General features: G+C 40.4%; 1 protein-coding gene and 1 long non-coding RNA gene across 3 annotated transcripts in view; both read right to left on the reverse strand.

The window, feature by feature from the left end:
• Positions 1-53,454: 53,454 nt before the first annotated feature.
• On the reverse strand, positions 53,455-175,856 carry LOC117023677 (uncharacterized). The gene is made up of 3 exons (XR_004423240.1): positions 172,731-175,856; positions 53,960-54,147; positions 53,455-53,529 (listed from the first exon to the last, which is right to left on the reverse strand). It is a non-coding gene; the product is annotated as an uncharacterized LOC117023677 (long non-coding RNA).
• Positions 175,857-182,979: 7,123 nt separating this feature from the next.
• Positions 182,980-288,358, reverse strand: part of FUT8 (fucosyltransferase 8) — a 212,372-nt gene continuing 106,993 nt past the window's right edge. For both annotated transcript variants that reach the window (XM_033108282.1, XM_033108281.1), the window contains exons 5-12: positions 261,118-261,233; positions 260,839-261,001; positions 250,877-250,991; positions 225,999-226,236; positions 198,690-198,936; positions 194,851-195,027; positions 189,881-190,031; positions 182,980-184,260 (exon numbers count right to left, since the gene is read on the reverse strand). In XM_033108282.1, coding sequence (XP_032964173.1) covers positions 183,943-184,260; positions 189,881-190,031; positions 194,851-195,027; positions 198,690-198,936; positions 225,999-226,236; positions 250,877-250,991; positions 260,839-261,001; positions 261,118-261,233 — 1,525 coding nt within the window. In that variant the 3' untranslated portion in view covers positions 182,980-183,942. The remainder of the gene's footprint in view (positions 184,261-189,880; positions 190,032-194,850; positions 195,028-198,689; positions 198,937-225,998; positions 226,237-250,876; positions 250,992-260,838; positions 261,002-261,117; positions 261,234-288,358) is intronic.

Here is a 288,358-nt window from a genome sequence, read left to right on the forward strand (position 1 = left end):
CCTCTCCTGGTGAGCGCTTGGCATCCTCTGAGCTTATACACCTGCAGCTGGGAGCCTGCAGGGACCTGGGCTGTACTAGGTGTCCAGGTCCTGATGCTGGTTGGACTCTCCTTCATCTCAGCACTCACAGGTCTGATGAATATCCTGCATATCAGTTACAAGCAACAGTGGTCACTCTGGTTAATGAATGTCATCCAGGGATTGAAATGATCACTGATCCTAAGGCAGCCAAGGAAAAAAATTTTAACCAGAGTAGATCAAATTTGTCCTAAGCAGGAAATACATTATAACCCCTCAATCCCAATGGCTTTTCCACCTTTTATGTCAGCTCTCCAAACTTAAATATCGACTATGAGAGCACTTATGACATTGCATTTTAATCACCTGTCTCCTTGATATCTCTCTGGTCCACCAGACTGTAGAATCTTCTTCAGAAGCCATCATTTATTCATCTTTTAAACAAAACACCTGCCATAAAGCTTTATACACAACAGGCACTCAGTAAATGGTAAGTAAAGTCTGTCCTGTTGCTTTACAAAGCCATTTCTGAGAACCTTAGGTCACAATAATTTGTCCTTTCTCTGAAGTTTCACAACCGTGATACGTCCTATTCATGTATTTTTTTCAGTTTTATAACTTTTAAGTGAGTTCTAAAAGTTCATTGGCATATTCTCTATTCACAGAAAAAAACAAAACAAAACATTATAAGTGCTGTTGTTTCCTAAGCTAGCTATTTTTAAACCATCATGTTCAACTCAGCAAACACTTATTGAACACTTACTTGGTCTGAGCTGGGCTCTGGAATAGACACTGGAAATTAAATGGTGACTAGGCCCTGTCTTCAAGAAGCTTACAGTGCAAGAGAGCAGGTTAATTACAGCATCTGATGGCAAGTAAATGGCACAGGGGAGGGAATCCTTGCACTAGTGGTGGGTACTAAGGCTTCACAGGGAAGGTGAGTTAAGGGCCACCCAGGTGATGAGACTGGAAGATGGCCGGACAGGAGACTGACAGACAGCGAGGCCTGAGGTGCTGCCTGAAGAGTCTGGGTGGCAGGGTAACTGTCTAGGGGACTGGGGGAGCTGAGATGAGCTGCTGGTGAGTACATGAGAGGACAATTACAGACAGGCTTTAGGGCACACTAAGGGGCTTGGACTTTATTCTGTAGACAATGGGATGTTTGGGGCAGAGAAATACTGAGATGATTCCAGTCTGGTTGCAGACCGAGGCGTGGGTTGGGGATGCAGCAGCCAAAGAGGGCCAGGCAGAAGGCTGCTGCATAGCCCAGGTGAGAAATTGTGAAGATTGGAACCAAGGCAGTCCCAGCTTCCCTGAGCCTTTCCTGTTTGCCCCAGTTGCCTTTTCCTCCACTTCCATTCTCCCATATTCTCCAAAAGAGTGGGCAGTAGGGTCTAGTGACGTTGAGGGTGTCTGCGTGTCACGTGGACGTGGACATTTGCAAGTCTGGTGTTTATTAGTGGAGACCACTCCAGAGTGTCTTATCTCCCGCTAATACTCTAAGGCCTTTGAGGGAAACAGCTGCATCTTATACGCCTATCTTTCTCCCACTCTCCACTCTAGCACACTGCCCTGCATATATGTCTACACTAATGAAGATTCACAAATACAGATGTGTCGATTCATCCATATATTTTACCATTAATATGTGCTTTTGGGGGGAGGATCAGTGTCAAGTGAACATTTTGTTCACTGTTGACATATGTAAACAGAAACATTAATTGAAACTACACAGTATTAGTGATTTTAGTCTGACAGATATGTGGCATGAAAGCAGGGCACGGAGTATAGCCTGGACGGGGTCCAGAGCTCACCTTGGCCCTGAATCAATCCTGCTGCCCATCATGGGTTTAGTTAATTTCTTCAAGTTTCAGACGAAGCCTCTGACTCTATATCCAAATAGTAGCTCCCATGAACAGAGTAAGAAACCGGCAATAATCAAATTCAATTATCAAACATGGCCCATGATCACAGGGTGTCTTTTTCCTTTTTTAATTCAGTAAGAAGAGCATTCCCCAATATACTACACAGGATTCATAACCTCTAGAGATTTCAAAATGGCAAATCAAACTGAAAAGCATCCACTCTGAGGATGTAGGAAGTGCTTTGGGATCTTGCTGCACCCCAGGGCCCCCATTAAAAGCCTCATTTTCACTGTTCTGTGGGAGGGTGAGGCAAACCTGCCTCTCCTACAGAATCTTATGATTGAAAGCTCTGCATTCCCTGGATGTTAGACAGAATTGGTAAATCTTGCAGTTACTCATTAAACCAACATTTATTGACCAACGATATGTTTTAGGCACAAAGGTGAAAACCAGAAAAATAATGGAAAGTGTCAAACAGCCCTGGATTGACTCTAGGTGCCCCTCTGTAACCAGGGGTAAGTTGCTTAACCTTTTTGAGCCTCAGTTACTTATCTGTAAAATGGGGACAGTAAAACCCCCTCTGTGGGGTGTGATTAGGATTAATGAAGAGCTGCACCCAACTTGCAGGTATTCATAAAGTGAGTTCTCTGCCCCTGCCTTGTAGGGATCTTAAAATCCACAAGTGAATACAAACATCAAATAACTAGAGAATCACCTACAAGCAGAGAATGATGTTGCATTAATTTATAGCAAACTGCTCAACATCAAACAAGGGAGCCTGCAGCTGCCCGGAGAGGAACTGCTCAGAAACTCAAGGTAATTTTTCCAAAATCCATTCTAACCCAGTGTTGACATAAATTCATCTTTATCTTAGCTTCAGCTTTGTGGCACTTTAAAAAATCTGTAATATTAAAAGTAAATTAAACACTGCATATGACTAGGCATTGGAGGTGTTTAGGGAGCAATTTCACAGTTGACGACTCAAGCCTTCCTGTCGGACGAAAATTCACATTTCCCCAGGGGTGGAGAAGCAGAGTCCCAGTACTGGGGAGGAGACGAGGACACGGGCAACGTGACCTGATTCAGGAAGGTGAGAACTCAGAAAGGGGGCGCAGACATGCAAGAGAGATATCATTTCCTGAGCCTTTAATGGGCCACATAAACAGATACTCTTGGTTACAGAAACTAGGTCAGGAAATGGGGATTATCCTCCCACATTTGCCATCCTGCAGCTAACTCAGATATGGAGGTGCACCAGGATTCGAGGGCCTCCATCTTATGCCCTCGCCATGTTGCAGTCTCCTTCACCACCACCACCTGTTCCCATCGCCTGCCCTCTGGTGTCTTTTGGGATCTTTGTGGAATGTGTGGTATGCTTTGTAGAGTACAGGTATGTTAGAGATGGAGCTTCTGATTCTCAGCAGGAGAAGGACGTGGAGCGACTTCTCCGGTAGCAGGAGGAATCCCAGATGAGTATTCCACGTGCTCCAGTCTGCCCATCCATGGGGTAGGACTTGGCAGAAACAGGGCCTACGGCCCTTCTGGGTTTTCAGTGGGAGACTGGGCGTTGGAAAACAAGGGATGACCTAAGTTGAGTAGGGCTCTGCTTCAGCCATTCCAAGGAGACAGCCAGAAACCCAAAGTCTGGGTAGAGTGGACTAGAAACCAGAAAGGCCCAACTTGGAACCAGGGAAGGACAGAAACAAACCTTGTGGGTGAAGCCAAGTTAGTAATGAGAAGGGACCAAATCATACAGGAGACGTCAGACTGGAAAAGCTTTGACAAACCTGACACATTGCTGTTGACCCAGCTGCAAGGGCTTTCCCTATAGAGGCATCTTACGGGCACTGAGCAGCTGCCAGCATGCCTGCAGGAGGCAGGCCAGGCTTAGAGGGGCAGTCTGCATCTGCGGCCCAGGGCAATCCCTCTTGTCCCATGACATGAAGCTTAACATTCTTCCAGAGCTCAGGGCTTTGAACTCACAAAGCATTTCACGTACGTTATTAAATCTGAGCCTTATGAAAACCCAGTATTAGTCCCCATTTTAAAGCTAGAAGATAATGAAAATAAGAGACTTACCCAAGGTCACTCAGCTTTTCAGTTGTGCTGTCGGGTATTGGATAATATACTCCTTCCTCCATATCCCTTCTTGAGTCTATGGCCATGGCTGTATTTATGCCCCATTCTGTTCAATCTATATGGAAAGTTGGAACTATTCATTGCTCTTGGTTCACAGGCTGAATGACATTTTTCTAGGTGGTGGCCTAATAATAAGCCATTACCCTATTTCTGATCTCACCTGGCCCACCCAGACCTGAATGCCCACAGTGTCCCCAAAGACAGGGTATAAACCATTTTGACCACTCACCATCCATCCACCAATGCTGTGACATAGCTGCAAGAAATGACCCTCCCCCATGCCTCCATATTTTCTTTACTCCATTTGACTGTTTTTTAGCATAGCTGCTCATTACCTGTGTAATATCACCTGGCTCTTAGAGGAACCATGGCACAGGTTGTAACCACTCACCCACTATTGGATAATCACCTATTTGAAATCTCTACAAATACAGGTACCAATCAATCTGAAGTTAATTAATATAAAGCAACCAGTCCCATTCAATTTATCTGTTGGAGTGGACATGGTTGGTTGGCTAAATATCAGTGCCATTTATAAGTACATCCTTCTTGAGATTGTCCTGGACTTGAAAGTATTTTTCATTATCTAGCTGGTATTTAACAGGATTTAATTGTTTGCCATGCATCAGCAATTTTATCCCCTAAAAATAAGACCTAGAGCTGCTTTGGAACAGCTGTGCGCTTGGAGGAGCTTTCTGAGTGGTTCTCTGAGACATCGCGTTCTCTTCCCTTACTCCCCGATTCTCATTTCACTTCTACATCCTCCTACCTAGCATTTTAATGAGGCTTCTTCTAATTGGGCTGTATTTTTGCAAGCTGTTCTTTAATTTCTGTCTTTGGAGTTGCCTCATATTCCAAAATATTTTATTATTTGTTAATGCCCAATTGGACATGGGTACTAGCAGAGTAAGGGAACTGGAATCATGGGAGAAGTGGAGGAGTAAAGGGCTGGTATAACTCTGAATAATGCAGTTTATCTTGCAGTGTCAGGGCCTTCATTTGTGGAATGATAAAAACATTTGCCACCAACCTGCCCCATCTGTATTAGTCAAGAGTCCTTCAATTGAACGGACAGAAATCCATTCAAAAAATTGTCAAAGCATATAAATGACATTTACTGCCTCAAGTCCAAGGGAATTCAGGTATGGCTGGATCCAGGGGTTCAAACAATATCATCAGGACTCCTTCTCTCAATATATCTCTGTATTAGTTTCTTAGGGCTGCTGTCGTAAAGTACCACAAACATGGTGGCTTCAAACAACAGAAATTTGTGAATGAACAATGTGAATGTACTTAATGCCATTTTAAAATGGTTAGAATGGTAACTTTTGTGTTATGTATATTTTACTACAATTAAAAACAAACAAACAAAACACCTGGAAATTTATTCTCACAGTTCTGGAGTCTAGAAGTCCAAAATCATGGTGCCCAAAGAACCATGCTCTCTCTGGAGGTCCTAAGGGAGAATCTTTCCTTGCGTCTTCTAGCTTCTGGTGGTTAACAGCCGTCCTCAGCTTTCCTTGGTTTGTAGACACATCACTTCAATCTCTGCTTCTGTCATCACATGGCATATTCCTTTTGTGTGTGTATGTCTCTACGTCTCTTTTTCTTCTTCTTGTAAGGACACCAGTCACTGGGGTCCACTGTAATCCAGTGTGACTGCATCTTAACTACTTATATCTACAGTGACTCTATTTCCAGGTAGACATGCATTTGGGAGTATCACTATTCATTGAGTACAATTCTTAGCTCCATTAGCTTGTTTTCTTCATTTTCATTCAGGTTCCTAAGTGGCCAAAATAAAACCGGAAGAAACCCCCAGTAATTCCAGCGAAAGAGAGAACTTTCTGCCTGCCCCCAACACTATAACTGGACTTGATTGGTTCAGCTGGGATTAGGTACACAGCCCTGGACTGATCACTGTCTAAGGTGATGGGTGATTCAGACCACCCCTGAGGCAGGGCAGGCAGAGCCATGTGACTGATACACAATCTTTCCAAAATCTTATGGAAACATAAGACAGACACAAACAACAGATGTCCCCTACATTATTCCTCTTTTTCATAAATGTAGCTATGTTTTTGTTATTAAATGATCAATATTGTTTTTTTGTGTGTGTGTGCATTTTTTTTTAATTTATTATTTTTTTTAATTTATTGGGGTGACAATTGTTAGTAAAATTACATAGATTTCAGGTGTGCAATTCTGTATCACATCATCCATAAATCACACTGTGTGTTCACCACCCAGAGTCAGCTCCCCTTCCATCACCATACATTTGATCCCCCTCACCCTCATCCCCCACCCCCCAATATTGTTTTAAAGTATTAGTTCCACCTATAGAAACTTGATCAACTGAACATGATGGCTTTGGTTTAGAAGGTATTAAATTGGGAGTTTCTTGAGGACTAGAAATGGATATATGTATATATCAGAGGAATGCATTCAACTAGGATTTATAGCAAGACTGTAATTTATGAAAATCCCCAACTCCTCATTCACATAATTAAGTCAGAAATTTAAGGGGAGGGATGCTTAGATGATACAAAAAAAGTGACAGGTAACATTCAGGTGCTTTTAGAACTATGGGGTATTCTGAGCATAATTAATTTGTTAAATGAAGACCTAAAGTGAATCTCAAAATGCTCTCCCCTCCATCTCTACACGGATACCATTTTGCAGCTTTTCTGTTCTCGTTAAGGAATCATAGCAGATTCATCCACAGAAGCGCCACCTTCAACCCAGACTTGCCAGAACAAACTCAGAGTCACAATTGGATCTGCCCAACATCTTCTCAATACCCCTCCTTTCTTCATATTTCTGAAATGTAAGTAAGGGAACAAGCTTAATCCCCTTTTCCTGAAGGGCAAGGTCAAAGGCTTTACCAGAAGAGATTCTGTCATCCAGAGTCAGGAAAGTAAATAGATTTTATCTCCTCCAGGGTGACATTTGGGGCAGAGGCTAGCAATGTTCTCTGGCAACTTGCACCTTGAATGACTTTTCTAAATGCTTGCTTATCTCAATGAGAAGATTTATTTAGACAGGGATGCCTGCTGTCATTTCATTAATTTGCTTAGTCAGCAAATGGATGGAACTGGCCCATCGGTTACATCTGGCAGAACTTGAGCATCCTCTGTGGGGCCTCCATGTGCCTGGCCCTGCTTGTGCATCAGTTAACAACCTGCTTTTCCAAAACCCTGATGCGTGAATGATGGTTTGGACTTAAGCACCACACAAACACTAAGAGACTCTATTCCCTGCCCCTACCTCACCTCACGTAATAGGAACAGGGTTATGAAATGGCTTTTTTTGGGCCTCATCTGAGTTGGCAGTGGTTTTGACAACTCCCAAACTAACTTAGGGGCAAGGTCCTCAGAAGTAACAAAGCATCTAGCAGATGCATTTCTTTCACCAGTCCCCACCCCAGATGGCATCAAACAGTGGTGCCTGGGACACCTGAGAGATCAGGCAGTCCCATGAACCAGAGGCAAAGGTCTGCAAGTAAGAAAATGGGAAAAGGAGACTGAAGGATCAGAGGAGACATATAGATCATTAATGTTGCCCAAGGGGATGAGGGAAAGTTAAACGGCCACTGGCAATGCAGGTGTAGGGTAACCAACTTGTCCCAGTTTGCCTAGGACTTGCCCAGTTCTAAAACTGAAAGTCCCACATCCTGGGAACACTCTCATTCCTGGACAAACCTGGATGGTGGTCGCCCTGGCTAGACATAACATGAGCAGGTGGGGAAGAGCCTGAAATGCACTCTGGCATCACTTGTGGCTGAATACACTTAAAATTTGAAAATTGCCACTTTTGTCCTTGTGTCCCTGGTCACAGGAAGCAGACCTGGGCATGCCTGCAAGGGAGAGCGTGGCCTTCAAAGGTTTCTCAGGTACAGATACCCACATCCCCAGGAAGTTGCCCTGCGCTGCCTGCAGTTCAGGTCTGGCTTCAGCACCCTCTCGTTCATCACTCCGCTCTGGTGTGGACCTCAGACTGCCCTGCTGCTGGGCTCGGCATAGCCTCCTTGGACTGGCCCTCACATGACCGCTGTGCCTTCCAGCCCCTCTATACCATAGGACTGGGCTCAGGACCTTGCCCGCCCCTCCCCGCCCACTGGTCTTGACCTTGGCCTCCTGACCAGGTGTTGACAACTCACCTTGGGCCCAGCAACACTCAGCCCAGAGTACAAAAGTGTGTCTATTTTGCGAGTGAAGAAGCTCTCCTGTGGTTCCCCCTCCTCCTGGCTGCCTGACTTGCAAGCATGGAATAGACCCATGTGAAGATACCTACTCTTTCAGCAGCAAAAAGCAGCACATGGGTCTTAATTTTCCTACAACGACCATTTTTCAATGCCACACAAATTCACATACTCATTAACGTGTTTTGTTTGTTTTTTTTAAAATATTTATTGAGGAAATCAGCACATGCCAGATGTTAATGTAGTCACTTGGGATATAGCAGAGAATAAGACAGGGAAAGCCTTTGGTCATGCCTGGAGAGGGAAATATAATAACTGAGAATGTAAACAAATGAGCAATAGCATTTCAGAAAGTAATAAGCACTCTGAAGATGATAACAAGGGGGTGTAACCTTCCTGGGGAGGAGGCTTAGCTCACTTTACTTTTAGGGACCTTCCCACCGCAAGGGTGTAGTCTAAGGACTCCTCAAAGAACCCTGCACTGCCCCCTGCTGGCCAGGATCAGCAGGACAAGCCCGAATCTCTGGGGGTTGCTTTCTTCAAACTGTTTCTGTTTTGCCTCCCCGCCTTCCTCCCCTCGCCATTTGTGTAAGCCACAGTCTTAGTACTGTTGCTGGGGCTTTTGGAATGGAGAATATCTTAGGAATGGAGCATCTCTTAGGAATGGAGAATCTCTTGTAAATTCCCTTCTTGAGATATTCTCTGTCAAAACAGGTCTCTGGAGACCTGAAGCATGCAGTTTGGAACCTAGGCCTTGGAGTCATCCAGCCTGAGTTCCCTTCCTTTGCCCTCATCTGTCTTACTAACTGGCACTGGTCCTTCAAAATCTGACTCAAGGGAAGGCTTTCCAGGGCAGATGCTTGAGTCAGAGTTTGAAAGACCAGTGCCAGTTAGCAAGACGGATGAAAGCCTTCCCTGGCCCCCTGCAACATGAATACCCAACAGTATGAGCCTATGAATGCCACATGGGCATGGTCAAGTCTTATTAATGTTTTACCAAGCAGAGTGTCTGAGGCATAGATGGGACTCCATAAACATATATTGAATGCATGCATGCATAAATAAGTGAATCTGGAGCTCCATAAGCAAGCCTGGATCTGATAAACCTGGTCCCTCAGCTCAGTGCATAACCCAGAAGTTCACGATGAAAGGCAAAGTAAACTTACTTTCCCACAAATCGCATCAAGCACGATCAAAAAGATCAGAAACCATCTCTTGGGTGGTTCAAACTGGCTCTCCCAGAGGCGAGAAGCAAAACTATTTCTGTGAAAGCCATACAACACCCCCCGCCCCCCAGTACACTGCTTTGGAGCATCTATTGATCTTTAAGAAAAGTATAATTTAACAAAAGTGCTGCTTCCAGCTCCTTGTCTTGTTCCCTGAATTCCCTCAATGTATTTCCAGCTGTAATGTGAAATTCAACTGTGTGTGTCATCTCCGGTGATGGTGAAATCCCTAGCTCACCACTGGCTTGTTGGGAGAAAGCTGTCTTCACAGCTATCTCTGGACAAGATGTTAATTTCTGACAGACTGGAATTAAAAGTCTTCCAAGCAGCTCAGATCTCCCGGGCTCTGCTGGAGTGGAAGCAGCAGTGAAGGTTAAGCCTGATGAGCCTTGACTCAAGGCCAAGGTCTGTGGCAACTCCTGTGGGCTGCTGCCTGCAGAGCAGAGAAGGGGCTTTTCAAAGTTGTTTGAGGAATAATGAAATGTCAGAAAGTCAACTCTTGCTAAATGCTCTTGTTGTGAATAATAAGAAATCATCGCAAATCTCCGATATTGAAGGATTACAATATCCTTTCAGCAACCTCCTCTCCCTTATCTTGGCCTGGAAGGTCGTTAACAAGGTTCTGGTTTGCTGAAATGTTACCCCTCTGTTCTCCTTGTGGTTAGGGAAATTGATTTTCTGCCTAATCCCCATTCTGGTTAGTAGCAAGATGGCTCTATTATGACGATAAGAACACTTGACTTGCTAGACAGGCTGGGGCAAGTCATGGACGTTAAGAGTCTCCATTTCCAGTGGAACCCACAGCGTGGTTGTGAGGTTCCGCTATGAAGTTGTGTGTGAACATGCTTTAGTAAACTGTAAAGCACTGTACAAATATATTATTATGGGCCACTGTAAATTACTAACTTTGAAGAAAACTATACTAAATATCATCTGATATCTCTTTAATGAATCATAACGCATTTTAGAAACTCCCAATGGTTCGGTGACGTAATTTTGAATTTTGCTTGTTACGGTCATGACCAGATTGCCTAAGCTCCTGAACCTGTAGAAGACTAAGGTATTTAGGGGACTCCCACAGCTGGGATGTGGTCATGGGAGACCTCACCACAAGATGGCACTATTGGTGACATTTCTTTGCCTTGATGGCTTAAAACAGACCTAACATTTGAGTGGCCCAGGTCAAGAGTACAAAGGGAGGTCCTCATGTCACAGGTTTAATCATTTAAAAGTTAATCAAGCTAATACACGAAGTAAACAAAATATGTGTTCTATCTTGAAAAGCGTATCTTCCTAATGAAATGGAAGGCCAAGGGCAAATTTAGAATTCTGAGATCCTCAGAGTTCTGGGCAGAAGCAGGCTTGTTCAGGGACGGTTGGCATTCAGCGTCCCTCCGTCAGCTCCGCCTTTCACTGTGAGGGCCCTGCATGTGTGCTTCCAAACTCCATCCACACCCCGTCCCCTCGGCCTTGAGCTACCCTCAGAAACCAGACCATAGCAGACACTCTGGCATGCTCTGGAGGTAGGCTCAGGATTTGGGGCAGGCATTGGAGGCCCTGAGGACCCACAGAATGCTCTAGAACAGATGTCAGCTGACTTTGCTATAAAGGGTCAGATAATATATATTTTAGGCTTTCTGGGCTGTATGGTCTCTGTCACAATTCAACTTTGCCATTACACCCTGCAAGCAGCCATAGGTGATACATAAATGAATGGGTGTGGCTGTGTTCCAATAAAGCTTTATTTACAAAAATGGCAGCCAGTCAGATTTGGTCCACAGGCCATCGTTTGCATACATCTGGTCTAGACACTGGGGTGAGAGTTGCCAAATAAAATATAGGACATCCGGTCAAACTTCAACTCCAGATAAGCAGTGAATAATTTTTTAGTGTAAGCATGTCCCAAATACTAAAAATATGAGTGGTTGTTTATCTGAAATTCAAATTTAACGGTGTGTCATGTATGTTTATTTGCTAAATCTGGCCACTCTAGCTGGGTGGGGGCTCTGGGTAGGACTATCCCATTGGTCCTGGGACTCCTCACTGCACAGGGAGGGACACAGCCAGAGGGAGGTGAGATGTAGCCTCTAAAGCACAAGCCCTGAGTCACTCTTTCCCGGGCCTAAGGGTATAGTGGTTTTTTAAATGATAATTTTTATGCTCTCAAAGATAGTGTATGTTTTATAATTTAAATAGCTGATCTTATAGTTTGGACATTTATTTGTTAAATAACTATTTATTGATCGATTTCCCGGTATGTGCCAGGCACAGAGGGATACACAATGGTACCAAAAAAAAAAAAAAGGCATGATCCCGGTCTTACTGGATTTATAGAGGAGGCAGATGTTATACCAAATTCACCAAATAGATAATTACAAATTGGAGGGCTATGAAGATAAGAATAAAAAAGGAGATAAATAAACTGGAAGGCAAGGCACATCTGGCAAGTGACGTTTGGTCTGAGATACAAAGGGGAGAAGATTGCAGGCAGAGGAAGTGCCTGAGTGAAGACCCTAGCTGGCACCTGAAAGAGGGGCTGAGGTGTCGTGAGTGTCAGTGAGGGAGGCAGCCATGAGAAAGGAGGAGCAGGGGCCCTGTGGGGCAGGCTTTGCTGCATGGGTCCTGGGTTGCCATTCATTCGGAGTGCAGCAGGAAGCCCTGCAGGTTTTCTCACAGAGAGGGAATACGATTCAACTCTCATTTTCAGGAACGCACGCACACTTGCTATTTCTTCCTGCAGAAAGGATAGGGGCAAGAAGAGGGGTAGACTTCATTTGGAGGCCACTGCAGTAGTTCTGGATAGAGGGCATGTGAGAATTGCACAGCTTGGAGAAGCATGTGCAGGTGGTGGATGGGAGTGGGGTTAAGAGGGAGGGACGTGTCACGACTGTCTCCTGGGTCTCTGGTTTAACCGAGATGAGGGAAAGTGGAAGTGATGCAGGTGTGAGAGGAAGATGGACATGTCCATTGTTTGCATGTAAAGTTGGATGTGCTTCTGATTGTTCCAAGTGGACATATCAAGTGAGCAGGTAAACATACTTGTCTGTGGCTCAGAAGGGAGGTCAAGGCTGGAAATGGAAGATGGGGAAGGCAGGTTGGGGCCGATGGAAGGCATTTAGAGCCACGAGAATAGCTTGGACCTTCTTGGTGAAAAGAGAAAGGGGCCTGGGACAGATCTCTGAGGCACCTCAATGATTAGAAGAAGAGGAGACAGCAAAGGAGGAAAACAGGGGAGGGTAGTGTGGTAGAAGCCAAAAGAGGGAACTGTTTCAAAAACATCTATCCTGACAATTTCTGAAAGCATCCTTTTTCCTTTAGAACTGATGGGGCCCCTCCTTATCATGATAATAGAAAGATGAGGAAGGTGAGGAAAAGATAAAATACATACATAAGTAGGTACCGTCACTCCCGTAAGTATTTGCATGGTAGGCGCTCACCATGGAAGGAGTGAGTAAAAAAGATGAATGGGTGACTTTTGAATGAGTGGATGAATATTTTCACTTCCCTCCCTTATTGGTTAGGAAATAGTTCTTGAACCTTCCAGAATTTTCTTCAATAGAATGGCAGCCAGTGAAGCGGGAGGCTCCTGGAACAAATCTAACGTGAACTTCCCAGCCTGAGATGGTTGCCCTGCCTTCAGGCCTTAGTCAAACACACTGGGCTCAGGAGCCTGGGGAGCTCTGTGCTCAGCTCACCAGGATGACGGGTGGCGCGTGTTGTTCTGAATACCTGGAGGGAAATCATGGGGTTCCCATAATTCATATTAGTGACATTTCTCATGCCTAGTAAATAACCTTGTGTTCTGACCTGTAACAGTGTGAAATGCTAACAAAGCCATGAGGAAATTAAAATCCCTTGATGTGGCTCAGAGCCTGCCCACACGGATCCTGTCCAGGTGACAAAAGGTCTGCTAGATCCTGGGAAGAAACAAAGGAAGAAAAAGGTTACAGAGGAAGTAGCTGTGTGGGGAAATGCCAAAGTACAAGAGTTTATCTGGACCAAAGAGGTACCCTTTACATAAAAGAATTCCAAGCCAAGGGTCACTAGCAGGTCTGAGAACCAACTATCACAAGTAAAATGGAAACTGATGATTAAAGAAGACCCGGAACAAAATCAGGCACGTAGCAGAACTTTCCCTACGCAGAAATTTAAAGAGCACTTTAAATTTGTCAAAATGCTTTTCATATATATCGCCTTATTTTAATTTTCCAGAAATCTCACAAAGTAGCTATGGGAGGGATTAAGGTTTCCATTTAACAGTGTGACAGGCTCAGAAAAATTAAGCAACTGGCCTAAGGTCACACAGCAATCTGGGCTGGTGGTGGTCAGGACACAGGTCTCCTGAGCACTTTGGTTGATCATTGTAGCACAGTATCTTTCAGAAGAATATCAGGAAACAAAATGAGGTCAATACAAGGCCTCACTGATCCTGCAGAGAATTTTCTTCCCAGCAGTTAGCAGATGTCTATGGCTGTTACGCGTCTGTGCCCAGCAACATTCAGAGTCTACAGAAACAGAAGCCATTGGTTAAGACATATCAGCAGGGTTCCCAAATAGGTGTCATATGGAAAGCCTGTGTTTTCCAAAGCAAAGTAATGGCTATTACTGGAAGGCATGGAGTAAGGCGGCATCAATATCAATTAGTTGCTACACACTGTTGCTGTCCATTCCTGGGAAAGGAGAGCCGTAGCCAGACTGCTCGGCGGTGCAGCTCTTAGCATCTGTGAACTTGAACGGAGTCAATAAGGCCTCATCTGCCTCACATCCTTCCAACCTCTTTCCCTGTTCCTTTTACAGAAACCTTCATTAGTGTTAACCACTGATCTTGCAGAAATTCAACCTAACTCCTGCCCCAACAGGGTAAGCCTTGGCGTGGATGGGATGGGAGCAAGAGTATGAGACCACGGCCCTACTAAGAATTCTTGTTGGCACAGGGGCCTAGAGACTAGATTAAAATAAGACCTAACTGGAAAATAAGCCCTAGCATGATTTTTCAGGATGACAGCCCCTGAACATAAGCCCTAAAGCGTCGTTTGGAGCAAAAATTAATATAAGACCCGGTCTTATTTTGGGGGAAACACAGTAACACAGCCAAGTCAGTAGCACTCAGTTAAGATTTACTAATTTGCATTACCATACAGGAACAGAAAAGGGACAAAGTAGAGAATGGGATCACTCAAAAAGATACAGCTTCTCCTTCAAATCCATAAGAAAAAGAGACAACTCATAGGAAAACAGGCAGAATACCTAAACGGGTACTTCACAAAACAGAGTATCTAAATGATCCATGAGCATATGAGTAGGGGCTCAGTATGGGTCATATCAGGGAAATGCTACTGAAGACCACCCGAGATGCCACTGTACATCTATTAGAATGGCTAGAATGAAGTAGACTTGACCACACCAGAAAATGTGGAGCCCCCGGAAGTCTCACACTCTATTAACCGGTTCAACTCATACATGTTGGAAAACCATGCAATAGCACTTACTAAAGCTGAACTATTCAGTTCCCATGACCCAGCAATGCTACTCCAAGGTATATAGATATATACACACACACATATATATATATATATATATATATATACACCCACCATACATGTGTTCACCAACAGACTCATACTAGAATGCTCATAAGAGCGTTTTTGTAACAGCCTCAAACTGGAAATTATCCCAATGCCCATCAACAGTAGACTAGATAAAGAATGATATATTCTATATTCACACAATGGAATATTACATAGCAATGAAAATGAACAAACTGCAATGACACCGTCGACTCTTATCAATATAATGTGAAACAAAAGAGGCTAGACACAAGAGAGTACCTGCTGGGGGCTTACGTTTATATGAAGTTTGAAATGGGCAAAATGACTCCAGAGTGTTAGAAGTCACCACGGTGAGCATTGCTGCAACCTGGTGACTGAGGGGACCCTGGAGCCTGCTCTGCTTCTTCCTCTGGGTGCTGCTTACATGAGTGCGTTCGTCGGTTTATGAACGTTCTTTGTGCACTCATGACTTATTCATGTTTCTGAATGCATTTTATACTTCCATAAAAACATTTTTAAGGAGGGAGAGGGAGAGAGAGGGAGAGAGAGAGGGAGAGAGGGGGAGAGAGAAGGAGAAGGAGGAGAAGGAGGAGAAGGAGAAGGAGGAGAAGAAGGAGAAGGAGAAGAAGGAGAAGAAAAAAGATGTCACCAGTATTCCTGATTCTGCTCTGTTGCTGTCATGCAATGTGGCGCACCTTGGGAAGTAGAGAAGGGAAAGAAACCTTTTCTTTCTCTGCATTACCCCCCATAACACATCCTTTCTTGGTAGATTTTTCTCTTTTCCCTTCTCCTTTATTTACTTCTCAGCTTAGATCTTCGCTCTTCTGGAAGGCCTGATCAGACGGGAGCTTTTGAGACTGATGTGGTGTTAGGAAACTGCATCCATGGCAGAAGCCCAGGTCACACTTTTTCTGGTGGCAGGTTAGGTCACAGAAGCAAGAGGCAGGTTTAAATCCTGGAGACTTTGTGTGGAACAATGAGGATACTTAGAGCTGCCAGAACCCACAGGGTCAAGTGTACCTTTTAGACAGATAACTGGAACAGCAGCTGTATAGGGCTGACGAGGGATGAAATTAGAGCCAGGGAAGTGGCTTAGGATCCTTTTTTAATGGTTTGAGCAAGAAATTGTATTTGTCTTAAAAATGAAGCTTTATTGTTTCCTCCTATTCTCTCTACCTTATCCATATATAAATGATAATACAGTGGCAGATGTAACATCCAGGAGCGGATGGAGAAGAGGACGGAGGTAAGTGGCTGGGGTCAGACAGGAAGAGAATGCAGCTCAGGGGAAGAGAAGCATGCAGGCATCATCAGGAATTAATTGTGGCGTGGGACTTAACCTGGCAAATGAGACCATCAGGCGCCCAGTTAAGAGCTTCAAGGAGTTTAGTTCCCTCTGTGCTAAAACCCAGCTTTGATCATTAAATATCACATTTTGTTTTTCCAGAATAGTTTGGTCTTTATTCTTTAAGCACACATTGATTTATTTCTTTTTTTCTGGGCAAAGATACCTATACTTGAACTGCTGTGGCTAAAACAGCTCTTTGTGCTCTGAGTCTCAGTAGCCTGCTTGTAGGAAGAGAATATGTTCATCTCCTGCAGCTGCAAAGACAGGAAAATAGAAGGTACAGAGAAGACTGCCACGCCTACCCCCAGGTTGGGAGCATTCAGAAACCGGAGCCGGAACTGTATTAATAGTCAGAGGCAGGAGCAGAGGTGTCACTCTCAGAAAAACCATGCTACAATCTTTAGAAACCCATGTTTAGATAACCTGAGTCAGCAAATCCCATCAAGGTCAAAATCTGGGCCTTGAAGATGTGGCAGAATCAAATGGCCTTTATTCACAACTGCTGGCAAGAGGGCTCCTCAGTGGGGGAGGCTGGGAGTGCGCTTTCCCGAGGCCTTGAGATCCCAGATTTGGGAAACTCCTGTGAGACAAGGGAAAAGGAGGCCAGAGCTGAGTGGGTGTCTCTAGGTTGATTCTGGGCGCCACTGACATTTCTGCTTCTTCCAGGCAGAAGAGGCTGTGAGAAGATCCCCATATGGAGGCTGGTGAAATTTCCAGAGAGCCCCCATCTGCCCCTGGGATGGGGACAGCATCTCAATCATATATTGTCCTCAATGTATTTTTTTTTTAAGATTTTATTGGGAAACAGTGTGTATTTCCGGGACTTTTCCAAGTCAGGTTGTTGTCCTTTTCTGTCCTTTTCAATCTTAGTTGTGGAGGGCACAGCTCAGCTCCAGGTCCAGTTGCCATTGTTAGTTGCAGGTGGCGCAGCCCACCATCCCTTGGGGGAGTCGAACCGGCAACCTTGTGGTTGAGAGCCCGCGCTCTGACCAACTGAGCCATCTGGCCACCTGGGAGCTGAGCGGCAGCTCATTGACGTCATTCTAGTTGCAGAGGGTGCAGCTCGCTGGCCTATGTGGGAATTGAACTGGCAGCCCCATTGCCCAGAGCTCGCGCTCTAACCAACTGAGCCACCCGTCCACCCTGTTCTTAATGTATTTTAAAGACTCCTTCCTCCCGGCTTCTGTATTTGTGTGTGTTGGCAGCAAAGGCGTGTTTAATTAGGAGGAAAGGAAAGGTCCTGCTGTTTCAGGTGAACACACTCCACCTGCAGAGTGAAAGCAGTGGGACCACACTCAAGCCATCCTGGTGCTTCTGCAGTAGCGAGCCACAGCGGTCCCAGAGCACTGTCAGAGTTCAACTTCACACACCACTCAAAAACCTTCAGCACTTTTCTCCCTCCCTGTTGACGAGAGCCCCTACTATGTGCCAGGCACTGTAATAGGCTCCAAGGTACGAACATGATTAAGGTCCTCTTTCTTGGGCCAGTCCAGTGGCTCAGGTGGTTAGAGCTCCATGCTCCTAACTCCGAAGGCTGCCAGTTCAATTCCCACATGGGCCAGTGGGCTCTCAACCACAAGGTTGCCAGTTCAACTCCTCAAGTCCTGCAAAGGATGGTGGGCTGAGCCCCCTGCAACTAGAAAACAGCAACTGGACCTGGAGCTGAGCTGCACCCTCCACAACTAAGACTGAAAGGACAACAACTTGAAGCTGAACGGCACCCTCCACAACTAAGATTGAAAGGACAACAACTTGACTTGGAAAAAAGGCCTGGAAGTACACACTGTTCCCCAATAAAGTCCTTTTCCCCTTCCCCAATAAAAAAAAAAAAAAAGATCCTCTTTCTCTTTTGCCTTCATAAAGCTAGTAGGGTAGACAAACAGACATGTCAAAACTATGCTCTAACATGACGGAATAAGCACTATGATGGAGGTATTACAAAGTATATGGAAATACAGTGAAGGCTGTGTTCCTTCTACTGGGAGGAGTGGGGCTGGGCAACGTGGCAGGGAAAACCTGTCATGAACTCTTTATTTATTGAATTAATAACTTGATTAACTTAAAATTAAGAGGTAAGATTTGAGTTGGGTCTTGAAGTATCAGTAGGAGTTCTCCAGCTGAAGAAGAGAATGGCACTCCAAGCAGGAGAAAACTTGAGCAAAGGACACAGCTAAAGTATAAAGCAGTGCTTCCCAAACTGGATGCCCACGTGCTCAGGAACCCACTCTCGTGGGTCAAGGCACACTCAAAGCCACAGAATAAGTATGGTGCGTCTTCCAACGATGTGAATTGTGCTTAAACATTTGGGTAGAATAAACTACCTAAGAAGACATTAAAGGCATTTTTAAATTAAAATAGACATGAATATTTCGAAATAGAAGGCAAAATAGACGTGAATTTTTTAAATGAAGCATTGGCCCTCAAAGAAATATTACATGTGTGGGGTCCTGTCTTCTGCTACAGACAGGGATCATCTGTCATTCAGAGGACTCTGGAAGAAAAGATGAGAAGCCTGGGGCGCACACAGTGGGGGCACAGGTGTGGTGTGCGGCAGACGGGGACAGCCGGGGAAGGGCATCAAGGGCACATCCTGAGGAGCTTCACAGAACTCTCCCGTGAGTTTAGCTGCACGTGTCGGTGGTGCAGCGCCCCTGCTGGCCTGCCTAGACAAGGTGGACAGGCTGCTGACAGTGCACCGGGACCCTCACTCCACAGCCTTGCCCTCTGGGCAGCGCAACGAACGCACAGTACTGACCTGCTCAACACCTTTAGTGGCTCCTCATGGCGGCTGAGTCAAGTCCAAACTGTATGCAATCCCCCACTGCAATGCGGAGAGTGAATCTCAGAGCAAAAGGCTGGCAGTGGGGAAATGCAGGAGGGCCCTGGTGGGAGGTGCACTGAGGAAGCAACAGCCGGGTGGGGGCAGCAGAGGGCATGTGACTTCCTCCTTAGTATCTCACTTGCCACCCCAACCTCCATCTCTCTCATCCATTTGCCTCATCTTTCCTACAAAGACATGTTTTGCTCATTCCATTCCTTCCGCCTGGAATGTCCTCTCCTGACCCCATCTCCTGCTGATGGAAGGGAACCTGTCCTGCAGGGCCCAGCTCAGGTAGTAATGAAGAGCATCTGCTATGTATCAGGCACTGCACTAGGCGCTTTGCGTTCTCTCTTCTCTCTCTCCCTGCAAGGTGAGTAGTAGTAGCTCCATTTTGCAGATGAGAGAACTGAACATTGCAGTTGAGCCCAGACTCAGAGCTGAGAGCACACTGAGATTGCATGGGGGTTCCCCGGCCTCGGGGCCCCTGTCTGCCCCTTGCCCCGTGCTCACAGAGGAAGTCACCCCTGATGCTCTTTCTTCCTCTTCCCCTCAACCAACCGCCAAGTCCTGTGGATTCTACCATCCACTTATCTCCACTCCCACTGCCATCTGTGGTTAGGTCCTCTGTCATTTCCCTGCCTCCCACCCTCTGCGTCATTGCCCTGAAATCCATTCTCTGCATCACAGCCCAGGTGGTGATTCTGAAATGCAGAACTGGCCAGATCTTGTACAGGCTTAAATGTTTTCAGTGCTCACCACTATTCAATCCCAGGTACCTACTGGCCATCGCCCATCACCAGTGCAGTGTGTCACCCATCTAGCTGCGGGGAATACAGCAGTGAACAAAACACAGCCTGCTCTCATCCAAACTCTTCAAGCGCTAGCTGCTCACAAGGCGCCCAGCATCTGGGCCCACCTTGCTTTCTGGCCTGTATGTGCCCACCACCACCCTTGGCATTTTCCATTCCAGTCATGCTGAACCGCCTGTGGTCTCCCAGACACGCTGGCTCTTTCTTGCCTCTGGGCCTCTGCATATGTCCTTTCCTCTGCATGGAACATCCTTTCCCTACTCATCGTGCTGCCACTTGACTGCCATCTCGCAGTCTTGCTCTGTCTCAGCCTCAAGGTCATGTCCTCCAGAGTCTTCCTTGACCTCCAAAAGTAGTAGGTGCCCCTACTGTGTGCATCTGTAGCACCTTGTGTTTTCTTAACTCTCCACAAAGGCAGAGAACACGTTTTATTTATTTTATATATTTCTGTGTGCCCAAAACATAGCGTAGTATCTGAGGCTTCTATATTGCTTGTTGGGTACCGGAATAGTAAAAGCAGCCAGTCCAGTCTGTGACGTCACAGGTGGTGAGAACTCCCCCAGTATAAACACCCCGAGGCAGACTCTCCTGGGCTCTGAAGCTTCTTAGGGCCAGTGGGGGAAAGGAATGGAGCAGAGAGGCCTTGAAAATGGATGCTGGGCTTCCATCCTGCCTCTCTTCTGATTCTCATCTCTCCCCCACCTCCAAAATACAGTGTGAATCCAAATTCATTGTGAATGCAACCCCTGAGGGCCTTTGGATGATGGATATGGAGGTTGTCTGTTTGTTTTTTCCAAGCCATTAAGACTCTTTCTTTATATCAGCTTTTTACGGAGTTTTCTTAGGAATTTGTATTACTGAGGAAAGATTTTGAGGTCTCTGTGCCTGGAGGTGTGCTCTGGGAGAGGGAAGGGAGTGAGAGAGAGGGTGCAGCACTAAGTCAGGTCAGGCAGCCAATGTCCTTCAGGTTTTTCATCCCGGTAAGCATTTTTCAAGTCTGCTGGGTTAGGGAGGAAGTCAGGTTGGCAAGGACTGTTCCTGGTGATTAACATTGTCGCTGTAGGGCTCTGCAGCTGGAGAAAGACAAGGTTGCAGAGGAAAAGCTTTGTGTCAGGGAAGTCACGGCTTGTACCTCCAGGCCTCCTCCCTCCTCACTGTTTGATACTAAAGTTACACCCCAGGAACCTTCTTGCTTGAACCTGTAGGACAGGGTAGCAGGGAGAACAGCAGTACGGAGCAGCTTTTTTCATTATAAGAGAAAGGTGCTAACACCCAGCTTACACCCAACCCCTCTCTATCCCAGGGACCTACCAGCACCTGCAAACCAGGTGGTCAACACTTAATAGCAGGGAGCTCCTGGCCTTCTGCCTTATTCTCAGCCTACACCCTGCACCGTTCTGCCCACCTGCCTTGTACTCTTGTGCCTGGTCACCTGACCGCTGAACTCACCCTCTGAATCTGGCTCTGCTCTTGTCCAGTGTATCTGACCCTTGATACTGCTCATCTGGGCCTGGCCTTTTCTCCCCACACTAACGACATTTTGCATTTATGTCCCAGACCATGTGCTTTAGAATACAAGGAATACACCCCAGGCACCTGGAAGAGCAGTCATCTGGGCATGAACCCTGGCTCTGGCGCTGTGAGCTAGATCACCATGGTGAGTTACAGAGCCTCCTCAGCCTGGGCTTCTTCATTCTCAAAATGGGAATCATAATAGCACCAGCCTCATGAGACTGCTGAGAGAATTCACTGAGCTGGTTTACATGCAAGTGCTTAGCAAAGCACCTGACCCATAGTAACCATTCAACAAATGTTATATAAAATAAAAAATTCAGCTCCCAAGGCCCTGCTGATCTTCATGAGTGAGAAATATATGCTTACTACCCATACCCTCAAAATACAAAACAAAATTGTTTAGAATAATGGTGCTTTCTCTGTCTTAGACACCTGGGTTTAGAAAAGGGAATCAGAGCTCCAGGGAGAGTCGTAGATTGAATCAAACGTGGCATGGCTGAGGGATGTGTAGGTGTTCACACTCACTGGGCAGCGGTTGCAAAGGAAGGTTCTATAGGCAGGAGTCCATGGGGCAGGGGTCCATGGCCTCCCACAGGGACCCAAAGCAGGAAGGAGTGCAGAATGAGCCGCAGTCCATGCCACCAAATGCATCAGGGCTGCAAAGGCTGCATGAGGGCTAAGAGCAGCAGACCATTGCATACCTGAGAAAGCTGGCAAGAATTATAGAGGCTAAGCAGGCAGTACTTTTCAGGTATCCTGTGAGGCACATCCTGACAAAGCCAGGACAGGTAGATGGGGCGTTTTTAGTGGCACCTGCCAGGGTGAAGCAGGCCCAAGTACTGTTCTCTGCCCTTTCACTGAAGTTCAGAGTTAGATCTAGGACAGCAAATGCATGTCCCGTAGGTCCATGACATCCCTTGATCTTTCTGAGACTCCTGTCTTTCCCTTGACCTCCAAGCTCAGCAATGGCGGGAATGCCAAGATCTTCCACAGGTCTCCAGGGAGGACAGGTTCACTCAACCTGAGGAGGCACAATCGTTAGTGTCATCTCATTAAACTGAAAACAGCTGCTGACTCAGGCTGGCGCTGCTAAGGAGTGCTGCCTCCTGGCCTCTGCGTGACCTCCCCTGGGAATTCACATGGTGGGATGAAACCATGGAGATGGATGACAGTGCAGCAAGGGTGCCCACTTGGGTGGTGGCCTGCTCCTACCAGTCACTGGGCTGCAGGCAGTGAGGGTACCGAGATGAGGGTATTAGCTGGATAAAGGTTCAGCCCCTCCTCCCAAGATGCCAAGGACAGTGGCTTAAACAAGATAGAAGCCCTTTTTGGGGCTAGGAGCCAGTGGACCATTGCATGCCTGAGAAAGCTAGCAAGAATCTCAGAGGCTCAGCAAGTAGCACTTTTCAGGTATCCTGTGAGGCACATCCTGGCAAAGCCAGGGCAGGCAGAGGGGGCATTTTCAGTGGCACCTGCCAGGATGAAGCAGTCTGGGGCCAGTGTGGAGGCGCCACAGTGCTGGGGACCCAGCCTCGTCCTCTCCTGTTGCTCCACCATCCCAAGGGTGTTCCACTCACCCCCATGGCCTAACAGGGCTTCCCATCCTGTCCCCATTCTAGACAGTGGGAGGAAGGAATGGGAAGTACAGAGCTCACCTCCGTGAGCTGTGCCCATCGCTGCGCTGGTAATCCCTTCTATCTCTTTGGCCACAACTTGGTTACGTGACCCTTTAAGAAAGCCTGAAACACATCATCTTTGTTAGGGGCAGTCATGTACTCAGCTATAACTCGGAGGCTCTAGGAAGGGGAAACAGATGTGGGAAAAATTTGACAGTCTCTGTGACAGTGACCAATTCAAAGCTCTGCCCACAGGGACTGCACAAGTACACAGACAGACAAACCAACACAATGCAATGTATAATAAAAGAAGCCCCATTCAATCATTTACTCAAGGAACGTTTGGCAGGGCCTACAGCACTGAGGAAATAGAGGTAAAAGCACTGTCCTTTCCCTCAACAGGCTCAAAGTCATGGGGGAGAAAAAAGTCATGTAATGTGCTTCGTGATAAAACGGAAACATTTGTTTCTTCATTAACGCATATTCATCGTGCCTCTGCTACATACCAGTCAGTGCACCAGTTCCAGGGATACTGTGACAAAGGACACAGGTCCTGCCCTCAAGCTGCTGACCCTTTAGAAGGAGAGACAGATACCTGATGGGCCACCTATAACGAGGTGGTCGGTGCTATGACTAGTAAGTTCGGGGACCCCAGCATAGCCTGGAGGTCTCAGCAGGACCAAGGAGCCTTCCAATGCTTTGGCATCTGGTGAGACCCCAGGATGTTGGCCCAACCTTGGGGACCAGCCCCTAAATGACTGAAATTGAGTTTCTCACAAACCCAGCTGAGAAGATCAGCGCTGGATTTAAACTGATTTTTAAAAGACTGTAGAAACAAGATATTTCTTGCACACGGGATTATACACTAAGATTTACTTCCACCACACTTTTTGTTCAGGTCCAGGAAACTGAGCTCCAGAGGCAGAACTTTGGAGATTCCCAAAGGCAGGAGATGGGTAGAGTGTCCCAAGGATAACCAGCAGCTTCTTCCCCTCCCGTGCATCCCAGAACTCCACAGTCTTATTCGCGTCAGCCAAGATTTTGACGACTATTGGGTGGAGGGGAGGTCCAGGCTATGTCCCTGAGCTGCCTGAAAGTTCTCTTTTGAAGTTCCCCTAAGGACAGAGCCCCCAGCACCCCGATTACTTGTTCTGAGTTTTATTATCTCAATGGCCAAAAATGCGCTGTGTCCCACCAAAATCATTATGACTTGAATTAAAATTCATTTTCTCTTATTTGGGCTTTGAAGGGCTAGAACAACAATGGTTTATCACCCTAAATTGTGAGAAAATGCTTTCTAAGTGTAAAGACTCACAAAAATATAAAGCAGTTTTATTTTTGTCATATGTAAAACCATGTAGGAGGGGAGGTAGAAACTACACTTTATTAAATATCCAGTGTGTGCCAGGAACTGTGCTAAGCACATTACATACATTATGTACCTGTAAACCTACCATGGCTCTACCCAGCCTGCATTATTTCACCCATTTTACAGATGGAAAATGGAAGCACAGTGAGGTCAAGCAACTTGCTCAAGGTCACACAGTTAGTTTGTGGCAGAGCCAGGAATAGAATCCAAACCTGTGTGATTCTGTATTCTTCTGTAATCCTAGAAGATTGTAATTAAGTGATCCATAGTCTTTTCTTCTCTAGGTTAAACAACTCCAGCTTATTTATTTATTTTTATTTTTTTATGATGGGCACCTCATCTTATAGACTACCTGACAGTTTAGCTCAGACTATCTGAGCTATTCTTGGTGGGTACAAATAGGTGGAGTTCTCTTGGGGGCTTGGAAGAGTTTATGCAAATCTTAACACCTTACTTTTTCTGGGGGCCTCACAACAACTGTGGCCAATTTAAGCCAGTAGAGTTACCTGAGAGGCTCTGAAAACAAGAATGAAGGTGCATTTGGTCAACATGAATTTCATTGTGTCATGATACAAAGATTTAAAATGATATTAACATAGAGTTACACAAGGATAGTAGAGATGGTGGCAGTTGAGAAAATATTTACCCAGCCATCACTCTGTTCATCCATCCAAATATTAGATTATCGCTATGTTGGAAACCAGTGCTAGGCACTTGGGAAGCTACAGAGTGTATATGTGCATGTGTGTTAATGTTTAGAGAAGGGAGAATGATTGCATACATTTGTTATACATGATTAATTTGGCCTCCTCACCTTGATTAGGCCAACTTTATCCTGTGCCTTTTATTTGTCTAATCATGAGAAAAACATCAGACCTTCTGATAAAGGGGCATTCTACAACGTACCTGACCACTACGCCTCAAAACTATCAAGGTCATCCAAAGGGAAGAAAGTCTGAGAAACTGTCATGGCCAAGATGAGCCTGGGAGATACGACAGCTAAAGGTAATGTGGTATCCTGGATAGATCCAGGAACAGGAAAAAGACATTAGGTTAAAAGCTAAGGAAACCTGAATAGATTATGGACTTCAGTTAATAATAATGGTTTTTTTTTTAATCACTCACCAGTTTCAATGAGGTAATATTGTCATTCCTCATCATTGTTGGGGGCCAGAGTGTTGAGACAAAGAGATATACCGAGGTCACAGCAGGGTACCAAAAGTGCCTGAGACCAAGGAGAGACCTGTGGGGACAGAGCCAAGAGTGCAGTTTCCAGGCTCTCGGCCTCATGTGGAAAGGTGCTGGCTTGGATAGTAAATGGCCATCAGCTGTGGCTATTTGGTCGTCAGCTATAACCAGTGAGCCATTGGCCACTAATTGCCGTGGCTATCCTAGCAGCAGATGGTGGCTGACCTAACAAGCGGGAATTGCAGTTAGCAAGTGAGGTTGGTTGACAGAGAAGCGGACGGCAGGTTGCAGATCGTGTGGCTCCTGCTTCCTGTGTCTCCAACCCAGCTGCTAGCAAGACTATCGTGGTATGAATCCCCTATCTATGGCTCCGTGGGTGTTCCTTTTTGGCCTCACCATATCCTGCGTTCTTATGTGGGGAACGGGACCAGAGACCCCGCATGACACCCTGCATGACAGACCTCAGCCCTCCTTGGCCTTCAGTTGTTATTTCAGCCTTAGGTCCATCATCTCTCAGAATGGATAAATGGACTCAGAATGGACTCCATCATCTCTCTGATGGAGTCAGAGAGGTGGAGCATTTTGCTCTGTTACAAAAATATACACAGTGTTCAGTACTATCCTCGGTTTGGAGCATGGCACGAACCCTCTGACCAGTGAGATTCTAGGGTCCTTGGCCAGACTGGGGTCTCCCACATGATGCAAAGTATCCCAGACCAATTGTTTTAAGCTGTTTCTTAAGCCAAGCCACTGCCACCTTTCAAATGGCCATAGATTTTACTTGGCAAGATTTAAAAACAATCCCCTCCACCTTGTTAAGCTCTCCCCTTAATTACCCGAGGGAGAAATGCCGTTATTGGAAGCAACCTCTCTGCAGCACACTTCCCTCTGTTTGGCAAATTAAAAGCATTTGGATGAAACTCTTCCGTGGTCCCAATCAATAGCTCAAGCCATAATTATCCAGCAGGCTTGGAGTTTTCTCGGCTGACAGCTGTCTGGGTGTGCTGATCTGTAATTGTTTCATATGCTTATGTGGCTTGTCTCTTCCCATGATTGGGGTCTGCTGCAGATTCATCTATACCATCTTTGAGGAAAGTGGGGAATGAATGGACTTGCTCACATCTAAATCCTTTCGGGCCACCCCATTTCTCGAGGGGAGATGTTAACCATAGTGAGGTGTTAGGTGGGGCATTTTATTTTCTTACATTTATCCACCTGATGTAGAACCAAGCAACACTTTTGGGAGACCAAGAAAACCACCTCCTCTACAGGATAATCATGTAATATCAGGCTTTCGATTGTGGGTACCGGTTATGTGCCAAGAAGCAGTAAACAATCAAATCTTATTAGCTCACATTTCACTCATTTCAAAATTAACCGAAAATTGAGATGGGCTGTGGATTATTTCTCAAGCAGGTCTTTTCCTAAAGGATAGTGCAACTTACTGTTATAAACAAAACTGCGGGGGTTAGTGTTTAAGATATTTCAGAGGATTAACTTTTCTTAACATCACCTGTCAGTCTTTTAAAAGTGCCCAGTCACACACAAACAGCTGATTTATTCTTTCCAAATCCTTCTAGAGCCTAATAGTTGAGACACTGAACTCCAACCCTGGCTCTATATTTTGCTAGACAGTTTACTTAGCTTTCTTTCTTAGTTTTGTTTTGTTTTTCTGTAAAATAGAAATATATATGCCTTATCAACTTCATAGGGGTACTATAAAAATAAATGAAATAAAAGATATGACAGTGACTATTAAGTATAAAAAAATACTACATCAGTTAATTATTTCACACACTAAAGAGAATATTTTAAACACCTGTGGTTACTGTTTTTAATGTTTTGCCTATTTAGGCTTATTCCATGTTCTTGAAAATGATCAAACTAATTCTTTCAAGACAACACAGACTAAGTTTGGCTCTACTCCAACTCATAAACAATTAGCTCTAAAAAGACTGTCTTTTTACATGAAAGGGAACATAAAACCACTGGATCCCATGTGAACCAAGCCCAGGTAGCTCATACCAGTTACCCTGATTCTTAAGTATTTTCAGGGAGTACATTAGATCAAAGGCATTCAGACTCTTCTAGAACATCCTATGGGTGATGTCATGAATGACTGTCCATTGGGTTCAATGCTGAGAAGCACCCAAAATCATGGGTGTGCCTCTTAAGAGACTGGGGTTTCTAAGGATCTGGTCATTTTTCTGTAAGAGAATATGGCGTGAAGACTCAGCAGGGCCTGGGCCCATTCAACCGTGGAATCTCTTTCCAATCCTTTTGGAAGTGTCTAGGGTTCACCTCAGTCGTTAACACCCTCACCTCGTTTTCAGTAAAGGCCCACATGCTCATGGTCCTGTAAAAAGCAAGCTGCCTGGAAGGCTAAACTGATCAGCCTGATGGGCGACCTCACCGGCTGCTGATCTGAGCCCCTTGCCATGGGTTGAACATACACTTCACCATGCCTTTGGGGGAGCCACATCAGTGCACCCTGACGCCATCCTTTGGTTTCCTGAAGAACTGAAGCACCTTGAACAGGGCTCAAGAAGACCCACCTGATACCAAATCCCAGAAGCATTCCAGTGGGAAGACTTCCCAATGTGGGAAGATCTATTCCAAGTTGTCTCCAGAGACATTCCTAACTGTTACTCTGTTTCCATATTCTCACGTTCGACCCCCATCCACCACGACCCATTCACCACATTTTTATAAATTCAAAGTGAACAGCATTGCATATATTCTCTGAGTCACTCTCTCCTTATGTCACAGGAGAAATTAAAGCAGACCAGTCAGAAGTCTCTGGAAACATAGAGTGAATTGGGAATAACTGTCTCTCTAAATGAAAGAAAACAAGAAAACTGATGTTTCCAATCGGGACATGAGCCATACTTTATCCTGGAAGAATTATTAGAAAGAAAGGGACATGTATTTCTGTTGACACTGTATATTAAGTGAACTTTCTAAACCTTATTTGTCAGTATTAAATAAATATGCTCAGAGTTTCCTACCATGTCCTGTATTTCTTCTGGTTTTAAATCAAAGGGATTAAGACTCCTAATTAAGACACTGGAGGAAGGCCTGATCAGTTTTGCCAGTGCAAATTAGTTCAGAGGCCCAGTGCTGCTCCTTTCTGTTTGCTGCTATGGGAGGTTTGTTTGATTTAACATGAAATATCCCTAAGACAAAGAACCAACATTGCATTTCTGGAGAGTGGCTGAAAGGAAATTGGAAACTAATGCACATTAGCAGTGGGTCCAAAAAACAACCAGAAGGAGGAATGTTATTTAAAAGCAAAGTGATGTGACTAGACTAATCCGTTGAAATAGATTGTACCTTCTTCTTCCTTTATTATTTTTAAAGGAACATAAATGAAATAGAATTTCAATTTTCAACAAGAGCCCATGAACTGGGGACATTATCTTTCATTGTTTTAGTACGTGCCAAGTTTTTATATGCATTATTTTGTTAATATTCACAACATTTCTATGAAATAGATATTATCACCCTTATTTTACAGATAAGAAATCTCATTCTCCAAAGGTGGATACTGACCTAAAGCCAAGTATTCTCTGATATGCTTGGTTATTGTTTTTGATTCCATCAACTCTTAGGCATGTGGTAAATCTGAGAAGAAGAAAGATCTTGGTCGAGAATAGTACAGGCTTGTCCAGTTTGGTGTTGCAGTTGGTTGGGTTGGGTTGGGTTGGGTTCCTCTTCAGTGGGTCTGGTCAGGCCAGGATGATTCTCCAAGGGCAATAAAAAAATGAGCAAGATGGAAAGCTACTCAAGTGTCGTCAGCTGAAGTCAGAAAACAGACACAGTTCAAAATGCCTTTTTCTCATCCCAGTTTCATCTTGTTTTCTCTGTCAGAGCTTATTTTCTCCTCTTCCTTATTTCCTGGGGGAGCACGATCCTGCATCTACTTAGTCAAGAATATAGAGGCACTTTTACTTCTTGTGTGCTCAAGAAATTCAGTTGTTTTTTATTTACATAACAATATTCAATAAAAATAAAAAGTCTTGTGTTGTTCACGGGAAGGGGAGATGCATTCTCTATGTAATTGTATGCTGCATGTTTGGGGTATAACTCGCACCTGTGTCATGGGATTGTCACTGATCCTTTAAGGTTTGATCCTGTTTTATGTCTGAAATGGCCAGTTAGATTTTGAGAAGGAAGAGGATAAAAGATGGTTTACTTTCATTTTTGTCAAGTTAGGCATTGTAATGCAGAACAAACCCAAATCACTCAGTTTCTATTACCAGGGACCCTGGGACCTTTCTGACTGATGAGCCGAAAATGCAACACACACACACACACACACACACACACACACACAAGCACTGAGTCAAGCAGTGTGCAAAATATCAATGCCAAATTTGTGTGTCATCTCTTGCTAAAGTCTGTGCTTTGTTCAGTCCCAGTTTTAAATTTCACTTCAGACTTGAGGCTGAGGATGTGACTGGCCAACTCAGTTGGTTAGAGAACAGAAATAATAAAGGCAGGGCTGGCTGTAGGTTTGCTCACCTGCTAAGCTTTGAGTACACCTTTCCAGCTATCATTGAACATGAGTCAACAGAAGGAGGGAATGTGGCCATATTAGCACAATTCCTGCAGGTCTCACTCACATCACTTCCTGGGTGAGGCCTGGCCACCTGCTAAGATAAGCCAGTGGGTCTTTGTCAACATTGGCCATGAGTCAGGAGCTCTGCAACGGCAGGCACAGTGTCTAACTGGCTCAACCTTGTGTCCCCAGCACCTACATAACACCCGAAAAATACCTTTCTGCTGAAGAAAAGAACGAATTAATAGAATTGAGAGGAAAAAGCCAAAGGAAGCCTTAGTAATGGTGGGCTATACACAACGGGAGGTGCATTTCTTATTGATGACTGCAAATAGAGACTGTATAAATGGCCAAGCGTTCCAGCTCTCCGCCTGCTGAGAACAAAAGGGAGGGAGCTAACACAATGGAGTGTGCACTGTCTGCTTGGCATACATCGTTGCCTTCAACTTTTACTACAGTAATAGCTATAGAGCAGGTCTTATCCCCATTTTAGGGATGAGAACCCTGAGAGCAAGAAAATTGTATTGCTCTCCCAAGGTCTCACACCCATAAAAAGGAAAAGTTAGTATCCCACACCAGATTTGTCTGTCTATGGAGTACCTCTTTACTTCACTGCGTGATTACATTTGATGTATTCCAGAAAGCTGAGGACCAAATCTAACCCTGTGAGGTCTGAGCAAAGCTACAAGGCTTTTTACATGGCTCTAAGTGTGACCAACGTTGTCCCGAAATAATATTATGCCTCATTATATCACCATGGAGATTCCAAACTAGAGATGGCCTGATCAGTCTCAAAAGGCCTTGCCCTTGGGGGCCAATTCTGCTTATACTCCTGTCAGAGGGGCACTTATTTAGGACACGGGTCATGGTGACTCTCAAGTCAGGCCACTGGGCCTCCTCGCCAGCAGTCAGGAAAGGTATATATCTGCCAGCTAATTCTGAGAGCTGGCTCCCCTTCATGTAGATTTGTGATTCTCTTGGGCCCTGCGGGCACATTTAAACAATGAAAGGAGATTAACCACTCAGCCTGAGAGACATTTCTAATGACACAACCAAAGCATTGACTTTTTCTACTTCAAACATTCTGCCGTCATAAGTTGATTCAGCGCCACCGTGTATATCAGAAATATTCTTTCTCACACTTCAGTGGTGTCTGCCAGGGGAAGTCACTTCCAAGACCTATCCAACTGCAAGACCACTGAGTGAGTGTGAGCCTAGCAGAGCCAGGCCAAACTGGCCCACTGTGGAATCTGGTGGGGCCTCTTCTCCTTTGAAATGGAGAGCAATGGTTTCTGCTTAACCACAAACCAAAGAGTGAACTTGGCCAAGATGCTCTCAGGCCTGAGATGGGCTGTTACCTCCCCCCTGCACAAGAGGATCGAGAGGCCTGGCTGGCTTTCCCTTTGAGTTCCAGGGTTTTAGATCCACAATTACACTTTTAAATTTGGAGGTATGTACACTAAGCTATTTATTGACAAGTTTTCAAGGGGTCATGAGCAGAATCCCCGGGGTTGGAGATAGGGGTTGATGAGACCCACCTTCCTCAGTCTGGCCAGGCTCTTCAAAGTCCCACCAGACCAGCATTGGGTCTGAATGCAGCTACCATGTTTCCCCGAAAATAACAACTGGAAAATAAGCCCTAGCAGGATTTTTCAGGATGACATCCCCTGAATATAAGCCCTAATGCGTCTTTTGGAGCAAAAATTAATATAAGACCCGGTCTTATTTTCGGGGAAACACAGTAGGTGAGACTGGAAGGGAAAATTACAGAGACCTGCCAAACACCTTTCCCTAATATGATAAGTGCTTAGCAGTTTTGGCAACTTCAGGATCCTAAGATGCTGGATTTCTCCTAAAGAACGGGAAGGGAAAGGTGGGCAGGGAAATTAATTGACAAGCTTAAGAAAAGCATGGTTTTTAATGGATTGATTTTCTGTTGCCTCTAGTCTGTTCAATAAAATACACTTCTATGAGTCATTACGCACAAGCACTCATAGATAACAATTACAGGGACGACAGCATAAATCTCCCTGCTATAGGCAAGGGAGTAGGAAGCTGGAGAAGGAGTGGGAACGGATGATGAACTCTTGCAGGGCACTTATAATTATGAGAAAAGAAATTATTCCTGTCTTTAGGACTTAGAGATACATAGATAGGCACCATCTTGGCTCAGTGGTTTCCAAACTTTTTGATCCCACCAGTAAAATGTTTTAAGCCCAGTATGTCATATATTATATACATGTCCTATGATACTCATCTATGATGTATATTTTAAAACATACATAAAAAAGTTGAAATTGATATAGAATCAGAAGAAAATCAATAAACTTGGTACAGTATTTTCTTCCTTCATCTCAAAGGGTCATCTAAGTACATATTATTTTGGAGACTTCTGCTCTAAATCTCATGGAGTCTACATTAGTTTGTTAGGGCTGCCATAATAAAATACCACAGACTAGTTGGCTTAAACAACAGAAATTTATTTTCTCGTAGTTCTGGCAGCTGAAAGGCCAAGGCGAAGGGGTCAGCAGGGCTGGTTTCCTCTGAGGTTTCTCTCCTCAGCTGGCAGATGTCCACCTCTTTGCTGCCTCTTTACGTGGGGGTCCCTCTGTGCACATGCACCCCTGCATCTTCTCTGTGTTCAAATTTCCTCTTTGCATCAGGACATCAGTCAGACTGGATTAGGGCCCACCTAACAGCCTCATTTTCACTTAATTATCTCTTTATAAGCTCTAGCTCCAAATATAGTTACATTCTGAGGTACTGGGAGCTAGGGCTTCACATATGAATTTGGGGGGGACACAATTCAGCCCTTATCAGAGCTTCTTCCAGATAATAGTTTAATGCCCTCCACAAGAAATAGGAAAGCTATATGTCAGACACTAGGACCAAGAGGAGGGATCTTGGGGGCTATTTTCAAGCCGTTAGCTTGACCACATGCATTCCAGCCCCCTGAGGGATAATGTTCCCCTAGGACAACTGTAGAACCACCTTTCCCAGAAACCAAAGTTGATCCGTCTAACATCAAGTAATGTCAGGCCACTAGTAACAGACAGGTCCTAAAAGTGACAGGCCACTTGCTCCCCAACCTCACAAAGGAGAAAATGCAAGGGCAAGGGCACCCTCAAGAGCTTTGGACAGTGCTGGACTGTCCTCCCAAGAAACTCCCAGTTGTGGAAGCACCAGCTAGGACACTAGAGAGTCTGATATTAGAGGTCCAGTGATGAATCTAGCCCACAAAACTCCTTCCAATATGGTGACAAGGTAGGGGCCACATGTAGGGCTGGCCCTTGGCAACACTTTCAGTGAGGGTCCTTTTATGTACTTTCTTCCCTATTTGAACATCTTCTTTCCTCAGATCTTTCAGAGCTATCACTAGAGCATTGGACTCCCTATTTCATATCCCCAGGGTTATTTCTATTTTTTAAAGAGGTTCAAATGGAGTCGGGGGCGGGGGGGAACCAATCTAAAGGAATGAATCTCTAATGTTGGAATTTTGGACATTGGAATTCCAGGTTAGGGAAATATTTGAGGGGTAGCAGAAACTTTCTTGGCCTTTCAAATCATCCTGTGGTGAGAGATGCTGATTCTGACTGTTCCTATTATTTAAAAGCTACTGCTTCCTCTAGAGTACAGTTCTTATCCACGCTTCCAAACGGAACTTCCATGAGGAGGGTTAGGATGTGACACCAAGTGATGCTGATACCAAGCTAAGAGACAAGTTGGAGTAGTGACCTTCTTAGGTGGGACAAGGGAATAAAAAAAGGAAAGATGGGGTTTAGTGGAAGTTAAGACAAGGCCTCTGGAATTCTACTGCCTGAGTATGACCCTAGGGTCAGCCACTTCCTACCTGGATACGCTATGCTTCAGTTTCCTCATTTAAAATTGAGATAATTCTAGTCTGTCTCATGGCACTACTAAAAGAGTTTTAAAGGAGATAATACCAGTAAAATACTTAGCACAGAGCCTGATAATAAGTACCCAAGAAATGTTAGCTGCTGTCATTAATAAGAGTTTGTCGAGTCAGGAGGTCTAAAATCTAGCAAGTACACAGCAAGCTTACTTCCCTTTCAAAAGTAATGGGGACCTGTGGGAAGAAGGGACTGAGATAATGATTTTTTTCCTACCATAAAATATACATATGCACGGCAAGTATTTTGAAATATTTAATGCAGGGTAGTGGAGGCTTTTTGGGGCAAGATGAAAACAAGCTTTAACAGGCAAATGCTTATTCTGAATTCCTGGCAATACTGTGAAGAGACAAGGTGAACTTTGTCTAAGGACTTTAGCATTGGGAGGTGATGGAGATAATGAGAGAGAAAATTGGCCAGGAAAATTTTAACCTTGAAATCAAAGCCCAAACCAATGGATATTAAGCTTTTGGGGATCATAAACCCCTCAGAGAATCTGATAGTTATGTGTGCTTTTCCCAGAAAAACCTTACATGCACATATAACACTACACAGAATTCCAGAATGACCCTGGACCCCCTGAAGCCCGTCCACAGATCCTGAAGGAATCAATGATCCCAGATTAAAAATTTCTCATAGGAGAGAGAAAGAGAAACAAGCCTGCAGATTACAAGGCTTGATGTCAGAAAAGGTCTGGAAGCAAATGCATCATGCTGAAGTGCTGAGCGAGGCCAGCCATGTTTCTGAGGAAGCCCGCAGGGTGACTGTCCATCCTTGCCAAGTAGTTTGTATCCAAAAGCTGCCCCCACTGTGGATAGAGAGTTGTGTGGGCACGTAAATCAACGGTGTGTGCCAGACTGAGGACCAACGTGGGCAGTGGGGTGTAGAAGGGAGAAGGGGACAACAAGGAGATTGCCAACCAAGCAAGATGCAGCAGCCGTACCCCTTTGGTGGAGAAACCTGCCCCCGGGACATGGTGGAGCAGAGCAAACCTGAGCTGAGGCAGAGTGGACCTCACAAAGCTCCATTCCCAGCCCTGCCGGTGTCACTGCTCTGCACATATGTGGGGGTCACCGGAAACACCCTGGATCCCACCCTCTCTCCCACTCTACTTCCTACTTCCTAATTATGTCTCAAATCCATCTTCTTCTTGCCTCCAGCCCCTGCCTCAGCCCTTGTTACTCACAACCATGGCTCACCCAGACTCCTCTGTCTCCCTGCCACGCCCTGTGGCCTCTGTTATTTATATTCCACTCTGCAGCCAATGTGCTCAGAGTGGGAATACTGATTGTGCCCTCGGAATGACATGCCACTTCCGGAATACGGCCTCCTGAATACAGCTGTGATGGGTCCCCACCTACCCTTCCAGCCCCTTCTCATGCCCCACCACCGCATGGGCACCCATGGTCCAGACTTTCCTCAGACCCTTTAGTACCTTAGCCATGCCACCTGCTGCGTGGCCAGCTCCTATGTATTCTTCAGGTCTTTGGGGGCTAACTCTTGTCGCCTCCTTTAGGAAGCCTTCCCTACCCTTTCCTCCACCGCCAACATCTCTCACCATGTCCCCAAACTCCAGCCAGCAGAACTGTTGACCTTGCAGGCCCCTGGAGGCATGCTCTCCCAGCTCCAGGCCACTTCCTCCTCAGCCAATGCTCCTTCCAGAGGCCTTTCCTCAACCCCCAGGCTGGCCATACTCTCAGCCCCTGGATCTCTCCCAGCACAGGTCTCGCTTCACCTACTACACATTTTTTCTGGGTAGGATCTTTGCCTTGTTGGTCCGTCTTGTGAAGTACTGGGTTACTGCGAGGATGGACGGGTGAACGTGCATGAGGCACTTAGAACAGTGCCTGGAAAATAGTAAGCACAAGAGTTAGCTATTATTATTACTGATGTCATCATCCTCATCGTTATTATCAATTACAGCTATAGTCTCACTGCCTGACACATGGTAGCATTCAATCAATTTTTGTCAAAAGAATGAATGGATGATAAAACTCTGTGTATCACCGCAGTCATTTTTGGTGCTTTTTATTTTAGTTTCTTAAAGTATGTTTTTTTTCCTTAAAGCATCTTAAAAATCCTTTTTTGAAGAATCACTTTGTGCTCCTCAAAATATCTTAGGGATAAGGATTCGGGATCTGGTAAACCTTGAAACTGAAGTATAGAAAGGCTGGTCCAAGGTTACACAAAAAGCTGCCAGCTGAGTCTGGGGACAGAACATAGTAGATCCGGGTCCCCACACCTGGGCTAACTTCCCAGGACAGTTTGGAGAGCCCCCCTTCCAGAACTCCTCCTTTCCTGACCATGCTTTCTCCAGCCTGGGCCGTGGGGGACGGTGGTGAAGCACATACCATCTTATTGGGATTTCATTAACTTGTGTTCATTTGTGTCACTTAATTATTGTGGTCTCTGGCCCTCTCTAATAAATGTGTTTTCCTAACCCATAGCCTCTGGGCTATCATTCTAACCATAGCTACTATGAGTGAATGGCTTCTTGGGAACAGAGGGACTGTCTTTGAATTGCGACCTCAGTAGGGCATGCTAAAGAGCTTCCTGCTCTCCGAAGCGGGTGGGGAGTGGGGGGCAGGCCAGTCCCTTGCGCTCTCCTGACCAAGCCCTGCCATTTCACTGTTAGTCACCTGCCAAAACAATGGGCCTGGTGTGTTTATACAGCCGTGTGCCCAGCTGCAGCAGAGGAGTTAAACTTCAGCCTCCAGGAAAGGGCAGGAAACTGCATATGGATTTAAATATTTAGGCAACTGGAAAAGCTCATCCATCTTGATCTGTTGGCTTCTTTAGGGGAATGTGAAGGCGCTGAGACAACATGAAGCAAAAAGCAGCCCTATGCCGGGGGAAATTTAGATCCTAGGTCTTTTGTGCCAACAATCCTGTTCAAAGAGAATTCAGTGCCTGTACGAGGTTTTACTTCCCTCCGTTCAATGCTGAGTTAAAATTCTTTTCTCTCTTGCCCTGCAAAATAGATCGCACTGGACAGCAGAAGCTGGGTATTTAATTGCAAACTCCACAAACAAATGAGCAGCTGTCTCTGTATTGACAGATGTACGTCTCTTGTCTATATAGACACTTTAAAAAAGAGTGGTGAACAGAGAACTGTATGCTTTTTGGGAAACAGATTTATCTTCGTAATTATGTTTTCACTTGCCCTTAGATTAAAATTAGTTTGCCTTGCCTGAGCTCACACCAACTTGAGTTTGGAGGGAGGCGGTTGGAGAGAGTATTAGAGGAGGGGAAACTGATTTGATATGAAATGTCTGCTGCAGAGATTCTGGGAGGACAAAGGTCTTTGAGAATTTGCCTCAAAGAGCTGAGAGCTACCCGAGGTCCCCACCCCATCACTCTTACTAAAGATACTTCAAGGGTGGCAAAGATATCGCTCGTCAGTTTGCAGGGGGAGCTATTGTAGCCCACTGAGGAGAGGTATCTCTCCAAACTCACATGTCGTGCATCCTAATGATGAGTCTGTCAGCAGAAAAATGGAAATCTGGGATGTGATCTCCATGCTAGGCTCATGGAGACCCTCTTTGGCCAGGATTCCCTTACATTAATAATCCTGGATTTTATCAACTTCACTCAGCTAGGAAATTCTGTCCTAAATAAGAGACAGATACTGAGATTGGCAGTGGCTTCACAAATCCATCCATCCTTGTTGGTGACAAAAGAGGAAAACTGTGGATCAAAAGCAGACTTGGGAGCCGGCCCGGTGGCGCAGGTGGTTGGAACTCCGTGCTCCTAACCCCAAAGGCTGCTGGTTCAATTCCCACGTCGGCCAGTGGGCTCTCAACTACAATGTTGCTGGTTCGACTCCCGAAAGGGATGGTGGGCTGCACCCCCTGCAACTAACAAGGGCAACCTGATCCAGAGCTGAATGGCGCCCTCCACAACTGAGATTGCAAGGACAACAACTTGACTTGGAAAAAAGTCCTGGAAGTACACAGTTCCCCAATAAAGTCCTATGCCCCTTCCCCAATAAAATCTTTAAAAAAAAAAAAAAAAAAAAGCAGACTCACTCAGCGAGTCCGAGTCCTATGTGGTAGACCAGACTGCACACAGCACATTCAGTGGAGACGTTCTATGTGCTTCTTCCAGTCTGGCCATGTGAACCTTCTGTACCAGCCATGGTTCTCACTTCCCATTCTGCTGGCTGATTTTAGAAAAATATAGCAGGTAGAGACAGTAAAGAAAGTGCTTTTGTGTCTACAAAATCCATCATGCAAAGCCTCTTATGGAACATGAGGTGGGACTTTACGAGAAAGCGAGGAATAAATTTCCATTGTGTTAAACCACTGCTGTTTGGGGGTTTGTTACAGTAGCTAGCATTAGCTTAACTAATGCATCTTCATATTTATGAGGTGACAGTGACAGATTTCTCTAACGTGTGGTTTCCTCTTCCCTTCCAATGACCCATATCTTCCATCCAGAAGAACACCTTCTTAGTAAATAGAAATTAGTTCATTACTTTTGGAAAGGAGACAATATAGTGAGAGAGAAGGTTGTTCCTTCCAAGAATATGTTGGAAGCTACCCATGACTACCAAACACTTGAAATGTGACTAGTGCATCTAAGGAACGGAATTTTTAATGTTTAATTTTAATTAATTTAAACAGCCACATGTAGCTAGCTACCATACTGGACAGCAACATGGGTTAGGGTGTTTTGAGGTTGCTGATGGCCCCAGGGGAGCTCAATGCCCCTACAGCTCACGTCCATCAGTGAGCACCGCAAATATCCTTGGTAAAGCTCATCTAAAGCACATTGTTGAAAAATAAAGCTTCTAAACTTGCAATTCATGAGGAAATTCTGCAGACAATTCTTGTGTCCCTCTGTTTCTCTCTCGTGTGCACCATCTTGCATTGTTAAGAAACAGTGGGTCTGGAAAAGTATGCAAACATGGATCTTGAGCCCTACATGCTGGCACAGGAATCAGCGTTACTTGATCTTTACCAACAACACTATGAGGTAGCTATTATCCCCATTTTTTGTAATTAAAGCCACAAATGTACTTTTCTCCTCTAGTCTCTTGCACACAAAACATCTGGCTCCCTGATTGTTTTCTATTACTTCCCCTTCGTCTCTGGTTTGATGCTAGAAATGCTAAGTAAAAGAAGTGTCTGGCACCGCTGACTATTAATAACTTGCATTTGCAATAGCACTTCACAGTTTACAAAGCATCCTGACATTTATTATTTATTTGATCTCCCCATAAAATATGTGGGAAATTATTATCACTTCGTTGCACAGGGGATAAGTGGAAGCTCTGAGAAGCTAAGGGACCCCCCCAGCCAGATAGAGGTGAACCTAGGGCTCAAACCCCAGGCCTACTGACTGGGAGGCCTGGGCTTTGCCGCCTGCTGTTGCCTCAGGCCCTAAGAGGCATCAGACAGATTCTGGGGCAGGCAGTCTTAACCTTCACAGAGTAATAATGACTTCTTCAGAGAATACTGTCTTTAAATACACAAAATCAAATATATAGGGGTTCAAAGGAAAGCAATTATATTAAATAGAAAAATATTTTTAATCAAATGTGCAAATAATACATATGCTTCTTTATTAATTCAACCAATTCTAGCAGCTGGTCTAATAACTTCTGCAATATCAAAGCAGTGATCAACTTACATTGTATTTTAAGGTATGAGGAACAATAGTAATATCATATGAAAATATCTTCAATTTCTGATGGTAACAAAGACAAAGGTACTACCAATACTATTGTGGTTTGTTGTCTACATTTATAACTGAAGAAAATTCTTAATTTCTGTTAAAAATTAGTAAAAATAAATATTTAATTTTTTCCCATCTAAATTCACAGAATTCTACCCATGGAACACCTAGGACCACCCACTTCGGATTTCTCAATCTGAGGGCTTCAAAATCCTCAGAATGGATCTTCCTTTCCAATTCAGCAAATGGCCGACTTGTAAGATGCATCAGATTTTACCTCTAACCTCTTTTCTATACGACCAATAAGGAAATTTGAGATTGCTGGCTTGGATTAAGCAAGGAGAGCTAGAAACATTTTGATGGCCATGATGGTCAACTTGCAAGCTCAACTTCTGATGAGTTCTTATTACAGTGCCTGACAGTCATTGAGTTTTCTATGTTCCCCCTAATAATGACCATGAGTATCCCAACCATCCATCTGGCATTCGTGTGGCACCTTTCTGCCCAGGGCTCTGGGAAGTATGTCCAAGTATATCCTCAGATAATGGTTTCTCCTTTTATTTTCATTTTAAACCTTCACTTCAGTAACTGATTCTCACAATATCTCATTTTGATAGTTCAGAGAATTGTATGATTATCCCTGCTGTATAGATGGAAAACATGATGTATAAAGTGATTGAGCAAGAGTCCCAGGGTCACGTAGTTTCACTGCAATAAAGAGAACTCAGGACTCCCAACTTTCAAAATTCTATTCACTATGTAGAAATTTAAGGAGGCGAGGGAGTGGAGAAGGAAGACACACAGGAAATGAGGCCAGGTAAATCAGGCCAGTTGGTATACATGTAACAAGAATGTGCTCAAAGTTCCCAGAGTAAACACTTGAAAAAGAGAAAAGAGAGTAAGGTGACCCTGAAGATTTGTCATCTCAAATTTCAAGGATCACACCGCAGATGGCAGCGTGCCCAGACCTAGCAGCAGCTCCTGGCTAGAGGGAGATGTTGGATGCCTCTAAGCTCCTCCAGACAGATTTATAGTAATTTCTTGATGTACCCAAGCAGAGTGACTGACTGTCCAAAATTATTCCAGAAATCACATAGGAGAACAAATAGGGGAAATGGTATTTATACCAACTCACCCTTGAGTAAATCACTTTATTATTTTTCTCAAGTATCATATTATGGGTGAGAAAAATCACTGAAAGCCTGTTTTTCCTTTCATCATTAGTCTTAGCCCATTAACTGAATGATAAACAAGGATTTAATTAAAAGCCACTGTCAGATTTAAAACTCATGACACATACCAGCAATGAGCTCAGTAGTTGAAAGGATCACAGAATAGAATAGCAGGGGGAATTCTAAGAAAGTTATTAAACTGGAAATTCATTCACTCCACTGGAGAAACCTCAAACACTTGATTTTAACCTGTCAAGGATCCTTAATTTGCTTTTCATCTAGTAAGACATTTGGACATTCTTGAGTATTTGAAGCAATCTATCACTTCCTGTCCTTTCCTTCTTTCTCTGGGCATTTAGCAAAGAAAGTCTGGAGCTAAAATATGAACATATAATTTGTTTGTGATATAAATAAAAATCAAAATGACTTTTCCAAGCTTGGTATACAACTGTCACCAGTGCACTACTGAAATTTCTTCAGGATTATACTGATATAAGGGATATTTTGGAATTCAGGAGGAGATACACTTATTTTGAAGCTTTAATCACAGCAAAACACCATACACCCACAAGAAGTGGAGGGAGGTGGAATGGGAGGAGTAGCAAGGACTTGCCCAGTGGGCTGGGAGGTCCTTTCATACTCGCCATAGTACAGAAGGGACAAAGTGCATAGAAATCCTTCCTATTGGGCCAGTGGGAACAGAAATGGACACTTGTGCCTCTCGTCTGCTGTCCTTTTCTTGGGGAAGAAGTTTAAGAAAAGGGCCTAGGAAAAGTGAAAAGAAGTTTGTTATGAAAGTCTGTCCTATAGTTTGCAGACATCAAATGTCAAATACAGCAAGGTGACTACTCCTCCCACCTATTACAGACATCACCAATAGAGCCCAGATACAACTCCGAATCCCTCTGCACACACAGCTTCTACCAACCAAAACTGGTGTAAGAGAGAGAATCCCACACATTATTTCAACCTTTCTGGTCTGGTTGCATTTTTAGTTGTTTTTGTTGTTGTTTCTCATTTTAAGTTTCCTAGATGGTGGACTGGTGAAATGCCTGCCTTGGATCAGCAGCCCTCACTACCCAATGGATGACCCTCACATGTATTATTATATACTTATTATGGTAGTTATGACTCAACCATTGTCACTCCTATGCAGGAAAGCATATCTGAATGCAAGTAAATACTAAGGATATTATTCTAGGGATAATATGGAAAACGTTTTATTTTCTTAAGTAGATAATCAGCAAATTTCATTGTATGTGTCCTAAGTAAGACATTTCTTGCGATGCACTTTTGCAGCTATGGGTCTTGCTACCTCCATGAATTACTCACTGCCTTAGACATTGGGAAGCAGCTTCAAGTCCAGAATAAGAGCCTCCAGTGTGGGGACAGAGTCCCAGAGAGCAGTTTCCAGGCTCTCGGCCTCACGTGGAAAGGTGCTGGCTCGGGTAGTAAATGGCCATCAGCTGTGACTAGTTGGCCATCAGCTGTTACCAGTTAGCCATTAGCCACTGATATAACTGCCGTGGCTAAGCTAGCAGGCGGCGGATTGCAGTTAGCAAGTGAGGTTGGCAGGCAGAGAAGCAGATGGCGCATTGCGGATCGTGTGGATCCTACTTCCTGTGTCTCCAACCCAGCCGCCAGCAAGACTATAGTGGTATGAAGCCCCTATCCATGGCTCCGTGGGTGTTCCTTTCTGGCCTCACCATATCCTGTGTTCTTGTGCGGGGAGCGGGGCCAGAGACCCGGCATGACATCCAGGCCTCAGCCTGCAAAGGCAATGCTGCTGCTGGGAGTCAGCCTGACATCCTGACCACAGCTTAGCAGTGTCGGCCTGCCTTTGTTGACCTGTTACCTCTCCACAAACTTTGAGACCTTCCTGTAGATAAATGCTGAAGGATTTGGCTACCAGTGGTAGCACATGACGTGCTTCAGATGGTCCTGGGGTTGTAATTAAGAGAAGCCAGGTCCTACCAACTTCTCCCATCCTGTGTGCCTTCCCTAGATTCACACACACACCGCCCACCCCAAATCTCCACTCTCCTACGTCCCAATATTCTACTGGCTGGCAGTAGGCATGCAGAAGTCTCGCGTGAACAGCAAAGAGACAGCAAAGAGAGCTTTGGAATCGGTGAACGGCTTTATTGCTTAGTGTTTAACCTCGGCATATTCCAAGCAGGCAATTCTCATTCCCTATTTGCTGTTTACCCTGAGGAATCTGAAGTTTAATGAGGTTCACATGAGAAAGACTCATAAAACCACAGCTGTCCAGTGACTCTTTCCTGCTGGGGAGTTGGGCAGGGAGAGGAGTTTAATTGCAGGCATCACCAGAGCGTCTGCAAACAGGGAGGCTGGGTAAAGTAAACCTAGCTTCCTCGGTTGTCTTTGTTTCCTTTCGATGGTTCCCAGTGGCCTTCTCAGTAGCTTCTGCGAGTAGGGAAGCTTCCTAAATAATTCAGCACTTTACATTATTTAGCTCCTCAGCAATCTCGAGCAAAGTCAGTTCTGGGATCACAGCATCTCAGGGCAATGTTCACACAGAGTGGCCAGCTGCGCTCTAACCGGAACTTGATGGGGCACCCCCGAGGAGGACCCCCTAGAAGGTGAGAAGGAACATTAATTAGAAATCCAAGACTAAGTTGTTTACCTTCCCCGTGGGCCACACTGGGCTGAAGCCCTTAAAGGGTACTTAAAGAAACGCTGTGTCAACAGCTCCCTGGGGAGAGGGACATGGCCTCAGTCAGACACTGGGCCTCCATTTTCTCCTTCAGCCTGGCAGTGAGAGGCGTCAATGCCCTACACTGAGGCTATGATGGACACATACACGGGCCAGTCACCCAGCGGCTCATTTGATCATGAAGACGGACACTAAGTAAAAGCAGAGATGGTAGATATAGTGGAGGCTTTCGCTGGTTGAACACAGGTTCAGACCGACTGGACAGTCCCCAGCGCAAGTAGCTATTTGAGTTCATTTAGTGCTTGTCTGGTTGAGGGCTGTGCTGTTGGTGTTGTTCTGGGAAAAAGGGAGGAGTTGGGGGTGCGGGGGCGGAGCTGGGAGGAGATTAAAGGAAGAGAATGATGAGGAGAAAGCGTATTACCTGTTCCTGCTCAGAGTCTTTGTGCTTAAAACTAGATATGAAACTGGCAGGCCGAGGGATATTTGAGATTATCAGAGTTATGTTTTTTGCAGGAAAAAAGAAAAGACAGGAAAGTGTGGGGAGTCAGGCGAGGTTAGAAGGTCCAAGTCTTGTCACACAGGCTGGGAGCAACGCTTCCACCACTCTCTGGAGACAACACATTCACAGCCTTCTCAAACTCGTTTCAAAAAAAAATACAAAACATTCATTTTCATAATCCTGACAAGGTACATCGGGGACCCAACTAAAAAATTTGAATTTCTATAACTAATCTTTGATGATGATTATGATAGGAATATTTGTTGAAAATACAATTAAAATGAAATACTGACAAGCTATTAAACGCAAGTTCCTCAAACGACACCTGTTAGGAAAGCCTGAGAGGTATCCGTGACCAGCAACTTTACCCCTCCCTCACTGAAGCGGCATCAGGCTGACGATGAGAAGCTCAGCCAGCCTTTCAGTCCTGGGATCTACTGAACGGTCACATTGGCTGACACTGCTGCCCACATCCCACCCCAACATAGTCCCCAACGAACATCAACCTAATTTTTCTTATTATTATTCCAAGAATTTTTACGACTGCCTTTAGGAATGAGTGAAGTACCAAAGGTGAGAGTAAATTTTTCCTCACTACAGATAATCTTGTTCTTGGCATAAACCAGTTTGCATTTGATCCTTGGAAGACCCCCTCACCACCACCTTTTTGTTTTTAGATCACCATGACTTTCTGTCTCTTTCCCTTCTCTGCCACTTCTTACTCTCCTCTAACTCCACAAAATATTCTTATTTTGGTCACTACCTGGATGAGATTATACCTCAGCAGAGAGAACATCATGCCAGATGTGTTTCTTTCACAATCCCTGAACCAAGGCGTGGTTCCTGTGTGGTTCCAGGTGTGGTTTCCTGTGTCTTAAATGATGAAGCACCAGTGTCATCGTGGGTGGGATCTAAAAAGTGCTTTGGGCAGAAGGACCCATTGTTCATTTGACAAATTTGGTACCTGTGGGGACAGTGTCCCAGAGAGCAGTTTCCAGACTCGCAGCCACGGCCTGGAATGGTGCTGGCTTGGGTAGTAGATGGCCATGAGCTGTGACTAGTTGACCATCAGCTGTTACTGGTTAGCCATTAGCCACTAATATAACTGCCGTGGCTAAGCTAGCAAGGGCAGATTGCAGTTAGCGCGGCGGATTGTAGTTAGCAAGTGAGGTTGGTTGGCAGGCAGAAAAGCAGATGGCGGATTGCAGATTGTGTGGATCCTACTTTGTGTGTGCGTCTCACCCGGCTGCCAGAGAGACTGGGGTGCAGGAAGACCCTTTGTTGGGGTAATGGCGGATGTTTGTTCCCTGTGTCTCCAACCCAGCCGCCAGCAAAAATATAGTGGTATGACTCCCCTATCTGTGGCTCCGTGGGTGTTCCTTTTTGGCTTTATCATATACTGCGTTCTTATGGGGAGCAGGAGCTCGGACCCCGCATGACAGCCTGCATGACAGTACCCAAGCAAAAGCCACTTGTCCCTGGGAGATTCCAGGACCTACAAGATGATGGTCACATCTAAATGGATGCCCCAGTCACAAGACCCCCTTGCTTTATCCTCTTGACTAGGGTAAAACATTAAGGAGAAAATATAGAAGGTATCATTTTTAAATACTAATAAGAGCTTGTCCTTGGCCATGTGTAGAAAGCAGAACTTCGCATAACACTGACCTCTGGATTTTTGTTACCAAAAAAGTTTAAGAAGGCTAACAGTTCAAAGAGATGGGACAGAATGCATTTGCAAAACTGGTAATAACAGTGAGGAAGACTTAACAGAAGGTAACAAGAGATTTGCAGAAGAATAGCAAATAGACAATATTGTTATTGAAACCATCACAGTGGAGAAAGAGATGGGATATACGAAGACGAAAAGGAGGAAGTGTGGCTGGCTGGCGATGGACACCACTGAGGACCAAAAAAGAAGTTTATATTGGAATTAGGGGGAAAGGAGAGACAGTAGCTTGAGAGAAAAGAGAAGCGTTATTGTTGAGTTAAAACAAAAACAAAAAACAGGGAGTCCCGCTCTCCTCCGGTTGCCTTCCTCCTCACCCCTCCCTTCTACCTTTAGAACCACTTATGTTCCCAGATGCATGGTGCTGATTCAGACCTCCAAGTTTTGCTTGCGTACTTCTCTCTGTCTGCAATGCCCCTTTTGTTGTCATCACTGTGTTCCCATAGTCTAGTTCCATGTTGAGCACATAGTGAAAGCAAGAAAACATTTCCTACTTTTCCCGTTTATCCTGCCCTGGAAGGCAGCCTTGATATTTTGCCTCACATCTTCATTTTCGTGCCAGTACACCCTATAGTGTCCCTTTCAATTACTTTGTAGGCTTGGTCGTAAAGGCTGCTGCATGTGCTAACACATGGTTCTCAAACTTGATCATGGATCAGAATCCCCTGGAAAGCTTGTTGAAACACAGGTTGCTGAGCACCCCCCACCCCACCCCGAGTCTCTGAATTAGTAGGTCTGGGGTGGGTCCCAGGAATATGCATTTCTAACAAGTCCCCTGGTACAGGGTGATGCTAAGACCACCATCTAAGACCACTGGGCTAAGGCATATATTCTTCCTCTTTATCCATCCCATGGTTAAAATAGGAGTCAGATTCCCCCTCTTCCTCTTGGCTTTTTGCTGTCTAGCCACATCCTCCCTCACCTACCGACTGTTCTTTGTATATAGGACCCTGGAACTCTTCTGGCCATTCAGGCCAATTAATCTGCAGAAAACCTGAGCTACAGCACTTCTGGAGACCTATCTCCAACATAACTCTGAGGGTGTCATTTATCCTCCAGTTACTGTTTGGGAAGTGAGGGTAATTCAACAACATAGGCTGCTATAAGATTTGATCATCAAGAGTTTGCCAAGTGTTCTAGAGGGCACCCGATGAAAGATGGCACTAAGAATGGCATACTACTGAATTTAAAAGTACCTTGATTGAAGGGTGTGCATGGAATAAGGAAATGGACTCATAAAATCCCTTCTGACAAACATGTAAGGTAGAAAAATTGCGATTTACAGGTACTTGGGAACAAGAATTGCATAGTTTTGCTCTAAGGCAGGGGTGTCCAAACTGCGGCCTGCGGGCCAACTGCAGCCTGCAATCCATTGTTAATTGGCCCGCAGCAAATTCCAAAAATAGATTTAGTTTACTTAAATAAACCAGGTGAGGCAATACGTACTTCACCTCGAGTGAGTGGCCCGGCTGTTTGTGTATTTTACCGCACATGGCCCTTGGTAAAAAACATTGAAAAAAGTTTGGACACCCCTGCTCTAAGGCTTTAGCGATGTATACCAGGGTTGCCAAAAAAATGTATACAAGTGGGCATTTTGGTCAACGTTGCTCAAGCAGTTGTTCACCATAATCAGAAGTGTCTGGACACTGATGGTAACCACTTTGAGCACCTCTTGTCATTGCAGAAGTCCAACGTGACTTGTATTCATCTTTTCTTATTGGTATATATTGAGTAGTACCATTTTAATACAGTTTTCCTTTCTTAAAATGTGTATACATATTTTTGGCACTCTGTGTTGCAAGATATCCTTTGAAAACTTTTTTACATTTTCCAATGATAGACTAAAAAGAAGTCTGCTCCTCCTCATTAGAGACTGGCTACTTTTCTCAGCTGCTGGCGGGGGTCACACCCCAAGTCTTCTAACCGCAGCTTCTTTAGAGTGTATCATGGCCAACAGGCACATCCTAGCTCTGAACACCTCACCCTGCTCAGCTCTGGCCTCCCACCACCAGCATCTCTGGTTGTGGAGTTTCTGTCTTATTCCAGTCCAGCAGATGCCTTAAGAAAGGACAGCCAAAGATGGTTGTTGACTTACTGGGTAGTGAATGCCAGACTAAGCACTTGACATGCATTTTCTCATCCAATCCTTATAACCCTAAGTGTTATATGTAGATATTGATATTATCTCCATTTTATAGAAGAGGAAAGCAAGGCTTATTGTGAGCTATGTGAGGGAGGAACAATTAATGAGGCAGGAACACTGGCAAGCTGACACTCCAGAGCCTGGGCTCTTAACCACCCACTCTACCACCCCCTTTAAAACTGGGAAAGACAGATAAGTGATAGATGATAGCTAGCTAGCTAGCTAGCTAGATAGATAGATAGATAGATAGACAGATAGATAAACAGACTTTAAACTATAGTCAAAGGGTGAGAAATTTGACATTTGGCAAAAAACTCATGCAGAGCCTCCTGCCCTTGGTGCATCCCTGTCATGGGTACCACACCTTTCATCAGCTATTAAATGGTTACTCCACGAGGGTAGCGATCATGTCTAATCATCACTGTGTCCTCATAGTCTAGTTCCATGTGGGGCACACAGCAAAAGCAAGAAAATATTTAGTGACTGACAGACAAGCCAAAACACCTATCACAAGGAGAGACACCAGTACCTTTCCCAGCCACTTGTTTGTGCATAAAGACCTAAGTAGGCTCATGGGTCAGTCAGAAGTCAGAACCCCCACCAATTATTTGTACAGAATGAATTAATATAAGGAATTGTTAGCTAGACAGAAAGTTATCTAGGCATCTGAAAGAACAATAAAAGAATTTTATGGTTTCTACAGAAGTAGCCACTGCAGACAGCAGCCCCCCACCTCCCACCCCAGGTGCCTCACTGACTGGGAGTAAGAAACCTATGGAAATAAGAAGCAAGTCCCTTCTGCCTCTTCAAGCATCGCAGCCTCCCTGAAGTGCCCCCTATATGAAAGCCTAACAGGAAGGCACCTGGCAAAGCAGAAATGTGTTTTGCAGAGTCCCAGCTCCAGTACCACAAAATATCACATAGAAGGGTGGGTTAGAAACGAGAGACAATAGTTCAATAGCTGGAACATGTCGGTATAATGATGGTTAGAAAGTGTACACTTTATTTTTACTTTTTTTTATTAGTTTCAGGTGTACAAAACAATGTAATAGTTAGACAGGTATCATTTATATCCCTCACACAGTGACAACCCTCCTCCCCCATCCACTACCCCTCTGACATCGCATATAGCCATTACATTTCCACTGTCTCTATTCTCCCTATTCCTAATGCTGTACTCAGCTTCTTGTAACTATATATATATATATATATATATATATATATATATATATATATATATATAAAATTGTAGTTGACATTCATTATTGTTCAGCTTCAGCTTCAGGTGTACAGTGCAGTGAACAGGTATCTACATCATAGATAGATACCTAGGAGTGGAATTGCTGGATCATAAGGTAGTTCCATTTTCAGATTTTTGAGATACCTCCATATTGTTTTCCATAGTGGCTGCACCAATCTGCAATCCCACCAACAGAGTGCACAGTTTTAATTTTTGCTAAAACACTAACTGGGGTATTTCTCTTAGCCTATAATTGTTTATGCCTTTTCCTTTCCTCTTCAGCATCTATTCCCATTTGTGACTCAGAAACAACTATTCTGTTATGTTTGCCAGGCAAACCCTACAGAGACTGGCTGTTTCTATCCAGATTTAATGCAAACAATTAGAGGAATTTCCAAAGATGAGCTACAGAGCCTTGAGTTATGAATAAGTGAATGACTAACAGAGATTTAAGCACTCTTCTCCAAACTGAAGTGTGTTGTACTTTTCCCCCCATACCATCATAACTCTTTAGTAAAACAACTGCATTGGGTATTGAACTTCTGTACTTACTATCCAAAAAAAAAAAAAAAGAAAGAAAAAAACTAAACTATTTGACTCTACTGTTGATGATTCTTAGAACAGGAGCAAGGCGTGACCAGGTAAATTACAGGGAGCTCTTGGACGGAGCCCAGCCGCATCCAGTATGAGATACAAATCTTAAGTAGAGGTTTCTTGAACCTGAATCTCTGAGTCCAGGCTTTTGTGCATGTAGATTCTTCATCCTGCTCTTCAAAAGCTTTCTGTTATTTTCCCTAACTCATTCCTCTTTCCTCAATCAAAGCTGGACAGTGAAAAATCAATGTGTCTTTTATATCAGGACCTGTTTTTGTTTAGAAGTAAACTACATCTCCAGCTCTGAAAAACACAGTATTCCTGCTGCTTGTTCATCGCTTCATTCTATGCATTCTTGTTTTATTTCTGTCTCCAGCACTTTTTGGTGGGATCACGCAACGTTTTCCACCACATCGTTTCCTATCTCACACTGGGCACGAGCCTAGGCTTTCTACATGCCTTCCTCCAACCATCAGTTGCATAGGATACATTGGGGCTGATAGTGTGTAGTGCAAAAAATTCCAAAAAAACAGACCTGGAAGAGCTTTTCATCACTGAAAGGTAAGTCTTGACCCAGTGAAGCCCGGATTCCTCTAGAATAGTAATATGTATGCAAGATGCTATTTGCATAAGACATTTCTGAAGTCAAGATGGATTGTGGAAGCTTTCCTTTTTTACAATGCAAAGCCAATTTAAGCAATAAAATATGTGGTGTCATCACATACAATATACATGTCATTATTGATTACTGTTTATGCTTCTAGGGTCTGAGCTGAATGATTATGGAATAGGGGAAGGAATGTTCCCCGTAAGGATGCTGAGAACAGAACAGTTTGTTCACTGCACTTTTCAAATAGGCAAGGAATTTTATTTTATTTTTCAGATAAAACTCAATACCAGTGAAGGTATGGTAAGACATATACTCACTTGAACTGCTAATTAGAGTACAATCTTACAGTGGTTCTGAAAAACAATTTGGAACTACATATTGAGACTTAAAAGTGTATGAAAAACAATTTAGAAATGTATATAAAGAAACTTTAAAGTGTTGATATACTTTGTCCTAGTGACCTATCCTAGGAAACAATCAACAATGTTATTAAAGATTTATGTAAAAGAGTGTTCATGAAAATGTTACTTATAATAGTAAAAAATATGAGTGACCTAAATATAGAAAAGGTCAACTAAACCATGGCATATTCATATGATGGAATATTATTTTGTACTTAAAAATAGTATTAATTTAGTAACATAAAATTAGAAACATTTAGTAACATAAAAAGGTGCCAGTGATGTAATAGTATTAAAAGACAGCAGAACACAGAGCTGTATATGTAGTTTGAATCTGATGTTGCAAAAAATATGAATACAGTATATGTAATATATAGGTATGTGTGGGGGGTGGGGACCCAAATGATTGGTGGACTACAGATGAAGTTTATTCTCTTCTTAGGCTCTACTACAATTTCCAAATTATTTTTTAAATGAGAAAATTTTAGTTTTAAGATGTATCTAAATTATTTGATATTAGAAAATGATACTAGCATATTTATCACAGTCTTTTAAAATATGATCTTAGTTGAGTTTGCAAGAACAATTCTCGCAGATGCTTTCCATTTCTTTTCTTATACATAAAGTCCACTGGTTTATGAACTTTAAAAATGTCTCCATTTTTCTTGCTTTCCAAGGCTGAGAGATTATGACCGGATGAAGTGCCAGTGTCAGCAGTAGGACAACCAGCTGGGAGTCAGTGGTAAATTGGGCAGTCCTTACATACACCTCAGAAATGTTTGAAAACTATGGGAAAGGACTGATTTAATTTTTGAGAATTTAAGGGTGAAGTCAAGTGTCCTAATACATGTTCCTTGTGAAGGAAATTACTAAAATAACATAAAAGTTATTATGTTTTCTCTCAAGTGTTTCAAAGTAAATTGGCTGTTTGGAGTTTTTACCAGTTCCCTTTCTTCTTTCTATACGACAAACTAGGTCGATGGAGTGAATGGGAAGAAGGAAATAACTTCTAAGAAGTTGCTTAAATATATTAATAACTAAGGTTTTGGGTACTTTATTTTTCCAGAGTGCTTCCATATATGTCATCTCATTATTTCACCAAAATAATCCAATGAGGTATTTAGAACAGGTATTATTTTTTGTTTTGGTTTGGTTTTTTTTTCCAATTAAAGTTGACTTCAGTATTATTTTATATTAGTTTCAGGTGTACAGAATAGTGATTAGACATTTATGTAACTTATAAAGTGATCTCACCAATAAGTCTAGCACCCACCTGACACCATACATAGTTATTACAATATTATTTTCTATATTCCCCGTGCCGTACTTTACATCCCCATGACTATTTGTAGCTGCGATTTGTACTTCTTAATCTCTTCACCGTTTTACACCTAGCTCCTCCCACATGGCAACCATCTGTTTGTTCTCTGTATCGGTGAGTCTGTCAGAACAGGTATTATAATCCCAAATTTGTGAAAATTAAGTAAAGACAGATGATGGCATTTCCCCAGAGGATCCAAAGATCGCCCCTGATGACCTTTAACATATTGTTGCCCAAGGCTTCTGCTCAGTCCCTGAGCCAATAGGGAACCTAGTGTTATATTCAGAGCCCACTCCCTAGAATGGACTAAGTTTAAGACCTAATACGCCTGAGATGAGTATGTGAAGAGCTGGAGCCTTCTCCCCTGACCTACACATGCCACACCATCCCCAGAGCGACAGGTTCCTCAGTTGGGCTGTGGATCCCAACTGTGGCCTGACACCAACTTTTCTGGGACCCTCACAGCCTACCTGCCCTAGACTAGACCCTTTCTCTGAGGACTGAACTTCACCCCATTTGGCTTGGAGTCCCCCAGCTCTGACTCCTCCCTACCTATCTTACATACATACACACACACACACACACACACACACACACTCATCATCATCACCATCGTCACCACCACTGCCTCCACCATTTAGACTCCGGCTTATTCGGAAGCTGAGTCTCGACAGCTTGCCACAAGGTTGCAAATTCATTCAGTTGTCAGAGCTATGACATATCAGGATGTCTCCAGTTTCTTTCAGTCTTGTTCCTCCCTCCCTTTTTCCTTCCTCCTTCCTTTTCTCCTTCCCTCTTTCTCTCTCTCTCCCTCCCATCCTTCTGTTTCATTGTTATTTTTTGGTTAAACACCTCTACTCATGGCACGTTGTCATCCTTTGCCCATGTGAGGCCTCTCCAATTGTCTTATATATTCATTAATCCAGTTTTTATTCCCAGAGCCACCCATCCCCTTGGTGCTCCCCCACAAGGCAGTTATAATATGTTCAGTGTATATCTTTTTGCTTATAATGGTATAACAAGATGCAAATTGTTGATATGTATGCATACATTTTAATTAGCATAAACAGTTTCGTATGATAGATCTCATTCTGTTCACTGCTGTTTTCACAAAATACGTTTTTTCATTATTCATTGTAGCTAGGTGCTTCATCATTATTCATGTAGCTAGGTATTCACCAAACCCAGTGCTTCCAGCTGCCGCACACATGGGTGTAGACCCATGGCATTTATTCATCCTCTTTTATACTCACCACTAACCAACTGCCAAGAAAAGCAGTTGCAGGCAGAACCTGCTCTCCCCTTACTCGTTGCTGAACTCCATCACTCTGCAATAAAACATGAGCTCTCTTAGAAAAAGTGCTCACTAAAGTATGCCAGGGTTCAATCGTAAAATGACCACCAGACGACTTGGCCCTAAATTTTTCTTGTCTCCCAATCCCTACTAAGTCAAGGTTAGCCCTGGGTGTGTCCAAGTTTAGTCCAAATGACACGTTGTACTCTCCCTGGCTCTGTGTGTAGTTTATAACAGTGTAACTGTAAAGAGCCAGAGAACAAATATTTCAAGCTTGAGAGTCATACAGTCACTGTTGCTACTATTCAACTTTGCCATTTTAAACATGAAAGCAACCATAGACAATATGTAAATGAATGTGGCTGCAGCTGCTGAATGAAAAGAGTTAATACATATAAAGTTTAGTTTTGAGGTCACTGGAGACCAGCCCCCTCCCTTGCAAACCATGGGAATGTCAAGCTTACCCTGAGGAAGAAGCAGTTCACTGCTCACTCACAGACGCAGCCCACTCGTGGGGAGGTGGCCTTCTGCATGGATTCACCAGGGATCAGCTACTGAAAACACTTCTCTCAGACAAAGGGTGGCGTGCAACAGGTGCTTTCTAAATTGCAAAATTTGAATTAAGCCACTTTAATCCCCTTTCAGGTACAACCTGTTAAAAGAAGGAAGGGAAAAAGAGAGAAGATTAGGTAGTAGGGAAGGGAAGAGAAAACCTATATTTAATCCAAAAAGACAAGTCTGTTTAATAAATTTTCATAAGCAGTGTATTCATTCAACAAACATTTAATTAACATTTTTAAAATTGAAAATGTAATACATTCACATGGTCAGAAATGTCTAACCATGAAAGAAAAGCCTTTCTTTCATCTGAGACCTCAGTGAAACACTGTATGTTCTTCCAGAAACATTCACAGTTGACAAGCCTATAAAAAATTCCTTAAAAGATGCACATAGTTCTGCAGCCTTGCTTTTATCACTTCATTCCCTGACTTGGATTTAAATCTACCATTTTACTGTCTGTTTTCTAGTTGTCCTATCCATTCTATGTTCCTTTTTATTTTCTTTTTTGTCCTCTAAGATTAATCAAGATCTTTCTTTGCTTGTTTTTTACATTCCACTGCCCCCTCCCACTTTGTTAGTTATGTAACCTATTACTCTTTATTTTTTTAGGAAGTTCCCTAGAGATGCAACATTAATTCCAAGGACCTTGGGCTCACCCAGATAATCACCCCAACTCAAAGTCTTTAATTTGATTGTATCTGGGAAGTCCCTTTGCCATATAACATACTTACAAATTTCGGAGATTAGGACATGGAGATCCTTGGGGATCCATTTTTCTGCCAGCACACCTAGTAATCCAAGGATGCCTGCATCCTTAAATGATGTGAATTATTCTATAAGAAAAAAACTGTATTTGTTTGTTTGTTTATTTGTTTATTTATTTACATGAGTATGGCCTCATGGATATTTGTTTGTCTATAGGTTAGAGCCCAATTTTATCATTTATTTTATTGCTCTAATTGTTCCAACTTCGACCACTGTTTGTTCCTTAAGTTGGGTTCCTGTCTTTTTGATATACCCTATCTTTTTTCAAGCACTTCCTTTTTTTCTGGTACCACAAGATGCTCCAAGCTCATTTTGCATTTTCTATGCCCAAATCTTGTAATCTGCCATTTTCCCAAGGAACACTGGTTCCTTTTATTAGAGAAACCAAGACCTGGAAATTAGGTGGTAAAACCCTGAAGAAAAGACTGGATGGGGTTACACAAAATCACAGTGATTTCCTCTGGCAGTAAGGGAGGGACACAATCAGAAAAGGACGAATGGAAGAATTTGGGGCTGCTAACAATATTTTATTTTATTACCTTAATGATGGTTATATAAATGTTCATTTTACAAAAAGCTATTCTTTATTTTTTGTTTTGTGTGTTTTTCATTGTGTGTGGTTATTTTTTCATAATTTAAAATAGGTTAATTTTTTTAAAAAGAAAGAAAATGATTTGTAGAATAACAACACTGGAGATAGGTAATAACCCAAAAGAGAGGTAATAGTGCCAGAAGGAGAATCATTTCAGTGGTAATGGAGAGAAAGGCAGAGAGAATAAATTATCATGACTGTCTTTGACCATCCCCTGGAATTGAGGGAAGAGCCGACCTTCCCTACACACCCTAAGACTCGATACCTGAAAAAAACTGGGGGAACTGATCTCAAGAAAGTCAACAACCAACAATGTCTGCCCTACAACCTTAGTTTTATTCCCTCTACACCATACTTTTTTACTAAATTCAGTTCATTTGTTAATTGCATGTCAATATGTAAAATTAAGTTAATTAATTAACTTAATTTTTGTACACCATGATGGAATGTAAGTTGTTTAAAAGCTTGGCCTAAATCTCCCTTTTTCTCAATGAGCCCCCCACCCCCCAAACACACATACACACACACTTAACACAGTGCTAGCACCTATTCAACACCAAGGAGACCTTCATAAATCCTGGGCACCTTCACAGACCCCATTTCACTCCACATCAAACCAAACGTGTTAAGGCTACTTATAGTCCACATTTAATGTAACTATTTTGCTGTAAAAATGTTTAAAGGATTTGTGTGATCTTTATAATTTTTATACTTTTGAGCTCTGTGAAAGAATTTGAAATAGACCCCCTGAAAAAATTATGGTATGTCTGCAGTGGAAAAGTATGTTGTCTAAAGCACACCTTTCCAAATTATCTGATTGCTAGAGTGTGCCCCTTTCATTGTCTTTGTGTTGTTTTACAATTCTGTAAATTGTAGACGACTGATAGCAATGCAAATTTTCTGGTCTATAAACATGAAAATATATTTTGTCTCATAGAAGGAAAATGGGTTTCCCTTCTCCCCTCACCGTGGGAAAAACCAGTTCTGTATTTATTTGTAAATTCATGTTTCATGCTTATATGTGTCTATGCTCTTTGACATCTCTTTTGATTCACTTGTAACATCTTACTGGTTCTCTTATTAATGAGTTTAAATAAAAGTATTGACATGTGTTCATTTTGTATTTACATGGGAGCCGTGCTTTTATCTTTTTTTTTTTTTAATAAAAAGTTATTCTTTATCAGCTTTAGTGATCTTCCACCAAGTTCACAAAGCAGGAGAAATTGTATTGCCAGCCAAGTGCATCCCATGGGCAGCTGAAGCCAGGTATGTCAGTTCACTCCCAAAGGTGAACCTGAAGTAGCAACAGAAATTTGTGGACCCTGTTTCTCTAGTTTGTTTTCTTTTTCCTCTCTACCAATTTTGGTTTTATAGTCTGACGACTTTATAATTTCTGTACATGAATTCATAAATTATGGAAATCTATTTTCTGTTGAGTAAAGAGATGACAGAAAATCTGGTTGGTTAGTCTTATTTGTTTTTTAATTTGCCAATTATGAGCTCAAAGAATTTTGTGTCCACCAGGAAGGAGAAACTCTTTGATATCTAGACCAATGAGTTTTTGTGTTCTGTGCTTCTAATGTCTTTTAACCTGTGGCTAAAACTGTAGAATTGAAGTTCGAAGCTCTTTTTGTGTCTGTATATCTGTGTCTATAACTCAGGCCTTTACCTCTTGTAGTGTGAGAGTGAAATGTTCCTACTTTGAGAGGGTATTAGTAAATTAGATTATAAAGTATCTTAAGCTATATTGTGATTGATTCAAAGAGATAAATAAGTGCTTATATAAATCAAATATTCCTACAATTTTAGTAAAATGAGTTTAATTTCTAATGCTTTTAATGAGCTAAAGTAAAAATAAAACTAACTCAGAAACATTTTAAGAATCCAAGTTTACACAATTAAAGTAAATCTTTGGCAAATAATACTAGTTGTATATGTTTGGTTTAATAGAACAGTTGTACCCTCTCTGATTTATCAGGGTTGAATATAATTGAAGCATACGTTTTATTTTACTTGGGTGCATTTTCCCCATAGTTATACAGGTTACTGATTAAATAAACATTATTCCTATATAAATTTGTGTTCAACAAAATTTGAATCATGATTTTTCATAACTTTATTTCAAGAATGATTATGTTTTATAGTGTGCCAGCTTGAAGATAATTTCCAAGATTCCTAAGTAGCTTAAGACCTTAAATTAAGGTAATTAATGGATAGTCATTGAATCTCTAGATAATTTCTAAGCAAGATAGAATACTGAAACATATAAATTATGTGCTCTAGAGGGGCTATATCTATGGGTCATGTTAGCAAGCATGTTAATTTTTGTTATTTTATGAATATGTAAAAGAGAAGTGTATGGCTATAGAAAAGTATATTCATGAGCTTTCCTAATGTGCTGTAATACTGGTCTATGACAGAAAGTTCTCAATTACCCACTCCACACCCACTTTTCTCTATGAATGTGAAGTTCGTTGCTTTTGTTAAAAGTTATAATTAATATGAGTGGTTGCAACTACACTTCGGAGCAATAGTGAGAGAAATCCAACTCCATATGTTTCTTGATTTTTTAAAGAAAAAGAATAGTTATATCCTAAAGCAGCACTCCTTAATTTTGTTGGTCTCCAGACCATTGCACTCTTGGCATTTGTTGGGGACCCCAAAGGGCTTCTGTGTATATATATATGGATTATAACTATCAATATCATATCAAAAATTAAAACCAAGAATTTAAAAAATACACTGATCTATTATTTAATTTCAAGATAGTAGTAATGAATACATTGCATGTTTATATAAATAACATTTCAGAATTATAAGTAAATTTGTTTTGATCTGTCCTAATGCAAAGTTTCAATTTGTTCCACAATATGAAAGACAATAATGAAAGAAAAAACTCAAAATGTGAATTCTACTTGCCTTTGTTGATAATACCTGAGTCTGAAAAGAAGTTATGAAAGATGTTAGAATCTTAGCAAAGTTCACTCTATTTTGATGGGTTTGCTTCCCTGGTTTACTGATAAATGTCTTTGTTTATAATATGAATGGTGCTTCTTTACTTTCTATGTAAACTGCCTGGAGAGAAAAGATTCTGTGTCTTACTAGAATAATTTTTTGTGTGTGTTTTATGTTGACTTTGTTATGTCCTTGATTATTTGAAGGAAAAAAACAGCACAAAGCCTCCTCATTTATAAAAGAGGTAAGGTTCTTTTCAATTGCATTGCCGTCGATGTGTATTTTTAAATGTTATTGTCACTTTGATTAAGTAGGTAATCAAATATTGTTTCTCAGGCATCCATGAGCCTCGCTGAATCAATTGTCCAAACTCATCTGACAACTTTTTTTTATTTTGCCTTCCCAAAATGGGATCCTAAATATAGAAGAAAACAAACCAGTCAGGATATTTTTCATACCTAAAACCATCTTTGAGATTTCCCAGACAGCCCCTGGAAAAAACTCAGTCATTTTTTCTTTTACTTTATAAAACAAGAAGTACTAGAAATAATTAGGTTTGTCTGATATGTGACTATTGTAAGAGTTTCATGGGAAGAACTATCAGCAGAGACACTCAGTGAGCCCTAGGTGAAATTTGTATAAATAAAATGGTATAAAAATAAATACTTCTGAAACTGTATGCTTTGTGGGAAGTCTCTGGAAATTTGTCAGTGTTCTTGCTTTCTATAATGTTTTCACCTCAGGGGGCACACTGATTAAAACTCTTAAGAAATAGATGCTTTCAAGTTTTCCTATATTTTCTTAATGTCCTGGAGATGCTTTACCTGATGGTATTAATCCATAGCAGGACGATGTTATCAGTTATAAATACAGTTATTATTTGAAAGACTTACTTAGTCTGAACTTTACTTCTTTAGTTTGAATCTAGAGGCTTCTAGTGATGTAGATGATGTTGGATCTGCCAGCAGTTTCTGGGTGTGGCGCGGGATCGTGTCTCGTGAAGCCGAAGAAAGGACACATGGACCAGGGAGAGGCAGAGTTTTAAAAAGAGGATAGTTTATTAGAGGCAGGAGAAGAGGTTGCAGCTCCCGAGCGGGAGGGGGTCCTGAATGGGGGTGCCCACTGACTAAGGCAAAAGGCTTTTACTTTTATACTTTCCCCTACCTGCTTGGGGAAGGGGGCTAGAGCCTTCTAATAGAATTCATCTGTTAGGTTTGTCCTGTTTGCTCATCCTGAAGGGATTAATGAACCAGCCCATTCCTATCTATCAGATCTGCTCCTTTGCCAGCCAGAAGAGATTTGAGATTTTCATGTCTCTGTCCTGGAATGAAGGAGACATTCCAGGGCCTGGAGTTTCAGGATATGGCTGCTTTTTTATTCCACCAGGGACCCCACTGTCTAGCTAGCAACATGCTAACTATCCTGTCTCTCTAGGCATTGATTCTCAGCTAGAAATATACATCAGATTTACTCATGGAATATGGGCATATAAATGGAAATATAAAAACCCATTTATATATTCTATAAAAATATAAAATGAAATCCAGATTTATTGACTCTCTTTACTTGATATTCTTGGTATGTTCTTGGTATATTGTGTATATTATGTCTTGGGATTATTATATGCTATGTCTCAAGTTTGTTTCCCTTTATAAAAATTGTATTTATACATTTTTATAAACCAATATGGCATCCACTGACTTCTTTGGAAATAAGGGTAATCAATATCCTTAGGGATGTTTTGTCTAAATTTTTTGAATGACTTTATTGTCTTTGTTTTGCACGTCATCAGACCTTTTACATTTTGAAATTATCAGTAATAAATTAACCACAGTTTTTGTTATCTACAGATGGTTTTTGTTTTACTCTAATGCTTCCCTGAGGTGATGCCATCAGGTGCAGGCCAGAATTTATGTCTTCGATAAAGGACATTCTCGGTCTCATTGAAAAAGACTTTACCAAGTATGTCAAACTACTGACATTGCAAAGCATGGGTAGTCTTTTGAGATGACATTCCTTAAACCAGTGGGCTGAGTCAAAATTTCCAGAACTCCTTTTAGTTAAGGAGGAGACAGCTTCATAAGACTGCTAATCAAAGATCCAGGAGAACAAGAATTAATTATAGGACTAAATAAATTGATGAAAGAAATTTTATTGTGGTTATCTGGAATTTTGTTAATTTTTTTTAACATTTTATTTTCTGGACTATAAAAACACCATTTCTGTTTTGTCTTATACTTCTACAATCCACAATAATTTAGTAAACTCTGCTTTTCAAACTGAAATGAAACAGGTTTTAAATGATATCTGATTCTCACTAGGTCCCCAGAACTCAGACACTCTTAAAGAGTCTCATTTTTCATAGCAATATAGTTATTTCAATAAGAATCAGTTCTTCTTTTTACCAGGATATAATTGGGCAGATTGACTGTGCAATATAGACCGTATCTATAGTGTGATGTTTGAGAGTGGTGGTCATTGAATCAGATATAACCATCACTTTGCTTTAAGAGACAAAGATTGGCTGTACTTATGGAATTGATGCCTACAAAACCCTCCCAGAAAAACTGGCCTGGTTCCTGGCTGACAGGGTACCAGCCTTTCAGGTGGTTAGAAAGGTCACTTCCTGACAGACCAGGAACCGTAGGCTATCTGGGGGTCCTTAAGAAGAAACGAATTCACCTAAATTCATAGGTATTGCAAGCAAACTTTGGTGGAAAGAGTTTCTTAGGATTGGTTTCCTATTCTCAAAATAGTAACTAGTTGAGGCTTTTAAATCTATCTGAGAGTCCTTATGAAATCTCCCAGACAAAATTTTGTGACATTATAAGTTGTTCAATACTATATGGCTCAAGCATTGCAAAGCAAACTTCAGGAAGTCTACATGTTAAATAAAAACCCTTGCTGTGTTTATATAAATAATCAGGCCAGTCCTATTGAAATCAACCTTTCTTTGTGGTCAAGAATAATCTTTCTGGTGACATCATCAAAATGGTGACGTGAGGTGAGCCTCTGGAAATCTCCTCTGCAATTTACAACAAATTGAACAGCTATAACTCCACAAAGAACACCCTGCACAGCAGACAGGCAAGACAAAGAGGCTCACTACTGAATTCACCTAAAGGTGGGCAAATTGCACGAGCAGGGGAGGAGGGAAGTGAGAAGTGAGGAGACGGAGCGGCTCGGGCGCAGGACCCAGACCTACCTTAGTGCTCCAAGCTCACTGCATCCCGGAACTACCGCAGCTGCAGGAGAGGGAAGAACTTGGACTGCTAGGGCTCCGTTTATGGCCCACAGGGCTGAGGGGACAGCATATAACATGGCTGAACCCATCGCTCATGGCAGAGACCTTGAAACAAAGACTGAGGGAAGAAGGCTGAAAACAGAGGTTTAAGCCCTCACTGCCGCAGAGAACAGAAGCCGTAGGCACTGAGACTAGCCGCCGTCTTCCTACCCTCCCAGAGCGAGCCCCACCCCCACCTGCCCAGTGCTAGAAGCGGAACAGTAGCAGTGTCAGATCAAAAGAACAGAATATTTGCTGTTCTGAGAACTGTGGTCTGCAGACACAGATCCACAGCCCAACTAGTTCCAGCAGGGGGTTGGGAGCTGTGGAGGCAGGACCGGCTGTGGTGGTGATTGCTGCCATTGCTCTGGGCCAATTCTCACAACTCACCCCACCCCTGTCCGCACCTATCTGGGCAGATCCCTGAAGGAGTAAACAGAACTCCTGAAACACACGGGCTCTGAATCAGAGGCAGGAAGAGCTTTGGAACATCAAAAGCTCTCTGCATCACCACAGGGACGCAGTGCCCTATGACCCAGGCAAACTGTTCACAGAGGAGAAGCCTGCCTTCCAGGGAATCCCACCATTGTGTGAGAAGCTGGAATAGTGTAGAGAAAACATTAAACTACAGTGTGAGAGAGAAAAAAGGCTGCAGTTGGAGAGAAAATAAAACATTCTACCAACACGTACTGGAAAGCAAAAGAAAGACCTCTACTTATCAACCTGTTGCAGAACCCACTCCTGTAGATGTCTAGGAAGAGAAATAATAAATCATTAATTGCCATGAATAACCAAGGCAACAAGACAGCTCAGAAAGAAAGTGAAAAGTCTCCAGAAAATGAACTTAAAGATATGGAAATCTGTGACTTAAATGACAGAGAATTCAAGATTGCAGTTCTGAAAAAACTCAACGAGATGCAAGAAAACTCAGAAAGGCAGTTTAATGAACTCAGAAACACAATCAAAGAACAACATGAACATTTTACCAAAGACATTGAAATTTTAAAAAAGAACCAAATAGAATTTCTAGAGATTAAGAACTCAACAGAAGAAATTAAGAATGAAATAGCCAGCTTAGGTGGTAGAGTTGACCAGATGGAGGAAAGAATCAGTGACATCGAAGATAGAAACCTGGAAATGACACGGATGGAAGAAGAAAGAGACTTGAGACTTAAAAGAAATGAAAGAACTCTACAAGAACTTTCTGACTCCATCAGAATGAGCAATATAAGAATAATGGGCATACCAGAAGGAGAAGAAAGAGAGAAGGGAACAGAGAGTATATTCAAACAAATAGTCGACGAGAACTTCCCAAACTTGTGGAAAGAACTGGATCCTCGAATCCAAGAAGCAAATAGAACACTTAATTACCTCAACCCCAACAGGCCTTCTCCAAGGCACATTGTATTGAAGCTGTCAAAAATCAACGACAAAGAAAGAATCCTCAAGGCAACCAGGGAAAAGAAGACGGTAACCTACAAAGGAAAGCCCATTAGATTATCATCAGATTTTTAGCAGAAACTCTACAAACCAGGAGGGAGTGGAACCAAATATTCAAACTATTGAAAGAGAGAAACTATGAGCCAAGAATAATATACCCAGCAAAGATATCTTTTAGATATGAAGGAGGAATAAAGACCTTTCCAGACATACAGAAGCTGAGGGAATTTTCTAATACACAACCTGCACTACAAGAAATACTAAAGGAGGCTATTCAAACACCATCAACAGGGACAATTTGTGGCAACCAAAACATAAAAAGGGGGAGAGTAAAGGCCTGAACTGGAATATGGGAGTGGAGAAAGTAAGCATACTGAAGAAAATGGAATACTCTAAATATCAAACTTTCTTTTACATAAACTTAATGGTAACCACTCAAAAAAAATCCAGAACTGAAATATATACTGTAATAAAAGAAGAAACAGAGGGAAACATCATAGAATACAACCACACAAAAATAACAGACAACAACAAAAAGGCAAAGAAACAATGGAGACACAGTCTTACCAGAAAACTAAAGATAGAACGATAGGAAATCCTCACATATCAATAATCACCCTAAATGTAAATGGACTGAACTCACCATAAAAAGGCACAGAGTACCAGATTGGATAAAAAAACTAAACCCAACCACATACTGTCTCCAAAAGACAAATCTAAGCTACAAGGACAAGCATAGACTCAAAGTGAAAGGGTGGAAATTGACACTCTAAGCAAATGGTATCCAGAGAAAATCAGGTGCAGTCATACTGATTTCAGATGAAACAGACTTCAGGGTGAAAAAGGTAACAAGAGACAAAGATGGACATTTCATAATGGTAAAGGGAACTATACAACAAGAAGACATAACAGTCATCAATATTTATTCCCCCAATCGGGGAGCACCAAAATATACGAAGCAACTACTAACAGAACTAAAGGGAAAAATTGACCAAAACTCAATTATACTAGGGGACCTAAATACATCATTGACAGTTATGGATAGGTCATCCAAACAGAAAATAATGAAACAGCAGCCCTAAATGACATATTAGATGAAATGGACATAATTGATATTTATAGAGCACTTCATCCTAAAACATCAGACTATACATTTTTTTCTAGTGCACATGGAACATTCTCAAGGATAGGCCACATATAGTGACATAAAACTAGCCTCAGCAAATTTAAGAAGATTGAAATCATACCAAGTATTCTCTGATCACAAGGCTTTGAAATTGGATATCAACTGCAAAAACAAAGCAGGAAAATCCACAAATACATGGAGATTAAGCAACATACTTTTAAAGAACGACCAGGTCAAAGAAGAAATTAGAGGAGAGATCAAAAGATACATAGAAACAAATGAAAATGAAAATACATCCTACCAAAATTTTTGGGATGCATCAAAAGCAGTTTTAAGAGGGAAATTTATATCATTACAGGTCTATTTCACGAAACAAGAAAAATCCCATATAAATAACCTCACGTTACACCTTAAAGAACTAGAAAAAGAAGAACAAATGAAACCCAAGGGCAGCAGAAGAAAGGAAATAATAAAAATCAGAGCAGAACTAAATGAAATAGAGAACAAAAAGACAATAGAAAAAATTAATGTGACAAAGAGCTGGTTCTTTGAAAAGATTAACAAAATTGACAAACCTTTAGCTAGACTCACTAAGATAAAAAGAGAGAAGACACTAATTAACAAAATCAGAAATGAAAACGGGGAAGTTATCACGGACAACAGAAATACAAAGGATTATCCAAGAATACTAGGAAGGACTATATGCTACCAAATTCAATAACCTAGAAGAAATGGACAAGTTCTTAGAAACATATAGCCTTCCAAGGCTGAACCATGAAGAACTGGAAAATCTAAACAGACCGATCACCAGTAACAAAATTGAATCAGTCATCCAAAACCTTCCCAAAAGCAAAAGTCTGGGACCAGATGACTTCACTAGTGAATTCTACCAAACCTTCAAAGAGGATCTAATACCAATCCTGCTCAAACTCTTCCAAAAAATTGAAGAAAAGACAGTACTCCCTAACTCATTTTATGAGTCCAACATTACCTTGATACCAAAACCTGGTAAGGACAACACAAAAAAAAGAAAACTACAGATCTCTGATGAATACAGATGTGAAAATCCTAAACAGAATTCTAGCAAATCAAATGCAACAATGCATTAAAAAGATTATTCATCACAACCAAGTGGGATTCCTCCCAGGGGCACAATGATGGTTCAACGTATGCAAATCCATCAATGTGATACATCACATAAACAAAATAAAGGACAAAAATCATATGATTATATCAACTGATGCAGAAAAAGCATTTGACAAGATACAGCATCCATTTATGATTAAAACACTTAATAAAATAGGTATAGAAGGAAAATACCTTAACATAATAAAGGCCACATATGACAAACCTCAGCTAACCTCATAATTAACGGTGAGAAACTGAAGCCCTTTGCTCTACGTTCAGGAACACGACAGGGTTGTCCCCTATCACCTCTGCTTTTCAACATAGTGTTGGAAGTCCTCGCCAGAGCAATCAGGCAAGAGAAAGAAAAGGCATCCAAATTGGGAATGCAGAAGTTAAATTGTCACTCTTTGCAGATGACATGATGTTATATATAGAAAACCCTAAAGACTCCACCAAAAAGCTATTAGAAACAATCAACGAATACAGTAAAGTTGCTGGCTACAAAATCAACGTACAAAAGTCCATTGCATTCCTATATACTAACAATGAAATCTCAGAAAAAGAAATAAAAAAACAATTCCTTTTGCAATTGCAGCAAAAAGAATAAAATACCTAGGAATAAACTTAACCAAGGATGTGAAAGACCTATATGCTGAAAACTATAAGACATTTTTAAAAGAAATTGAAGAAGACACAAAGAAATGGAAAGACATTCCGTGCTCATGGATTGGAAGAATCAACATAGTTAAAATATCCATATTACCCAAAACAATATACAGATTTAATGCAATCCCCATCAAAATCCCAATGGCATTTTTTAAAGAAATAGAACTAAAAAATCATCAGATTTGTTTGGAACCACAAAAGACCCTGAATAGCCAAAGCAATGTTAAGAATAAAGAACAATGCTAGAGGTATCACACTCCCTGACTTTAGTGCTTGTACTACAGGGCAAGAATAATCAAAACAGCATAGTATTGGCAGAAAAACAGACACATAGAACAATGGAATAGAATTGAGAACCCAGAAATAAAACGACATAAATATGGACAGATAATTTTTGACAAAGAAGCAAAAAACATACAATGGAGAAAAGACAGCCTCTTCAATAAATGTTGCTGGGAGAATTGGAAAGCCACGTGCAAAAGAATGAAACTGGACTGCTATCTGTCACCATGTACCAAAATTAATTCAAAATGGATCAAAGACTTAAGCATAAAACCTGAAACAATAAACTGCATAGAAGAAAACATAGGTACTAAACTTATGGACCTTGGGTTCAAAGAGCATTTTATGAATTTGACTCTAAAGGCAAGGGAAGTAGAAGCTAAAATAAATCAATGGGACTATATCAAACTTAAAAGCTTCTGCACAGCAAAAGAAATCATCAACAAAATATAGAGGCAACCAACTAAATGTGAGAAGATTTTTGCAAACAGTGCCTCCAATAAGGAGCCAATATCGAAATATACAAGGAACTCATGCAACTCAACAACAAAAAAACAAACAACCCAATTGAAAATTGGGCAGAGGACCTGAAGAGACATTTCTCCAAAGAGGACATACAAATGGCAAATAGACATATGAAAAAATGCTCAACATCACTAATCATCAGAGAAATGCAAATAAAAACCACAATGAGATGTCACCTCACCCCAGTTAGAATGGCTGTCATCAACAAGAGAAATAGTAACAAGTGTTTGAGAGGCTGTGGAGAAAAAGGAACCCTCATACACTGTTGGTGGGAATGCAGATTGGTGCAGCCGCTATGGAAGGCAGTGTGGAGGTTCCTCAAAAAGTTACAAATAGAATTACCATATGACCCAGTAATCCCTCTCCTGGGTATCTACCCAAAAAATCTGAAAACATTTATACATAAAGACACGTGTGCTCCAATGTTCATTGCAGCTTTATTTATGGTGGCCAAGACATGGAAACAATCAAAATGTCCTTTAATAGATGAATGGATAAAGAAGTTGTGGTATATATACACAATGGAATATTATTCAGCGGTGAGAAAAGATGAAATAGGACCATTTGTGACAACATGGATGGATCTTGGGATTATAATGCTAAGTGAAATAAGTCAGACAGAAAAAGCAGAGAACCATATGATTTCACTGATATGTGGTATATAAACCAAAAACAACAAAAGAACAAGACAAATGAGAAACAAAAACTCATAGACACAGACAATAGTTTGTTTAATGGTTACCAGAGGGTACGGGGGGAGGGGGCGGTAGATGAGGGTAAAGGGGATCAAATATATGGAGATGGAAGGAGAACTGACTCTGGGTGAACACACAATGAGATTTATGGATGATGTGATACAGAATTGCACACCTGAAATCTATGTAACTTTACTAACAATTGTCACCCCAATAAACTTTAATTAAAAATAAATAAATGAAGTCTTAAAAAAAGAATAATCTTTCTTTGAGATTCTATAATCACAAGACAAGGGAGAAAGGCTGTCAGAAAAAGTTGTGAAAGACTTTGAAATGTACCCAAAAGTAGCCAAAAACTCATGGATGTGTTCATTGGCAAACTAAGTTATCTAGAGCACACCATTTTGGCTTACCTTATTCTATGGGATTCAAACCTTTTATTGTCTTTGAGCTATTTTACAATTCTGTAAGTTATTTTTAAAAATGATAGCAATGCAAATAATTATTGTCTATAAACATGCAAATTAATTCTGTCTGGTGGAGGAACAATTGATCCCTTCCCCCATCTTCATTATGGAAAAAGCCAGTTTTGCATTTATTTGTGAATTTATTTCATGACCTACATATGTCTCTGGTCTTTGAATTCTCTATTGAGCTGGTGAGAATATCTTGCTGATTTTCTCATTCATTAATAAGTTAAATAAAATACTTGACGTATATTCACTTAGTATATCTATATATGACTTTTTAATCTCGAAAAATTTTACCTTTTAACATGTTAAATTCTTCATTTTGTTGTTGTGGTATAAATGCTGTTATATATATATTATTTACACCTAATTATAAAAGAGTTAAATTGTCAACAGTTGACTGACATATGTTAGTTTAATAGACACTCAATTAAGCATTTATTAATTTTGAATCTATAGCAAGTTGCTTCCTATCTTGGAGCTAATAATTTTATTTTAAGCATCAAACATTCTTATAGGCACTTAAAAAGCTTTTAAGCCCTAGGCACTCTGCTTATGGAATAAAATCAGTAAAATAACTGGAGTCACTCAAATATTTGTTGAATGAATGAGTGAATTGCAAATAATATCTACCATTTTGATGGCACTTCTTATATGCCGTGTATTTATGCACATCCTAGGAATAAAGAATACAACATGACGAGAAAATCTGGCAGAGAGATAAATTGTAAATTATTATTATTACCATTTGATAGGTGAGGAATAGGCTAAGTAAGGTTGAATACCTTGCCTGCGATGGCACCGTTCTAAGTGCCAGAAGCAGTATATGGTGCTGGGTCTTATGCCTGCTTTCCTAAGGGAATCCCATCAAGTTGATTCAAACCTTCCCCTTTGCTCCTTCTACCCTCCAGCCCCATTGTCCTCGTACTTGGCTACGGAAACATTCACTGGAAAGCACAGTGCTCGTGGGCATTGGATTTCAAGCTCGGAAAGCCGGGGTACCACCTTGGCCCTGCCAAAAGCTGTGTAATCCTGAGCAAGTTACTCAATCTCTCTAATTAAAATAAGAATATTAATAATATCTAAGCCTAAGAGTTGTTGTGAAGAAAAATGAGAAAATGCATATAATGGTCTTGGCACCGTTCCTGGCACAGAGTAAGTGCTCAATAAGTGGTAGTCATGGTTACAATTGCCCCAGATTCCTGCTCCTGGGTGACCTCAGACAGCTCTGAACCACAGGAGCAGTCTGAGCAGCAGGCTTTGGGTTAGGAAGGAGGAACTGGTGGTGGAAAGACATGATTTGCATAATCATTTGCATATTAAGAAAACTCTTTATTTCACAATGGAACAAGTCTTTTGAAGCAAGGCTCTACAATCTAGTGACAATTTAAACAAATTCAAATTGGAAAGTTACAAGGGAGATTACAGAAGGAAACAGGAAGAATCCAGCCTTAATGGATCTAAATCCCAGAGGCCTTGAGCCTCACAGGCTCTATCTAAATCGACCCTACCTGCTGCCTGTGCTGAGCTTGAATCCTTCCCAGGTTCAGGTTCAGTAGTAATTGGAAAGGGAAGGTCACAGGGCTTCTGGAGGCCTGACCTACACCAAGTCAAAAACTCAAGTCTGGGTCCCCATCTCTGTTCCTGAGGAAGTTATTTGTCAGCAAATGGAGTCAAACCTTCCAGGGGCTTATGTTGGTGAAAAAATGAGCTTGTCTTGAATGTAGACAAAATTGTGATATAAACTCAGCAAAAGCAGCCAGTGTTTTTGTCAACTCAATTGCTTTTGTCAATCCCTGTGGTCCCAGCTGCTGTGCTCTGCATGAAGGGGGGCTCTGGGAAAGTGCCGAACTCCTAAGGTGGGAAACCAGGCTCCAGTGGGATGGGCAGGGAAGGCGGGGGTCTTCGCTCATTGCTGAGTGAGTGGGATTATAACCAGCGCCGTCACAGAGCTTGGTGTACTCAATAATTGCCTCTGGAAAGTTTGAGACTATGATGGGAAGGAAGTGAGGGGGGCAGGGGAGAGAGAGAGCTAGGGAGAGGGAGAGGGAGAGGGAGAGGGAGAGGGAGAGGGAGAGGGAGAGGGAGAGGGAGAGAGAGAGGGAGAGAGAGAGGGAGAGAGAGAGAGAGAGAGAGAGAGAGAGAGAGAGAGCATCCTACAGACACAGCAGGACTATCACAACCTCCAGTGGGGTCCTCCAGACAGAGCAGATCCCACACCTACAGCTGAGACGTGGACTTGACTATGTACCCGGGCAGCTGCAGTGTGGCCTAGAGAAGGGGCCTGGGCTTTGTTTGTCATCAGCGAGACACTGGGTTCAAACCCAGCTCAGTCACGCAACAGCAGAGTGACTTAATTGACTTCACTTCTCGAAACCTGTTTCGTCATTTCTAACTAAGGATGAAATCCCCTCAGGCTTAAATGACATAAATGTTGTGTCACTGGAATTAACCCCTGGTTGTTCACAAAAGGTGAACGAATTCACAGCCTCAACAAGTAAGAGATTAAGGAAAGTTTATTCAAGAAGAAGACGCCGGCATAGAAGTTGCGGGGACAGTGTCATGCAGGGTCCCAGCTCCCGCTCCCCACACAAGGACACAGAATATGGTGAGGCCAAAAAGGAACACCCACGGAGCCATAGGTAGGGGAGTCATAGCACTATATTCTCGCTGGCGGCTAGTCGAAACACAAAAGCAAACATCTGCCAGTACCCCAACGAGGGGTCTTCCTGCACCCCAGTCTCACTGGAGGCCGGGAGAGACACGGGAAGTAGGATCCACAGGATCCACAACCCACAACCCGCTTGCTAACTGCACTTGCTAGCTGCAATCCGCCGTCCACTTCTCTGCCAACCAACCATAACCCCCCCCCATAGCCACGGCAGTTATATTAGTGGCTAATGGCTAACCATTAACAGCTGACGGCCATCTAATCACCGAGCCAGCACCTTTCCACGTGAGACCGAGAGCCTGGAAACGGCTCTCTGGGACTCTGTCTCCACAGGCAGACAACTGCACCTAACTTCAGGTTAGCTTTTTCTTACACAGGAAAGTGTAGGTAAATTTCCTTATAGCAGAAGATATGGCATATAGACTTAGGTCATTTGATTGATACATGTTGGTTATATGAACAGTTTCTTTCTGCGCATGCTCTGGTCCATAATGCATACAGAAAAACCCACAGAATGGGGGGAGGGCAGGCTTCAATGTTCATTTTATTTTAATTGTATTGTAACGACGCTAGGTTCAAGTAATGGACAGTTTGCTCTGGCGTCAAAACCAGATTAATCCGGTTAGGGTCTTATCTCCTCTTTTTAGGAGTGTTTAGAAACCCTTGATTTATTTCTAGGGGATGAGCCTGGATGGTTCTTGGGAAGGGGGTGCAGGCTTCAGCAGTCCCCTTTCAGGCTCACTTTTATTAATCCTTTTTTGCCTCATCAATAAGTAAATGCAGATTAAACACACTTGCCTCACAGGATGTTTTGAGATTACATGAGATGATGTATGAACACACTGGGTTAATAGACTAGCTGGCAGCTCGGCAGTTTGAGGGAGGGCAATAGATCACGCACTCTCCCCCTCTGTGATCTGAGCCCCTCCCTGACTCTCCTGTGGCTGTGTGACTTTGAGCAGTCATGCTACACCCCTGGGTCTTGGTTTCCTCACCTGCCGAAGAGGATAATTACTAAACTTCCCATGGGGCTTGCTGGGAAGATCACATGAGGTCATGTGTGTTATATGATAGTTTATAAACTCCAAAGCTCCACAGCATGGCTGGTCCTTGGGTTTCAGAGGTACAAAAGACAATAAAGGTAAAGCTCATTTTCTAATCTTTTTTGGGAAGGGCACTCATTCTGGAAGCAAAATATTCACCAATGATACTCCAGAGCTTCGTGAGACCTTGTTCACCAGAGCAGGTCTCAGAGTGACACTCCCCCCAGTGGCCATGGGGATAGCATGACTATTGCAAGCACAGTACTCCCTCCTACAAATCAGGAAAATCTCTGGCTGCTTCTCACTACACCCTCTCCCTCGGCCTGAGAGAAGCTTCCAAAGGCCACTCGGAATCATTGTCTATAACTATAGCACAAACACAAAAAGACCCCTTCTCTGATTCCCCATCCATCATTTGCCATTTCTAAATACACAGTTATGAAGTTGTGAGTCATCACTTCCAATTATGCTCTTTTAACTTGCAGCAATTACAAATGAGATGGTCTTCCACTACCCCAATGCTTGCTCCCTTCTAATTAATGATTATCCTTTATACCTGTCTCTTGACATAATATCTATAGGGCAGAAGTGTTCTTCTTTTATTTCTTTTTCCTCCTGTGGCTGATCTTTCCTATGGATTTCTGATACCTCCTCCTGGCTAAAGTCATTGTGGATTTCCTTCTGTCTCCAAGCAGATGGCTCAGTGCCATTAACTTCGTAGTTTCATCTTTGAAAGTTCCAATCTTGTATTCCCTTCTCTGCTCTCCTTAACTTTTTAATAACAGAGACATGTCAGAACAGAAATTGCTTCTGGTCTGGAACAGGCTGTGCTCTTGATGGCACGTATATTACCAAGGCAGGTGGGGCTTCACTTTGACTTGACAAAAAGCTAATCAGGATATGAGAACTCTGGAGATATTAGTCTTTATCTGTGGCTTCACAGTTGTTAGGGGAGTAGGAATGATATTGATGTATGTACACCTTCTCGTAGTTCACAACAGAGAGAGGGAGAAGGAGAGAGATCCCTGACATTTATCTCTTAAACAAGACATGTGAGCAGCCAAATGCCATTTGACAGGACAAATATTTACTGTGCCTGCAAACAGCCCTGAACATCAAGTGCAGGGAATGAGAAGACTCTGAACCAAGGCTGATCAATGTTCAACCGAGACATCAGGTCCCAAGAGCTAGGGATTAAGGGCATCATTTAACACCAAACCACCAACAGGATTTGTCTTGTTGGCTCTCTATCCAAACTGGGCATTTTCTTTTCATTTCCTGGAGTCTCCATGGGCTCGTGTTCTTCAGGGCGAGTGGCTGTGAACCCTTTTCATTCCCCTAAACTCTGATTGCCGGGCCAATCTTTCACACAGCAGTCAGCTGGAGTAGAGGCTTGCAGAGTTCTTGTGAAGATTTGCTAGTTCTCCAAAAAGAAAATTGGACTTCTGAAGACCCACAGGAACATCACTGCTAATAGCAAGCAACAAGATAAGAGACCCATCTAGAGACCAGGCCTGGAAAAAGCACTCAGAGGCATTTTTACAGCAGCGTCAGCAGCAAACCACATGGGGGAGGGCTGGGGGGAATTTGCACTAACAAGCTTCACAGCTCTTCTGTAACGTGTAGAGAAGTCCTGCTTACTTCAGCAGCATTACATTTTCAGACAGAAGTGTCTGATTAAAAATCCCCTAGAGTGATGCTGTTTAATTGACACTGGCCACAAAGACAGCTGAGAAGTTTTATCTTCTGCCTTTCATGTGAGATACTTCAGGTTCCGCTGCAAAAGCAACATGTGGGAACAACTCTTTGTGTCTGCCCTCCTAGTGTCCTGGTAAACCTCCTCCTCCAGAGAAGTGGCATGAGTCTAGAGTCAGGCCGTTTGCTTTAGTTGCTTCCTGGTTTGGTTAGATTCAGCAAGCTATTTAACCTCTCCTGCCTCAGTTTCCTCAACTATCTATTTTTTTTTTAATCTAACTATTTTCTTGTGGCAAGCACTCATTAAATGTTAGCTTTCATTATTATCATTTTGACAATTGCCACAGCCGAGCTGCACTGGGGAGTTATCTTGCCTTGGTCAGGATAAAAGTAGCTGGGTGTGGGCTTTCAGTTTTACAAGATGAAAACAGTTCTGGAAACAGATGATGGTGATGTTTGCACAATATTACCAGACCAGTGCTCTAACCCCTGAGCTACAGAGCCACAGTCAGTTGGCACAATATTATGAATGTATTTGATACTACTGAACTGTATGGTATACTTAAAAATGATTAAGATGGTCAATTTTATATTATGTATATTTTGCCACAATAAAAAATGGAGGGAAAAAGTAAAAAGGATTAAAACAAACCAAAAAAAAAAAAGAAGAAGAAGGGGGGAGCCAGCCAGGTATGGTAGACAGAATAATGGTCTCCCCAAAATGCCCCCAAAACATGTGAATGTTACCTTACGTAATAAAAGGGACTTTGCAGATGTGATTAAATTAAGATCCTGGAGATGGGGAGATTATCCTGGATTACCCAGGTGAATTCAGTCACTAGGGTCCTTATAAGAGAGGGGCATGAGGGTCAGTCAGTGATGAGGATGTGACAACAAAAACAGTCAGAGAGGAGAGAAGATGCTACACTGCTGGCTTCGAAGATGGAGGAAGGGGGCCAGGAGCCAAGAAACATGAGGCCTCTAGATGCTGGAAAAGACAAGGAAGCAGGTTCTCCCCCAGGGCTTCCAGAAGGATCCCAGCCCTGCCGACACCTTGACTGTACACCAGTGAGACTTCTGACCTCCAGAACTGTACAATAAATGTGTGTTATTTTCAGCCACTACATTTGGGGTCATTTTTTCCAGCAGCCCTAGGAAACAAATGTACTGGGTAATGGTGGAGACCTGTGGGCTCAGCCAGGAGCTGAGGCAAGAATGCAGAGGAACCTCTGCAGGGGCAGCTCTGGGCATCAACTCCATACTGCCAGAGGGCTCCTCTGGAGGCCTCAGCCCTGAGGGAAGAGCAACCACTTTTCATTCGTACAAAGCCTTACTACCAATGGAGGCTCAGCTCAAGGCCAGAGCATGTTGAGGGCTTGGGGGCCATCCCCAAGTGGAAGATGTTGAGTGCGAACTGAGAGTCCTTTGGCAGACCAGGGCTGCTCTCTTCTCTCTCCTCAGAAACCCCAGAGGAAGTGCCTTACCAGAAGGTGTGGCTGCAGCAATGGGCTCAGAGTTTCCACATCCTGCTTAGAAACCCCTCAACAAAGCAGAGACTGCTTTCACACCTGGCTTACGAGACTCAGTCTCTTCTTTGGTAGTCTCTGTACTTTTTCATTCTGCCCCACTAGCTAGTTCCCAAAAATACTTATTGAATAAACAAACAAACAAATGAACAAACCACCAAACGAATAAATACACTAGTAAAAAGAACCCAAATGGTATCACAGAATACTGCTGTTTTTCCTTAGCTGGGCAGTGGGGGTCTGAGGGTGAGCAGGAGAGCAGGTAAAGATCCTTTTCTTTTTTCCTTTAATAACCCTGGGAAGGGCCTGACTGAGCAAATAACCTCCTGCAGTCAGACACACTAGCAGGTGTCCTTGGGCCCAGAATAGAAAGGTGGTCGGAACCCTGCTGCTGTGGCAGTAGTTGGTATGCAGAGAATTCCCCCAGAGCATTCAAAATCTGAGGGGGTGGCTGCTAATAACCCATAATCAATGTTGCATTTGCCAACGGCCAAAAAGAAAAATGAACTTTTAATTGAGCAAGATTTGGCATCAATCAATGATGTGACTTTAGTCAGGCAAAACCGACAGATTACTGAGTCAGACATCCAACTGTGAGAATTGTTCTCTACTGGGGCAAAGAAGGCAAAATGTGGATATACATCCTACCTTACCCAGCCCAGGACCATAACTCACTGTGAAAAAATCCTCTATATCTGTTTTTAAATCTTCTTGAGTTTCCTGAAGTTATGTTCTACCAGAGCTTAACTTATTTTGTACCTCCAAGCCATTCACAGAAGTGTTGTGTTTTATTTTATGCCGGTGATAGTTTCTAAGAGACAACTGCATATAATTAAATTAATAGACACCTGGCCAGAGCGCCATAGAAAGAGCCACTTGGAGTAATAGTAGCAGGCCCGAGAATCCTAGCAAGATGGCAATGATATGGCAGCAAAGGTTTTGGGCCTTCTTGAATCTCCACATGAAAATAGAGCTAGTAAGTAGCAAAACCAACAAACCTGGCCATGGACAACAATTACTACTAAACTAGCTGATGAGGTATCCTCACAAACCCCAAACGCAAGCAAGTTGGGATAAACCACCATCAGCAGCAAGCAGTGGGTGCTCTTAGCACCTGTGAGAAAGCAGCGGGCAGCCACAAGGCATCTGTAGACCCAAACAGGAAAACCCAAAATAGCCAACAGGTGGGGAGCACTTGCAGGCTTGTCAGGAACAACCGCCGACTGAAAGAGGCTTTGCCCAATCCAACTGGGGAGTACGAGGGTTCTGTGGTCAGCTCTGAACGATGAGTTTTCCAAACTGACCAGCCACAGCAGGATAGGATGCCACCTCAGGGGACACTGCTGAAGTGGAAACAAAATTGAGCAGGAGTGGTGCTTTCGACTGATTCAGCCCACCCACCAAAGCAGGCAAAAATCCAGGTGCAGACCTTTATGCTGATGACCCTCCCTCCCACCTGCTTAGCTCTGGGCTGGCTCTCTGTTGCTCTGGGGCCATTGCTTTGTTGACCTATCTGGACACAGTTCTGCTGCTCAACACTTGTCGCTCTTTCAGACAGTTTTGCCATCACCCTCTGGCTTCATGCATGATTTTAATCAATTAGTCCTACTTCTGCCCTCTAGAACTATAAAGAATTTGCCTCCCTCCTCCACATGACAGTTTCAAATATTTGACAACAACTATCATGAGCCCTCAAAAAGCATCTCTATTTCAGGCCAAGCATCTCCAGTTTCTTCAAAAGCTCCTTCTGGAATGTGGCATTCAGAATCTGTAATCCTGACCCCCTGCCTCTGGGGTCGTTGTAGTTCAGTTCATGGAATACTAGAAAAAACACCAGTCCTGGAGCCAGAGAGCTTGTATTTAAGTTCTAGAACCTCCACCTCCTAGCTAGCCTATTACCCTCTCTGGGCATCAGTTTTCTCATCTGTTATATGGTGATAATGTCAAATCATAGATTTATTTTGAGGCTCTGTGAAATAATGTAGCCACTTTGAGAACTCTAGAGCATGGAAAAAATATACATAAATATTTAGGCATTATTTCTCAAACTTGTTACATCATTGGCATCCAAGTTGCATTTCTAGAAAGAGATTATTCCAGAAGTGATCTGTTTAGAAGAGGATGCCACGGGACCATCTTCTCCCTCATTCTAGTGTCTAGGCTTCTTCCAATTCAGCTTAAATTACACGAACTCGGCAGGGTTATCACACTGTTGGTCCTCACTGAGCTGGCAGTTAGTCAAGTGAGAGCCACACCACTGACTCTGGTCTCTTAATTGGCTCAGACAAGGTCATCCATAGCATTACACAACATCTTGATAAGACATGTCTGTTAGCCCCATAGGAAAGGCCTTCTGTGCTGAATTAGATCAGTCCATCATTCTCTCCTCAACTTTATCCCAAGGAATATGTTTTCTGGGGGAGGGTGTCATGCAGGATCTCTGTTCCCACTCTCCGCACAAGAACAGAGGATATGATAAGGCCAAAAAGGAACACCAACAGAGCCATAGATAGGGGAGTCATACCACTGTATTCTCGCTGGCGGCTGGGTTGGAGACACAGGAAGCAGGAGCCACACGATCCACAACCTGCTGTCCGCTTCTCTGCCAACAAACCAACCAACCAACGTAGCCACAGAAGTTATATCAGTGGCTAATGGCTAACCGGTAACAGCTGATTGCCAACTAGTCACAGCTGATGGCTATCTACTACCCGAGCCAGCACCTTTCCACACGAGGCTGAGAGCCTGGAAACTGCTCTCTGAGATCTCTCCCCACAGAGGGAATATACGGAAATCTTTTCATCTTTCTTATTTTAAAAAACATAGTTATATATGCCCAATCTTCATTTTCTCCAATAGCCTTCTATCAATCTTTAACCCAATCTAAAACTTTAAGTTATTCTCATTTTCAGTCTATTCTCTCTCCATATACCCACTGTATGGGTATGTGGGTATGTAGGTATAACAAACTCCACATACCCTATCATACACTGTATGATATATACATCCCTCTACTTAACCTAAATTTGTCTTTCAAGTTTCACAAGTTACCACCAACCAATATGCCAAGATTTGTTAAACAGTTTCCACCACGTGGCCCATAGTTTCTTGATTGTTTCCTTAATGACTATTCTAAAATTCAGCCATCTTTGAAAGTCGGCAATAAAGTTTTAGAAAATGCATGTGATTAGCTGTTTTAATGAAAGGGTACTTTTAAAAATAAGAGGCAAAGCATGTTATTCACTTTGATTAAATAAATGGCACCTCCTGGGAGCCTGGCTCCTGGCTCACTAAGCCAATGCCCATGTGTTGCCAGTTACCTTGTCTTGCCAGCCAAGAACATACTGTGTTTCCCCAAAAATAAGACCAGGTCTTACATTAATTTTTGCTCCAAAAGATGCATTAAGGCTTATATTCAGGGGATGTCATCCTGAAAAGTCATGCTAGAGCTTATTTTCTGGTTAGGTCTTATTTTCGGGGAAACACAGTAGGGAAAAATAAACAGCCACATGAGAGCTAGTGTTGAAAGACAAAATATTCACATTTTATTGAGGTCATTTATTCTGTCACATGCTGAGAACCCACATGAGCTTTCAAATATATAACCTTTCCCTTACACATACACTCTCTCCCACACACATGTGTCCAGATACATAGGTGCCCTTAATACCATACAATCACAGTAATGCAAGGAATCTCACCTCATAAGACTTGAAAGAGAAAAGAAGTTGGTGATCAACACTGAGCTCTTGGTTAACAGACTCATTGGTGAAAATCCCCAAGTGATGTTGATGAAACATTGGCCTGGGCCGGCCCGGTGGCTCAGGTGGTTGAAGCCCGGAGCTCCTAATGCCGAGGTCATCGGTTCGATTCCCACATGGGCCAGTGAGTGGCGCCCTCTACAGCTAAGATTGTGAACAACAGCTCTCCTTGGAGTTGGGTTGCTGTGAGCAGCCGGAGGTTGGCATGAGCTATGGTGGGCTGCTGTGTGCTGCCATGAGCGGCCGGCAGCCAGCGTGAGTGGCCGGCAGCCAGCTGCCATGAGCTGCTTGCTGTGAGCGAGCGACGACTGGCGACTGACTGCCTCAGCCGGGGAAGCGCAAGGCTCATAATACCAGCATGAGCCAGGGAGCTGTGTCCTACACAACTAGACTGAGAAACAACAGCTTGAACCGGAGTTGGGAGGTGGGAGGGAGGTGGAAGAAAGGGGAAAAAAAGAACATTGGCCAAACCACCATTGGCATTTGAGCAGCGAAGCATATCAGAGACCCTCATGTGATATTTACATCCATGTGGCTAGATGCAGGACTTAGTTGGATGTATGTTAACACAGAATGTGTTTAGGAAATGTCCCAGACAAGATAGATGGATTTTCAGGGTCTTAGAGTCTCCCCTCTTTGGTATCCCTTATGCTGTGGGTACTTTGTAGTTTATGATTTCGTAGAACTACATTTAAATTGTTTGACCTGCAGGATATCTCCCAATAAGATTGCAAACACTGTGACTATAAACCAGGTCTTCAGATTCCTCTCCCCACTGGGCTCCTAATTCTATGCCTTTCATAAAGCAAACACCCAATAAACATTGCCTGACCAAATGGCCTAATGTGGCCTTAGAGATATCGACATGATGTCAGCCCTGAATTGCATGGTGCTGCATCAAAAGAACTGTTAACAGAAGCTGGGGCTTGGACACTTTCCTGTAAGACTATCTCTCCCTGCACTTACTGCAGACCCTGTGATTTACTCATCCTTTGATGTATTTTTGTCTCAGCTGTATTCATGCCATTAGGATTTTGTTACTCATTCAGGTAGTGAGTTGAAGAGATAATTCTTTCTAAATTGTTAGCATTCCAAAGAGTCATGGGTTTGAGGCCAGAAGTTGTTCCTATGCCAGAAAAGGTCTAGTCTCGTTGCTCACCCAAGAAGCACAGCAGGGCAAGCCACTTGCCCCCAATCAGAGATGAGACCATGAAATGGCAGAGAAGCCTGCTTTTGAGCTGTGGCAGCCTGCAACCTGGCCATTGCCTGAGGTCTGAGCCTTGATATTTTTTTCCCATTTCCAAGTGTGTGCTTATTTACATTTTATAATCATCTGGTTATAAACTCCTAGGGACTTCAAAGAAGAAAACAAGAGGTCAGCTTGAAGTTAAAGAAGATAAATGAACATAGGCCAGGGAAACAAGAGCCAATTCCTGCTGAAGACTCAGGTGGCCTTGTATCATGGGGGCACCAGCGTGATTGCATAAGGTGGCCGGCTGGCTCTATACCAAAATTGGGCATATTTGGAAATGATCATTTTGTGGTTTGCTTGGCCCCTTCCCTATGGCCAGACCTCACTATCTTGCCTTCTATAAACCACATACTCACACATTCTGGCTGAAGGGGATAATTTACTTGGCCAATACATCCCTGACAATAACATCACTTGCAGCAGGTGGTCACCAAGCATATAAATAGATATCAAACACACAGAAGGAACATACTCATCACCCATAATCACTATCACTTAGTGTGTGTTTGGCCAAATACAGAATGACAACAGAGATATTGCTTCACCTCGAGTCCCTCTTAAGGCTGGCTGGCGGCTCCCCGGTGGTCCATATCAGGACTATCTCTACACAGTTAAGAGACAGGGGCCACTAGTTGGGTTGCTAGAGCTTAGCCTCAAAGATCCCATGTGTAGGGCCTGGAAGACGAATGTGAGTGACGCTCTGCTCTGCCTCCTCCTCGTATGCAGGGAATTTGGAAGGTCACTTTCATTACACCCACAGTGCCAACCATCCCTTTAAGAAGACTGAGTCTAACGGGCTCCTGGCACACACCCTGGCTGACAGGTTTGTTAAAAATGTGAAAAAACAAATTAGCAAAAGCAATTAAATCAAATCAACAAAATTAAAAGGACACACCTTTTCTCCAGCTGACTGGGCATTTCCCAGGTACCCTCCTCCACCGAAGCCTGGCCCTGAGTCTGAGCCCAGGTGCATTCTTGCTAGAGGACTGTCCATGTCCCAAAGCAGCTCTGTCATGAAAGGCACCACTTCTCTCTATTCTAAACCACCTTCTTATAACAGCAAGAAAATCAAGGGGTACAATTAGTACCTGATCTAACTAGAACGATGATCCAAACCCCACTGAGTGGGCAAATCCAAGACAGAGCAGTGCGGCCCCTTCTGCACCGGCGTTTTGGCAACTGGGGGAAAGAATACTGATGTCATGGTTTAAAGACACGGGCAATGTAGCTGCATTAGTGGGTAGAGCACAGGTAAAAGGTCTTCGAGTAAGGTCCCACTTCAGTTATAATTGAACTTTCTAGAATTGATTCTAACTCTGAATCAGGAATGTTTTGCCTGGTAAAGTGGTGGGCATCTGACATTTCAGGGTTTGGGGAATAGTCGTAGTCAAACAGTGACGTGGTTTCTGTGTTTTTCCTTTGGCGAAGGAAATGGAGTAAGGGGATGGACCAAAGAGGAGTCATTTGGATGCATAGAAACCATTTGTGCAAATTTAAATAAAAGGAAATTTATTCAAAAGATTCCTATTAAGTGAGAGCCAAGGAAAAAGTGACTAACTAGACTCTGAAGCCAAGACCACTCTGAGGGCCTCTGCGAGAGGGCCCTCACTTTCATCTGTGCATTGACACTATTCTACTTCCTGATCCCTGTCTCCACATTTTTCAAGAGAGGGAATCTAGTTAGCTTCTGATCAACCTTCTTAGTCAACTGCCATTGGGGGTGGGAGGGAGAATACACAGCAGAAGGACTTGGCTAGGTTGGGGTAATGTAACTCTTCTAAGAAGGGAGTGTGGGAGCAGGAGAGGACTGATGAGCGATTCTGCTGCAGAAGACCCCTTAGTGAGGGGGAAGCTTCTTATTTGCATCACATCAATACGAATCAGACCTGGAGCGGAGGAATCCCTCCTAACCTGGTCATCAAAGCAGATTGAAGGGAGACCAGGTGCCTTCTGGTCAGTGCGTAGAACATTTGAGAAAGCTGGCATGGGGATTAGAGAGAAAGGGCAAGAAGACACGCACATTACAGATTAATTAAATGTCCTGAAAGAGCAGACTCCCTTGCCCTCCCTCAGACCCTGTCACAACTGTGTTCTCACCCAGAGAAATGGTTAATTAGTGGGAGGTCGGTGCATTTACATAGACTCACTCCAATTTATCAGAGAGGCAGAAGGGCAAGGCAGGAGTGGCTGGTTGACACTATTATACAATCATCTGGAAATCTAATTTGTGGAACCAGTAGCCATCTGTTCCGTGGGTAATGTGCCAAGTTACCTGCCAACCACAGAACAAGCTTTCTGCTGTTGGGTAACTAATTGCATCTATGGGACCAACACAGCATGAGACTCAACTCGTGGAACGTGAGCTTCCACCAAAATACTACTTCTGCTTGGGTTTTTCTCTGACAGTCAATAAGCATAAAACAGTCTCTGACACTTCAACAGGAGGATGTAGGCTGGGTCCTATGCCCCCAAAATGTGGTAGGGCAGCACATTCCTAGACTGGGGCTGGAGGCTGTGATTCTGCTGTGGTTCAATTTTCCCTCCTGAGAAACAGTGAGGCCTGATTCAGTATGAAGCTGGGAATGGAGATCGGGGCCGAGAAAGGCTTAAAAGTTGGTATCAGTGGTTCCTTCTATACCTTTGGATTTTTTTTCTTCTTTAAGTCACCTTGTTTAGAGACTAGAGGGCGTAGAATGTGCAGGAGGTATGAAATCTACATCATCATCCCTGTCACTGCAGATGACACGGTGGCCAACAGTTTAGATAACAACTTCTATACTGTCATGAACTCTTCACAGGAAAAGACCTGTTGCTGTTTGGTGTTACCCACAACAATCAGCACCCAGGGGGAAGAAAGCTAATAGTCGGTGGATTCCCCACCCTCTTCTGCAGCCCTTACACCCCCATCCCTGACCACCCATAGAGTTCCTACAGAGCCCAAGCAGACTAGATCCTAGGTGTTTGTAATGTTTAGTAAACTATTATGGGATGGATAGATGGATGGATGGATGGATGGACATCTATTCTGCCTAAAGGGACTTAACTCCGAAGTCCAAATAACAGTAAATTTTTCATTGCTGTTTTGTTGTTTTTTTAACAAATATATCAGCATCATCAAAAATGTACCAAGAACACTAAACATGATACAGTATCAGCTGCTTCTAGACTTCCAGTGGGACGGAGGACGGATCTCTCTTCATATACCTGTCTCCTGGGTTCTTTCTAATTTCTCATTAAATCCATATAATGCTGGATTGGCTCTGAACGTCAGTGGGAAAAACTCTTCTTGTCTTCCAGACAGACCAGTACCTAGCACATTGCCCATGTGTGATGACTACTTAGTGATGATCTTAGTGCAACCAAGAGGGAAAAACAAGGGATTTAACCAGCAGAGAGGAGAATACCTAGCACTAAGGCAACTAAGCTGCTAATAAAAGGCATGGATCAAAGGCATGTTCGAGTCTCTGGTCCTCTGGGGGTCAGTGAAGGGGTGTCACATCAAACTGCTGCAGAAGAAAGTTCCCCAACAGGCAGAAGGATCATTAGGCTGAGCCCATTGTGAAACATGAATAAGGAATATTCAAGAGAATTGAATTGGCTTTCCAGAGATGTCTCCATTCCAGAGGTTTCTAGTGCTGTGGATAATCCCACAAAATAAAATATTGTACCTAACACTCAATTATAGAATAGGGTCTATTTGGCTTTTTGTTTATCTGGTTTTAATTTTTAAATTGTTTTGGGAGAAGTGGCTATAGACTACCTTTCTGATTGTATTTTGTGTGGATGAATAGGAAAATCAAGCCTATGCCCTGGGCACACCTGAGCTCAGTGGCAAATGGCAGCAGAAAAAATGTGGGCCTAGGATTCACAATTCACTGTGGTGACAGAGGTGACCTCTGCTCAGGGGTGTAATGTGTAACAACTGGCTCTCCAAAAAAAGCCTTGATTTGTGGTGTTTGCCACTTCTAGTGGTATCAATATTCCCACAAGGGCTGGTTCCAAGGTACCAACATGAATCACTGAACATGGATTTGGGAAGAGAGGCAGCTCCTATACACGACTGCATCTACTGAAACAGGCTAAATTCAGGCAACAGAAACCAGAAGACCTATTGGCTTTAGGCGGGGGGCTGACTCTGATATTTTTGTATATCTGGTATCATGATAAATTATGTCAATTGGTATATTAAATAAACCAATTTAATAACAATTGGTATATTAAAAAATGGTATCAAGGAACCCCTAAAGGATAATTGTTTGGCTTAGTCAACTATCTTGAAACAAAATATTTGTCAATAAAGTTCTCAAATTGGCATATCATTGATTTCTAAAGTCTTTCAATGACATCTGACAGGTAGTAGAAATCACAGTGCTAAAAAATTGCACTAAAGTGCAGTTATTAACAACTCTAATCTCAACTTTAAATTTACCTTAACTTAAAACCTTAAAGAGATTTTAAGAATAATAAGAAGTTTTTTCAGGATCTTTTAACTTATATTTTATTCCAAATATTATTGACTAAGCTTTTAAAAGATTATGCCTATTCTTATAGAAGTCTCTGATACTTTCCAATAACATTTGTTTTTCTGCAGTGGAAGATAAAGAGATTGTCTCCTCTCCAGCAGTCAGGTACACACATAACTCTAAATAAAAAGGCAGAATTCTCCATTTCTTTATATTCTACGAGGTCAGACAATTAAGTTTGCAAACTTGTTGTAATGATGTTGTTAACCTTTCTTTATATCAGAGGGATTATTCATTATGAATTTGTACCAACTAGACAGTTAACCTAGTTTACTATTCAGAAGTGCTGAAAAGTTAGTGCTGAAAAGAAGGCTGAATGAAAAAGTTAGACGCCCTGAACTTTTTGCCAACAATTTATGGCTCTTGCATCACGACAATGTACCAGCTCACACGGCACTGTCTGTGAGGGAGTTTTTAGCCAGTAAACAAATAACTGTATTGGAACACCCTCCCTACTCACCTGATCTGGCCCCCAGATCTTTTATCCGAAGATGAAAGAAATATTGAAAGGAAGACATTTTGATGACATTCAGGACATCAAGGGTAATACGACAACAGCTCTGATGGCCATTCCAGAAAAAGAGTTCCAAAATTGCTGTGAAGGGTGGACTAGGCGCTGGCATCGGTGCACAGCTTCCCAAGGGGAGTACTTCAAAAAAGGTGACCATAGTGATATTCAGCAATGTGGTATGGAGCACTTTTTCTAGGATGAGTTCACAAACTTAATTGTCTGACCTCATAAATTTTTGATGTGTAAAAGTCTCTTCCAGCTCTTGTGAGCCTCCATTTCTATTTGAAGGCCCGGAAAATGTTTGAGTTTGCTTTGGAAACCCTTTCCTTCTGCAATGGCTGTTTTCTCTGTCAAATTCTATTGGGTGCTGTGGCAACAAGTACACCGCAAGCTCAAAATGCATAAATAAGCCCCTTGTGGTCCTTCTTCCTGGGAATACCCATAAAATTTTCCCTCTTCCAATCAGTCACCATCAGAGAGGAATTATCAGGTTAATGCTGTTTCCTCTATTTCCGAAAAACTGTGATGTGTAATCTCTTGGAGCTAACTACCATGCTTCCCCGAAAATAAGCCTTAGCATGTTTTTGGATGACATCCCCTGAACATAAGCCCTAACGCATCTTTTGGAGCAAACCTTAATATAAGACCCAGTCTTATTTTCAGAGAAACACGGTACTACAAGCTGGTGATGTAAAGTAAGTCTCCAGGGTTAATGCCCAAATGACTCATTTCCCCACCACTTAGCTATAAAAACTCTAAAGTTCCTGGGACATATGCACCTAGGAAATTGCCCTATTCCTGATTCTATAATTCAAGTGTCAGGTTCAATTTCCCCTCCCTGTGTCCCTAAGTCTGTCTTTCGTCTCCTCAGTTATCACTGTCCAACCTCAAGTCTTGAGAAAAGTCAGATACTCAAGTCCCTAAATCTGGTGCCAGTTCCATTTCCACACATCCACCTTTGTTAGCTTCTGGGAAAGGAAACCACTTTAGATCTTTGTTCAAAAGTCATATATTTCAAATGTAGTTTTATGTGGTGAAATTCTACCTTAGGCTGGCATTTATTTAACTCATTTTTCTAACGGGGAGCAAAGTCTGCTTCAAAAAAGCAGAGTTAGCTGATTCTCATCTAGTGATGGTTGCTAGGAAACCATTCTCTGGCAAATTAGAATCACATAAGCTCTGACTTCCGTATCTTGAGAACTCCTATAGAATAATTGTAGGTACGATTTATTCAATGATGAGTCATCACTATCCAGTGATATCTTTTCTCTCTTCCTGTTAAATTATTTCAATAATTAACTTTTATCTACAGTTTATGTTTTAGCTTCCCATTTAGTTTTTAAACTCTCAGAAAATAAGTCTTTTGGCATGTACACCTTTGAATCCCTGCTCCCAAATGCCTAGTCACCACAGCTTAACCAAAATGCATTGATTGTACTTGAAGGGAGGTGGTCTCACGGGAGAAACGCCTTCAGATTGGAGAAAGAACAGTCTAAGGTAAGTTCCACCGATAATTAAATGTGTTCTCAAAGCTATTTTCTTTCTTTGGTTCTTATTGTTCTGTTTTCTGCTCTGAAATTTGAGGCCGTAAAAGGAAAAACACTAGAATGTTCAAAAAGTGGTTATGGGAATTGGTATAACATCTTTGTAGAATAATTTGGCAATATCTGTTAAAACTGGAGGTGCACATACATTATAACCCACAAATCCATTGCTTGATACATAAAATTCTGACACAGCAGGAGAAATTCACCAAAAAACTTCAACATTGTCCATAATAGATTAAAAAATGAAAACATCTTAAATGTTCATCAAAAATAGAATAGATAAAATTAGTGCTACATTCCTTCAACAGCATACTATTAATACTATACCGGAAATACTATACTATCATAGTCTACTACACAAAACTGGATCACACTGTGCCATACTATATAATAATTAAATGAGCTGGAGCTACACATGTCAACGTGGTAAATCATTGAGCAAAACAAATCTATTTACAAAGATATGCGTGCCATCTGATACCATTTATATAAAGTTTAAAATATGTCAAACCAAATTGTGCATGAAAACATTATACAGTAAAAGTATATAAATATTTATGGGAATAAAATCACTACATCCAGTACAGTGGTTACCTGCGGGGAGGGGAAAGAAGAACAGGTAAGAGAGGACTACATAATTTTTTCTGTTTCATTTATTTAAAAAACATACAAGTATTTGAAAAAAGCCTAGCAAAATGTTAGGACTGGACAAAGCTGAGTGGTAAGCGCATGGATGGTTATTATATTATTCTCCATGCTTTTTTTATGTTTGATATAGTGCACTTTGTTTTCAGAAATTTATTTTAGAATGATACACACCTAAGATTCTCTTGCTAGAGCACAAAGCTGGCATAAGAGAAAATACTGAGGCATTTTCAGTTCAGGGAATTTGGTTCCCTCGAAGTTAAATAGATTCATTCCAGTTCTAGCTACACATTAGAAAGTTCACATGAATTAGGTCTTTTAAATACTGGCAAGAACAAAGGAAGGTCAGATAATATGGCAGATTTTTTTTTTAATATAGTAAATAAATTTTTCTTTTTTTGCTTTGTTTGGAGAACAGTTAATTATAGAAGCAGTACATCACTTCAACAGCTGACAATGCCTAGAGCAATGGCTTGAAGCTTTAATGAACATAAAACTCACCTGGGATACTTGTTAAAATACAGATTCCCTCGTCCCATTCCTTACCCACCCCCCATGCTAATTCAATACCACAGGGTTGGGGCCCTGTCATTTCCACTTTTAACAATCACCGCCCACCCACCCCCAGTAATTCTGACCAATCTGGTTGGTAAACAAGGTAACCATAGAGTAAATGGGGACTCTCCCAGGCCTGTTGTCCCACCCATGAACCAGAGAACATAGTGATTCTGATTATGAGGACATACTGCAAGCATTGTAGGTGTCATAGTAATATCAGCTAATAAATAGTTCTTTGAAAATCCAAATTTATAAAATTATCACATACAGTATACCATTTAGCATTCATTCATTCACCAGGTATTTATTAAATGTCTGTTATGTGCACAGTACTTCTTTTCTCTTCCTTAATTGTACCCCGTGTTCACTTCTTGACACAAATACATATGTAAAATTTTACATAAATGCATAAATATATTCTGCTGCTTCATCATCTTGGCTTTCTCAACCATCACCCCTGCCCCCAAAGGAATATCTTTTTTTTTAAAAGCATGGTCATTTTTGTCCTTTTTATTTGTTTAACCACCTCTCCCACTCTTCTTCTTCCATCCATATTACTACCCCTTGCCCAGATAATCCATGTTAACAACCTAATATGTACCTTACCATATACTTCTTTATGCTCATAAAATCTTATATAGACATACGTGCACATACACCTAAACATAGCATATCCACATGTATAGATGACCAGCGTAGTAAAATATATAATCGCTCTCTGCCAGAAGCCCCTCATCCCTTGGGGGACACAATGCACATACACAAAAATATCAAGACAAAGAAGGCAAAGGAGGAAAGTTTATACAAGTGGTACAGCACTACAGTCCTATAGAATATAGAGAAAAGACCTATCCTGTCATATGTTATAGGCTTAGGAGCGGCAAAAATAGAAACTGTAAGGGTAACAGTCATTGCTTCCATGCCATGGACTACCCAGATCAAAATTAGCTTAAAACCTGGGTTCTGTGTGTGCAAGAGATGTTTTCTTCCAGTTGGAGAAAAGAACATCTTGCCCTCAGAGGACAGAGCTGATGGGAGAGTCCCTCCCTAAGATGGAGCTCCCAGACACAAGGAACATCGTGGGGCTGGAGCAAGGTGAAGGTCAGGCAAGTAAAGGCTCTGAATTTAATTTAGCAAATGCCATGGTGATATTTGCAAGCACAATCATGCAAATGTTATTTGCTGTGAGAAATGCATTTCCACAGCAGATGCTTCTCATCATCTATTCACTTGGCTGCCTCCAAATGAAGCAATTCCTTTCTCAGCATCCCAGGAGGGTGTTAATGTGTAGGGGCCTGGGATTGACACTTGGCAGCCAACGTAAGGGAAGAGTTAAAATCCTCCCCTTGGCCGGTGAGCTGGGCTTCTGCCTTGGGGATGGCAGCCAGAACGTGCAGGCTATGGGGGACACGAGTCAATCCCCACCCTCCCGGTCAGCCTTGTGTCCTGACCGAGAAGGGAAGTGAGGCTTTGGGTACAAGCTGACCACCTTCGTGAACCCAGAACCAGAGCTTAAGGTAAGCAGGAGGGGAACAAAAAGTCTAGAAAGTAAATGACACAGAGACCAACAAACAACTCTAAAGCAACTGGGATCAGTGAGGCAAAAGGAGACCACTTTCTAGTTGATGGTTCTCAGTTCTCCTGTGTGCTGGCTACTTCATTTACCCAGGGTGCCTTTTTTTTTTTTCCAATCCTCTTGGCAGAGCAGGTATATAGGGTCATAGGGCTCCCCAGTCCTTGGCTAGCCCAGGTATCAACTGGAAAAATAAAGTCAGCTAAGCAAAGAAACCTACAGCATGACCTTTCTGGGTTAGCCAGGGTTAGCCCCATACCCGCTCAACAGGGGTCTCACTCAAATTCTCTGAGAAACACCTGTTGCAGTCCTATCAAGTAAAGTGCTATAATTTAGAAGTCATTGCACTTGGAATTGAATACCTAGAAAAAGACAGCATTTCGTATAATGGAAAGAAAATGAAACATCAGTGGTTCATGTCCCAGACCCACCACTCGCCCACTGGTGACTCTGGGTCGGCTCCTTAACTTCACGGCGCTTCTGTCTCTTCTTCTGTAGAATGAGAATACTAACATCTTCCCACTTACCTCACCTCACTGACGTGGGATTGTGCATGGCGATGACTGCTAGAGCATTTTTGAAATAGTAAAGGTTATGGAATGATAAGGGCCTTATGGCACGATATCAACATTTCTGCCACTAAAGATTTGAGAGGAGCCGACAATAAGGTCTCAGGAGAGAAGTATGACACAGGAGCATTTAGTGAAGACACCAAGGCAACGCCTAATTCCTTGTTACATGGGGTGGAGAAGAAAGGGCCACAGTCATTCAGAGAAGCAAGTGATGACCCTGGGCTAGGGGATACAGTTTTAGAGAGAGGTTGGGAGTTGTAGTCCTTGAGGATTTCAATAACTGAACAGTCAAAGAACCCAAGTGAACACAAAGCATCTAAATGGCTTCAGCAGAGAGTAGACAAATATTGTCTTCATCCCAAAGTTGCAGGGGCACCTGTGAAACTGAACCAGTCTTCTCCTTACTAAGGGGCTTCTAGGTGTCCTCTGCTGACCTTCAGCCTCCACCTACCTTTGAGATGAGAAATAAAAAACCACAAAGAGCTCTCTATCCCTTCATTCCCGCATACTTCTTTCATTAGGTTTTATCTACAAAGGCCCAAGGTTGTCAAAATGTTCTATAATTTAAAAAAAAAAAAATCAAGCAGAAATTCAGGCACCTCCAATCTGCTGTGTAATGAGACAGGTGTAAATGACAAGTGCATGTGATTATCTTTTCCCTACTTAGTATTTATTCAAAATATAGATGGCTGCCAGCCAGCTTTTCAGATTAGCATTAGATAACCAGTGTTATCACGCCGAGCTAATAATATAATTCAAGCCAAGGGCAAAGAAACTTGACATTTTTGTTAGCATATACATTATTGTCTGTGTAAATGTACAATTTTCAAGAGACTTTCTTAAATATTGAAAACAGTTCAAATATCTCTGATGATTTCTAGGTCAGCAATCACTTTTCTAAAAGGTAATCCCCTGACACCCTCCTTCCTCCAATACTTGGCAGCCAGGGGCAGCCAATACCCCATCCCAGCCCCAGGCAGGAGTGTATCCTGAAAGTCTTCCAGGCCAAGATGTAAAATGGATAGATTGGACCACCTCTAGTTTACCTACTCCTTGGACTGACTTGTTCAAGACCACATGGCTCACCTGGATGGAGCTGAGCCTGGCATCCACCTTTCCCGCAGCCTAATCTACTTCTCTCTCTGTTTCTGCTTTGGAAGGCAGAGGTTTTCCTGTCTTGGTGTAAAATAAAATTAACCTCAGAAATTCTACCATGGTTTTCTTCAAGCAGCATTGTAATGACAGAAGATTTTGGGGGCCTAAGGAAGAATATTACAAAATAAAAGTTGGAGAGTAAGAATGTATTGGAACATCGCCAGTAAAGATCAAGAAAGAAGGTTCTTTGAATTCCAAAGACCAGTACCAAAAAGCTGAGAGAAGAGTTATGCCCTGGTGGGAATAGCCGTTGAGCAACGTTCATGTCTGCTGGGTGGTCAGTCTCCTGAGCAGACCGAGTGCCAGGAGGATCTAATATACATATGGCTGGTAGGAGTCACTTGTATGCTAACGTTCGCATGCCAGTGTCCTGAATCTTCTTTGGAATCAGTAGGAATTCTTTCCCCCAGACCCAATCCCCCTGAATAACTGATAACAGAACTTCTCAATCAGCAGCACCATGACCCAGACCTGGGACTACAAGGTCCCCTGAGGTACAAACCCAGCCCAAAGAGGAAACCAAAGCTGACTCTCAACTGCGGTTTTTGGGTCCCCTTATCTAAATGGGGGCTCCTCAGCACCAAGGACTCAGGAGGAAGGCAGTAGAGTGTAGTGGGTAAGCCCACAGACTTTGGTGTCAGAGCTGTGTGACTGCTGACACTGCTGTGTGACTGGGGCAAGTGTTTCAGCCTCCCTTAGCCTGTGTTCTCTTCCACAAAGTGTTGGCGATGATAATAATAATAAGACCTACTTCAGAGGGTCATTGTGAGGATTAAATGGTGCTTAGCACAGCAGCTGGCACATTGTAAGCACTCCATAAATGTTAGCTGTTGCTATTAATACCCAGCAGGCTTCCACGGTGTTGCTTGGCAAGGACACGGGCCTGTGCTTTGCAGGATTCAGATAGTTTTCCTTCTTAACATTCTGTACTTCAGCACCCTGGCCAGAGACTCCAGCATCCCCATGATGTCATTTTACTGGACTTTACAGGACAGGATCAGAGGAGACCCTGCCTGCGTCATGCTCTTATGCCCACACCACCTGCCGGTGGGCTTGCCTGTCTCTCTGGGAGCTCAGAACTTCAATCAGCTGTAAATAGCTCCAGATCAGAAAGCAAAGCAATGAACCCTCTGTGACTGTGGTTCTTCCGAGAGGAGAAAACCCTTTGATGGCAAAGGGGGTGCCCTTGATTCTAACCTTTGTTCTGGCGAATCCCAGGTGGTGGCGCCTCCTCCGCTAATGCAGAGGAGATACATGATCAAAGCAGAGAAGTGTGGTTGAGAACTGCCCTGGCCTCTCATGTCTCTTCCCTCACCTCTCCCAGAGGGAATTCAAGTTGAAAAACATTGATTTAGTATCACACCCTGGTTTAATGAAGGCTTTTGGAGACCACTGCGGTAGCTGCGACTCCACAGCCCTCTGATAGAAAGGGGAGCCAACAAAATGCCCCCTGGGCATTATTTCAAGTTGTTTTCTTGAAGCTTCCACAGCAGTCAAGCAATTATTTCTTTACAAAATCCAGGAAAAGCTGGAGAGATAGACTCCCTGGGAAAACAAGACTCATTCTGCAGAAAAGCAAGAATGAGATGAGCAAAGAGCATGAAGATGACAACTGGAAGGGCGCTATAGATGATTAGCATTTTACAAATGAGGAAACAGACTTAGAGAGATGGTGCGTTTCCCCAGATCACCATGAGTCTGAGGCAAACGTGAACCAATAATAGAAGTAATATGGCAGCTAGTGTTTATGTAGAGCTTATCATGTTTCAGGCATGGAATCCAGGGCTTTACGTGGAACTTGCGCACGTTATTTAACATCTATGCCTCAGTTTCCACATCTGTGAAATGAGGATAATAATAATAGGGCCTCCTTCAACCTTATAGGGCTATTGTAAGGAATAAATGAGTTTTCCTCGCAAGGATCTCAGAACAATGCCTGGCACACAGTAATTGCAGTCTGTGTTAGTTCTTACTGCTACGATTATTATGAAAATGATTATCATTATTACCTTTTTAGGTTGATACCAGTGAGGAGCGAAAAAAGATGTCTCTCAGAAGGGCAAAGCCTGTGGCTAATTTAAAGACGAAAACAATGCCTTCACCATCCACAATAAGTGTGGTTATCATCTCTGGCAAGGAAGTCACTGTGACCCTCCACGGGAGGGCAAGAATGTCACCTGCCAAGAAACAGGAGACTCCAGCCGAGCAGTGGCCACCCACAGCCACTCCAGAAGAGCAGAAGACCCACCTGGCCAAAAGGGAGATGGCAGCCAAGAGATGATGAGCGTAAGGAAGGCCAAGGCAGACCATGTGAAGAGGACAGCGAGGAGGAGGAGGGAGGATGATAGTAACTCAGAGGAGGGCAGGCAGGGAGTGGGGAGCTGCAGGTGTGGGGGGCCAGAGAGACGAGATTTCCTGCTGGGAAAGCTTACTGCAGGATGGAGGACAAGAGCCTCCCTCAGCATCTGCTCTGGAAGCCCTTAGGTTTCGGGTTGGGGCCTGGTTGGGTTGCCCCCATTTCAGTCTTCAAGCCAGAGAGGATGCTACAGGAAGGTATCAGCAAGCCCCTGAGCCTAGACATTCTCTTTCGATCCCACAAAGCCACCTGGTCATAGGGCAAGCACTGGACATCAGTCTCTTTCCTAGCGGGAATCAGAGGCTGTGGTCTTGAAGCCCAGCTGGGCTGACCCTGGGAGACCCTCCTGCCCTGCATCCAGACCACAGGGCTGACTACAGGGCATTTTAAGGCAAAAAGCACAAGGCTCCTAAATCCAAAAGGGATTTCCTTAGCATCTCTTCACATATGTTTATGCGCCTACGCGTCTGCATAGCAACAAAAATCCAAGAGTCGGCAAGGGTCAGCCACTGATGTCTATCAAATTGTGTGTGAGCTTTAGGTCATTTCTAGAACCTGCCTGATTAGGATGGTGTGAGTAGGCTATATTTGCCACAGGCTTTTTAGTAGTACGTGAAAGTGGATATTTTCAAATAGGCTGGAAACAATTCGACTTAGGAGGTGAAAAACAAGCACAATTTTTTCTACAATAACTTCACCACACAAGTTGCTATTGTCTTCTACTTTCTCCCTTTCCCTCCTCTTCTCCTTTTGTTTCCTCTACATTATTTTCCTTCATGATCTCATCTACTCCTTTAACTTCAACCATCAGCTGTACACACAATTCCCACATGCCCATTTCTAGATCCTCTCTTTCCCTGACCTTGGTTCCACACTTCCAAACGTCTCCTGAACATCTCCCCACGAATGTGGTGCCAGTTTCTCCAGAACTGAATTCACCATCCACTCCACTGACTGCCTCTCCATCTGAGCTCCCTTCCTCTGCTGGCACCATCATACTCTCAGCCATGAAACTGGAGTCTTCTGACTTCTCCCCTTCCTAGCCCCCAATATTCAACGAGCCTCCAAGTTCTGCCAATTTTACCCTTAAAACGTCTCTTGCTTCTCTCTTCTCCTTTCTGTTCCCGTCTTCGTCTCCCTAAGTATGTCTATTGTAACTTCTTACTGAACTATGGCAACAGCCTCCTCACTGGTCTCCCAACCTCTACTACTCCTTGCCGTCATCCCAGTCCTTTCCAGGCTCTGTTGTCAGAGTATTCATCCAAAAGCTCATGCTTGATTATACCACCTTTTTGGAGGGTGGGGTGGTGGGGGGTGAACTATTTCCTTCAGTCATTGTTTCCAGAATAAAATGCTAATGTCTACAAAAGGGCAAAGAGAGGTATGGAGTGAGTTTTTCCTATGAGCCAACTTTCATTGATTGGTGGTAACTGTGTGGAACGCGTTGTGGAAAAGGACTCAAAGGCTGTATCCAGAGTTAATGGAAAAGGTTCCCAGGATCAGTTGGTCGTGTCTTCCAGGAGCATTACCGGTAGAAAAGAACAATGGGACACCACGCCTTCTATGAGCTGCCCCACTTCTAGGCCTGCCATCATTTGACCAACCGGCATCATCTTTTTAACATTAGAGCTCTCCAATCTCTTGCTTAAAAAAACAAAACACTACACTGTTCCCCAAACCTATTGTATACCCACCTACTTCTGGGGTTTATTCATGCTGTCATTCCTCCTCCCCAACGCCATTAAGCTACACATCTGTAAATCCAACCTATTTCCCACGGCTGTACTCAAATTCCATCTCCTCCTTAAAAGGTCTTTATTTTCCCCTGAGCTGAAAAATAGCGTTCTTAAACTTCTTAATTTGTGGTTCCTCTCTGATATCACACCTTCTTTTCCATAAGCAACTGGACAACAGAAGCCATATGGCTTGTCCAAGATTTCGTATAGTGGAGAAATATCTGTCGAATGAATGAATGGACATCCAAATGTCCTATGTATCCCTAATAACGAAGCCATCCATCACTTATTTTTCAATTAGGTTAGTAATGCAAGTATCACAACTGAATTATTGGCTAATTAGTAGCAATCAAAGCTATGAAAGAAATGCAAACTGAGTTCTGACTTAACCTGTCCTCATTATTCTAAAACCCTGGGACCTTTATTGCTGAACACTCTATCCCTTCTCTTGCCGGGCTCCCTAAGAGCACATCTGTGGAGGATAATTGAACCTCTCCAGGGCCCATGCTCTACTGAGGCAGACAGTGAAACTTTGGGGAGTTGTCTTGGCAGCATGATGCCATTTGGGGAATTTATTCTGATTTTGTTGCAGATGGCGTGTTTCAGTTTATCTCCTACGAGTTCACATTCATTGTTCTCCCTCTGGTTTTCAAAGACTCAAAAGTTAGTTGATTCAGAGCGCCCCCAAATTAAACAGAAAAAAGTACATACCTGAGTAAATACTGAAAGGACGTATGTGCATTTTGATCTTTGAGCGCTGACTTCAGAACGGGCCACCTGTTTGTGATCCAGAGGAGACAGAGCCCAGTAGTCCCCTAACCGATCGAGCATCAAAGTCCACTGCAGAGATTTTTTTTTTTTTTCCCTAAAACTACGTGGAGATTCCTGGGCCCCATCCTATGAAATCCTATTTTAGATGGTCTATGATGGTGGCTTGAAATAAATATTTTGGAAAAATCATCCTAGGTAATTCTGCTGTGCAGATATATTTGGAAGCCAATGGTATAGCAGAAGGAACGTGTGGAGAAAAGGGTCATTGTAAAGACAGAGAGAGTTCTGCACTTGCCCACCTGGCCTCGGAGCCTGTTGATGAGGCTGCCTGCTGGTCCGGCAGGGCCTGGGCAGCTCTCTTCCCGGCAGTCGTTCTCCAATTTCATATGCCGGAAGCATCTCCAGGAAACACTGCTACACAAGTAGATTCCTAGGCCCAGCCCCCCTCGTTCTGAGGGAGTATATCTTATGGACTCAAGGAATTGCATGTCTAAGAAGCCCTCCATGGGAACCTGAAGTAGGTGGCTGAGAACTGCATGGAGGAATCCCTGCTATATATTGGGGTCAAGACCAGCTCCTAGCTGGTCTTGTGAGACTTCAGGAATGGCCCCAAGCACCCCTCCCACTGTTTCAGCACACAGAGGAACCTTCCTAACTGACCCACCGTGATCAGCAAAAATAGTTACAATGTCTTAGTTTCTTGGCACTCACACTGACATGCGAGTCCTCTGTTCTGAAATGTATAAGAATTTCTTTCTCTAAAGAGAGAGGACTTGGACCAGTAGCAAGTCTCTCTCACACTCTCATCAACAACTACCTGAAGGTGGTGATAGGTTCCAAGCGATGAATAATGGCTTTCCCCGCTCTCAATGCCCAGACCAGCGCACCACCTCTATATGGCCTCCTCTCTGTACTGCCACAAAAAGTGGTCTCCCCTTATTCTGAACTACTTGGGAATGATCTATCCTCTCCTTAGAGACTTTGCATTACCCTTAGTAAGGTGTGTATTCAGCCAGCCAGCCAGTCTGCCACTTTAGGCAAACGCAGACCTCTCTTGCGTGATATGCCAGCCCCTCTGCCAGGCCTTGCCCCGGCCCAGGCCTACTGTGGACTCACAGTCATTGCGTCCCCCCACCATGGGCAATAAATATTCCATTAAGACCTCATCTCAAGAGGCTCACAGGGGTCTCACAGGAGGCAAGAAAGTCACCAATGGGGTTGCAGCAGGACCCCTGTTAGAATGAGGTATGCATGGTGTGGGAGCAGAGGGAGTACACGTGACTGGTGTCAGAACCACTCAGTGCTCCCCCAATATCCTAAACAATGGAGGGTTTCCTGGTCCTATCTCCTTTCTACAAAGTGACACTGATAAACCACAGATACAACTCTGAGCTCCCACTCCCTCTGTCTGGTGACGGCTCACAGTTTTTCAGTGGCCCTTTGACAGCAGCCCCTGCCCCTTTATTATGTGAGCTGGTGTGGCACAGTGGGTGACAGCTGTGCCCTTCAAACCAGGCCAGCTGGATTTGAATCCCAGGTCTGTTATTTGTAAACAGCATGACCTTGTGCTGGTTAGTCAACTTGCTTATACCTCAATTTCATCCTCAGAAGTGGGGATAACATTGCCTACCTCACATGGATGAGAAAAATACAAATGAGATAATACGTGCAGGCTGATCATTTTAAAAGGCCAACTTATGACTAATGGTGGGAGTTGCAGACTTGGGGGAGAGAAGAACAGGGCTGCAGCAGGGTTTTGAGAAAGCAGGAATCTTGTGGCTCACCTCACATCCCAAAGAATTGGGCCCTGATTCCTCCCTCCCTAAGCCTGTGTTAGAGCCACAGTCCATAGCAGGAGTGGGAACAAGGGCACCCCTCTGTGAGGACCATGACCAGCCTCTCCCTGATCATGGCACTTTCCTGTGCCCCTTCACCAATCCTGAGCTGCAATAAGCTCCTGTGCAAAGGTTTGAACCAGACCCCCTGTCCTTTTGGCAGGCCTCAATGGTCCTGAGGTACTGGAGACCCAGATCCTCTCCACCAGGATGTGAGAACCGTTCCTCATAGGTGGCTACCAGGCCCCCTGTGCTGCATGGACAGGTCTGCAGACCCTAGAAGTGGGCAGTAGGGGCAGGAGAGGGGCTACCAATAGGACTGAAGGTATGTTGATGGATGCCTGGCCAGAAGACAGCATAATAAGAGTGGGTTTGGTTGTCATAGCAACTCCCCACCCTTTCTGAAAGTCTGGCCACTGTTGGAACGGGCCCCGATTTGGCTATCCAGAGTGGGTTGGTTTCTTAGGAATCACGCCACAACTTTCTTTACGTCTCATGGCCCCAGCTAGGAATCTTTGAAATTCCTAGTAACAACCAATTCTTCCAGGCGTGGTGGACAGATTCTGCCTTGTCTACTCACTACTACGAATGCATTTGGCATGCTTAATTGGGAATTTGGGACTTGATTCTACTTGCCACCTACTTGAAGTGTTGGTGCATATATAAGCTATTCCCAGTGTGTGTGTGTGTGTGTGTGTGTGTGTGTGTGTGTGTGTTAGCTATTGCTCTGTAAACAAACCATCTCAAAACCTAGTGGCTTAAAACAGTAAGCATTGATTATCGGTTACAAGCCTACAGGTCGGCTGGGAAGTCTTGCCTTAGCGGGGCTCGCTCATGCGCTGGCGGTCAGCTGTAGGTGGAGTAGGCAGCTCTGGTCTTGGCTGGGCTCTCATATGCACTTGGAGGGCAGCAGGTTGTAAGATGACCTAGGATGTCCTCAAGCTGGGACAACTGGGCACTCTCCCACGGGACGTCAATACCCTCCTGGGCTTCTTCTCAGGGTGGCAGCATTCCAAAAGAGAGAGCAGAAGTGTTTGAGGCTTCTTGAGGCCCATGCTCCAAGCTGCCACACCATCATTTCTACCACATTCTGTCGGGCAAAGGAAGTCACAGGACCAGCCTGGATTTCCCTTCAAGGAGAAAGTTGCAAAGCCACATTAAAAGTTATGGATGGATATGGGGGTGTGGGGAGAATTGGAGTCAATTTTGCCAACAATTTATTCCAATGTGGAAAGACTCGGTGCTGTGAAATACTTTTCATTAAAAGCTACATGAACTCACTTTGCAGTAAATTTCCATTATTAGAACGAATTTCTAATTTTGTTAATGCCTGATGAGTGAATAAAGGAGTAAATAAATTTGAGAGACTGTAATTCAGCACCATTCCGTCCCCACACTTGCATAGTTCAGGATTCTAGTCCCGAGGCCCAAGCTGCTCCATTTCTCCGTCACCGAATTCCACCACAATGAAGATCCTGTGAATCAGGGCTTTCCCAAGACCAGCAGGGTGAAGTCAGGTCAGCAGGAACAGGCCCAGGCGTTGTAACCCAACACCGGAGAGATGCTGCAAACTGCCCCGAGCCGACAGCGTTAGGTCTCCTCCCTGGGGCCTGGTAGCCCCAGAAGTTGCTAAGCCTAGAGAATAAGTACACAGCAATGTCCTTCATAAAAACAAGTGGCACCAATGAGGCCAACAAGAGAATGTAGGACATTAATATGAATTGTACCTGGGAACATGATCCTAAGCTGTCTGAGTTGCCAAGGCAATGGCAGCAGCTCAGGGAAGGGGGAGGCCTGTCTGGGGACTCTGGAGGCTTCCACACTCTCTGTCCCACCCCCTCAGCCACAGAACCAGAGACCCTGCAGCTGTATGTTCTAATTCACACCCTTCTGTATCTCACTGTTGACCGGTTGCCTCCACATTCCAGTTCAGCCCTTGATGTGCCACACTCCTGCTGTGGATGTAGGTTTTTAATCCTGGGGCCACAGGATGGCTCCATCTAAAAGGTATGACTCCTCAGGGCACTAAATGGCCGGCCTCAAGGAACCCACAGCCACCAAACCCTCCCATACACTTGAGAACCCCCTCTTCTCCTCACCCGCAGGGCCGGGCATCTAAGGGAACGTGACAATGGTCCTAGCTCTCTTGGTGTGTATTTTCTTGGTGTCCTAAGAGCATCCTTAGGATCTGCGCTGCTCGGAGCCCAGGCAGCTTCCCTTTATTCTTTCTACAAAGCCAGCAGGGGGAGCAGCAAAGCCCCCAGAGCCTCGTTTTTATTTTTAACATCTGTCTCCCGCATACATTATACATAAGCCCCTCATCCCCGACAGTACTGTGATCAAGTTGTTCTTTTTGGAAACAAGACTGTGGCTGAAAGAAAAAGAAAAAAAATCCCAAATACTAAATAATTAACTCAAGGACATCTTCCAAGAAAAATACAAGAATTCAAAAGAGTAATCTTCCACTTGAATGATTTGGGCCTTTATTAATTATAACTTCCTATTCATTGTGATTAATGATTGCCAGGATGACATTTAGAACAGAAAGTTGGGAAAGAATAACAAGGAAAACATGTCTTTGTGATAAAATCTAACCACGGAATAGTCTTTCCCAGGGGAAGTGGCAGGACTTCATTTCGGGATCCTTTTAACACTAGTCCTAGCAAAGCATGGGAGAAAACTCTAGAAGGAGCAATTGTCCTCCAGGGAGTAATCAGAAAGACCCTAAACAGTTACTTACATCTTGGTTTTATGAAGTGATTGACAGCTGTGAATGATGGTGACAGCAGCAATAGCAAATACAGACATTACAAATTAGAAGAAAATTTTATTTCATTTTTTAAATGAATTATGGCAACCAGCTTAACAATTTGTTAGAAGGGAGCCACCGGTGAGCCGTTAATACTCAGCAGTTTCATGGTGGGAAGCCTTTCCTTCATGTTTGTTATTTAGATCTATTTTCTTTTTCTCCATGGGCTCAATTAACACATAATTTGGATCACCTGCTAAACCCACTACCAAATGTACCACATACTTCAGATGACAGCCTATAATTTAGGAGGAAATCCTCTGGAGATACAATCAGCATGATCTGTTAGAACATGCTACAGTTCTTATTCCTGGTGCCTTATCCAGGGTGGTGAGGAAGTGTTGATAACTCAGTGCTCCTGAGAACGTCGTGTACCAGATCTATTTGGTATTTAGTGGCAACAATTGGAAATAAATAGAATGAGTCTCCCATGCCCGGCAGTTCTATCCTCTACCCAATTTCCTGGCAGGGTCCCCAGTCTTTGCCTGGTTTCTGGGGGTTCTCCTAGCCTGCTAGAGAGCCAAGTCGCCAGAGGGGCCCTGAGGCTGACACCTCAGCGCTGCCTCCATCAGCCCATCCTGAGAGATTCGGTTACGCAGTCACTACCTCTGCCCAGCAAGAAACGGAGGGGTCTGTGGCGAGCAGAGCAGTGTTCAGAGCCACTGCTCACTCAGACACGGCTCCCCCTGCAGCCTAGCCCGTCCTCTCGGTTTAGACTGCCATCGCATTCAGGCTACAGGAGATACTACTTAGGGCTCAGGGCCCAGCTCTTTCCACTCACGCATTTGTGGCCATTTTACCTCTAACACGTTCTAGTCACTGAACAGGGCCACTCCGACCCATCAGATGTGGAGGGGGTTTCCTTCACTAAACGCTAGTTAACACGTATTTTGGACTATCTGCTACACCTACTATAGAGCCTGGCACCATTCCCAAGGCCCAGCCAATAGAGCCTCTCCCTTCCCTGGATGGATTTCCTCTCAGAGGCCCTGCTGCATTTCCTGGTTGAAATCAGCCCAGACTGTCAGATCTGGCTTATTTTTGAGAGAGAGAGAGAGATAGAGAGAGAGAGAGTTAGTGGTGATGATGATGATGATAAGGGGATCAGGGCAACAGGGCGACTCTCAGGACCCTGATCTCTTCGCTCCCAAATGTCTCTGCCCTTATACAACTAGGTAGATGCAGATACATGGAGGCAATTCCAGCAAGACCCCCATGCAAACGGGTATATGCAGAATAACCGGGGGTTTAATTTGCCCGGGTTTTGCTTCACTGGGAGTCAAAGAGGGTGGGTATTTGTCCCTCTCCCGTCCCATGAGGCCTTTGTGTTGGACAGCTGGGCTGCCTGGTCTCCAGGGAGTTTTCCTGGCATTTGTAGCTCATATCTATCTATAGCCAAAAGTTGCAAATGCCCAGGAGATAGCCATGTACGTGCCTGCATGGCACATTTTCTCCCCTCTCCCACCTAGGAAACAACCAACCCTTCCCCCACATATAGCAGCACTTGGTTTCAAAGACGAGGCCAATTAAGGAAGGCTGGTTCAGGGGCAAAATGGGGAATAGCCTAGTTCAGGAAGAGAAATGGGTGATTTCTTCAAGGTCAAAGGGTAGGAAAAAATGAGAGTATCCACAAGTGTCATGGACGTGTGCCCCCCACCCCCGACACAACACCCAGCGTTGGCTGGGCCTGTCTGTAAAGAAGCGCCATTGTGTCAATGCCCCGGAGATGGACATTAGCTTCATAAAGTGGGAGCTGCAGCCAAGACCCTACTTGGCCCAGAAAGAGTGGGCCACCCCATTCCTCTAGGCCTTTCCTCAGCAGTGACCCTAACAGTGAGTGGGTGACAAGAGGCCCTGCCCGAGAAGATCATGCTCTGCCTGGATCCTCTGGGATTTCCACAGGTCCCAGGGAGCGGTGGGGCTAACCCATATACAATCTTGATTTCTTACTACTTGTTAAGTGAGGACTCAGTAGCTCACTCAATTTTCTTAAGAACAAATAAAGTAGTGTGACAGTCATTATCCTGGAAAGTGTGGAGAAATTAGGGAAGATATGATATTTAACTTCACCCACCCATGGAGTCTGAATCCCAGATCAGAGAACAGCCAACATGTGCTATCACACAGTGACACAGGACCAGCAACTAGGTTCTTTTACAACCCCATCCTACGCAACAAGTGAAAATCAGACTCTACCTTCTTGAACTCTGCTGCCTTCCTTCCTTTCTCCCTCCTTCTTGCCCAGTTAGACGGGCCTCAACTGGGCCTAGGGGAGGGTAGCTGTAGAGGCACTGGAATTAAAGAGGGAGGGGAAACATTCTGGCTTTAACTTCTTCCTCTGATCCTTCTGCCGAGTCCTGCTCAGAGTGGGTTCTCAGTGGGTCTTATGAGTGACGAATTAGCCAATTTTTCTCTTTCCATCTTTAAAACCTAAGTCGAGCTCCAAGCCCCAGAGGCCAGCCTAGGTGAGCCCCATTTTCTTCCTCACATCTCCTCTCCCCACCCCCAGTCCTTTGATGGACTGTCCAGGCTGCATTAATTTATTGTTTCTCCTATGCCAATTCGTAGGAACACTTCTAGATATTCTTGATGTGGTTTGTTGTTGATTTGTTAGTTGACTATATGCTCCATAGAGTCAAGGACCATGCCTTCTACTCCCCGACATCCCCAGCTGATGCCAGTTTAAATGCTGGTCTCTGCCTCTCAAGCCCTAACCCCCACCCCAGAGGATAGTGTCGGGAGCCCGGAACTCAGCCCTCACTGCCTGCCCCCTCGTTCTCTTTGCCTTTACTGCTTAAAGCCAAGGTTATACCAACTCCTCGTGCAGGTCTGAGAGGAGTTTGGGAAATCAAAACTGCCTTAAATCAGTATTTTGCGGAAAGAACCAAATTCAAGAATGGAAGCAGCCAACCAGCATCAGTCTATTAAGGCCCGATTTGCTTGGTTTGGTGCTATAAGTAAACAGTTTTCTCAGCTAGATAGATTTATTGCCCTGCCAAAGACCTGTGAACTCCATGAAACTCACAATCCTTTTCTGCTTTGGGGTTGCCCTAGGGGCCAAGCCCTTCACGTGAAAGAGATGAGATTATCTACTTTGCCCCCAAATCACAGTTCTAGGTTCTCTTGCCTAGTATCTTTATTGTAGATATAATATCTTTGCTACAAGCATTTCACCGCATAACTAATTGGCCATAAGGCAATTTTGCTGTAAAAAAACAAACAAAAAAACCCATAATATAACTGGTTGACAATTTGGGTTTTTTTGTTGGTTGGTTTGATTTCATTTCTCTATTGATGAATCAACCGCCATAAAAATATGAAATAACAGTTTGGGATTATTTTGTCTGGTTTCATTTCTCCACTGATGAATCAACTGCCATAAAAAAACATAAGGTAACTGGTTGACAATTTGGTTTCAACTGGTTGACAATTAGGTTTCAACTGGTTGACAGTTTGGTTTCATTTCTCTGTTGATGAAGTACTCGCATTTTTGTATTATATAAATCTTAGCTCCACATTTCTCATAGAACTTTGGAACATTTGTCAATGGACGTGTGACAATATGCCTAGGACAGTGTAGAAGGCTTTCACAATGCAATACAAAGCTCAGTTACAACTCTGTATCCTACCATTGGGAAATTGATACCTCTCGTAATGAAGAAATTTTAGCAAAAAAAAAAAAAATGCTGAATGAGGAAATGAATCAACAAGCAAAAATCAAAAAAACATAATACTATGACCGAGAGACTTTGTAGACAAGTGCTTAGGTAGATCCCACAAAATAAAATCAGTTATTTGCGCAGTATTGGTATGAATCAGCACACATTTTAAATGTATTCAAATATTTTGTATTTTGCAATAGTCATTATTTTCTCTTTTTCAGGCAAAATTGCCTATGGCCAATTAGTTGTGCAGCAAAAATGTTTGAGGCAAAAATGCTTGCAGCCAAGATGTCTACAGTGAAGATGCTTGTGGCTAAAACACCGGACAGAATCACAGCACTCTTCTGAAGCCAGGCATCTCCTTTCTTACTGATGCAATTCTCAGCCTGAACTTTCTTGCCAACCCATTGTTCAAAACACCATGTGCTGAGGGGAGCAGTGGGTGAGTCTCAAACCATCCCCAGGCTCCCCAAAGACTTTTTCAGGGCACACCCGCAGCATTCCAGGGAAGACACTGGCTGACCAGTGATTTCAGCAATCTGATATCCTACAATTGATAGCACATCCCATGCTGAGCAGCTCAGGACTTACCCACTGTATTCTCAGCTCATCAGCATTCATTAGCGGCCTTTTTCTGCACCTGACCCATTCATGGCAGTAAATCCCATGTGACACTTTGTAGTAACCACACACCTATGTCTTTTTCAAAGGTTCCCAGGCTCCCAGCAAAGGTGTCTGCTTTCTAAAATGAATTCAGCCTTCCCTCCCTCCTTACGCTGGTCAAGCCAAAGGGAGGGAGAAACTGTCAAACAAAGAAAAGAAAATGGCAAGAGAGAAAATTCCCCACAGGTGGAATTCTTGTTCCGCTAGACGCCCAGCCGAATCTAGTGTGTGCAGGAGTGGCTGGTGTTGCCTCACCCTCCTTGCCATTCCCACCCAACAGCCCCACTCTACCAGGTACCACTTTTCCAGGCTGCCTGCACTCATTCCCTCTCAGGAGACTGTGTATCACCTGAAACATGCACTGTTTGGGCATCTTAGTGAGAGTAGTTGGGGTCCAGCCTTCCCAGGTGGAGCCACAGGACTTCTCCACGGCCAGGTTGGGTGCCTGGACTGTCATCTCCCTGCCACAACTGTTGCCACTTCGTAGTTTCTAATCTGCATTTTCTGTTCCTTGTATTCTGTGCTCAATCCATTATAGCCATATTCCCTCCACCTTCTGTAGTCAGAGCTTTTGGTCTACCAAAGCTTCACCTATTCTATGGTAATACTCCTGCATGTGCAGTTAGCAAGTGCTCAGCCCCCCTGCTCCTGGACCTCCAGGTCAGACACAGGGCAATTCTGACCTGTTACAGTGCCCATTCTAATGGACACAATGATCGATTCCTATTGGCAGTAATCTGGGCATTCAGAGAGTGAGGGCTATTTTTCTTCTGCATTGTGATTACAAAAGACCTTGCAAGCCTAGAGCTCCGAAGGTGGCGTGGGGTTGAGGTGGAGAATATTTACCTCCATGCAGAGAGAGCCACACTGAGAATAAAACCAAGGCTGAGCAAGGTGGAGCAGAGGGCCGGAGGAAAAGTGGGATCCTGCAGATGCCACCTGAGTGTCTAAAAGGAGTCCCTGGATGTTCTGGTGCCATGAGCCAATACATTTCTTCTATACTTAAGCTAACTAAAGATGGAATTTCATCACTTGCAATGACTGCCTCACTAATACATCTTCAGACCCAAACCCTGGAGTCATTTCCATATTATTCCAGGGTCTTTCAGTTGCAAGTAGCAGAAACTCAATTCAAGTTAACTTATGCCAAAAAGGGAAGAAATACTAAATTGCAAGAAAGGATATGGCTACCACTGGCCTTAGGGACAAGAGCCTTGGGGAATCCTGGATGGCCACATCTGCTTCTGTCTGCATAGCCTCACAGGCTGGTTCCATAGCTGCCAGGTTCTGGACTTGGACCCTTACAGCCTCATGAAGAGATGATTGGCCTCTGATTGTTCTGCCTCTGTCTATCCTTGGACCCATCTCTGTATCTGTGATTTGTCTCTACTGGGTCACACGCCCACCCCTACAGTCAAGGAGAGTCTGTCACAAGAAGGAGGTGGCAGGGGGTACAAGTATTGAATCAATAGCCACCTAGACTTCCCCCTCAGGAGTACGGAAACCCTCCCTAAAGCATACCTGATGAAGCCCATTCAGACAGCACTCCACGGGATTTTGGGCTGCTGGCTCACCCTGGACACCTCACTAACCTGATAAGGCACCCCTGCAATTTATGTGATTGAATTGTTGGACCACACTTAGAGTGTTAAAGTCAAGTTACTTCATATTTTAAAGTTACTTTATATTTTAAAACCATAAAAACATATATTTGCCACTTAATTTTCATCTTTCTGTTATTTGACAGTTTCTCTTCAAGAAAGGACAAGGCGCACAGTGTGTGCTCAGTCCCCGTCTGTTGCTGAGCGGTACCGTGACCCAGCAAGCTGGCGCTCCCAGCCTGTGCCCACCTTCTGCTCTAAGACCCGGCTCCATTGTCCACCTTGACGATGACTCGCCTTCCGGCCTGCAGAATGCATGTGTGCACGTGTGTGCACAGGGATGCATGGTATGTGTGCGTGTTCTAGACGAGGAAGGGAGTGGAAGTACAGTGAAGAGCTGGCAGATTGAGGCAGGTGGCAGGAGAAAGGTGTACAGCCCCACTTCTGCTCACTATGCATATTGACCAATTTGTCACAGACGGAGAAGAGCTGGGAACATGGTGGCAGATTCTCATTTGTAAATACCACTCAGACATTTGGGTGGATTTTTAAAAGTCAGGAAACAGGGTCCAGAGTTTACAGACCTTTTTAGCAACCGATCTGTCTTCCTCAGTGTAGAGCCTTTAGGCAAGACTACCAAGGACTCTCCTTTCATGAGCTGATCATTCTCGCCAATAGTTCCCACACTAACATAGGGCCTGGCTAGAATACTGAAATGTTGGACAAGCTTCCTTCAAGGGAAGAAATTATAATGGATGAGGGCTGAAATGTGTGTGTGTGTGTGTGTGTGTGTGTGTGTGTGTGTGTGTGTCAGAGGGCAATATAAAACTAATGAAAAATTATTTACAAATACTGTATGATTTAGTGACTTAATCTATTAATAGTACCAAAATAAATAATCCCTCAAGTCATTTGCAATCATATTTACTAGGTGTCACTATTCCAAGTAAAGTAGTAATTATTTCTTTTAATGAATCATGTGTTACTTAGTTTAATTGGCCTTCTACCTTGAAAATTTTATATCTCCTTATAATTAAAACACTTCAATTAGTTATAAGGACTTTTTATGTGATTCAAGTCTATTAATAACAATTTAATAGCCAAACTTTAAATACGTTCTCATTCTAATTACAAAACTATTTTCAAGACTTTCCTTAATAATATACAACTCTTTATATTAGCCAGTTATTCCTGTTGATATGAAAACATTTTAATTTTCTCTTGATAACAGCTGCTGACATAAAAAAATAGGCCAGATAATTTTACTAAATAATAAATATTTTGCCGCCCGTTGGCATACATGCAATAACTAAAGGTGGACACTAGAGGGAGGTAGACAGAGAGGGTGAGAAGGAAGGAAAAGTGGGATACAATACAGATATTGTACTGGAATGAAAAATGCATTGGTTTGACCCCTTTGCTGCTCATTTACTGGAGACCATACTCAGGAATCTAATTAGAAATGTGATGTGTGATTCATGTTACATGAATTTACTTCATTTGGAAAGAGACCTGAACTCATCAGGCTTGTCTCTGAAGAAAGCTTATTATCAGGCTCCCTCTCCCACCCAGTATTGTATAATGGATTCCAATTTTCAAAATGATTTCATAGACATTATGTTATTTTGGAGGCAATTTGGTGTGGCAGAAAAAAACAAAATTAGACTTGAGTCAGGAAACCTGAATTGTAGTCTGGTCTCTTCCACCAGATGCCGATGACCTTGAATGAGGCACTTAACCTGTCTGGGTAGAAGCTTCCTCATATGTAACATGCAACTGTTAGAATAGATGATCGCTAAGGTCCTTTCAATTCCAAAACTCTATAATTTTATGATGTAGCCTGTGAGAGAGAACCTGTAGTGTGTGTGCATGTGTATGTGCGTGCGTATGTCCTACCTTAAACAGAATTCTTTCAAATAAAAACACTATTCTGCCTTCACTGAAAGCATTTTCTCCTTCTGCCTTGGAGAAATAATGCAAAAACCAGGGAACTCTCAAGTAGGGAAACAGCCCCTCCGGGACTCAGCAAGTACCAAGATTGGGTTACAAAACCTGATGTGTATATGAAATGTTTCCATCAACTTATAAAATAAAAGTCCAATAAAAGCAGTAGCTTTTTATTATTATTTAGATTTAGATCATCCCCTGCAGTGTTGAAAACCCAAAGGCAACCTCTTGAGTTTAGTAGGATCTCAGAATGAAATGAAAACTGAACATAGCAAGAAAAATAGATGCATTAGACATCCTCATCCTACCTAAGAGGCAATTCTTGTTCTTTGTTTTGGGGGTTTCCTTAAGCCCAGCAAACAACACAAATGCTGAAAGCTCATTAGAATATTAAAGAATTCTTAACCTACTGATCAATTGTAACTTTTAGAATTTCTGAATTATGTTCTGTCTAAACTCTGGCCCATCTGTGTCATTTTCATTAAATGAACACAAAGCAATTCTCAGCCCCAGACTGGAAGGAATCGTTTAACTCTCTTGTCTGGGAGAGTGTGGATGCACACCCTGCTTCTCATCCATGTCTCTGCCTCATTGTTCCCAAAATTCTGTCTCACGGGAAAAACTTGCCAAAAACAGGGACTCTGGAGAGCTAGGAATGTGCATGAAGGAGGTCTACCCAAGGATAGGGGTTTCTGTTTCCTGGATTCTCAGGTCAAGGCTTGGGCAGGAGACCAGGGAGCCCAGAGAACCCAGGCTGGGAGAGACCATTGCAGGGTTCCCCAAAGCAGCGATGTAACCTGGTTACGGTGAGCTCCAAAGGGCAGTTCAGTGAGTCAGTGTGACCCAATCCAGAAGGCAGAGAAAGCAGGCAAGGGTGTGCAAAGGGCATTCAGATTCCCGGTGTTGTGGCTGTGCGAGGATTATACTGAAAGAAAGACTAGCAAGTATGCATGTGAGAAGCATCAGAAAGCGTTTCAATCAGATCCCCAGAGCTCCTTTCTCCAGAGGTATTCCAACTTAAGAGAAACATTTCATTCAACAATATTGGTGAAGTTCCTACTAGCCCTGCTCTAGGCAATAGGGATTCATCAGTGAACAAGCCAGACAAAATCTCTGGTTTTGTGGCACTACATCCTTGTGAGGGGAAAGACACTAATATATGAAATAAACATAATCTAATATGTCAGATTCTGGAGGCAGCTGCTTTGAAAAAAAAAAAGTAATATAAGGGGGATAACAATGATTGGGGCTCATGGAAGTACAATTTGAAAGAGTGGTCATGGTGGGCCTCACTGAAAAGGTGACATTTCAACAGTTCTAAAAAGGTGAGGGACAGATCCATGCCAGTCTGTAAGGAAGAGCATTCTCAGCAGAGAAGCAGTCAGTGCAAAGGCCCTGAGGCAGCAACAGTATGTTCGAGGGGTGGAATGTGGCTGGAGCAGAGTGAATGAGGGGGATAGTATAAGAAAGTAAGATCAAAATGAGTAGAGAATTTGATGCCATTGCGAGGATGTTGGTTTTCACTGTGAGTGAAATGGGAAGCCACTGGAGGGTTTTGAGCAGAAGAGTAGTGTGACCTGATTTATCTTTTAATAGGATCACTCTGGCAACTGTGTTGAGATTAGTCTGAAAGGGGCATGTAAGTCAATGTTAAAAGGGACTTTCCATCTGAAATGCCCTCCAAACTGGGGCAAACTCCTAAAATCCCTTTGCCATATCTACAATGTCCCTGTCTCTTAGAGGGGTCCTCTGTGCCACAGCAGGACCATAGATCTCTTAAGAGGTGATCCTGCCATAAGGTGAAGGAGCTCAGTTCCTTCTTGACTGCAAATTGTGTGGAAGCACCTGTGGTCCCTTCCCAAAATACTTTCCACACACTCAGCCTTCTCCGGGTCAAGCCCTGAAGCGTCTACAGTCTCAGATAGCAGCAAGCCGAGGCAAAGCAGAGGTTACTTCAACTTGCAAAGGACAGCCTTCCCAAACTTAATGTGTCACGAAGGTCCCTTTCCCCAGACCTGTCTCTCTTCCCTTCTCCATCCCCCACCCCCTCCATGCAGCCATCTCCGTCAGGTCCCCAGTCTAGCCTCCTCTTCCTCCTCTTTCCAGTGGAAATTCCAGCCATCCCCACGAGAGGAGCTGCCATCCCCTCAGACCCTAGCACCTCAGCCTTCAGCAAGATCCCCTCACTCATTGGTTCTTAAGCAGGGCAGGAGGATGGGGAAATGGGAAGGGGGCGCTTGGCTCAGCCGCCGGGCATGCTGTTGGCATCGAGTGCCTCAGGGCCAGGAACACTAAATATCCAGCAATAGTCAGGACAGTCTTCTTCCATCCCAAAGACTAACAATCCCAATAAGGGTCACTCGAGTGTTTAAGAGTGAGAACAGAGACGAGAACCAGACCCCAGGTTATTCCCACCAGTAAGAATCAGAGCTGATTTTCTCACTGGTTTGCCTAAGAAGCAATCATGTTTCTTCCACAGGAACTTTAATGGAATATGAATTGTCCTTATCAAAAACGTAAACTAGTCTCATATGAGGAAGGCTTGTTCTTCCTGATAGCGTGCCTTTGACCTCGACCTTGCCCTGGTATCAGTAAATGCCAGCCTTTCTGCGCTGGGTGACATCCTGTATAGCCCAGGACGGGCAGCACAGGTGCCAATGTTGAACCAATGCCTGGTATGAATCCTGACTCTACCCCTGATTAGTAGTGTTGCCCTGAGCAGGTTACTTAACTCAGTTATGTTATCTGTGAAACGGGGAGAATACCAGTCCCCTGTGGATGTTGGAAGAGAACACATGTCAGGACAGAGTCCCATAGTGCTCAGGAAATTAGGTTCCTTCTTTGGAAAGAGGGGTGCTCCTGTTCATCCTGCCCCTCAAAATCATAATGTGTAACACAAAAGGCGCCAATTAATTGAGTGTGTGTATTTTTCACATTGCCTAGTTAGTGACTGGGACCCCAAACCGTAATTTAATGTGAATCTAAACAAGTTGCTATTTTGCCAAAACTCATTGACAAGAGCAGATGGCTGTCAGCTGTGACACATCCCAAGAGTTACTCCATAATCACATAGTAACAACATTCAAGGCATTTGCGAGAATATAACACTCAGTGCAATTTTAAGGTGATGTTGCTGTTATTGTTCTTATCTCTTCCAGAGAGTCCACCAGAGTAAAACAAGGAGCCAACTTAACTTACCTGTGAAAAGAGCAGACAAATCATCACCCCAAACCCTTGCTTTTTTTAGGCAATAGTTTTGACCTGGCCAAGACCTTCTGGCCAGAACTACAAGCAAATAGCAAAGTTGATGGGTTTTTTTTATTAGTTTTTTGAAAGTCTTCCTTAAATTACTTTGTTCTTTCTTTCCATTTACTTCCTTGAACCTCTCAGGTAGAGTGGTAAAATTGCATACTTCTTTTTTCCCAGTGAAATCAAAATAGCTTTTAAGATGTTCAAATTACAGCAGCTCTTCTCCTTTTTTACTAAGTCAGAAGAGTAGATGAGAAACTGGCCTAGGTGTATGAATGGAGAGGAGGGGTACGTGTGTGGGGGGGTATGTAGGGGGAGTGCGTGTGTGTGGTATGTACATGTATTGTGTTGTATGTATGTGTATGCTGTGTGTATATATGTGTGGCATGTATGTGGAGGGGGTGTGTGTATGTGGGGAGAAGGGTATATGTCTGTGTATGTGTGTGGGATGTATAGGTATGTGAGTGTGGTATGTGTATGGTGTGTGTATGTATGTGTGGTGCATGTATATTTGGGGGGTGTGTATAAGTGAGTTTCTGTGTGTGTGTCTCTGTGTCAGGCAAAGCAGTGAGCCAGAAATGGAGAATGCAAGTCCAGCTCTGACCTGGCTTTGGTAAGAGCAGTGCCTGACCTTTCAGGGATTTACGTACATTATCCCTAAACTGCACAACAACTCCACGAGAGTTGTTTACAGATGAGGAAACTGAGTCTCAGAGAGGTTAAGGGTAGGTAACATGCCCAAGGTCACACAGCCAGGAGCAGAATGACTGGGATTCCAATCGGCCTGGATAACTCCAAAAGCAAACGCTCTTGTCATGATCTCACGTGGTTTACCACATAACAGTCTCAGGCAAACTAAAACAGCAGTGACTTAGTCAGTATTTTCTTTGCCTTTCAGGGTGTCTTTTCTTTAAATTTCTTTCTAGCCATTAAATGTTCCAGTATCAACATTTAATTGTGTGAGTGGATTTAAAAGGAGGGAACCAGAGCTGGGTCTTACAATCCTGGCTATTCTGAGAACCAGTCAACAATCTTAATTCTCTACTCTGAACCTTGAGAGTGACCGAAAGAGAGATGGGACAACTCATACAACAAATTCAAGGAATGCTTGGAGGAAGAATTGGGCACAAAGAAATTATGTTTGGTCGTATTTATTTGTAAACCAGTAGCCATGGAATATGTGCCCCAAAGAGCATGGAATATAGAATATGTGGGAAAGGATAATGAGGGAAAGAAATCTGAGCTGAAATGAATGGGATTAGAAACAGAATGGCTGTCAACTACCAGATGCTTGATAGACACAGAGGCCATTGACCTCAAGTCTCTCTCAGGTGAAAAGCTGAGGCTATTCTGGCTCCATTAGTTCATTCAAACACCAGATCTGAGGTTTGGTTCATAGTGGATCTTTGGAAGAAATACAATCAGTAAAGGCAAGAGCATCAACTGCTGCAACTCTCCAGCTCTATTCTTGCCAGCTCTGCCACACAGGTGGTCCCTTGGCTTGAGAGACCCTGGAACCATCCTGACTGAGGGGACACAGGCCCAGGGGACAGGCATTGCAGCAAATGTGAATAGACATTGAAAGGACTTAAAACATCCATGAAGAAAGAAAAAGGAGGCATTAGATACAGCTTCAAGTTCTAAGAGGCAGGAAGCATTATAATCTGTTACTATTGAGTGAAAGAACACACGCAAGAGAGTATTGAAAACTATTTTGAGCTTGGTAGAAATGCAAGGTAGGATTCTTTCCCCCAAAGAAATCCGTGGTTTGGTTCAGTTCATTTATTCATTCAACAAATATTCATGACTGCCTACTATGCTAAGTGTGATTTCAAGGCTGGCCACACAATGGTGAACAAGGACTGGGCCCTGCTCTTTATGGAACTGATGTGTCAGCTGGAAGAGAGAGGATATAAGTAAACATACAAATAAGATAATTCCAGCTTGTATAAGTGCTATGAAGGAAAAAGAAAGCAGGGTGACGTGCAGGAGAGCAAACAGAGGAGGGAGAAGACAAGCTCCTTCCGATGGGCTCTGCAGAGAGTCAGTGGGTTCGAACCCCAGCTCCTCCACTTGCCTTTGACAAGTTACTCTTCCATGCCTTGGTTTCCTCATCTCTAAAACAAGCTACTGTGTTTCCCCGAAAATAAGACCTACCCAGAAAATAAGCCCCAGTTAAGATCGTCAGCCAGTTGGGCGCATTTAGTACGTTCTGATGATGTTCCAGAAGAAGATGACATGACTGTATTTGAATAAATCTGCATTTATTGTTGTACATGAAAAAATAAGACATCCCCTGAAAATACTCCCTAATGAGTCTTTTGGAGCAAAAATTAATATGAGACCCAGTCTTATTTTCGGGGAAACACGGTAATAATGCTTGCTTTACAGATCGCTTGAGAGATGGAAAGAGATAAGTAGGGGAAACACGGGCAAATAGTAAGGTCTCAAAAAGGAGTGACGATGGGATTCGTAGTCTCAAACAGAATTCACTCCCACAGTTTAAGCAGCAAAGGAATTTCATAAAGGAGAGCTCAGGGAATATGTAGGAGGGCCAGATAATTAAGTTTGCATTCAGGAATAGTGCGCAATTGCACCTCTAGACTGCTCCAGCAGAAATCCTCTCTCGGCAGCCATCTTGGCTGAGCCTGGCTGTAGGCTGCCACCCTTGGGAGCTCCATCACTGTGACTTCCGAAAGCAGGATGTCTCTCTACCCATTTGCCAGACTAGAGTCCTCACAGCACCTCCTTCCTCACATTCCAAATGTGTCTCATATGGGTATGTCTGATTGACAGATGGTAAGTCCTGTCTAAAAATCTGGTTCCTGGGAGGCTAGTGAAGTGGGTTTATGGTTTCAACCTAAGGAGGCAGGTCTCATAATATGGGAAATTCTTCAACTATAGGAAGGGTGATCAGCAGTGCTGGGTGCTATGTATATCTCAAGTGTCCATGGTATAGAGCAAAAAACCACATGACTGGTTCAACATAATCCATGCCCAAAACTACTCCTTCTCTCTCCTAAGAAAACAAATCACACACAGAGAGATCATCTCTTCTTCAGAAGTTATTAAAGAAAGGTGGAATGGGAAGGGGGAACACAACAATGAGATATCATTTTGCACCATCATATCAGCAAGACATAAAAGTCTAACAATACCATGCATCGATGAGCATGAGGAGAAAAGAAAATTGTCATACGATACTAATAGGAGTGTGGATTGAGGCAGCCATTTGGGCATGCAGTTCAGAAACAACCAAGGAAATTAAAGCTGTCCATGCCCTCTGACCCAGAAATCCGCTCCTAGAGAAATTCTCAAATGTACACATGTAAAGAGGCACATATGAGGATGGTCCCTGCAGCACTGTTGATAATACTAAAAAAACTGGAAATAACCAGGATGTACATCAACCAGCAAATGGATAAATACACTGTGGTTTATCAAATAATGGAATACTATGCAGCAGTTATAATAAGTGAACTATAACTACTTACAGCAATATGGACAGATGTTGCTGTCCATACCTAACACATGAAAAACTGAGTAAAATACAAGACACAGAAGGAAAAAAGAAAAGCAAGGTCTGACAGCAATTAAATAAAACTTTAAAATGGAAACCACTGCAGTCACACATTGGTGAATACATTTAAATGGAGTGAAAGTGTAAGTCACACGTGGGGGTGATGTATACCACAGTCAGATGGTATGTCTCTCTGGGGAGAGAGGGAAGAAAATTGAAGGAGAGCATCAATTACATATGAAATATGATGTCTACGTAAACATGCTTCTGTGTGTGATTAAAATGTTTTCACAACTTTTAAAAAACTGAAAAACAGGAGGATTTGAAATTGCTCAAGTTTGCGTAGAAACTCTGACTCTTCTGCTTACTAGAAAAAAACTGTAAACCAATCTGAGCCTCATCTTCTTCATCTGGAAATCGGGGCTAATAATACCTATTAGGCTGAACCTTGTGCAATTGTCTCTTTTCCAGAACAAAGGCAGTAGCACATCAGGAGTTTCATAGGTTCCATCTCATTTTACCCAGGAGAGCTGTGGTAAAGGAAAGGACATGTGTAAAGGGCCACTCCTTTGGCACTCAGTATACCATCATCCTTATGAAAAGCTGAGATGTGTCACTAGAAGGTTTGGGTAAAGGAGCAAAGGAGGAGCTAGATGACCTGTTAAGATCTGCTCATCTCAGGTAGCCAGGATCCTATCAGGTGGACCCAGAGTTATCCAAATCATTGGAACATGGGCTCTGAGATGAGGGAAAGATACTTGCTGGTATCAATTCTTTCAGCACAGCATTTCCAGCATTATTTCAAAAAAGAGTGTGGGTCAAGGGAGGCCTTTTAAAGACAAATGAGGCTTTCTCTGGCTGGTGCCAGATGGAGAGGCCGGCAGAGACACATCTGTTTGGCTCAAGTGCAGGGCAGCAGCAGCCAGGGACCAGAGTATGATTTCAAAGCCAATCAACTTGGCCAACCTGCAAAAAGTGCTCTGATAAGCCCTCCACCAACCTTAAGGAGAATAGACTGGCAACTTCTCCATAGAATCAGCCTTCAAAACATTGAATGTACATCTTCATTATACTCAAGACTGAACAAATTGCCTAGTAAATGTTTGTTGTGGGTGCCAGAAATGGCAGTGTGTGGGGTTTTTTGTTTTTGAGGGTTTTGTTTTTTGTTTTTTTGGGTTTTTTTAGGTGGGGACGGCAGGAAAAAGCTGAAAACGATTAATGATCAAAGCCTAGAAAAAAACAGTCCAGCCAATTTGTGCTGATTTTCTTCTGCCTGAAAATGAGGAAAACCCATGGATTATTCAAGCTAAATTGATGTTTTTGCAGCAAAGGAAATGAAAGGTGCTTAATTCTTATATACACTCTCAGAGGTCCATTACCAAGCTGTCACCCCCATCAGCCAAGCCAGTTGGTTTTCCTTGGGCTCTGCTGTCTATGCTCACACAAATATGCTCCCAGCCATATGTCAGACCCTGGGCAACTGGCTGGTTGGGCTGTTTAAGAGGAGAAAATAGAGTTGTGAAAGAGCTGAAAAAAATAATCTGGACAGAAAAATCAACACCTGTGGTCTTTGCAATTTAACAATTAAACAATTTAAGTTGTTCTCCTCGAGTTGCAATTTTTCTGGCCCTAGCCTTGAAATAGTATTTAAGGGCTTATCCAGAGTCACAACAACTCTGGTGACCGAACTCAAAATTCTTGGGCAGGTACTTAACTCCGAGTCCCAGTTTCTCATCCATCTACCAGGGACACCTGTAAAACAGGGACAATACTTTACTCAGAGAGTCGTAGTGAGGATTCTGAGTCACAGAAGATACGTGAGTGACACAGATTGGATGTTCCATACATATTATTCTTTTCTTCCTGGCACTTATGCGAACAGGTAATCTTCATGTATATGACCCACAGTACATAATGAGTTCAGGAAATGGATAAAGGTACAAGAAAATATGTAGCATGCAATAGCAACTGGGCTTTGTTACCTGCTTAATTCTTTCTACTTTCACCAAATGCCTGTAAGTGTAATATCCTTTCATACTCAGAAACCAAAGACTGTACCCAATAAAATCAGTGCACAAATGAAATACAAATTTTACACAAATGAGGTAGCTCTTCAAATCACATGTGAACTGTCCAAGTGAAGAGCATGAACAAGTAAGCAGCAAAGCCCCCGCAAGACCCTATTTTCTGGTAAGTCAATGCCTTTTAATTCCAGCTGTTGTTGCTGAAAGCTTGTTTGAAAGGGAAGGACAAAAAACAACTATAGGGGAAGGATGTTTGCACAATGAGAAAGGTTGTCCAGGCAGCACTCAGCTGTGAATACTTGTTTCCCCAGAAGCCCTTTCACCAGCAAAGGCTGCACAGGATGCATTTGCATTCAAGGAGAGCTGCCCCTCCAGCATCTCCCAAATTGCCCAGATGGGCACTCATAGGGAATGCAAACTTAAAATAAGAGCTCTAGAAAATCAATTGCATTCTACAATGGGCATGTATTTCTTTTGTAATCAGAAGACAATAGATCTCACAAAAAAGAAATAAAGAAAGCCAAATTGATTGAGGCTATACCACTGAGGCAGAGAAGTCTGTGTATATTGAAGCCTCATCTTTACAAACAGTTGTGGACAGAGAGACTGAGAATACACAACAATCCTTCTACAAACTTTAATGTGGGGGAGCAACCAATATAGTGCTGAAGAGCAGAGGCTGGCAAGGAACATGGGCCAGCCTAGAACATCAACAAACAACAGGACTAAACAGAAGACAAATGGAGAAGAGATTTGGAACCAGAAGGATACCGCTTAGCACTACTACACCTCTAGAGAACAGAGGAAATTTGTGGTCATCAACAGAACTGCCCTACACAGACAACACTTATAAACTAAAATATCCCTAGGTCCTGTCCTAGGCAAGATCACAGCAATAGCTTGAAATATGTCCTCCAGATCAATTTCCACCAGCTACTCAGTTGCATGATCTTAGCCCTTTACCTCCTTGCTTCTCCTTAAGATTGTCTCCAAAGGGATGGAGGACCTATGGATTATATAGCATTTCCATTTATAATCAGTCTCTTCCCTGCTCCAGGCTCTATCCACTCTCCTCCACTGTCTGCTGTCATTCTGCTGGCCCTAGTTAGTGACACATGCTGAGTGCACCTCATGCTACCAGGTCGCCGACCTGGATATTCTTCATGGCCATGGCCACTGCCAGTTGCCTCCAGAAGGCTACTCTGTTCTGCCCTGTGCTATTGAAGATCACCTGCCATAGTTCTAGACCACTGATGTCCCTCACACTAGGCCCAGCCCACCCACCCCAGAGCCCTATCCCATGACCTCCAAACCCCCTCAGAGTCTGCTCCACCCGACACTGGTCCTGACCTTGACCTCCACAACCCCACTGCTTGCCTGGGTTGCCAGCCGGTAAGGAAACACTGCCCCTTTGCTTGCTCGGCACTTTCTGAAGGGTTCCCAAAGGAGATTTGCTCAGACTCCCAGTCATAGGGTTCTTTCCATGTCGTCATACAATCTTCTTTCTGCAAGAATGTCTCCTACACAGATTGGGGTAAACAAAGATGAAAAAAATAAAAGCACCCTACTCTAAAGAGGTCTACAGTGTAGTGGAAGAAACAGACACTCAAGTAACCGACTATGCTACCAAGTAAGTGTCCATTGCAGCATAAACAAAGTTGACATATCAGTACTTAGGCTAAATACATATATAGGAAGTATGACAATTAACTTCACAAACTTGTTGCAATGATGTTGCTAAATTTTTTTGATATCAGAGGGATTATTCATTATGAATTTGTACCAACTGGACAAACAGTTAACCAAGTTTACTATTTGGAAGTGCTGAAAAGGCTGCATGAAAAAGTTAGATGACCTGAACTTTTCGCCAACAATTCATGGCTCTTGCATCACGACAATGCACCAGCTCACACGACACTGTCTGTGAGGGAGTTTTTAGTCAGTAAACAAATAACGGTATTGGAACACCCTCCCTACTCACCTGATCTGGCCCCCAATGACTTCTTTCTTTACCCAAAGATAAAGGGAATATTGAAAGGAAGACATTTGGATGACATTTGGGACATCAAGAGTAATACAACGACAGCTCTGATGGTCATTCCAGAAAAAGTTCCAAAATTGCTTTGAAGGGTGGACTAGGCGCTGGCGTCAGTGCATAGCTTCCCAAGGGGAGTACTTTGAAGGTGACCATGGTGATATTCAGCAATGAGGTATGCAGCACTTTTTCTAGGATGAGTTTGAGAACTTAACTGTCAGACCTTTTACATGTACACATACACACATACATAAACTAAAGCATACCTCAGTGCCGTCCTTCAGTCTTTGCTTTGGATCCCGTCTGTCAGCAAATCCTGTGTTGTCAGCCTCCATTCTTTTCCAGGCCACCATCACCTCCTGCTTCTGCCCAGGGCCCCTCTAATCCATCTGCAGCCAGCAGCCAAAGGGATCCTGTCTGGTTGAGTTGGATCATGTCACTGCTGTGCTCAGAGCCCTCGGATGCTCCCACCTCACACTCCCTCACTCTGACACCCCACGTGCCCTGGGTCTTTTTTTCTTTAGCTTCATCTTCTGCTGCTCGGCCCTCAGCTACCACCTCCCAGCCTCAGCGCTGGCTGCTCCCTGTACTGGGCGCTCTGACCAGATGACTTCCCTCATTCTCCTTAGGTATTGGGTCAAGAATTGCCTCTATGATCATCTTGTCTAAAACCTCTCAGTCCCCCCAAACATTTATTACTGTCTATATTACGGATTTATCTTGTTTGTTGTCTGCCGCCCCTCACTAGAATGTAAGCTCTAGAAGAGCAGGGGCTTTTGTCAGTTTTATCCACTACGTGTACCAAGTACTTGGCACATAATCATTGAATGAATGGGAAAAGAGGAGGGGAGACATTTCAGTTGGTGCTTGAAGGACGTGGAGATAAAAGTGCCTGATACTCACACAGCTCACACCATTATCAGTTTGTTCTTCAGGGGAAAGGGCCCAGAGGCTGCACTTAGTACTCTGGTCAGCTTTCCACAGTCCAGAATCTGACCCTCAATCTTTTAAACCAGAAACACAATTTGCACCTTCTCTAAGGAATCAGTCTCACAGTGACCAAATTATGAAATCAGAAAAACCATTTACTTCCTTACAATGGGGGAAAAAAAACACCTCTTATTTAGATGGAAAAAGTCTATGAACGTGATCTGTACATTCACTTCCCCTGGGAAGACCCACTTGGAAATCAACGATAATCAGAAGGCAGCTAATGAAATGAAATTAAGGAACGTGAGCAGAAACAAATGTGTAGCTGTCATCGGGTTTAGATGGCCTGATATATAAGTGCCATTAGACTTCTTCTGGTTGCATGTGACAGAAAACCCAACCCCACCGGCTAAGCAAAAAGGGGATCTACTGGTTCATACCACTCAGAAAGCCAGAAGTAGCTGACGTCAGGCATGGCTTAATGCAAGAGTTTAAAGGGATTCGGTTTCTCTCTTTACATCTCTTGTCCCTGCTCCCTCATGGTTGACTCCATTCTCAGACAAATTCTCTCCACATGATGGCAAGTTGGCTGCAGCAGCTCCAGCCTCACACTTACAACCCCCAAACGAGGTAAGGACGCAGCCTCTTCTCTAGTAGATCTGCAAAAGTCCTAAGATTCACACACTGTCATCAGAGGAATGAAGCATGCTGGTTAGCTTAGGCTTATCCCATGTTCTAGCCCCTGAATTGGGAGTCAGACCACACCTAAAATATGTGGCCTTAAATTGAAGGAGGGTGAATCTCAATCATTAATGAGGGCTATTAATGAAAATGGGATGAGCAGATACTACAAGGAAAAATTAAAAATTTCCCCTGCAGCCTACAGCTTGCTATGATACGTCCTTGTCAGTGGTGTGGGGACACTCACAGTTGGGTGGGTGTGCCTCCTGCATGCCCAGTCTCCACATTATGCATTCCTGGTGTCTACTGGCCAAAACTCCCTCTTCCCTCGCCAGTGCATGGAAGTACCCTCGTTTTTCTGGGACTCCACTGCTGACTAACCCCAGCTAACACATTCAGTCAATTACAACCAAGGCCTGCTGGTTGGGAACTCTTCATTCCCTCTCCTATAAATGACTTCACATGCTCTAATTCAAGGTCACTCAAGTACTTTATGGGAAGAATAAATCTGTCCCCTATTGAGAACTGAGGCATAGTCTGAGGCAAACCCTGCAGACACATTATCTTTAAAGTCTTACATTCCACCTTAATTTTTAATATTCTATTCTATAGTATTTTACTTACCTTCCAGTAAAAATGGAATCTCCAGGAATATATGCCATGTCCGCATACTGCTCATCTGAGTCATCGTATAGACTTGGATGACATGCCATCCGTGAAACACATAATCTGTCTCCTAAATGTAGACCAACATGTAGGAGAAGCAACGAGTTTGGTCTGGGATGCTTGGGATACGAAGTTTATATGGGACATGCAAGAGAACCTGTCTAGTAGGCAACTGGAGATACGGGCATGTAGCTCAGGAAGGAGGTGGGAATTGGAGATAGAAGTTCAGGCAACATCAGCATGATGTGATGGCACAAGCCAAGGTGGTTGTGGGATTGCCCGGGGACCATGAGCAGAGAAGAGACAAGTCTGAGGGTGGAGCTCTGAGTGCAGCCCACACAGCTGAGTGATGGAGAAGGAAATGGGGCCAGGTGGATAGAATCAGGACTATCTGTCAAAAGGCAAATAAATCTTCAAAGACTCTAAGAAAGTACCCGATAGACCCAAATCAAGCTTCGATGCTGGATAATTTGAGGGTTCCTGAGCCAGTGCAAAGCACTAGCTCGCGCTGAGGCTAACCTAACAAACCAGGATTTACAGTCTGCTCAGCACAGAACTTGCAGCACTCGTTCACCCCTGTCACCATGCAGTGCTAGACTGGCAGGACCACTTGGCATCACCTCCAGTCCTCGGTGATGCAGGTGCGCTGCCACAGAGGGGCCAGCTTAGCTTGCACAGGTGGGCAGAGCTGCTTATGGGAGGCAAGTCCCTGAGGGTCCTCTCTGCTGGCCTCACACTATTTGTCATCTGCTCCTCGTTTGCCTGGATCAAAGGCCCAGAAAACAGGAGGGAAGATCAGGGTAGGCTGCTGTCTGCACTACTGTTTGCTAAAGAACCATCCTTTTAGAGATATCTGTCTGCTTGTGAATTGCTGGACTGGACAAGTGACTGAGGCTTTTTTACTTCTTAGATCCTCTGCAGAAGTGATAGTCACCAAGGTATTTATAATAGAGTCTATTGCCAGCAAGGCTTCAAACCTTCCTTATGACTGAGCTTTGAACCTCTAGAAGAAGAGGAACAGACATGGATTCCACATGCACCATGAGCCGGCCCATATTAAACACTCCACACACAGCACCTCATTTCCTCTGTAGAATGACCTGCGTAGCAGGTGCTGACATTATCTTCATTTTACAGACAAGGAACCAGGACTCAGAGAATTAGTAAGTGGAGAGCTACATCCGACATTTTCCAGTTTTCAATAACAACTTCAGAATTGACAAATCTCTTCTCCATAGAATATTTCCTTTTGACTCAGAGACTCACCCTAACTGAGAATCAACCCCATTTTACAAATAAGAAAACTGAGACCCTGAACGTTTAAGTGACTTGTCCAAGATCTGAAGGTTGGGGCCCCTGGCCTCCAAATTCAGTGTTTCTTTTCTCTTCCTATCCACGCCTGCTTCCTATCCATTTCAAGAGAAAGCCTGGAAGATACAAAATGGTGATTTTCCCATAACTGATGAACAATTTTCTAAAGCAGAGGCCTCTTTCTTGACTTATTAGGAGATCTCAAAATCTGCCAAGTCCCAGGGTGAATTATGTGAAGTCGGAGTTACAAGAGAGCATTGATATGGGGGAGATGACTTCTCTGGGTTTAAAGAAGCCCACGCCACCTCCTTTCCTCGTCAGCCAGCCTGGACCTCTGCTTCTGAGGGACCTGACAAGGCTGCCATCTTGGCTGCTCCCTTTGTGTCCTTAAATCTCAAGCTTCATGAACTTGGCTCCTAACAACACCTCTTTTCCTACCCTCACAAACCATTCTGTCATTCATTCAACAATTAGCCATGGCACACTCTCTGGATCCTGTGTAATTTGCATTAGATTCTCATCTAACTTACCTTTATTGCTTTTATTACCTGCTTCATGCTCAGATGTCCTTCCCTAGCATGAGAACAAGGGGTTTTATCTTGCTTCTCTCTGTAATCCTGCATGGGTCCACACCTAAAGGATTTTTAAAATCAATATAGCCAAAAGTCAGGTTGATTTTTTTTACTATAATGCCCATTCCTTACCAAAAGTATCTTTTTTGGTGTTAAATGAGTTTCAATAACTTGTCAGGGGGAGATGCTGCCAATTTCCCTTATGACTCTTTCCAATGGAAGTCTCCTCTGCAAGCAGGCTGTCATAATATTGTCCCACAGAGAAGCATCTGGTCTGCCATAAGTTCTGAGCTGCCTTGCTCCCTTTTGTTAAGCACTGGCCAGTAGAGAATAGCAGGTTGTACATTAGTGAGATCTTTAGTTTACTACTTAGAATAATAACTATAATAATAATGTCAAGTATTTATAACTTTTCATTTTTCAAAGTAGCGATTGGATTTTAGAGCTGCAAAGGGCCTGGAGATTGAGCCAAATTCTTTCATTTACAGATGAAGAAACAGATAAAGTTCTGAGCACCTGATCTCCTGGGTGACCCTCACAATACTCCTTGTGGGTGGGCCACTTCCCATTTCACAGATAAAGGAACAGATACAGAAAGCGACTTGTCTCAGGCGACTCAACCAATTCAGTGCAGTGCTGGGCTCAGACTTCCAGTTTCCCGATCACACTGGACTGGTACTCTTTTCCCTCAGCTACAGGTTTTCTCCCTTGGCCAATGAACCATTGAAAGAGGTACTTAAGAAACTGAGTCATCTGTGACATTGGATCTTGACCTGTCCCAGTATAAGCCCTGCTCCAAAGTTCTCCCTGCTCCAGGGGGTTGCATTGTCTCTGCTCTCAATCACAGCTTCCTTTACTTCACAGTCTGCCTTGAGTCCTAAAGTGTGAAAACCCTAATACCTTAATCATCTGTTAGAGACAATTTTGAGCTGAGAACTGAGTAGTTTTCTATCACCTTACTGACAAGTACACATCTGAAGCTCCCTATAGCAGCAATTCCCATAAATTGGAAGATGTTTTAGCTCTAAGTGAGGGGAATCATTATGCAGCCTTGTATGGCCCTGTTTGTCTGGAGCAGCTAATGAGGATCAGGGACTAATCAGGCAGTGCACCCAGCTAGGCCTCCAGGGACAGCCACCCAATCAGCAAGATTGTGAGGGCACCCCCTAGTGGAAAGGTACAAGGGACTTGCTTTCTGTCATGCAAGGACTCTGGTCCCACTCCCCGTACCAGAACTCAGGATATGGTGAGGCCAAAAAAGGACACCAACGGAGCCATAGATAGGGGAGTCATACCACTATAGTCTCGCTGGCAGCTGGGTTGGAAACACAGGAAGCAGGAGCCACACGATGCGCAATCTGCCGTCCGTTTCTCTGCCAACCAACCAACCAACCAACGTAGCCATGGCAGTTATATCAGTGGCTAATGGCCAACCGGTAGCAGCTGATGGCCACCCAGCCACAGCTGATGGCCATCTACTACCCAAGCCAGCACCTTTCCACATGAGGCTGAGAGCCTGAAAACTGCTCTCTGGGACTCTGTCCCCCCACTTTCCTTGAGTACAAAGGGAAAACCCATGAGGACAAAGGATGTTGGACTTCGAGAACAGCTCCCCAGCCTCTTCTCAGGCAAGTCTGTGTTGACAGCTGCTTCCCAAGGGCCACAACTGCAGTGGAAGAGCCAGGCTGATTCCACAGCAAGTGTTTATCGTGGGCTCTCACTTTCCATAGATGAGTCAAAACAAATCTATGATCCAGGTTTCAGCTCAAGGAACTTACATCTTGTTGGAAATTCAAAAGGTAGAACTCTGCTATCATTTTTGTCTTTCTGGCATCCAGTTCCCTTCCTTTTAGTAACAACACCTTGATTTTCCTCAAAGGTCCTCCACACTTCATTCAGTCCAAGTGATTCAGCTCCCACCTCTTAGGCTTTCCAACCTAGACACCTGAGAAGCATTCACTGAGTCCTTTAAGACCCAGATAAACTATCTTCTTCCTCTTCTAGAAAGCCTTTCTTGACTCTGAAAAGCAGTTGTTCACTTTCTCCTGTGACATCCCTCACCTCTATCTCTGCATTCATCACATTGTGCCACGACTCTGTGTATATGTGTCAGTCTTCCTTTCCACACTCTGGTCTTTTAAGAGCTACGGGTGTCTTCATTATTTTTATATCAGCAGCTTCTAGCCCAGTGCCTGACACATGGTAGGTGCTCAGTAAATGTTGGATGGAGTAATGAATGACAAGATTAACTCATAAACTATAAATATTCATGTAGGTGCCATATGGGAAGATCAGATCCTCCAGGCTTGTGGACACTTTATCAGCCTTGAGTGCCACAAACTATGACCTGCTGAGGCTTTATTGCATTTATTTGTGAGGCAAGATAAACCCTATCTGACAGATCCTTCTACTCATATATCAGGCAGACAGTGCAAGATTAAACAATCAACCCTGGCAGGCACCTGCAGTGACCCTGGGGCCTGGCTACATCTGGCACTAAGGGGCTGAGTGAGAGAGCTGCAGCCCTAAAATGGAATGTTCCTCAGGTTTCATCCTGGGTCAGGTCTGGGCTGCAGAAAGGACTGCATGAAGAGGAAGAGGGTTACACATCTGCCCTAAATTTTTTTGGTATCTGGTTTATAAAAATAAAATATTTGCCTGAGGCAACAGAGGACCACCAGGCTATGTGAAGCTGCTGCTGAAAAACAAAATACTTTGCTATAAGAAACAGTTATACCATTAAAGAGATTCTGAGCAATACAGGGCATCTCTCCCCTTGTAAAATGCATGAACTCAATCAATAAAAATTCTTCCTCCACATCTTAGCAGCCCCAGTATAACCTTGCCACAATGGAAAAATTTCACCTTTGATAGGAAGGAGGTGAACTCAGTCATATTCTCAAGATATGCAAATTCCAACTGAGGTGTAGTTTTTCTTCCCCTTTCCCACTCCCCTCCCCCAATTTAGAAGAAAACTAAAACAGACCTTCACACTTACTCACCTCTCATGCACAGACTCACCCAGAGCAACTTCCAGTCCAGCAAACTCCACTCATGACTCTTTGTTCAACCTTGCCTCAATATCCTCATCTATAAAACAAGCCTAATAGACTGGAGGGCTTCTAGTCAAGATGGAGGAGCAAGTAAACACTCCGCTTGCCTCCTTCCATGAACACATCAAAATTACAACTAAACTACAGAAAACCATCAACAAGAATTGCCTGAAGTCTAGCTGAACAGAACTCCTATAAATAAGGATATACAGAAAAAGTCACATCAAGCCTGGTAGAAGGGTTAGAGATGAGGAACAGGCTGGTCCCACACCCAAGTGTAACAGTTAAAATTTGGGAGGGATACCTCAGCTATAGAAGTGCCCTCTGAGAAGCAAAGGGTCTCAGCCCCACACCAGACTCCCCAGCCCAGGGTTCCAATGCCAGAAAGATAATTTCTGTCAATGAAGACCAATGGAGATTATGGCTGAGTGAGACAGAGGATAGCTAGAATTTCAGGTGTTTCTTTTAAAGGGCCCACACATGGACTTACTCACTAATGGACTCACTCACTCTGAGCTCCAGCGCTGGGGCAGCATGAGGGAAAAGCATCCTTTCAAAAGCATCAGGGAAATACGGGGAAGAACTGAATTGTACTGGAGGAGTAGCTTTCTCCCAGATAGAAGTGCTGGCAGAAGCCATTGTTCTTTTGTTGAGCCTTCTCCCAAACCAGCCTGCATGGGCAGGCTGGTGCCAAGTCTGAGTCTCCATCAACCTGGCTAACATTGTTTGCTCCACTCTGGTGATTCCCTGAGACCCTGCCTCACCCAATTTTCAGACCCACCCAAGCCACTTCCAGTGCCTTTTCCATACAAACAGCTGGTCTTGGCTCGTGCTGCAGACTTTCCTAAAATCTCAATGGTTCACAAACCCCAAACAAGCAGCATCTGGCCTCATTGTGCCCCGTACCTCTTACTAAGCAGCCCCAAGCCTGGCTCTCGTGGCAGCCAGCCTCAGTTTTCAGCTTAGCCTTTTCCAGGCACCTCCTTTTCCAGGCCCAGCACAAGGGACAAGCATCTGAAGATCACTTTGTAGCTCATACCAAATGGCCCTGCAAAGGGCACAGGCAGCAGCTGACCTTGGCCTCCACCAGAACTGCTCACAAGAGGCCCCAGAACCAACACACCCAGTGGCCAGCTTCAGACAATACCGGAGTAACACTCAACCACCTCCACAAATAACACACCCAAAAGACAGCCTGGGAAGGCACCAGGGCCCCACTAAAGTAAATCCTGCTCCACAGGGTCAGTCCTTGAGCAACAGCTCCTCCACTGTAGTCACAGCCAGTTCTCACAACAAATCAGCCTGAGGGTCAGTCTCTCCCACTGATATGCAAACAACAATCAAGGCTCAGCTACAATAGGAGGGCACATACAAAGTACACACCTGGAGCACCTAGCTCAGGTGACCAGGGAGACTGTACCACTGGGCCCCACAGGACACCTACTACATAAGGCCACTCTACCAAGACTGGGAAACATCTCTGCCTAATTCATAGGAACAAACACAGGGAGGCAGCCAAAATGAGGAGACAAAGAAACATGTCCCAAATGAAAGAATAGACCAAAGATCCAGAAAAAGAAGTAATAAAATGGAGATGAGCAATTTACCAGATGCAGAGTTCAAAACACTGGTTATAAGGATGCTCAATGATCTCAGTGAGAATTTCAACAAAGAGATAGGAAACATAAAAATGGAAATAGAAAACATAAAAAACATCCAGTCAGAAATGAAGAATACATTAAGTGGGAATCAACAGTAGACTAGATGAAGCAGAGGATAGAATAGAGATTTGGAGGATAAGGTAGCAGAAAACACCCAATCAGAACAGCAAAAAGAAAAAATAATCCAAAAAATGAGGCTAGATTAAGGGGCTTCTGGGACAACATCAAACATACCAACACTCGCATCATAGGAGTACCAGAAGTAGAACACAGAGAGCAAAGAATTGAAAATATATTTAAAGAAATAATGGCAGAAAACTTCCCTAATCTGGCTAAGGAAATAGACATACAAATTCAGGAAGTGCAGAGTCCTAAACCAGATGAACCCAAAGAGACCCACACTAAGACATATCATAATTAAAATGCCAGATTCAAGGCAAAGAGAGAATCTCAAAAGCAGCAAGAGTTACCTAAGCAGTTACTGTGTTTCCCCCAAAATAAGACCTAGCCAGACAATCAGCTCTAATGTGTCTTTTGGAGCAAAAATTAATATAAGATCTGGTATCATATCATATCATATTATACTATATTATATATTATATTATATTATATTATATTATATTATATTATATTATATTATATTATATTATATTATATTAAAGACCAGGTCTTATAGTAAAATAAGACCAGGACTTATAAGAATTTTTGTTCCAAAAGACGCATTAGAGCTGATTGTCCGGTTAGGTCTTATTTTCAGGGAAACACCGTAGTTACCTACAAGGGAGCTCCCATAAGACTGTCAGCTGATTTCTCAATAAAAACTTTCCAGGCCAGGAGGGATTGGCAAAAAACATTCAAAGTAATGAAAAGCAAGGACCTACAAACAAGATTACTCAACCAAACAAGGCTGTTATTTAGATTTGAAAGAGAGGTAAAAAGATTCCCAGATAAGAAAAAGCTAACGGAGTTCATTACCACCAAACACCAGTATTAAAAGAATGTTAAAGGGACTTCCTTAAGAAGAAGAAAAAAAGATAAAAAATATGAATAATAAAATGACAGTAACTACATATCTATCAACAATTACTTTAAATGTAAATGGATTAAATGTTTCAATCAAAAGACATAGGGTGCCTGAATGGATAAGAAAACAAGATCTTACCTATGCTGCCTACAAAAGACTCACTTCAGATCAAAAGACACACACAGACTGAAAGTAAAGAGATGGAAAAAGTTATTTCATGAAAATGGAAATTAAAAAAAAAAAAGCTGGGGTAGCAATAATTATACCAGACAAAATAGGCTTTAAAACAAAGGCTATAATAAGACACAAAAAAGGACCCAGTAATACTATTTCTGGGTATTTATCCAAAGAAAACCAAAATACTAATTTAAAAAGATACATGCATCCATATGTTCATTGCAACATTATTTACAATAGCCAAGATATGGAAGCAACCTAAGTATCCATCGTAGATGAATGGATAAAGAAGAAGGGATATAATGGAATATTACTCAGCCATAAAAAAGAATGAAATCTTTCTATCTGCAACAATATAAATAGACCTAGAAAGTATTATGCTAAGTGAAATAAGTCAGAAAGAGTAAGACAAATACCATATGATCTCATTTATATGTGGAATCTAAAAAATAAAATAAACAAACAAACAAAACAGAAACAAACTCATAGATACAGAGAACATTTTGACAGTTTCCAGATGGGAGGGGTGTTGGGGGAATAGGTGAAAAAAGCAAATAGATTAAGAAGTACAGATTGCTAGTTACAAAATAGTCAGGGGCATGTAAAGTACAGCATAAGAAATATAGTCAATAATAATATAACTAGGGCCGGCCCGGTGGCTCAGGCGGTTGGAGTTCTGTGATCCTAACTCCGATTCCCACATGGGCCAGTGGGCTCTCAACCACAAGGTTGCCGGTTTGACTCCTCAAATCCCACAAGGGATGGTGGGCTCTGCTGCCTGCAACTAAGATTGAACACAGCACCTTGAGCTGAGCTGCCGCTGAGCTCCCGGATGGCTCAGTTGATTGGAGCGTGTCCTCTCAACCACAAGGTTGCCAGTTTGATTTCTCGACTCCCACAAGGGATGGTGGGCTGCGCCCCCTGCAACTAGCAACGGCAACTGGACCTGGAGCTGAGCTGCGCCCTCCACAACTAAGACTGAAAGGACAACAATTTGAAGCTGAATGGCACCCTCCACAACTAAGATTGAAGGGACAACATCTTGACTTGGAAAAAAGTCCTGGAAGTACACACTGTTCCCCAATAAAGTCCTGTTCCCCTTCCCCAATAAAATCTTAAAATAATAATAATAATAATATTATGACTATGTATGGTGCCAGATGGGTACTAGATTTATCAGGGTGATCAATCCATAAGTTATGTAAATGTCTAATCACTATATTGTACCCCTGAAACTAATATAATATTGTATGTCAATTGTAATTGAAAGATTAAAAATCATTTTAAAAAAAACTAGTGCCTTTGGTGCTTCCCCAAATTAGAATTCAGAGAAAGCTGAAGTAAGAGTTATTTCTTCATTGAGCTTCAATATTCCTCTAAATCTACTTTTTGTTGCCCCAAGCCAAAGCCAGTTATCTTTTGATGGAGAGAAATTGTTTCAGTGTTATACGATTTGTATCTGGTAAATCCATACACCCCGCTGATTATCATCATATTCCTGTCCTTTAGCTGTTTTCAAAATGACAGTCTATTGATTCAGCCATCTCCTAGGTTTTGAAGTTCATGGAAAAGGACATCTCCATTGTATTGTTCTTTCCTGCTGTTCCTTGCCCTGCAGGGTAGAAGTGTTGTCTCTCATATTTTATGTACTTCCCCTGCCCCTTCAAATGCGGATGAATCACCAAGAATCTTCTGATGCCTACCAGGCACAATTCCAGGCAGAGGTGGCCCTCGGGGTTTGCTGAGCTGAGTGGAACCCAGGATAACTCTCTTCCAACTTCCACTGGGACTCTGCCCTTTAAATGAAGAAGCGACACCATTGCCAGGTCCACTCTGCATAGACAGCAGGTATAGTAGGACATCCTGCATTAACAAACCCTTCTTTGTTTTGTTTGAGCCTTATGACCACCCAGTGAGGCTGGGAGAGAGAGTGGCTACGAACTGGATTGTTTTGAGGGACTCTCAGAGTGACAGACCTGGGATTGGCCCTGGGTGCGCTGGCTCCAGGCCCAGGGCTCTTTCCTCTCTATTTTATTCTGAGGTGCTTCTCAGGCACCATTCCACTGCAGTCAGTGCAGCCCCACCATTGCTTAAACAGCACCTTCGCTCTGCCAGTCAGGAGCTTGAGCAAGTTTTATCTTTCTAAGCCTCAGTTTTTTCCTGTGATAACTGGAGGAATGCCCCAGTTAGCATTCCTCAGGGCTATTATATGGGTTAAATAAGATAATGCAGATGAAGCTTCTAACACAGTGGTGATCCCAAAATTGGTGTCCAATAGCTATTATCGTTATGATTACTGTTATTATTGTTATTTGGCTGAAACTGTTCTGTTTCTGAGCCAAGATAACTAACTCAACCAGTAGGTCTTTTCTCAGTCTTGGTCTTGACATAATTGTTCCCGCATCCACCTTCCTTTTTTATTCTATAAAGTAAAGAACCCAGTCCTTTCAGCCAGAAGGATTTGTGAAATGTAGCTTGAGCTTCTGAGATACTTGGAAAGCTTCCTCCAGGGAAAATCCTTAGAGAAAGAGAGGAGAGAAAGGTGTGCCATGAGGAGGTCAGGCCTCTGGCCAGCCGCGTTCCCTCATCTTCTCTTGTGGGGCAGACACTTCACTAGAGACCAATGGGCCACTCTCCATCCCCTCCCCACCCATTTGGGGATAGTAACAGTCCTTACCTGATAGGGTTGTTTTAAAGATTCATGAGTTGTCCATGTAGAGCGCTTCAAATTGTGCCGAGAAATGTTAGCTATCATAATCATCACTGCCATCATGTCATATTAATTTATGTTTTTCTTGCACATGATTATGGTTATTTGTGCGTGTGCATTTTCTCCCTGGAGTTCCTATTGAGAACAAGGACTACACTTTGTTCATCTCCATCCCCTCCGTGGCAATTGGCACCATATTGCATGCCCACAGGACACAACACATGTTGGATGGATGGATGGATGGCAGACTCTGACAATGTCTGCTTCCCCTTCAACCTCTGTTCCCTCTGCTTGTCATTACTACACTAATTCACCCTCAAAGAACTTATCACTCTCACAATGTGTGATTATATGTTTATTTTTTGCAATTATTTATCATCTGACATCTCTACCAGGCTCTAAGTTCCTTAAAGGCAGGATTTTTTTTTCTTAGCTCACTATTGTGCCCACGGGGCTTAGGACATAGTAAATAGCCCCCAAACGTTTTAAATTAATTTATTAGCAGACCCTAATTGATCCAAAATTGATTCATTGACCTACCAATGGACACTTTTTTTAGTTCTCTTAATTATGCTAATATAATTGTTTTCTGAAAGTTAGAGCAGTTGTGGTAAATGAGTCCTACTAGTCGCGAGAACTATTTGGTGATCAAGCTATCCAGATGGGTGAGTTTGGGACAGTCTCTTACTACCTGTGTGACTATCGACAAGTGACTGACTTCATTCTTCTCATCTCTAAAATGGAGATAAGAGTAGGTTTACCCCATAGCAATATGATGCATTGAAATGTTTACTCAGGAAGTTAGTTATCTTGACAATAATAATGTTGACTTCCCAATGACATTGCAGACTAGCCTAATTAAACTTCTATGGGTTAGATCACCTGCTTCAATTTTCTTATCTATAAAATGGTGCACTTTGAGTTCTTAGTTATAATAGAAATGATGAGCTATTCATAGGGAACAATAATAATGGAAATGTAGGGCCCATTCAAGTATATCCTAACCCCTTGTTAGAAATACACCCACTTTCTAGAAAATAAAGCCATCACAGGTTTTACTTACTTAAGAAAAGTTCAAGCAGATTTGAAATTTCCCTCATGAAAAAACTAAAATAAGTAATTCCAGATGCACGACAAAAAATAAAGAGAAAGAAAGAAGAGGAGGAGGAGGAGAAGAAGAAGAAGAAAATGAATCAATCCAACCCCATCCATCTGCCCGCCCCTCTAGCTGTAGGCTGCTCACTTTCCAAGAATTTTGATGACAAACACTATACATTATCATGACCTTAACAAAATCCAGGGCCCTACACGATCAGTCTTTGCACAAAGTCATATTCAAAATCACACAATCCATTATTAAAAGGGAAGAGCCTATCTTCACTTATAGCTCACAAAGTACATTAGAGGTGACTCAATTCATAATTCACCATAACGTGTCTCAAAAGTCCCTCCTTTCCGCCCTAAGTGACGCTATTTGGGAGATACTCCAAACCCCAAATTCTTTCTCAAGCTCCAGCACCTGGCAAGGCACGCAGACCTTCTCTCTTCTCCCCACTCACTGAGTCACCACAGCCCCGCGTGCCCCTGCCCCCCGACCCCCAACAACAACAACCCCTTTCACTTATCCCTTTCTTTCTACATCACAAAAGATGCTGGGCTGGGACTGGCGGAAAGTCTCCTTTACTAGAGGATTGCTTGGGGTTGGGGTGGCCAGGTAGGGGATGGGCATTGTCGTCCCAGCATCCAGCTCCCACTCTTTTAGTAACTGCAAATGCTGTTCTCCTTTTCTGACTGCAGCTCACTTTAGCAGGACTGTCTTTCTACATCACAAAAGATAAAGCACACTCCCAATAGCTATATTAAGTGTCAATACTGTCATTCTTTTAAAATGTGAATTCCTAGTTAGGCTGTGTCTATCCCCGTTCTTTCTTCTTTATGAATTTGTAGGCAGCATCTAGCCCAGACCCCAGCACGTGGGCACCAATGCAGCAGGAAGGAGGATGAGGGGCCCACTCAGAGTGGGGTCCTGTGGGTTTATGAGAACTGAAATTGCCTCCGCTGTTTGCTTTTTTCCTAGTGTAGAGATCAAGCTGGAGGCAAAATTTCCCTCACTCCGCTCTCTTGAAAGTAAGGAATCATTGAACATGCACCTTGACTAGCTAGAGATCTTGACCACAATCTGTAACTACAAATGATTCCTACTTAAATTTCTGTGTGTGTGTGTGTGTGTGTGTGTGTGTGTGTATGAAGGAGAAGAGCAGAGGAGTGCTGGAGGAGAAAGGAGCTGAAATGGAAACCTGACAGACATGAACAGCAAAGGAAGAGAGAAGACCTCAGAGTCAGGAAGCAGGCTACGGCTACGGAGATGTGGGGAATGGAGACAGAATTTCCACTGCTCTTTCTCCTTCCCTGGGACAAACTACTCAATGTGCCTTTGCAGCACTAAGTGCTTTCTAAAGCCCTGGAGGTAAGTACTGGGGTAGATCCTATTGTTCAAATAATTATTGCCCTTTCCTGGCAGGAGGATTATTCTCTCCACTCCCATTCAGTTGGACAGTGACCAGTGATTCTCTTTTTCTTTTTCTCTCTCGCCCTCTCTTTCTCTTTCTCTCTCTCTTCCTCTCTTTCTCTCTCTCTCTCCCTCCCTCCCTTTTCTCTCTCGCCCTCTCTTTCTCTTTCTCTCTCTCTCCCTCTCTTTCTCTTTCTCTTTCTCTTTCTCTTTCTCTTTCTCTTTCTCTTGCTCTCCCTTTCTCTCTCTCTCCCCCCCCCCCCCCTCTCTCTCTCTCTCTCTCTGTTTCTGTCTCTCCCTCTCCCTCTTTCTCTCTCCCCGGTCCCTCTCTCTCTCCCTCACTTTGTCTCTCTCTGTCTCTCTCTCCCCTCCCTCCACCCCCACCACTCCATCTTCTGCCACTGAAGTGGCCAGGCCCTAGACAGGGCCTTGTCTGTCAGCCTGAGCCAGAGTGAACATGACATGGACCAGCAGAACTGAAACCAACGCATAGTAAACACGGAACATGAAAAAGAAAGAAACGTTTGTGGTGGTGGTTTAACACAGCATAACTTAGTTTAAGCTGATGTGGTAAGAAGGGAACCGGAGGGTCCAAGAAGGTAATTGCCCAAGATGACCCTGCCAGCAGGTGGTGGCGGCCTTCTCACTGCAGAGCCCAGCGCGCTTCAATCCTACATCCTCCCTTCAGCCTCTTGCCATCGTGTTCATCTCGCCTGCTCTCTGTTGCAGCCCCGAGTCTCTCTGGCCGAGGACAAAGGCAGCCTCTCACTTCCCCAGCTGGCTTCTCTACACTGTGGGTACTGTGAGCCACTTTCTCATCCCTCAGGCGCTCCTCAGGGGACCTCCATGACCTGCACCCTGCCTGTCTCCTCCTGCAGCCTCTCTCTTTATCTCCTGAGGCAGCCTGACTACATAGTTACAGCATAGGCTTCAGAATCCCACAGAATCCAAAAGGTCAAGTCCAGGCTCTTCCTTTTACCAGCTATGTGGCCGTGGGCAAGTTACTCATCCTGTGTGAGCCCCAGTTTCTTCAATAGAAGACTGGAATAAAATCTCCTCCCTCACAGGCTGCTGTGAGCAGCATTAAACGAGCTGGTATAAATGAAGGAAACATGCCAACCAGGGGACCACGCATGCCTTTATTTGAGAATCTTTCCTTACTCACTTTCCTGAAGGGTACTTTGTACCACTTGACCCTACCCTTCTCCCTCTATGGTTAATTCATCCATATGCTGCTCTGGACCCATAAGATTCACTCTCTCAACAAATTGAACTAAAAGATCCAGAAACAAATCAGTTAGGTCTGTTAGCAATTACTCAACCTTCAGACCTATCCAAAATCTGATCTCTCCCCGTCACCTCGTCAGCTCCCACCCTAGTTCACCATCATCTCTAACTGGAATACTGCAACAGCCTCCTAACTGCTCTCCCTGGTCCCACCCTCACTCCGACACACATACGCGTGCGCACGCACGCACGTGCACACACACACATGCACACACGTGCGCACACACACGCACACACACGCACACTTCACTGAAATGACCTTGAGTGAGTTTCTAAGTCTTGCTGCTTACTGATCTCACACAGTGGGATCATTCAGTGTATGAACACCCAGCACAGAAGCAGGCAACAGCACGTGTTCATTAGCTAAATCCCTAGCTATGAGCAGTTCCCAAGGTTCAGAGCTTGCCCCAGTGTTCACTTCCCTGGAGTTACTTCTCCTGTAGTCAGCCCCTCTCACAGCCCCCCACACCCCACTAGGTCCCACCCGCCTGCTTCCCCTTTGCACAGCATTTCCAATCCCTCCATCTATCCTCTGAACTTGCCTTGTTCTCTGCAGCTTCCCCTCCCAACTGGCCTGTCTGAGAAGAGAGCCTCTGACTTCCAGTTGTTCTGGTCAGAAACTTAGAAGTTATATGGAACATCTATTTCCTTCAACCCTATGTCTGTCCATACAGCTTGTTAATTCTTTGCAAACATTTCCTAACGTAACTTTCCTTTTCCATTTCCACAGCTGGATCTTAGAGCACGTCATTCAGGAATCCTTCTCTAAGCCCGGAACAAATCAGGCCCCCGTTTATGCTCTAACAGCCCCTGTACTTTTCTTTCATAGCATTGGCCATGGTTTGTAACTGCATATTAGCGATAGTATTCGATTACTGTCTCTCTCTCCCACTAGACTATAAACTCCACAAGGACGGCTCTCAATAAATGCTGCTGGATAGACAAATTGAGCTATTTTTTTTCTTTGTTTCTTTGCCCTTGTCCCCAGCTATCATGTAAGTTCCCCGAAGGCTGGAGCTGTGTTTATGACTGGTTGTCTCTCCCCCAGCCCCAGTGCTTAGACAGAACCAAGAGCACATTGCGCGCTCCATAAATAAGGGGATACTGATTGCTGTGTCCCTCTCACTTATTCAGATGTTGAGTTCCTTTGCGGAAAGGCCAGATCTCACTCCCAAGTGACCAGTCTGGTAACCAGACCCTGCTGGCCCCAGACCTGATAACCAGGGATGTCAGAGCTTCCACAGCCGCCTACCAGGTGGGCGGGGTTTCTTTCCTTTGCCTCCTGATACGGCAGTGGTTAGAAACAGAAGTCATCACCACATTGCATTCCCCGGAGCATCCTGCTGGATGCGAGGAACACGTGTAGCTGCAAGACCACCTGCTGGGAAGAGAATAGAAGAATCATTTGCTGAACATGGCAGGGGTGATGGCTGAGGGGATGAGCCACTGTATAGCAAAGAGCCGCCCCATCTTTCCCAAAGCCCTAAATAATTTCTGCACTTTAAAAAAAAAAAAAAGGAGAAAAAAATGCACAATTAATTTTTCATGTAGCTCATCCCACTTAGTTCAGGGAAGGGCTAAGCATACTAAGAGCCAGGTTTGAGGGGCCATGAGCTGGCTCAGACAAAGCCGTGGAGAGGGGAGAGAAGGAGGAAGCGCTATGGCTTTACTTATGGCACCTCGTGGATGTGGAGTCATAGATCGGAGCGTGCCTGCTTGTTCTCGCTTATCTCTAACGTCCTGCTTTGGGCCCTGACGTGGTCACTTTTACTGCCATGTTTGCCACAATAACACTGGGGGGCGTACTTGTTCTCCTTTTCTACATGGGGAAACTGAGGCGTGGGGGAAGTCAGGCACTTAGGCCAAGGTCAGCCAGCCAGTGGGAGGCCGAGCAGGATTCCAAGTCCAGCGGGAGTCCCCTCCAACACGCCCGCCCAAGGCACTGATTCCCTGCAGGTATTTAGGGAGATGCTGGGTGACCATCTGTCAAGATAGTGTGGCAGGCTGTCCTTGACTCCAGCTGACTTGCCCAATCCAGATTTTCCTGCACGTGTTAACTGTTTACACTCTCTGTCTTTGTTTCAGAGTGAGGAAGAGCGGACAGAAGCAGAGAAGGTGGCTCTGACTCTCCCTCTGCTCATGGCTGTCCATCTGATTGGGGGTCCCTTCCAGCACGCCACCCCACATGCCATCCAGCACTGCTATGGAGTGTGTGACTGCAGAGAAGAAGGTTAAAACATCAGCTCGGGGCACATGCCCCTGGCTTACGTTCCCTGTACCACCTCACTAGCTGTGTGACGGTGGGTAAATGGCTAACCCTCTCTGTATTCATTCCCAAGGGCTGCTGGAACAAAAGTACTGCAAACTGGGTGCCTTAAAACAACACCAATGCATTGTCTCCTGGTTCTGGAGGCTAGAATTCCAAAATCAAGGTGTCAGCGGAGCTGTGCTCCTTCTGAGGGATCTTAAGAACATGGCACACGCCTCTCTCCAAACTCCTGGTGGTCGCCTGTGTTAGGTCAGCTACGGGCATGGTCAAAGCCCCCAAAAGCCAAAAATACCCCTCTGCCAAGTCAGACCCCTCCCCGCATGACAGAGACCGAGGCCCCTGGCATTTCCCAGAAAAGACAGCAGACCGCTGGTGCGATAAGCAACTCCGGACACAACTGCTCGGGCCCGATCTGCGCTGGGGGGGGCCTGCTCATCTGCCACCTCACTCAGCCAACCCCCACCCCAAAAATCGCATATATGCCTCCCTCCCTCTACCCTGGGCGCGACTTCGTGGCCCCTATCTGGGACCAGTGAACCTCGCCCGGGAGCGCAGAATAAAGCACTAACTTTTCTCAACCCGCCTGACTCTCATAGCTTCATTATCTCGCCCCCTAGCCTTACAGCCTGATGTCCTTGGTGTTCCCTGACTTGTGGATGTATCACTCCGATCTCTGCCTCCATCTTCACGTGGCATTCTCTCTGTGTGTCCCTCTCTTTTTCTTGTAAGGACAGCAGCCATATTGGATTAAGGGGCAACCCTACTTTGGTATGACTAACTAATCTTAACTAACCATATCTGCAACTACCCCTTTCCGAATAAGATCATTCTGAGGTACTAGGACTTCAACATATCTTCTGCAGGGACACACTTCAACCCTCTGTGCCTGCTTCCCCTAAAAGGAAGAACGTAACAGCGTGCTTGTGGGGATTGGCTAAGTAAGTTAGTACTTGGAAAGGAATCAGAGGAGTGCCTGGTACACTGTAAGTGTGGCACAAATGGTATTTGTGATTCATGATGTTGTTATTACAATTGTCTGTGGAGGGGATAAAAGTGTCCCTTTTTGCTCAGAGCTGTGAGCGGAACAGACTGTATTTTCATATAGAAACTAGCTCTTTCATCACAACTAGAAGTTTAAATATTCAGTAGCTGGAACTCTTGGTTGCCTATAAAGGAAGCCTACTCTGGCCAGCACGGGCAGTAAAAAGGAAGAGCGGCATTTCCTGGGACAAAAGCAAGAATTCCAAGAAGGCTGGAAAACCAAGGTCTAGACGGCTGTAAGGAATTCTAGCTTTTCTCTCTGCATACCTTCTTCATTCCTTCACCTATCAGATTCTTATTACCTGCATGATTTAGGGCAACTTACTTCTCTGCGCTTCAGTTTCCTCATCTAAAACAGGGATAAGAACAGGGTTGTTGTGAGAGTAAAGTGAGTGAACACATGTAAAGTGTTCAGCGTGGCACAGAGGAACACGTGTTAGCTGTTCTTTTTTCTGCTTGGCTGTTCCTGCTATTCTGTCTACACAGGGGAAAACACAGCTGCTGACCATTCCGGAGGTTTTCCCAATCCTCCCTACAAGAGAACAACCCAGGTTGTGACTGAATCGCCACTTGGCAACCCCGAGTTGCTGAAGCAGTGCCTCTGGCCAGCCTGGATGGGGAGCCTGCCCTCGTGGCCACAGCCATCCAAAGCCATCTCTTCCCTTTTCCAAACTCCTGCTGCTGCTGCAGAGACCCTCACAAGTACCACCTGTACATTTGCTGCCTACACTTCCATGGTAAGCCAGACCACATCCCGCTCCACCTTCACTGGTTTCTCACGACACCTAGAGTAGGGCCCATATTTGTTACCCTGGTTCATGAGGCCCTCCTAGATCTAGCCCCTTCCTGCCCCGAGACCTTTCCCAGGCTCCCTTGGCCTCGTCTCCTTTTTGTTTCTTAAACACACAAGCTTGTGGCCTCAGCGGGACCTTCGCCTGTGCCATTCCTGCTGCCTAGAATATCTTTCCCCACGATTTCCACATGACCATCTCTTTCTCACTACTCAGATATCTGCTCAAATGCCACTCGACTCCCCAGAGACCTGCCCTGACCTCTCCATCTAACGCTGCCTCTACCACCACCCAGACACTCTATCCCATCACTTGGTTGTCATTTCTTCATAGCAATTATCACTATCTGATTTTATCTTGTCTGTTCATAGGCTTACTTGCTTATTTTCAATCTATTCCCCATAGAACATAAGCCTCATGAAAGTAAAGACCTGGTTTGTCTTACTCACCTTGAGCAAAGACATGCCCAGAGCAAAGCCTGATATATCCTACATACTAACAAATATTGGGGGGATGAACAAATCTATGAATAAATGAATTCTGAACTTAATACCATGTGAGTGGTAGAATCGGGCGTTTCTCTTCGCTTTGCATAGTGCCATTAGGGATCTGTTCTAATCTTGCACCACCCACCCCAGCGTGCCAATAAGACATTGTCATGCTCTTCTGCACCATTAGCTTCTCGGACCCCCATACTATTTAAGGCTTCTATTTTTGGGGAATTTTGTACCAGGTTTTTTTTCCCTACTGCCCTCGTTTAACTTGTTTTACTCAATTGCTGGTAGTATAGTTCTTCATTTACACTTTTAAACATCACTAATTACATTTGTGAACATCAAAACCAAGCTAGGCTTTTCCCTCTTTAGTCCTGTGCAGTCATAGAAATTCTCCAAGTCTACAGTTTATTATGTAATTTTATCATCACCCAACGATGCAAGATGATTTATTTGTTTACATAGGTTCAGATTATTCAAATATTCCTTTATCTGCTCTGTGATAGCCATTCTTCTTCCACTGCCTTAATTGTATCTTATTAGATATCTTGGTTTTGTTTTATGCTATGTGGCCTTAGGATATACTGATATGTTTAAACATCCTCTCACACACTTGAATATGTTGCAAGTCATTGAAACTCATTGTAACTTGTCTATGAGCATCATGATTACTCTCTTGGGAAGTAATGCTAAACCAAGTGCATTTTCCTACATCCTAAAATGTATATACCCAGGCTTTGGAAGGCCCTCTTCCTGCTTATCTCCCCCTGCTGGGCCTAACCTAACACCCTCCAATAGGAAGTAGAAATGTCCTCAACTACTAAAGATTAGGGGCTGAGCAGCACAGTGACCGTAAGAGTCCAGGCACCCTCAGAAAGGGTTTTACAAAGTCTTCTACTTACAAATGTTGATTGGTCTCTTGTCCTCACAGCACGCAGGAAAGAAAAGCGGTGTAAGGAGTGACATGGTCCCAGTCTCACTCTAGCTTGCTTTCCTTAGCTACTTTGTGGAGTTTGGTTTCTGTGTGTTTGATTGTTGAATGTTTCCTCTCTGTGGCCCACAAGGTGCTGAGTAAACCACCTGCAAAATTAAAGAATTGAGCTCAGGTTGGATTATTAGAGTTGCGGAGGTCTTGGTACCCTCTGTCAGGAGAAGCTGTTCTGTCCCCATGAATTCCTTTTTGGCCCTGCAGCTCTTTGTAGCTATGGTGGTCTTAGTCCAGAGAGCCCAGGGTGGCTGAGACCTCATCAGGATGGAGTCACTTCCCTGAAGCATATGCAGAAATGGGTGGGTGCCCCATTTCAGTAGAGAAGACCTGAGGCAGTTTAGTCTGACCTGAAATTAAGTCCCCTCTTTAATGAATTGCCCGGGGGACTTTTCTTTTCCAATTTTCCTTCTGGTTTTATGGTTTTCTTTAGATTCCTTTCCCTTCATTGTTCTCTCCATCCCCCCTGGGTCCGCAGCTGGAGAAATTGTTTCTTCTCCTGCTGAACCCTCCCTGTGTATGGTCACTGGTACTGAAGCTTTCCTGTGGTTCCCGAGTTCCCCCAACCACCCCCTTCCTAATAGGAAGCAGCAGGCTTACAGTGGTCGCATTGTCTTCTTTCCGAGGCATAAAATTTTCTTCCTTTCTTTAGGATGCTGTGCGGGTCTCCCAGTAGATAACTAGTTAAACCCCTGTATATGTCCTGCTATTAGATTCTGTGTTTATGGTGACCTGTGACCTAGCAGCCAAGCCATTTACCAGCTGGCTTGGAGAAATAGTCAGAACACTTAAAATATCCGGCTGTCACTACACATCAATAAGGTGTTGATGAATACGACCAACTTTAATGTAGTTGATAAAAGCCGTCAGAGCTATATAGATCTGTGTGGCTGACCCAGGGCCCCTCTGTGTAGCCAAAGACAGTCACACCATTTTGCAGTACTATAAGCACTATAGGAGGAAACAGGACGTTTTAGTCTCTTTGTTCTTGAGCCATTTGGAGTTTGTCTCTCTGTCTTTGTCCTTTTGTGCTACTTCCTCCCACCCCCCACCTCACATACCCCCTAGCATTCAGAGAATGGGAAGCATAACTTTCGGTTGTATCTAACAGTAAAGAAAAATATATAGATATGGACGCAGTGTTATTTGAAGAGTGCCTTTCCTCCATGAATGCAAAGCCTTTACAAAACTGCCATTTCCTCACATAACTGCCATTTCCTCACATAAAAGAAGAGAATGGTTTTTAAAAAATGGGAAAAAAGAAAACATAAGCACAGATAGAAGATGAGATATCCCAAGGTCATATTTGGGAGTCAGGGATAGAATAAGAAAGGGTCACTGGACTTCCCAGAACGTGCTGTGTGTGGCGCTCGTTCTGGCGCTGGTGCTCTGAGCACAGCCAGCAGGACAGGAGGTGGTTGGGGGAGCAAAGAGAGCTGGCCTGGGACCCTTCTTTGCTTTGCATTTTCTCAGGGCGTTTAGGGCTGATAGGACCTTTGCCCCGCCCCGGTCTACACTGTCAGTTTCCAAGAATTAGTCAGAAACTCCTGTGTGTCGAATGAACTGCCAAGTCACCACCCAACCTTGGCTCACAATGTTGAAATCATAATTACACCAACACAGGTTACCATAGGGAACCCAAACTAGGACGCTTGACATTTACAGATAGGAATAGCATGACTGCTTATGTAAATTATATCATAAAATGCAAAGGAATTTAATTATTTTCTGTTGCTTTGGCAGCAACACAAAATGATTCTGAACAAAATATTTAACAAGGGCTGTTTTGGTTTTTTTTCATGTTGAATCCCAACAGATTTATTTTCTGGAGTAGCTATCCATCCACAAACAGTTAAAAGACAATTTATAGAAATACGACCTAATATTCATAATTAAAGCCGAGTAAAATGTTGATTTTAAAAACTGCCTTTTTGGTGTGTGAGAGCAACGTATAGTGGTATATGCAAAATAGAGGCTGTGCCCCAGCTTGTTGAAACTTTTTATCCCAGTAGTGTAACGAATGGTGCAGGCGGGCAGTGTGGGGGTGCGAAGCCAGGCTTTGGAGTCAGTCTCCCAGGATTAAATCCCAATTCTGTCCCTTATTAGTAATGGGGCCCTGGATAGTAAGTGTCAGCTTTGGCCCCGGAACCTCAGCTTTGTCTTATGTAAAGTGACAATAAGCAACCTCTACCCTACAGCACGGAGGCTTAAATGAGTTAATTTATGTGAATCTCTTAGTTCCACGCCTGCCACATAAGCACTGGAGAAACAGTAATGATTATTATGAAGAGGAATGTGATGAATTTCAAATATGCCCATGCAAATCCTGACAGGGGTGCAGGGCAGGGAGGGAGAATCTGTAGGCAGAGTGAAGAATCACTAGCAGGGCGAAGGCAGCTGGAGGAGGGGACATGTTATCTACGAATTGTGGACTGTGCAAAAGAAAGATGGCTGTTGGCTTAGAAGAAAGAGCATTCAGGAGAATGAGAGAGACAGGCTGCCGAATTCTTCGAAGGCCACAATCATAAGACCCATGGAGAAGCCTCTAATTGCATAAAAGTGAGAGAAAGAAAGTGTGAATAGTTGCACAGACCACTCCAGGCCTTCACTTGTGTCACACACAGTATTTGTGTAACATCTTAGCTAAAGCAGAAATATTTGGGGGCAGACTTCTCCATCTGCCCTCTGGAATGCCTCTTGGGAGCCTGCTGCCTGCACCAGATCACCCCATTTCTATGGCTGGAGCTGGATGCCTGCAAGTCGTCATGTTAGAGGATTTTCTGGGTGTGGAGGTGGGGACAGCATCTATTACCTCCTGGTCTGTACGTGAGGCAGGGTGATGCACTTTGGACAAACTGAGGTGCTTGAACAAGGGTTAGGGCTCACTGGTTTGAGCAGGTCATGCCAAAATTGTTTTCTTCAAGAGAAACTGATAAGAATATTAATTTTTTTTTTGTCTTTGTGTTTAGAATTCTCAAAGTTAAATTTTAATCCTCTGTTACCACTATGTTAACCCTTGTAGTTAGAATATTTGCTTTTTTATTTCCTTGGTCCTGATTTTCTATTTTATTAGTCCTGTCTTTTATGTCCTCAATTGTAAGCTGCCCGGAATTCCTGTTGGAAGAGGTGAGATATAAACCATCAAATAAAAATAAATAGAAGACACTCCATAAAAGTTTGCTGAATTTATTGACTTGTCGAATGTTTCCACATAAACTAGACTGCTTCTGAAAAAATAGTAAGCACAAGAGAGAGCAATAACTGAAAAAGGTTCTCATTTTCTTGTTTATGTATCAAAATTCCACCTAGGAAAGCAATCCCATTTCTCCTATTTCCTGAAGCCATAATGCAAATCCCTTTTCCTTGTGAGAGCATCTGAGAATCTGTGTGAGGGCAGATGCTTCAAGAGGCTGATAGTACAAGTTATACACCAGCTGTTCATCCTCTGCCTTGAGGCATGTGCCATCTCTTATTGGAGTGAGCAACTTCAGCAGTTAATTTCAGCCCTATCTTTTATCATCCGTCCACCACTGCCCTGCCCTGCTTCATGGAGGGGGGGATAAAGAGAAAAACAGAAAAGAAAGAAAAGCACACCTGCATCCTCGAGGATCAAAGAGATCCCATTTGAAGCCATTCTTGAGGTTGCTATGGTGATGGACAATTCTGATCATCGGGGAGCAGGAGTCGCCGGTGCTGAGGAAAGCACTGAGTTGCAGAGCTATGGCCAGATGGGTGCAGAGAAAGCGCCAGAGTGGCTCCCCGTTTGAGAATATGACTGTCTTGTTCAGCCCACTCTCCACACTCCTGCAAAGCCTTTCTGATGGAAAGCCAGTCTCTCCACACTCAGATTAAACATTACCTGGCCCTTCTCAGCATGCTCTGGTACTCTGGTAGAGTCCTTCTTCCATTATGCTCTAATGGGCCCTACAATGACGTACTGAAGAAGTGAACGATTTGCCTCTGAGGGTTTTGAATTCAGTTGATTTGAAGAGGAGCCCAATTTCTCCTTTGATAGACTCTCAGGGACTGTCTTTCCTACTGCACCCACAGAGCTATAAGCTTCTGAGTCTGATTCACACCAGGACTGTCTTTCACCTGTTTGGCGAAGTGACAACAGATATTTTAGGCTGAGGTGGTTCAATGTCTAACCATATTCTGAGGTCATCCCCCTCCAAAGATTTTCTCCATGTGCTTGCCCAACCTTCTTTGCAGACCTCTGTCCCCTACACAACTGTGTGCTTTTCTCACTTTGAAAAACATTTGTTAAATCCATTAGATAAAATTCTCAGGTACTAACCACTTGTGTTTGAGCTGACTTGTGTTTGCTGACTAAAGCGAACTAGCGAGAACAATGAACCATAAAGAGAAGGTAGATAGAGAACATCTCAAACCCAAGGCTGTGGGCCCCCATGGAACACCGAAGGTTGGTGGAACCAACACACATTCCTGGCCCACTGTCTTGACTGGCTCTCCTACAAAGTTGGGAAGGGAAATGTCTCTTTTTCTTAGCCTCCCTTGAAGGTAGGAATGGCCCATTCTGTCCAACAGGGTCTGGTAGGGCCTCCTGGAAAAATCTTGTTTTTCCCAATAAAAAAGTACCACCATTCTGTTCCTTTTGCATCCTTCCTTTATTGAATGAAGAAATGATAACTTGAGCAGCCATATGACAACCATGAAAGAAGTACCAAGCAATCTCTGGGTCCTTAGCTCCGGACGCATCATCAAACCTCTGAACTAACATCAGCTGCAGCCAATCTCCAGACTTTTTGCTTGAGAGAAAAATGATCCCTATTTACTTAAACCTTTGTAGACAGATTTTTCTTTTACTGCTAGCTGAATGCTTTCCTCATTGATATAGACTCTCATTTTCATATTTTGACTCTTTCTTAAAATGCAAATGTATAGGGCGAAACAGGCACCAAAGTCAATGAAGAGCCATTTCTTAGAAATTTTAAACTCAAAGTTATCTAATTTAAGTCATTTGGCAGTGCCCTTTGGCGTTCCATCCGTCATTCCTACTGTTTCAAAAAGTTGGCTAGGTTAGGGTTTTCTTAGCGCCTCAAAAATTCTGCTGTGTGCTACGACAAAGGGAGCAGTATGCCAATTTCTTCTGACCAACCCATTTTGGAAGGGAGGAGGAGAAGAGAGATGGAAAACCAGCACAGTGGAATGACAAAGTAACTTAGCCCTATACTTTTCTGCAGGGATAAATGAAAGGCCTCTTCAAGAAGCAAAATTCCTAAATGGTCCAGTAACGGAGAAAGAAACGGGACCTTAATTTCCTTTTTCCTCTTTATATGACAAGCCTCAATCCCAACAATTCAATCTGCCGTCCCTTTGAGAAATTTTTCACAAAGAAGGAAATTAAAAGGAAACAAGGGTAAGCACAATCCCCAAACTGATAATGGAAAACTTACAAGCCTTGTTTTTCCAAACCCCTTGTATTGCATTGTGTTCACTCCCCAGTGATGGTAGCAAATGGTCTGATTTCTCCATTCCACCTCCTGGACCTAGACCCACAGTTCATTTAAAGTAGGGGTCATTTCCTCCCAAGTGGCAAAGGGAAGAGGGGATCCCAACACCTACTTCCCCCCAACTCCATCCCTCTAGCACATCCCTAAACCGTACTAGAATAGTGTGAATCAACCCCCTTCCCCAGGTTTCTTACGACTTTTCTGTTTCTCCAAAGCGCTTCTTCATTTTTATTTAAGAACTTTTCTTTCTCTCTAGTTGAGTAGGTTCCTCAAGAAACTTTTTTTTCCCTGATTTGTTGCCTCATATTTGATCCAAGGTTCTGAGAGAAATCAGGGAAGATACAAAGCACCTGTGCAAATCTTTTTCTTTGTCCCTATCTCACACCTAGAGGAAAATATTTTCATACATTATATCAGACACCATCCCTGTGCTTTAGACAAAGAAGATTTGCTACCTTGGGACCTAAGAGCTGGGTCATTTGGGTAATTTTTCATAGGGGATCCGCTGGGAACTACTATCAGAAGGACTTGCCTTTTTGTGTAGCCTCTATATAAAGGAAACATCTGACACAAAATACACTTGAGAAACAATCCTATGACTTGTTCATAAAAAGATAACTCTACAAATGATTTAATGAGAGATGTTAATCTATTCCCTTATTTAACAAAATATATTGAATGACTACTATGTGCCAGGTACTAGGAATACTGAACAAGGCATGGACCCTGTTCTCACGTAGCTCACAGTATGATGGGAGATGGAGAAACAGAGACATAATAATATAGTATGATAAATACTACAATAGAGATAAATGTGTGGGAAGAGCATGTAAGCTTTAAGGATGTTGAATAGAAGTTTACAAACCAAAAGAGGAAAGCCAGAGGAGAGGGGAGAGAGGGACAGAGTCCTGACGCCAGGGGCACTGAGCTAGACAGTGGTCCTGGAGTGGGAAAGGCTGCTCAGGGCATGCTGGGTGAGGGGCTGGGAGTCCTCTTTCACTGCCCAGGAGTTGTCCGGGGTCAGAGTCCACATCTGCCAACACATAGGGCTTTATATCACCTGTATCCCAGAAAATTTCTATTCATTTAGACCAAGCTGCTTAGCATAGGAGCAATCCCCATCCATACCAGGTCCCCGTGTCTTCATTCTGCCACTTTCTAGCTACCCTGGAGAGTGCCTCCCTGCTGTGCCAACCTGGGCGACTCTAAGTTAAAAAACCAGGCATCTCAGTAGGGTGGTGAATCATACTACTAGAGCAGATTTCTATACAAACATTTCTTTAATGGCTGAATGGCCAAACACCACCATATTGACGTGCCATGCATTATTGGACCAGCTCCCCTACTGTTGGACATTTGGGGTGTTTATTATTAATGATGCTGTGATGAACATCCATTAATGAGGTTTTAAATAGTAGTTTATGTGATGTATTCAAATTAACTGGCTGAAGGATCTTTATTTTTCATTAACCTTTAAGAATCTACTTTAACTTCATTATAACTTATACCAAACCGCACAGCAACACCCCTCTCTTCCCTGTTGATCAGAAGTCAGATTTTTGTCTCAGTGTTCTACACAAGCGAACAGTCTGAGTGTTCGTCACGAGAACTTCTCAAAAACCCATCAGCTCGTCAATGAAAACATCCATAGAGAATACCCTAAGGTTCTTTGAATGCTTCTCCTCAAAACCATCACGTTGCTGCTTCCACCAGTGCTGGATTATTGTAGAGTGGTTCCTACCCAATCCAGGCAAGTGCCATCTCCCTGCTCACCTCCACTGAAAGACCTGCGTTAAACCAAACTTCCATCCTTAGTCACTTCTGACTTCACCTTCCCCTGAGACATTGTTAAAGATTTTTGAAGCAGTAGTCTCCTTCATGATGGCAAGCAATAAAGCCAGCTTTCTCTTAGCAACAGGTTGTATCAGCGATACGTGGCGAGCCAGCTTTTGACAGAGTCTACACACTCTGCATTGTGATAAACTCAATCTACCTTTTGGAAAGTTTGTACTAGTTGGTATTCCCACCAACACTGCACTCCCTAATGAAGGTTGTTTTTCATATTTGTTAATTTGTTAATTTGAGAGGCAAAAAAAACACACAAATCCTCACTGTTATTTGCATTTCACTACTATTTGGTGAGCTGGCTCATACATTGCTAACTCTGAAATCAGATGGTTTGGTCCTCTTACCACAGCCACGTTAATCTTGGCTTTGTGCCGTAGATTCTACTTCTGTGAAATGGGATGTGTTAGTCTGAGTTCTCCAGAGAAACAGAAACAATAAGACATACATTTTATTTTTTCAGAGAAAGATGTATTTTTCAAAGAGAGATACTAATTGATTGATTGATTGGTTGATTTACTATAAAGAATTTGGCTCACGTGATTATGGAGGCCGAGAAGTCCCAAGATCCACAGTCCTCAGGCTGGAGACTCAGGAGAGCCTGTGGTGTAAGTTTCAGTCTGAGATCAAGTCCAAAAGCAAGAGAAGAACGAAAGAATGATGTCCCAGCTCAAAGACCGTCAGGCAGATAGAACTGTTTCTTACTCAGCCTTCATTCCATGTAGACCATCAATAGATTGGCTGAGGCTCACACATTGGCAGGGCAATCTGCTCTATCGGGTCTACCAATTCAAATGTTAATTTCATCCAGAAACACCCTCGCAGACAAACCAGAAATAATGTGTAACCAATAATCTGGGCACCTCATGGCCCAGCCTGACACATAAAATTAACCATCACGTGGGAGTAATAAATGGTCCTACAAAAGAAACGGTTGCTATGAGAATTAAATAACACAGGCAAAGTGCTTAGAATGGGGCCTGGCACGTAGTAGGCACACAATAAAATATTTAAGAAACGACACTCATCTGGGAAAAGTCATTTTGTATCGGAAGAGGAAGATTCTATTACAAATGTTGAGTTTAGCTTTAACCTCTTGAAAGATTTTTATTTCACCATTTTCAAATTGCTTTAATGGCATTACTCTTTCACGACGGCATGATTAATCAACCGATGCTAGACCTGTGCTTCGAGGGCAAAAGTGCCTTAATCACAGAAAGGCAGCGTCTGAGCCAGAACACGCTGACGTCAGTGGGGAGCTCCCACTGGGAAGCGGGGAATGGGGAAAATGAGTTCCTGTTGATTGACCACCCAACTATGCTAGTTAAAAACCCCAATGAGGATTTTCTTCTAAATGCAAATCATAGGCCCATTCACTAACTGAATTCATTTGAATGACAATGCGTGGAGAAGAAAATGAGGACTCTGGTATTTCTTCACAGACTATGCCTCTATTTCTTACAGAAAAGCCAAGGATGAAGGGGAGGAGAGTGTCAAGCCAGGCAGGATCCCTGATGATGATTCAATGGCTCTCAGCTCCCAGAAATTACAATAAAAGGACATAAAATTACAGCACCGATTTCTCAAAATGGCCCCATACCTCTTCCGGAATGGTCTGAGATATGCGGGTACTCACATATACGTATATAGCCCTTGAACTAGAACAGATATTGGTGATCTCAGTCCTCTGTTAAAACCTGGCCAGTGACCCCCAGTCCCTCTGCACCTGAATTGAAATTCAAAGTTGTGGAAAAGGCTTCCACCACCCGCCGGATCTAGCCCTGTTCCTATCTTTGTCCGCTCCCAGATTGTGGGAAGAAACCTCATACCTGTCACATCGCAATGCTAACTCTTTCTGTGTACCTTCCTGGGTCTACTCAGTGTCCCCTGAAGCGACACCCCCAACCAAGAGTCCGACTCAGAAGGCTGAGGCCACTGCGGGATTCCTCAGAAAAGGGCCAAGAAGTCTGTTTAGCAAGAGCGATCTGTCTGGGGGACACCGATGAGAGTTGTTGGGATGTGAAGGCCACGTCCTGGGGACATTAGACTGGCCCCATCAGTGGTCCTGACTTCTGTGTCTATGCCAAGAGATACTGTTTCTGCTCTGGGACACCCTTCAGGGGATACCCATCTACATTTTCAGAGAAGGACACCATTTCAGATATTTTAAAGAAGAAAAGAATTCTAAATGGACTGCCTACAGGTATTTTATTATCATTTTACTTATTAATGAATGGAGCCAAGATTCTTTCATATTACTAAGCTCTGGTCTCATTCTCCTGGTATAAGAGCTCAGGCTAGGCTGAATCAGAGGAGGACAAACCTCAAGCATTTATTTTGAATAATGAGACCATTCAAAGGGAAAGGAGAAAATTAGAGACCATGAGAGGGAAGGAGGAAGTGCAGGATGGAGAAGTTTGGGCAGTTGTGAAGTTAAGAGGATTTATTTGCAGGTATCTGGGCACGGAAAGCTCTTACCCCACCCCTATCCTGCACTGCTCCTTCCCCACTGGGTCAGGGATCTCCAAGACCACCCCAGGTTCAATGTTTTGCCAGGAGGACTCACATGGTTCAGCATTTAGTCATACTCACGGCTAAGATTTATTACCACAAAAGAATACAAAGCAAAATCAGCAAAGGGAAACCAGGCACAGGCTTTCAAGAGCCCTACCTCAGTAGAGTCAAACAGGACACACTTAATTACCCCAACCACAAATCGTGACAACATGTATGATACAGTGCTACCAGCAAGGCTTGATAGAAACTCAGTGACCAGGGTTTTTATTGGAGGCATGTCGGCACCCTCTGCCTAACATTTCCCCAAATGCCAGACTCCTGAGAGGAAAGCAGTTGTTGAGCATAAACCACACTGTTTGCACACACAGTTTAGGCACAGTGAGCCACTCTGATCAGTTAAGGTGGTGGGAACCCTCCTGAAAACCATGTTCCCAGAGGCCAACCTTGTAGCAGGGCTTTCAAAAGGCAGCTATGTTAACTCTGCATACCTTTGTGGGTCTGCTCAGCGTCCCCGGAAACAACCCCAACCAAGAGTCCTACTCGGGAGGCTGAGGCCACAGCTGGACCCCTCAAAAAAGGGCAAACAAAACTGTTTAGTAAAGTACATTTACATACATTTCATTTCAAGCAACCTTCTCTACCTGGGATGTCAGAGCGTCTGACGAGATTTCTTTGCCTTGTTTCACCCCACCCAGCTTCTCCCTATCTCACTCAACTTTTCCATTCCGGGGTTCAGGTGCACTGGCTGGGTGGCTTTACTGTTCTGCCTGGCCTTGTGGAGTGCGTGTGGAAGACCCTCGCCCTTCCCACTCCAGAGGAGAAGGAGTTCACTCATCAGGTATTCACTGCGCACCTCAGGACGCATCAACGGGACACAGAAGTTACTGGGAGTGGGGTTGGACACTGCAAATAGTCCCAGCAGGAGGGACCCTGATTTGAGGGTAAATTATTCTGGAAATCACAGCTGAGAGCACAAGGCAGGAGTGAGGGAGCGGCTCTGGAGTCTGGGTTCAGGTACTGGGCTCTGCTCCTTGCTATAGTGGGGCTCCAAACTCTATATTTGAAAAATGGGGGTGATAAACTCTACCTCATGTTTGTTGTGAGGATTAAATGAGATATTCAACATAAAGTGCTAGTTCTCTTGCCTTTCATCTTTTTTCTCTCCTAAAGGGCTCCAAATCATTGCTGCTTCTCTCAATAGCTAAATTCCAGCGTTAAAGGAATTAGAAGTCAGCTCTAGAGTGTAAACAATAACCCTGCCTCACCCTCCCAGCAAGGATTATCGACCCAGACATGGTCTGTTTGCTCAGCAGGAAAAAGCTCTGAATATAAAAGCTCCCACAGAAATCCCAGAGCCCCAGAAAGCTAGACTAAAGGAGAAAAGTTTAAATAAGTTGAAGTTGAGAGTTGATCATAATCAACAAATATTTATCATAGCTCTAGTCCTGGGATAGGTACAGTGGGGACTATGAGAAGTGAGGGACAAGGCCTAGGGGTCTTTGCTCCTAGGGAGTTGGAGTTCCATTACGAACAGAAGCCTCAGACACTTAGGGTATTAAGACAACTGTACAGAATAGAATAAAATGAAAAGCTTGCTTATAGGAAAAACAGACTCTATAGTATGCTAAAGCAATAGCTAGGTAAGGGGCAAAGTGTTGGCTGGGCCTTCGTGGGATGCAGCCTCTGTGATGGTCCCCAACAACCCCACCTCCTGTACTCAAACTTGAATAATCCTGGTAATCCCCACTCATGTGGGCTGGACTTAACGACTTGCTTCTAACAAACAGAATACAGCAGACGTAATGGGATGTCACTTCTGACATTAGGTTATAAAGGTGCTGTACCTTCCATCTTAGGTAGTATTCACTCTCGCTTGCTCTCTCACTTGCCCACTTGCTCTGAGAAAAGCCAGTTGCTGTAACATAAGATGCCCTATGGAGAGGCTCACATGGCAAGGAACTGAGGTAGGCCTCGTGCCAACAGCCAGAAAGGAAGTGAACACTGCCAGTGACCATGTGAGTGAGCCAGGAAGTGCTTCCTCCCTTAGCTCAGATGACACTGAAGCCCTGGTGACAGTTTTCAACTTTATGAGAGATCTCGAACCAGAGGCACCTACCGTGTTTCCCTGAAAATAAGACCTAGCCGGACCATCAGCTCTATAGCGTCTTTTGGAGCAAAAATTAATATAAGACCCGGTTTTATATAATTACTGGGTATTATATTATATATTATATTAAAGACCCATTTTATATTATATTAAAATAAGACCGGGTCTTATATTAATTTTTGCTCCAAAAGACGCATTAGAGCTGATGGTCCGGTTAGGTCTTATTTTCAGGGAAACACAGTATGCACCTTGATTTCTGACTCTTAGAAGCTGTGGGATAATAAATGTTTCTTGTTTTAAGCCACTAAGTTTTGGGGTGATTTGTTATGCAACAAGTAACTAATTCAGCTGAGAAGGATGAGTAGGATTGCAGGGGGTAGAAGGTGTGGGAGGGAAGGAGGTAAAGGGGAAGAAGGAGGGAGAGAAAGAATGAACATGAATGAATTTAAAGCGAATACTTTGGTGAGAAAACGTATTGAAGTCCAGCTCCTGGTTAAAACTCGATGTGTGATTGTGTGCCTTTGCCGGGCAGGCCTGGGGGAAAGCCGCCCTCCCCACAGCAGCCTTGGTGCACAGCCCAAGCAGTTTCCGGAGGGAGGTGCAGTCAAGCACTTAGGCCCGGAGCTGAGCGTGCTTTTCACATATTTACATTCCTAGCTCAGAGGCCCCTTCATTCCTAGATCTATCCAAGGACTTGGGCACTTTTTCAGGAGCCCATCTCTGCTGAGGCCTCCTTATGGGCAGTGGGAAGAGGGTGTGGGAAGGGAAACTATGAAGACATTTTTCCCATTCTGACTCAGTATCCAGTTCTTTTCTACTCCTAGCCCTTCCCCCTCACTCTCCCTACACCCTCAGGGTTCCTAAAACTGAAGTCTTTTGTTCTTGAGCTCCCTCAATAGCTAGACAACACCCCCCAAACATACTGCCCACCTAACCCTGGACTGGTGTGCATTTCTGTGGGGGGAAATGAAACAGGGGGAGTCAGCATCTTTTTGAGTTTTAGAGTCTTGCTTACACCAATCATAGTAGGTGATTAATTAATGGCTTAACGCTTTCATTTGTGGCCCATTGGCTTTAATCAACTACTCTAACACTTCAGTGCTGTCTCTCTCAGCTCAGCTGAGCTCCTGACAAGTATCACAAAGATACAGAAGGAGAAAGGTTTGTGGCCTAGGCTGGACTCCAGCTGGAGAAAATGAGAACTACAAGCTCCAGAAAGCTCGCCCGTCACTGAAGGAGATGAATTCCAGAGAACACCAAAGCTGCTGGATGGGAATGATGGATACAAAGAATGTCCTTTGTCACCTAATTGTCATCTTTAATAAGACACTTGTTTTTTAGGGCTTTACCCCCTTGTAGACAGGTGCATCCTCTGCCCTCCAGGACCCTGCCGTCTTGATGACTTTGCAAAATATGCTCCTAGACCAGCAGCAGCAGCATCAGCAGGAGCCTGTTAGAAATGCAGACTCTCAGGCTCCACTCAGACCTACTGCAAAATCAGCATGTTAACAAGATTCCCAGGTGATTTGTATGCACACTGAAGTTTGAGCAGCACTGGTATAAAAGGGGCTGACACACTCCCTTAAAAACAAACAAAAACAAAAGCTAAACTGATTCTGTTACTAAGGGGTCATGCAGGGTGTCACGCGGGGTCTCTGGTCCTGCTCCCCACAGAAGAACGCAGGACATGGTGAGGCCAAAAAGGAATACCCACGGAGACATAGATAGGGGATTCATACCACTATAGTCTCGCTGGCCGCGGGGTTGGAGACACAGGAAGCAGGAGCCACACGATCCACAACCTGCCATCTGCTTCTCTGCCAACCAACCTCACTTGCTAACTGCAATCCGAGCCCCTCTGCAATATGCAGTCCACACTCCGTGCTTGCTAGCTTAGCCACGGCAGTTATATTAGTGGCTAATGGCTAACCGGTAATAGCTGATGGCCAACTAGTCACAGCTGATGACCATCTACTACCCGAGCCAGCACCTTTACGTGGGAGGCCGAGAGCCTGGAAACTGCTCTCTGGGACTCGGTCCCCACATAAGGAAAGTTGAGGAGTGGGATCAACTAATTAATTGAATCACTCATTCAATTATTTATTGATAAAAAAAAACATTTATTGAGCATCTGCACTTGTATACCAAGCTGAAGAAACACATGGCCTTGCCCCAAAAGAACTTAGAACTAGAAGGAGTGTCAAACAGGTAAACAAAGGAAATAGGTACTATTATGGAGGTATTTACAGGTACAGAGGGGCACAAGGAAGGGGACGTTCCACTTGACAAAAGGTGTGAGGGGTCAAGAGAAGCTTGAGTTGGATCTTATTATATGAATAAATATTAATAAGAGCAGGGAAGGACATTCCAGGGAAGGACATTCAGCTTGTCCCTTTTGGCAAATAGTTTGGTGTATCCGGGAAATGGGAATGCAAAGTAGGGTTGACAAACATGATGCTGAAGCAAGACACAGGGCAAACTTGTGAAGGCCTAGGTACCCTTGCTAAGGAAGTTGAATTTTATCCTATAGGGCTCTGCAGACAAAGTCTCAGGTTGCTTTTGCCTGTAAGTAAAAAAAAAAGAGGGCCCATCTAAAAGTGGTTTAAATTATAAGGACACTTAATTTTCCTATATAATAAAAAGTCCACCAGTAGAAAGCGCCAGGAACTCATCAGTGTAGCATTTGGGTCAGCTTCCCCCAACGATTATAAAATGGGAGTCGAGGTCCAAGCACCATGGCTTCAATACACAAAATCCCAAAGCAAGAAAAAGGGAATATCTCTCATCTGCATCTTTTCTATTTAGGAGGAAGATATTTCCCAGAAACCTTCAGAAGGCTTCCCCTCAAGTCTGGTTGGTCAGAATTGGGTCACACCCTTATGCCCTAGCTGCAAGGAAATCTGGGATGGGGAACATTTAGCACTTTTGGCATCTTTCACAGGAAGCCAGCTCTGCCAGCAAGGAAAAACAGTGTGAGGAATGGCTTAGGAACACCAACTAACAGCATATGCCACAGGTGGGTGTCAGGCAGGAGAATCACGTGGTAAGATTTACACTTGGAAGACAGCTCTGGTGGCAGCACGGATGAGGAGGTAAGAAGGGGACAGAAGGATAGCTGGAAGGTAGGTCAGTGGGAGATGGTGGATCGTTAGTGGCCCCTGGAGAAACAAACTTTTCCATGCACCCAAGTGAGACATCCCCTAGAAACCACAAAAACAGTAGAGGGGCATTTGCAGGGCCTGAGGTTCTAAATGAGCCAGTGAAGTCTGTGTTATTACAATCCCTGTAATCCTATCTCAAGCCGTCAGTAAGAGAGGCCTGGGGAAATTAGGACTACGTAAGACACATTGGAATTCATTTCCCTTAAAATTATAATTACAGTTAATATTGTATAGCTTTATATTGGAAAGCTCAAAAAGGCTTCCTTAGGGCCAATTGACATAAATGTTTAAAAGGGTTCACAGAACTGAATTTCCAGACAGACTTTTAACCCAACATTTCAACAGCTGTCATATGTACAAAGTACCTGGAAAGATTTTTCAAAAGACTAAGACATAAACCTCTGGCCTATGAAAGCTTGTTCCTAGTTTGAGGAACAAGACTTATATTGTGGATGGTACAAGATAATGTTCTGATTAGAGATCTCATGGCTGTAAGGAACAAAAGCCAATACAAATAAAAGACAAGGGATAGAAGACTGTGAAAATTCATGCCAGCCAAGGGTTGAAAATGAAGTAACATAGAGCCTCGTGACAGCAGAAATCACCAAGAGCAGAGGCCTTTCCAGTTCTCTGGGGAACGTGGCAGCTTATGCCCATGTGTTCTGTATTGATTCCACCCTCTTCCTTCTTTTTAGAAAGTAGCATTTTCTGCTTATTATTTCTGCACAAGGCTCAACACGGCACCACTAGTACTCAGATCTGTGCTGCCTCCCAAGTCCAGCATCTACTGCCAACTAACCACAACTTCAACATTTGGAAGCAGACACTGGCAGATGATCAGTCTATGAACGGGGCTCCCTAGGTCACGTGTCCCCTTTGCTCCAATCAGCTGTATTTGGGGTCTGAATCAGGGTGGGGACAGAAGCAATACCAGACATGCCGCATATAGCCAGCCAGGATCCAGTACATGTTGAAACGGATACCCAGAAAGCCTAAGGAACTAGAGGTGGAGAGTTTGAGACGCTGGCTGGGGAATACAGGAAGTGTTTTCTTATCATAAAACTGTGATTTGGAAATATTCCTAACTTTTTTTTTTTTTTTACATCATCTCTGTTTTATGTATGTTTTTCCAAGATGACAGAGCCAGACCCCAAAAGTAGGAACATGAAGAGCATCTAACGCCTCCCACGCCACAGAGGAGGAAGAGCAGCGTCACTGGGAATCACACTTCTAAGGCCACATTTCCTGAGTTTCCAAATCTCTTCATCGCTCTGAACCTCATTCGCTCACCTAGAAAATGAGAGGCTACACTGAATGCCTTCTAAGGGTCCTTCCAGCCGGGTCATTCTGTGCCTACGAGTTGTTGTTTTTTCCTTAAAGAAAGGTGTTAGGAAAATAAAGACGTGAGGAGCAAGTCTTCTCATCATAGGAAGAAAATATCATTACTCATTTGCTACGGTATAATGTTTTGTCAGCATTAATGACCTTTCATTTTTAGAAAATAATGTGACATGGGAGGAACTAAGATCTTAACTCTGAAGTATAATTAAAAAAAAAATAAATGACCCAGAAGGAGACCTCTGTTCCCTACTGTAGTCTACTGGTGGCAAAGGAAGAAAAGATGCTGAAAAATTCCTTTGTACGTGACATCTGAAGTGATAACCCTTCATGTCGCTAGCCAATAAAAGCTGAGGGCAGATTCAAGGTCTGGAGCCTGAGAGAACTGCAGTTAATGAGGCTGGGTGGCTCCCACGTGACCCGGGAGGTCAATGAAAGAACTGAGGACCGATCATGAGGAGGGTGTATGGAGGGGCAGTTATTACCATGGGCCTCTGAACTTTCACTTGGGCTCAATCTGTCAGCCTGAAGCAGCCAAGCCCCCTGGCTGCTTACCTAGAAGAGGCAAGTTCCTACGTTGGAGCCATTGTAACCACTTGACATCCTTTGGGCCCCCGCTGTCATTCGTGACAAGAACACTGGACTCTCTCACATGAGAGTAAATTAGCTTGACCTTTAGAAGAAAAGAGAAATATGTCACTTTCCTAACACAGACAATAGGCAGATGGTCCCTGTTACGAAGAATAACCTCACTGGACAGCTTTCAAGAGGGTAGAGAGGGTCCCTAAAAAAGAGCGAGGAATAAAAAAAATCGAGGTCAGAGCAAAGGCGCACAATGCAAAGTTTAATTCCCATCAGCTTTCCATGATGCTCTCACAATACCATTTTTGTAGGGTCTGATTTGTCTCCCGTCCACCCACCCTTTCTTGGACATCTAATTGGTTTAGAAAGAGAGCCAGGATCTTTTGTGTTATTAAATTGGAGTTGGCAGGGAGGCCAGAAGTGTTTGAGCCGTTTTAGGGGGTGGGATGTAAGTGTCCAGGACAGCTTCCTTGGTGATAAGAAGGGGGGATGTGAAGTCCAGTGAATGCATTCTACCCACAATCCTGCCCACGAATGAGCACATCGTTCAGAGAGAACAGTGGGAGCCAACCCTGGCCAGGAGCCTCAGTCTTACTTCAAGACAATCTCTCTAGTCCAGGGGACATTTGTTGCCATTGACCTGGGAAGTGAAGAGGGATAAATAGAAAGCAATCCCTCTGACTAGAAAGGAGACTGTCCCAGGTGGCCTCAAGGTAGGTGACATTTTGGTCAGCTTATACCTCAGCTAGAGGCTTTGCTGGTTCCTTTGTTGTAGCTGTATGAAGTCTTGGAGTGAGAAGGGGCCGAGACTGCCTGGAGAGAAAGTCTTCTGGCCTGATGTATGGGCCTAGCAAAGTTACCAGTTTTTTTCAGGATGGGGTTTAAAGTCCATGGGAACAAGAGAACTTCCTCCCTTCTGCCTACACAAACCCTCCCAGGTTCACCTCATCTATTAAACCTCTGACCACATCATCCCCCACTGATCTGCTCCTCCTTGGAACTCCTAATGCAATTATGGTCCAAAGCATCATGGGATCTGAGCCTGGGAGGCGGTTACTTAGGGATAATTCAGTGCATTCAGGATTGGGATGAGAGCATTTTACAGATGAGGAAATTGATGCTTAGCAATGTGTAGTGACTTGTCTAAGGCTTACCAGCTAGTCTGTGGCAGAGGTGGAACTAGAACCCAGGTTTCCTGATTCTGTAGTCCCTCTATGTCACTAGCATATAGTGCCATGGATTTTTATGTGTGCCTCATCTCCTGCTCTATGTCTTGTGTGAAGGCCTTTGAGGGGCCAAAGGAAGCCCCTACAGGCCTGAGGTGAAAGGCTTATGTAGTGAACGCTCCATTCTCAGTGTGAAGGTGAAGGGAATGCCAGAAGCTCAAAGCCTTTCTATTGTCTCCAAGGAAGACCAAGGAGTGGCAACCTGACTCACTGATACCTGACAAGCCTCGGATAAAAAGCTCACTTTCCTCTTTACCCTGGCCCTCTACGGGGCCCTGTCTCCATGTGGCTGCCTGGGGTCAATCCTGGCTTTGTGCCTGGCTTATGTTTGGATCCATAGTCTTGGAAGGCATGAGTTCCTCCCCCATCTCCCAGTTGTGGGTGGGGAAACTCCCACCCTCAATGTCTGGTTTATCTTCTTTCCCAGATTTTAAGGGTAAGCTCTCCTCACTAAAGAAGAAAAATCTGCCCCAGACTTCTTTTGTAGAAGAAAAAAGATTTACTAGTTTAATCCAAATGAATGCCATTATAATACCTAATACTTATTGAGTCATACAATGTGCCAAATACTGTTAGAAAGACTTTACATATATTAACTGAATTTATCCTCCAGCAACCCTATGAGGAGGACGTCATCATCTTATTTTACAGACAATGAAACTGAGGCTCAAGGATATGAACTCGCCCAAGGTCACACAGCTGGTAAGCGGCAGAGCTGAGATTTAAATCCAGGCTGTCTGCTTCCAGAGTCTAGTGGTTTCACCACGAATTGATACGGCCTTGCAACGCAATGCACGTGCAATGAAAGAATAATAACGACAACAATACACCTTTGTATGGCAGGGCTCACAGCTACCGGTTTCTCCATTCCAAAAAGTTATTGGGATATTTCAGTTCTTTTCATGAATAAGGGTCCATAGAGTCAGCTGGGGCTCCTGAGTACTTTTGCATCTGGCATCATGGATCAGGTGAAGAGTCTGTTCTGAACTGGGTGAGATGACAACCACTGACATCTTCTGAGCACTTGCTGTATGTCAGGCACTATGCTTAGCACGTTACAGAAATTGTTTCATTTACTCCTTACCACAGTTTTATGAGGGAAATCCTATGTAATTACCCCCATTTTATGGATGGGGAAACTGATGCTTAGAGAAATTAAATAACTAGTCCAAGCAGCCACGGGCAGTAAATGTCGGAGTCCACACTGTAAGGACTGCCATAACACCACTGCTTCCAGAATGGCATGCCTGCGGAGTGGCAGCATGAGCTTGGTGGCTCTGAAGAGAGTGTGCAACATCCCAGAGGTTCAGGACCACCTTTCATAAGAGCACTCTCTCACCAGTTCACCGATTTGCCCCACCCGTTTTCTTGGCTGGTTACCCAGCAGGAAGGAGCAAGGAGGTTCGTCAGCAGAGCCCCGTCGGCTGATTCTAGCTATGGCTGTGACCTCGGACAACAGCACAAGCCAACAAGACAGAAGTCATTCCGTGGAGATGGGGAAGGTCCATGAGTAATTCCCTTTCGGCTGTGATTCACTGCAGGTGGGCAGAGGGACAGCAGTGATGCAGGCAGGCAGTATAATATGATGGTGAAGGGTAAGGATTTGAGAGCCAGACTCCTTGGGTTGTAAATCCTAGATCTGCTACTTACTAGTTGTCTGACTTTGGGAAAATTATGTAATCTCCTTGTGTCTCAGTATCCTCATTTGTAAAATGGGAATTTTAATGGTATCTACTTAATAGGATTGTTATGATAATAAAATGATGTATAAAGGTCTTAAGATATTGTATGGCAGATAGTAAGTGCTATAGAATGTTTGTTAAATAAGGGCAGACAGCAGGCCACATCTTAACTTAAAACTTTATACCCTATCTTATCTTTGGTGTTGTTGGGGTGGAGGTGGGATGTTATTGACAGGGTACAGAGTGGGGCTGGGGAAGGAATAAATTAGCTCATGCTTATGCTGTGTGGCCACAAAGGGAAGATTTTAGAAAGGACACGTTTTCCTTGACTGATTCATCCCTCAAGTCATAGTCCAAGCACCTGAGACAAAAATTATGTTTCTTATGAGTTTCATCCCCCACACTGACTGACAGATGGAGAATAGATACATAATACTGTTTCCCCGAAAATAAGACCTAAGACATTGTATTATATTATATTATATTATATTATATTATATTATATTATATTATATTATATTGGACCGGGTCTTATAGTAAAATAAGACTGGATCTTACATTAAGTTTTGCTCCAAAAGATGCATTAGAGCTGAGTGTCCGGCTAGGTCTCACTTTCGGGGAAACACGGTAATAACACGCTGAATGACTCTCTCCAACATTCTTTACACTCCTAGCTTCTATCCTAGTTTAGTCCCACATTAAGGTTTACCTGGATGGCTGAATGTCTTCTAATTGGCCTCCTTATCTCCTTTTCCTGCTGCTTCTGACAGGTGCTGAACACAGCGTCCCCGTAACCTTGCAGGAATGCTTAGAAATCTTCGATGACCTGTCTTTGCCCTCATCATAAGCATCTTGACCTAGAATCCAGGCTCTGCACAATTTGCTCTCAGCTGACATTTCTAAGACTGTTTCTCTCCACATCCCTTTTGGTAGCTGTGCTCTAGTCAGACTACTCGCTACCATTTCCCCATGGATCTTTCCCACATTCCCATGTTTGACACTTCCTTCATCTTCGTATGTTCAAATCCTGCCTTACCTTCCAGATTTACTCAAATCCTCCCTGATCCCTCCAGCCAGAATATCTGGTTTCCCTTCCTCTGAATTCCATAGCATTTTGTATCTCGCCTTCCATGCTTATTGTATCCTGGTCTTATTTATGGAGATAAATTCTCTTCTCTTCTGCAAGAATGTAAGCTCTTGAGGGCAGGATGTGTCTAATCCATCTTTGTATCTACTACAGGGACTAGAAGTGTTCCTCACATATGCTAGGCACTAAACAATTATTTTCTGGATGGATGGACGGATGGACAGATAAGCCCTCTTGATCCTGAAAAGTTTCCATGGAGAATCCTTTCTCTTTACTTTTTCAGAGGACCCTTTAGCTACAGGGTCCACACTCAGTGATGAAGTAAGGATGGCACAGGGACTCTAAAGTCTCAGTTTTGTTTGACTTGATACATATGTTAGGTGGCTTGCAAATTTCAATATGGGGCATGGAGGGCAGAGAAGTGAAAGAGTTAATGCCCAAGTCTAAGACCTAAAGGAAACCCCCTCTTTCCTGGTCAATATTTAAACCATTTACCATGATGCTCAGGATACTGTGAATTGTCCTCTGCCATTAGAGATTAGGAAATAGGTGCACCAAAAATTGAAATTATTTACCAGTTGCTAGAGGCACTGGGTTTAGAATTCACAGCTGAGAGAGGAAAAAGAGGGAACTTTTATTGAGTACCAACTATCTTATAAAAATAAGTCACCTATCCACAGAAGAACCTTGTGACTAGAAAGCAATCCCTCTGATTAGAAAGAAGACTGTCCCAGGTGGCCTCAAGGTAGGTGACATTTCAGTCAGCATTACTTTTCCCTATTTTACAGATAAGAAAACTTAAAGTGGTGAAGTGACTTGCTCAAGATCACATAGCTAGAAGTGGTGAAGCCTGGATTTAAACTCAACTTTGACATCCCAATGCTGGTTCTTTTCACAGAGCAATAATGTTACACTGTTAACCCTTATCACAGCCTCACCCAAGTTGGAAGATTATATGCTTCCGTGTATTTAGGCGTTGGATACTCCATTGCTCTTGGTGACCTCTTCATTCAATACCTCCACTGAATTAGTTAAGGTAATTACCTTAATTATGGTAACAAACCATTCTCAAAATCTCAGTGCATAAATACAGTAAAGGCTTATTTCTCATATTATAGTTGAATAGAGTTGGGCAATATTCATTCAAGCAGTAACTCAGGGATCGAAACTGCTTCCAGCTTGAGATACCAAAATCTTGAATATATAGCTTTCAACGTCACCTCAGAAGAGGAAAAGGGTGCGGACAATTTCACAGAACCCAGTCACATAGCCTCAACCTAAGTGCAAGGGAGAATGGAAAATGTAGTCTTCCTGTGTGTCCAGGAAATGGAAATAGGATTGGTAAACATTAGTCAGTCTCTGACATACCCATTGTATCAGTTAGAATTCTCTCAGGAAACAGATGGCACATCTAGCTCTAGGATTTTGAATTTAATGAAGCTACTGTTTACAGTGGTGTAAATGGGGCTAAGGGTATCTGTGAGGGACTCTGAGGCACCCAGGGACTAGCAAAAGCAGGAATCTTATACCACCCCTAGTTGAAGAGCAAGGAGAGGAAAACATGTTATTAGAGCCCAGTAAGACCTGGAGCCATGGAAGAAGGGCTTCCTGACAGAAGCCACAGTTGTAAAGGAGGCAACCACTATCAGAACTGGGATACCTAAGCAGGAAGGGAATGGAGAAAGAAACACCCTGACCCCTCTCTCCTTCTATCCTCAGACCTCCTGCCAAGGCTTGCCTATGGCCAAAAGCCAACTGGAAGCCAGAGGGCAAGAGAGCCTGGGTGATGCAGTCCACAGTGGTCAGCTCCCCAAGGCCCCGAGAATGGCTGAAAATGGATCTTGGCGGTTAGGGATTCAAAAGAACAGACAGCACACTAACCATTCCATCGGAACATCTCCCTTTCCTAGGAAGTATCACTCTCTCTTAGATCCTCCCCTGTGTGCTCCTTCCCCCAATTCTGCCTATCCAGATACATGTACCCCAGCTGGGCACCCTGTATCACATGCCCCACACCCGCCCCTGTCCCTGCCAAACCTTTACACATGGGATGGGGGAGAATGCAGACTTACCAAGAATCCTTAGTTTTCCCTACATAACTCACAGAACCCGACACAAAGTTTTATAGCAACTCATGTTTCACTCTGTCAGTCTGGAACTCTCTGTGAAGAGAGAGGAGAGGACCAGGGCTGAGAGAACCTGTTCATAGAGATCTAGACACCCCAGGCCCTGAATGCCTTAGCCCTTCACTCCTTCCCTCCTCACTCCCTCCCCTCCCTCGCCCTATCCTTCTCCACCTTCAGAAACACCCCCAACCCTGGAACCTGCATGGGACCTAGGCCTGTGTTGATTGTGATTAGCTGTGCAGCTACCTTCACAGGAACTCAGTGCTCTGGCAGGGCTTGGAGAAGCGGCTATGGTAATTAGAGTGGATTTCTGGAATGGAAACTAATGGTGCAGGTTCAGATCTAAGATGCTTTTGATCCTCTTCATCATTAAAAGGCCATTAGAGGTACAGCACATATATTACTGGACATCAAGTCTACATTGACATAAAAAGAAATTAGGCTGATAATTGTACCCAAGGCCATTATCTCCCGTGAGTGGGGGCACATCTCACAGTTGAGACAACATTGATTAAGCTCGTTCTATGTTCCATCCTAATCAGATGTCTACTTCTGTGACTGCCCTGATTTAAACTGTGACTTTCAAGGACTTGCACTCTGGTTGACAGGCTGAGCCCTGGGAGAAAAAGACTTGAAAGACCACAAAAGTTTACAGCAACTGCAATGAAAGGTACTGCATACTTGGTGACTGACCCCAGCAAGAGAGGCAAAACCATAATGAGTAAAACAGTGAAACAGAGCCATTTAATAGGGTCCTTTGCGTGTAACAGGTAGTCAATCAACATCAGTTTAATCGTGAAATTAAACAACGACCCAAAGGATGCTCTCTTTAGTCTTCATGCAAGGATAGGCATTAGGCTATTTGTATTGGCCGAGATCCCAGCTACCTCTCCCAAACTACCACCAAAAAGATTCTCGTGAAGACTTATACTGGGCTCAGCCCTCTCACTCAACCCTTGATAAAAGTGAACTGACGTCTTAAGATGATTAACCATAGAGCTGGGAGGACTATGGGTGGAGCTGGGCCCTCTTGTTAACTCTCTAGTCCTGACTTCCTGTTAAACTTTGTGGTAACTTCGGGCAGGGGGCGGGGGGCGAGGGGAGGCGGGGGCGGGGCGAGGGGGGCGGGGGCGGGGCGAGGGGGGCGGGGGCGGGGCGAGGGGGGAAGGGCGGGAGGGCGGGTGGGGGCGAGGGGGGGCATGGTAATAACTAGAGAAGCCATCTTGGAATCGGGTTTTTTTTTAGGTGGGCGGCTGTTGGGATACCAGGTACAAGTGTGCATTCGCACACTCCTTGGTGGCTGTGTTTCTTTTTCTTTTCCCAAATAAACCACTCCTTTGGTGGACTACCTGGAGAATTATTTGGCCAGTCGACACCCTGTACATTCACATTCCTAATCATTTGGCAGGACCCAGCAGATCCAACTACCACCCCCTCCTGTGATTGTTGCACCCCCTGGCCCGGCTCCTCATGGTCTGTCACTACACTCCATTTGTCATCAAGGGTATGAGGTTAGGTGACAACACCAGAGTCCTATTTCTAGATACTTGAAGATGGTAAAGAGGATGAGGGAACCACTGAGGTGGGAGAAAAGCTCTGGGATTCATAGGCCTGTAACTTCTCCAGAGAAAAGACAGGGTGGGAGACAGCACAGAAGTTAAGTAGTGGTATAGAAAGAGAACTTCACACAGGGAACAGATCATTAAATACATGGCACATGGCTATTAGCTCTTAGATCCTAGATAAAAATATCTTCAGAACCATGCCAGACCCAGTCACTGCAAAAATGGAAAAAAAGAAAAAGAAAAAAGAAATAAGGAAAAAGACTGTGACCAAGAGGATAAATTTGAGCTGTAACCAGTGTAGGGTCTCTTGGAGACCCTCAGCCTCAGAAGCTACGGTCTGGATATGACTGGATTTTATGGAGAGGGTGATGATTGCAAGCCCAGAAAAGACCAGAGGCAGGGAGGTTACTCCTAAAGTGCAGGCCATCCTTGTATCTCGGGCCACCTCCAGAAGATATCGCGGTGTGTCCACCCATAGGGACTAATTAAATATGTGATGGCGCAGCTGCAAACTACTGTAATATCTATATATACTGATATGGAAAGATCAATAAAGAGTATAAAATAAAAATGCAAAGAGGCATAAACATAGTATACTAAAATTTGTGTAGTGAAAAGAATGCATAACCATTTGTTTACATATGCATACATTTTTTATAAAGGATATGTAAGAAACCAATCACACTGGTTGCTTGTTAAGAAAAGGGAGCGGCTGGAGGTCTGAGGTAGAAGGGAGAATTTCCACTTTCATATTTTTAAAAGTTTGAATGTGACTATTATTTATTCACAATATAAAACAGTCTAAAGTTATTTTTAAGTTAATGGAGAAGGGAACTATCATTTATTGAAAGTGTATCAGGATTTTCAGTGTCTAACTTACTTCTCTCAATCCTAATGAATCCTACTTTTTATTTTTATATAATTTTTTAAAGTTACAAATATAATACCTACCAATGCAGAAAATCTGAGAAACTCACATATAATATGAAAACAAACAAAAAATCAAATGCAACTATAATCTCAACTACCCTCAGAGGTAACTACTATTAAAGTTTTGATATAAAGCCTTTCAGTTATATAGTTGTCTTCATAAAAATGCTATCACATTGTTCATACTGTTTTGTAACTTGTTTTTCTCACTTCCCACCATATCATGAACATTTTCCTATGTCAACACTCATTCTTCTACAAGATAATTTCAAGTTTATTGTTTAATGATATTTAATATTCACTATGGAGATATCATAATTTATTTACTGAATACGGCTATTTTGTATTTAGAAATACTGTTATGAGCATTCTTTTATGAGGGTTGTGGATTAGACTCCTCTCTTTTTGACATCTAATCTGCCAGCAAATCGTGTTGGCTCTATCTTCCCAACATTCCCCAAATATAACCATTTTTCCTGCACTGACTATCTGGCCTGACCCACCACATCTCTCACTCAGAAGGTAATGATAATGCTGACAATAACATCAAATACAAAGTGGAATTTGCTGTTACAAGTATTTTAACTCATTTAGTCCTCAAATCAACTCTGGTCTAAGTGTCTCACATTTATTACTTCATTTAATCCTTACCAATATCCTATGAGATAGGGACAATTATTATCCCCATTCTACAGATGAGGAAACTGAGACAAAGAAAGAATATGTAGTTTGCCCGCGGTCATGCAGCTGGTAGGTGGCATAGCTGGGATTTGAACCCAGGCAATCTGGGTCCAGAGACTGCTCTGGACCTGAGCTCTATTGCCCTCCCTATATGACTGCAGTATCTCCTAACTCGTCTCCTTGCTTCTACCTCTAACTCCCCAAGCTATTCTCAAGGCAGCCGCCAGAGTAATCACTTCTATTTCATAAGTTAGATGATATCATCCCACTGCTGAAAACTGTACGGTATCTTTCCATTTCATTTAGGCTAAGTCCTTATGCTGATCTGCAAGGTCCTACACCGTACAGTGGTCCATGACCTGTTTTACCTCTGCTCCTGCCACTGTCCTTTCCAGTCACACTAGCCCCTCTGCTATTCTTTGAGTAGGCCAGGCATGCTCCTGCCTCAGAACCTTGCATTTGCTCTTCCCTCTGTATGGAATGCTTTTCCCTCCATTGGCCACATTCCTCATTCCCTATCTCCTTCAGCGATTTGCTCAAATGTCACTTTCTAAGTGAGGACTTCTCTCGCCCCCCTATTTAAAATATCAATCCTCCACCTCCACCGGAGAACTCTTCATCCCCTCTCTGCTTCTCTGCTTTGTTTCTTTCATAATTCTTATCATTTGACACAAGTTTCGTTTTTATTTATTGTCTTTCTCCCTCCTTGATTATAAGCTTCATGATGGCAGGAATCTTCTGCTGTCTTCTGCTCTATCTCTAAGGCTTAGAACAGTTTCATTCAGCTGTTCCTATACTCTGCCAGCTCACCTGGGCAGATGCCCAAACAGAGGCAGATTTGAGGGTCCTACTGTGGTGGATAATTGCCCCTCACCCCAATCTCTCTTTCTTTATGTCCTTTTCAGGGTCTTTATGTCTTTCAGGTCTTTATGTCTTTATTTGTTCTGCCACTTGCTAGCTGCGTGAATTTGAACAAGTTACTTACATTCTCTGAGGTACAGCTGCCTCGTAGATCTAATGGAGTGTATTAATACTTAGCTCATGCGATTATTGTGCAGATCAAATGAGAAGTGTGTAAAGCACACAGTAGGCACTCAAATGGTGGCTGCTGCTGCTAATGATTCTAGACATGGGAATAAGAAAGAAGGGGCTGTGTGGCAGAAATGACCTTAGAGGGTCTTCCGGAGACTCACAGCCCCAGGCCACAAGTAAGTCACTTTGAGTAAGTCTGAGTACACAAAGGGAGCAATGCCCAGTGGTGTCGTCACCCAGTTCCCTGCCTTGGTCCCTGCGCTACCACATACATACTGTGCACTGCCCTGCACTGGCCCACCTCACATCCTTTCCTCTCCACTCCAGTTCCCTAGGAAAGCAGCTGAGGTGCAGATGTTATGGCCCCTTTGAGTTCAGTTTAATTGCCAAGCTTGTAAATGCTCAGCACCGTGCTGGCAAATGAGGCAGTGGGGATGCATAATGTTTAAGCTCTGGTTATATTAATAAGGACACATGGCCAGGTGATAAATAATCCAACTCAAGATGAAAAATAGTATCAGGGAGGATAATACGGTAGAATGAAGGAAAGACTGAGGTAAGAGGAGGGGAGAGGAACAGCGCTGTGGGATGGGGTACGGAGCTCGGCTTGCTTCAGTGGGAGCAAGGACAGTGGAAAGAACACAGGCTTAGGAGTCACCGGGCTTAACCTCGGCCTCACACATCAGCTCTGAATCCTTGGAAAAGTTGCTTAAACTTAGTTTTCTTATGTAGAAAAATGAGACTAACACAGGAACATGCCTCCACTGAACTGCTGTGAGAATCAGAGCCCAGCACAGTTCCAGGAACATAGTAGGTGCTCAGCAAATGTCCTTTTCTTCTGCGTGCTCTGATTTCCTTGGCCTCGGAGCCCAGCCCCTGGACCTAGCCCAGACTCTTCATCCTCACCTCGGGGTAAGGAAAGGAACTGTCTCTGAGAAGCGAGGCCGACAGGAAGGCCAGCGGCAGTGGTCAGTGTCCCTGCCTGCTCCAGACATAGTCCATGCTGCTCACCCTTTCAACCAAACTGCAGTGAGCACTTACAGTACACCAGGCCCTGGGTACAAAGGTGAATAAAATGTGGAGTCTGCCTTAAAGGAGCCAGAGGCTGAGAGGGAGAGACAGACACATAACCATAATCGCTATGGAAGGAGTAAGGGCTTCAGTTATGATATCTATGAATCCTAATTTCAAAGGATCTGCTTTATTGTCCCCACCATCTAATGTGATTTGGAGTTTGAGAAAAAAAGACCTCACAGCTTCATCAGAGGTCCGAGCAAAGTGCTACAATACAAAAGTACAGAGATGAATAATAAATTCTGCTTAGGAGAGTCAGGAGGCAGCATCGAACAGGGGAACAACATGAGAGCTAATGTTTACTAACGCTTACTGAGCACTCACATGTCAGACCCCAAGTGGTTTACACATATTAGCTCATTCAATCCTCCCAACAGCCTTATGAGGGAAATACTGTTCATATTTTACAAGGATAAGGTCACATAGTTTGAAAGTAGCAGAACCAGGTTTTGGAGCCCGAGAATCGTACTCTAGGTCCCACATTCTTAACGTTTATGCATTGCCTCTCTGAATCTTACAGAATAAATATTGTGGCCATTCTGAGAGCAAGGCCAGTTTTCCCCCGACTGAAACTACGCTCAGACCAAGAGTCTGGCTCATCTGTCTGTCTGTGCCGTGTTCATTAGCACCTACTCCATGGAAGGCTCAGTACTGTGGGACGTGTGGAGGGAGCAGCAACCCACAGTTCACGCCTCTACCCCTGAGCTGTAGTCTGCTGTAGTTTCCCTTGGCTCCAGAGCCTAGAGAATGGGATATTTGGAGTTGGAACAGTCAGTTGGCCTTCTTTTCCACCTCTGATCGTGGGAGGCAGGGATGGTGAGACCTGAGAGGTTTAAGACATAAAGAAAGGCTCAAAGGTTTGGAGACTCAAAGGATCTTCCAAAGCACGGGTTTTCTTCTCTATTTCAAATGTAGAACAATTTTCTAAATGTAATCTTAAATGGATAAAGTGGAACTGCTCTAAGTTGGGTTGGGGGTTTTAGAGTCCCTCTCATTCAACATTCTCTGTACCCTTTCCCATCTTCTCAGGTGGCCTGAAACCTCTCTGGCCTGGAATGCAGTTTGCAAACTCTGTCCTAGGTAGAGCGAACACTGGCAAAAAGCTTGATGCTGCCCCGTCCTCAGCTCTGCTGGCTGTTGAGTGCTGGCAGCATCTGCAGCAGGTAATGAGGTCAGAAAGGGTATTCATTACTGCTGTCAATTGGACTTTTAATGCACATTTACATGATTCTGCCCTAATATGTGCTCTGAGTTGCCTGGAAGAGAGGAGAGACATAGGTCCTGGGGAGGAGTCAAGGAGAGGGGAACCACAACGAGTGGGCCAGGTTGGGGGTGTGGGGGAGTGGGAGATGTGAGTGGCAGACGACAGATATTTTCTCCTTGTGTCAAATATAGGAGAGGACACTGTTGAGTAGAGATGGAAGAGAATTAAATCAGAGAATCAGACAACCATTCAGAGTGAATGAAGCCCTCTCACTTGGTTTTACCCTGGTTGATCAAGGACACCATCATTAAATTCTACTCACTAGGACCCTTTACAAGGGCAGGGGAAGAGCTAACTTGGTCTGTACTCCTCCCCAGAGTGGGGTTCCAGCACTGCTTCTATAGGCTGCCTAGATACTACTTCATGTTTCTATTCATGCCCCATGGCCTAGTCCATAATACTGAGGCAGTGTTGCAGGCTGGTGAAGGGACAGAGCTTGGGAGTCAGACCTGATTTGAGTTTTTGGCTGTGCCACTAATGATCTGTTTGACTTAGGCAAGTTACTTATCTTAGTTTCCTCCTCTACAAAATGGGAACAATACCAGTTTCTCCCGCATAGGGTTACTGTGAGGAATAAATGGGTTAATACATATAAAGCACTTAAAATAGTACATAGCATATAGGTTATTCAATAAATGTCAGTTTTATTCTCACCAACATTATTATCTTCAGAGGAACTTAATTATAGCTCTGGATACACTAAAAGGTCAAATAACTACTAAGAGCCTCCTCCCACGTTAGGCTCAAAACCTGGTTTGCCAGATTATGGGCAATTCAATACTGTACTTAACAAACAAACAAACAAACAAACAACACACACTAAAGGCTTATCTCTCAGTCACATCAGTCTATTTCAGCTGAGTGCAGGGGGTGGTTCTGCTCCATGAAGTCACTCAGAGGCCCAGGCTCTTTCACCTACACTCCACCATGGCCTAGGGGTTTGGAGTCCTCACTCATTTTTTTACATCCAGCCTAGAGGCAAGGGATGAGAGAGATCTTAGAGGATCATGCAGAATAAGGGTCTTACATCACTCATGTCCATATTCTGTTGGTCAGAACTTAAGTTACCTGGCCCAACCATGAAGTGCAATCTAGCTATGTGCCTCAGGGAAAGATGAGACTGAGAGCAGCGGCCAGTCTGCCACATCTTTCAACATTTTTAATACTTAATTCAGATATTAATTAACCACTTTTCATTTTGGAAAATATTGAACAAGACTGGAAAGAATAGTGTAGCAACCCCCAGGACATATCACTCAGTTTAAACCGTTTTCATTTCAGGATCAATCTTGTTTCATCTATACTTCCACCCAATCCTCCCTTCTTCCCATACTACTTTAGAGCAAATCCAAGGGGTTGCATCATTAAATCTCTAATTATTCCAGCACAGTACATTTTCAGACACTCACTGTGTCAGTCACTGTGCCTACACAAGGAATACAATGATGAATGGGATGTAATTTTTGTCTTTAAATTGCTACAGCCGAGTGAGGAGATTATAGATTAAAACTTATTGAAATAAGCTAGACTGAATCACAATAAAAATAGAAAACAGAACTCGCTTATTTGGGAGGATGTATCCTCCAGCATGGCCCTAAATAAATAAATAAATACATAAATAAAAGTCATCCTTGAAACAGCCAAAGTGACCCTACCGCATCAGTAGGTTTCCGTAAGCATCTTCACTCTTCCTTGAGAAGCTGCTCCTCTGAGAGCCATTTTAGCTTAGGAGCTCCGTGAATCACAGGGCATGAGCTCACCTGTCACTAGAGAGTCTGATAATGGAATGACTGCTGACAGAGGCCCTTTCTGGCCCAATCAGCTCCCGAGGCTTTCACTGAGCAATGACCTCAGGCTTTAACGCTGTCTTTTCTTAGGGGTGGGAAGGATAAGTGGCCTCCAGGGGTTAAGAGGAAGAAGGTTAATCAAAAAGAAACTGAGAGTTGACAGCTCTGTTTGCTCCAAGCTCTCTCTAATCAGAGTTCAGGACACCTTAATGGGTCACTAACCTTGCCCCAGACGTCCTGCCACATATCACCACCTGCAGACCAGTCACTCAGCACGCCAGACAAAGACAGAAATAAAATACCATCTGTGTCTTCTACCTCCTTAAGCTTTCCCCACCCTGCAGGAGCTGGGAGTATGAAATTCAAATGCAAGTGGGCTTGGAAATTAGACAAACCATCATTAGGTAAAACACACACGAAATATCAAGCGTCAGATGAAAACTATATATATATATAACTACAGTCACAGAATATTTACCTGCACGGGGATGGTGGGCGATCTGATGCACACCGGGGAAATTGTTTCTGCTCAGAGGTATATCTTTTGAAGCACAGAAGGCAAATAGAATCACATGTAGAGTTCCTCCTGCATTTAGGGGTAGGGTAAGTGAGAGTCATTTATTATAATCTAGCATCTCTATGTAAGCACAGCAGGCTGAGCTGGGAATGGACACTCTGCTAGGACTCAACTTCCAGCGGATGCAGGCAAGCCGAGGTTCAAAGACAGGCAGCCCAAGCAGGGGTCTCCAGAGCGCAGGGGCAGTCTGCTGCCCATCGACTCACAGAATCTTCACTTGTCTCGCCTGCCCATCTATTTCCTGTTGTGAATATGGGTAGAGAGTGAATAGGAGAAAGTGTGGAATGCCAGTTCTAAAACTGTACGGCAATGGGATGGGGAACAAGGTTAATTGGAGACCATGGTTAATAACTTCATCCTTAGAGTGAGCCTCGATGATCAAACTTCAAATAATAAAATACTCTTAAGGAGAAATGAAGTATGAGTCACACAGGTTGGTTTTTCACTGCTGGAGGGCAAGACTGTACAGAGGCTAGAAGAACAGACTTAAGAGTCAGGCAGTTTCATGTGACTGGATTCAAGTCAACCACCTATTAGCCATTTGTCTTGCAAGTAATTTAACAGAGCTACCAAGCACGAATAGGTTGTAGGTACACCACAAAACACTATTGGTTGTACATTCTTTTGATAAAATATTTAAAGCAATTTTTGTAAGTATTCATTTTACAACAGTTGAAGTTAACATTTGAACAATATTTGTATGGCTTCCTGTGAGATTTCTTGAACAGTCTTTGTTATTTTGCTGCATACTTTACACTTAGTACCCACGGCCAGAGTGGTCTGAGTGACTACCTCATGTATACCTCTCCTAATCCTCCACTGAAGCATCTCAGTGAGTCAAATTATTAATACAGTACTGAATTTTTCACCAAGCCCTATATAGGTGCCCCAAATCCCCTCAAATTTATCCCAGGATGTCAAACAAATATTAGAATTTTCTATGTGTGCCATCCTGCGAAAAAGATGGGAAAGCACTAATTTAATCTCTGAATAAATTTCCTCAGATGAAAATGGGAATAGTGGTACCTATCTGATAGGGTATTGTGAGGATGAAAATGAGTTAAAATGAGTTAAAATATATAAAGCACTTAGAATAGTATTTAGAACATAGTAAATGAGTAATAAATGACAATTATTTTTCCTTATTTGTAAAATGGAGATAATAATACCTACATTATACGGCTAATATAAAGATCACACATGTGAGATAAAGCATGTTAGGAGCTTAGCACAACATCTGGCATATAGTAGGAGGTCAGTAATTGCAAATCAGTCTTACCAGTGCTCCAATTAGTTCAAACATACACAATTTTTTTATGTTAGATTGTAACTTTCCAGTGCAGTTCATGTGCACAACTTTCCAGTTAGATTATAAGCTCTTTAAACAAATTTCATTCTCTTCAGGACCTATTACACTTCTAGAACTATAGAAGCTGTCCAAAACATAATTGGAGTTTGATTTCGCAGAGCTGTAAGCCTTTAAAAAGCAACATTATGTCTACTAACTTATTTAATTTCTCAAAACAACTTTAAGCTATTTACATTTTAAAGGTAAGAAAACAGAGGCCTAGTCAGATTATGTGGCTTGCCCAAGATATCAGCAGGTTAGTTTCAGAGCTGGAAGTGGAACCCAGGTCTGTGACTCCAAGTGGTGTTCTTTTTACCAGACCACATTACTATATGGGGCTGCTGCATACAGTTGTACAGGGGAGTGCAAGTCATATTGCAAACATTATGAAGTACTTTTATGGCAGATGGCAGTAAGAGTCTTGTTATAGAAATAAGTACGATATTACAGTGAACGTCTAAAGGAGCACCTTTCCCCAATCTGCACAAAGGCACCATGTAGGTTAGTGCAGGCCCTAATGTACTACTCTCCCAACCACAACTTTCTCTGATGATTCAAACAGTATTTTGGGATGTTGAGCCCCTTTGGATTATGAACCTAAAAGATAGGTTCAATTTGAACCTAAAAGATAGGACTACTTACAGTACGGGTTAGCAAAGTTTTCCTGTAAAAGGCCAGACAGTAAATATTTTAGGCCTTGTGGGTGGTCATACAGTCTTTGCCAGAACTACTCAAATTTGCTGTTGCAGCCTGAAAGCAGCCATAGACAATACGTAAATGAGTGGGTGTGGCTGTGTTCCAATAAAACTCTACTTAGAAAAAAAGGCCATGGATCATAGAGTTACGGTAATTTGAACTATCAATAAGAATTTCTTGAAAGAGCATTATCTCATTTAGATGGAACCTGTTGATACTCAATAGGTGAAACGCCTTGAAAACTTGAAAATAGAACTGATTTCAAACCCCTTGTTCTTTAATCTTCACACACATCAGATGTTCTCATTCATGGTTTGGCGACTCACCAGTACGCAGTGATCAATTGTGAGGTATGTTTGCAAACAATCTCTAATGTTTGTGGATATTACTAAAAAAAAAAAAAAAAAAAAAAAAAAAGACATAGATCAGAAGGGACTCACACTTGTTTTGATTTCTTAAATGGGAAGGAAAAGTCAGATCTAGTCCAGAGGGGGCTATCACCTCCTCTCTTGCCTCCAAGGAAACTGACTCCTCAGTTCTCTTGGCCTTTGTTTCTACAAACTTCTCTTCCCTTAGTTTAGATGAAAACAGAGCTCCGATTCTACGAAAGAGGCTTTACCAGGAAACAAAGGTGGGAAAAAAAATAAACGGAAGAGGAATTTTCAAATTTAAACAGGGAGGTTAACAAAGCCTGTGTTACATTAGGTAAGATTAAGTTACTTGATTGAAATGGAGATCTATAAAAAGACCTAGTTGCCTGGTCTAGCAAATATTAGGTTGGTGCAAATTGCGGTTTTTGCAATTTTTTTAACCTTTTAAACCGTAATTACTGTTGCACCAACCTAATAGATAGGCCCTTGTTTCTCTTGCTACCAGATCAAGCTGTCCAGGCTTCTAAGCCTGGCAGCTTCAGGTTGGCACCACTGATGAGACCGTTGGAATTTCAGTCTCTGCAACATGACCATGAATCCATGACCTTTTTAGAAACTGAGGACTGGAAGGGAACTTGGCGGTTATCTAACCTGTTACATGCTTAAGGTTCCCTTTGGCATCCAATTTTGCTTGGACATCCCTGTAAAGACAGGAAGTTGTCACCTATATTAGCTTGTGTCATTATCCACAACACAATTTATTAGGAAGTTTTTTTGTATGTTGAGTGGAACTTACTCTCTTGTTGCTGCTTCTGCACACTGCAGTCACATGGAACAACCCTGCTTGCTTTTCACATACCATGTTTCCCTGAAAATGAGACCTAGCCAGACAATCAGCTCTAATGCATCTTTTGGAGCAAAACTTAACATAAGACCGGATCTCACATTAAGTTTTGCTCCAAAAGATGCATTAGAGCTGATTGTCCGGCTAGGTCTTCTTTTCGGGCAAACAGGGTAGCAGCCTCACCAATATGTGAAGATGTATGCTATCGTGGAGTACCAAGCATAGGACTCAAGGTGAGATATAATCGTCCAATACCTTCCCTGTCTGGACACTTCTGTTTTTGATGGATAAGGTAGAGTGGGAGGGGTAGTAATAGCACACTATTGGCAATACTAAATTCATGGATAACTAAATTCTCTGTTTTTAGTTCCATCTCCCACAGGCTTGATTGAGGCACACCTTACCTTCTGGGTCTAAGAATAAAACATATTTTTAAGCTGTACAGTATGTTAAGTGCTCTAGTATTCATTATCTAATGCAGTGATTCTCAACCCTGAGTATATGTTAGATTTACACTTTTATTTCAATTTTTAAGCAATTTTAGGGATTCTGATGATCTCAAACAATATAATTTACTATTAGCTTTCAGTTGCTAAAAAAATTCAATAACAATGTAGTAAGAATAGTGACAAGGGCTCACATTAGTTGAGCTTTGTGCCAGGCACTGGCCTAAGAGATTTTCTTATGGTAATTAAGTTAACCCTCACAAAAACCTTATGAAGTAGTTACTATTATTATTTTCATTTAATTGATGGGTAAACAAAGGTACAGAAAGGTTGTTACTTGCTCAAGGTCACAGTGTCAACAGGTCGAGGACCCAGGATTTGAACCCAAGCAGATCTGACATGAAAGTATGAGAACTCATACTTTCAACCACATCGTATTGTTCCCATCAATGTCCCTTGTCAAAGCATTAATAAACTATGCGAACAAGTCAGGATAGAGTTCTATGGCAAACCAGCTGAGACTTGAGTTAATCAAACTTTTTGAATAAATACAGCTCATTCTTAATACTATGCTCATGCAGCCTCAGTTATTCTGTCTTGTCCACAAAAACATAGTTAATACCATGCTGAAATACTAGATGCAGAATGCAGACACAGTATTCCTTGAAGTGGTTAAAAGCAAGGCAATCTGCACCCTGGCTCTACCATTCTCTAACTTTATTACCATGGACAAATAATATAAGATTTCTGGGCTTTAGTTTTCTAGTGGCTAGTTTTTTTTTTTTTTTTTGTTTGTTTTTTCCGCACAGGTAGATAGTACCTACCTTATGATTATGGTGGTTACAAAGTAACGCAGGTAAAGTGCTTAGAAAAACCCCAGGTACATAGAAAGTGCTCAGTAACTGTTAGCTATTATTGTAATTCTCATATGAAAACAAGAAATAATCTGGTATGTCTGGTTCTTGCAGTTACCACTGTTAATTTTTTTTTCAATAATGCAGTCTAAAACCTTACTCATGATTTGTCAAATTTATCAATCTATATGTTAGTAATCTATCTTCTCATTTTTTAAAAATTAAGTATCTGTTCATCTTCAATCATTCAGCACCTCCTAGTTCACCATGTTTCCTTAAAGACCACCAGGAGTCCTGACTCTGGTTCTCTACACTGAGAACCAGAGACTTGATGCATACTCATCTTGATGTTTGGATGCAATGGAGAAAAACAGCAGCAACTCCCTAAGGGGGGCACCTCAATTTGTGGCCTGTTGAGTTGTCACCAGTCTGTGAGCCTGAGTGTAGGAAATCAAAATTGGTGGTCAGGGCAGTTGAAACAGGGCTGCTCTGGATCCTCAAGGCCAAGTGTGAGCGGAGCCACGGGTGTGAACTATCACAGCACAGCTGTCCTTTAGTGTACTAAGTTGCTTCTGCGTCCAGGATGAGAGCCAGCCAAGCAGACATTTCCAAAGAATTGGGACATGTACAGCAAATGAACCTGAAAGCATTGTACAGCTATTACTCATCTTACCAATCCTTTCCAGAGACAGAATCTTGATGTTAGAACTTTCTAGATCTAGTTCAGAGGTCGTAAACTAATGGGCCATGAACCAAAAGTAGCCACAAATGTCTTATTTACCTCCATTAGTGTTTTATGTATTTTTTGAACTAGCTAATATTTTGAAATCTGAAGATTTGGGCATAAAAAATACGTTGCTCATCTTGAAAAACAAAGATTTGGTCACATTATGTATGTCCTTAGGACAATAATCAGCTGAGTAGTAACCAGCCTCTTCAGACATAATCGAACCCAACGAGACAATAACATTTGTAAACCCTAATTAGATCCAACCAAATCATTCCACAGATGAAGAAAACAGAGCTCTGAAAAACAGTTTGACCTGTCTACATTTAATGGCAGAGTCAAAATTAGAAGGCCAGGTGTTCGGTGATCTTCAGTTGAGTCCCACTGCTCTTTCCCCTAAAGAATCTGAGACACAGAGACATGACCTGCTTGTAGGCACTGTCTCAAGGAGACACGAAACTGAGAACCAGGTCTCCTGCTTTTGTACTCACTGCTCTCCATTCCCAGAAATTCTCAGGGAACACAATCTACTAGGGAAGTAAAAACCAGCCGGAAACTCAAAGTCCCAGCATTCCTCCAGCTGCTAAACACACCCCCAGTCAAAACCATCTGCACATTCCCAGCCTCCACAGATGTTCTCATGTCCAGCTGGGTTATGAACAAACATGCTTTTTCCTTTGTCAATGGCCTTTTCTCTACCCACACAGGCAGTTAGGGAACAATAGCCTCCATGGGACATTGACTCAGGAGGAGAGGTTAGAAAGAACAGTTATAGATGACAGGAGGTCAGCAGGAGCTCTGAACTCTCTTCCTGGCTTTCTTCCCAAAACATCAAATGGCTGTGGCCATGGCCTTCAATACACTGCTTTAAAAGAAGTGCAGACTCTGTCTAGATTGACATAGTTTTACACAAAGGATGCTCTAGCTATACTCCCCTTGAGTGTAGTGATATTGATTTGTGAAAATCTTTGAAATCTTTAGCTTAAATGGCCATGAGTACATAGTATTATAGCTTTACTATACCTCGGGTCCAGGAACATCTTATCTAAAACTGTCCAAAGGGATATTTGGTTCCCTTTATACCTTGGAGATGCTAAGGACAAAATGATAGTCTGTGCAAGCAATCAGGATAGGAACTCCATGAGGAATGGAATAGTAACAGGGAACCGTTCACATGAGATTATTCTCTGTAAAGGTAGTAGGAATACAAAATCAAGATTGTCTTATTTAAGGATAAAGAGAGCAGAAAACAGGTGGCAACTGAACTGGACTGGAGATGGTAAAGCTGAATACCTGAGCAGGTACTGAGTCAGAGATTCTGACTTGTATAAAGAACCAAAAATGAATAAATACATTGTCACAGGGCAAGTGCTCAAACATGCATAATGTCAATGACAGCTGAAGCCAAAGAACCTGCCAAGGTCTGCCTGCCCTGCCAAGGATCCTGGAACTCCTCCATGTTTCCATGAGAAAGACTGCTGCCAGGAACCAGTAAGTATAGAGGCTAACTCTCATTTGTGCTTCCCTCTGGGCAATGCATTTTAAAAATTCCCTAGAGCCTGCATCTGGCATCAATTAGGGTATTATAGCCAAGTTCCGAAATTCATCAACCCCCAAGCCGCACGTCTATTCTGTACAGGTCTATCGATCCTGGCTGTTGCATGGGCCTCCCGGGAGCACAAATGAAATATCAAGCAGTTGGCTATGGTCAAAGAGGACTTGTCTGTTTTCCCCCCACCTAAGGAGATTTATTGTCATTGAGGCAGAGGAGATTCTTCTAGATGCATTATTTAGACTCCAATCATTTTCCTGCTTACTGAACTCACAGCGATTGTATTCTCTCAGAACTAAACGACAATGATGATAATCATTTTATGAGATAGATTTTTAAACATTTTTTCTCTTTTAACCCTCAACTCCCTCAGAAGCTGAGTCTGTTCATGTTCTCAACTTTCTTAAGATGGAACCCAGAAAACAGCCTAGGCTCTGTATAATAGAAAAAAACACTAAATCTCAGAGAGGAAAGCAACTAGTCTCTCATTCATTTGGGACACAAAGAAACCCGGGCTTAGGGCTAAGAGCCCTTCACAACAGGCATGAACTCTGTAAGTGCCAGCTCAGCACTAAGTCGGATTTGAGTGGTAGGACCAGGAAAACCCTGGTAAGACATTTTGTAACTGCTTTGTTACTAATACATAAGATTGATACCCACATTCAATGAGCCTAGGCTAAAAATTTGGTTCTATGTAAGGCTCTTCAGAAAGGGGTCTTATAACAAGGGAAAGCCTCCAGTCTTCCTAATCTGGCCCTGGTCATTCAATTCAAAACCCTGCAGAATTTTTTTAAGTACCAGGACCTCACGAGGGAGGTACAACAGTGGTGAAGAAACGTCAGCACTTCCAACATGGCAGCGTGTACAGGAGGAATCGCCATTATGTACATGATGATTTGCAAAAAAAGAGGCTCGGAAAAACTTCTCAGTAAGATGTGGTCAGTAGTATCCATTAGCCCTTCACACCTGCAGGTTTAACAATTTAGTTAGTTTTTTATCTTCTTCCCTGCTTGAAGCTACTAGCTCTTTAGCTATTAAAGCCACAGTCTAAACAGAGGCTATCATAGGACTAAGCTTCTCCTTCCCCCACTACGCTTTGTCCTTTTAAGTCTCTGCCTCTGAGTTTCACTTCCTGTATGGCGGAGTTTAAGTGCCTACTAAATGGATCTCCCAATGGATAACAAATATACATTTTTGACAAAATACAAAAACTACCTAAAGTCACTGGAGACTAAACAAAAAAGCAGACAAATTCTGGAGAGACATTAAAACTTGGAAGAAGGGAATGGATGGCACAAGGTGAGTTTCCCATTTTTATGGCTTTTAGGCTCATAGAAAACTGCAGTCCTTCTGGTTGAAGAATCAGAGCAACCATAGCTGCTGGAAAGCAAGAGGGGAAATCTCAGAAGAGAGACAATAAAAGACAGTCCCAAATTCTGTGCAAAAACTCTACACACATCTCTGGCTGATCCCTGAACCATATATGTGTAGGATAGACTCTAGCTAAAGATAAAAAAACTGAATTGAGATTTGAGCTGCTGCCTAAGACAGTTTACAGTTTAAATCCAATGAAATTAAATGCCTGCTAACAAACAAACAAACAAATCAGCACTCTTCAGAGAAATATAACAGAATATACAACATAAACATTTACGACATTCAGGATACAATCTAAACTTACTCAACATTTGAAGAACCAGAAAAAAATATGACTTTCTCTGGAGAAAAAACAATGGAGCCCAACTCTGAGATGATTCAGATTTAGCAGAAAATAATTTTTTAAAACAGTTATAACTATGTTATAAAAGTTATTATAACTATGTTCAATGAGGTAAAAAAACAAGCTTGTAATGAATAAAAACAAGAACTCTACAGAGAAATACAAAGCTGTTATTATCAGTAACCCATAGCAACTGATGTCATGACAAGTGAGATGCAAATTAGAAAATAACATAAGTAATCAAAATAACATATTCAAAAGTACCTCTGCTCAGTTGGAGATTTTTGTTTCAAATGACTTATTTGTATCAATACTAAATTGAAACTTGCTTACTGACACTACAGGCAGTTTTTGCTCTTTGGGAGACTTGACTAGAGAGGGAGAAAAAATTTAGGGAAGTTTGGTGGGGAGATTTTGTGTATAGGTATTTTCATTTAGTGAGGATGTAATGAACAGAGCTTTTCTGCCTGGGATTCCTAATATTCAACACCAGGCCTGCTAGTGGTTCCTACACGGATCAATTGTAGAACACATGCTATGAAATACTCCTGCCAGGCATCTAAAGGAGGCAGGCTACAGAAAATAGAAAGTGCTTTTATATGGAGAAAAGTCATGTTCAGAGAGAAAACATAGAGCATCGAAGTCTTGTCTTCTGAAGTGATTCTAACAGGGAATTACTTAAAAGAAGTATCCGGAAGAGATAATCCCAAATCCACCTTGGGTCTTGCGGTGGTTCCTCTCTCCTTTGTTCGCTGAATTTTACATACTGTGACACACATATTTCAGAAACAGCCAGCCTTTCCAACCCCAAAGATTCCTGGTACTCTCAAAAGCAGGACATAATAGGAAAGGGTACAGATTGGTTTCTGAATAAAACAAGAGGACCCAACTCACAAAAAGTGGTAACAGCCACAATAAGCAGGATTACCAACAAGCCTGAAATTCTTAGTTTTGGAAATGGAGGTGACTGTTCCTCTGAGGGCAAGGAGTATGATTATTTAATTCAATTAAAAGAAAGAAACAATGTCCAAAATACAACAATAAAAGCTCCCAAAGAGTGCTCTTAGCAACTCTGCAATGTGCACCAACTAAATTCAGTTTTCAGTCTTAAAATGAAGCAATGACTCTTTGAGCTAAGACTTGGTCAGTGATCAGAAGAAGAAAAAAAATAAAGTAAAGCAGAAAAACTATAAAACTCCTCTTTTTATCATACTTTTACCACTAGAAAGCTGACCACCAAATCATTCAATATGTAAAATTCTAGAAACTTTACAAAATTCCTTTTTTTAAAATTTATTTTTTGTTATCAAAGAGAATGTCCAGGAACATTGAGTACTAAAGAATCTGTTCATGGCATTGTTTTACAAAAGTTCCTAACGGATACATCATTTTGATGTATCCTTCACTTATTAATGATGAAGTGAATGAACTGATGCAATTACTTAAAAAAAAAAAATTCCAGACAAAAACATCCAGTCTCAATTCTGAATCTGCTGATTGGAGTGAATTCAGTGGTTACAATACCACCACTGGTGAAGAATCAACCTCCCCATAGTAGGGAGCTTTTCAGATCTCACTGAGTCACACAGGTCTCTCAGATATAGGCACCATGTTTGAAGTCTCACACAAAATGTCTGTGTCACTTAAATTACACAATGTGGCAGTGTTTGTTTCATGGGGACATAATCTTGAAAGAAGAGGCGAAGTAGAAAACAACCTGTTTGCATGTTATATGTGAGTACATCATTGCACTGTGCATGGGTTTGGGGGCATTGTAGCCCTTGTTCAAGAGGAATCCCACCAATGAAGCATCTGTCAGCCCTCAGTTGCTCTGCAGATATCTACTCATGTAACCATGTGTTGTTAGGTCAGGGCCCTCTTCATTTACTACTTGGCTCAAATGATTTGAACTGAGTTTGGTTGTCTTTCTCTTCCATCTTAAGCTTTATTTCTCGGCTTCAGGATATGTGGGATACTTGACTGTTTCTATCTTCTCTCGGACTTTGTAGGAGGGATACAGGCCCGTCCTTCCCAGTTTTCTGTTGACACCTTTAGAATAGCCATCCCAATGATTTCCAGCCACACCAATTATATCTCCAGGTTCCATGGGGATTTCATCTGCAGTTCGAGGTTGGTGAGGATAAATGGCAATCTGGTTGTGGGCGTTTTGGCCCCCAAAATAGTAGATGTCGTCCAAAGAATGGAAGTTTGCAGAAGCATCAGGATGCAGTGTTTGCATGATTTCATAAGCAACTCGACAGACCTTGGAAAAGATTGAAAAAAATGTTAGTCTAAGTAAGATCTCCTTCATAGCAATCTGAAAGACCTTGGCCAAAGAGAATAGAACCAGAGTAGGACTGAGAGAATGAAAAGTTGTGGATTCTAATCCTAAATTTTCAGTCCATTTGTTCTCAGATGACGGTAAAAATCATTCTTCAACTCTGTGCTTATCTTTTTTTTTTTTTTTAGCATAAAAGATTATTACAATTAAGGTCTCTGAGAGAAAAAAATGTATACAAATGCTATAAAGTACTTTAAGAATATGAATCAGTTAATTTTAATAACCATTTAGTAAGAGCCACATAGTGCTCCATGTTTGGCACTGGTGGTACAAAAAAGAATAAGACCTGGTTTGGGCGCTTGAAGAATTTAAGGTTTAGGATTATAAATACTTTATAAAAATGCTGCTGCTCCCTTTTCTTCATTCAGTGTTAATCAATCACATACTCATTTCTGCTAAATTGGACTTGGGCTCAGAACTCTTCTCAACAGAAATCCATGTAATTAATTACTCACCATTAATTAGACTGGCAAGTGAGCCAAAACATATTGCCATTTCTATCTACAGAGTTTTAAGTGTGCTGTGTAGATACTAGCATTCTAGGACTGAAATAAGATGGACTAGCCTTTGGGAAAGATGCATCTACCTGATGCACTGAAGGCTACTTAAAAGATTCCTCTGTTCAAAGAATACCTACCATGCCCACTGGATGGCAGGTGAAATTCCACAATCTGAGCTTCATTCCTTGAGCTCAATGCTTGGTGATAAAGTTAGATAAAGTCTTCATGGAGTTATAATATTTTAAGCAATTAATAAATACATTCATTATAGCATAAAAGGGTTTCAGAAACTTTTCTAAGAATAGGTGAACAAAGAAGAGAGAATGCTATAATTTTGCTTAGAAAATTCTTCCATTATACATTGTGAACAGAGAACTCAACTCAGGTCAAATTTTCCTAAATTTCCAGTTGCGGTTATTTCAGTTAATGAAGCTTTATTGTCCCTATACCAATAGGTTTGCATTTACATAAAATGACACTACTAATAGTAATTGTTAATCTGATCATTAGAACAATTTAGGATTACCCAGCAGTCCTTTAAAACTGACATTCATGAAATAAAAAACTGAATGGAAATGCTCATTCTTGACTTTTATGAGCAAATGGAATCTGATTAATCATCACTTTAATGTCTTGAAGAATCTTCACCTCAGGAACTTGAGGGCTGCTTTCTAAATGCTATATGTAATTTGTAAAAGAAACGAAGTTTAGACAGAATTTTACATTTTGCAAATAGGGACTAAAATACAAAGAGATTAAATCACCTGTCCAAATTCTAATGCTAGAATTTCAACTAGACATAGAACTAAGATCTCTAGTCATTACGTTGGTTCTATGTCTAGTTGAAATTCAAGTTTGCTACTTTATCAACAAACTAATTTGATATTGGGAATGTCATGGTACAGTTGAGATCACTGGTAGAACACTGAGACTATAACAAAATGAGGTTCAAAAAGATGTGGAACTTGAACTTTAAATTCAGCCAAAGGCCCACACAGGGCAAGAAAAATCAAGTGGAGACTCTGGAAAGGAAGAAACTAAATAATTAAAACAAAGCAGCTCCAATAATAGTGAAGTACAATAAAAATGATAAAGGCTAATATTTACTGAGTTTTTGCTGTCAGACATTGTTTTTAGGTATTATCTAATCCTCTCAGTAGCCCCATGAAATTCTATCATGCTCATTTTGCATATGTCAAAGGTCAGTTAAGGAATTTGCCCAAGGTTCAGGTTTTGAACCCAGGCAGTCTGTGTGTGCTAGTTAACTGCTACACATATTTTCTCTTGTAGAGCCTGTTCTCCGTGTTCAAATTATAACACCAGAAAGATAAAATATAAGGCTAAGGCCAGCCTTGGGTAAACCTGAGTCTTCTTTTCAGAGCCCCCTCCACCCACTCTTCAATTATCCCTAGCCAGAAATGCATGAACTTGTATTGCCCTTGGGATGACCACAATGCCCACTGTGGCACAGAACCCTAATATGTTTCTTTCTTTCCACTATTAAATATCTCACTCTCATAAAAACATCATTACCCTCAGTACTACACCTCTAGGGACTTTCTGTTGGGAGGAATAATCCTAATTATTAGTTTATACCTTGGTATCAATAGTTATTGATGTGTTAGCTTGCTGGATAATACATGTATTTTCTTAAGCCAAAGAAATAACGAATGGGAAAAATTTCAGACACTGAGGTGAACCCTTTATCCTTCTCATAATGGTGATAATGATAGCAGTTGAGCTTAGTGAGCACCGATTATGGTCCAGGTGCTGTTCTTTTTTTTTTTTTTTTAACTTTTATTTATTTTGAGTGTGTTTTTCCAGGACCCATCAGCTCCAAGTCAAGCAGCTGTTTCAATCTAGTTGAGGAGGGCGCAGCTCACAGTGGCCCATGCAGGGATCGAACCATCAACCTTGTTGTTAAGATAACCGCGTTCTAACCAACTGAGTTAACTGGCCGCCACCTAGGCACTATTCTAATAGTGCACTTGCATGTGCTCTCTCTTCAAACTCAAAAACTCTCAAGAACCCTATGAGGTGGTTATTATTATTATTATTATTATTATTATTATTATTATTATTTTCACATTTTACAGTTGAAGAAACTAAGCCACAGAGAAATTAAGTAAACTTCCAAAAATTAAAATAAAATGAAAAAGGAGTTGGTAAACGGCAGAACTATAATTAATACTCTTTCTGGCTCTCAATCATACTCTAAACTGCCTTAGGATAAATACCTAGACCACTGCTTGCCACATAGTAGGCAGTATGTGTTGAATGAATACCGCTCTAGGCGTAATACCAGCCCAGCAGTGGAGATTCAAGTCCATAGGGAATATTTAATCCTTAAGATCCATCTGTAACATTCTGAGTAATTAACATATTTTCTCTATATTAACCATGGGACAATATACTGCAAAAAGCTAGAAAGATTACTATAATGTTGATGTTTGCATTTAATCATCCTAGATTTCCTCTCAGGGCTTTACAAATCTAAATTATGTGTCAGGTAAATGAAGGCTTTCAGCTGATGTCAATACCTGTCAGTTTGATACCTGACAGGTAGCATGACTGATAGGGGCAAATCCTTTGGTTTGAAAAGCAGTAGCTGGCCACATGTTATATGTTCTATTTCATTCTGTGTTGACATGCACTATATCATTTTTAGAATACCACTAAGCACACAGTAACAGTTAAGAACAAAAATCCTGACAAAGGCTAAAACATAGATATTTGAGAGAAAAAAAACAATTAAAAAGGGAGGAAGGTCCATTCGTCTGAATTTTATCCCTGAGGAGCAACCAGATACATTTGCACGAGCCTCCAAAGCTTTCTCAGAGCAGATGGGATTTTTAAAATTTTTTTGTCAAAATAGACAGGGACAGGAGGACCTCCTCGTATGCAAAGTTGGAAGCAGGTTCTTGTTTCATTGGGTAATGTTGGGATATCTGTGCATTTTTCCTGTAAACTACTTTGTTTTGCTATTCAATGAAAAAACAGTATCCACTGTTGTTTCAGGCGCCATACCTCAATGGAAATTCCTATCCAGAACTATCTGTCTGGAATAAAATGAATGTAATTGTCTGGTTTTTCCCTCTGCACTTTCCAAAATTGATTCAAAGAGTAGTGAGGCCAATTGTGTTGTGTGTGGATTTCGAATTAAAACATTAGAGAGTGTCACATAGGGAAAAAAAGTAATTTTGTCCTCCGGTGATTTTAAAGCTAGAAGAAGGAAAGCACAGCACAGACGCACATTCCTGTAAGTCTCAGCACCTCCCAACATGTAAGGTTCGTTAACTATTCAGACATGTAGTATATATTTATTTATATTTTAGAGCTTTATGACTAGAGCACTGGTTCTTAACAAGGGCACTCTTGCCCCGCCCCCGCCCCGGACACTTGGTAATGTCTGGAGACATTTTTGGTTGCTACAACTTGAGGTGTGGGTGCTACTGGCCAGGGATGCTGCTAAATATCCTACAATGCACAAGACAGTGCCTCATAACAATTTATCTGGCCCAAAATGCCAATAGTGCCTAGGCTGAGAAACCGCGACGAGAGTAATAGACTTTACGCAGGCCTAAAATCTAGGCCTGTAGAGGAGGTGTTACATCTGGGAACGTGACTCTTGATTCATTCATTCTAACAATAAGCATTCAAAAATGTGTGGAGGTTGTTACCAGTTATATGCACCTGTTGATCAGATAGGCACATAGCCAGACTGTCAAAACAGTTGAGCGAGAACAAGTAGTTATTACCCTCCCCTGCGGCCCCGCCTTGAGACTGGTAAAAGGAGCTTCTCAAAAAAAGGATCATCGCCCTAATTAGGGAGAAACATCAGCAGTGGATGCCTTCACAGGAACTTGAAGGCCAAGGGAGTTTTTCCCTTCTGACTAGGATTGCTGCCTATGTGATTCCTGTTCTGTGTAGCTGTCTTTGTGGGTAGTGAGTTGTATTCTTATTCCATATCAAAGAAACTCATATAGGCTTTGCTGGGGTAGATATCTTTCCAACAATCATATCACCACCATCCCATTGTGACAATGTGCATTGTCACATAGTGGGAAACTGCCCATTTCTTTATACTCTCTGAAGTATACTCCCATGAAAATGATGTGGCTTTTCTTTCACATTTTCTTTTCTCAATTTCTTCTAAGTTTTTAGGCATATATTATTCTTACATGATTTATATTTCTTGGAAATTATTCTCTAGTCATATGTGAGTATTTTGCTTACTAGATTCTGGACCAGGGTAAGATCTGTATTTTTATCTCCTTTGAAATTCCCTCTGCACCTAGTATAATTCTGAGCAAATAGTTGTTTAACAGATTGTTGAATGAACTAGCTAATAATATGCACATAAATGAAAGCGCAGAATAAAATCCACAACAGATATTGCTCCGCTGATATTCCATTGGGAATATAAGGCTGACTGCACCACTCATAAAAACACATCTACTAAACCCATAACATGTAATTATCTGCAACAATTAAACTCCAACAATCATTTTAATACGGTACTGCTTAAATTTAATATACAGTTTCTTGCTTGGTAGAAATGTAATAGGACTTGAAGAGGAATTACGTTTACTCTTTCGCATTTTTTATAAAGCAATCAAGTAAGGCAAGTACTGGGCATTTAAGCCTCTCAGTATCAGTGTATCGATGTGTAGAAATGGATGGATCCTGGTAACATATTGGTTGTATGTAAAAATCAGAAAGCATTAAGTAAGCTTAATTACTTGCTGTTTGTTTCTGTTAAACGCTCTGAATAAGCCAAGTACTTCAAACAACTCCAGTAGCTAGCTGGCTTCACTGGAGATGTATTCAACCATCACTTGCAAACAACTAAATATTCAGTGCTCTTAAATAGCTATTTTGGGGGAATCTTCTCATAGTTTTACTAAAGGGATTATTCCAAATATTAGGAAGATTGTACCTGAGTCATAACATTAAAAAACAAAAACAAAAAAACAAGAACTTCCAGACCCCAATATAACCAAAAAGTATTGGCCACTTGAAAATATCCCACTGTCACTTACCTGGGATGAAAAAGTACACACTAAGAAGTCTGCCTGGGACAGAAAGTGTATATCCAGAATCACACCCCGAAGTGAATTTTCTGTGTATCGATTGTGTAATCCAGCTGACCAAGAGATAGAATTATCACTAATAAATTCATAACTGGGGTACCTGAAAAATAAATAAATTTACACATAGTCACTGAAATCATAGTACTCTATTAGTACTCTATCCTATGAGTAGGAAGCAGACCTGCTCTTGTCACTAAGAGTCCCTCTCTTCTAACAGTAAAGAGAGCTTTAAAATTATGGCATTCAACAGAACAGTCAACGAAGCATCTTTGAATCCTTCCGTGGGGCATAAACCATTCTGGAGTACCTTGTATGTTATGTTATCGGCATGCCATGTAAAATACATAGATGTATCAAAATGTCCCTTCTCAATTCATGAGAGAGTTGAAAACAGAAGTCTGCCTATTTTCTTTCTAATGAGTAACTTTTTTTTATTAGTTTCAAGTGTACAAAACAAAGTAATGAGTTATTTCTAAGAGGTCAAGCTGTTTTCATTTGGTCACTGAGCTTTTCCTTTGGAACATAAATATCACAATTAACTGCCATTTAAATAATTAATGCAGAATTTGCAATAATTCAGACTTGTCTTCCCTAACCGCCATCCTAGAAGCACCGTCTTAACCAGTAATGGTAATGGAAAACCATTCTAATACTTTTCTGAGAGCAAATTCCTTTAAGATGTCCACCAAGTAACTTTTTGGTAGTCTCAAGATAGGATGTTTAAAAATATTAAATCAGGATGTCTTTAAAAAGTCCACCCTATATTCAAATGATTGTATTCTGAAATAGAGGTTTAATTATACTCTAGTATAGAGTGAATAAAGTTTTTCAGTGCATGAGGTAGATCTTCAGAGTTAAGTTAAAAACTTTGGAAAGTTACATGAAAATGGGATAATAATTGTACTTTATAAAATTTTGTAAGAATTAAATACATTAAGCAACATAAAGTGCTCAGAAGAACATTACTTACATGTAGTAAATGCTCAATAAATATTGGTTGTTATTTTTAAACATTTTTCCCCCCAGACATCCATCTGGTTTTATTCCTTACTTCCTTTAGAACTCGGCTCAAATATAGCCTTATTAATGAGACCTTTGGCAATTCCTATCCCTTTTACCACTTAATTTTTCTGCATTGCTCTTATTATCTATCATTTGACATAATCTATATTTACTGCCTATTTACTGCATGCATTCCCCACCTCCATCATCCCTAACTAAAGAGAGGCACTTTATATGCTTTGTTCACTCTATTATTCTCAGTACCTAGAAGAGAATCTGGGATATAACAGAGGATCAATAAATATTTGTTGAAAGAATAGTAGTTCCTATTTATAAACCAGAAACATTAGGAGTCAGGTTATATGTCTGTCTCCTACACAGCATTCTCCCCAAATTGGGGCTATACCTTATTTTCCTTTGCATCACAGCATCTAGCATTCCACACACTGCTATGTGAATAAATACATGAACAAGTGAGTGGTACCTATGTCTGGGGCTTTTTCCTAATCCCCTAACAGCTGCTTCAGATTTCTCTCCATTTCACAGTCACCACGGAGCTTTCTCTCATTGCCTCTAATAATGACTGTGAAGGCAAAATCTCTGAGCACTGTTTCAGACTGGTATTCAGTGTTCAGATCTATTTGGCCTCATTATTTTTGACATTTTGCCCTCCTCAGCTCTGAATGAGGGAGATGAAGGAAATATCACATTTGTTCTGAAAAGAAAGCAACCAGAAAGACTTTTAATGTGATTCCTACAAAGCTGCATACACAGGCATGGGGTAGAGATAGCAATAAATAAACACAAAAAGACTTGAGGGTGAAGGACAGGGGGAATTGCTAAAACATACCAGTACAGGTTTTATCCTTGAGTAAAGACTGACTTTGTCAGCATGGCTTGGGTGCTTCAGTGAAACAAAGAAAACAGTGATCCTTCTACTGAGAAGTGACACTTAATTAACATCAATACCTTTCTGAACTTAAACTTCTGAACCTGACTTCCTGGAACCACACCAAAAGGGTTCCCTCCCAGGGAACCATACCTAAGTTCCTCAGGCCTTCTCTCTATAAGCAAAAAACCACTTGATGAAGGATGCTGAATGGGAAAAACAAGCAGAAACAAAGTGAATAAGGGGAGAGGGAGATTTTGCACCGCCAATAATGAGCATGGAATTTTCTGTACAAAAGTGCTTCTTTGTCTTTTGCCCACAAGTATGTCAGCAGAGGAATTCTTCCACTGTGAAGTTGCAGAGATTGGTAATGATAAAAAAATTTTTTTTTCTTCCACCTTATAAAAACTTATTTTTTATATCACCCACAAAGGACTAACTTGAAGTTATAAACTAACATCAAAATTTTTTTTTCTGAAGTCCTTCTTCAGACTGAGGGAGTATCTCCTCTTCATGACTCAGAAAATTAAAATTAAAGGATTTTCAAAGAGGAAAAATATGCATAAAATGCTATACATTTATTATCAAATATGGGGGAAACTGCTGCCTGGACTACTATGGGGAGAGGAATTACTAACTGCTGACCACAAAAAGGAAATTCAAGTTTTAGTATTCCTATAATCCAAGTACTGCCAACTGTACTACAAGGGTTGCTTGGTGTAAAATTATATTAATAATGCTGTGTTATGGATCAAAGCTCTTTGATCCATAACACAGTATTATAATTTTACACTAAGCAACGCTTGTAGTACAGTGAACCTTATATACCTTTATCTAGATACTTCCAAGTTGAGAAATCTAGCTTAAGAAAATAATGTTGATAATTTTAGGCACACATCATTGTTTTTTTTTAGAAGAGTAGAAATAACCTAACTATCCAATATTAAAAGAATGATCAAATAAGCAATGGCATATCCATATAGTGGATATGTAGTCATCAAAAAAGATGTTTAAAATGATTTTTTTAGTGACTTGGGAAAACAGATCTATTAAGCAAAAAAGAGTTCAAATTATACAGAATATGATCAACTACTAAAATGTGTAACTATATAAACGACTGAAGGTAATGTGTCAAAATTTAAACAGGTGTTGCCACTGAGTAATGGGATTTGGGGTAATATTTTTTTCCTTGCTTTATACTTACCAACTTCCATATTTTCTAATGAGCATGAATTATTTTGCTAATCAAGAAAAAAGAAAAAAAGGAAAAAAGCTTGTAATGCATTCAAGAACAAATAAGAGTAGATAAAATTAGTATTTTAATATTTTTTTTGACCAAGCTACAAATTCAGTTTGGTATTTTAAAATGAAGAAGCATGGTGAACAATTTTCACTTTGTTCCTCGCTAATAAGTGGGGATATTAAACTGGAAAAATACTTGTGAAAATTTTATATTGTGTTTTATGCCTAAATGTTCATTTAATCCCTAACTTTTATATTAAGAATTATAATTACATAACTTGGCTTGTACTTTGCTGATGCATTTCTCAGTCCTTTGTTTATAAGTGTGTGTGTGTGTGTGTGTGTGTGTGTGTGTGTGTATGCACTCCATAGAAAGAGTTAAGAAAAAAAGAAATTTATATTAGGTTAACATCAATTCTTAGCAGGTAGAAATACAATTTAAATTATTATCCAATGAGTTGGATAAATACCTGCATTATAGTTCTCATTCTACATTTGATTTTCTTCCCAACCCCTATTTGTGACATAAACAAGGGACCAAGAAATGAATTAATTAATTAAGTAGTCAAATAGCTTAAATGATTAACTGCTAATAAAATACTTTCATAAACTGATGGGATTGAAATAATTCAGTATTTACTAGCACTAGTTACTAGCGCTAGGTACTCCGTCTGACGTGTTTATAAACTAGTGAGGGAGACAGAAGTAAGTAAGCGTTCAACACTAATAGGGATGTACAGAGGAGGGACACAGTCAAGCATTCAGGGATGATTTCTGGAATAGATAACATCTGAGCAGAGCTAAGATTACAGTATTCTTCTCACTCATTCCCTACTTTCACATATATTTAACACATCCTTTATTTATTGACAGTAAATAAAGGCCAAATCTAGGTTCATGCAGATCCTATGAAAAATTCCCAATCGTTACGTGTTTTCCTAACACCCAATGTTAACTCTATAGTAGCACTACTCACACTACAGAATTACTGTCTGTTTTCCCGATAGATTGGAAATTCCTTGAGAGCAGAGAGTGTCTTGCTTATCATGGAATTCCCAGCACCTAGTACAGTGCTAGAAATAAAGGAAGGCTCAATAAATGAGGGTTACTGTTCAATACATACTAGTAGTCCTATTCCTGCACTTACAGAACTCATTTTTGATGCTTTACTTTTCTTTAACATAACCTCCAAATTCCAGACATTTTTATAAGATGAAAACTCATACCCTCCGTATGTTTTCATTGCCCATAACTGTTAGTGAAGTTAGTGAGAACAAAAGGACAAGCACCCGGTGAGTTTCATCGCTAACAGTCCTGTATAGTTGGTGTGTTACGGACTGAATGTTTGTGTCCCCCCAGAATTCATGTTTAAGCCCTAACCCCTAATGTGATGATATTTGGAGATGGCGCCTTTGGGAGGAAACTAGGGTTAAATAAAGGCATGAGAGTGGGGCCCTCATAATGGAATCAGTGCCTTTTATAAGAAGAGACGCCAGAAAGCTTGCTCTGTTTTCTAAGCATACAAAGAGGTTATGTGAGTACATAGTGAGATGGCAGCTGCCTACAAACCAAGAAAAGAGGCTCCAGAATGAAATTTACTTCTTGCCGGCACCTCACATATGCTTTGATCATATTAACAAGTTATACAAATAAACAGTTGTTTGAATGAAAAAAACCCCAATAGTCAGTAATAATATTATAAAAAGAATCATAAGTACACATGGGAATTAAGGATTCCTTTCAACTGAAGAGTCCCACTCTAGAATTACTAGTTCATCTAACTTACTTTGTTTTTGCCTCCTTTAATAAGGAAGGGTCATCTGTGGCCAAATACACTCTCTTTTTATCCACTTGCATCCTGCGAGCAAGAAGCTGAAAATGTTCTTCAACATGTACCATGTACTCCTCGATGGGATGGAAGGCTGCTTCTGTCCCCACTTTGTCTGTACGTCTGACGTGGACTCTGGGTAGTGGTGGGGAGCAAAGAGAGAAAGTCAGATTCTGCTGATAATGTTCCCATCTACTGCATGCTCTATTCATAGTAGTCTTATGGACATTTAAAAGCAATTTTTCTTTCGTTTTCACCATTTAAAAAATGAAACAAATATATTTTTTTTTGGAATTCAAACACATATATTCTAAATATATTTGCATATTAACACAATACAAGGGGGAATTAAAAAATAAGTAAAGCCTTGAAGAATGCTTTTTCATAAAGTAATTGGCGTATCAGGAATAAGTGAACGATTTCAGTTAGGCTCCATACTGGGCAGCAAAATACCAACCAGCGTTCCAGAGAAAACGGTATATTTTTGACAACAAATGATACCAAGATTCACAGTTGTCATTATAGAACATTAAGCACATTGTAATGTTTTGATGCCAAGTTTTCTTTTTCTTCATTTTACCCTGTATAGCAACTGTAACTGCCAACTTGAGGAATTAAAAGTTGCCCCAGGAAAACACAGACCGACATGGATTCTTCAATCAAAGCAGGATTCAATCAAAGCAGGCAAAGCTTTTAAGGGTTTTTACTATTTATAAGTTCATGGAGCCATTCCAGTCCTTTTGTATGCATAATGAATTTCATCTCTCTCGTTTTCACTCTATCAAACACAAGCAGATGCTGATCTCATCTGTCCTATTTAAGAAAAGCTCCAAAATTGTAAAACTGGGGACAGACGTTTACATTGTCCTGCACTGAATAAGACACTGACTTCCACAATATTCTCTTCCCATCTTAGTGTTTTCAAAGTAATTTTAACAAAAATAAGAATAATAGTAATCATAGTTTGTTTTCATACATTAAAACGCTCCTTAAATTTGCCCTTTCTGTATTCCCCCATCTCCCCAAATTACTAAACCACTATTCGTATGTCAGAAAAGGAAAAAGGTAGATTTGTTTCCCTTTAGGTCAAAAAAAGGTCAGCTTTTTATTATGAATCTGGAGTGAGGGTTTGATTTCACTGGAGTTACTCAGATATCTTCATGGCTAGTCTTTTCTTTGCGTGCCAGACGATAGCGCAGATGTGAATATTATCATGTGAACACCTCTATCATCTTTTCCTTCTCAGATCCTTTCTAATCACTGCTTCTCTTAGGAAGTTGGAATTGTTCACTGTGCTTCAGAGATGAGGAAGGACAAAAATACTATTCTACTGAATTTCAATGAAAATTTTCGTGAGAAGAAATACTATTTGATACTCTGATTTCACCATGGACTTTCTTTAGCCCTAACATTTGGAACAGGGGTCAATAACTTTTATACATATGAAGACTGAGACACAAGGGAAGAAGTGGGGTGGGAGCTATGAAAATAAAAATGAAAACAAAGGAGAGCTGTAATAATAGAACAATAAAAGGAAGAAGAGCATTTGAGACAGTGGTAAAGTACTGCTAAGCAATTTTCTCAATTCTACAAGTACTCCTGAAATTAGGCTTGGATCAATAATTTGACAGAGGACCTTAATGAAATCTCTATGGAAGAATCAGAATGTTAGACCTGTGAAGGATATTAGAAGTCATTTCATTTAATGTAACGCTTTCATCTGACTCTTAAAGAAGGTGATGCTTCTGAAGACATGTCAGTGAACAAAAAGACAACATAAGACAAAGGGAGACTGGTTTCTCTTATACACGTTTCAACCCAGTCTTCACAAAAGTAAAAGTCATTTGTGTACCCCACTGATTTTCACTATTAGATATCGAGGTCTTTTGGGGCAGGGAATCTGATTTTATTTATTCCCCATTGCACCAAACACAATGAATGAATGATTGAATGAATGAATGAATGATGGGTGGACACAAAAGTCTAATTGTTTAGCATTATGTTAGTAAACCTTAAATAGCATCTAATCTAAGTTTTTTGTTTGTTTGTTTGTTTTTTAAATTTTAAACAAATGAGGAAAGGGTGGTGACTAATGAAGTCCCAGAATGATAAAACCACGTAACTTGTTAGTGGTGAAAGCTAGATGGGACACTCAGATTCTTGAATCCCAGTGCACCCCTCTTTCATTACAGCACACTACCTAATGTGCAAGTAACTTAATTGTCTGTGGTACTTCATTCTTCTATATTTAGTCAATTTTCAATACGGTGGATGGTTGATGGAAAATTAATAAGGGTTGCTTTCTGATATGTAGAACTACAGGAAATCCAAACAAAATTAAGACGGTTCTGGAACTTTGGGCAGAGATATTTTCCCTTTAACTTCCTCACCTGTAAAATAATTATCTCTGTCCATTTCACAGGACTGTGTTACAAGATTGATGAGATAATGTAGTTAAAGGTATTTTGGTAACTTACCTACTATACTGCTATCTTTCTCTATCTTTCAAAATCCTGTTCAAACAATGCAGCTATGAAGTCTTTTCTAATCCAGATGGAAATATATTTCCCCTTCCTTGACCTTTCATAATACTTTTTAAACTTCTCTCAGAGTATTTATCACATTCTACCCACACAATGTTAGTTGTGTAAGTCTCTTAACCCATACTCCATAATGAGCCACAAGGAGACATTTAAAAAAATTAATCTCTGTCCCCTACACTAGCAGGTATTCAATAAATGTCCTGCAAATAAGTGAATGAATCAACACATGTATCAGTATTAATCAATAGCTGACTTTATCACAAACAACATAAGCTACAGAATGCCTTAGTCTAGCTTACAAATCTATTTTCAAGAATTATTTAAGCATCAGTCTCTCTGAAAGGTGATAATATTTTACAGTACATTTTCCCCACAGAACTGAAATCCTTTTTAAATCCTTATATTATCATATCATCACTTTTAGGGCACATATTACTTACCTTATTTTATAGATGGAAAACTCAAAGCCCAAAACTACTATAAAGTAAGCTGGCTCAGCATTAGGGAAAAGCCAGGAATATTACCCAGTCTCTTAAACTCTTGATGCAATATTCTTTCCATTAGGCAAAGAGCATTTCCCATGGTGTGAAATCTAGCATCAGGACCCAGGAAAACTCCTCTTCCATAGCCTTTTACATATGCGTACAGGAGCACATGCTTGTGAACAAATATACTCTTTTGGGTTTTTCTTGCTCGCAGGATTTCCTGATATATCTCCCTTAACATAAACACGAGACTGAATACATATGTACATTGTAACTCCCAAGTGGGCCAAGAGATCATTTTAAATAATAATTTAACATTATCTAGTACAAACGATAGCCTTATGCTTAAAATAACTTCCAGGACAGAAAAAAAATAGAACATCGAAAAGCAAAATAATGACCAGTGGCAATTAATGAAACCTAAGAATAAGGTGCAATCGAAAAGCTATAAATACGATAGCTTCATCTCATGGCCCTGTTAGGGTAAGAGAGGAGTCATGTACAATATCCAGAATACTCCCTTTCCTCATTTCCTTGTTTCCCCAGGAAAGATAGCTAATTTCAGAAATATGGGCTTAATATATTTATTGAATGTATAAATAAAATACGTGAACAAAGGAAGAAAGTTCTCCCTGTGGCCTAAAGTGAACTCTGGAACCTGTTTTTGGGTGAAGCTATGAAAATTAAACGGTAAAGTTCACAATACTTTGTAAAGGCATATATCCCTGCTACTACATAGCACTTTATGAGGAACAAATCAGATTCTTACCCAATCACTGGATGTTTGAAGCCAAGCTTCTTGGTGGCCTCTTCTATCTCCTTTTCCAGCCAGGGTTGTGGGCGGATCAAGTATTTGACGAACTGAGACACCCACCACACTGCAGGATCACCATGCACTCGAACAAGACGGTCTGCAAGGTCTTCCGGTACAGCCAGCGGTAAATAAGGAGGACGAGGATGAAGGCTGTCTACAATGGGAAGCTCGACCACCTGAACATTTTTGTCTTTTATTTCACCTGAGAGAATATCCAAATATCATCATCATCACACTGTATTCCTCATACAACCACCATTTAACAAGAACTCACTCTAGGTGTATCACCTTCATAGAAACTTCTAATGAAGTATTATAATTTTCACTTTACACAGGCAGTTAAGTAACTTTGCCCAAGGTGTTAGTGCAAAAGTGACAGCTGAATTTCACATTCTGGCTGGTGTGCCTCTCAAGTCCATAGTCTTCTTTTCATACCCCAGATAAAGATGGTATCCAGCACTCAAAGTATCTAATCAGAGAATAACCATGTTGCCAGTGGACAAAGCCAGCTAGGCAAAGTTCTGGTTTTTGTAATTGTTGTTTTTCTAATTAGACAATAGAGTGTTCTCTAAACTTCCAGCTTGTCATTACAGCAAATGGTCCTTGCATTAGTTTCATGACAGAGCAAATGACTCTAGAGATACCTAAAGATTACAATTATAAGAGAAGACTCTTTATCTTTTGAAGAAAAAAAAATTAGGTAATTCTAAAGTCTTTTTTTTCTTGGCCAAAGTAGACCTATTATGTTCTCAATTATGATAATAGAATCTGTGTTTACCTGGATACTTTAAAGTTAGAACAGAGATTAGATGCCAATTTTTGTAGATGATGATTAGTTTCAGAATCCAGCTACTACATATCATTAGTGTTACAAATATACCATTAATGTTCGTGTTTCCCCGAAAATAAGACCCAGCCGGACTATCATCTCTAATGTGTCTTTTGGAGCAAAAATTAATATAAGACCCGGTATTATATTATATTATATTATATTATATTATATTATATTATATTATATTATATTACATAAGACCCGGTATAGTATATTACATTATATTATATTTATTATACATATTATATTACTTTATATTATATTATACCCAGTATATTATATTATATTATTATATTACATTATACATTATACATATAATTGATTCTTAGAATAATATTACATTATACATCTAATATGATACATTATTATATTATATTACATTACATTATATTTATTATACTATAGACCGGGTCTTATATTATCGTAAAATAAGACCGGCTCTTATATTAATTTTTGCTCCAAAAGACGTATTAGAGCTGCTGGTCTGGCTAGGTCTGATTTTCGGGGAAACACAGTATTAATTCTATAATGCAATAAGAACAAACCAATATGTGATAGCCAACATCCCTAAAGTTTACTTTCCATATTAAAGACCACGTAACAATAACTAGAAGACACAAAGACACCCGGCAGAGATTTCACAAATATAAAATGTGCAGAATTAAATTTTCAATAACAGAAAATATTAAACTGAACATACAAAATAACTCCAGTAAAGGTGTTGTCATTGTGCATAATAAATTAGAATCACAGTTAGTCAATGGACCATTAAAGAAGGTAGTTGTAGAGAATAAACCTACAATACATTTAAAATGTATCCACCAGAATGAAACACAATCCTCAAATTCTGTTTTTCTGCATATATGCAAAATGTTTTAAAATAAATTACATGATCTGGGAATATAATCACTCAAACCAAATGCAGTTATTAGAAAGTCAGTTGGTATAACTAGGAATTAAAAACGTCTGGTTAATATATTTTTTCTCTGATATGTAAAACTCATTTCAGGATTCTTAGAACAAAGCCCTTGAAACATGACATTTGCTGCATGAATAAATAGGAATTAAAAAACTTACCACCAGTACTGCAGTTCATCTAGGGTGCCAGTTAAGAAAGAGTTGGGCAACTTTATCAGATGAGAAACTGTAATTAAGAGTGTTTGGGAAAAAGGGAGCTGCATTTTAAATTAAACTCTAATAGTCTCCCTAAGGCCAGGAAAATTGGGTGCTTTCCCTGACGTGGATGATAAGAGAATTACTACATGAATTAGAAAACAAGGAAGGGAGAGAGGTAGTTCTTTTTTATAAAAAACAAAGAGAGAAATAAAGGAAGACCCTACCCTCTCATATATGACCATAAACAAAAGCAAAATTAGTAGGGCTACCTTCCTTTTGTGATTCCTTCCTAACAAGGTTATTCTAAATGTTCCATGTAACTAGCTCCAAACTGTACTTACATGTAAGTATCACCCTCTGATTGCCCCAAGGCATCTTCTTTAAAACTAGCCCTACTGACAGCTTTCAGAAACAAAACTATGCCTATACCTTCAAGACAGAGAACTCAAGTTTATTTTTGTTGATTTTTTTTGATTTATTCACTTGTTCTGATATTAATTGAATACTACTATGTGCCAAATACTGTTATGAGGCACAGTATATAGTGATGACATGGCTCTTGTTCTCCAAAATTTCCAGCTCAAAAACCTCACCCAGAACTAGACTGTTTCCAGGGAAGGAAAAATAAAATATCATCACCAACAAATATGCTACCAAAAAAATATCAATATTACAGTGCCTAGTAAAATATGAAGAAAAGAGTATCTATATTTGTAAATGGGAAAAAAGTGGCATAGAATAAAAGGTTAACTTCCTTAATAATGACATATTTCAAAATGAAAGAAAATAACATAGTACATGCTATGTTAGGTCCCTTCTTTTACTTAGTTTGCCATGTCACATCTTTTATTCTATTGGAATACACATTCAAAAAAATTTAAATCTGGAATAGATCCTAGAGATAATCTTATTCAGTGTTTCTAAAACTTTAGTCATTTACATACCACCTTTATAACTTTTACCACATCCATCTGCACTATTTAATGTTTTAAAATTTCACTTTTCAAAACTTAAATGAATTTATTTTATAGATGGTAGTTATAAATATAACTTCATTGAAAACAAAACCATGTTATTAAATTCTAGTACATAGATACTGTTGCTTATTAAAGGGCTCTGAGCTCAAGCCAGCTTGCTATTAAAAAGATTATTAGTGAAGTTTTAACGGGTGATAATTGCTTTTCCCTTACATCTCCTATGAGTTTGAAACGAAATGAGAAACAGAAAGAGGAATAAAATGACAACTTAAATACCAGCTTGATTACCAATAAGGATGAATTGGAGAATAGGGATTTTTTGGGGGTTTTTGGCCTCATGGGTTTCCTTCTAGTTCCCACCCAGTCCTAAGCGGAGTCTGTCAGCCAAGGCCTACTCCAAGGTGGAGGAGGAGACACATGTACTCTGAGAATGGGCCACACCATGGAGAAGCCAGAAAGACCTGTGCCTCACGTGTTTGGCTCCTCCTCCCAGACTCACCAATTGTGTAACACATTCCTTTCCTTGCAAGTGGAAGGGAAATGAGGTAGACAGAAAGAGAAAAAAACCACTTCTGTACTTTCCCTTTCTAAGGAATGTAATTTATTTCCTTTGTATGGAAACTCTTGAAGAACGAAGGAGTCACAGTACCCACCCCTGCCCACCTCCACCCTCACCCCCAAACAATTACCCCGTATTAAAGAACTATTAAAGATATCTTGATATCAAATAGAGACTTTATCTTTGGCATAATCAGAAAGACTGAAAAAGAAATAACTTTCTCAACTATGTGTGATTCAATGTTTGTTTTAATGTTTTATCAGGAAACTGCCTGAAATTATCTCATATGTCAGCTAGAATCATCTCTAGTAATCTGGTGTAAGTTTCAGTTTGGGAAACACAGATTTAAACTCCCTCATTTTACAGAGGAAACAAACTAAGAGAGGTTAAATGAACTTCTTAAAGATAATACAGCTAATAAAATGGCTAGGATCAGACTCTAGTGTTTACTCCATGACTTATATGACATTCTGCTTTCTGGAACATATATATTTATTTAATTCATTTAAGTATGGCCCATTTGATCCGTCAGAGTGTCCTGCCATTCTATTAAGACTTTAGTGTTGGGGGGCAAAAAAAAAAAAAGCACTGCATCAACCTTCCATCAAGAGAGTAAGTCATACATAAGTCAACACTAGCCATTTGAAAAGAAAGTAGCCTGGGCATTACACAATTGACTACCCAGTTCAACTGGAATTGATATGATCATTACCGATTATTTCAGGGACTCATTTTCAAGACTACCTCCTCTTGTTGATAATTCTGTTTTATAAGGTCATTCTCTTTGCTAAGGGTAGATAAGACTCAAAAGGCTTGTTAGTGCTCTCTTCCAGGAGCATACATGGCTCTTTGAAAGGGAGGATCTCCACAGCTGCATGCGAGTACCTACAGAGAAGCCCTCCTCCTTACCAGTCAATTCATTACAGCCCCATTTAAAAGCATTACTCTGTCATCATTCCCTGTGAGTAAGACAGAGAAGAGACACTAGCCCTGGAGCTAGTCAATTAGTTATTAGTCTTCAGTAGACTCAAGAGAAAGGACTTGGGAAGCTTAACATCCACCATGAATGAATAGGTTCCGTTATAATGAAAAATGTCTCAAGGGTGGAAAAGATTGTGGGTCCCAGTCCACAGATTTCTTCTGTATTTACTGTCTTGTTTCTTCGGTTGCTACTAAGCACTTTAGTTGCTATCACTCTGATTTGTGAAAGAAGCAAAAACTCAAGAAGGGGAACTCTCCTGAAGACAGAACCCAGAGCTCAGAATGGTCAAGGAAAAGAGGTATGGAATAGGGTTGCCAGTTGAGAAAATCTCCAGAAGGACATAATTACCTCGAACTTAAATTTCCCTTGGGGGATGAGGGGATTATGAGCAACTTTTTGGCACTGCCAACTCAGAAAAGCTGTCTGCTTTCTGAACTGAAGCCTCTTACAGAAGTTTCCCTCAATCCCCGCATAGGTCCAGACATCCCCCAAACAGGTACAGAGGGGTAGAATGAGGTTTTAATTCCCTTCCTAAGAGTTGCCTTGAATGGTTGTGGTGCTAGGTGCCATCATGCCCAACAGCCATTCCAAGGACTGTGCCAACTACTGAGACTCATAGCCCTATTTGAGGCTAGAGCAGGGAGAGACATAAACAAAATATAGCAAGACAAATGCCATGACTGTAGTGCATAGTGATTATGAGTATGGGGTTTGGAATCACAAAAATTGGTGTTCAAATCCTCTCTCCATCACTATCAGTTGTGTTACCCTGAATAAGTTTCTTCATCTGAAAAATGGCATTGATAATAGCACCTTACTCATCTGTAAAATGGGATTAATAATAGTCTCTTGCTCATCGAGTTATTCTAAGGTCGAAATACGGCACAGAGAAAGGTCAGCACGATGTCTGATGCATAATAATTCTAAAAAAAAAAATGTTAGTTCTTTATCCTGGGATCAGTTCTGCTGAACAGTTCTCAAGAAGCTGGCTCTAGTTTGGTCCAGGAAGAGATTATTTGCCAAAATATCGCATTCTCTGAAAAATGCATCATTTCAGTGAGACAAAGATATGTTCCCAAATATTTTAGATATAAGGAGATATAAGATATACACCCAAAGTAAATCTTATTCATACTGTTCACCATAGGCAATAGAATGATGAGCAGCTTTTATTTTTTTTTCAAAATATTCAACAAATGTCCAAACTGAAGAGCAGCAACTCCAAGCTATCTGAAAGTTCTCACAGAATTATCATCACTAACATGATGAAAACCCTATTCTAACTTGAAGTACAGAACAGCAGTCAGGGGTCTAACCTAGTATGACTTCCCCTCCTATTGCAGCAAACAATTTGTATCCTTAAGTGATATCCACAAAGTCTATCTGGACTTCTGGGCTTTACATTTTCTTTAACTCTGTGTGGTCAAATATGATGCTGACTAAATTCTCACTAAACTCTCTGAGACTTGTTAGAGGAGACAAGAATAAAAACATATCAAGATCTAAAGTTAACTATTAATAGCTGTGAAACCTCTAGAGGCATGGGGGAGTTTTCTTGATTTTATGGCCATTAAAAAAAAATCACAGAAATGTGTGAGGTCTGTTCTTTGGAATTTTAAAAATGATGACATTGGTATTATATCCTCATTTAACGAGTGGACTCTGTCTTCATTTAAAGTATGGAGGGAAGCCACACTATTGAAAAGAGAACATCTGGGAGACTCTCCTTTTGTTTTCCAACTACGGCGGCTGATGGAGGTATGTTTTGAACTTGAATGAGCAACTGTCGCCTGCCACATGAATTCCATCACTGCTCCACTTAAGCAACAACTCAAAAGACTGTTGTTACTGCCAGTGTGAAGCCTTCAACCAATTGAGTGAAAAGTTCTAAATTCAGTCATATGACACAGTGCAGAGTTAGCAACACTCGTCAGAATTAGCACATCGCACTGCGGGAACGGTGGTGTGGCATTCTTATGAGGGGCTTGCTGCTTTTACTAGAAAGAAATGCCTTGCAAAAGCAACTAGACTCGTGGTTCACTGACCTCAATGATACTCTGACAGACTTAACACTAGAAAGGGACTAAAAGAATGACAAATGGAAAATATGTGGTATCTTAGTGAGTTACGCAGACCAGGGTAAGGCAGGCAGGACCGCGTCAAAAGAAAAAGACAGAAAAGATTTGCTTTACGACACAGAAGGCTCCCTGAAGTCATTCTTAATGTTTCTGAAACAAATTTATTCATTTAACTTTTATATACATATATCTGTTACTTTGCTAAAAAGTTCCATACGGTCCTCTGACAGCTTGCTCTTAAAAGGGATACTGCCAAGTTTCTTTGATGATTCAGATTGCATAGGCCCTAGAACTCCATGGCTGGAGGTTTGAGGGAGTTTGTTGTTCAATAATTTAGTGCTTTCTCTTAACTTAGAACTTCCTTCCAACCCAAAGGATCCCAAAGAATCCTAGAATAGCTTATCTTCTTGGCAAAAAACAAGAGAAGAGAGAAATGGAAATCAGTGGAAAGACAAGACTTAATTTCATCAAATTTACTAAAGAGCCCACTCCCAACCTCTCTTCTCCCATTCTCATGAACAGTTACAACCCCACTTTCATATTCCTCTTATTCTTTGTCACATGTAGTGTCTCCTTGAAATAAACAGCCAGGAGGAAAGACTCAAGGTAATAAATGGCCTTTTATTTCTTGAGAATTCCTGAAAGTGGTGACTGATGTGCAATGTGCCCTCAGGATCTCACAGGACAGAGCTGCCAGTTGGCATATGCTGCATTCCCTTCTGCTTTGGGGGAATTTTATAGCTGACTCTGTGATTAGCACAGAGAGTCTGGAGTGCAAGGTTTCATGTTGGATTTACAGCTACTTGTAATTTCTCTAGTAAGCTATCCAATTATATTAAATCGGGAAGGCCTAATTTGGGTTTTCTGATGATAGGGTAATGGTCAATCCTAAAACACTAAGATACAAGAATTATAACAAGAAATTCTAGCTATGCTATGAGAGGAAAAAAAGACAGAGTCATGTTGAAAGAAGGAAATAATAACAAAACAGTTAAGACTATTGTGGGATGTGAGGAAAGAAGACAACTTAACCAAGTGTAGCACCTTGCTAAAGAAAGCACTATACAAAATGCTAATAAAATAGACAAACAAAGGCTGGAACAGCAAATCTCCCTTGTACTGTATGCTGAATCCATCCATAAAATACTAGCAGCTTCAAAAGTCATCCTCCATCATTCCCATCTTTAACTCTGGCTGCCATCTCAGACTGCAGAATATGTCTTCTTCACCAGCTTCCTCCTTTTCCACCTTGGAGTATGGCTTTATGTGCCAACCACAGCTCCTAATGTCACTGCTGCTGCCAGTCTGGTATAAGTCACCTGACTCCCCCTTTCTCCTCTTCTGGCTTTTGTTACATCTCTAGAAAGAGAGCAAATACTTTACAATCTATAGCCTCGGGTGGCATAGCTAAAATACTGTAAAGACATTACTCAAAAAAATGGCTACATTTTACCCTTTTTGGTTTAATTGGGGAAAGGGTAGGGGATGTCCGTAAATGAAGAAAAAGAACTTTGAGGCAAAAGGCACGAAACCTTAACTAATGGAGCATGAAAAAGCGGGGAGGGGAGGACACATGTAGCAAACAGAGCAAGGAGGAGATGTCTGAGACGGTGAGAAGCTGTCTTTTGCTTGTTAATGCTTTAAAAAGATAATACATTGTACAGATTTGATGCTTCACACTATGGTTCCCATGACATTTTTTATTTATGCTTAAAACAGGGACAGCACCACCCCACCCTTTTAGAACCTGGACTAAAATTTGCAAAGAAATACTTCTGTCACTCCCTTGCGAAGAAGTTTATCTACTGTTTCTCAACATATGCACCATATTTTTTTAACCTGTAGTCAGTGATCTATCAGTAGGCCACAAAGTCTGACTATGGTAGATCTCCAAATCAGAGGCCATCATCTTACCACGATCCAAATCATAAAGATTCTGGCAGGGATGAGAATCCAGAGACTGTTCTTTCCATATGCTTTACTCCTTCTCAATGAGCCATGTTATAAGCCACTTTTAAAATAGTTTCTGCACCCACCCCCTCCTGTCCCAACTCCCTATAAGCAACGTTAAGTAAGAGCTAACATTTATTGAGCACCAACTATATGCCAAGTACTACATTAAATGTTTTCCATACATTATCCCAATTAATCCACAAAGTCTTTACGAGCCAAATATTCTCTGATTTCCATTTTACAGATGAAGTCAGTAACTTGTTCAAGGTCATGCAACTAGCAGTCAGAAACAGGAGTTGAACCCAGACATTCTGATTCGAGTCTAGTAGGTACCTCCATCCCTGCTCTATTAACTTAAAGTTTCAGAAGAAGACAAAGTCCAGATCTCTCTCTACAGTGCACACTAAATGGTTAAGAATTAATAATACCTTCACAATTTGACTGTAAAGACAGAATGTGAATTAGCCAACCTATGACAGTATTATTTCCTAATAATTATATAATAAGCTCTCCATGAAGGAAAAATAGCCTACTTCAGGACAAAGAAAAAATCCAGAAGCAAAGTTATCATAGAGATTTATTAAAGTTATAAATCACTCTCCCTATTATCTATTTATATACTTATTTTCAACTTTCAAACATTAAAGCAAAAATACTTTGCAATCTGAAATACTTCTGTCCTTAAAAAATATTTCCTCCTTTAATTTCTTTAGTGGTATAGTTAGGAATAAAAATAAATTTCAATTTATTCATGAAAAACTTATAAATTAAAATATCTACTCCTGATTATATAATCCAAAATTCAGGGTATAATAATTGATGGTATCCAAAATGAATCACACAATAATTACAAGTATTTTATATTTTAAGAAACAAATTTCAACCTTGATTATTATAATAATTAACTTTATTTGTGTTAGTGGAATTTCTAAAAGATTTTTAAAAATCACAGAAAGGACTTTTAGAGGTGATACAAAGTAATGTTTAAGTTAATTCAATAGATTACTAAACTGAATATACATGAATGGGGATGATCACAATTGTGCTTATATATGAATAATTTATTCATAAATTGTGCAATTTAACTACTGTATCTCAAAAATAAAGAGAAATATTACTTAAGAGGATGGAGATCTTCCAAATGATATGCTGATTTTCTTCTACCTAAAAGGATGAGAGCCGAGAGGAGATATGTTCGAAGTCTATAAAATCAAGAAAGATTTAGACAAGGTGTCCAAGAACGTGTTCACCAAATCTGAGAATTAGGGACCTTTCGTTGCTACTTGAAAGAAGTACTTTAAGAATAAATAAAATAAAGCCTAATTTTACACAATAGGAAGAATTCTTACAGAACTCATTATCCCAAAAGAAGGTAAAAGATAGAAATTATATGTTTGGGGGGAAATATGCATGTTTAGACCTTGACATCATGTATGGTAACTCTAAGTCCCATAAAATGTCACTGAGAACTACTGTTAAATCAGAGCACAGAACTGAGTGAATCAGTGATATGACCCAAAATGCCCTTCTTAGGCTTCAATGCACAAGCAACATATACGATGAGATAATAAGACTATATTACATTTTGGCTCTAAAGGATGCTTTTTCTTTGTGTACCAACAAACCATCATTCCTTTTCCTTGCAGTATGAAGATAAGAAGTAGATATAACATATAAACAAGAAAAGAATAAGAGGAGGAAAACGGAATATTACTTATGCCTGCTGATAACTGCTTGCTTGGTTATAGCAGAATATAAAGCTCATAAAATAAAGGATATTGGAGTTCTGAAGCTAGTACTACATAGTTAATTAGTACTACATAGTTATGTTTTTTTGTTAGAATAAAACTTGTATATGACTATTTCCTTTCAGTAATATTAAACACCAAAAAATATTTATTGAGAACTGTTTTAGTCAAGGATCACTGGTTGCAAGAAATAGAAACCTAGTCAAATTAGTTCAAGTGAAAAATTACTGAAAGAATACAGGGATGTGCCAAGAAACAAAGAGCAGGAAGTACAACTGTATCCTATAAGACATGGGAAACCTTCAATTCTTACCGTCTCTCTGTGGCCACCTGGTCTGTGCAGGTCAGCTATACTCTCCTTTCTGCAAACTGACTTCTCTATGGGCTCAGGGCCCATCTTGGAAACATCAGCTTCAGTCTAGAGGATTTTACAACTCAGTCTCACCCTCATGAAAGCTAGAGTCTCTATCTTATAATAATACTAACATTTACTGAGACCATTGGCTAAGTACTACCCTAAACACTTATAAATATTATTTCTTTTAGTTACTAAAATGACTCTATAGGGCAAGTACTCTTATAGACGATCAGTGAAGGAATTAGAATCCAAATCCATCAGACTCCAGTTGGATTAGATTACCTCTCAACAGGGAATCTTAGTGACACCGCTCAGCCTAAAGGATTAGTTTCCCAGGGTCAGGTAATCAATCACCTTGCCTATCTATACAGCTGTGAATAAACGCGCGCGTGTGTAAGTGTCTTTGCAGGAGGGAAGGAGAGGTGACATGACATACACAAGACAGCAAGGGCTGTAGTCCCCAAATAGATGCTATTAGATGTTGTGGGGAGTTGATAACTGGTGTATAGAAAACCTTGGCTTTCAGAAATTTAAAATTTTAGAATTTTAACTCTCAGAACATAAGGCAATTTTAAGAACCATCCATGTGTGTCTCTGTCACTGTATTTACCAAGTTGTATTATAATTATGTTTTTGTGTATATTTGTTTCCCCCACAAGTCTGGAATGAGGATATAAACCTGAACCTAGTCATCCTGTTACCTCAGCAACTACAACTATCCCAGCCACACAGAAATCACAAAATAAGTGTTTAATTGAATGAATATATAAAATACTGTAATTAACTGGATGCCAGTCTTCTGCAGGAAATAATCACTTAGTAGGTGAGCCCACCTACTCATTCAGCATCACAATCACAATATTATGGGTAAATTTTGAGAATATCACCAGTTTTACTGCTTTAAGATGCAAAATAGCCAATACTACTCAGGTATCACCTTTATTTAAGAACTTCTTCCAGTGTCGTAGATAACAAATACCTGGAAAATAGTATATAATTACTTGCTAAGTAAGCTACATCTGTATAACACCTCGATTGTTCTTGTTGCTTCAAAAAGTACTTCAGAAGTATAGTCATTCTGCCTTGGATCCACCAACCAGTTTTTAACTCTATACTACCTCAAGAGGATATGACAGGAAAGAAGATAATATTCATGCTTTTATTACTTTGTTATGATTTCACTGTACACTTTTCCAGGGACCTGAATCTATTTTCCTGGGCTTAAAAAATTATCTTTGAGAGTGATAAACACTATAGAAGCTATTTTTGTTATTTCTAGTTAATTTTTACCTGATGTACAGAGTCTGATGAAATTGAAAATTTTAATGCTAGGCACGGTTTAGAAGTGTTTGTTTTATTGATAGAACAAAATCTGTCCCTTCATTCAGAATTTTACAGGTTTCACACTGTATATTAATTTGAAGTAGATAATGAAATTAATTTTTAACAACCTCTCTTAGACTATTTCTATATATAACATACACTATAAAACAAATTAAACATTATTTAAAACTAACATTTTCTTATCTTATTGCTTTTTATGATCATTGCCATTATTATAATAAAACATATACTGTTTTCATTTTCAGAGAATTTTCACGTATTAGTTCAGTGTATTTGCAACATAGCTCTATTCTTCTTCAGGCCTTCCTTCAAGGGAAACTATTTTACCAGAGCCTACAGTACTGAGGTTTTACCAAAGCCTAACCAACCTGAGGGAGAGATATACCCATCTCAGATTCACAAAAAGACAGACCTAATCACAGGACAGTAGAATACTTCCCTTTCCCCATCCATACCACCATATCAACAGGGCTACTGAGTAATAGCAAAGGATTACCGCTTACAGAACTGCCTATTTGGGGCGGCCGGATGGCTCAGTTGGTGGGCTCTCAAACAAGGTTGCCGGTTCAATTCCCAGCCATGGGATGGTGAGCTGTGCCCCCTGCAACTAAAGATTGAAAACAGCGATTGGATTTGGAGGTGAGCTGCGCCCTCCATAGTTGGATTGAGGGATGACTTGGAGCTGATGGGCCCTGGAGAAACACACTGTTCCCCAATATTCCCCAATTAAAAAAAAAAAAAAAAGAACTGCCTATTTAAGGAGTCTTCAAGAAAACCTAAAAACAAGGGAGACAAAAACAAAGATACTAGAGGTAAATTTAATATCTGATACCATGGCTACAGCTAACAGTTAACATAGCCTAACTCCTAGCCAGATAAACATAAAACCTGACACTAAAAGTCCACCTACTTCACTTTTGTTTTTGTTTTGTTTTTTACCCAATATAGCAAATCCAGCTTTCAACAAAAAATTACAAGATATGCCAAAAGATGAAAAATACAGATTGTAAGCATACAGCAACTATAAGATCCAGACTCATATATAGCAGAGATTTTGGAATTATCAGACTGGGAATTTAAAGTAACTATGATTAATATGTTAAGGACACTAATGAAAAAAGTGGACAACATGCAAGAAGAGATGAGTAATGTGTGCAAAGAGATGAAAACTCTAAGAAAGAATCAAAAGGAAATGCCAGAAATGAAAAACACTATGCTAGAAATGAAAAATGCCTTTGATGGGCTTATTAATAGACTGAATATGACCAAGGAAAGAATCAGTATCAAAATCTGATAAAGGATTTATATCCAAAATATAAAAAGTGTTCTTAAAACTCAACAATAAGAAAATAACCCTATTATAACATGGGAAAAAGATAGGGAAACCCCACCAAAAAAGACATACAGATGGCAAATAAGCATATGATAATCAACATTATAGATCATCAGTGAGTTGCAAATGGAAACAAGGTATCACTACGTGCCTATTAGAATGGCTAAAATCTACAACAGTGACACCACCAAATGCTGAAAGGATGTGGAGCAACAGGAACTCTCATTTATTGCTGATGAGAATGTAAAATGACACAGCTATTCCTATGGACTGAATGTTTGTGTCCTCCCAAAATTTATATGTTGGAGCCCTACCCATGTGATGACATTGAGAGGTGGGGCCTTTGGGAGATAATTAGGTTTAGGTGAGGAAATGAGGGCAGGGCCCCCATGATGGGAATAGAGAAGAGACACCAGAGCGTCCTCATTCTATCATGTGAGGATACAGCAAGAAGGTGGCTGCATGGAAGCCAGGAAAAGGTCCTCACCAAGAACCGAATTTGCTGACACACTGATTTTGGACTTCTCAGCGTCCAGAGCTGTGAAAAATAATGTCTGTTGTTTAACCCACCCAGTCTATGGTATTTTGTTATGCAGGCCAAGCAGACTACAACAGCCACTTTAGAAGGCAGTTTGGCAGTTTCTTACAAAGCTAAACATAGTCTTACCATATAATCCAGCAATCCCTCTCTTGGGTATTTACCCAAATGAATTGAAAATTTATACCTATGCAAAACCTGCATATAAATGTTTATACTAGCTTTATTCATAATTGATAAAAACTGAAAGCAACCAAGATGTCTTACAATAGGCGAATAGATAAACAACTGTGGTCCATCCACACAACATTATTCAGCAATAAAAAGAAATGAGCTGTCAAGCCACAAAAAGACATGGAGAAACTATTTTTTAAACAGCAGTCAGTCAGAAAAGACTCCATAATGTATGATTCAAATTATACGACATTCTGGAAAATGCAAAATTATGAAGACAGATTAAGATTAGTGACTGCCAGGGGTTGGGAGTTAGGGTAGGGGTGAATAGGGGTGAACATTGGATTTTTCAGTGCAGTGGAACTACTCTGTATGCTTATATAATGGTAGATACAAGACATTATGCATTTGGCAAAACCCATAGAATTATATAACACAAAGACTGAACCCTAATGTAAACTACCGGTATGAACTTCAGTTAATAATAATGTACCAATATCAGTTCATTGATTGTAACAAATGTACCACACCAATGCAGGTGCTATTAATTGGGGGGGAGGAGAAAGGAGGAAGGAGGAGAGATGGAGGGAGTATATGGGAACTCTGCTTTCTAACACATTTTCCTAAACCTAAAACTGCTCTAAGAAATAAAGTCTATTAATTAAAAAAGACTTCAAGAATACACATACACATATATACTTTTAAGTAGTGTTTTTATTTTGTTACATTTTCTACACTTTCTGGTTTTTTTAGCAATAGGTGTCCGTTGCTTTATATTTAAAAAATTATTTAAAAATAACTATGACAAATATAATGAATAAATTTGGTATTAACATAATAATATGATCCAGATGAAATTAAATCCAGAAAAGTGTGATCTCTGAAAATGTTGTGCAGTTAACGTTATCTCTAATCCTTCCTTGTCTTGTCATATATTAATTAAAAATCATGCTACCCCTCCCCCAGTTGTTTTCTAGAGAGGGATGCTCTTTAAAAATTAAAAAAAAGGTACCTTAGAAAATGCTAAAAATTATTAATATGGCAAAAGATAAGGTGTTTTCTTTGATTGAAGAGGGAGGTAGGCCTGGAAAGGGTTTCAATGAAACCACTAACCAAACAACAAAGGCTGAACTTATCACAAATTAGAAACACAGAGTTTTCTATTAAATCAAAGGCTTTTTCAGTCCAAGTGTAAGGCTATATGGAGAAACAGCTTAAATTCAATAAAATATGAGTCACAAGTTACCTGATACCTCTCTCCTGGGAAGAAACTTGTTCTATCTGAATGTATTTAATTTCTACTTCAGTGTAGATATTTTCAAGTTCACAACGGTAAGAATTTTCTGGTCAATATTGATATAAAGATTATAATTTGATATAAGTGGAAATGTAGCCTTTTCACAGTCCTCTTTCTTTTATACCAAACATACATAACATTTGCCCTCTTAAATGTTTCTTACACTTTGCTAATTGGTGAGATTTTAAGGCTTAAAAGAAATCAAAATGATATATAATCAAGCCCCTTTCCCTATTTATTGTCTCCAGACTGCTGTTAGCAAAACAAAAACAACTCTTAAAATTAACAACATTACTACAATATTTATTGAAATGGCTTTGGTGTAATAATATCTCATATCCATTAACAGGCCTCAACTTTTCACTTAAGCCCATCTAAGTAGCTTGATCAGGTTCCATTATAATAATGTGTGCTTTCTTTCATTCCAGTATGACACAGCACAGAGATTTATTTCATATTGAACTTTAAAAAAAAAAAAAGGATTCAAGAACAGGTGTCTCAGGCTAGATTTGGAACTGCATAAGTGAGATTTGTGTTAGGGGATGATAAGAAAATATTTAAAATTTTAATTGAAGAATGCCAGGCACCAGAGGAAATAGTATGCAATTTTTAAAAATGCTAAATAAAGCCAGCTGTCAAAAAGGGCAAGCTTGCTGGTGGTTACAGCTGTTCACCATCATGCAACAATACACAACAGCTCTCTGTTGAGGTGTGTCTCACCCATACGGTGGACTGTAGCCTCCTCACACCATTTCCATATCCTGGGGTTCAGTTACCATAGCATGGGCATAAAACTATTCAAAGTGAAAGAAAAGTGGTTTTTTTGGCTATCTGCTGTTTTAAATTATCTACAATTATATCTCTTTTAGTTAATTTAGGAGAGAGTTAACTGCATCATTCTTACTGTTCTATGCAATGGCTACTGAGAAAAAGTGAATTCATCTTATTAGTACTGTTAGGAAAAAATGTGTCCAAATCTCTTTTTTGAATTGAGATGTTGAGTGGCAGGCTACAAAAAGGTGTTGTCTCACATTCCAATGACAAAAGAGATTGTAAACTGATGACTAAAGAAATACAAAAAACAGTTGGCGCTTTTACTTTCTCCTTATTTCTGGTAGTCACTAACCTAACCATAGAAAGGAGGAAGAACAGGAGAAAGAGCAATGGCCTTAAAAATCCACAAACTAAACCGTCTTTTTCTGCAAGTATCTCATACCTGTTGTCCCTGATACAAAATAGTAGTTGATGAATCTAAACTAAACTAATTAAACATAAAACTGGATAACAACATCTTATGTTCTACTAAAAAGCAATAGCTTTAAAATGCTAATTTGCCCTTGACAGTAAATAATTCCGTCAATCACTGTGGAACAATTTCTTTCCCAGTTATTTTTAAAGAATGACATGGCTAGATAGAGGGTTCAGGCGATTTTTTAGGCACAGTGCAAAGACTGCATTCCAGTCTTCTCCAAATGATTCTTTTCCCCCTTTTTCCTTTAATCTGCTCGGCATACTCTAAAGATTTAGGCAATTCATTTCAATGAGACAGAACACCAAGGTGGTCTCTAAAAAAAGGTATGGCAAATGCATTAACTTACAGAAGTATTTCCTTATGCATTTGTGGCCACTTAGTTTTTATTCAATTACATAGATAATTCCACTACTAAAATAGAGAGGAATATGTATAAATAAATAGTTAAGAGCATATTACAGTTTCTATAGTAAAACACATACAAATATTCGTCTTTGTCTTAAAGAAGTGAAAATGACATTAAATATACGTTTTTATATAAAATCAATGCCAAACAATATATCTGCACCAACACAGAACACAGAAACTAAAATTACTATTCATCAGTAATGCATATTTCTTTTCAGGCTAAGAAAAATGTTCAGAAAAAGAGATTTCATTTAATCAAATGAGAAACATTTAATTTAAATTATATATCCACAGCAGACCGAGGAACAGTGATTTGTCCATATGTACATTAATTAGTTCAATAATCACATAGTAATTAATGATATTCAGAAAAAGATATAGCTAAAAGCTACTACCAGATTTTTAAAAATGTCATGAATATAGACACAACATTTATTACTCATACAATGGATGCTGGTCTGCACAAACTACAAAATTAGGGAATCTTTATGCCTCCCCTGCCTTTATTTTTGGTGTTTGGAATATTGTTCAATTGACATGGAGTAATTTATCCTTTTCTTTTTTTGAGAAAAATTCCTTCATATCCAACCATTTCATTAATTATTTAACTGTCATATTCTAAATTATCTTAGCAGAAAATGCATCTCCCAATGTAGTTTAATACTTTCTTGTGTACTTAATTTAGAAAGTACAAATCTTTCAGGATGATAGTCATTGTTTATATTCTTGCCACTGTTTACAATGAAAGGTTGAGTAATAATAACAATGTCAATCCTATGTGATTTCCTCAATTCAATTAAAATTTCCTAACAAGCAATTCTATATTAACTTGACTACCATTTGCTGATATACTTCAAAAGCATGTTTGCATTTATTTACTGTTTTTCCCCCATATCATTGCTAATGTATTATAAAATTAGATGTTGGATGTCTATGAATAAGAAACCTATCACAAAAATTGCAATTACTCTGAATGTAAACATTAGTTTACAGTTTCACCTATTCAATGACAGTTAAGAATGAATATAAAATGCAAGGTTTACTTAACTAAAGCACTATCATTTCCATACTTTTACAGCTAAAAATATACTTGTACCTCAGCACCTTCTATCCGATTTGTTTTGGAGTCCCTTGAATAATATAGCATAATTAGGTATCAGACCAATTTTTTAGTCACATTTTACCAAAGGATAACTGAGAAGCAGATAGTTTCATGCTGTCTCCCACATAATTCAGCAATTCAGAGGCAGAAGAAAAAATAATGCCCAGGAGTTCTGATACTTTGGCATTACTCTAGCTAAGCTATGACAGGCACATTTTTATCATCCTCTGTCATGTACACCTAGTGTGCAGAATTCTACACCTAAGATTTCTGGTCATTTTACAGCTTTTTCAAGACAAGTTCAAATGCCATTTCTTCTCATTTGTCTGGCTGGAATCCCAAAACCTTGGGGTTCTTGCTTAAATTTTTATAAACATCACTAACCGCATTTTGCCTCATGGGATAGAAATTTTAAATGTTTGTGTTAATTTCCTATTTAGATTGGGAGCTTCTTGAGAAAAGGGACTCTGTCTTAATCATCTATACTGAGATTGGCAAACTTTTTCTGTAAAGGATCAGACAGTAAATATTTTATGCTTTACAGGCAGGCCACATATATCTCTGTCACATATTCTTTTTTTAAAGAACCCTTTAAAAATGTAGCAGGCATTACAAAATCAGGCTTTGGGGGTTAATGTTTGCTTGATCCTTGAGCATAATGTTTAAAGATCAGTTCTGAAGTCAGACTAGGGGTTTATTATTACCTCTGGAAAGTTATTTACCTATATAAAATATGGATAATGATAGCACCTACCACATAGGTTTACTGTGAATATTAAATGAGATAATATATGCAAAGTTCTTAGTCACTGTTACATAGTGAGGTTCACAAAGACTTACACAGGTGTGTCTCACGAAAACAGAGAAGTCCAAACATTTAAAAAAGGGAAGGAGGGAGAAAGAGAGAGAAAGACAGAGAGAAGGAAGGAAGGGAGGGAACTATTTTGGCTCACATAAGAAAAAAGATTCTTTATGAAAGGATTTCCTTTGGGAATCCTTTACATAGCTCCACTAGCATGTTTAAAACATGACTTGATATATAATTCAATTTATAGCAAATCTTTAAGAAACACACTTGTAACATAAAAGGTACATCAGTATTTATAAAAACACTGATACTTTTGAGACAGGTAGCAAGGCCCAGAAATCCCACAGTATATAAGAGCACCTGGATTCTATTCCTAGCTCTAGCAACCTGGCTAGGTTCTAACTAGACTTACGAGCATTTTTCAAAAACTTTTCAAATTCAATTGTTTCTACTCCATGACGACTTTGATGCTAATTATGTACTCCTACTTCCTAAATCATACCTCTTTTTATCTCTAAACTCTTTCTGCCAGAACCTTGTCTAAAAAGGGCAGAATATGTTGCTAAAAAGATTCACTCTTCACAAGAGATTTTTTTTTTTTAATCTACAATTTAGTGAAAGTGTCTCACACAGTTTGCAGAGTATCGTTTGAGATTTGGACTGGAATACAGGAGAGGTGGATTTTATGTGCTTCTTCTATTGCATTGGTCAAGTGCTTGGCACTATGTAAATAACCCAGAATATCTAGGCCCTGTTGTCATCTGGAGGCTCCCTCAAGGCAAAATAAACAGCTAAATTTAAATATGGAATGGTGCTTCTTCAAGTTTTCCACCAAAATGTTTCCAATAGCAGTAAAGGGTAAGGTAAACTCTATACTACTACTAAGGGTATGAAGGCTGGCCAAAACCAATGGGCTGAAGTTTGATGTTTCATCAAAATTTTTATTTTACACCATATATGTCCTGTTTATTATTTGCAAATAATTTAACTTACATGCCAGCAAATAAAACTGATAGAACAGGAAAACGTACCATGTTTATCCTGGCAGTTTGCAAATCTCTGTCTTGCTTTCCCCAGGTTTACTCATAAATTAATTTGAGAAGCATTTATAGGATAAATATGAAAATAAACATCTATAATTGTGTTTAAGAATGTGGGCTTACTCTGGGCAAGGCTGTTGTGTGGACAAAGTTTCAGCTCCCAATTCACATATTTTGTAACTATAAATGCGATACCATAGATCCTTTTTGTCACCTTAAGTGGGAAGCTAAAGGTAAAGGAGGTATCATAGTGAAAAGTAGTTTGAGTTCTTCTGAGACATACATATATTCTAATTGGGATATTACATTCCTGAAACCAAGATTTTTCTTTCTTTTACAGACCATGAATAGCAAAACAAAAGTCTTATATACGTTGAAAAAGTCCTATGTATCTGCAGTGATACTTGCTTAGATCAGTAATTCTCAAAGGAGTGGGGCGTAAGGCAGAGGGACCTATAATAAACTTGAAGCAGGGATAACTGGCTTTTCAACTACATATGGTACCAACTCATTCTCCAGATCTCCTCCCTGTACCACCACTCCTCTTCCCCCAAACACAGCCAGTTGTAAAATCACTAATTGCAGAGAGCTACTTTTATAGGTGGGAGTATACCTTCTATCTCTGGTGTCCTCATATAGAAAAAATATTGAGAACTGATGGAGGCGTGAGGCAGCTGCAGGGAGACTCTTTAGTCCAGAATTTTATTATGATTAAATGGTGGGTTTATTAAGCACAGAGATATTCTTGTGTCTAGAAGTTATTTCTCCTCTCTGAATCTTTTTAAATTGTTCCATTTAACTTTATAACTTTAAAAGGGAAAAACTATACATGAAGCTCTTATAAAGGCTAATTTTTATCTTAGAGTAAAAGGATAATTTTCCTGTTGTTGCAGGGTATAAGCTAATAATATATTCCATTATCATGTTTGTGTTTTAAAATTTGGAACCAAACACAGAGACAATGAAAATAAACTGTATGCAAAATCATCTTAATACCTTTTATAGTTGTTAATCATTTCCCCCTGTTATTTTAGTTCTATGAAAGTGGGTAGGGAGGCAGTTACTGTGTATCATGAGCTTTTTTAGAGCTATACTGAGGTTTAGAAGCTATAATTGCTGAAGTTCAGGAAGCTACAAACAAAAGAACTGAGATCACATATGGTAAAATTCACAGTCCAGTATCCTTTCCTCTTCCATCACATTATCCAAACAGAGAAATCAAGATGCTTTTTTCCAGCATAAGAGATCTAAAATATTTCATGTACTTATTTCAAGTTTCTATTAATTAATCACCAAAGGTTGAAAATATCACCGTAAAACTACGACATAGAAGCATATACATAGCCTATCTTACCATGTTTCCCCAAAAATAAGACCTAATCAGAAAATAAGCCCTAGCATGATTTTTCAGGATGACATCTCCTGAACATAAGCCCTAATGCGTCTTTTGGAGCAAAAATTAATGTAAGACCCAGTCTTACTTTCGGGGAAACAGTAATAGTTATATTATGCCTATAGATTCTTAACCACATTGTTAGTTTATTAATCAGTGCACCTCAGACCAGCCATTACTAAGGATATAAGCTGGTTAGAATATTTAGATGATTTCAATAAGACATCTTAGTACTTTTGTAAATGTTAAAAATAGTTTCACTGGAAAAATTTAAAGTCATAATTTAATCTGTGCTCTGATTGCTAAAGATTTTTCTTTTGACATAGGGAGATATTTGATTAAAGATATTAATGGTTAGAACTACCATGTGATCCAGCAATTGTACCTCTGGGCATATTATCTAAAGGAAACGAAATCACTATCTCGAAGAAATATCTGCATCCCCATGTTCACTGCAGTATTATTTACAATAGCCAACAAAAGGAAACAACCTAAGTGTCCATCAATGGAATGATGGTTAAAGAAAATATGATATGATATACATGCATGTATATATGTAGGTATGTATATATGTGCATGTATGTATGTATGTAGGTAAGTGTATATATATATATGCATGCATGTATGTAGGTATGTACCTATCTATCTACACACAATGCAGTATTATTTAGCCATAAGAAAGGAAATCCTGCCATTTGTGAAAACAGACTTTGAGGGCATTATGCTAAGTAAATAAGTCGGACAAATACTGTATGATTTCAGTTATATGTGGAATCTTAAAAAAAAAAAGCTCAGAGAAACAGAACAGTTTGGTGGTTGCCAGAGGCATGGAGGGTTTGGGGGTAGGGTAAAGGGTAAAGGTGGTCTAACGGCATAAACTTCCAGTTAAAAGATAACTAAGTTCTGGGGATGTAACGTACAGCATGGTGACTATAATTAACAATACTGTAGTGTATATGTGAAAGTTGCTAAGATCAAACCTTAAAAAATTCTTATCACAAGAAAAATATTTGTAAGTATGTGAAGTGATGGATTGAATTAAACTTATTGTAGTAACCTTTTCACAATATATACATACTCATATATCAAATCATTAGGTTTTACACCTTAAATTAATATAATGTTGTATGTAATTATATCTCAATAACACTGGGAAAAATTTGATAAACCATATTAGAACACTGAATTACCTTCCTATTCTCTCTACATAAAATGATAATGCAAAATTGTTGCGATATAGACATTATCCAAATTTTAAAATGCAGGAAAAACAGCCTTATAGAAGTGTTTTAGGCAATTAATTAATAAAAATATCATGTTGCTTTTTTCTGGATTTTATGAATTTGTAGTATTTGTGAGCTTTTAAAAATGTACCAAGCATGAACTCTAAAAAATATTAAAAATGAAATAAATTTTCGTAATTAAAAAAGAGTTTAATGGTTCCTAGATAACATCAAGAGCCAACTGAAAGCAATTTGATTTCTAACTTTACTGTCTAAAGCGAAAACAAAACAAAGAGCTTTGACTCTTGAATTAAAACCTGTTGGTTTTAGGGAGGAACAAAATCACACCACCATCTAAACGCAAATCCTGTAAGTGACACGTGTCTTCAAAACAAAATATTAGTTAGTCTCTCAATATTCAAACTTTACTATGAACTACTTCTAGTTTCTCCACTGACTCCATGCTTTCTTGCCTCTCTTTTCACATGTGCCCACTGACAGAAAATTCTTGTACCACATCTCTACCTGGCTGACTCCTACTCATACTTTGGGTCTTAGCTTAAAATCACTTCCTCCACAAGAATCCCTGATATGTGTTAGATATATGCTTCAGAGTACTATCCACTTTCCCATATCAAAATATATTTTAATCCTTCATTCAGTTGCTTGCCTTGTCCCTTGGCCTGCTCCTTACACGGCAGGGACTGTGCCCCTTTTCTTCATGTAGTCCGGCATGGGTCCCGGCACATAGGAAGTGCTTTTATTAAGTTATTTCTATTTTAATGCTACCTCCATGTATGGATGCCAAATAAAACTCTTTGACCAAAAGCTTTCAGAAATGGGGTATGGAGAGAAGGTAACCATACAGTTCAGATAACTAGATACAGCCAATGGCAATCTATCTAAACATGTACTTAAATCAGGCAACTCTATGGCATTAAATTTTATCACATTTATAAAACTGTTTCTTACTAGTCATTATTTTCATTAAAAACAAAGTTTTCCAATTAGATTTATTAATTAATTCAGTTAAATTTATTACGTATTTATTAACACAGTGGTAAAAAGACAAGAAGGAAAACAGCTAACGTGGTTTAACTGTTAATCTAAAGAAATATTCAATGTTTAGAATGAAAAAAAAAAGTGGAGAATTGAGTTTAAATGGTTGAGGTTCTCTATTGCTAAATCATCTGTTCAAGAGTAGTGTTTATATCAACTACAAAAGCATTTTGGAAGCTGGTTATCATACCTGTACACAACTACAACAGTTAATATATTTGAAAAAAACAAATCAATAATTAATTGTTGAAGAATACTGCAAACCATTAAATACCAAGATTCCCATTCTGAATTATCATAAAGGATCTTTTCAGAAGAATCAGGCCTATTATATGTAATAGTTTAGGTTTAGGAAAACATCTTGTGATATAGAAAAATAAATTGACCATTTTATCAACAGCTTTACAACAGACATCAATTGATGATGGGAAAGATTATTGTTATTTTCAACTGAAAGCATAATTTTTAATATTTTGCTTCACTTAACCAAATTACTTACTACAAAGGATATGGTTTCATATACAATATAAAATAATGAAGAACAACAATAGAAATCAACCTACAATAAGGTATGATTTAGCTACTGAAATGATTAGATGTGCATACTAACTCCTGTTCAAATGTGACAGATTTGAACAGGAATTACTAAATTCCACCTGCAGGCACATCATGTCAAGTGTGTATGAACAGCAATTTCATGACAGTGGCACCAAGGGAAATATCCCAAGATTCTTTGTACAAGTCAGAACAATAACAGATGTAGTTGATTTATGGCTAATTGAAGGATTAATGTCAAAGAGCTTATTAAAATTCATTCTGCTTCTTCTAATCCTAGAAATAGGTTAGTTTCTCCAAAAGGTACATACATAGATAATGTATATAAACAGAAACAGAAGTGGTTGGCAACCATACTTTTCCAAGCTTAAACATAAATCTCTTCCTTCTTTTGGCTACAAGATTAGCATCTAAATTATTTTAATTATGATGACTTCTGCGCGCATGTTGAAAATAATCACTAGTTTAAAAAATTAAAGATTTCCAAAGGGCGCACACAGTTTAATTCATTAGCATGAAGAAAAATACGTGATTTTATACAATACCTGTAGTGATAAAGGAAAGATCTATTTAATTAAAGTCATAATTCTGTGCTACCATGACAAAATGACTTCTTTAATCAGCGACTACAAATGACTAAGAAGAAAATACCATTGATAACTTTTCAGTACTGGAAATTCTATGGAAAGTTTGGAAAAAGTCTCAGGATGCGGGGAGAAAAGAGGGTGGAGATATTAAAATTAGTCGTTTTATTTAGTTTCTAGACATTTAGGAGTTTCTCTGCCTCTAATTATTATTCTGCTAGGTAAGGTGTTTGGCATGTGTCTACTGGGAAGGACTTAGACTGGAGGTAGGTAGAAGTGAATGTACTAACCAGAGTTCTGTTATTTATAAGCTGTATGATTCTGGATAAATCACTTTGTATCCATTAAGCCTTAGATTCCCACATAACAAAAGAAGGATGATTTCTCCAACCTGTTTAATTGTAACATTAAGAAATTCTGGGGGCTGGCCCGGTGGCCCAGTGGCTCAGGTGGTTGGAGCTCCCTGCTCCTAACTCCGAAGGCTGCCGGTTCAATTCACACATGGGCCAGGGGGCTCTCAACCACAAGGTTGCCGGTTTGACTCCTCAAATCCCGCAAGGGATGGTGGGCTCTGCCCCCTGCAACTAAGGTTGAACACAGCACCTTGAGCTGAGCTGCGGCTGAGCTCCCGGATGGCTCAGTTGGTTGGAGTGAGGGCTCTCAACCACAAGGTTGAGGTTTGACTCCCACAAGGGATGGTGGACTGCGTCCCCTGCAACTTCGATTGAAAGGACAACAACTTGACTTGGAAAAAACCATGGAAGTATACACTGTTCCCCAATAAAGTCCTGTTCCCCTTTCCCAATAAAATCTTTAAAAAACAAAAAAAGAAATTCTGAATGTTTCAAATTCAAGCCATTTATAATCTTCATAGCCTGTCCATACAAAATGCATCTATTCTCGTAGATACAAAGTATACAAGGAAGGATTAAAAATTAAACAAACCAAATAACTATTTATGGCACATAGCATATAGATAGACAGGGCCAAACTGTATATACTAAATTTGATAAGTCCATTGAGGCCAACTTTTCACTTTTCTGTTAACTGACTACGACCCAAAAAGTTACCCCTCTCTAGAAACAGTGAAATATAAGAACCTTGCCTTGCTGTGGCTATACACTTCTACAATCAAAGCAGCTTGGAACTTAACTAAGTCCACAAATGAAAAAGCCGCAGTGAGCATGACAGAGTTGCTTTGCCTGTATTTTCCTAATTTTAATACCTAATCTATTTGTACCACCTGTAAACTACAGAGCAGAATGGAAAATGTAACCTCAAAACTAAAGCTCTGTTAGGTTCTAGATTAAAAGGTTCATTTTAAAATTTGCAGTGAGTTACAAAGAAAAAATATGTTGATATATAGAGTAAGGCTCCTAAATCATCCTAAGGAGGACAAAATATTATCGTAGGATAATATTTTAAAATCCATATATAGGACCTTTTATACAGCAACTTAAAGCATTTTATATAAATTACCCAATTAACTTTCCTGACACTTCTGTGAGGTGTCAGATATTATCTGATATTTTCCAAAAGTGACAAAAAGAAACAAAGGAACTAAAGTTACTTTGCCAATGACATAGCTTCCTAGTCTACATTTAGTGTTTTAATTTGTGAAAAATGGTACTTATCTCCATGAGAAATTATATTAACTGAAATTCCTCAGCCTTTTTAAAAATGTTTGATTTCTCACTGGATGTGAGTGCAGAGACAGTGTATTATTTTGCTTAGCAGTTCACCTAATAACTTAGTTCAGTATCTTCCACACTGTAGGCACTCATTGTGTATTTGCTCAATGAATAAAGGCCATACATGGCAGTGAGCAATTACTAGAGCTATGTGTCAGGTGCTATGCTAAGTGCATTACACATATTATTTCATTTAATCCTACCAACAACAACTCAAAGAGGTAAGTAAGTTATTACTTCTCATTTTACTGATGAGAAAACTAAGGCATAGGTTAAAGTAACTTGCCCAACACTACCAAATGATAAAATCAGCATTTTAACAAAGGAAGCCCAGCTTCAGACCTTGCTTAAAGAGCATCGCTGTAGAAAGAACAGACTAGCAGTAAGAAACTCTTGTCTATTGCCTCTACCACCAAATCCTAGGAGAAGAGGGAAATTTCTTGCTGCTCTTTATAGAATATCTTTTACAATGTCTAATGTGGTATCTAAGTCACATTACTCATCATCAAATGTCTCCTGAATAAAATTTAAAATTGCAGCACCAAATTACGCTTCATTGTCCTTAACTGGAGATAAAGGTACTTGCACAGTCTGCCTCTGGTTCTCAAAGTGTAGGCCCTGGACCTGGAAACACTGTCAGAAATGCAAATTCTCAGACCTACTGAATCAGACATTAATGTTTTTACAAGCCTTCCAGGTGATTCTCATGCATGCTGAAGTTTGAGAACCCGAGGTCTACCTTACTTACAGGATAATTATAAGAATCAAATGAGTTCAATAATGTGGAAGCAGCCTAAAAATAATTTGGTTAATATGGCAGTTCAACCCAGAGATCTGTCATGCGGCACAAGGCTTCTTACCTGACCAGTGTCCAGTGGAGATGCCAGATCTGTCTGTGCAGGTCTCACTTACAGGTCTAAAGACAGTTTCCCATCCACCAGTAGCATAGCGCCAATTCTGAGATTCCAAGATAAGTGTTCGCTGGGTGCCATATGCGATCATGAAGCAGTAGACCACATGATGGAGTTGACAGCCATAGCCACAGCCTTTATTGATATTACACACTAGCTTCTTGGCTTTGCTGCAGTCCTTGGGATTCTGTCAGGGAGGAAGAGAAACAAAGGTGAAGATAAGCTGTACGGAAAGGCCAACTTCTCTTTATAGGTGACAAGAGCAAAAATCATATAAGCCAGTACTGATCCAGGATATTTTATAAAGCAAAGAATCTAGCTTTAAAGATTGAACGTCAAAGACTTCATTACAAATTTTATATGCATACTTAGGGAGATGTCAGTAAAAAACAATAGTTACTTTGGAAACATCACTAAACAAATGTGAAATTACACAGTTACATTTAAAAGAATACTCTTTTCCCTATCAGAACATGCAAGTGTGAACTCAACGGTGCTTACATTGAGGTGTTCATGAAGGAAGAAAAACAGTTCATTTATTCCAGCTGCACTTCAGCATTCTGAGCTGACCGTCCCTGATGAAACTCCAATCATTTGAAAGGAAAAATTAGAATTGACCTATTAATTCCATCTACCTCCAGAGTTCTAGACATTACCTACAAATTCATTATGGAAATAAAGCCACTGGGTGAAAGGATATCTGAGTTTGAGAATTACAAATTCCAGTCATGTGACTTTTTAAAACAACCAATCTTGATGAAAGCTACTAGTAGTAACTTTCACAATAAAATATAGAACATGTTCTCTGTTAGCTGTCTTGAGAATCAGTTTTTAATCAGGAGATTCATTTTCCTATTTGTATACTTTGCTATAAGATGACTAGAAAATGGTTAAAAAAACGTTATATTATCTAACAGTGGGTGCAACGGGGTTAGCTACTGTGAGAATTTCTTTTTTTCCATTCTAAAGTTTCAATACGGCTCGTATGCGCTGTTGCTAAATATCCCTAGGCATCTTAGGTCTTCAAATAAAAATTCGTTTTGACAAGGCCTCCTTAGGCTGAGAAGTTTTCCAAGCTGTTTGTCTTCAAGGGAAGACAAAGAATGGGCGCTGTCAGGAACAGAATCTTGTGTCCCACATAAAGAAGAAGCAAGGTAACCAGTTTTCAATTTACATGAGCCTTGAATGAAGCAGTTGCCAAGCAGGTATTTTCTAGGGATATTATCTGTTCTGTCAAGTAGAGCCCTAGAAATAAAAGCTAGGACAGTGAGCCTATAAAGTGATTCTGAAGGAAAAGCTGAGAGGGAGAAATGCAGCACAGTTACTTTCAGAAGAGGTTATCCTTCATATTCAAATACGCCAGTGCAGGCTGGCTTTTTAGATCAAAGCAGAACCTATACCATCAACAGCCTTCTGAAGAGTTAGACCCCTAGGAATCCAAGACAGCCCAGATAAAATCCAGCAAGATCCAGTGAGTACTGCTTCTCCAGTCAAGTACCAGCGGTGCTGATTCTTTTCGCTTGAGACTGAACCCATGGCAGACGCCCATGGCAATAACCACTCCCATTCCAGCTGTTACAGCCACAGAAGATTTGAAGGGACAGAGGGGTGTGATGTCATGTGGTATGGGAGACCAACATCATTTACGTTCTGTACAATATTATTCAAAGATCTTAGGAATAAATAACATTCTCAGACTGATCCAAAGCTTTATTATTAACTCAATAGTTTATCAAGAAAGCAAATAAAGAACATTGACATTTGCCAGATTTTTCATGCTTTGTAAGAAATATGTAGCACTTTAATATTTCTAAAATTCATATAAGTGAAAAAGAAAATGTCCTTCATATATTTTTCAATAAACTTTTTCTTTTAGAACAGTTTTTAGATGTACAGAATTACTGCATAGATAGCACAGCGATCCATATACCTCATACCTAGTTTCCCCTATTACTATATCTTACATTAGTCTTCATATTTTTAAGGGGAAAAAGGGGGGGAAACATAATAATGAAAGCACCTGACCTTTAGTTTTGAAACTATAGACTTTTTTATTTAAAAGAAGACTAACTTCTGCATTTAAGAAAACATATCTACTGTGTTTCTTAAGAGTTCCATTAGAACTCAATACTCCAACCACAAGAACTGAGTCATAAGAGAAAGAAGAGGGCAGTTTATGAAATGAAGCTTAATTCATGAGTCTTAATGTGCCTCAAATAAAGCTGAAGAGAGAATCTCAAATATTTTTGTTATGTCATCGGTAACACTGAGAAATGGGGGGGAAGTCCATTATGTTTTGTTCTCGAATGAGAAAGGTCTACATATACAAGGTAACCAACGGAAGACTCCAAGGAAGAGAGTGGTAAGAGAAAACGAATGACTGGAATGATAACAATAAATAAAACACTGACAAAGCTCAGAGTCACAGCACTTTTTTCCCTTCACTAAAATAATTTTAAATGTACGGAAAATTCAGATCTTTTGAATAAAAGATTCAATAAAAGGCAGGAAGACAGTGAGAAATAGAAAAAGTATGTGTGTTCCTAACACAAAATTAGGGTCACCAGACTCGATATCTAGAAAAAATAAGCAGGTGTTTATAAATTTAACAAAGCAACAACGCTTGAGATACTAGGCAGGGAGTTATTCTGATAGGAAGGACCCTTGTAGGAAACCCCTTGTCAGAGCTAAGTCAAACATACCTCACCTCATTTATCCTCATAATCTCAAGAGACATTATTTCACACTGGATAAGTGCAATACCTTTTGTATTTAGTGCTATACGATACCCCAATCTTGAGCCCTTATAAACTAAGTGCTATATAAGTAACATTTTTAGTTATAATTCTGCAGCAAAGCTATCACCATAGTACATACAAATCAAGAAATGAGGATTTAAGATAAAATTGGGTTCTTCTGTATTCCGTTTCCCTTTCAGTTTTTTTTTTAATACTATCTGAGGCATTTCTTCTGATACTGTCAGTTTCCAAGAATCTGAGTTCCCATCTCAATAGAACTAAAAGCTGTATTTGTTCTCACTGTCCTATAAACCAACATTAGGAAGTATATTTAAAAGTATGTCTCTAACTAAAATGGCATATTAAAGGAAGCAGTATCTCTTAAACCTAAGTGATTATTAATTCACTAAATGCTATCATAATGCTGAAATATCTTAGTCTTTTACTTTGGTTAAAATATGAAAAGTTACCAATGGACATATTTCAAATTAGGAAGTCAGCTTAATTTCTTATTCTTTTCTATAATAGCAAAGTAGAAACTCTGCTAAAAAAGTGAATTGACTAGTAAACCACAGCCATTATTATATTACCTAGCCACTGACTGCTAGGATTTAGCGGTTTCCACTGCCTTCACTTAGTAAATTAGTAGTTAATTGTGACTTGATGTAATATTACAAAATAGTACTGATTCCATGGCTTTTAAATTAAATCTCAGATAAAGCGTTCTGCCATGACTATTTAGATTTTCCATATACACAAAGATTCTTCAGAGAAAAATCTTCTAGCCACAATGTAATTTCTCTCATTTCTCTGCCCAGAGTTACTTACAGACCAAAACATTGCAGGAAAAGACTAAACTAACAATAGCAACAAAACATTTAGTCAATATAAACTCTTGCAAAGAGGAAATACTTACTAAACTATTAGTTCAACTGAATTGCATGTATGGAGACAAATGTGATGTCAAGTCCATAGTCACAAAAATAAACTGAAAGCCAGAATTTAGAATCTGTCAATTCATTACCTGGCTCTTATCCATCCCCCCATGATGTCTTCAATACAAGATGCACAAGAAGTGCAGGCTCAGAGCACTTACCTGGTCATTTCCCCCCAGCTTTATGGACGTAACCCTGATGAATAAAAATTGTATATACGTTGTGTATGTTGTGCGCAACATGATATTATATGTATATAATGAAATTATTACCGCAATCAAGCTAATTAACTTATCTGTCATCTCACATAGTTACGATTTATTTTTTGATAGGAACACTTAAGATCAACTCTCTTAGCAAATTTCAACTATACAATACAGTATTATTAACTATAGTCACCAAGCTGTACGTTAGATCTCTAGAACTTATTCATCCTACATAAGTGACCTTTGTACCCTTTGATCAACATCTCTCCAATTTACCCCACCTCCCTGTCCCTAGTAAATACTGTTCTACTATCTGCTTTTATGCATTTGACTTTTTTAGATTGCACATATAAGGAAGAAAATGCAGTACTTGTCTATGTCTTATTTCACTTACTATAATGTCCTCCAGGTTCATCCATGTTGCAAATAGCAAGACTTTCTTCTATTTTATGGCTGATTAACATTCCATTGTGTGTGTGTGTGTGTGTGTGTGTGTGTGTGTGTGTTTGTGTAATCATATTTTCTTTATTCATTCAGTCATCCATCAATTGACAGACACCTAGGTTGTTTCCATATCTTGGCTATTATGAATATTGTTGCAATGAATATGGGGGTGCAACAAAACAGTGATTTCTATCTCTTCAAGATAGTGATTTCATTTCCTTTAGATATATATCCAGAAATGGTAATTCTTTTTTTTAAGTTTTTGAGAACTCTCTATACTGTTTTCCATGACTATACCAACTTACATTCCCACCAACAGTGAACAAGGGGACCCTGTTCTTCACATCCTCAATACTTACCTTTTGCCTTTTTGATAACAGCCATTCTAACAGATGTAAGGTGATATCTCATTGTGGTTTTGATTTGCATTTCCCTGATGAGTAATGATCTGTCGACCATTTGTATGTCTTCTTTTGAGAAATGTCAAGTCAGGCCCTTAGCCCATGTTTTAATAAGGTTATTATTATTTTTTGCTACCATGTTTGCCTGAAAATAAGACCTAGCCAGACAATCAGCTCTAATGAATCTTTTGGAGTAAAAATTAATATAAAACCGGGTCTTATTTTACTACAATATAAGACTGGGTCTTATATTAATTTTTGCTCCAAAAGTCGCATTAGAGCTGATTATCGGGCTAGGGCTTATTTTCGGGGAAACATGGTATTTAGTTGATTTCCTTATATATTTGGGTGCTAACCCCTAATCAAATACATGGTTTATAAATACTTTGTCCCATTCCATAGATTGTCTTTTCATTTTGTTCATTGTTTTGTTTGCTGTGCAGAAGCTTTTTAGTTTGATGTATTCCCACTTGTTGACTTTTGCTTTTGTTGCTTGTGCTTTTGATGTCATATCCAAAAACTCCTTGCCAAAACCAATGTCAAGGAGCCTTTTCCCTATGTGTACTTCTATTTGTTTTATGGTTTCACATCTTACATTTAAGGATTAAAAAATCCAAATCCTGGGGATCCTTCCAGCACCTAACAACATTCCTTCCATAGGGAAAAGTTAATCTACATAGCTCCTATTTCCAATACAGAGAGGTCAGTAAAAGCAAAGGAATAAGCCAGGCAAGTTAAATTTTATTGTGCTCTTTGCTCTAATCACAAGACTGAACAGTTTTTGTTTGTTTTAAAAGATTTACAACATCTATCTTTGTGTTGGTAATGAAGAAAATATTCATTAATAGTATGTGAAAGCATTTCATTGTATCAGAAATAATCTGATTTTATTTTTCTAAAATTATTTTCAAAACCAAAGCAGAAAAGGTAATGAAGCAAACAAAGTACTGCATAGTGGTAATTAAAATGAAGACTGGGCATAGTTAAATAACTTTGAAAGACAAAGTTAAAAAGCATTCTCATTTTTAAAAGCCAAGACCGGAAATTATTGTTTCTTACCATATTAAACAAGAGTATTTTCATATCAAAGTTGAGATAGTATTGTGGTGTCCTTTCTATTCCTCTGGCAAAGAATAATCGGTTGCAGTAGTAAGGACAACACAACAGCTGAGGAACAAGTAGGCCACTAAGTGGTTCAGGAAATCAATTTCCCTGTGTGTGTTTTATAAAGTTTTAATTGTAAAAGTTTAATGGAGAAAAGATATCAAGATACATAGTTTACAGACTGTTCTCCTGGCAGACTGAAGCAAAGGCAGATAGTTACTCTACAGTTACAGAAGAAGAAAGCTAATCTTGGGAAGTAAAGCAACACCTGGCTTACTTCAAATACATTTTTAAAACTTATGCTATTTGCCTAGAAGTCTCTATCGAATATTTTAAAGCCATTAATAAAAAAGAAAAAGAAAAAAAAGGGATGGAAATTCTACAAATTCAGTAGACTGTAACAAATAAATATGGTACATTTCTTCCAGTAAGGGTCTCTGAGATAGTATTCTGTCATCCCTGGGTATTCCAAGTGGTCTTTAAAAAACTTCTGCCTTCAGTTCAAGAGATGTATACACCAGGTCAACGTTGGTAATATTTTCTACTACCATAAGGGGCACAAAGGACAGGCAGATAAAGCATGAGATGCATCCAAATATAATTCTCATTCAAGAATCTAAGGTAAACAAAACTCCAAGGCTAGAAAAGAAAAGCTACCTGAGGAGCCAGATTCTGCCAATCCTACATAAATGTATACATCTCCTTGAGCATCTTTAATTTTTCTCCGTAAGTTTACAGCCTGATACCTAAGTTTCAGAACCAGCTTAAATGGTGGGGTTAAAAACAGCATGCTTACAAAATTAAGGTTGAATTTCAGAAAAGTCCTCCATTCTTATTTTATAATACTTAACAGGACCCCCCACTAGGCTCTCTTTCCTCAAAACCAAAATACAGGTCAAAAATAAAAAGGAGGGAGTGGAAAAGGGGTGAGGAGGAAGTAGCATGGAGAAAGGGGGAAGAGAGAAGGAGAAGGAGAGAAGAAAGGGAAAGAGGAAGAAGGGAAAAGGGAGAAAAAAGGAGAAGAGTAAAAGCAAGCTCTGGATTGGCTGCCAGCCCTGTCTTATACAGGATCAAAAGATGAAGCAGGTAAGACACAAAAGAGAAACACTGGATGAAACTTTTTTGTTCTTGTGCAAAGGCTGAGCAGATATTTGTTTTAAATAAAAGTCAGAGTAATTTATACTGTTTTGCCAGCTCTTCCATTCAGCAAAGTGCCATTCTTTGGAGTAGTAATGGTACTTACAGCACTTGTCTACTCACTGGCTTTTAAATCAAACCATCAACAAAAATTAAACCAAAAGTCAATTCTTGCTACCTCTTCTCCTCAACAGAGGCTTTGTTCCATGCAGCTAGCTAGCCATGTATTGAGAATCCACTGTTAGCTGAGCATAAATTTCTTTGGAAACCCCCGTTCTTTTATTATATTATTTTAAAAAACAAAACAAAACAAAAAAACCACTTTTAAACCACTCTTAAAACCACTTTTCTCACTGCCTCGGTTTAACAGTGCTCTAACCATTTCACGTTATTTTCTTTACCTTTCAAAATCTTTAACACTGTTTTTACTATTTATTTGTAACTAATTTAAGACCCACAATAAATTGCATAAAACAGTACAAAGCTTTCCCCAAGGAGAACATCTTACTTAACCATAAAGTGTTACCCAACATTAGGAAATTAATATTACACAATATTACTAACTAAAATATAGACATTATTTGGATTTAGCCAGTTTTTACATGCATTCTTTTATAGTACAGTATGATCAAATTTTATAACATGTACAGACTCATGTAACCACTACCACAATCAGGATACAAACTGTTGCATCAAAACAAAGAAATCCTCTTCCACTACACCCCGCCCCCTTTGAGTCACAGCCTTCCTCAAACCTAATGCCTGCCAACCAAGGATCTGTCGTTCTCCATGACAATAATTTAGCCATTTTGAGAATGTTATAAATGGAATCAGACAGTATTTAGCCTCTTGAAATTGGCTTTTTTAGCACTTAGCATAATGCTCTTGAGATCCACCCAAGTTACTATGTGTCTCAATAGTTCATTCCTTTTTATTGCTGTGTAGTATTCTGTTCATGGATTGTACCAGAGTTTATTCACCCACTGAAGGACATTTGGAGTGTTTTCAGGTTTTGGTTATTACAAATTAAGTTGCTATGCATGTGAGTGTACAGATTTTTATGTGGACATGAGTTCACTTTTCTTGGATAAATATACAGAATAGCTGCTGAATCATATGGTAATGGTATGTTGAACTTTACAGCAAACTGCCAAACTGTTTCCCAGAATGGCTGTACCATTTTACATGAGTATGAGAGCTGGTTGCTCCACGTTCTTGGTATTTTTCATTTTAGCCATATATTCTCTTTGGTTAAATTGTCTTCAAAATTTTTCCCCATTTTCTAAATTGAATGTTTCTTTCTGTTGAGATTGGAGACTTCTTAATACATTCTGTATATAAGACCTTTGTTGGATATGTGATTTTTTGGATATGTGATTTGCAAAGATTTGTCTCTCCCAGTCTATGGCTTGTCTTTTCTCTCTTTAACATGGTCATTCACAGATCAAAAGTTTTTAATTTTGATAAAACTCAATTTACTGATTTTTTTCTTTTATGAACCATTCTTTTGGTGTCATATTTAACAACTTTTAGCCAAAGTCACAAAGATTTATTACAATGTTTTCCTCTAAAAGTTTTATAGTTTTACATGTCACATTTATTTTATCTGTCAGATTTACTATCCATTTTGAGTTAATTTTACATAAAGTGTGAGGTTTAGGTCAAGGTTCATTTCTTTCTTTCTTTCTTCCTTTTTTTTTTTGGTCTATGAGATGTCCAATTATTTCAATACTATTTATTGAAAAAAACCTATGCTTCCTCCATTAAATTGCTTTTGCACCTTTCTCAATTGCCCACTCATAGGTAATATACTCAAAAGAGCTGAAAACAGATACTCAGATACACGTAGAAGATTATGTCCATATAGCAGTGCTATTCTCAAATAGCAAAAGGTGGAATACCCCAAATATCCATTAACAAATGAATGGGTGCAAAAGTTTTGGTATACACATACAATGAAATATTATTCAGCCATAAAAAGGAATGAAGTACTAATAGATGATACAACATGAATGAAACTCGAAAACATTACGCTAAGTGAAAGAAGCCAGACAGAAAAGGTCACATATTGTATGATTCTGTTTATGTGAAATATTTAGAATAGGTAAATCCATAGAGAATGCAGATTGGTGGTTTCCAGGAACTGAGAGAAGGTAGAATTGTGGAATGGAGAATAATTGCTTAAGGGGTATGAGATTTTACTTTTGAGTTAATGAAATATTTTGGAACTAGTTAGAAGTGGTGATTGCAGTCTCATAAATGCGCTAATACCACTGAACTGTTCACTTTTAGATGGTTAGTTTTATGTTATGTAAATTTCATCTCAATGGGAAAAAAAACAAGTTAGCGTATCTGTATGGGTCTATTTTGGACTCTATTCTCTTCCATTGATATATATGTCTACCCCTCCTCCAATACCATACACTATCTTAATTATTATAGCTGTAATTGCAAGTCTTAAAATTAGAAAGTGTGATTCCTCCAACTTCATTCTTTTCAAAATTGCTTTAGCTATTTTAGTTGCTTTGCCTTTCTATATAAATTTTTTTTGGGAAAATGTATCTATACACACACACACACACACACACACACACACGAAGGACTTGCTGGGATTTTGGAATTGTGTTAAGCCTATGAATCAATTTGGGAAGAACTGACGTCTTTTCTATGTTGTCTTCCATCCCATGAACACAATATACCCATTCATTCATTTAGGTCTTCTTTGATTTACTTCATCAGCATTTTATTAATATAAGTACATTTGCCTAAGTATTGCATTTTCATTTTTTGGAGCGACTGTAAACAGCAGTGTGTCTTACAATTTGGGTTTCCGATTGTTTTTTGCTAGGATGTAGAGATACAATTAATTTTTGTGTGCTGGTCATATATCCTACAAATTTGCTAAATTCACTTATTTGTGCTAGGAGTTTTATTGTCATGTGGTTGTTGTTTGGTAGGTTACTTGGGATTTTCTTTATAGACAATCACGTCACCTGCAAATAGGGACAGTTTTCTTTCTTTCTAGTATGTATGCCATTTATTTCTTTGTCTTGCCTTATTGCACTGCATAGAACTTCCACTACGATTATGCTGAATAGGAATGGTGAGTGTACATCCTTGCCTCATTCCTAATTTTAGGAGAAAATCATTTAGTCTTTCACTACTAAGTCCAATGTTACCTGTAGGTTGTTTATAAAACCTGTAGACTGTGAAGCCACGTGCTCCTGGACTTTTTGTTTGTTGGGAGTTTTTTGATTCCTACTTCAATTCCCTTAATAGTAACAGGTCTGTTTAGATTTTCAAATTCTTCCTGGTTCAATCTTGGAAGGTTATTTACTTCCAGAAATTTATCCATTTCTTCTACATTGTTGAATTTGCTGGTATATTACTGTTCGTAGTATTCTTTAATGATTCTTTGTATGTCTGTGCTGTTGGTTGTAATCTCGTTTATAATTTTATTTATTTGGGTCTCTCTTTTTTCCTTAATGAGTTTAGCTAAAGGTTCGTCAATTCTGTTGTTCTTCTCAAAGAACCAGCTCTTAGTTGCACTGATCTTTTCTATTGTTTTTTTAAATTTCTGTTTCATTTATTTCCTCTCTGATCCTTAATTATTTCCTTCCTTCTGTTTACTTCGAGTTTTGTTTGTTTTTCTTTTTCTAGTTTCTTTAGGGGTAAAGTTAGGTTGTTTATCTGCGATTTTTCTTATTTCTTAAGGTAGGCCTGTATAACTATGAACTTCCCTCTTTTCACTGTTTTGTGCTACACCCCACACATTTTGAAAAGTTGTGTTTTCATTTTCATTTGTCTCAAGGTAATGTTTGATTTCCTTTTTTTTTTTTTTTTAAGGAGGGCACAGCTCACAGTGGCCCATGTGAGGATCGAACCGGCAACCTTGGTGTTATTAGCACCACGTACTAACCAACTAAGCTAACTGGCCACCCCTTGATTTCCTTTTTGATCCAGTGGTTGTTTAGTAGCATGATATTTAGTCTCCATGTTTTTGTGTTTTTTTCTGTTTTCTTCCTGTAGTTGATTTCCAGTCATGCCATTGTGGTGAGAAAATATGCTTGATATGATTTCAATCTTCTTGAATTTATGGAGAATGTTCGAATGTCCATCCATGTACACTTGAAATTACCTGTATTCTGCAGTTCTTGGATGAAATGTTCTATAAATGTCTATTAAATCAATTTGATCTAACGTGACATTTAAGGCCATTACTTCCTTATTTATTTTCCATCAGAATGATCTATTAAATTAGGAAGTTTTCAGTTTTTTCTTCAAACCTTCATTCTTATTTCTTTCTCCTTTTGGGACTCCCAAGATACAAACACAAAAAAATTTTTGTTACTGCCATAAAGGTCCCTGAGGCTGTTTACTTTTTTTTATTCAATATTTATTCTCTGTGTTGTCAAATTAGACAATATCTATTGAACTAACTTCAAGGGCACTGATTCTTACCTCTGTTGTAGTTATTCTACTATAAGTCAAATTTTTTATTTAGATGGTTGTATTATTCAGTTCTAAAATTTCCTTTTGGTTTTTCCTTACATCATCTATTTCTTTGCTGAGACTTTCTAATTTTTTTTCATTCGTTTCAAGTCTGTAATTGCTTATTGGAGCATTTTTATTATTATAGCTTCTTTAAAATCCTTGTCAGGTAATTCCAACATCTGTGTCATCTCAATGTGATGTCTACTGATTATCTTTTGTCATTTGAATTAAGATTTTCCTGGTATGATAATGAGTATTATGTTATGAGACTGTACTTTCTATTTTAGTAGGCAATCAAACTGTTTAGATTCCTAGTTCACTTTTATGGGCTGTGGCTCAAATATCAATTTAATTGTTAAAGCCTTTTCAGTGTTATTTTGTTCTGTCCCACTTGTAGGTTATCCAGACGCCAGTCTGAAGCCTGGGTGGTATATTACACCACAGTTCAGTTCTCAAGCCTTTTTCTGTATTGATTCTGATCAGTTCATGTATGTGTGTTCAGAGGTCTGCCTGGGATTTCGAACAGATTTTTAAAATCCCCTTCTCTAACTTCCTCCTCTTCCTAACCCTACTTCTAGTCTACCTGGGACAGGGATGGGAACTGCCTCATTATTGCAGTGAGGCAATGGACAGGGCCTTGTCCAGTCTCTGAAGCGCTAACACCATTTGGGAGAGGTAGGGGTGCACTCATTGCATGGCAGGGGAGCAACTTTTTCCTTGATGTTTGCCTAGAATAGGGTAAATAAAATAAAATAAAGTTTTTTTTTTTTTTCTGGCTCCATTCACTGGTATTTCTAGGTTGAAGTAGTCTCTAATACCCCCCAACTGGAATACACAGGAGGCAAAACAAACAAGCAAACAAACAAACAAAACACAGGAAATTCACTTTGTACAGGACTTCTTTTTGTTGGAATTAGCAGGAAGAATAGCTATGATGTATTTACTACATCTTACCCAGAAACAGAAACCCATATTTTAAGCCCAACATATTTTCAAATATTTAATGCACATTTAACTCACATCTGTAATGGTATTTACTTATTGGCAAACTAATGACTTTGGATTTCCAGTGGCATTTACTCATGTAAGTTCCTTTTTAAAATGATAAAACAATTTTTATTCAATAATTTGAATCTTGAGAACAATATGGTACTGTATCTTCTTATGTAAAATGAACAGATAAGATTTGTTTGAAGAACTCAGGTAATGAACACTTAAAGAAATTATTTAATGCCTCTATGGGATATAGGCTTTGAACAAAGGAAAGACTCCTTATAGTCAAAAGCTTTCTCTTGGGGTTCAGCTTTATTTCCTTTTTCATCCATTATGTAAGTATGAGGGACAGAGCCCTGGGTCCTTTGGTTGCAAAGCTAAACATGGTCATCTATTCTATCCCTAACCCTTTAAACAATCAACCTTCTCACAAGGCATACTATAACAACCCCTTTCTTTATTTCTGATGAAACTTGCAGCTTCAAGATATGGTCCCCTTTACTAGCTCTAACACTTCCAAACCCAGCAAGTCGAGCTACTCCAGGGAAGAGAATTCAGACCAAAGCACAGAATAAAACCAACCAAAAAATCCCTCCAAATAAGCAATGCCCCCCCCCAAAAAAAAAAAACACACACAAAAAAACCCACCAGCCTCAGGTAGATCTGAGCAAGAGGAATATCCCAAGTCCCTGGGTTACTTCATTGGCAGAACATTAACTAGAATTCCTCCAACAATCTGATATGCTTTAACTGATAAAAGAAATGATGGCATGTGTGCATATAAAAGTGTTGGATTTTCATAGGTGATATAGCTTTCTAACAATGAGCAATGGTTATGCCAATAAAAAGATAGAAGGGAGACCGCCAGATGGCTCAGTTGGTTAGAGCGTGAGCTCTGAACAACAGGGTTGACAGTTCAATTCCCACATGGGATGGTGGGCTGTGCCCCCTGCAACTAAAGACTGAAAATGGCAATTGGACTTGGAGCTGAGCTGCACTCTCCACAACTAGATTGAAAGGCAACAACTAGGAGCTGATGGGCCCTGGAAAAACACACTGTTCCCCAATATTCCCCAATTTAAAAAAAAGTTACTTAAAAATAGACAAATAAAAAATAAAAAGATAGAAGATACAGTAATTATGGCAAAACAGCAAATAGTTGAGAGAAAACAGTAACAAGCAATGATAAAAATAATGACCTGTCTCTACCCATTCAAATGCAGTCAGTGACTTCTTACTTCTCTATACGGAAATCTTTATGTGCTTCTTTTGTCTATCTGCATCTTAATCTTTCTGGCTATTAGAGCCTCTTGACATGACAACAGTAACCCAAATATACCAGTAGAATTTTTCTGTAGAGTAAAACAGAAGAAAATTATGAACTAAAAGAAAATTTTATTAACCCTTATATTCTCCCTACCTGCAAGAAATCAAAGATGAGGTAAAACGAAAAGTGCATATATTAGCACAGATGCTTCAAATCCCCTCTTGTAGACTTAAAGTCGCAAATCAGACTTTGACAAGGATTTTAAAAAGAACTAACTAAATTTTTGGTTTACTGTACGTATGCTAACAGTAAATTATACTATTTAATTAAGGTGAATAGCTATTAAAACACTACTGCAAAATGGCATCCAGATTGGAAACGAAGAAATGTTTATTTGCATATAACATGATAATCTATGTAGAAAATCTGATATCTACAAAAAAGCTATTAGAACTAATACGTGAGTTTAGCAAAGTTGTTGGATACAAAATCAATATACAAAAAAACCCACACTTTTCTCATGTTGAGGTAGTTTCCTTGTAGTCCTACTTTGTTGAGTGTTTTTATCATGAAAAGGAGTTGAATTGTCAAATCTTTTTTCTGCATCAATTGAGGTGATCATGTGGTGTTTTCGTGTATTTTGTTTGATGTGGCATATCCCATTGATCAATTTTTGTATGTTGAACCATCCTTGCATTTCAGGAATATATACACAGATGGCTGTTACTGTGCGCAGAGTGGAAATTGACCAAAATTAACTGCAACTACCATACAAGCTTTCCCCTGGATGTTACAAGCCTTCAACAGACTTCAGTTCCAAAAGAGTTATATCAGTTTCTGCCAGGGCATTGTTGTTGAGGTGGGAAAAGACAGTTCTGGTTCTTCCTACTGTGCCACCTTGTCAGAATCCCTCTGCAGGTAATGTTTTTAAAAGCACATTAAAATGTTTTTGATAATTACGGAAATTTGATCAATGACTGGTTATTTAATGATATGAAAAAACTATTTATAGTATGCTTAGGTATGATAATATTAAGTGGTTATGTTTTGGAAACATATCTTTATCTTTTAGAAATTCATTCTGAAATATTTACAAATGAAACAATAAAATATCTGAAATTTGCTTCAAAATGATCCTGGAGACAGTAAGGAGTGGTAGCAGTACAGATGAAACAAAATTGATCATCAATTGATCATTGTTAGCTGGGTAGTGGGTACACAGGGGTTCACTAGTCTCTGACTTTTACATATGTTGAAAGTTTTCATAATAAAATCTTTTTAAAAAGGAGCGGTAAAGTAGCCTATAGGAAAAATTAGTGTACTAGAGATAGGGGAAGTAGTAAAAAGATCCAAATAATGAATCAGAAATACAAATATCAAAACAAAGAACTGTAGGGATTAAACCAAACTGTGTGTGTGTGTGTGTGTGTGTGTGTGTGTGTGTGTGTGTGTAATTCAGGGATACTCAGAATGTTACTAGACTTTAAGATTCCTGAGGGCAGACAGCATCCTGTGTCTGTTTGGTTTACGACTATACCCCTAGCAATGTACACAATGCCCAGTACATCCAAATACTTGTTGAATAAATGAACGAATAAATAATTCAATCAGACCTATGCTCCTATATTGTAAGGGTTCTATAAAACCTATAAGAATTCAAGATAATGCAGTTTTTTATAATGCTTAGAAAACTACTTTTAATAAATTTTCTTTTTTTACTTCCTATTGCCACCTTCATCCTTCATCAACTTCTAGTGGAGCAATCTCCTCTTTCATTTCATGAAAGCTACCCTTGCCACCAGATGGCCAATATAGAAATAGACTAGGTAGTTGGAAGCAGGAAGTGGAGAAGCAGTATTCTTTCTGCCGAAACAAGACCAGGAGCAGGTTGTCATCATGACCATAAACTGTTTATATCAAACATTAGAGAAAAGCTGAAGAAGAGTGCTGAAAGAATAGTAGTGCCAAAATATAATGTAAGTAACTTTCCTGACGGACTTAAAGTCCACGTAAAAAGCAGATTTATACTGTTAAACGTAATTGACTGAGAACCAGAAGAACTATGGACTAAAACGAGAATATCATTAGGGAAGAAGGTGAAAAGACAATGCCAGATATAAAGAGGAAAGAAAAATTGAGATGAATGGCAGAAGAAACATTAAAATTTGTTAAAGACAGGCGAGAGACAAAGGTAAAAGATGAGAAGAGCAGGGTTAGAATCTTGAATGTAGTTTTCAACCATTATCGCATAGGACAAAGAGAACTTAAAAGAGAACAACAAAAAAGGAGAAACAAGAGGTCTCTACCAAAAGATTTTTAAAATGTAAGGGAAATTCAAACCTAGATTAGGAATGCTGAAAGACCACCAAGGAAGCACATTATTTGATCAGAAGTAAAGAAAGACAAGGCAGAAACAATATATCGAAAACCTGTACAGAAAAGACAAAAGTATGACCGATACCTTTGCAGAAGATTCCTATGAGGAAGAACCTGTAACTGTAGAGAGCAAAATGAAAGCTGCCCTGAGAGGATTGGAAAGAAACAAGTCACCAAGGGTAGATGGGATACCGATAGAATTATTTTAAGTCACAGAGGCTGAATCTGTCAAAATCATCACAAGAATATGTCAAAAAAATATGAAAAACAAAACAATGTCCTACAGATTGGAAACGTTCAAATATACACCCCAATCTTCGAGAAAGGAGACGCCAAGGAGTGTAGTAACTATAGGACCATTGCTCTTATTTCCCACACAAGTAAAGAGATGTTCAAGGCGCAACAACAAAGACGTCTGCCTTATATTGAGCAAGAAATGCCCGATATTCAAGCTGGAGTCAGAAAAGGAAGAGGCACTCGAGATCTAACTCGAGCATTTGTTGGTTACTGCAGTGCTCCAAAGAATTCCAGAATGAGTCTGTGTTTCACAGACTCCAGGAAAGCCTTTGACTGTGCCCATCATGAAAACCTATAGGTTGCTCTGAAAGAAACGTGTGCGCCTCAGCACTTGACAGTCCTGATGTGTCACCTGTATTGTGAACAGGAAGCCGCTGTCAGGACAGAATATGAAGGGCAAAGGTGGCAGACAAGGGTGCATTTTATTTCCCCTATTTGTTTAATCTGTACACAGAACACATCAGAAAAACAGGGCTGGACTCAGGGGAAGGAGGAATGAAAATTGGTGGACAAAATATCAATAATTTAAGATATGCAGATGACAACATCTTACTGGCAGAAAGTAGCAATGATTTGACACAACTTCTGATTAAAGTGAAAGGAGAAAGTGTCAAGCAGAACTGCATTTGAACGTGAAGATAAAAATCATGACTACAAAAGAAATACACAACTTTAATAGAGACAATGAAGACACTGAAATTGTTAAAGATTTTGCTCACCTTAGTTCAGTCATCCATTCAAATGGAGATTGCAACCAGGAAATCAAGAGAAGGCTGAGACTTGGAAGGGCAGCAATGGAAGAATTGGGAAAGATCACCAAGAGCAAAGATGTGTCAATAGAGACCAAGGCTAAGATCATCCACACACTCATATTCCCAATTACAATGCACAGATGTGAGAATTGGACAGTGAAGAAGGCTTACAGGAAAAAATTTGAGTCATCTGAGACAAGGTGTTGGAGGAGAGCTCTATGGATACACTGGACCGCCAGAGAGATGAACAAATGGGTCCTAGAGCAAATTAAGCCTGAAACATCACTGGAGGCAAAAATGAGGAAACTGAAGTTGCCCTACTTTGGGCACACCATGAGAAGGCAGGGTTCTGTGGAAAAGACAGTAATGCTGGGAAAAGTAGAAGGCAGCAGGTAAAGAGGAAGAACAAATATGAGATGGACTGACTCCATGAAAGCAGCACAGGAGTAAGTCTATAGGAGCTGAGCAGGGCTGTTGAGGACAAGACATTGTGGACATCCCCCATTCATGGAGTCGCCAGAAGTCAGAGCCAACTCAAGGCACGTAACACACACACATCATCACCACCGTATCCACTTACCACTTCTTGTTCTTTCCTCATTGAACTTGTTTATATTTTTGATCTTGGGAAAGATATTCTCTTTCTTAGTATATACTTTGGTCTTCGTTCTCAGAAACTTCGCTTTTCTCTATTTGATCTCATCCCAAGCTAAATATTTCTTTCAAATAGGGAAAGGTCCTGAAAGCTTCTCCCTACTCCAGCTATTTTTAAGCATTTAATAAATATCTTAATACAGCTAAGCTAATGACTATTCCTAATGAGGTAGTTATTATCACCTCTGGTGTTATTTTGGTTCTCATCCCTGTTGAGCAAAAATACAATAGCTATCTGAATCACTAGGTAGGTAGAACACACTTCACAACTTTGAGAACACTTGATGCTTGGTTTGATCTCATGGTCAGTGCACTAACAGACAAATGTAGTTTCCAGTTATACAAGGTCTGACAATTAAGTTCGTGAACTTGTCACCGCGCACTTACAATGGTGGCACTGTACAAACAGCTTGGTAAAGTATCATCACCTTGGTATATCAGTGTCTCACAGCTGTGTTCGTATCGACATGTGGCATTGTCTTGCTGAGTGGCATTCATTATTGTTGCACGTTTTTGTGTGCCGTCACGAGAATGTCTGAACTTGAATTAGAGCAACGAACAAACATTAAATTTCCTGTTAAACTTGGCAAGAGTATAAGTGAAATCAGGGACATGTTAGTCCAAGTTTATGTGGATAATGCCATGAAGAAAACGGCAGGGTACACATGGATTAACTGCTTTTCTGAGGGGAGAGAATGCCTCACTGATGAAGAGGGGTCAGGGCGGCCAGTAATGAGCAGAATTGATGAAAACATTCCAAAAATTCGTTGAATTGTGCAGCAAAATCATCGGCTGACTGTGAGAAGCATAGCAGACCAAGTAAACATCAATAGAGAAACAGTTAGGAAAATCTTAACTGAAAATCTTGACATGAGAAAGGTGTGTGCAAAAATGGTCCCGAAGAAACTCACTGATGAACAAAAAAGCAAAGGAGAGTCGAAGTTTGCCAAGACCTTTTGGATGCAAATGATGTTTTGGGCCGTGTTATCACTGGTGATGAAACACGGGTGTACAAATATGACCCTAAAACAAAGCGTCAAAGTGCACAATGGAAGTCAGCCAATTCTCCATAACCAAAAATGTTCTGTCAGTCCAAGGCAAGAGTCAAAATGATGTTGCTAACCTTTTTTGATATCAGAGGGATTATTCATTATGAATTTGTACCAACTGGACAAACAGTTAACGAAGTTTACTATTTGGAAGTGCTGAAAAGGCTGCGTGTAAAAGTTAGACGACCTGAACTTTTTACCAATAATTCATGGCTCTTGCATCACGACAATGCACCAGCTCACACGGCACTGTCTGTGAGGGAGTTTTTAGCCAGTAAACAAATAACTGTATTGGAACACCCTCCCTACTCACCTGATCTGGTCCCCAATGATTTCTTTCTTTACCCGAAGATAAAGGAAATACTGAAAGGAAGATATTTTGATGACATTCAGGACATCAAGGATAATATGATGACAGCTCTGATGGCCATTCCAGAAAGAGAGTTCCAAAATTGCTTTGAAGGGTGGACTAGGTGCTGGCATTGGTGCATAGCTTCCCAAGGGGAGTACTTCGAAGGTGACCATAGTGATATTCAGCAATGAGGTACATAGCACTTTTTCTAGGATGAGTTCTCGATCTTAATTGTCAGACCTCATATTTGGGCCTTAAATTTATTTTAAAGAATTTGTCCTGTCCAAGAATAATGGGGTCAGACACATCTTGTATGGGGTGGAGGACTTCTCTCCACAATGTGAAATACATGTTTAATAGCTTCAAGAAAGCATTCCTTGTATGACCTGGCCACTTTCCATTCCAAAGACCATCCACAGTCACTGGAATCCATATAGGAAAAGAGAAGTTTGCTATTTCTCCAATTAGTCTATTATTTGTAAGTGGAAAAAAATCATATAAAAAATAAAATAGTTGGTCTCCATTTTCATATCTTTTACTTTTTCTCTCAAAAAAAGGAAAACTATTAACCTACCAATTTCCAACAAAAGTCCTATTCAAAGCATAAATAAATAAAACAAAGCCCCCAAAACAAACAACAATTTTTTACTACTGATACTTTTTATATAGTTTATTTAGATTCCACCTGAAATGGTCTAAATTTTGCTTAAAATGTCAACTTTGAGGCTAGGCAGGAAAAACATCATCCTGTATCAGAAGACCAATAATTTCAAGTTAAACTGGGAATAATCTATATGCCCTAACTAGGAGCTCTCTATCATAGTTGCCAATTTCCAACTTTACCAAACAAGAAACCAAAGTACTGTGATGTCTTTCATTGTAAACTTAATATGAGCTGACTAGAATTTAATATGAGCTAATTAGGAGCTACAAAGTAAATTCTAATAACCATAATGAAAAAAGAGTTTCTTCCATGTCATTCAAAAGTCTACAAAAATGACTTACATTATGCTAAAATGTGGACTCATAACAAAAATATCATCAATGTGCAGTTTTTAAAATGAGCCTGAACTCAGTATCAGAAACTACAGAAATATAAATAATAGCACTTTCTCAATTTGTTATGATTTATGTAGCACAAAAATAAACATCAGCACAAAATGGAATTTAAAACAACCCAACGTTACTTTATGGATGTTCACTTTATGGATGAAGAACTTTTTAGATAAATATATAAAAGACTATAAGACCTTAAGAGAATTACTTGGTCCATTCTACTTGAGCCTAATAGCATAGCAGGATTGTCCTCAATCAGACTATTATAATCTTTTAGTCAGTTTAGGCTTTTTATACTATGCCATAGGGCCCTCAACTCTAAAGAGAAAATGAAAATAATTTTAATTAAGAGAACTATGGAACTTTGTCCCACTGAAGTCCAGTTGCCTGCCCCAAGTACCTTTTTATTTTCCAGTTATGTTTTGTGAAATTGTTTCTCCCAAGTAATACTAAGGTATAGGATAAATGAATAGAAATCTAAAGTTGAAACCAAACTTAACTGAACTATGTGACTGTGAGTCAAGCAGGATTTTCATGAGACATAATGATATTTGCTCAATTCAAAGGATTGCAGAAAGAAAAGCTTAGATTTAAAGTGAAACCTATTGTTGATTAACACAGGGGCTTACTCTAGGTTGTTTTCTTTGTACTAGGCTTTGCATTACATTTTAAACAAATCAGAATTTTAAAAAATGCTTGTTGGTTATTATGAGAACTGATAAATTTCAGTATGAGTAAAAATCTAGTAAAACTGAAAATGTTTCAACTACCCAATCCAATCACTGAAAGTAAATTATAAAGTCTGAATTATTTGTCAATAAGGAATACAATAAGGTATTTAAATGACTAAAGTCTCCCTAACAGGTTTAAAATATTTAAAACATTTGCTTTCATTATATCTTTCCCTATTATTCCCTACTCAGATACAAATTATCTTCTTTTATATAAGTGATGGCTGATGGGCTAAACAAGGACAGCATTCTAAAATCTCACTAGTAAGTTACATGAAATGTTTATTTTTATTTGAATACAAGTATCAAAGGTCAATGATTTCTTTTCTTTATCTCAGTTTTTAGCTTTATTTCCTACTATACTAATTTTCTAAGCCCCTGGAAGTCTTTCAGAATTTAAGTTGCTTAAATAGCCTTTTTACACTAATATTTCACTTAAAGTAACAGTATCGGAACACCAATAGATTTGAATACCAAGAAAAGTTGTAATGGAAAAACAATGTAATAATCACTTTTAAAAATCTGTACAAATAGCTCAACTCTTTTGATTAAACTCTCTACTCCATTTCATTAAACCAATGACAAATCATTCTTTTTAAAGTAGCTGTCGTGCTTAAAAATATACTGGGAATAAATATTCCAGTTAGAGAAAGCATTCCTTACAAACACATATGTTTAATTTTGTTGGGATGGGAGAAAGGATTCTTATTCACCTCTATCCAGAGAAAATGAAGAGTGAGAGTGTGTGGGGACAGAGTCCCAGAAAGCAGTTTCCAGGCTCTCAGCCTCGTGTGGAAAGGTGCTGGCTCGGGTAGTAGATGGCCATCAGCTGTGACTAGCTGGCCATCAGCTGTTACCGGTTAGCCATTAGCCACTGATATAACTGCTGTGGCTGCGTTGGTTGGTTGGTTGGTTGGCAGAGAAGCGGCAAGCAGATTGAGGATCGTGTGGCTCCTGCTTCCTGTGTCTCCAACCCAGCAGCCAGCGAGAAATAGTGATAAGAACCCCCTGGCTCTGTTGGTGTTTCTTTTTGGCATTCTTGTGTGGGGAACGGGACCAGAGACCCCGCATGACAGAATGAGTGGCATCTTTAACCTCTAACAAATAAAATGTTAAAAATATAGTACTTGACTTCAAAGAACTTTTAGACTAGATAGAAAAAATGATCATGAATACATTAAATAATTAAATAAAAATAGTTTTCTAAAATATGTTTTTTTACTGAGACTTTCTCCACCTTCTTGAATATTAAAAATCACTTTTTCTTTTTCAATGGAAAAAAAAGAAAAGCATAAAAGTAGTAATTTATTAAATAGTAATATTTGAAACTGACCTTAAGGTCCAAGTGAAATGCTGTTTTGCTACAGCCTAAAAGATTAAAAAGCCAATTAGTTTTAAATCATTTGCATGACTTTCAAGTGAAACCTCTTATACAGAACAAGAGAAATCAGCATATAGAAGATCAAATTTGCACTACAGGTGAAAGCACTTGGCCAGTTAAAAACCAAGAGGAAAATAAATACTGAAGCAGGTGGCAGATAGTTGTTATAGTGTGGAGAGCTGAACTATGACTAAATCATAGTTTAAATATAATTTTTGTTGGGTGAAAATTTAATGAGTATGTAGAAATGGAAGGAACTCAGAAACCATAGTTATTTCTATTTTAAATGAAGATGATAGTTCTGCACCACCAGCTGTTTATAGTTCATTGAACGAGGGTCTAGTTGATAGGAGATAATTACCTCTTCCCTACAGGAGGCAAGTGTTTCTCATTCTGCAGACACCTCTGATGAATGGCCACGGGAGTATGAGACCAAGACAGCACGCCAAGATCAGTTTGGTTTTTAATGATCTCTTTAAACACTTGATTTTCTATTTTTTTCTATTTAAGTATAAGAAAATGTGTACCTTAAAATATACAGAACAAGGCACTGGCTATTATTTTGCTTTTATAAGACACTTGAACCTTGAAAGAAGAGTGATTGTACACAGAAAGTATACCATCAATAGTATTAGAAAGAATAGGCATGGTCATTTCAACTTTTTGTGTGTTGAAGACTTCTACTTACTAATTCATTGTTTTTTCTCTGAAGACTACTCTAAGTTCCTTGTCGGTTAATGATGCCTCCATTATCTCATTCATTTCAGCTTTCACCTACTTGGAAAGGCCTATCAATTCTATCTTCTCAACCTCTTTCAAATGTGCCTCTTCGTTTCCAATGCAAACTGCCACCTAACTCACTATTTTTCACCTGCTTTATGGTCCTCATATCCTAAATGGTCTCCTTGTTTCTAGTCTCTTCCAATACTAACATAGTTCAACCAAAATACTATTTTCAGATTAATATCACTAACGCACCACTCTCATCATGCCACTCCTATGTGTAAAAACCTTTCAAAAGTAGGTTGTGACTCCAAAATAGAAAAACCGCCTATAGCAGATGAAGCAAAACGCACACACACACAAACACACACACACACACAAAAAAATCAAAAGTAAATCAATTCTGTCCAGACAAACATTTAAGATTGGGTACGTATATTAATAACTAGAAGAGAACACCAAAAAATGAAAAGAATAAATTTAAAAGGAACTTGGAGTTTACCCTTAATTTCTATTTCCTATTTGTTTTTATAATGATTTTTATGCAATAAATATTTCAGTACCACTTACTGTTTATGCACCATAAAGCTTAACATGTGCCCAAGGACTTCTGCAATCTGGTTCCCAAAACTACCTTTTTTCAGCTTATGTCCCATCCCTCCTTTTCACATAGCCCAAAACTCCAGACAAACTAAAACATCCCATCTCTCACTGGGTTCCTGTATTGCTCTTTCCCAACTATGGACCATTACTTACATCATACATATTCTTCAGCCAGTGTGTTCTTCATGTTTGTGCATCTAAATCCTGCCTGATTATTATTTAATTAATTAATTTATTTATTTATAATTGCCTGTCAGAGGCTTTTTTTCCTTTTTTTTTTTAAGGAGGGCACAGCTCACAGTGGCCCATGTGGGGATCGAACCAGCAACCTTGGTGTTATCAGCACCACGCTCTAACCAACTGAGCTAACCGGCCACCCCCAGTTATCCTTTATAGCTTAGTTCAAATAATACCCTTTCTACAAAGCTATCCCTGATATCATCCTCCAAAAAGCATTTCATCTATATCTCTTGTCTAAAACATAGCACATTCTATTTTGCACTGTAGGGGTGTGTGTGTGTGTGTGTGTGTATCAGAAGTAGCCCTCTTTAGGGCAGGGGACTTTTTTAGCCATCTTTGTATTACACTCAAGGCACAACAGAGTCTTTCTGAATAAATATGTAAAATGAGTGAGTAAATACTCTCAAAAAGCAAGGGCTTAGCATTATAATCTCAAGATTCATCCATGCTAAGAGAAATAAGTCAGACAGAAAAAGTCGAGAACCATATGATTTCACCGATATGTGGGATATAAAACTGAAAACAACAAAAGAACAAGACAAACAAATGAAGAAAGAAAAACTCATAGACACAGACAATAGTTTAGTGGTTACGAGAGGGTAAGTGGGGAGCGGGGTGGTAGATAAGGGTAAAGGGGATCAACTATATGGTGATGGAAAGAGAACTGACTCTGGGTGGTGAACACCCAATGTGATATATAGATGATGTAATACAGAATTGTACACCTAAAATCTATGTAACTTTACTAACAAATGTCACCCCAATAAACTTTAATTAAAAAAAAAAAAGCAAGGGCTAAGAAGACTAAAAAACAACAGCAACTCTTACTTTTAGTTTTATTATGATTTTCCTTCTTTTTTCACTCAAGTTTATTTCTTAACCTAACCTTCTTACCTGAAGATACGTTATTCTTCGCTGGACCAGGTCTGTCAGATCTTTGGCCTCTTTTTCCCGCCAATCACCTGCTCCATCTGTTTGTTTGAGGTAGTGTAGATCTGTCATTATAGACCTACAAAAGCAAACAACATTGGAGGTCTTACTTATTTGTACTTCCTCATAGGATTACACAATCATGAGAAAAGAATAAAATTCTTTATAAAGATTGATGCTCACACTGATACCGATACTTTTATTTTCTACCAAGGCCGTGAAATTCGACAATTAGTGTCTAACACCCAAGATTCATTCCTATTGTAAACTTTTACTGTTGAGAAAAACCTACCTGTTTACCCCCCAGACCAGTCAGCTACACTTATTCCCAAACATAGAGTACTACAAAGACCAGAGAAGAGTGGATACCCATGGCAAAAAAAAGGTAGACTAAATTAACATAAGGGAGAGAAATAAATTGATTCCAATGTTTGAATACTACATTTTTTTTGTTCTCTACTGTCTACTGTCATTTCATGTCCCCTCTTAAATTTTCTCTTTATACTTTAACACTTTGAGTGGTTAGAAAAAGATCAGAGAAAAATTTTGACACAACTCTTATTAAACAATGGTCTAAACCAAGAGTCAGCAAACTTTTTTCTGTAAAGGACCAGGTAGTAAGTAAATAGTTTGGGCTTTGTGGGCCTCTGTTGCTTCTATAGCAGGAAAGCTGCCATAAACAATATGTAAATGAATGGGTGTGCCTGTGCTCAAATAAAATTTTATTCAGGAAATAAGCTATGAGCCAGATTTGGCCCTTGGGCCATAATTTGACAATGCTTGGTTCAAACTAATTAAAATGTATGTTAAGATACTTTCCTTTCCCTCTTTTGTGTAGCATCAGTACTTTCAATTGTAACATGGCTGGTTTCCTGCAAAGTAAAGTAAAATACCCAATAATCTAGGAAGAGGAACTTTAGGGCTGGTACAGATGGTTTTATTTACATTGTATTAAATAAAAGCCATGACTTGCATTTACCGATTAAAAAAAAAAGTAAAAAAGCAAGACTCTGTCTCTAACACGCTCCACCAATCTGTCAGCAAACATTTTGTCCATTTCTGACCACATATCAGCACTGGCACTGCTGGCTACCAGTGAGCATTGATTGAGCCACCAACTGAGCCACGATCTTTTCTCACCTTAATTTTAATTACAGTCACCTCTGAACAGGTCTACACCCTGCTTCCACCCTTGCCTACCTCTACAGCCCATTCTCAGTACAGCAGTCATATCCTGTTAAAAATTTAGTCATATAATGTTACTCCTTTGCTTTTAACATTGAATGGGCTGTTCACCTCACTCAGTCAAACCCAGAGTTATTACTTTGACCTACAAGGACCCAGACAATATGGCCCTCCCTTACCTCTTTGATTTTATCTCCTACTACTCTACCCTGCTTACTTCCCTGCTTACTCTACTTCAGCCACAGTCTGTCACTAATCCCTGAACATGCCAGGCTTGTTGCTACTACAGGGCCTTTGCATTTGCTCTTCCCTCCCCTCTAATGCTCATTTCCCAAATACCCATCCGTGTGGCTCACCCAAACGTCCTTCAAATCTTTGCTCATATGTCAACTTCCCCATAAGGCTTTCCCAGACTATGTCACTTGAAAATTCAACAATCACCATCACCATTCATTCCGTGGTGTTCCCTCTCCTCTTTCTCTGCTTTTTTTTCTCTAAGTAATTATCATCTTCTAATATACATCATTACTTCCTTACTTTATTATCTTTATCCTCCTACTAGAATTCAAGCTCCATGAGAACAGGGTTTTTATTTTTATTCTTTTAAATCATCATTTGGAATAGCGCTGGTCACACAGAAAATGTTTATAAAGTATCTTTGAATAGGTACGTAAATGAAAAGTAGCAAAAAAAAATTCAAAAGTTTTAGATGAGATAACGTTGATAATTTTTACCTTTCACAAATCCAATTTTGTGATAGAAAGGTTTGGGGAATAATCTTTAACTAGTTACGACGCTAGCTTCATCCTTCTCTACACTTGTCTCTACACTTTGTGTTAACTCTTCAGTTCAAGAGATGTTTATTAAATATGTGTTATTTGCTTGTGAAAATTAGAGTTAGAAATTTATTTCTATTTGTCAGAAAAGTATATATATAAATAAAATACATCATACATACACTTCTAGAAATTACCTACAATAATGGTATTAACTAAAAACATAAAGCATTAGCGAGAGGTTCAAAAGTACTTAAGAGAACACTGGCCTGTAATGTTAAATAATAAGAACAACAATTAATAGGTATTAAGGTCTTACAATGGGCCAGACACCTATCCTAGATGCTTTTCATTATTTCATTTAATCCTCATAACTACCATATAAATCAGACAAGGAATCTGAGGCAGTGAGAGATTTAAATAATTTGCTCAAAGTCACAAAGTTCAGAAATGCAGAGTGGAAGATCAAACCCAAGTAATGTGATTCTAAAGCTTGGGCTTTTAACTATTACACCAAAAAAATGTCAAAGTAAGGGGCCTGGAGTACAAAAATGTTGACTGTTCAATGTAAATATGCAAAATCAGAAAGTCTGAATAAGAGGAGAAAAGAGCTTTTAGAGCCAGACAGACCTATTTCCCCGTTTTAGCTCTACCTCTTACGAGCTTTGTGTCCTAGGAAAGTTATTTTGACATCTCTGAGACTAAATTATTTCATTTAAAAGTAAGTATTATAATACCTTACATATAGTTTTTTTAAAAATGATTAGTGATAATATATACAAAGTCGTAATATATGCGGTAGCTGCTTGCTGTAGACTAAATGAATATCTGTGTCTCCCCCCAAAATTCACATATTGAAACCTAATGCCCAATGTGATTGTATTAAAAAGGTGGGGCCCGTGGGAGGGCCCACTGAAACCCCACTGAACTCCGCAGCCCCTTCCACCATATGAGGACACGGTAAGAAGTTGCTGTCTATGAACTAGAAAGAGGACCCTCACTAGACACCAAAATCTGCCGGTGCCTTGATCTTGGACTTCCCAGTCTGCAGAACTGTGAGAAATAAATTTCTGTTGTTTATAAGCTACCCAGTCTTTGTTACTTTTGTTGTAACAGCCTGAACAGACTAAGACACTGCTATTTATACTAGCATGCCTCAGAGATTTGTTTCAGAGCTTTTACTTTGTGTTTTACTTTGTGAAGAGTACCTCCTAATAATCCTACATCTCAGAGGAAGGACCCATGGGTGTAGAGGACAGTAATATGCAGTACTGAAGTTCAGTCAGAAAAATGATCCAATACCCGGTGCCTTGTAACACCCTGAAGAAGAGGGCTGATCAGTGAGAACTCATGAAGCAGATGATAAAACCAGCCCTCAAAAATTGGGACTTATCCCGGAGTATATGACATAGCCTCAGTTCTCTTTTATTTCTGGTTCTTAACTAGATATTAAACAATTTAGTAACAAAGCAATGGCTGCTCACAGGAAAAACTAAAATCTTATTTACCCTCATAGAAAACTGTTAGAACTATACACAATTAACAGAGAATACCTGATAATAGTCCCTTTGAATGAAGCAAAGCTATTAATAATACACAAATAAAATTAAAATCATAGCCACAGTTTAGAATGTCCACCCAACTAATAGAGGAACAGCTTTACACAATGCTTTGGAACAACAGGACATCTGTGAGGTATTTTAGGCACTTGTTTAACATGTCAGCATTATCCACACACAAGACACGCTGCAGTTTGCCCAGTTCCATGTTTACCTTTTTTAAACAGGGCAAGAGCCTAATATGTGATGCTTTATCTTTTTTATATTTATTATCTTACCTAAGATCCAAAACATTTTCTTTTTATGAAAAAAGAGTAATTTTAGATGGAAAAATTAAACCTACAACTTACTGCCTCCTTAAGAAATTAACTTGCAGTCTTACCCCCTGAACAGATGTTTAACTTTTAAGTTTTTCCAAAATTAGAAAACTGAGGCCCCTATGGATTATTACGTAGCCTACCGTATTCTTTTATAGTTACTGGGGGGAAAGGCACCAGGCATAGGAAATTGTGTGAGTTGGTAATGGAAACACACAAGAAGGCTTTAACTATTAATTGAGTTATAGGGCCAAGATGGAAGTTTATTTCAATTATTTGCCCAGTTTTATAAGACTCATTCCCATCACTCTCATTATACTCATTATTTTTTATATGTCATAGGTTTCATCATATCCAAATGTAGTCATTTGCTTTTTCCTACCCATCAAATGGGAGTGATCACAAAATCTGTTGCAAGCCTCAACTTTAAGTAGCAGTATTGTTTCTGGAGATGTAGTACAGTGTTAATAATCAACTATTAGCAAATGCCTATTGAAGGAAAAAGGGAAATTCAACATGTTCTGTATGGTTTTATATTAAATCAAACATACACATACACAGAGACAAACAGCATTACATTTCATTGACAATAATTACATAGCATGAAGCAGGTAAAAACTAGATTAGGTCTAATTTAAAGAGGAAAATTCTTTGAAATATAAAAATTGGCATGGTTTATGCTTTCATGTCATAATAATCAATCCATTCCTTTACCACTGGGAATGAAAGCTGATCTCTGTATTTTTTAATAAATTAGAAGAGTAAAAACATAAAAGTGAATGTTTTTACCAAGGTACAGTAGTACTAAGTTTTGGCAATTAATTATTCACATTCATCGCAATCTCTCTCAAGAAAGTAGAATAACCAAGCTTACAACTAGAAAATCAAACACCAAAAAAAGGTACACACTAATTTTTATAATAATACAGTCAAAGTCTCAATATAAGTCACTCTATTCCAAGAGTCAACTAAAATTAAGCTTGCTTTTTAAACATTTTTTTCTTGGCCTCCCTACTGGAGACCATGATATGACACAGTCTCAGTTCTCCGTAAGGAAGACAAGCACAGGAAAGACCTTAAATCCAACCTAGTTCTTCGATGATTCAATAATGTTTAGAAGTTACCATCCTGCAAAATTTATCATCTTTTGACCAAAGACATGAAAATAACCAAAGTTTCTGTTGTGGCCTATTATTGAGAAACATCGTAACTGAAAACTATTCTACAGAAATGCTTGGGTTTTTAGTGACTCCACTCTGAAGTCAAACCTAGAAATGTCCCCAAAGCTGGAGATCTGACTGTATTGGTTTTGACTATGAATGTATCAAAAACCATAAGTGGTGGGTGGTAAATCTAAAGGCCTGGTATGAGACCAGGTCAACGCTTGAGAAACACAAACCCAGGCAAAATACCAGCAGAAGAGAGCTAGTCATTTCAGAGCAGGAGACAGATGCCTGAAGACTATTGGTAGAACAGAATCTCTGACAGCAAGCCAGCTATGACAGACAACAAATCCTCTATTTCAAAAGCTGGGCTACATTTTTGTCCTTTGTATTTTCTGTTAATTTTCCTATTTTTATATTTTAATATGCCCAAATGTTTTAAAATGTCCTAGCCTGCCTCAATTATGCCACTGAAGAACCTCAAGGAGAGGATTTTGTTTATATTTGATTCAAAATGTTAAAGAGAGAAATTCCCCAAGGGCCTGCACAAAGCAGGTGTAATTCAAGCAAGAAAATCCCAAGGTGAAGGAAGTAACGTTTATTAAAGTCAACGTGATATGAAATGTAGACAAATGATTAGATATATTTAGTAAGCAAGAGTATTTTTAATCATGCACATTCAATTAAAAGAAAGTCCATTCTCCAGCTTAGTATCAGAATTACACTCCAAATCAGAAACACTGATATTTTCAGGGATTCATGTATAACTGTGTCTTAAGACTGCTTTTAAATATAGGGTCACTTAAATCCTCCAAAGTGAATCAAACATGAAGTCAAGGGTATTGAGTATAAAAATCCTTCAATGTCAGGTTTTCTTCTAATCCCATGTTTCCTATCAGCATGACCCTGATAACAACTTAGATCCCCCCTCCATTTCCTCTTCTATATATACTCCTTGACTTCTAACAAATACTCTCACTTTTGCAGAACCCACTGTTGAAATTGACTGGAGCTTCCACCCAGTTTTACTTAGGGGTAAATGACTTTTCTCCTGTAACTTGCCCTTCACAACTTGGGGGATTCTCAGTTGCAGGAGAATATTTTGACCACAATTACATAATTTTCTTTAGTTGCATAATTTTCAAAAATCCTTCAACGGAACAAGACTTTGTTCTTACAAAAAGGTACAAAGTAGAGTGTGAAATAATCAAAGAATGCAGATAGTTGGCCCCTCCCTTCCCAATAAAAAAGTCATTAACTTACTGAAGGCTGACTAAGTAGTGAGTGCTTAGCCATGTAAGGTAGAGACCTTTAAGTTCGAGTTCCAGTCCTCAAGTGATTACAATTTGTCAGGGAGAAAAGCCAAATGAGTATATAAGAAACAATAACCTCCATGTATAAAAGCTATTGTCCTAGTAAAATACAAGTACTCCATCACTTTGACTCATCTATCCCCCTACATCAGATCTGTCAACACAAGTCTGCAGTTTCTATTTTTCACATTTTAATCCTTTCTCTCTATCCCTACTTCAGCTACCCAGATCCAGAAGCTCATTATCATTTATTTAAACTTTTGAAAAATACTTCTAATGCCCTGGCACCAGGTTTTCCTTCTCATGGCTCTCAAAACGATCTTCCTAAATTCACTAATAAGGAAATGCAAATGAAAACCACAATGACATACCACTAAATTCCCATTAGAATGCTGGGTGGGGGGGGAATGTAAAAATCCACAATACCAAGTGTAGACAAGGTAAAGCGACTGGGACTCATACATCGCTGGCGAGAATGCAAAAACATTGCCATCACTTTGGAAAAAAGTTTAGCAGTATCTTATAAAGTGAAACATACACTCTGCTTATGACCAATCAACCCCACTCCTACATATTTAATCCAAAAGAAATGAAAACATGTTTCCACAACAATGTGTATGCTAACATTTACAGTGGCTTTACTCATAATCACCAAAAAATGGAAAACAACTCAAACATTCTTCAACTGTTGAATGGATACACTGTGATACATCCATACAATGGAATAATACCTAGAAATAAAAAACAATGCACTACTAATACACAAAACAACAGAGGTGAATCTCAAATGCATTATGCCAAGTGAAAGAAACCACACTCAAAAAAACTACATAGTGTAGGGGCCAGCCCCAGCCCGGTGGCTCAGGCGGTTAGAGCTCCATGCTCCTAACTCCGAAGGCTGCTGGTTCGATTCCCACATGGGCCAGTGGGCTCTCAACCACAAGGTTGACAGTTCAATTCCTCGAGTCCCACAAGGGATGGTGGGCAGCGCCCCCTGCAACTAAGATTGAACACAGCACCTTGAACTGAGCTGCTGCTGAGCTCCCGGATGGCTCAGTTAGTTGGAGCGTGTCCTCTCAACTACAAGGTTGCCGGTGACTCCCGCAAGGGATGGTGGGCTGTGCCCCCTACAACTAGAAATAGCAACTGGACCTGGAGCTGAGCTGCGCCCTCCACAACTAAGATTGAAAGGACAACTTGACTTGGGAAAAAAAAAAAGGCCTGGAAGTACACACTGTTTCCCAATAAAGTCCTGTTCCCCTTCCCCAATAAAATCTTTAAAAAAATAAAATAAAAAAAAACTACGTAGTGTATAACTGCACTTACATAAAATTCTGGAAAAGGCAAAATTATAGGGATAGGAAAAAGATCTGGTGACTGCCAGGGGCTGGTGTGGGGAGGGTGAGGTGCTGATTACAAAGGGGCATGAGGAAATTTCTTGGGGTAGGAGCAACGTTCTGTATCTTGATGGTGATGGTGGTTATACAACTGTGAGCATTTGACCAAACTCACAGAACTATAGACTAAAATATGTACGTTTTATCATATATAAATTATGCCATAATAAAGTTGACTTAGAAAGAAAAAAAAAAAGAGAATCAGTGTTTCTAACAGACAAGTTCTAAGAAAGAAAGAAACCCTTTCGGAAGAAACAAAAGCCCATAAGTTTTTTCCCTATAATTGATGTCTTTCTGAACCAAACAATGAGAAAAGTGATTCATAGGAAAATCTGAACAAGAAAACTGATAGACAACCTCTGATTTCTCAGAGAACACAGGCTTTCAGTCCAGAGACAACCCAACCCAGACACTCTGATTTGGACAGTGTAAAAATGAAACAAAGATTTTTGTATAAACGGGCAAATATAAACATTTTAACTCTTACACTTAAGGATCTTGAAAATTACCAGTGAGACAGCATATTTCATATGAATCACATGAAATCATCTCTATTTGTATATTCATTAAAGGTTATTTCTCTAATGTTTGATTGTGCTTTACAGATTAGAATGTACCACTACATTCTAATATGACTGCCTAGAGTTAAAATTACTACCCTTTGAAGTTGAATTCCAAGTTCATTATAATTTCTGCAGAAGACAAAAGAAATTAACTTATGTACCTTGTGTACCTTTCCATTTTTATTTTCTGTGAAATATTATTATTTAACATATCCTAAGAGGTAGTATCAGGAATCATATTTAAAATAGAATTCAACTTATAAAAAATTTAACATTCATTTACATCAACTTTTCAGGGACTTTTTTCATGTGTATATTTGTACATTGTTTCTACATATAGTAACAAAATATATGCAGAAAATAATTCTTTAAATAATTAAATTTAAAAAAGACCTAAAAATTAAATTCTCAAGTAATTAAATCATTCAAACTTTAAAATTAAACATTCCATCAGAAATCAACATTCAAAATTCTACTTTAAATACCACATAGTCTATACTTGGCTCAAATCCTCTTCAGAGTTGGATTTTCCTATAAAACTGCAACAAGCAAACCACACAAGCACACAGCTCCAATGAACAGAATCTCAGTGCCCAGAATCAGCTTTAAGGTAAAGAAGCATTAAGGACAGAATTAGTCGGTATTTGCTCTAATGATCTAACTATGGCTTGACTGCAAACTAGGCTAAAAATTTCAAAGGGACTGCCAAATATGTGGCCTAATAATTCAATGCCTCTTGAAATTTATACTATCTTATTTCTGTAGATTCATTAATGCTAAAATGATTCCAATAAACTGATAGATTTTATATGTAATTTCACTTAAAACAGCAGAGCAATATTTCAAAATCTCTTGGTTGTGGTGTGATTCTTTTCCTCTATATAGTGGTAGGTTGTGTTAATACAACACTTTTTCTTTTATTGTTCACTAATGAGACAGTAATAGCCATTACAATCCTACTGGAAATATAGACTTGTAAATATAATAGGCCTAAGGACAGGTTTCACTGTATGATTCTCAGATACATTTTGTTCTGCATGAACACATCAACAACAAAATATTTTCTTGTCTATGGAATATAAATTGCATATTTTCAGAAAAGTGCAAACAGAAGAAACAAATTTAACTAGGTAGATTTCAGGTTCTTTTTTCTAGTAACTAAATTGAAGATCAATGAATAGAATATTCCTTTTTATCAAAAACCTGTTAACCTTTAATTAGGTTAACCTTTAAAAAGAGGCTATTTTAACGTTTTTAATATTTGAAATAGAAACGTAACTGTCAGCCTCAGTATGAGTTCTAATGTACTATAATATAAAACTACACACTCCACTTCAAATATTGATTGTATATGAAGAAAATTTATAGGAAGATATTTCAATGTAATGTTGGGTGACACCACTACCTTCAAAGTTTACTTAGGGTATAAAGGTTTCTAGGAATATATTTTAAATAATATCTTCCAGTGATGTATTTCAGTTGATGAACTACATTTGGCAATTATTGTCCTTTGAGAATTCAGGTACTTTCCTGTTCCTAAACATGGTAGGTATCATTTATTATTCAGCAGAGAATTTACCCAAGTTTCAGTTTCCCATTCTTAGATTATAATCTTTACTAAAGCCCAAATGAAATGTAAAGTAAAAATACTACCTTTCATGATGTCCCAAATCTGACAGAAATTCATCTACATGTCTTTGGAGTTCATTTCCTTCTAAATTCTTTAATTTCTTCAATTCACTTTGTAGAAAAAACCAGAGCTCTTTAGCTCCATTTTCAATCCTCCTTCTTAGGATTTCATGATCCTTCCCCAGACCTGCAGTCAAAGAATAGAGAGTACCAGCATTTCCAACATTTTGGTGAAAGGAAATTTTAAATTATTTGTGCTCTTATCAATATATTGAAGAGGAAAAACACTGTATAATCACCTACCATTTCTAGTTTGTTTCTTATAATTTTCAATCTGTTCTTTGGCCTTCACAAGCTGCTCTTCTAAAGCACGAACCCTTCCAGAAGCTGGCCCCTGATCAATGGGGCCTTCTGGTATCCTGTAGTTCAGGGTAGAAAATGTAAACGTTTAGCTTATAAATTATGCAACAAAATACATGCTTACTAAAGTTACATGCTAAAACACATTTATTAGTAACTCTAGAAGTCACTGAACCATAAATATATTTGAAGACCAAGTAAAATTTTCTTTCCAAAGCTATAGGATAAAGCATAAACACTGTAAAGGTACTGAACAAAAAGAGAAAAAAATAATCTAGCTGAAAGATCTATGATCTTCCAGGAATTAAAGAACCTTTAGAACTGTCTCCTAAACTCTCATCATATGAGTATTATTTAGAAAAACAACCGTCAGTGGCAAAGTGGTCAATTCTTCATTAGTGCTGAGAATAACAAAGGTGAAGAGGAAGGTGATGAAAGGGCTTAAAGGGAATAAGAAAGCACGTATCTCAACATGGGTCTATGTTAAAATAGCAAATACAACTTATTTCTAAATTAATCATAATATCAGGCTATGTAAACCTGTGTTCCAATTCATGAACTCATGGTCTTAGATTACTAAGCATTGGTTTTACAGAGAAGGGAAAGATGAAGAGTAGAAGATGAAGTATATTAGGAAAAAACCCTAAAGATTAATGATCTGTTTGTTTCTATCAGAAACAAAAAGTATCAATCAACAACACAAAATATTGGAACATAGCAAAGGAACTCCAGGATCTCTTGTTTATATTGTACTGGTTTCTAACACGTTTTGTTTTTATGTGACTTTTGGCAGTATTCTGTACTCCATTTTAGCCATAAAAGATAACTACGTCCTAATCCTGGAACCTGTAAATGCTCCCTTATATGACAAAAGAAACTTTAAATGTGTGATTAAGTTAAGGATCTTGAGGTGAGGAGACAGTCTTGCATATCCAGGTCAGCCAAAATTATAATCATAGGTGTTCTTTTAAGAGGGAGGCAGAGGGAGATTTTACTACAAAAGAGAAAGTGATGTGGCTATTAGCTTTGAAGATGGCGAAAGGGATCATGAGTAACAAATACAAGGAATATGTCATTAGAAGCTGGAAAGGCAAGGACACAGGTTATGCCCCCGAAGTTTCCCTAGGGAATATGGCCCTGCCAACATGTTGGTTTCGGTCCAGTGAAACTCATTTCAGATTTCTGCCCTTTCCAAATGTAAGAGAATAAATTTCCACTGTTTTAAGCCACAAAGTTTGTCGTATTTATTACAGCAGCAATAGGAAACTAACAATACATACATACATTCTTGTAAAGATTAAATAATGGCTAATTTCTTTTCCAAAATTTAAATGAGAAAGTATATAATAGTATGTAGCACAGTGTCTGTCAATAAACTTTATCAAGACTTCTGTATTTGGGCTCAGCCATTTTAGAGATGAGCTGTAATCTCAAATGTCTGGAATGTCTATTTTAACCATCACAATCATTTTAAGGGAATTTAATTTTGAAATTATACTTCGCAGAACTTCAATTCAGACGTCAACTTAGTCCTTTGATGCAGATTCTAATACAGATTTTTAAATACTTTTTCTAACATTTTTTACAACAGATACAGCCAAACTATGAATTACCTATTACACTTCAGAATACATGTTTAGTAAGAAAGCTCTTGTTATAGCTATACCAGAGTAAATAAGGTATTGTGATTTTGTATGAAATTGTATGCAATAACATTGAACAGAAGCATGAAAAATCACCATGCTCCAATCATAAGTGTCCCAGTCTACAGAATTTGAATTAAAAAGCCTTCATTTTTACACACAAAGTGAATAATGATAAAATGAACAGAGTTGGTAGGTGTACAATTACCCAATTTATGAACACAAATGTGTATACATTCATAAATGAGGCATTTCCTAGTTATAGTTTTTAAAACTTGGCTCTTAATCTCTTTCTGAATTAGATGGCTGGTTTCTAAGAAATAATTTGATAACAATAAAACTATCACCTCTTGGAACTTATTTTGGCAGCAATATGCCACAGGACAAGGATGTCCTTTTTCAGAATACACTTTAGTGACACAAAATTTCAGAGAATAGGAAGATATGTCTAAGTTCTCCTTTACCTCATTTCTTCATACATTGATGGAATAACATTAGGGGAAAACAGGCGTGAAAAAATATCATAAGATCTTTTCAGCAGATTTCTGTTAAGTACTCTTAGGTTGGTGCAAAAGTAATTGCGGCAATTATTTTTAATGTGTTAAACCGCAATTACTTTTGCACCAACCTAATAAATATAATCTAATTCTAATAAAACATAAATGTATTAGTGATTTATATTATATTATTATATACAATAATCTAATTCAACTGTGGGTAAACTGTAGATAAAGAAAAGTAATGGAGAAGCCAATGTAAGAAAAGCACACTCTAAGGACTATTCTTTCCAAACCCCATCCAGAAAAGCTAATTTATAAGAACAGCCTTTTCGCCTGAATATTTGGGGAATTTCATATTTTTTAAGAATCATACTCACTATATAAAAGATACATAGGACATCTCTGGCTAAGATGAAATAACAGAAATCAAATTTACCATTATGCCTGAAACAACTGAAAATCTAGACAAAATGCGTGAAACCATGGTTTAATAAAACTGGAATCAGGAGACTTACATCAGAAAGATGGCAAAGTTCCCAAACTTTGGTCCCTCTCAGGGAATGGGCAACTAGCAACTCTCCATAGACAAGACACCTTTATAAAGCTCCCAGGACACAGGGTAAGACTTAAGCTTGCCCTTGACCACAAAACCCCAGAAAAATCACATTAGAATGGTAAGAAGAGCAGTTTCACTTTGCCCACATTGTTCCTCCCCCAGGTCAGCACAGTGCTGCATGGAGGGGGTGTCCCAGGGCCTACAGTTTCTCCAGTGGGAAAAAGAGAGGGCAAAGTGGATATCAAGCTTCCCCAGCATTCTGGATGCCTCCTAGGAGGTCCACTTAAGTACTGCCTCATGGGGATTACTGGGAAAGTCAGCTAGAGATAGAGGAGGGGTGAGGGGCTCAGAGCAGCAAGTGCACAGATCTTGGACGACTGTGTTCCTGCTAGTGGTGGGGCCTGAGCGGAGACCCTAAACGAGCGGCTCTGATCGTTTGCAGAGCTAAGCCAGTGGCCCCAACTGGCCAGGGAATTTGACTGGCAGTTCTGCCTGGGTTGGGTACCCAGCAAGAGGGCAGTCTTGGCGGAGGAGCTCATTCTAGAGCTCCACCTAGACAGAGAAGCAAGGCAGCAGGGCTCAACTTAATTGCTGAGGATAGCCTCCAGTCCCACTAGAGGAGGAAGCCTGCCCAAAGATGCCAAGCAGCCGCATAGCACATCGTACAGCCCGCCTGAGCAGGAAAGCAAGGCAATAGCCCTACCCAACTGCTAAGCATAGCCTCCAGCTCCACCTGACAAGGAAGGGTAGCCAAGGACTCGAGGTAGCCACAGAGACCATTCTACTGCCCCTTTCAGGTAGAAAGCCAAGCTAGCAATACCACCCATCTACTGAGCATAACCTCTAGCCCCACCTCACCAGGTTGCACAAACAGAGACCATGGACAGCTCTGGAGCCCATCCTATAGCCCCACTCAGGCAGAGAGCCAAGCCAGCAGCCTCGTCCAACTGTGAAGCATGACCACTGGCTCTGCCTGGCCAGGGAGCCCAAATAGTGACCCTGGGCAGCCTCAAAGCCCAGCCTACAGCCCTGTCCAGCAGCACAGCTTACATAATCCGTAGACTCACCCAGGCAGAGCATCCAGCCAGCCACCCCACCTAATCTTAATGCATAGCCTGTGGCTCCACCTGACCAGTGAGCCCAGAAAGCAACCCAGTCCAACTGTGGAGCAGAACCTCCAGGCCCACCCAACTATGGGGTACAGCTGGCAACCATGTCTGACCAGAAAGTCCAGTAAGAGACACTGTGAAACAGCAGAGCATAGCCAGTAGCCTGCCCCATCGCAGAGCATAGCCTGCAGCCCTGCCCAAATTTGAGGCACCACCTGCAGTCCCATGTGATCAAAGGGCACAGCGTGAGGCCCGATCTGATCATAGCATAACTTTGACTGGATATAGAATCCAGCCAACGGCCCCATCAAGCCAGGAGACATAGCTTGGGGCTCCACCTGACCAGAGGCAATTGCAGAGCCCAGCATATGGCCCTGCTCAATTGCAGAGTGTAACCAGCAGCGCTGCCCTGCCTTCCCAGGGAACACAGCTATAACCTGCCCAACCAGAGGTGACTGCAGAGCCCAACAAATAACCATGCCTGAATGCATATCCCAGCCAGGGTTTCCGCTCGAATGTAGAGCCCAGCCACCTGGCCCACCAGACTGCAGAACAGTGACACCCTCCCCACCGCCTCAGAGCACAGGCAGTGGCCCCATCCAATTAGAGACCCTGACAGCAAGTATGGTTGCCCAAGGCTGCTACCACCTGCCCATCTAGAATCCCAAGCTGAGCTGACTGGTGAAGGTCTTTTCCCACCAAAGCAAACCTGTAAAGGCTGGAAGAGAGACTGCTTCCTCAAATGAGCGGATACCAACACAAGGATACAGAATCACAAAAAATTAGGTAAACATGACAACACCAACGGAGACTAATAAAGCTCCAATAACTAACCCTAAAGAAATGGAGATCTATTAACTGTCTAACAAAGAATTCAGAATAATCCTCTAAAAAATTCAGTGAACTTCAAGAAAACACAAATAGACAACTAAGCAAAATTAGAAAAACAATGCACGAACAATATGAGAAGCTCAACAAAGAAATAGAAACCATTGGGGGGTGCGGGGACCCAGGAATCCAAGAGCTGAAAAATACGATGAAGACTTTAACAGAGAGCCTCAACATCATACTTGACCAAGCAGCAGAAAGAACTAACAAATTCAAAGACAGGTCATTTGAAATTATCCAGTCAGAGGAGCAAGAAGAAAAAAGGAATTGAAAACAGAAGAAAGCCTATGTAAGTCATGGGATCCTAAAAGAGAAACAAATCAATCTATGATTACTGGAGTCCCAAAAGGAAAAGAGAAGGAGTAAGGGACAGAAAGCTTTTTTAAAGAAATAACTTCCAAAATCTGGGGAAAAGATCTTCTATTCCAAGACAGATTACAATACATCTCTCTAAAATCAGAGACAAAGAGAGAATTTTAAAAGTAACAAGAGAAAAAAATTCTTCACATACAAGGGAATCCCCAGTAAGGCTATCAGTGGCTTTCTCAGCAGAAACATTGCAGTTCAGAGGGGAAGGGGATAATACAGTCAAAGTGCTGAAAAGAAATATACTAACAACCAAGAATACTTTATCTTGTAAAGCTGTTCTTCAAAAATGAAGGAGAGATAAAGACTTTCTCAGAGAAACAAAAGCTGAGGAGTTCATCACCACTAGATCAACCTTATAAGAAATGCTGAAAGGGGTTCTTGAAGCTGAAATGAAAGACACTAATTAGAAAGACACTAATTAGACATAAGAAAATATAAAAACAGTGGTAAAGGAAAGTATGTAGTCAAATTCAGAATACTCCAATACTGTAATATGGTGGTGTTTCAATCATTTCATTCTGGTATAAAGGTTAAAAGACAGAAATATTAAAAATAACTACAGTTATTTGTTAATACCTACACAATATAAACAAATGTAAACTGTGACATCAAAAACATAAAATGGGGGTAGGGAAGAAAAAGGGTAGAGTTTGTTTTTTTTTAATATGATCAAAGTTAAGTTATGATCAGCTTAAATTAGACTATTATATCTATAAGACGATTAATGTAACCTTTATGGTAACCACAAAACAAAAACCAACTGCAGATGCACAAAAGATAAAAGAGAAGAGAATCAAAGAATACCAACAAGGAATATCATGAATCACGAAGGAAGACAGCAAGAGAGGAAGAAAAAAAGAAAGTACAAAATAGTCAGAAAACAAGTAATACAAAGGCATTGGTAAGTCCTTACTTATCAATAATTACTTTAAATGTAAACAAATTAAATTCTCTAATTAAGAGACAGAGTGGCTGAATGGATAAAAACACAAGATCCTGTTTACAACAAGAAATTACTTCGGCTTTAAGAAGGGATAGAAAAAAATCATCCATGAAAATGGTAACCAAAACAGAGCAGAGGTAGCTATACTTGTATCAGACAAAATAGACTTTATGTAAAAAATTGTCACAAAAGACAAATTCATTACAGAATTATAAAAGGGTCAATCCTTCAAGAACATATAACAATTGTAAATAGTGGGGGTGCCAAAAAAAAAAGTATACAAGTAGACACTTTGGCCAACGTTGCTCAAGCAGTAGTTCACCATAATCAGAAGTGTCTGGACACCAATGGTAACCACTTTGAGCCCCTCTTGTAATTGCAGAAGTCAAACGTGACTTGTATTCATCTTTTGTTATCAGTATATATTAAGTATTACAATTTTAATACAGTTTTTTTCCTTTCTTAAAATGTGTATGCATTTTTTTGGCACTCTCTGTTAAGCATATACTTCCAGATCAGAAAGGAGAAATAGATACAATACAATAATAGTAATGGACTTAACTACTACTGTGGGATCCCACTTTCAACAATGGATTGATCATCCAAACAGAAAATCACTAAAGAAACGTTGGACTTGAACTATACTTTAGGACTAAATGGATCTCATAGACATAAACAGTCATGTACTACTTAACGAAGAGGACATGTTCTGAAAAATGTGTCGTTTGGAGATTTCATCATCGTGGGAACATCATAGAGTATACTTACACAAATCTGGACAGCATAGCCTACTACACATCTGGGCTATCTGGTATAGCTTATTGCTTCTATCCTACAAACCTGTACATCATGTTACTGTACAAAAATAACATGAGATTAAATGAAGCACAAGGGAAGATAATGCAATCAAGAGATGCAGTAACGGGAAATGCATGAGACTACTGCTAGCATAACACGGCATTCTGTTTCACAGAAAAATTGTTTTTTAGTAAGTGGAAAGATTACATTCTAAAATCACAATATCGTCTAGTAAATACATAAACCAGTTACACAGTCATTATCATTATTAACAATTACATACTGTAGATAATTGTATATGCTATACTTTTATATGCCTGGCAGCCCAGTAAGTTTGTCTATATCAGCATCACCATAAACATGTGAGTAACGTGTTGTGCTATGATGTCAGGATGGCTATGACATCACTAGGAAATAGGAATTTTTCAGTTCTATTATAATTCTATGGGACCACCACCATATATAAGGTCTGCTGTTGACCAAAATATTGTTATGCAGTGCAGAACATTCCATCCAACAGCTTCAGAATACACATTCTTCTCAGGGACATATGAAACCTTCTCCAGAACAGATCACATGTTAGGTCACAAAAATGTCTAAACAAATTTAGAATACTGAAATCATACCAAGTATGTTTTCTGACAAAATGGTATGAAACTAGAAATCAGTAACAGGAGAAAAACTGGAAAATTCACAAATAAGTGAAAATTAAACAACATGCTCCGAAGGAAAACTGGATCAAAGAAAAAAATCAAAAGGGAAATAAAAAAAATATGTATCTTAAACAAACCGCTCCCCCCCAAAAAAAAAAAAAAAAAAAAAAAAAAACAGGAAAAAAGAACACACCAAAACATATAGGATGCAGAAAAGCAGACCCAGGAGGGAAGCTGATAGTGATAAATAAGAAGCGAGATCTCAAATAAACAACCTAAATTTATACCTTAAGGAAACAGAAAAAGAACAAAGTAACCCCAACTTAGCAGAAGAAAGGAAATAAAGATAAGCACAGAAATAAAGAAGAGGAAAACAACAGAAAAGCTCAATGAAACTAAGAGCTGGTATTTTGAAAAGATAAATACTAACAAATCTTCGGCTACTTACCAAGGAAACAAGAGGACTCAAAAAAAGTAAAAACTATAAATGAAAAGGACGATATTACAACTGATATCACAGAAATTAAAATGATCATAAGAGACTACTATTAGCAATTATATGCCAACAAATTGGACCACGTAGGAGAAACTGATAAATTCCTAGAAACATATATAAGACTGAATCATGAATAAGTAGACAATTTGAATAGACTAATAATGAGTAAAAGATTGGGCCAGTAATCAAAAACCTCCCAAAAAAGAAAAGTCCAGGACCGGATGGCTTCATAGGTGAATTCTATAAAACATTTAAAGAAATATTAATGCCATTCTTTCTCAAATTCTTCCAAAAACTAAAGAGGAGGGGAAACTTTCAAACTGATTTTAGGGGAACATTTTTAAGAAAAGAAAATTACGAGCCACTATCCCTGATAAATACTGATAAAAAAGAAATTCTCAATAAAATAATAGCAAACCCAGTTAAACAGCTCATTAAAAGGATCACACACCGTGATCAAGTGTGATTTATCGCTGGGATGCAAGAATGGTTCAACCTACAAAAAACAGCTGCATTTCTATACACTAACAATGAACTATCAGAAAGAGAAATTAATAAATTAAGAAAACAATGCCATTTCCAATTACATCAAAAAAAAATACCTAGGAATAAATTTAACCAAGAAGGTGAAATATCTGTACACTGAAAATGATAAGATTCTGATAAGAGAAACTGAAGAAGACACAAAGAAATGGAAAGATATCCGATATTCCACTTTCTTAGATCAGGATGATTAACCTTGTAAAATGTCCACACTAACCATGCCATTTATTGACTCAATGTAATCCCTATCAAATTCCAAGGGCATTTTTCATAAAAATAAAAAAAAAATCCTAAAATTTGTATGGAATAGACAAAACAATATTGAGAAAGCACAACTTTGGAGGCATCAAACTTCCTAATTTTTAGCTATATTACAAAGCTATAGTAACCAAAACCATATAGCATGAGCACAAAACAGACATTAACTAACAGAACAGAATCAAGGGCCCAGATGTAAACCCTCACAAATATGGTCAACTAATATTTCACAAGGGAGCCAAGAATACTCAATGGGGAAAGAAAAGTCTCTTCAATAATGATGCTGGGAAAACTGGATAACCATGTGCAGAAGAATGAAATTTGATCCCAATCTTACACCACTCACAAAAATTAACTCAAAAATGGATTAAAACCTTACATGCAACATCTGAAACCATAAAAATACTGGAAGAAAAAAAAATAGGGAAAAAGTTCCTTGACATTAGCCTTGGCAATGGTTTTGTTTTGTTTTGTTTTGTTTTGTTTGTGTATAGGACACCAAAAGCACAAGCAACAAAAGCAAAATTCAAAGTGTAACTACATCAAACTGAAAAGCTTCTGCACAGCTAACAAAACAACCACCTGGAATGAAAAGGCAATCTATCATATGGGAAAAAACATTTCCAAATCATGTATCTGATAAAGGGCTAATATGGAAAAATATATAAAGAATTCATGCAACCCAATAGCAAAAAAAAAAAAAAAAAAAAAAAAGTCTGATTTAAAAATTAGCAACAGATCTGGATAGACATTTCCCCTCAAAATACATACAAATGGCCAAGAGGTGTATGCAAAGATGCTCAGTACCACTACTGTTCAGGGAAATACAAATCAAAACCACAATGAGACAACACCTCAAACCTATTAGAATGGTTATCATCAAACAGACAAGAGATAACAAGTGCTGGTGAGGAAGAAAGGGAGGACCTTTGTGCACTATGGGTGGGAATGTAAATTGATACAGCCGCTATGAAAAAACAGTATGGAGGTTTCTCAAAAAATTAAAAATAGAACTACCATATGATCCAGCAATCCCACTTCTGTGCATATATCCAAAGGAAATGAAATCAGTCTCTCGAAGAGGTATCTGCACCCCCATGTTCACTGCAGTACCCAAGACATGGAAACAACCTAAGTGTCTGTTGATAAATGCACGATAAAGAATATATATATATATACATATATACATACGTACATATATACATACACATACATACACACACACAATGAATTATTATTCAGCCATGAGAAAGATGGGAATCCTGACATTTGTGACAATACAGATGAACCCTGAGGGCACGAAGCTAAGTAAGTAAAATAAGACAGAGAAAGACAAATACTATCCAATCTCACTTACATGTATAATCTGCAAAAGCCAAACTCATAGAAACAACCAAACTCAAAGAGAGTAAATTGGTAGTTTCCAGGAGCTGAGGGGTCGGGAAAATGGGGAGATGTTGGTGCAAACTTTCAGTTATAAGATGAATATGCTCTGGGGAATGTAATGTACAGCATATTGACTACAGTTAATAATACTATCTTGTATACAGAAACTCCTCACTTGGTATTGTCAATAGGTTCTGCAACTTTAAGGGAAACAATGTATAATGAAACCAATTTTACCACAGGTTAATTGATGTAAATAAACAAGAGTTAAATTCCTATGGCATCTCATCAATATTCTAACAAAACAAGGTTGTTTGAATAAGCCCTATCTCTGTGTCAATGTACTGCCTGGAGAGAGTTTCCAGAATACAAAGGAGTATTCAGGTAGAGCCCAGTAAATTTCCGAGTTGAAGAGATAGAGCTAAGAGTCTAAAAAGACCAAGACAGCTAGAGTTTGGATGATAAAGTACCATAGAAGAGAGAGCTGAACAGAGAGAACTACAGAGAAATGCAGAGGTTCCACTTTAGAATCAGCACATGTATGTAACTACTCAAAGCGGGGAAAATAACTCTAAAAGGATCAGTGGGAGCAGTGCCTGACAGTCATACAGGGTTGGGAACAGTTCCTGATCCTACCAGCTACACAGGAAAACCTCATAATTTATGGGCATTGAATACAGTGCTCAGAGGATTTGGCCTCAGTAATGGGGAAATGAGCCGTAGACTAAATATTACTTGTGTGCTGCCTAACAATTCTTAAAAGAAAGACCTAAACCGATCAAACTACTATCAAGTAACTTAACTACATCCCAGAACAAAGCTTAAGAATATTTGCAAGAATACAAGTGTACCTATAACCAACAAGGTAAAAGTCATGATGTCTACACTCCAATAAAAAAATTACCAGGCATGCAAAGAAACAGAAAAATATAATCCATAATAAAGGAAAAAGCCAGTCAGTCAAAACAAACTCAGAAAGACAGAGATGTTAGAATTAGCAGATAAGGAGCAGTAATTACGACTATATTTCATATGTTCAAAGTTAAATAGAGACGAGAAAGATATTAAAGGTATAATAAAGACCCAAGTTGAATTTTTGGAGGTGAAAACTGCAATATACAATCGATGGGATTTATTGCAGATTATATATTGTAGCTTCTACCTTAAGAAATTAGGTAAAAAGAGAAAATGAAACCCAAATTAGGTAGAAGAAGGGAAAAAATAAAGAACAGAGAGAAAATCAGTGAAATGGAAATAAGAAAAACAATACAGAAAACCAATGAAACCAGAAACTGGTTCTTTAGAAAAAAATAAAATTGATAAATCTTTAGCGCGATGGTTGAGAAACCTTCCCTCAAAGACCAAATAGTAAATGTTTTAGGTTTTGTAGGCTAACAGGTGAAATCAAGGCCATTATGTAGGCACATATATAATGTAACCAACTTAAAATGTAACCATTTAAAAACATAAAATCATTCTTGGCTTGTGGGCCATAAGGAAAAAAAAGGTGGCAGGTAAAATATGACCCGCAGGCCAGTTTGCCAACCCCCACTCTAGTCAGACTGATCGGGAAACAGAGAGAAGATACAAATTATCAATATCAGGAAAGAGATGACACCACTACACATTCTATAGATACTAAGAGATAATAAATTTGAAGAACTTTATGCCAATAAATTTGACATCTTAGAAAAAAATGGGCAAATAGCTTGAAAGACACAACCAACCAATGCTCACTCAAGAAATAGATAACTATACTGCTTTACATCTATTGAAGAAATTAAATCTAATCTCTGACATAAAAACACTCTAGTCCCAGATGGTTTTACTTATGAATTCTACCAAACATTTAAGACAGAAATAATACTAAATCTCACAAACTCTTCTAGAACACAGAAGAGAAGGTAATACTTCTCAATTCATTCCATAAAGCCAGTATTATCCTGATAGCAAAACGAGAGAAAGACATTATAAGAAAATTACAGACTAATATCCCCAATGAGTACACATATAAAAATTCTAAAACAAATTTTTTAGCAAATTAAACTCAACCATGTGTAAAAAGGATAATGAATCATAACCATATGGGGTTTATCCTAGAAATGCAAGCTTGGCTTAACATTAAAAAATAAATCAGTGTAATTTACTCTATTAACAAAATTTTACAAAACACATAGGATCATCTCAACAGACTGAGAATAAGGTCTTGACAAAATCCTTTCCTGCAGGTGATCCTCATTCTATATTGAAAAAGCCTTTTAAAAATGCCTACATGTCACCCTTTTTCTGAGCTGTGATGTACACTTTAAAAATTATAAAACTCCCCTGAATAAAAGATTTGATGAAAATCTTTATTCAAACATGAAGTTGTCCTTCTAATGCCAAAAAAAAACACCACACTTCGGGGAATTCAGTGGGTCTGTCCAAACAGATGAAAACAAATAAATTCCTGCTTTGCAGTCAGAATATGAAAAAACAGTGAATTTATAGCATAAGTACAATGATTATACAACTCTCTCAGAGAAATTAAACTTTTCTCGTCAGGAATATATTTAATTATTCATTTAAACAGGTTGGCTTTCTTAAAAACTTTCAACAATTATGGCATAAATGTTGGAACAATAAAGATCTTCATTAAGAAAAAGAACCGAGGCACAAATGAACAATATGAAAAATGAAAAGGGAATCATAAACACAGTTAAAAAATTTTAAAACATCACAAAATATTATAAACTTTTTCAGGCACTTAATTTAAAAACATGAAAAAAATAAATTCTAGAAGAAATTAAATTAACAAGATAGATTCAAGAAGAATCAGAAATTGAATCAGTAGTCAAAAATCTACTGAATTAAAAAAACTCTAGATCCAGGTATTTTTATAGTCAAGAGTAACAGCAGGGATACCTTCGGAGAAAAGCGTTGTTAAATGATTTTGTCATGCAAACATCACAGAGTTCACTTACACAAACCTAGATGGTCTAACCTACCATTAGGTTGGTGCAAAAGTAATTGCGGTTTTTGGAATTATTTTTAACCCTTTAAACCGCAATTACTTTTGCACTAACCTAATACAAATCGAGGCTATACGATATACCACTGTCATATATGTGGTATGTCGGTTGACTGAAATATCATTAAGTGGCACATAACTGTATTTGAGTTTTACAAATCTTCATAAAACAATTACTGAATCAAAGCTTTCTAGGGAATAGAAAAAAGAGAGGAAGTTCTAAAACTCCATCCTGAGATTGGTATAAAACTGACATGAAAGTATCCCAAAGATCAAGAAAAGGAAAATAAAAGGCCAATTCAATTAAAAACTTATATTCAAAATCCTAAATGATAGATTAATAAATACAGCAATGTTTTAAAAAACACATCATGACTACGGTATGTAGACTTCATCCCAAGAATACCAGGTTGGCTTATGATTACAAAAGCTATTAATGTAAATTGACTGCATTAAAAACAAAGGAAATAAAATTATAATCTCCATAGAAACAGGAAAAAACCCTTTGACAAAATTTAATTTATTAATTATAAAATTCTTAACAAGGAATGGAATAATTGCCTTAACTTCATAAGGAGTATCTATCAAAAATTCATAGTAACTATCACATCCCATGGATCAAATAATCAGAAGTATTCCTTTTAAAGTTAAGGACATTGGAAGGAATGTCTGCCATCACTGCTTCTATTCACCCCTGTGCTGTACAAGTCTTACAAATACAGGAAATGAAGAAACAATTGTTATTTGCAGATGAGATGATCTTTAATTTTGAAAATCCAAAGTAATCTACAAACTAATTGCACTAAGAGTTCAGGGAAATTACTAGATTCAATATTAAGGTATAAAAATTAGTTTAATGTTCCTAAACAACAATAATGACAAATTACAGAATGTTTCCTTAAAAAATATCACATTTAAAATAGTAACAACAAAATGATAAAGTACTAAGGAATAAATCTAGCAAAAAAGCAAAACAATTTACATAGGGAAAAACATGTTTTCTGAAGAAGTAATAATTCCCCTAATTGATCTGTAAGTTACATGTAATTCTAATAAAAATTACAAAAGGATTTTTTAAATTGAAATTGACAAGGTGATCCTAAAATTCATATGAAAGACCAAAATCTTCAAATAGATTAGATAATTTTGCAAAATAATAAACAGGAAGGAGGATTTGCCCTCTCAAATAACAAAACATAAATTTATAGTAATGGAAACCATGTGGTACCAGCGTAAGGTCAGATAAATAGATTAATGGAACAGAATAAAGCACCTAGAAAGAGATCCCAGCATATATATAACAGAAGTATCATTCCAAATTACTAGATAAAGGATAAATTATTCAATAAATGTTTGCTGAGACAGCTGGCTTCCTACTTGGAAAATGTGAAAATTAAATAATCTGACAATCAAAACTTAAAAATTTTAGAAGAAATTTTGCAGTCTTCATGACCTTGAGAAAAAGAATTTCTTAAATAAGATTTTAAAAGCCCAAACTATTAAAAGATTGATAAATCTGACTGACTTAAATAGGAAAACGAATTTCTACGCAATACAGTTTATAGCCAAGTCATAGATGAAGACAAGATAATGGAAAATATCTAGATCATTATCTAGATTACAAAGAACTGCTTCAAATCTATCAGAAAAAGATAATCTACTAAAAAAATACAAAGTGTATCAACTAGCAACTCATAGATGAGGACTTGATTAATAATCCTGAGAAGTGGTCAACTTTAAAATTTTAGTAACCAGACTATTCAAATTAAAAGAGATACCATTTCTCACCTGTAGACTGACAATAAATGAAAAGTGTGATATCGAGTGTTGGTGAGGATATTAGAGAAACTAGAACTCTCAAATACTGTATTAGTTTGCTAGGCTACCATAACAAAATATCATCAAGTGTATGACTTAAACAACAGAAATTTATTTTCCCCCAGTTATAAAGGCTAAAAGTCCAAAATCAAGGTGTTGGCAGATTGGTTTTCTTCTCAAGCCTCTCTTTTGGCTTGCAGGTGGCCACATGGTCTTTCCTCTATGTGAATGACCTCCTGATGCTTCTTTTGTGTGTCCAAATTTCCTCTTATTCTAAGGACACCAGTCAGACTGGATTAGGGACTGTTCTAACCGGCCTCATTTTAATTTAATCACCTCTTTAGAAGCCCTACTCCAAGTACAATCACATATTAAGCAACTGGGAAAAATTGGGGAGAGGGGCACACAATTCAGCCCATAATGTACACCAAAAGTAGGGATACAAAATTAGAACCCACTTACAAAATACTGTAAAATTCTTCGAAGTTTAAGAGGCACATATACTCTAGAGACATTCTGGCACATGCACACAAGGAGCTACTAGACATTCACCAACAGAGGAATGGATATATAATAATATCTACAGGTTATCACTCACACATAATCTTGCATGAGTATCACAATGTTGAGTGAAAACAGTATACAAAGTATAATACATCCCAATACATTTTAAAAGCACATAAAACAATATACTTTCATGCATACATACTTATATAATAAAGAATCAAAGTGTGGACAGAAGGTATTATATAACACTCAGAATAGTGATTACCTTGAGGAAGGGAGGAAGGAAAATGTGATTGAGGAAGGGAGTAATATCTGTCTTTTTTCCCAGCAATCTGAAGCAAATATAGCAAAATGTCAACATTCTTTCAATAAGTGATGTCCTTTCAATAAGGACATGGGGTATATTATTTTTGAGCTTCATATATGTATTAGAAATACTTTTTAATTGCAGAGACATCCCTTAATAAAACTAGATGAAAATCAGGTAGAGCTCATGATGAATGCTATTTAACTGCCAACTTCCGGCATCATGTAATACTATGTATTAGAAAATTGCTACAAAAATATCAAGTGGAATGTCTTTTAATTAAAAGAGATTAACCAACATAGTTGTTCATCATTTACCTAACCTTTTAGTCATTGCTATACAGCACTAGTGATGCCATGATAAAGTCATTTAACCCATCCTGGCATCCTGTCAATAAACTACTGAGACTAACATAAATTTGGACCATTTATAAATATGAACTAAACTAAATAAAAATTGGAATTCTACTCAATTATTCACAGATGCTATTTTATTTCTTTTTTTCCAGTTGGAATTTTAAGTTGCCACTCATAGGACTAAAATATTCCCAGCAAAAGCACAAAATATAATTACATTTATTTGGATGTCAAACTTTGCCAAGAGTCTGTCAATTAGATAGATGGAAGAGCCAGGCTTCTATCTACTGAGAGAAAATATAATTTTATTCAAATGAACTGCTTCTTGTGACTGTACTTATTCTTTTTTACCAAATGTGCAAAAATTCAAAATGGAACCCAAAAAGAGTAGAAGGGTCAGGCAACAATGCCGGTTTTAACAGAATAATCACACGGAGTAATCCATATCCAAATTCAGCTCTAAGATACTGTGATATCAACGTTAAATAGGTTTCAGGCTCAATTCTCCAAGGAAATCTGTGATCACATTTATTTTGACAAGTGTCAACTAAGACCATTCTTTCATCATTCAGCAGCCAAAAACAGAACAATCTAGACTGAGAGCTGTCCCTGCTCACTTCAAATATGACAACAGCACCCGTGTTAAAAGAAGGCATTTTAGACAAAACTTAACACCAGGGTAACGAGTGATTGTTTTAATAATTCAAGATTTTTACCTCCAGATTTTTTTTTTTTACTAAAGTGTAATTGTTTATTTATTTGCTTGTTTAGTGTACTGCTAGTTTCTTTAAGTCTTATTTTCTCAGAGTTACAGTGAAGATATAATACATGAATAGAGGTTTTTTCTTTCTGTTGACGGTGTCATGCATTTTTTCTGGAAATGTTTTACATATAGTTTTGTGTGTGTATAACTTATATTCTATATATAGCTAAGTTTTATATATATACATATACATAAATGTATATATGTGTGTACATGTGTACATATATATATACACAATGAATATACACAAAATATTCATTCCATGGAGACATTATAACCAATTTAACCCATCTACTGATGGTGATATAGTTTGGTTTATAACCACTTATTTAATATAAGTGCTTATTTGTCTCTTCTCTCTACTACGTCAAATCTGTCAGGGCAGTATTCTTTATCTAGCACCTGACACGTTCTCTGATATATATAGCATTTGTTTCATAAATATTTTTTGAATAAATGAACAAACAAACAAATCACTGATTACAAGTATTTATTAGAGCCAAGGGGGAAAAGAAGAATGAGGTGGTAAAGGCAGGGAAAACTAACAAAGCTCTGTTACGTAGCCAGCTAAACATCAGTGAGAAGTGAAAATAAAGCATCTGTAAAACTGAAATATGAGTAAATGGAAAATTCAATTACTTATTCAAAAATCCAATTGACACACTTTTTACAAAGTCATGCTCTGCATGAAGAAATGAATGGCTTTAAAGGAAGAAAATGCCTAAGATACAAGTTGTTGTGGGAAATTTAGACATATTACTCTCGGTTTTTTTGGGTAAAGTAAGTATCCAACAGTGGCCTGGATATCAAGTTATTCTACTTTCAACATCTATGGGTCTGTGGAGAAATTTCTACATTCTAACAACATTTTTCAATAACAACAACTAATTTTCTTCAGGAACTCACTCACAAGGGCAAGAATCTTAGGTAAGAATATCTTCTAGGCACTGTTTTAAAGCAGATTACTGATTTTTTTTTTTTTATCAGAGCTTATGTAACAAGTACACCTGATAAAAAATAAACTATTGTTGGAAATCTCATCTTATATTAAGAAAGCAGTGAATAGCTTTATTAAGAAATGGAAAAGACCTTGGTTGTCTGCCAGTTCACAATGCAAATCTTTTAGATGCAAGGATCGAAGGTAGAATAAAGTAACACTTTAATTACTATTTTACTAAGTGAAACAGACCCCTTAGGACAAAATGTTGAAGAGAGACATGGAAACATTGCAAACCAGAGTATCTCTGGATGTCTGGGCCAGAAACATATCCTTGAATTCTTCTAAGCATAGGCTTCCCACACATGGTGGTAAGGCTGTTACATGACATAGGCCCAAACTTGAGTCGCTTGTTTATAACCCTGTCCCAATCATGCTCTAGCATGAATACGAATGTAGAGCATTTCAGAAACTACTCATAGCAAACTAAGACTATATTAAAATAGATAAAACAACTTTTTGGAAAATAAATTTCCTACCTTCGCTTTTTAAGAAATGCTTTAAGATAAAGCAGAGTTGAAGCATTGTTGAAAGTGTGCAGGAAAAGAGGAGGAAAACAAAAGTAATTCTCAATGAGTTTAGGTTTTCTTTTCTCCACTCCTCCTCTAATTTCTTTTCAGAAAAATAGTTATCTTATTTATATTCCTGATACTAGAGTGGACAAAATAATCTGAAAACATGTCTTTTTTTCTGTCTTAGCAGTGCTGATGACTGACTCTGTTTTTGCTTTTTTCTCATTTATAAGGTGAGAAACTGGGCTCAGGCAAAAATTAAGTTTCATCTTCAGAGGCTTATAAAAATTATTCTTCAAACCATTAAATATTTGTAAATTTTATATTAACTTGTGAATAAAATATATCTTCAAACAATACTTCAGTCTTTGGAATAAATAAGTGTATTATTATAAAAACATAACATTATTTTCCTCAATAATTCTATGATGAAAATAAACTAAGTTTAATTAGAGAAATGAGGATGAGACCTCTACCAAACAAAAACATTCAAATTACATTTTGAAGTCTGGATTTAAGTAGATGTAGACATATACTCATTTCTCCAAAAATCCCAATATACAGAAACACACACACACACACACACAACACATACACACACAACACACACACACACATACACATCTAAAAGTAAAACACGTACACTTACATTCATAATAGAATTCTCTTAAACAAACTGACAGACTGCTATTGACTATAATATTTTTAATGTAAGGGTAGGGCTCATTAATCCATCTGAATGCTTATCACCAAACTGCTGGTTTCCAAAGGGCTCAAGTTTGTAAAGCAAGTTTGTTTTTTAATTTATTTCCTACTCTTGTTTGTTCCATCATCAATAATGGAAATAATACAGTAATAACAGCTATTATCATATATGGTACTCACATTAACTTCAAAGTACTATGTCTAGTATTTAAGATAATTATTTCATTTACAGCAAATTAAAATAATCATGAAAAAAAATATCTGTACAGATAAGGAAATGAAAGTTCATAGAAGTTAAGCAACTTTGTTCAAGATTCCTAAGCTAGTAAGTGGTGTAGCCAGAATTAGGATCCAGGCTTTTACTATTCTTCCTTTTTGTTAGTTTTAACAGAATAAATTAAAACATATAAGAACAAATGCACTGAGATGGCATGAGTTGTAAATACATGGACTCAGTGTTACCCTGATTTAGTTGTCCATAGTGATCCTTGGGGCCAATTATCCTTCCCTATTTTAAGACAAGTGTAAAGAGTTTCTAGGCATCCAAAGAAAACTGTTGTCATACTATCATGTGTTTTACCCCAAGTTAAGCAACTCTGAGATATACATATACATATACAGATACAGATACAGACACATATACACATTCTAATAAGTGTGGATAAATCAGATGAATTCATCCCTGTCACTAAAGATTATTCGAATCGCTGCCTTTTTATCTGCTTCTTACCTGTGTTATCTAGGACAGCAGTACAGAGGTGAAAACCACAGGTTTTTGAGGAAGGCAGACTTTGATCAGGGTCCTACTAAATAAGTAATTTAACCTCTCTAAGAATACTATAATATCTTCATGGCAGATCCCTAAAATTTTATAAAGATTACAAAAGAATATGATGACAGTTTCTTGTTATGAATTAAACTGCTGAGCTATATAGGATGTCTGGTCTAGAGAAAATTTAGTAAAATTCTACATATAAAAGTACATAATAAATGTTTACACAGGACCAAGCTTAGAAAACTCAATAATATACTAAATATATACTAAAACATACTAAATATGTACTAAATGTACAGTTAGGTCCTAAAATAAAGTCAGGTCCTATAAAATATACTAAATATACTAAAATATAGTTAGGTCCTATAAAAGAAAATAATCACAAATTGAAGCTATGATTTTTTTTTTTTAAATCTCTTAGGGTCATCAAAGAATTGTGTATTTTTTTAATCTGGTTTCTTATTATGCTATCTTGGAGACGTTAGTTAAAAATTGTCAAAAGAATAAGATTTAGTAACTTCCCTAACTACTCTGCACACCCACATCCATCATAGTCTCCTAGGAAAATCTGAAGGAGAATGAAAGGATGGCTTTTAAAAATTTCGGTAACATTAAAATAGCTTATCATATAAGAAAGGAAGACAAGCTTTCTCCAGAAATATAGTCTTGATAACTGCTGTAAACAAATTAACAGTTTTGGAAAGAATATTATATAAATTATATAACAATACCAAGAAGTCTAATTAAACATTGCTGCTGTCAAAACAATGATTAATAATCTTCAAACTATGCATACTCACATCCAAGTTAAAAAAAAAAGCGGTTTTATTATAGGAGATGTATAGTTAAAGTAATAACACATTAAAATTATAACTTTCCATTTTGCATATGTATATACATGTGATCATCTCTGTGTACATTTATTTAACTCAGTTAAAGAAATAATCATTTCAAAGGGCAAAAAAAAAAAACTCAACAGAACCTAAAGGGGACAAAAATTAAGTTTAATCCTACTGACAAAGGTTTTAGATTCCAGATCACCAGTTTGTCAGGGCACTATACAAACTGCATTTCCACTGTTATTGGATAAGTTTAAATTTTCTAGCCTAGATGATATTATGCTGACAATTGTAGAATAACAGACAGAGTAATTATCAGCCACAGCAGTAACGTTTCAGACTTGAATTGACAGAAGAAAATGCTTCTGAAAATAAGTTATTCTTACCAAGTTCTGTGATAGAGTATGTATGTCAATTCTACGTAATTCAAAGTGGACTTCCTTCTCAAAATCAGCTAATTAGTTTGAAACTTCCAGTTTGAAACTGGAAGTTTCAAACTAGACTGAGGTACATATATTAAGGAAATGAGGAAACCTGATACTTTCCTTTTAAGGAAGATGAAATGAACCCTGGAGACAAATTTTCTTTATCATTTCACCTCAAAGAAGAAATTGTGATATTTAGTTCATATTAAAATAGACACAACAGAGTTCAAGAAAAGCCACTGTCTAAATACTTTTGAAATCTGGTTAATGAATTCTGGTTATTAAATCCACTCAAGTTAACGATACTCAAGACACTTATGGGAGATGTAAAGATTATTAATTAATAAAATACAGTGAATATAACATGCTAGATAAATGCCATTAGCAAAAATAAGTATTCTAATTTATATTTAAAAATTCACATTTGCAAGCACTTTTTCACTTTTTCTAATTACTTTTAATAGAGATTTCTTAAAAGTTAAACTGGCACTGTGAAATTCATTAGAAAAGCACATCATCTCACAACTATTTAATTTCTGTATTAATGTAATATTCTCTTACATGGTTATTAGGCAGACAAGTTTAGTCTATATCCTTACTCTGTAAAATATAGAATCTATATAAAATCAGAACATTTCAAGAACAAAAGACAATCTGGTCTGTTTGCTAAAAGAACAATTTCAAAATAAATGTAGTAGACTCCCCAATTAACTTCAAGATTCATTTTGGTTAAGTTGGATTATTCTTTATTAAAAATAGTGGCTATTTTACTTACTCTACCTTTTCACTTAAAAAAAGTCACAAAAGTTATACAGCATTGACATAAAGACTCACAAAAGTAGTGGCATGTAAGTGACTGTGTTTTACAGTGAATTCAAGTAAATGATTCAAGAAAAATACATGGTAAAGATCAACAGGCAATATAGGATTAGATTTGAAATCCTATGGAGTTATCTTTGAGATTATAAACATTATTGAAGCCTAAAAGTACTGACCAATTGCCTAAAGACTAGTTGAAAGACACAAAGCTATATCCATGACTTGTGAAGAAAATGGAAAAGAAAACTGCCAAAATACCATGCACAGAGCTTGCTCTTTGGAGCCTATGCTCTTACAACCCTGTGCAGTTCTGTTTAATCAATGCTATCATTTATAAGAATGTATGTTTCCCTAAACGGGGTCATTTATAACACATTTTTCAATGTGAGGATTCTGGTATCCCATATCAAACACCCCACTCATTTAAGCCAACCGCTCTGTTTTGTTTTCAGATATAATCTATAGGGAATCTCCAATGACTATTGCCTCAATGTGGCCTCAGAATGCTTCAGAGTACTTTAATCTCTTTCTCTGTTTGGTTTTCAGTCCAATTGAAGTTTATACCAATTCAATTTTTTTCAATAAATATTTGCTATGGGCTTTAATTGTACCTGACATAATTACTGGTGGATACCAAGTAGGTAAGACATAGATCCTACCTTTACCCTACCCTTAAGGAGCTCACAATCTAGTAGGGAAGGGCAGGCAAGTACACAATTACAATCTAGTGTGAAAAGTGCAATAGTAAATTGAGGTCTAGGTAGCAGAGAGGCGAGAGCGATTAACACTGTGGAGAGATTGAGGAGAAGCACAGGTGGCTTTACAAGAACAATGCATGAGCTGTATGCTAAAGGATAAAGTGAGTGGCAAGCATTCTAGGCAGAAAGAACAGCAGGTACAAAGGATTGGTGGTGTGAAACGGAACGGCAGAGTAGTTCAGTACTACTGATTTTAGACAGGAAGTGGTGGAAAAATGAAAGCAGAGAGATAGGTAAGAGCTAGATCATAAAGACCTCTCATGCCATATAAAGGTTAGGTGTTTCTTACTGGATGCAATGAGGAGCCATTGAATGTTTTTAAACAAGTTGTGACAATATAATATTGTCAAGAGTATTCACTTCAGCCATAGTATAGAGAATGGAAGACAGGAAGGGTAGATCACTTACTATGGCAATGAGAGAACTAAGGGAGCAATAATTATGGCTAGAGATGTTGAGGAGTTGGATGGTGCACTAAATAGGAAGAATCAGGGCGAAGAGTCTCTTTCTGCTCACCTATTTCCATAACAAGTCCCGAGTAAAATTATCAAAAATAATAAGAGTGGACAGAAATAATGTTTAAGAAATAAGAGCTGAGACTTCAGGAGCCTCACCTCCCTCATCCATTTAGAGAATCAGATTCCTAAGTCAATCCAGGATAACACTTTTAAATAACAGTTGACAGAATCTTATAGAAAAACAATGAAAGAAGAGGACCATCATAGTTTTTCCCTTCACAAACAATATTAATCCTTTAAAATGGTCCAGAAATCTAATTTAAAAAAAAACTCAGATAGTTCTTATAATCAGGCAGATTTTAAATGACAGATTCTGAATCTAACATGAAAGAATGCTAAGTAAAATAGGGACAGATTAATATGAGACTTCTAAATTAATTATACCATGTACCAGGGGTTCATAACGCCTGACCTATTTGGAACTCAGCCGAGAGCCACAAAGTGAGCCAAACAATCTTCTGAGTAGTAGGGTAGAAGTCAAGTCTCAGCACTGGAACACATTCGGTTGGTAACTGCCAGCAAGACATGGAAAATGGGCAAAAGGGCAACCCTCCCACTAGGAGAGAGAAAAAAGTGCTCATGGATTGGATCCAGCCAATAGTACTGACAATGAATATTTACTCTTAACAGTAAAAAAGGTATCCTAAAACTACTCAAAGGAAATTTTGTATGTTTTTTGAATTCTGATTATTCCTATCCAGTTAAATAAAAATATAATTTGTGGAACATGATAGACTTTCATTTGAAAAATAAAAACAGTATTTATGTTTATAAACAATAACCATGTTATCATTGCTAAGGAATTTCTGGAAGACCCAGTGAAGATACCAGCAACAGCATGTGAAAGGCAATATAATTGCAAATTCTATCTGTTGCTTGAAAAAAAAAAAAAAAAAGAAGGATGGGGAGGGACAAGGCAGGGAGGGAGGGCAAACAGCCAACATATATCCACAAATAATAATTCTCCACTTGGAGAGCGGCTATCCTGTTTTATTCAATTCCATGAACAAGGTTATGTCCAGCCCAGGTGCTGGCATCTAGTAAGTGCTCAAGAAATGCCTATTGGGGCTGGCCCGTTGGCTCAGGCGGTTGGAGCTCCGTGCTCCTAACTCCGAAGGCTGCGGGTTCGATTCCCACATGGGCCAGTGGGCTCTCAACCACAAGGTTGCCTGTTTGACTCCCGGTTCGACTCCCGCAAGGGATAGTGGGCTGCACCCCCTGCAACTAACAACGGCAACTGGACCTGGAGCTGAGCTGCGCCCTCCACAACTAAGACTGAAAGGACAACAACTTGACTTGGAAAAAAGTCCTGGAAGTACACACTCTTCTCCAATAAAGTCCTGTTCCCCTTCCCCAATAAAATCTTTAAAAAAAAAAAAAAAAAAGAAAGAAATGCCTATTGAATGAATGATGCATTAAAGAATGACTAAAGATAGTTTCCCAACAAATAAAAGAGAGGAATATTTTCCATAAAAGACAGAAATATACAAAATTCATTGTTGACAATCCACTCAGGTTCAAACAAAGTTGCAACAAATCAACAGGATAGCAGATTCATAGGGATTATTCTAGGGGAAAAGGTGATTAAGTATTCCTGAAAACTTCTGACGTTGCATACTGGAGAATAAACTGTCCTACAACAAATTGAAATGTTAGTATCATTATTATATAGAACTAAGCCATCTGCATGAAAGAATGGCATTCCTTAAATGCAAGCCCATTCTCTGACAAAGTAATCGTTTGCTTTCCACCAAAGGTTGAAGTTCGAACAACCTTTATATCTTTGATAATTAAAGACCTCACCAACTGAGTATTCATTCTCTAAGAGAACACAATTATGTCCCCTATAAGAAGCCACTGCTTGAATGAAGGAAAAAATTGGTCATAGGTTGCTCCCCCTTCCCCACCAAACTTAGTCATTCTTTTATCCATAAATCACAAATGTATACTTTATTTCAAATCCCATGTAATCATTTTTTTGTGAACTACTTTCCAGCAGAGAAATAATTATGACACAAAACCAAAGTGAAATATCCTCATATATATCCAAAGGCAATTCAGTACCTGTTTCAAAAATGGAGCTGGCAAAAAACTAATTACACATACAGCTGCAAATGCACAAAACTGCAGAAAAAGTCTTCATAATTAATCCCTCAGTAAATAAGCAACTGGAAACTTCCTGAAAAACTAGGAGGTGAGATCTAGAAGCAATGACCTTTTGCTTATTCTGTTAAAAAAGTTTTTTTTTATTACCTTGCAATAGATTTTACACCTTTTCAGTTACAACCAAGTCATGCAAAGACTTGTTATAATCAATCTGTGACATGTCTGCACTGTTAACCATATCAGTAAAGACACTGCTACTAGATTCTCTCTCTCTCTCTCTCTCTCTCTCTCTCTCTCTCTCTCTCTCTCTCATCTCCCACACACACACCACAAAAGCTTGCTTCAAAGAATGGGATCTACTTCACAAAGAATTCTACCTTCCAGCTACACTATCTGAGCGAATAAGACCAAGATAAAAGATTCTCCTGCGCTCCCTTCCCCTAATGTTACCAATGAAAAAAGGATCATTGGTTTGTAAAATCACACTCACAATAGCACCAACCTTTTATAACTTCACTGCCTTTCATCCAATGGTATCAGCTGCTTTGCTAATGCTAATTAAGCTATACAAAACCCCAGTAAGATAAGCATTATCAGCAACTACAGGGTTAATCCTTTCAAAAAAAGACTATGGATATTTTGTATATCATTTTGCTGCCTAGCTGAGGTGTAACACCATTGTCAGAACAAGGAAGTTGAAGTTTGAAGATACAATGTATTGTAAGCTTTCAGAAGTAGAATCATATTATGCCCCTTTCATGTTCTTAAATATTTCAATCTAAACCTGAACTTTTTTTGTCTTTCATTGAAAACAATGACAAGTGATAGGCCAAGAGAAAGCCACAAAGACTATTAATAGCAAGTTCAAAAGTAAATGTGAGTTTCTTCATATTGAAAGGGGAAAATTTAAAGCTGACATTCATTTAAGTAACACATGTATTCGACACAACTATTCTTATAAAGGAACAATTCATCATTTGCCCAAAGACTAGGCTTTGTTTCCAAAGTGTCAACAAAGTACTTTATTTTCTTCCGTTATTATATAACATTACATGTTATACGAGGTGTGATCAAAAACTACGGTGAATGTTTAAATTTAAAAAATTTCATTACAGTAAAAGATACATTGCATTAATCCCTAACAAAATACTCCCCCTCGCTTCAAACACACTTATCCCGTCGTTCTTGCCACTTTCTGAAGCAGTTCTGGAAGTCCTCTTTTGTGAGTGTCTTTAGTTGCGCTGTCGTGGCTGCCTCGATGTCCTGAATTGATTCAAAACATTTACCTTTCATGGTCATTTTGACTTTGGGGAAGAGCAAGAAGTCGCAGAGTGTTAGATCCAGTGAATAAGGTGGATGAGGACAAACCATCATATTTTTATTTGACAGAAATTGCCATACCAGAAGCGATGTGTGACACAGAGACTTTCCATTGTGATCACAAAATACTGTAAATGCTGCTGCCGAGTGCCATCCCTGCCAACGAAAAGGCAGGAATCCTCAATATGGAAACCAGCACATCGAACCTTAGTAACAGTATGTGTCAAGTTTCGACTTGTTCGGTGCAGTCAGTCAGGTGTGAGCTACGGTTGAGAGGTGTGTTTTAAAATGTGCCATAAATCATCCTCCATCATGACAACGCTCTGTGTCACACATCACTTCTGGTATATGGTAATTTCTGTCCAATAAAAACATTATGATGTGTCCTCACCCACCTTATTCACCAGATCTGGCACTGTGCAACTTCTGGCTCTTCCCCAAAGTCAAAATGACCACAAAAGGTAAACGTTTTGAATTGATTCAGGACATCGAGGCAGCCACGATAGT

This window comes from Rhinolophus ferrumequinum, chromosome 6, assembly GCF_004115265.2.
Source record: "Rhinolophus ferrumequinum isolate MPI-CBG mRhiFer1 chromosome 6, mRhiFer1_v1.p, whole genome shotgun sequence".
In the NCBI taxonomy this organism is placed as follows: domain Eukaryota; kingdom Metazoa; phylum Chordata; class Mammalia; order Chiroptera; family Rhinolophidae; genus Rhinolophus; species Rhinolophus ferrumequinum.